Genomic DNA, 253699 nt, shown 5'->3' with positions numbered 1-253699 from the left:
AAATTATCGTAGTACATTCCTATACAACTGAAAAGAGGAGGAGAGGGAAGGGAGAAGGGCTAAAGGCATGAAACCGGTCTCTCCCCAGATGGCGTATTCGAGTGTTGCAATCGCGAATATAAGGTTTACAGTTTCCGATCGCCGTCGAGAAAAATGGAAAACTTGCTCGTTCTTCCACGACGACAACCGGAAAAGAGTAACCCGAACGAGAATGATCCTTAAAGTGGCAGTCCACAAATATTCGCGATCGCAACGTTCCATGTTTTGACTCGCCCCCCTTTCCTCTTTCAATTTGTATAGGAATGTGCTAAGATATTTCCCCCTTTCTTAATGGATCGTGTTTTCAATGTGAATGTAAACAATAACAATCCCGCTCTGCTATACCTGCTCTAGTTCCGGTTAGAAAGTTTGTAACTGCTTATTACAGCGTATTCTCCGAGGTGATATTATCAAACGGATAATTTCGTTTTCAATAAAAAAAAGTAAATTAGATAATTTCTGAGCTCAAATCTGCCGTATTTCATAAGATATTATTGTTATTAAATAATTCTGGTGAGTTTGAATAGAAAATTTGTTTTAGTTATTTATAGATATAATGTTAGAAAATATATCTATAGATTTTGAATTGCTCGCTTTTTTTGACAGTCCTATTTGGCCTCTTTTCATTTGTTTATTACTGTTTGTTCTTGTTGCAAGCCAGGGCCGTTTTTATGTTTATAGGGGCCCTGGGCCTGTCATTATCTGGGGGCCCTTTATGAGTAAATTTAGAGAAAAAAAAATTTTTTTCTTGAATAATTTTTAAATTTTTATTTTAGGAGTAAAAAACATATAAATAAATTATAAAAGCTTATATACATTATTTTTATCGAAAATTTAAGGTAACTATACTTTTCGCGCTTTTTGAGAGGCGAATCTTCTATCACATCATCGAAATCAATTTCCTGTAAGACATACATTTTGCTTTGCAGATCAAAATCTGTTAGACTTAGAAACATAAAATTATGCAGGTGTGTAGAAAATATGCAAGGAGTTATAAAAAATACAAGAAAATGCAGTTTGATTATTAGTTTTTTTTTATAATCGCCGTTGAAAGAATGACTCAATTTTGAGCCAATGTTTAACTACGTATCCTTGAAATTTTAAAACCAATCCAGAAGACGAGGAAACTCATGGATCAATACCCAGAGGTATTGAATTGTTAAGAGAACTCGGAGGAGTTTATGACCCCGACAGATTTAACATACACCAGTCACCATTTTATAATTGGGCCGGCTCAATTCGAATTCCCATTCTCACGAACACGAGTCCATAGCTCTACCATCAACCAAGCTATCATGGCCAAATTATTAGTTTATTTTATAACAGTCATTGAGCAGCCCACCAGATTTCGAGTTTACTACTACTAATGTTTAACTCCGTAGCCTTGTAATTTTAAACCCAATCCAGCAGACAAGAGAACTCCTGGATCAAGTAGTGGAAGAAATTTTTGTGTTCGTGGAGGACGTTTTGATGGAACTAGCCCGCATTTGGGTTACATGGAGAGGAAAACCACGAAATCCTCCCATGGTAAGTCTGATACCAAAGGAACTCTAATCCATGATCCGCCTACCACTGAGGATATTTCACGTCAGCACTGTGGTCGGTAAGAGCTGGGTGTAGAATTCATATCGATCAGCCATCACTGGGATTCGAATTCGGTGCACCTCATTCGGAGGAGAATACTCTATCCCATGAGTCCAACTTTATTGAGTAATAACTCTGCGGCAGGTACCAATTTTATTGCTTGGTACCAATTTTATTGATTTGCTTAAATTTAATTATCTTAAAAATGTAAATGGTAATTCAATCGTAATTTTTGTAGAAAAAAAGGAAATAAAACGTTTTTCCTCTTAACCAGCAATGAATGCATAAGCAACTACGAGGGTTAGTGAGCTAACAGGAATGAACAGGTAGCGGAGCCTTCCAGTTTTTTAAATAATTGTTAAATTATTAGTTATTAACATGCGTACTTAAAAAAAATAAGAAAAACATTTTTCAGTATTAAGAAATAATTATTAAAAAGTATCATCAGCTGGAATAGAACCCACGATCTCACAGTTTTGTGTTAGATTTCATAATCATTAGCCCCAAATATACACACCTGTCTTGGGAATATTTTTAAATTTCTTTTTTTTTTTTTTTAATTTAATAAATTAAGTCCTTTGGATACTTGACATTCTTGAAAAATGCTTTCCAAATTACCATTTTTAACGTTTATAACAAGTAACTTCAGTTCATTTAGAAGTAAACCATACTTCGGCTTATCTTATTCATTTTCAGCTTATGTATATGCACCAAAAATAAATTTAAAACTAGACTTGATATAACACAAGGACTGCAAATTTAACTGTCGGATATAAAACCTTATTTAAGATTGAAAATGATGAAAAATCTACATTCCTCGAATTAAATATTTTAAAAATAGTCTGTTTGTAGGTTATAATATTCGTAATTACCTTACTAATCTTTAATTGTAATGTCGGGGCTCCGCCGATGGAAGACATGTATTATATCAATGGAACACACTAAAGCTTTATATCAATTAGCTTTAGCAATTAGTTTTAGAACTACAATTATAGAATAATTATTATAAGATTATTATAGAATGAATATAGAATTAATAATTATTATAGAGTGAAAGGTTGTAAAAGACAAATATTTGTTAATGTTTAATATTTAATCTAAGAAAAAACATAACCCATATTAAAATCTAACGAATAGCCCCTGATAAATTTCGTGACAAAAAAAAATTGAAGCCTGATTGATTTCCGGATTTTAGAAACACCTTCTAGTTTTACTATTCAATCAAATTGGTTTCGATGTCTTTCATCCCACCTGTCTCACTAGTGATTCAGCATATTTTGATATCACTTTTGTTTCGTTCTTACTTAATGTTAATTTGTTTGCGACAGTTATGTTTTTACTACTTTTTTGCGTATTAATTGTAAAAGCATTAATTGTTTTTTGAATTGACAATTTCAATAATCTTTTAGGTATTTAAAATTGCAGCATACCAAATGAAAGAATTAAGTATATATCATTTTTCCTATAAAGTAAAATAAAAAAGAATTCTGATCCTTAGGAACAGATATTAAATAGTCTCATGATCGAATGATGGAGCATAATTACCTTTTAAACAAATCAAAATTTTTTTTGCCTTTTAAACAAAAAATTTGCTTATTTTTAAATAATTTATTAATACTCAAATTACTTAAAAGATGATATGACAACGAAGATTTTTATTTTATTCAGTCATTTATTTATATTTTTCCAATTTTTTTTATTTTTATTTCATTAAATTAAATGCTCACGTTTAAAATAAAAACAAAGCTGTCAAAATTTCATATATAGTTTCGATTTATAATTTTAAGAAATTCTTTCGACTTTGATTAGGAAATTTAAAAGCCTTATTAATAGAAAAATTGAGAAGCCTTATTAACTTTAAACACATAATAACAACAAAAAGGAGTTAAAAATAGAAACAAATATGATCAATAAACACTAAAATCATAAGCTAACTAAATAAATTAATTTAGTGTACGAAATATAATATTACAAATTAAATAAATATTATATTTAGGGGAAACATGGAAAATTTGGTTATTCAGTAGTTTTAAACAATTTTTTTCTCATGTTTAAGTATTTTTTTAGCTGATGATCATTTGATTTCAATGCTCTATTAAACAAAATCATATGTTGTTTCTGTCTATTAGCAGTAAGTAAAATTAGAATAAAATTACATTTGTTGTATCCATTTTATCCAGAACAGACCAAATCAATAGTTTTGGCAAACAGGCCAGTCAAAGAGGGAATTGAATAGTGGCCCGCCATTTAAATAAATAAATAAACAAAAAAATCTCAATGTATAGATAAAAAACTGCGAAAACCTTTCACGTTTTCCCTAAAATCAAATTGATTTACCTAAATTGATTTAATAGATATATTTGCTTACGTCCAACGTGAAAGATTTATGTCTTCTTAATATCCTACGAAAATTTGATATAGAAATTCCTATTTCATTCTCTTACAATTGATTTGAAAAATAGCAAAATTGAATCAACTACAATAATTAAATGAATTAAACAATTAGGCTAGTTGAACTAGGATGATTAAAGGGAAAAAAAAGCTTTTACAATAAATTAGAAAAAATATCTAAATTTTGTGAGAGAGAAAAATTCGAATTGAAGGAGTCCCAATTTAATGACACTATGGAAATCTCAAGACAGATTCTAACAAGACCCTCCCTCTATTTACAGCCCTAGAAATGTTTTCTTCTTAGAAATTTATGACCAGAAATCAAACAAAAGGGTGTTTCTGTGGATATCTGATATTTCCGAAGTTAGGAAAAAAGAGCCCCTAGGCAATATCAAGAAGCTAAAAACATTTTCTCACAGTGTAAAGTGAGGAGGCTACTTGACAACTTTGTGGGTGGTAGCTACGAAAGTGGGAATGGTTAGGAAAGTGAAGAATAACTATTATTTTATAATTGTAAACACTTGGATTAGATTTTGAAAAGCATCCGACTATGCAAAAAAGAAAAAATAATCTGAATAAAACTTTAAAAAAAGTGGGATCTGGGGGCCCTCTTGAGTTATAAAAAATAAATGAGTTAGAAATAAAAAAAAAGAAATGAGTAAGAAATAATAAAAAATGCAATGAGATTTTCAGACTTTTCAGGGGCCCATCCTTAAAAACGGCTCTGTTGCAAGCTGTCCATCTTACGCTACTGTTAGCACCTTTCGCATCGTAAACACAAGTATTCTTAGTATTGTAAACACAAGTAATCAAATACCGCGTTTGAAAGAATCTCATAACTAGGACTGGGCGATATTAGAAATTATATATCGTGATGCATCGATCAGTTTTGCATCGCGATATAGCGATGTATCGCGATATAGTATTTTTGAATTTCATTTACTTGTAATGCACAGAAAGTCAGATTTCTATCGAAACTCCATACTCAAATTGATTTAAATCAATTTATAAGTTTGAAGATATATATGTTTTGCTTAAGAAAGATATTAAATAAATTAACTACTATGCACAAAACTTACTTAAAATATTTATTGAAAAAATGTGTAGATACAGAATGAAATATTTGCACCTCTTTATCGTTTATAAGGTATTAACAGTCTAATTAAGTACCTAATTACCTAAATTATTAATTAATTTAGGTAATTATTAGGTAACTTTACTAAGCTTTTAACTAGAAATAAAAGAAAGTTTAAAACAATAGGTTTATGAATTATTTGAAAATCAATTAGTTTAAGTGAATGAAATTTTGAAAAAAAGTTTAAAGCCATAAAAAATAATTTTAATAAATGAGCCATACAAAATTAACTTTGATAATTACATAATTATTAAGTTCGATTGTAATGTTCAAATTCTAAATGAAAAAGTAAACGCAAGTTTTGTTATATTTTCTAAAAATGATCAAAAATGAATAACGAAAGATTTCCTAATTTAAAAATAAATAATAAAAAAATAAATAAAATAGAAATTTATCAATATATTTACCTAACAATATAGAAAGAAAATTTAAAAAATAAGTTCGTTAAAAATTATTTGTAAGTTCAAAACAAAGTGCTAAATAAATTTAAAAAAAAAAATAATAATAATAAAACGCTTTTAAATCCCTATTTTTTATTATCATTATTTCACATAAATAATTACATTAAATTGAATAATGACCGAATTATGAACGAAAAACAAAGTAAGGTTTAATTTCTTAAAAATAAAAACAAAAGAATTGTGATATTCGATAATATATTTAGCTAATTAACTAATAATATTAAAAGAAAATTTAAAAAAACTGATTGTACTCTCTAATAAAACGAAAAATATGAATAAAATACGCAAACCTTTCAAATTTTTTGGAATAAACGAAGTTGATTGACTTATGTCCAAATCCAAATGACAAAAAATAAGTTTTGTTTTAACTTTATTTCTAAAAACAAAAGCAAATTTAAAATCAGTAAATAAGTTTATCACTTAAAATCAGTTTATAAATTTAAAATCAGTAATAAAAACCCATTAATTTATTAGAAGTTTTATCCAAAAAGTTTTTAATAAACTAAAAGAAAAGAAAAAAACCTAACAAATTTAATTACTTTGTTACTTAATTCTTTATGGGCGCCTTAAATTAGATTTCCAATAATTTTCACATTTAAAAGAAAAAGTTTTGTTGAAAAATAATTTCCTAATTAATGACGAAACTCTTCATAAATTCTTTTCAATAAAAGATTGCGTTCAGAACAAGGCAATGGCAGCGATCACGAAGTTAGTCCCACTGAAAATAATCTACAAGAAATGATATCAAGTCGCGACAAAGAAAACTAAGAGGTGCGAAAACGATCATGCGAGATCACGATATAGTATTCTCAAAACTCTGGTTCTGATTCTCCCGCTAATCAATCAAGGCCATTTCAACATACACAACGAAACGAACACCCCGAGTAGACATCGGAACGTAAGGGAAGATCCTTGCGAGTCTTACATCGTCTTTCCTCGAAGACTTAAATCAGATTTCTGATGCATCGCCTGGAACGAAAGTCGCTGTATCCACTTGATGATATAGGCGTTAAATGGATATGTCGCGATACATCGATTTAAAGCCCAGTCCTACTCATAACACTATGATCACGTTGTGAGTCAAATGGCTTTAAAATACACCAGAAACAGTAACCCGCAAATATAGGCAGTATGGAGCTTGCAGCGCTACCTAGTGTAGAAAATACCATCCATATTTTTTATATTTACTAGTCAAAAATATTTTGAAAAAGTCAACGACGTTTTCTTTCAGGTTTATGTTCAATGTAATTTTCAGTTCCATATAGTTTCCTAACTTAAAATTTTTTTAATCTGCTTGAAAAATCAAGTTGTTGTAGTTCATTTACGTCGCACTAGGGCTGCACAATGGGTTATTGGCGACGGTCTGGGAAACATCCCTCAGGATGATCCTAAGACATGCCATCACAATTTTGATCCTCTGCGGAGGGGATGGCACCCCTGCTTCGGTAGCCCGACGACCTGCAGAAGTCGAGCACTTTACGGTATAACAGTTTAACGAGGACCAAAACCGCACAACCTCGGTCCCTACGCACACTGACGACAGCCTGTAATGCTTGACTTCGGTGATCTGCTGGGAACCGTGTTTTAACGATCAGTCCACTGCGGGACTTGAAAAATCAAGAGATAAACTAACATACTTTATTCTCCTATGACTCTCCAAACGCTAATGGCGAAAGCAAAGTTTCGCCATTTGTAGAGAGTTCCGTTCTACACCACCTGTAACCTATTTCGATCGTCAATAGAGGTGATAAAACTGTTTAACAGTAATCACTTTAAGGTAAATAGTTAATCACTGTACGATTCGCACAAAATGTGGCTCACATGCTTCCAAACACTTTCATGGGAGAATAAGAACCTGTATGATGGAAAATACTTCCACGTGAATTCCCTAATTAAGTTCTCCATTTTTTCCCCTCTTGCAACGCATACAGTGAGCAACGCATACTTTTAAATTAATATTTTCCATAAATATGTGAGCAGTCAACTGGTGTTCTTTAAGCATGGTTTAAAAATCTGATCACATCTGTACCTCTACCAATTGTGATACAAAGAAGCTGATTGTTTTTGAACGAGGGGAAAAAACTAAAGAATATTTAGGAATAAACCCAGAATAGGATTCCTGCAAGCGCTGTACGGGGGATATCTCGATACTGATTGGATGCTGAAAATTGGCATTTGTTTACGTTAGCAAATGTTCTTTTCATTCTAATTCGAGTAAGCCAAGCTCTTCAAGTATTAACTCTCTTAAGTGACACATTCTATATTCTTAATTAATGTAATTTTATTCTAATGTGTTCATTTTTTTAATATTTCCCTAAATCAGTATTAAACAAACACTAAATTCTTAAAGTCATTTTAATAGTATTTTTTTAAATTTCTATTAATTTAGTTAAAAAAAATCACTGAAAATAAGTCTTTGAAATTATTAATAAAATAACAGTGCTTCTTCCAAAAGAATTTTGTGAATGATGAAAGGGCCACACTGGGCCCCCAGGATAATTCGCAATATTATAGAAAAATTCCTCATTTTTTCAGAATTAGTGAATACGTCCTAATAGAGATAAATTAAAGTTTTATATCTGCGTAAATAAACCGATTTTATGTATAGGGAAAAAAAATGATTGAAAAGGAAATTTGACATAAATATTTTATCTTTCAGTCATGTGAAAAGTTAGTTTCTCCTTGCGTATCACCTAGAAATGTAGCTAAAACAATGAAACCAGTGAAACAATATGTAAACAAATAGGGCACCACTCTCAAACTCAAAAAGAGAACTAAATAAAAAGCAAAAATAACAGATAGAACACGTTGGCCCAAATGGGGGGGGGGGATGTTTGCAGAAAAAGTGCAAGTGTTGATGATTATAAAAACTGTAAAAAAAGGAAAATAAATTAAGTAGTCTGACAACCTGGTTTTAGTTTATGAAAGCAATGCTGTCACATTTTTAATTCCATAAAACAAAAAATAGTTCACTTTATTTTACTAATATTTATCATAATCATTTAGAAAGATTGGGAACTGAATGATAATTAAGTGATCAATATAAGTGACAATAAAAATATCAATAGTATAACTAAAAAAGTCATTATATTTTGTTTAAAATGACAATTTTCTTTATTCAATAAAAAAAAACATGAAATTCTAATGATTGAGCCTAATATATCTTCATTAAATTATTTCCTAAAGTAAAATATACATTATAAATAGAACTACATTAATAGAAATATTGCAACACCTTAAAACTTTAATTGAATTTTATTGAATATTGTTTTACAATATAAATAGCTACTGCACATGAATTTTAAAAGAAACTTTATAAGTGAACTTAAACATAATGCTGCTGATTCAGTTGCATTTTCAAAAAAAATTTCTATGCATACATTTGAAATAAAAAGTTTTATAAAAATCAAAGGGAATAAAAACTATATTTACAACGAATACATTTCTCACTGAAAATCATTTCCTGAAAGAAAAAATAGATAAATGTATAAATACATAAAAAAAATTAAAAATAATAATGCAGAACGAAAGAAACAGATTTTATAGTAAAGCCTTTGTTATCTCTTACTTAAATAAAACATATTGTAAATTTGACTGTTTTATAGTAAGTATTTATTTATCACTGCAATATTTCCACAAATAGATACACAGGTTCTAAGGATCACAATCTCCGCTTTTATATTAGATGGACATGCTGTTTATTAACTTTTCTCTAAAGAGACACAAGCAGATATATAAAAGGAAGCGGTTCCAACCAGTTATTCTCATTAATATAAATTATTGACAGTCCAAGTAGGTTCAAATGTAAAAAACTATAAGTTGCTAAGTTTTAATCCTCCAATCATTGAGCCCCTAGATAAAATTGTATTGAAACTTCCCTACTGTGCACTACTCTTCCATTGATTAACATAAGGAAACTGGCTTTTGCAGGAGGCAAACCTGTATCGAAAAATTTGGGACTAATGCTGTATTTTCAAAATTACTTTAATCAATAAAAAAATTGCTCAATCTTATTTAGGAAGTCAAAAATTGAAGAAAAATTTCATGTGATTTAAATGTATTGAATATTTATTTTGTTTTTATAACAGGTGTTTCATTTAGTTTTTAAGGATGTTCCCAGAATTCTTTTTCATGCAACTTAAATCTGGAGAGTTTTGAGGACAAGAAAGAACATCTTTATGCACATTGTGAAATTTCAGGGGATATTAACAAAAGAATCATCAAAATATTCTAAATCATCCTAAACTCGAAAAATGAGAACATGACTTTCCTGCCTTAGTTTTTAAGTTTTAAACTCTTAACATTTTATTATTCTTTATTATGTGCGTATTATTTTGGTAATGCAGATGTACAAATTTATTTTATGACCACTAAATTTATGATTAACTGACTTGAGAAAAAAAGTGTAAATAAAAATGAGTATTGTAAACATACATACAAAAAAAAAAAAGAGTACCATTTGATTGCAGCTTTTAAAGACTCACAAAGTATGAATTTGCAATAAACAAAGAAAAAAAGTATCTTAAAATGTTACTTATAAAAATAGGATTTTTTTTTCAACATCAAAAATTAAGCAAAAAGTAGGGGACATAAACAAATTACTTATAAAATAAAAACATTGTGGTTAAAGGTAAATTTTGGGACAATCACTGTAAATCCAAATTATCCATGTATCAATTGAAAAATAATCCATTGTAATAACATTACTACTTAATTGCCCACTTCATACAATTTAAAGAGAGAGAAAATATTTGCAACATTTACTTTCCTACAACTTATACACTTTTAGCTTAAACATTATTACATAATTAAACTAAATTATGAAATTTTATTCTCAAATGAAAGGGAAGCATTTATAATATAATGAAATTTTTACAAAATAAATAATCATACATAAAAAGTGAAGTATTTACATTTTATTAAATAAAAATTCCAAACATTAAATTTATCAACATAGAATTATATTAAAAAAAAAATAAAAAAAACTTATTTCAGAATCATATTTAACATGAAAAATATAACTATTTTTTAAAAAAATTATAACAGTAAAAATCACAACTGAAAAATACATTTAAACTGCATGATCTATTGTAAGTTATTAATAGTAAAAATGTACATTCTTAACAAAACCAAAAATATTTTAAAATAAGCATAAAACATTGGTCATGTCAAAAGTATGACAAATAAATTTTAACCAAATAGACAATATCAATTCTTTTATCAAAATGATACATATATAAAATTAATATACTACTCAATTTTAAAATGACTCAAGATTCCCCAGTGATCACTTGGAAAACATCGATGAGGAAGAAGTCTTTCAAGACCAATAAGTCCAAAATATTTTGGTTTGGCTTTTCTAGGGGAAGAAGGACGAAAATAAACTCTATCAAAACGACACCTGGGTTTAAACTTCCCATTAAAAAGAAGATTATCATTCCGAGTTAAGTCAAATGTATAAGCACATTCCTTGCGCTTTCCACAAGATATCCAAAGATCTTCAATTCCAGATGGTAATCCACCAATTGCCACTACCTAAAAAAAAAAAAAAAATGATTAGTTACATACCTTTAAACATCTAAAGTTAAAAGGTTTTACGACCAATCCAAAATCACTTAATAGAAATAGATAAGATTTACAAGAGTATTATTACTAGAAATTTATAAGAGAATTCAAAATCTAATATATATCCCGACCAGTTTTCTTAAAATTAGACATTTTAATAACCATGATCCTTTAAATTCACAATTTTAATGCGTAAGTAATTCTCGAAGTATGCAAAGATGCTGATCGAGGAGCTTTGATGTCTTAATAAACTCAAATTAATGACTAACAAATAATTAATTTATTAAATAACAGATACAAGAGTTCTGCTTACTTTAAGAAATTATCTTTTATTTAAGAATCAATCAAACATACTTTGGCTGGGGGAGTATTGCGACTAAAAAAAGTTTGGAAAGCACTGCACTATGGGAATATCTCTTTACACCACTTAAATTTCACATTCAAGTTTTAAACTAAATCTAATCTTAAAAATAAAAGAAAGACAGGAACAAATTAAAAAAGTTTTTAAATTTAAAAATATTAATATTCTTTTTTTAAACAAAGTGTTAACAGACAAAAAAAAATTTCTAAAATGTTGGAATTTTCAATGAACCTTTTCAAAGAAATAAAATTAAACTTTTTTGATCGCTTAATCATCGGTCAAAGTCAATTGTTTGGAGTTAAAAATTATTTTTTAGCTTCTTAGTTTGTCTCTTTTTAGTTTTCTCTTTATCTTATACATCTTTATGATTGTGGCCAATTTTTTTGTGATTATGAATATTTTTTAATAGTTTCTCAAGATTCTAAATTACGGATTCTAGATTGTATGTTTTAAAATAAATCAGGCATTAAACACTGCAATAAGCATAAATAAAAATAATTAATAGCTATACAGAAGTTTTAATAATATACATTAATATAAAATCAGTGATAAGACATATAATAACGGGAAGAAAAGATCTCAAATAATTTATAAACATGTTTGAAATCGTTGTTTCTTTGGGATTGTTTGACTTTTTTGCATGATGGTAGAGCAGTAATTCTCAACCACTGTGCCACGGCACTTTTGCGTGCCGCCAAATTCTTAAAATGTGCCGCCAAATATTAGAAACGATACAATAAAAATTATAATGCTTTTTTTTATTATGAGTAAAGTTTAAATTAAAGAAAAGTGCATTTATATAGACATATTTTAAAGTTTTTCCACGCTTTGTAACATCTTTGTCAGCGATTGTCTTGTCTCTGACAATCTTAAAATAAGTTAAAATAAGATACAAGTGCTTAAATTGTCTTTGACACACAATTTTAAAAAATGTTGAAATAAGTAAAAAATTTAATGACTGTTAAAATTATTAATTAACAAAGGAAAGCAAGCTAAATATTAACTTTCAAACAAAAAAAAAAGCTAATCATTAAAGTAAGCTATGCAATTAATTAACAAAGGATAACTAAAAAACAAATATATAAAAAACAAATTGACAAAGGATAACTAACAAAAAAACAAACAAACTAGTTAACAAGAAATCACAAAAAAATAACAGTTAATGTAAATAAACTACCAGTTAATAACTATAGAAAACAAGCTAACAATTAATAACTAGCAAAAATAAATAAATAACTGTTAATAACTAATAAGAAATTAGTTTAAAGAAATAATTAATCCCTTAATAAACATGCTTCTGTAGCACATATTATTTTATTTCACATTCAAAATTATTATCACAAACTATTCAACACAGTGTAAAATAGGTAAGTAAACAACCTTTAATCTAAATTTTTTCATTGTGTGCCATCAAATTTCGAAATCGTTAAAAGTGTCGGAAAAAAAAAAGGGTTGAGAATCACTGTGGTAGCGTTACTGTTTATAAAATCAAATTATCAGTATGTCTTAACTATTTTTGTTTGTGTTTATAATATTATTTTCTTCTTTATTTAAGTTCTTGCTTGAAAAAAATATATATATACCTCTTTATCTCTGAGGTTCAAATCTCCACCAAATATCACAGAGTGCTTTTCATTTGTTGATGATACCTTTTTAAACATAGTTCGTAATTGTTCGACTCTTTCTTCAGCACCTTCAGCAGTACTTTCAAGATGTGAATTATACAGACAAAATGTGTGCCCCTTAAAAGTTGCCTGAAATTGAATTAACAGTCTCACTTCATTGAATGAATAAGGCTAATGAAAAACAGTTAAATACAAATCAATATTGTTATGATACATATGTAACTAAATTTATTATTATTTTGAGTTTCTTATAAACAAAAAAGATGTCAAAAATAAATATAATTTTAGAAATATTTAAATAAAACTGAAAGATACATAATATAAAACGTTATCTTTGGGAATTTTTTTTAATTTTTTTATGTATTTATTTATTTTTTCGGGGAAAAAAAAAACAGATTGCAGAAGTAAGATTTTACACTGAAATTAAACCAAGGTTCCCAACATAAAGTTCCTGACAAATATTTGGGTTGTTGGATGCATTGCCAAATCTTTTAAAACAAATAAAAAATAAGTCACATTAAAAAGAAAAAAAGCTGTGACTTTTTTTAAATGAATTTTTTTAATCAAATATGCAGCAGTGAAACGAGAAATGTGGTTTAGTTCATCAATTTAATTAATATCAGATTTCTATTATCATTCACAATTATTTTTTTTATAAATAACCTTTTTATTTAGTCATGTACGTGTTTATTCACTGATTACCAAATCACACTCTTTTATTGCCTTTTATTCAATAAAGATTATTTAACAATGTTTATTTAAAAATATTATCTCTGTGAGAACAACTGATAAAGTCAGTCTGAACTGCTAAAAGGTTTAAATAATTTTTTGAGGCTAATGCTATCCACTCATTTATTATCAATGGGAAAATGTTAGTTTTAAAGACATAAAAATGTTTAAGATCTCCTTAGAAAGTGATTTTCTTGGAAATGAAATTCCTACATGGGAATGAACAGTAAAATCAGATATTCTAAAGGACATAAACAATATATACATATAGTTTTCTTTTCTTTAGAAAAAACATATAATTTCTATACTCAGTGTTTTAAAAATTATGAACTTGTTTATTTAGTCTCTCATTCAGAATTTTGAGAAGAATAACAGATTTCAATTAATAGGAGCTATTTTGCAAACATAAATGGTTTTTCTATCAAATTTTGAATTTACTATGCTGTTGAAAAAAGAACTGATTTAAATTTTTCACAGTTGACTTTAATTATGACAAAATTATAGCAGTCTTACTTTCGTATGATGGATTTTCTATCAATTAAACAATGCAATTCAAGTAACATTTTGTAAGGAAAAAAAAAATCATGATTTTAAATATGTTTAAAAAGCTTAAAAATAAGCATTTTTGAAGTTAACTGCCGTAAAATAATAATACTATGATGTACTGCACAGGAAAAATAAATAATTTTTGTAAACATAAACAAATGAATTAAATTCGGGAAATATTAAAAAATAAATAAATCTAGCAACATTATAAAAAACATCATTTGAATAACTTACATTTATTTTCAAAGCATGTCTCATCATCCTTGTGTTAGGAAAATCAATTATCTCCAAGTCTGAATGAGATACGGTAGATTTTTTTAAAAGAGTTGCAACAAAGTAACCAACTTCATTTCCAAAAAAACATTCATAGCCAGATAAATTTTTCAGAAGACTCTCAGCCGTTTCTGGCACTACTTCTTGTAAAAAAACCATATCAGCTTGTTCACTAACATGAAGAGAAATCTGTTACTAAATTAAAAAGTTATAAAATTTATATAAATTACTTTAAAATAAGCCCTACTAATTCAAGTAATCTCAAATCTAGCATACACAACAGACACGAAACATTTCATGCATTAGAAGCATAAGTGTCGGTAAAAAAATTTACAATAATAAAAAAAGATGAGAGTGGTAACAACATGACTTTATTTTTGTCTAATTATTCTTATTTTGGATTAACAAATTTACTATTACAAATTGACACTAAAAGAATGTCCTTAATTTAGAAGAATGCTAAGTTTAGCTAATCAATTAATGACAGCTATACAATGTTTAATTTATGCTTTCTCATAAATTGTTTAATTTATGCTTTTGGGAATTTTATGAAAAATAAATTTTAATACTAGTATTGAAAATGTTTATTTAATTCTTTACTTTTTTTTTTATTATTCAGTTTGGTTTTCCTCAATATTTTTAGTGTTGAGAGAGAAATTTTATTGAACTGCTTGAAAGTCAGAATCATGTCCTAAATAATTTGACTTTAATTTATATAAATGAAATCTAAACTAGCAATTTCCAACTTTCTTAACCTATGAAACGCTAAATAAAATCCCTTCTTTTAACGGAAAACCGACTTCATAAATAAAGCTCTTTAAAAATTGTGAATAGATTAAACAAATATATTACTAACTATGATGAATGGATTAATAATTATTTTAAAAATATTTAATCTGAAGAAATAAATCTTTTTTTTTTATAATGTCAAGAAATAAATCAATTTTTATAAACAAGAAACAAATCAATTTTTTATTAATTGGTATCCTTTTCATAATTAACTCAAGGTAATTTTACTAAAAGAATTATATACATTTTCAAATTTTACTATTTTTTCTAACTGGCAGTATAATTAAATAATTTCTTAAAAATAACCCTAATACTAGATAAATAATGAAACATTTACTAGATATAATTATAATTACGGGCTTAAAAAATAATAGGTTAAAATAAGTCCGAACTCTTGGAGTCCCTTTAAAAGAACCCTAAAGATTTATGGAGCACTTTTTATGAACCACTGACACAGATTATACGAATTTATATAACCTGAAAAAGCGTCATTGTTTTCAGATTCTGCTTTCAAATGACTAGGCAAATATTTAAATTTTTTTTACTAAGCTATTTTTAAATAAATAAATCTGCATAGTTTATAATAATTACACCTTAAAGTGAAGATACAATATTTAAATTAACTGAAATATAGCTTAAGAATTTTGTCACATAGAAAGACAAGACTACATGTTATAAATGAATGGCACAAAATTTTTTTTTAGGAGAAGCATTTTTTTCCAATATGAAAATTCACAACATTTCAAACATTTTCATCCAACCAATTTTAATTTTTACAGAAGTTTTAATTCAATTTCCTCAAAAGTATCAAATACAGCATACAAATTCTATCACAAGAATTACAAAAGAGTATGTAATAAATGAAAATTGTAATATTTTCTAGAAAATAGATTTTTTTATCCAGTAGGAGAACATGGGACATTGCAACTTTATTATTCAACTAATACCTTTTCATCATACAAGATTTATTTCAACATTTACAAAAACATCATACATCAAATTGTATGTATGTCCTCCAGACAATAATCAATGTTTAACCCTCTGAGCGTCAGGCATGGGTGCAAGTTGGAAAAAAGGCCAAGACTGAAAATTTTTTGACTGAAATACCTAACATACACAATACCCCCTCGACATATGCAAATTATCTAAGAAAGCTTTATCAAGTTTAAGTACTGTACAAAAAATATTTATTCATCTGCCTTTTGATAAAATAACAACAGGACATAAGAAAGTAGACCAATAATGTAGACCTGAAAAATATTTTTAAGGACAGAAATTTTTCTTCTTCCGATTTCCGTCTTCGAGTCAGTCTCGTTTCCGTCTTACTTCCGTCCGCGGACATTTTCGAAAGACGGAAATCCGTCCTGGGGACGGAAGACTTGCACCCATGGCGTCAGGCACAGCTTTTTTCAAACTTCTAGCTGCAAGCTTTCTTGCATAAAAAAACTGGTTTCTCATATGTTATACAATGGCACAGTAATGCGTAGGAAAAATAAAAAAAAACATTTCTTGCATGTTACTCTCTTCATAAAATTATATATTACAGTATTATTGATTGAAAAGGTTGTAACATGCTTAAGATTGCTACAATAGGATATTTGACATGAAAGGCCAAATAGGTTATATTATGACAAGCATAAGCAACATTACATAACCTCATAGTCATGGACCCATGTTTACTTAAAAAAGGCAAATACTCAAGGAAGACTATAGGCATGTTGTATCATGAGGACTATAAGCCAGACTTAGATTTTCCTTGATAAAAACCATGAGAAAATGGTAAAATTCAGCCAAATACTATTAACACAGGCAGTTTTTTCGACTTATATTAGCTTTTTCAATTAAGTTTATTAACAGTTAATGGTTTTATTTATGATATGAATATATATTTCTAAATTATAGTTAGAGCTCTACAAGTGGTGCAAAGATGCAGAAAACCACATAATTTACAATTGTAAGCATTATAGATACAAAAGCATTTTTAGAAATGTAATCCTAAAAAATAAAATTACGCTATTAACTATCTAAAGTTTCATCTTGAATATAAGTATTATATTTTACTTCAAATCTATTTTTTTTCCATAAATTATTTTTATTTCATAAACCCTCACTAAATTAAAAAAATAGATATGCAGTACAAAAAGTTGCAAACTACACAGTTTTTTACAGAATGTTACGAGGACACATTTAAATAGATAGTTATTGATTAGGTAGATAGTTATTGTTTTGTCATTTATCTAATAAAATAAAAATGTTATTTCTAAAGTTTTTGTTTCTATCAAATCATAAAACCAGACCACTGACAATCTAAGAATATATATATATCAAAAATTTTTTAATCAGTTTTTAAAATTAACATATGGATTACTTTCTCAAAATGTTAACTTTTGCTTGATTCTTTGAAAGGTACAGTAAACAGTGAAAATAGATTTTAAAAAAATCAAATTTTTACTGTAACATTTTAATTTTATAAATATCAAACTACAATTGGAACACAAAACAGAATGTGCTCATAACTATCCCAACACCAGCAAGAATATTATTTCAACTTTTTCTCAATAATATTAATAAAAGTCATAAATTAGCACTTAAGATTTAAAATTTAGCATTTTTATGTTTACAAACAATGTTTTGATTATCAGATAATGAAATTCTTTTATTATTGTTTAAATTGTGTGAAAAAAAAATATGTAATAGCAAACCCAAATGAATCTAACACATCAACAGTAGAGTAATTATTGACCCTTTAGTATTTATTATCCGCTTTAAGTGCATTTCAGATAGGGACACTAAACATAAAAATAATAGTTTTCGTCAAGTAGGTGAAAAACTACTTTATGTCTGATTAAATATCCATATCTTATAAAAGTTATTACATTTTGTACAAATCTAAATTTTTTTACTTGCTTTCAGTTTTGTAAATAAAAATTAGGGGGGGGGGAGGGGTCAATAATTAAATTTGATAAAGTCACCAACAGAAATGGGAAGACACATACAAAGTAGTAAAGTGTAGAACAAAATTTAAAAATTCTAAGAATATTGATTATAGATATTTAAGTAGATAGACATAATCTATCAGAATATGTATGAATTTATCTGTGTAACAATTTCTTAATTAAGTAAATTACTTAAGTTTAGAAACAGTGTGCTGGGAACATGAGACAATAATAACATTTCGCCCTTAATTAATTAAAAAAAAAAATAAGTACAGAAATTGCATATTTATTTTACTTTTTTGTATTTTAAACAGAAAATACTATTAAATAATGAAAACAAATATTTTAAAGAGAAATACTGCATAAGAATGCTAAAGCTAATGAATTGAGGAAATAGTTCACATTCAATGTTTATTACAATATTGTAACAAGGTTCAGGTAGTTTTAGTTTACAATACTACCTATACTAGTTTACTATACTAATATAGTATAATAAACTATAATAAGTATAAACTATGAAAAAATATAAAATAAAACCTAACATGATAATTATTCTGCTAACCCTGCAATAAACCTGTTTAGGCAGCTGTAGAAAGATCAATGATGTGCAGCAGGTTTTGTTTAAAAAAATTTCTTTTTAATTTTTTTTATTGTGAAAATAAAGGAATATGACCAAAAGATCAGCTATCAAAATTAAAGGCAGATATATGTACCTTTAATTATAATAGCCTTGCTATATATAACAAGGTTGATATAAATATACAGTGGAGTTTGTATGCCCATAAACTTGTTTGGGCAGCTGTATAGAAATCAAATTAGTGAGCTAAACTGGTTCAGTGAATTATGAGTTAAAACATAGGATTCAAGGACATTCTTTGACAACTAAAAATAACATAAAGGTTAAATACCTTAAAAATTCTAAAATTAGTTCATTCTTACTTTTTATTTCCCAGGTAAAACTAAAGATAATATATAAAATAACCTTAAAAAACATACTCACTCTAGAATTGATTTACAAACAGCTTTTGTCCTCAGCTTAATATTTTTTTCATTAAGACCATCAATGTTCCATGTTATAAACTTTAAAATGGAAGAACTTTTATCTTCAGTAATTTGAGAAGAACCTTGATTTGACGCTCCTGATAGTCGTTTTAGTGCAGCAGTCAACGAAGGATTTTGCATCGAATCTGATTTACGCTTCATTGCAGCAGAAGCAGATTCTGCTAGGACAGCTGTTGCAGCAGCAGCAAGACCTCTTTCACTTCCACTGTAAAACAAAGAAAATAATTAGTAGAAGATAGACAATTTCAACGTACTTACAAACTACACTGATTAAACCTGAATTTGCTGAGAATATCAAAAATAAAAAATATAATGCATAACAAGAAGCTAGAAAATGTTTACAAAATAGCTTATCATTTATTGTTTGATTTAAATTAAAACAAAAAAATACATATATAAATTTTTTTGTGCAATTTTATCTGCAACTTTTTTTTTAAATAGTACAAGACTCATAGTATGAAATTTAAAACAAATCAAACATTTTGACCTAAACTTACACATTGAGGCATAAAAAACAAATAATTAAATCTATTCAGTATTATCATAGCAACATCTTCTGTTAAACAATGCAATGACCACCATATAGCCTTGTAACTTAACAGGTTGCCCAATGCATTACAAGACAATAAGGGAACTCACATTTTTACACTTTATTACTAATGTACAAACAATTTTTGAACAATTTGAAACAAATAAGGCATTGTAAGAATCGGAAATCATTTTGAAATTAATGCAATTTCTACAGTCAGACACTTCTCTTTGACAGTATTAAATATTTTTTTCAAAACTATCTCATTTAAATCCGAATTAAACTCACAGAGAAAATAATGTTACATATAAACTAAGGACATAAAACCAACTATTAATTTTTTTTTCTTTACACATTGAATCTTATTAAATAAGGGCTCATAATAAACAAGTTTAATTGTAAAGCTACTGTGATATAGTGTTCACTTAATTTAATTGCATATGCTGATAAACGTTTGAATAAGGTTTTTAGCCTATTTTAGAACAAAAATTGCTGCTCCATTAAAATACATACTTTAATAACAAAACAAAAAATTCTTAGAATTTTTTTTGAGAAAAACAAAACTTTTAGATAGGTAAAAAAAAAAAAAACTTAATTAGATAGGTTAATGCATATATGCAACAGGTAGATTGAGATACATGAAAACTTCGATCAACCTGTTGAAAATGATAAAAAATTAGAATAACTTTATCTCAAAACTAAGAAAAAAATTTCTGTATTAAATGCATGATAATAAGTATCCTAAAATAATAATACATATTTACATAAAAAAGGTTCTATAAAAATGTATTAAGTTAAAAAAAAAAAAAAAAACAAGAAATAAAACTATACTTACCAAATTTACTAGAATAAAAATTATTCTTTTTATTTGTACTAAAGTATTGTTAAAGGAATCTTTACACCTTTAAAAAAAAATTCAATTGATAACAGAAATACATTTTTAAATTTATTTATTGTGTTTTTAGGTTCCCATCATTTCTCTTTAAGTGCTCTGAATTAGAATAAGTAAAATGGGTCAGCTTTCCTAAAAATTTTCAATTACTTTATCATTAGATTAATATGTTTTACATCTCAGGCATACATTGAGTAACATTCAAAAAACTAATTTTTTAATGTAAGAAAGTCATCAATTTAATGCATAAAATAAGTTGGAACTAACCCCCAGACACTTAATTCTGTGATTTGATCACATAAACTAAAAACAGAGAGTAAAATATGATTTTTAGAAAAATTTCCACTGTAAAGGATTGTAAAAATATGATGCAAATGTCATTATTTCATATATTATCTCCTACTAAAACTTTTTTTCCTGTGTCGCAAGATATCAAAATTAAAACAAGTCAATGCATTAAAAAAATTATAAAGCAACTTACTCAACAACTAACACAACCTCTGCTTCATTTTTACTGTTAACTCGGACTGCACCTTTGTTATTTCTATCTTCAAAAAAATCATTAACTGATTGCTAAAATAAAAAAAAGTATTATATATTAACTAGCTGCTCTTACATATATGGATTCTAAAATTAAATCAATAAAGGATTTTTCAGTACTGAATTCAAACTTCCAGTTAGAAACAATATTTTTTCATAATTACAGAATTCTTCTAGAGTTGTTATTAAAAGGTGAAATGAAAGTTCTTATTTAAATAGACGTTTGAGGTTTCGGTTTGATTGCTCAAGCAATAACTTACAGTGGTCACAAAGCAATTTTGTACTATACATACATTTTTCTACTTTATTATCAAAACAGTAAATATGATGTTTCATTAAAATTTCTCATAAATTACGGTTCTTCAATTGTTACAAATTTCCTTGAGTATCAGTTTCACCAACCTCAATATTTGTCATACTACCACCTTAAATTATATTACCATAAAAATATCTTTTATCCAATATTATTACATTAATTTTTAATAAGATTTCTATGTTGGTATTGTCAAGTTAGTATTCAAGTTTTAAGGACAATGACATTCAAGAAATTATAGAATAGGTTAAACTCAACAATTTCTTGGCAATCTGCCTCTCTTAAAAAAAAATTACAAAAAAAGTTTTTGCAAGAATAAAAACTTATCAATGGTATTTGGCGATTTCCGTAGTTTGTAGGAAGATTTCTGTACTGGTATCAACAGCAAAATAATTGCAAACTCTTGTCGACTTCCAGGCAGTGTCTTCAAGAAATTTATTAAAAAAAACATTGCAGTAAAGGAACAACCCTAAATGCAAAACCCTAGTCCCTCACAGGCAAACAACAAATTTCTTTTTTTGACAGATTTCATCAAATTAAAATTCCTTTGACACCTTAACAAAGATAGTAATCACAAACAGATACTAAAACATAAATACCCCTCAAAAGGCGTACCCATATAGATACTGAAAAACAAATTATTAAGCATAACAGAAAAAAAAGGGATATTATCATTTCAAAACCTATTTGTACCCTGTACCACTTCCAGGGCAAAAAATCTGGGGAAATCTCTGTATCGTGATCTGTTGCAGCAACTATAATCGCCAGGGTGCCAAAATTTAAACTTGCAAATTTTTTTTTTTAAAAACAGGTAGATGTTTGTCCGGGGTTGGCTACGAGTTATATCTTTCATGTTGTTCCCTTCCCTTGATGTTTTTTTAGTTTCTCACAGGCCACAGCCCAGAAGTTACCAAAACTAGGTGATTATTTTGCTACAAATCACAATACAGAAATCTCCCTGAAAATCTCTTGAATGAAATTTATTCTGATAATTTCAGAGGACTATAAAAGCGATTTTACTTTTGGCATGAAATTTACTTTTGGTAGCAACAATTCATGTATTGTTGATATTAATAATCCTACTGCAACAATACTAGTCAAGAGAAGTTTTTTTTAAATCCTGGCATAGAATTAAGGTCAAATCTTAATGCTTTTGGTGGGTGCTGAAAGCAAAGGCATCCTTCATTCTTGCAAGGGCAAATTCATGTAAAATAAATAACCTAAGCTACTAACTTGAAATAAATTAAAGAAAATTATAGTTGTTTGCTCAAAGTGTTACAGTTGAGTTCATTAGGGTTAGTTTCGCATGGGGGCTACTAACCACAAGTCACCATAACCCAATGGTTGTTTTCGTGCAGGTACGTATACAGAAATCTCTAAAAAAAAAAAATTTTCCCTATGCAATAACCAATGCTTAATGTTTTTAAAATAATAACTATATTAAACTGTGTTAAATATGCTAAGTAAAAACAATGAAGAATGCATTTAAGTAATGATACAGCCGCCTTTTTGGCAAAATATAATTGAAATTTCAAACATAGAGAACACAAGCAATAATTTAAATAAAATTTAAGAGAGAATTACATCTAAATTCCATTTTCGATCTTGTAAATAAAACTGAGCACACGCTGTATCAGTTCCAGTGATTTCAGCGAATTGTTCACATAAATGTTGACAGACTTCCACCTCAGGAATGTCTTCATTATCACTTTCTTCAGAAGAACTCATGTTAATAATTATAAACTAAAATAAATACGAAATTGTTAACACATAGCAGAAAAATTTAAATACATAATTAGCAGACATAGCAGATTATTATAAAATGCAAAATATTAATAAACTTATTATGAACTTGCTTTCGGAAGTTTTCTTTAAAGAACAACAGATTTAGTTAAATAAATTTAACGATTTACATTTAAAGCGATATAGAAAACACAGTTACAGCAGACCCCGCCATTAGTTTTGGATTACAACCTAATCATTGCCATCTTAGAATAAATTCCGTCTTAGTAACGAAAATTGCTGTTTTCAGACCTTAAGCAATATTCCATTGATGGTTATTTAGGACAAAATTAAACAAAAACTATCGCCGGAAAACAATCTACTTGACATCCGGATCTAAAATACAACACGTTTTGACGATTTTGTAATCTGTCTGTTTTTATTTTTCATTATTAGTGTGAGATTGCTTTTGGGGATTTTTCTGTTTTTTGAAACGAAGGATGGATGATATCATGAGTGTTAATCGTCTGGTTAGTTACGAAGTGTTTTAAATGCCGCTTCTTATTTTTTGTTTTATAAACTTAAATAAGACTAAGTGGTTCAATATCTTTTATTTATGATTTGCAAATTTGTTAATATTAATGTAACTAACTGTAATATTATTTTTTTTCATTATTTACTGTCTTCTTTTTTTGCTCTATCATCAAATGTAATGTTTTTATGATAATTCCCCCTTTATGATTTGTAAATTATTTAGATTTTATGAATAAAAATGCAAAAAAACTCATTAGTTTTACTTGTCCACTTTTTTCTATTTGTCTTGTTTTCACCGCCAACACGACGATTAAATTTGGGATGAATGACTATCGTATGTTCAGTTTTTTATTGAAAGTTTCTGTGCCATGGCAATCATTGATATGATAATACTTAATTTCTAGAAAATGTTAGCAATGTTATATCAAGTTCTCTGTGATTTTTTATGCCTGTTTCTTTATTGAAATAACTTTAAAGAAATTAGCATCAAATTTCATAATTTGGTAAAAAAATTGTCTCTTATCGAAAAAAAATATTTATACTGTATTTTTCTAAGAAATTTTATTGCTTTTCAAGAGCAGTTTTACAAATCCTACCCTATCAATTCCTGTTTGTGCCAGCTACGATCACCCATGGGTCTAAAAGAGCTTTTATATGCAAACCTTTTTTTTTTTTTTTAGTTTCTTTGCTACTATTCAAAATTTGGAGTTCTTAAGCACTTTTTTTAATCATTCTTAAAAGTAAAACAAAAATCATGTATGTTAATTGGTAGCATTTCAAGAATTTTCTGTGAACTGTGATTCTAACAAATTTTATTTTAATCAACAAATGCTCTTTTGCAACAAATGCTTCTCAAAATTATAACCATTTTATCAAATAAATTGTAATAATTTTTTTGAAAATTTAGTAATTATTTATATTTATGCTTAGTTTTGATATATATTTTTGAGATATCATGCGTAATAATTATTTTTATGTTTTGAGAACAATTTTCAAAATATGCTTCACATTCATTTAATTATTATTTTTTTTATTTTATTTTAAATTAAATAAGTTACAAACTTTAATACGAAATGATCAATAGTTGTGAAAATTAATCATATTCATAATTATTAATATGTATTATAATAGGTATACTATTAATTTTAGACATAAGTTTGGAGAATATTCTCCTTGATGAGAATATTCTTCAAAAAATTAGTGGAATTTTTCCTTACTACTTATAGTAGTTTTAAGATTTTTCTTTTACTATACCATGTTATATTTAAGTATTGAATGGTTTTATAGGAATCAGTGTACAAGAATCTCGCTAAAGAAGTTGACAGCATTACAAGTTCTAATAATCAAGAGCTAGGAGTTTCAGATGAAATTAAAGCCATTGCATCTGAAAACGAGAAACTTGAATATCGTATCAATATTTTGAAGAGAGTGAGTCTCCTACTTTAACAATCAATGTACCTATTAATTATGGTAATTAATATTTTGTAGCATAATAATTTAATTTATTATTATTTTTTTATAGAGAGCTGATGAATTGATGGAAAGTGTTGCTTTGAAAGGATCAATTTTAAAATATTTAGCAGATATGTTCAGTGCAGCAATTCACAAAAGTTTCCCCGAACTTGAAGATTTTGATGCTGTTGTGACTCGTTCCACTTCAGAAAAATTTGGTGATTATCAGTGCAACAGTGCTATGAATGTAGCACAAGTAAGTTAGTGCTATATTTTATTTCTCTATCTCTCTTATTAAAACGTTCATCATATTATTCATGTAATTGTGTGAGTACAGGGAAACCTCCTGTAATGGGCACTCCTGTGAAACGGATCCCCCTCAATATGGACCCCATGAATATTCTATGAATAAACCATTATGTACTTTCTCCGCAAAGTGGACACTCTCGTAACCGGCTGCAGAGTGTCATTTTTGCCCTGAAGTGTTATTTTTTTATCTCTTCAAACTGGACATTATTTTTGCAACATAGAAAAAAAAACTGCTTTAAATTGCAAGAAATATATGCAACATTTAGCCATTTTTAAACCATGTAAGTTTTTTTGCCTTATCCATAACTAAAAATATTGTTAAGCTATTTCACTACTGAAGAATCAATCCTTCTCATATCACCTTGCCTTATCTTTGTTAAGAAAGGTTAATCCAGACAGCATCACCTTTTTATCTGGACGACACAGGTTATAATACCCCATTAGCTGAAATGACCTTTTAAATGCTTTCAATGTTTCTTCCCCGCTGAAAATTTCTTTCATTGTCTTATAAATTTGAAGACTGTATTTAATCCAGCTGGGATAAAAAAAAAAGAACAGAAATTGATATTTGAAGCATTCATATAAATGAAACATTTATTCAGACACTTGATAGATGATTAATAGTGTATTTATCAACCCCATAGGTCCTCGTACCTTAGAAGTAAGCATTGATTTCTCTTGTTTTCTGTGTATCCTGGGATGTTTACTTTTACGGAGCTATTAACTATGTTTCCCGTCAAGTGATGGATAGGTGTAAGGGAGTGTAAACCTAATAATTGATACCGAATGTGTTAATAGGAAAATGATTCTCATTTATCGGTAGCTGCATCTATAATTCTATATTTATATCAAACTTTTTCATACGTTCTTTTTGTATAGAATAAAAATAGTTTTTTTAAGTTTAAATAAATATTCTTGTAGGTAGTTATTGTAGATTATTTAATTATTTCTATATCATTGAAAATATTATAAAAGCAATTTACTGTGTTAAACTTCGTTATTAGGGTACCCTTCCTGTTAGAGGACAATTCTCTTAAACTGAGAATTTTTTTCAGTCCCAAGAGTGTCCACTTAACTGAGGTTTCTCTGCATTTGTGTAATAGTGGTGAAAATTAAAATGTAGATAAGATATAGGTATGCTATTATTACTATTGATTGATATTTTAGTATGAACAGATTCTTATTTACCCTTGCTTCATAAATTGTTTCAAATCATTTTCTGAATAGTTGAGTTAATGATTCAGTAATATTTTACCTGTATTACGGAAATTTGTGCATTACCATGAGAAAGAAAATTAATATGAAACAAGTTTTGAGCTGGAAAAATACTAAAATTTTTTCTTTCTTTTTTGTCATGCCCTGTATGTATCATAAATTTACTTGTATTGTTCAGGTTTGTTTTGAATCTTTATTATAATTTACAAATTTAAAAAGAAAAGGAAAACGTTAGAATAAAACTGTTTAAAACTTGATTAAATCCAATCTAATGTGTACACCTTAATGTATGAGCTGTTAATAATTATTATAAGTCAAATTAATTTGACTAATAAGCAAGAAAATTTTTTTTTCTTTAAATATTTTTATAAAAAAAATTTTTTGGCAACATAATATCTAGCAGGATGAAAAAAACTTTTATTGCTTAAATGTAATTATTACAAAAACATTATGGGCAATGTGGAACACATGATGTTTTTGATAGAAGGTATCTTAATTTTTATCCATGATGAAAACTGTAGAAAACTATCACCCATATGCATATATGGCAACGTTACTTTTAAAAAGTAACGAGTAAAAGTACAAGTATTTTTAAAAAAAGTAACGAGTAAAAAGTAAAAAGTTCTTATTTTAAAAAGTAACGAGTAAAAAGTACAAGTAAAAGTACAAGTACTAAGCAAAAAAAGTAACGATTTAAAAGTACATTTCCAGGAAATCGAAAATTCAAAGTAACCTAAAATTTTATTGAATAATATTCTCATGCTCTTTAAAGTTCTTGCCAAATTGTTGTAATTTATTTAAATTTAATTATTTTTAATTTTGAAAGTTATGGATTTAAATTTATTTTTAAATTCGAAAGAATATTATAATATAATTTTATAATATAATCGCATAATATAATTTTAAAATCAAATATAGTTTTAATTTCAAACTTTTTATGGATTTGCACGAAAAAGAAATTTTATCTATTGATTTTAATTTTTAGTTTATTATTTTCATTTATTTAAATTACCATTGATTTAAGATTGTTTTACTCTTCAGGAAAGCGTTTTAAAAACACAAACATAAACAAAGCAAACACGGGGTTTCAGATAGCTCTGTGATCTTTGAGCTAGTAAAAAATAATTGAATGTGCAGTATAAGTTGAAACAGAAGGTATTTAAACACGAAGTTAGCTGTGAATGCATGTATATTGCACATTAAAAAAAAAACCTAAGCATTTTTTTTCAATTTAATATTTTTTTTTTTTGGAAAGCTTACTGAGTTTTAGAAAAAAAGTAACGATTTCGTTCGATATTTCCGTTACAAATACTTGTACTTTTTCCCTAAAAAAGTAACGAAAGTACAAGTAAAAGTACTAAATTTAAAAAGTAACGAAGTACAAGTAAAAGTACGTACTTTTTACTTGTACCGGCGGTACAAGTAACGAAAGTAAAAGTACTGCCATATATGCCCATATGTCAAATGTCTGCAAAAACCTGGTTCAATGCACATATGAGTTTTAAATATTTTGATATTATTGTATTGTTTTTAAGCTATTGCATAAAATTATTTTAAAATTTATTATAAATTTTTTTATTTTAGATTTTGCGACAAAAGGGTGCTAAATTGCCTCCAATGGAAGTAGCTGCTAAAATAGTTGAAAACATAGGGCCTAATTCAGTTGCTGAATCAGTAGACATAGCTAAACCAGGCTTTATCAATGTGAAAGTAAAATCTAGTCTTTATAGTCAACGCATAAGTTATCTCCTTACTGAAGGAGTGAAACCACCTCCAATGAAAAAACAAAAAATTGTTGTAGATTTTTCATCTCCAAATGTTGCGAAAGAAATGCATGTTGGACACTTAAGGTAATAAATGTGTTTAGCCCTCAGAGCTTTTTTAAATTGCAGACTTTCCTACACCAAAAAACTGGTTTTAATCACATTGTTCAATGAGAAAATAGAGTGTTGCAATGAAATTTTGGTACAAATTTACCTAGGGGCTCAATGCTTACAATTTATTATGTGTGACAATATATATGATATTATATACGTATATTTGTTGATACATGTGACAATATTTATATTATAAATATGTTTTGTATTTAAAAAAGATTCAAAGAGAGATTTGTCTCTATAAAATATTTTTCACCTTCCTTGAAGATAATGATAATTATTTATTTGTTACTATATATGTATAATGAGAAAATATTTTAGCAGTTTTCCCAAATTTTTGGTTTTAGTGCATCAAATCATATGTTAAATAGGTTGGTAAAAAAATGTATGAAAGTTATATTATTTATTTGTCAAACAATTCTTGGATTTACTATGAAGTTGTTGAAATCTCTCAAACTTACAATAAATTGTGTTGGGTTGAATGTTAGGTATAAAATTAGTTATTCTAATAAACATTTTGACATTCATGTGTTGAAATATTGTTTTATCAAATCTATCTGTATTTTAACTTAGTGAAAATCTGCACCATTAACTAATAAAAGCAAAAAACCATATGAATAAATTATGTAATAGCGTGCATCAAAAATTCATTACTCAAATGCGCAATTGAGATGTCGTAATATTATTCTACTAATTATCAGGATTTTAAAAAGTATTTAAAAATGTGTTGTAGTAACTCAAATAGTAAATTTTAATAGCATTGTTAAACTTATAAAATTTGTTAGTAATAATTTTCTAAATATGCTTTTCTCTTTATATTTATTACAATATCTTCGCTGTAGTGTTAATTCTCTTGAATTAGGAAAGTGTTTGAATTTTTTTTTAAAGTAAATATTTATTTTTTTCAGCTTGCTAAGTAGAATATAAAACTTAATTACTTAGATAAATCGTTTTTAAACATGAATTTCAGAATAAAAATTGTATAACTGTCCTAGGGAATGTTTGAAATATCATACTCTTTATCTCTTATCAGTTTTATTTTGCAAATGAAAACAGTTCTCCAAGTATAAAGTTTGTATATCATTGCTAATCTCAGTTTCATGTTGATCTTTTAGTTAGTTTCTTTTGTGTTAATATCTGTTTTTTTTTGTAGATTTTTTAGAATTTATATTAATTTCTAAGAAAATATTTAAATTACTTTAATTTTTTGAGGAGTCATTTTGTTTTAAATTTTTGCATTAGATCCACCATTATTGGAGAAAGTATTTGCCGACTTTTAGAATTTTGCGGGAATGATGTGCTGAGAATCAATCACATAGGAGATTGGGGCACTCAGTTTGGCATGCTAATTGCTCACTTGCAAGATAAGTTTCCCGATTATCTGGAAAAATCTCCCTCTATTCAAAACCTCCAAGAGTTTTATAAGGTGAAATAAATTTTTATTATGTGTTTTTACATATTGAGAGAGCTTGTAAATTTTCATGGAGTGATACTTATATTCTTAAATTATCTTATAGTCATCATCATTAAATTATATTCTTCTAATTTACTTTTGATAATTGTTTTGACAATGCATTTTTTCCCTCACAAATTAATGAAATTACAAATATTGAATTGTATCTTCAAAGTGTAGAAACATTTTGTAGCCAGTGTTCTTTTTATTTTTTAAGTAAATTGTCATTGTTATTATATAAATAAAAATAAACTGACGAAAACATTTTTTTTTAAACAAAATAAAAATAGTTCAAAAATTTATTATCCTTTATACTGAGTAACTATTTTCCATTACAAATAATTTACTTTTTTTTTAATATTTATTATTAGTCATTTTCTGTTGCAATTCTTAAATGTGGAAAATATTAGATCAGCTTTGATAACTTAAACTGGAATTAGATTCACTAAATTTTTTCTTCAGTGAATCTTTGTAATTTTGTAAAATTTCAAACTTTATTAAGTTAGAAACTTAATGTGAAATTTCTCTCATGTTTGTACCATCCTGTATCTGAATGAATTCTGTTTGACTGCTTTTTTATTATTCTCTGAAAGAAAACTAACTAAATAATTTATTGAGGTATGTGAATCTGAATTGTTCTAATGATAAATGGTCCTTCTAAATTTTTTAAAACCTAAATGGTCCTCCTAAATTACCTAAATGGTCCTCCTAAATTCTTTTATTAAGCCTAAATAGTTCTCCTAAGTACTCCTTTTGACAACAGATGGTGCTCTTTTCCCCTTTAACTATGTTGGGAGCCCTGAAATTATTATTTTAAAATTATTGAATTTTCTAGTATTTTTTTAAATCTTTATTTATTAAAAGAATGAAAAGTACTAACAACTTTTAATAACCTATAGATGTTTGCTTGGTTGCAGAATAAGTAAAATATTCATGTAATTGAATAATCAATTGCAGGACATTTGGAAATAGATAGTCAAAATTTATCAATTTTGAAATACTTCTAAATAATTTTATTATTCCATAAGTAATCATAAATAATATTGATAATGTAAACTGGAGTAATAGATTGCATTAAATCTAAGTTTTGTACTAAATTTGTAATATTTTGATTTTTATAGGAATCTAAAAAAAGATTTGACAGTGATGAAGAGTTTAAAAAGAAGGCATACTCATGTGTTGTACAGTTACAAAATTATGAACCAAACATGATGAAAGCCTGGAATCAAATATGTGATGTTTCACGAAAAGGTGATTTTGAATCGCACGATTGTTAAAGAAATATTATTGATAATTGCTTTGTTTTAAAATTTTCTTTGAACATTTTTCATCTCAATTTTAAGTTATTTATTGCAAAAAGAGTTGATTATGAATCTCTTGTTGTAGTTCAGAATTTTTCAGGGATTTATTTCACTTATTTTTTTTCTTCCAAGGAATGATTGACATAATTTTATTTTAAGAGATATGATCTTTATTTTTGTAATATACTTACTGTAAAATCCCTCATATTTTGCTCAAAAACGTTCATTTTTGTGAGGAGGCAGTTATATGGTACTACTGCCTGTAAAATGCCAATGACAATCTTAATATTACCAAATCAACATGTTTGGTTCAAAAAAGTATTAATCAAAAGTATTAATAACCGTCATTTTTAGAAATATAACCAATGTATAACCGAATAATTTTATTAAATAGATTCTAAAAAAAATTAATTAGAAATTTTTTTTTTTTTAAATGTATTTTACTTTTTATTATTAAATTCTTATTGTTTAACTGTTTTTATTTATTTCAGAAATTGGCAAAATCTATGAATGTTTAGACATAAGCTTAATTGAGAGAGGAGAATCTTTTTATCAAGAGCGAATGAAAACTCTTGTGAAAGAATTGGAAAAGCGAGGTTGTCAATTTATTTTGAAAAATATTCTTATATCATACATTTTTTTACATTATTATAATCTAATGTAAGCCAAGAAAGTCATATCGTAATATGTTTGAAAATCAGTTGTATAATAATTGAACTATAATTGTTTCATAACTAATAAGGTTTTTTTTTTGCTTTAGTTGAAATTTTGTAGTTAACCAATGTAAAGGAAGTACACCAAATATTTTTTTTATGATTAAGTTGCTTGTAGCTCAAAATTGATTTAAAATCTATTATATTGCTTATTTTTATATCTTGCTGTGCTCTCCTTATGATGGATGAAGAAATTACACTAATAAAAACTTTAAAAATTTTACATAAACTCGGATTAAACATCTTCTTTGGGCTGATTTTTTAATTGGTTGAAAGAATTATTAAACAAGGGAAAAAACTTGAATACAGCAAAATGGATTTTATTATATTTTTCTTTTATAAAAAATTAAATTTAAAGAAAGTTCATTAAAAATTTTCACTTCTGCTCTAATAATCAATTTCGTATAAATCGGCACATTTCTTATCATATTACATTTTGCCTCTTTGAGATCCTAGAAACTTTTAATCTGATTTTACTTTCAAAAGAAAAAAATTAGTTACTTTTTGCAATAACATGAGAGTTTCGTGATATCTCTATTTTTTAATTTCTTAACTTTAAAAAGTTATTTTTTAGTATTTTTGTGTATGAAAAAAAAATCTAATTTTAAATTTATTAAAGGATTCACAAATTGAGTTATTGAAAAATAATCTCATGCAAAATTGCAAAAAGCATTTACATTAACTTACAAAAGGCCAAAATGAAAATCTAATAATTTTTAAAAATTTTCATGAAATGTGTTTAAAAAGCATATTTTTGGAATGTGCCAATTTTTTAGATGCATTTTACATAACTGTGTATTAGTCTCTGTAGTTCGGCTGATACTTCAAATTCTAAAGAACAATTTTATTTTATCATTCTTGCACTAGAGATTCAAAGTTTAGAAGAACTAAATTATCAGTTACAGTTTTGAGTTTTAATTGAATTATCACATATTCTTTAAGTTATCCGAACATTCCTTTTCTTTTTCTTAATTAAAGCTTATTTTTTCTCATAGGAGTTCTAATAGAAGAAGATGGAAGAAAAGTTTTTTTTGTTGAAGGATTTAATGTTCCCCTTACTGTAGTTAAGTCAGATGGTGGTTACACCTATGACACTTCTGATTTAGCTGCTATACGACAAAGAATTGAGGAAGAAAAGGGTGAATGGCTTATATATGTAGTTGATGCCGGTCAGGTGTGTGAATAAAGACTTTTATTTTATCATTTCTTGCCCTAGAGATTCAAAGTTTAGGAAAACAGAAGAACTAAATTATCAGTTACAGATATTTTAAATTGGCGAAACATAAATGTTCATATATCTCACTACGAGTGATTTATTTTACCTTAGCATGATTTAATTAATAAATTTACTTAAAGAAATCTTGAGAATATTTTATATTGAATTTATTAATATAATAATCCAGGGACTAAATTTATTTGTTCTACTTTGTATATATATTTTTTTTATTCCTTTCCTTGCTTTAAAATTTATTACTTTAATGTATCTTTATCATTAATTATGATTTAATTTTTTGATGTACCAATAAAAAATATTTATTAAGTTTGTAGAACCAACATCATGAAGACTGTTTTTACCTTAAATTCATATTCTTCTAACCAGAGTTGTTCTACTCAGAATCTGAATTTTTTTTCAGATCTGTAGGTCTCAAATTAAAATTTCCTCCAAATCCCAGGAAAGTATTATTATTAAGTGATTGTTAATTTTAAATTAAACATTTCTATTTTAGTGATTTTTCATGTGCAATTAAATTAAAAGGCATTTTATTAAAAATTATATTTTATATTGTAACAGTTGAAGAAATAATTTTTTTAAAGATATATATGTGCAAAAATTTTTAAACTGTACAAAACAATTATAACACTCATTTATAAGTGTGTTATAAAAATTTTTTTGTATATATTCATGAACCACAAAACTATTACAAATGATACTTTGAATTCATTTGTATATCAATTGATTATAAATAACAATGTAAATTAAAATATAGCTTATTATTAATTCATTTATTGATCTTGATTTTTCGATATTTTTAATAATTTTCTTTTTTTAATTGTTCAGTTAAGTACAGGCTCAAAAACATTCAAATGTAAATAATTAAGTTTGTGATAAGTAATAATTATATCAATTGTTATAATATTCATTCTATTTAAACTTTTGTTTACATAATTATATATATATATATATATATATATATATATATATATATATATATATATATATATATATATATATATGTGTGTCTAAATAATTTTCTTAAGACCTCTTTTAATCTGTAGGACCTAACTTTTTATTAATGGAGTCAGAGTTGAGCAAATTTTTCTAACTCCACATCCCTGGTTCAGCAACAATCTTGTGAGCGCCAGTGTAGTTTAGAACGACTTCAAAATGTTATAATCCCAACATAAAAATTTAATCAAGTCAAATCAAACTGTCATCTTTTTGGCAGTTACAGTGTGTTATTAATTTTTTGGTATTTTATTATATTATTTTAAATTAAAGAATAAAATAAAGAAGAAGAAAAAACATTTTTAAACATATAGACAATTTTTTCATTTTTTTTTTCAAATTTGGTGATTAATTTCTATTTTGTATTTTCAAACTAAACAAGTGTATAGTTAAGGAAAATGTTAGATTTTTTTTTACTAGTTTGAACTATTGACAACATATATTCTTACTTTTTTATAATATATTCTTACTTTATAATAACTTAAATCCATGAAGTTTGCTGAAACCATGCTTTTGTTGAAAAATGTAATATTTCAACTCTACTAAATATCCTGTTTCTTATTTTTATGTTTTTCAAAAATATATTGTTTTATGAATTTTTTTCAATTACATATTAGTATGTTTCATATAATAGAGATGTTTCAAATATTTGGTTATAATTCTGCAATCTGGCCCTCTTGTAGAATAATTGGTAGGCTGAGTCTTGAAGTATTCAATCTGCCAAATAGTTATCTTTTTTAAATAATAATGTTAAATAATAAATAATAATTGGTTCATTTTTGAAAATTAAAAAAAAATTTTAATGAATTGATCAAAAATTTCTGAATTATCAGTAATTTAATATTTTGTATGGGTATTTTAAGTAAATGAATGAAAAAGATTAACTAGAAAAAAATTATCAGTAATCTCCTTTTTGAAATATTGTTCTAAGTGGGGAAGAATCACTGCTTATTTTTAATTTTCAAAACACCATCATTTAAGAAAAGGACTTCAGATTTTGAACAAAGGAGGGAAGAAAAAAAAAGATTAATCAGTATTTTGAAAATATCTGACTAACAGTCAATTTCATTTCAATTCACTAATAAATATTTATTAAATGAATTATATTATTTTGAAGGTAACTTCAAAATTTGTTTCTCACACACAAGGTGTTATTTCATTAAATTTAATAATAAGAAATGCAGTTTTAAAATATTTACATATTTGCCTTAATTCTTAAAATTAATTCAAATTTTAAAATGAAAATAATTTATGTCAAACATTTCCTCTCAACTCTTATAATTCCTTAGCTCATAGTTTTGCATACATCTAAATATTTCAACTCAAGATAAAGATTATTTTAAATTGAGTTCTATTAAAAATGTATAACATATTTTTTTACATTTAAACTATTTTAATAATAAATGTTTGGCCAAATACTGAATAATTAGCATTCACGAAACCAAATAGTAAGTGAGTAGCTACTTTGATTTTTCGAATTAGGCCAAAATCTTTATTTGGTAAATCTGATATATATATTATATGTGTGTGAAGCTTTCTTGTTGCTTAATTCAGGCAAAAGAAGCGTTTTTTCTTTACTGTATACTTGACTTTTTTATTTTCATTTATGTTTCTTTATTCTTGTTGAAGTTTGAGGTTTAAACTATTTTTGCAGTCTTTGCATTTGGAATCAATTTATAAGGCTGCCAGGCAATTAAAATTCTGCCCACCACAAGTTAGAACTGATCATGCAGCTTTTGGGCTTGTGTTAGGAGAAGATAAGTAAGTATGAAATATATTGTGCTGGCATAAAATATATCTAAATTTAATGATTTTGTGTATAATAGTTCATGTTTTGTCACTATTTTAGTAGTACATTATTATTAATTTATTTCTACAGTTTTGAGGAATCTTATAAAAATAAATATTTTAGTAATTTTTAAACAACACAATACAAATCGTCTGATTAATTTTAAATTGCTCAATTTACTTTTTAATTTTTAAATACTATATCATTTAATAGTGAAAACCTTATTATTTCTCACATTATTTTGGAAATTTTCGTCACGCATTTCAACTTTTTGTATATATATAGAATCATATAGTTATTTTATATTTTAAACATACATTATAATATTAGTAGAAACATTAATGTAGGTAAACTTAGATTGACTGAATGACAGCATACATCATGAAAATAAATTAAAATTAGGTTTATAGAATTCATGTGTGTAGTCTTTTATATAATTTTATTTTAGAAAGAAATTCAAAACTCGATCTGGCGATACTGTGAAACTCGCTGATCTCTTAGAAGAAGGATTACAAAAGAGTTTGCAAAAGTTAAAAGAGAAGGAAAGAGATGAGGTGAGTTGATGACTAAATAATAAAATCATAATTTTGTGAAAAATGTTTTTATAATATACTATTAAATATGCATATTGATTGTGCTGCTGATATTCTCTGAAAGTATTCCTTGTTTGATAAACTTTTCTTATCATTAAGATGCTCTAAGTGAGTTTAGTTTCAATTGTATCATAGACTGAGAAGAAGGGAGGAAATTAATCACCATGAGTAACTTTGATTTAATACCTAAATTTTCACCTGCTACTGAGTAATCTCAATAATTTAGGGAGTGTCTTGAATATACTAAATTTGCTACAAGCATAAAAACATACATTATCTTATTAAACATGCTATTTGAGTGGAACTCTTAATTTTAGTCTCAGAAACGTGGGGATTTGTTGCATAATATTACTATAATCTAATGTTGTTAGTACATCTTCTGTATTGAGTTGATTGTTCAATTTTTAGCTTATCACATTTGTAGTTATAAAATATTAAACACTCTTTAAGATTTCAGGAAAACACCAGATTCTATTTTGTAAGAAAAAGATACTAACAGAGCTGTTAATATTAACATAATCATAATTTTTTTTAAAGCTCTTTAACGTGAGTAAGTATTCATAAAAAAATTACATTACAATAATTATTTTAAAATGTATTTGCTAGTTATGCATCTGTTTATTTTCATTCATGTTTTATCCTACTGATTATTAGTTTATTTCGTGTAATAAGTCTCGTTTTAAGACATGCTTCATTCTACTATAAATTCTTGACCTAAGATGATAATGTTTTCTAAATACCGTTAGTGTATGGTGCATCTATTTTTGCATTGGGAACAAAAAAAATTAATCATTTGTGCCTCACTTTTTCAGGTTCTGACTCCTGAAGAACTCAAGGCTGCTCAAGAAGCTGTAGCATATGGCTGTATAAAATATGCTGATTTAAGTCACAATCGTATACATGATTACGTGTTTTCTTTTGAAAGAGTGAGCTTCTTTTTGCTTTGAAATTTTTCACTCTTATTTGGGATTTAATATTTATCTTTTAATATTGCTTTATTTTTATCACCCCTCATTTCCAGATGCTTGATGATCGAGGAAATTCTGCTGTTTACTTATTGTATTCTCTTGTTAGAATTAAGTATGTATTTTTCTTTCTTCTAATAAATTTGAAACTCTTGTCCGAAATATGCTATTTAGCATTGTTCAAAATTTTTGGATTTATTTGTGCTAAATCAACTTAAGAAGATTTTAATCATAAATTTAATAATATTTTTAAATTGTATGTTAACAATTTTTTTATTTCTTGTTGTGAAATTCGTTGTTTGTTATAAAATATAATTTAAGCTACAGTGTTTACCCTACTCGTTTTTAGAAGGGAGGCGCGCGACCTGCATGCCCCTTGATCCATATTGATCTTGATTCTCTTTTTAAATTTATCATTGAGGTGCCATTGTCATTGCCATCTCCTGCTGTTCTGTTTATAGATCAGTATCATAATCCTTGAGCTGGACTTGGGGATCATTTACTAAATATGTATTTTCTTGTGAATCCTTAGTGCAGTCGTTAATCACAAAATTTCCTTCTTCCTTTTATTCATTTAATTTAGTAAAGATAATAATTAATTGATGTATTTACCTAAGAGACCATCTACTAATTACATTTAAAAAAAATTTACTTTTATTGTACCTTTATTACGTTTAAAATTTTCAGTTTTAATTTCTTTTATTAAAAAAAATACTCAATATTATTTAGAGGCAAGATTTTGAGAAAGCGTGAAATGAGGGACTTTCACTATTTTAAAATACAGCAAAAAATCTCCTGTCATTCAGATTTCTCATTCCAAAAATCTTTAATTCATCTCTTAATTATTTGATTTAAAAACAACTGAAATTTTATTCATGTTTGATTGTTAATGATTTGTTAAATGTTACGAGTTCAGGGTCCATATAATAATTTACTTCTGACAAAAATGTTTAGTTTCAATACTCATTATATTTACGTTTCAAAATTATTTAAATTTTTTAATAATTTCATTAAAGAAATACTAGGTAACAAATTTTATCAAAAATTTCTTAGGGGCCATTCACTAATTTAGATTTGCAATATAAATTTATTAAAGTTTTCTTAATTTGCTTAATTCTTTACATATCTTTATAAATTCAGTATAATCAATAATGTTAATCCTGTTAACGTTTGTTAACTATGCTTTAAATAGATTATTTAAGTCTTAGAAAATACACTCAATATAATAGTTAAATTAATTATAATTTTAAATTTATTATAATTTTAAATTAAAAAATTTTACATAAATAATCATTTTTTAAAAAAATAGCATGAGCCACTCAATATTGAATATGTTTAAAATTATGTATAAATTATTTTATGGTGGCTAATATAATCAAGAAAAAGAGTTCTTTGTCAGAAACTAATTATTTTATCATGATCATGTAAAGTCTTTGAAAATTATTTTGTTAATGTATATAGTGGTTAAAAATATTTTTTGAGTGCTTAAAAAGATGCTTGTTTTTTGTTGAAAAACTTGGCTATGCACCTTGCACTTGATTTGCTCGAAATCAATGCTGTGTTTCGATTAGTTTTTTTGACAGTCATCATATAATTTTTCAAAATTCCGATAATATTATGATAAGAGAAATTCAATTCACGAACCTGAGTGTTCACTGTTTGACCCGTTGATTCTATTGCTTTTCAATACATTTTTCCACAGTTATCCTGTTGATTTTTGCATATTTTTTAAATTTTCAATGTTTTTTATTACAGCATGTGAATCTCGAAATGTACATTTAATTAATCCCTTTCTGATCTAACTTATTCATATGTTTTTATCACACATACACCTGATATTGTCATCAATCTTTTTTTCAGCTATTGCTTCACAATTTTAAAAACTTTTTTTTTATGCATAAAGGAAGGAGTTTGTAATCATTTTTCAATTTATATATTGTTTCATGTGTTGATGGAAAAAATTATTAGAGAAAAATTTCTTTTTTCTCTCTTAATTAGTCTTTTATTTTCATTTGCTATGTACAAAAAAATAAAAAATTAAGCACTGCAAAGTGTAAGAAAAATCTTGAGAAGAAATTTTCTAAGAATTTCGAACTCATGTCTTTTTTTCTTTTTTTTTTTAATATAAATATTTTAATAAAAATAAATATTTTTCTTTTAACAACATCAAACAACTAAATTGAGATCAACAAATTATACTTTATTTCATTCCTTGATAGCTCAAATTTTTTTCTAGTAGTCTTTCTTTGAAAAAAGTTAACCACCCCAAGTACTTAGAAAGTTATAAAACTGTTTATGAGCCAAAGAGTACAATTGTGATCAAATTAATAAAAAACTATCAGTTAACCATGCTTTTTGTTTCTTCCATAACCATATTTTGTTTTTACAGTTATTTTTTTTATTATAGATCGATAGCCAGAAATGTTAATGTTAGTGAAGAAGTTATAAAAAATGCTTTGAAAACAACAGAGATTTCTCTAGATCATGCCAAAGAATTGAAGCTTGCAAAAATGATTTCAAGATTTCCAGAAATAATTATCAATGTGATTGAAGATTTATCTTTACATTCATTATGTGAATATCTCTATGAACTGTCTGTGGTGTTCTCTGAATTTTACAAAGATTGCTATGTAATTGCAAAGGAAACTGGTAATTTATTTTTTACTTTTTGAATGTATTTTCAAAATAATATATTTTAATTCAATTTTAGAACGGAAAGTATGTTAATGCTATTTAATGTTCAGAAAGCTTTAAATTTACTTAAAATGAACTCAGAGTTGTTTTCTTCCTCTAAAATCTGTTATTTTCCCCTTTACTACATTAGGACCTCTAAAAAAAAATTTTTTTTATAAATCAACTACTTTTCACTTATGTGGTTAAATTATCTCTTTTTAAACGCTAAAGTACAATGTGATTAAAAGTTATTTTGTTTAACTAGCAGTTGCATTTTTAACACTACTACCAAACTTTCCTTGCATGTTTATTCATGCTATGCCATAGATTAATTTGAAATAGTAGCTTCTAAATCCCACACTCTACAGTTTCAAGACTTGATATGTTGATTCACATAGAGTCATTAACATCAACGCAAATGGGGCAGAAAATTTGTTCATGATAAAAGTAGTTAACATTATCAGTTCAGAAATTTTTTTGGTGAAAATTGTACAATGCACATATATTTCATATTATCTATATCTGTTATATATTTCATTTCAATAAATATTTTTATTCTGCACTTTATATTAAAATAATAACATCTATACATCTAATAATAAATACAACCAATTATATTTAAAAATGGAATAAAGTTATAAAGGAAGAAAAAATATTATAGTTCAAATAAAATTCCAAAAGTTTACTTCAATTACTCCCTTTATTTTGTAAAAAAAAAACTGTAAAAAAATAAAAATCACTGAAAAATAGCTAAAAAATAGGAGTAAACTGATTTATTGCAAAAACTAAAGAGGTTTACTAATAAAATAATCACTAATAGCTCACTGTTTTAGTCTCTTATCCGTCTCTGCTTTCCAAAAGTCTTCTAAGTTATCAACAGTATCCAAAAAATGATATGAATTTTCATTTTGCATTACAAAAGATTAAACAGTTTTAATTGATTTCAACGCATCCATCAGAGGAAAGTAAACCAAAGTATTCACTTGTCTTCACACATCTTTGCAATTATCAAATATCAATTTCTTAGAACAACCTTTGAAACTGTTGGAGAAATAACTAACCATATTGAACAAAGGATCAATATGGGTATTCATTTCTCTATAATGCTTCTTTTTATTCACTCATATGAGGCAGCACCATGAGGTGAAAGAAAACTGTTCATCGTTTACAAAAGGGCTTATGTTGTTTCCCGTAATGCCCCCTCAACAGATTCAATTCATATAACTCTCTCATTTGACTGTTGTAATGTTACAAATAGCAGCAACACTATAACAAAGCATTCAAAAAAAGTTACTCTTATAAATATTAAACTGTGAATAATCAGTTTTCTTACCTATCAGAAGGGAAATAAATTTTCTATTGTTATTAAAAGTAAAATTTTTCCAAGAGTAATGAAATTGGAGTTCACCTTAAAAGATATTTCATGTTAAAAGTAGTTTAAAATATTATATCAGGACAATCTATCAAATTTGCAGATCATGTTTATGCGTTATGGTGTAATGTGTCTTGTCAGTTTTTCTTATAACTGGAATTTAAAAAAAAAATTCTTTTGTAATGATTAATAGTTATTTAATTGCTTAAAAAATTTATTTCTTATAGTAATCCATTCTTCAGAAAAATCTGGAAAATGGTAGAAATTTTGAATCATTCCAGAAGTGTCGATTTTCAAAAAATTATTTTAGACATTGAAATACTTAAATTAGATAAACTAGAGGAAAGTCAATTGTAAGCTCAATTGTCATTAATAAAAAAACATTTCCCTTTAAGCATAAACAATTGAAAAGTTGAACCAGTACTAGTTAGTGAAAAATCATGCAAAAAAGATAATAAGTACTTATTAAAAAATGGAATGTAATATAATCAAACTCGTTTATTTCGAGCTCAGATTTAGCAAAGAAATTTTAAATGGGTGGTGGATTAATTTTTAAAAGGCTATATAAATCCTGTTATTAAGCACTACCCGGATCTAACAAGCAACTTTTCCAAAACTTCTTGGAAAACTTGCTGAAGTTGTGAGGAACAAGTATTCAACTATTCATGGAAATTTCATGTCAAATTGGTTGAAAAATTATATATAAATAATGATCACTAAATTGTATAGACTGAAAATGTTTCTATGCAAACCATTGAATAAATTCTGTACCAGCTCATGTGTCTTTGTACATGTTCTTGACCAAATGTTTGAAAAATGCAGAATTTAAAAGGGATGGGAAAGAAACAAAACATCTGAAGATATAGAGTTTGCCGAAAAAATTTCAAAAATTTCTAGAATGAGCAAATTAATGCATTAACAAAAAAGAATATGTTTTGTGCCATGTGTTTTGTATTTTGACAAGTGCCTAAGTTAATTACAAAAAAAATCAGTATAAATAAAAATAGTTTTTAAAAAAAGTGCTTTTTATGCATTTTCCAGTTAATTTTTGTATGCTATAGATTTTATTTTTAACAATTTCACCCAACTCTGGTTTAAGGAGCAATCTGATTTAAAAAAACAAATTATTTGTCTCGGCCCCTACGTTCTCGGTATACATAAAAAAGGGGGCAAAAACAACCTTTTTAAAACTATTTAACATCATTGGGGTTAAAAATGTTCCACAAACTGTAAAGTTATAAATTGTAATTTTCTTTTTCGTTCTTTTTAGCGAGTAATTGGTTTCTTTTAAATGCTAAGTTTAAAACTTTGTTTAAATATTTTCTAGATAACCATAAATGTTCAGTTTTAAGAATTATTGTAGTATATGGTACATAAATATTTGTGGTATCATTTGAAAAAATCATTTTTAGTAAACCTAGATAAATTTTTGTTTAATGATCCTTTTGTTTTTATTTCTTTTAGGAGAAGTGAATATGAGCAGGCTGTTACTATGTAAAGCTACTGCTAGTATAATGACTACTGGTTTTCATATTTTAGGATTAAAACCTTTAGAAAAGATGTAATTGTTGTCTAATTTAAAATAAAATGATTTTTTAAAGTTATATGCTTTTTTTGTATTTTATCATAGTTGCCAACTCTACTGGATTTTCCAATAGACCACTGGATTTTGCGAGTTTCTACTGGTTTTAAAATTCTCCTGGTTTTTGTACATTTTAGAAAATTCCCTAAAATAGAATAAGTTTTCTTAAAAAATCCCTATTGAAATAGAATTTTTGCACAGATTATCGCTTGCTTAAATATTCAAATAAGTGTTACTAATACAAAATGAAGCAAGTCTTATTTATAAAACTCAGTTTAAAACTTTTTTTTTAATTCTAAAATTTTGAGTTTAGTATTCAGAGCTCCTTCTTTAGATTAATTAAAAAAAATCTTTTAATTATCTTTGATGAATTAAATGCCTATTACTATTCAAAATTATGAGTAAACATAATTACATGATTTTTCAAGTTCATTTAATGTTAATCATAACTGGAAAATATTGCAGTTTTACTATTTTGATTTCACTGATACCCTAAAAAACTATTTACATTTTTTTAATGATGAAGATAGGCAATAATCTAAAGACAATATCTAAACATAGCACTTGAAAACAATGGTCTACAAAAGTCTTTGGTCTTTTCTTCATAAAAGTAACGATCACATAATTAGAAAAAATAATATATTTGAAATTTTTTTAGTGATAATTGAAGCAAGATCTTAAAAACTAAAATTCTTTACTTCTGAAACTTTTGTGCTTCATGTATCGCTAAAACAAATAAAGAACATCCCAAATTTTTAACATGACAATGGGGAAAAGATTGAGTTGTTAGTTTTTAAGAATGTAACAAGGTCCTGGGCAAAGAACATATTTGAATTTATGTGTGGACGACATATTAGATATTATTTTACAATATTCAAGTTAAACTATGAACGAAAAAGTGGTAATAACGGCTTCTGAAAATATAGATAAGGGACCTGTTGATGGTAATTTAATTTAAACAGTTTGAATTCGCAGTAGTTCCAAACTGATATCAAACCAGAATTTTTTGAACAATATATTGATAAGAAGCCGTATTTAATTCTGATGAAACAATTTATGTGGTGAAGCAGACAAATCGGTATACCAAGTAAACTTTATATAAGAAAATTAAACCTAAATGCCATGCAAAAACTTGTCTGCCTACTGATAAAATAGAAATTTCTAGGCACTGTGTGGATGCAATTACCATTTAAAAGCTTATTGCATACCTGCCAACTTTTAATCCTTTCAGGAATGATTTTCGCCAGTGGTAGACAAATGGAATACAATTTGCAACTATAGGCAGAAAAATACGCTGTATTTTGAACAAGCTTATGCAGACTTCAACAGCAGTGTTACATATTTATATATATGCTTAATTTTTTTAAAAATAGTGGTGGATCAAAAAGATTATAAATTAAGTTTTTAAATGCAAGGAATATTTAGAAGGCATACATTTTACTACCACTTTAAATATAGAAATAAAATTTTACGTCAAATGCGTAAAAGTTGGCAGGTATGTTATTGAAATATTTATATTTCATATGCCAACGAAGTAAAAACCTTCATGCACAGAAATAGAATTGAACAGCTATTGCAGATGTGTCATCTTAACAATATCAAAGATTTAAGTAGTTGCAATGATAGACTTCAAAACTTGACACTTAAGCTGAAAAAAATAAAAAGAAGATCTTATACCAGACACCTCTATATGCATTGATGAAATATTAGTACCATTTTGTGGGTTCGTATCTTATTTTTCATACATATGTATGAAAAATGATATATAAATTTACCATAAAAATATACAAGTTATTCACCACACTTATGATTTCTAGGTGTACACTAAATATGATAATTCAAAAAATATTTTATTGCTGAAAAACCTTCTAGATTCTGGGAGAACAGTTTATACAGATAAAAATAACACGAGCATTTACTTAGCTAGAAGACTGTTTGAAAGGTGTTCACATCTTGTAGGAACTGTGAGAGCTAAAAGAAAATTAAATTTAGAAGAAGCTTTGAATAAAACACATGAAATAATACCTCAAAAAAAAAAAAAAAAAAATACTTGAGGCCTTTTAATATTCATGTGAAAAGACACTCATGGTGTAATGATTCTTATACCAAATCAAAATGATTCAAATTCATGGAAAAGAAATGCAAAAAACATTAAGCTATTTATGAGAACAATAAGTCAAAAGCTAATATTGATTTATATGACCAGCTGAAAACTTATTTGCACTGCCTGAGAAGAGGTACTAAATAGTATAAAAAATTAATCAATGCACTTTTATTATTCAAAGAAATTACACAATTTAAGATTAACATCACTGAATTTCGGGAACAACTTCTCGAAACATTCTTACATACAAGAGTCGCCTAGAAACAGATATCTTTCATAATTTTGATTAATGTGTGGTTTACAATGCTAACAATAAAAAACAGTTTGGTAGAAATGTAACTCAAAATAAAAACAGAAGCAAGTGGTACTGTCCAGCTTGTGATAAGAATTATTGTATTCCATGTTTTTTTTTCTTCTATTCATAATGCAAAAATACTCTTACTGTTTTTTTTTTTTGGTCTGATAGCCCTAACACAAAGTCCACAAGAGCTGTTATCCTCATTGATTCTAGAGCTGCTCTGTTGGCTATCGTTTCTATCAATCCTATAGCACAGGTCATAATGGAGTGCCGTTATTTTAAAAACCTGGCCTCACTTGAGAAAACTATAGTACTGCAGTGGGTTCCACGCAACAAGAAAGCAGACTTCCTGGCTAAAAAGGGTGCTTTAGTTATGCAAAGAATTTTTCATCCTATACCCTTTCATACTATTAAAAATCTTATAAAAATATCTATTAAAGCCCGTGCTCAGGAAGACCTCTATAACAGGGTTCCAAAAAGTCCTGGAAGAATGCCATCCCAAATTTGTGTATTGGCTCAAGGCATAGAGCAGTGGCTGAATTCCGCCTAGCTACTGGACACGACTGCCTAAGAAATCATCTGTATAGACTCAAAATTGTTCCTTCCCAGATATGCACTCTGTGCAGTTCTGGAGAGGTCATGAACTCTGCACATCTACTCTACTGTGCTACTCTGGGTAAGACTTTTCTCGCCGAACGTTATTGGGAGGCAAGAGTTATGTTAGCATTTTTTGTTGTACTTTATGTTCTTTCTTTTTATTGCTTTCTGCTGTAACTGTTCATAATCTGCCATTAGAAATAAAAAATAAATTCTATTTTTTTGTTTTTTAATTATATCTACTTTTTTCGATAAAATATAATTAATTGGAAATTGTGTCACACGTCATAAAATACCTTCAAATTAGGAAACTTCTGTAAAATCATAACTAGCTAAAATAATTAGTTCACATAGATGGTGGATTTTAAATGTCTGTGTTTAACATTGTAATGTGGCACATAATGGAATCCCATCTATCTCATTGAAGTTATGAGCAAATGCATTCATTGAAAGCCAAGTTTAATATAAAGTGAGAAATGTACACAAAAAAAGTGAAACTGTAAATGTATATTTGAATTACTCTTGAAAGAAAAATTTTAAATAAAATTGCTCCTTTTAACTAAAACCAGAAATTAGCATAAAAGTGTATCCCCTCTATTCATTGCTTACTTTGTGCAATTTATATATTTTTTTCCAGTTATTTTTCTGTTGATAATTTTTATTACACAATTTCTCTAGCGAACTTACATATGAATTGGTCATAAAATTTTTCTTCAGTAATTTATAACAGTATTTTTAGAAAATACTATTTGGCTGTGTAAAACAATGAAAAGAAAAAAATAACAATCATTTGCAAGACAAGATTTTTTTATTTAATAAAAATGTATATGAAATATTTTAATTATCTTTCTTAGAAAATATTACAGTGCACATAATTCTCTAGTAGTACTTTTAAAACCACTAAAAAAAGCCACAATTGTTAAAACTCTTATTAATAATAAACTAATTAGTGTTTTCTATTAAAAATCTGTAGAAATTTATTCTTCATACAAACAAGATAATAAATTGGAAACTTTCTCATATGTAAAATAAAAAGTTCTTATCCTGAATTATTATTTTTTACTATTTAATAGCATTTCGTCTAAATTTAACTCTTTGAAGGATGGAAAAATATTCACAAGTAAATGAGATAAAGCTATTTCAAATAAGCTGGAAGAAAAAGGCAACAACTATTTGACTTTCACAAAATTTAATATTTAAAATATGTATATGTTTATAATTTCTTAGTAGCACATTTCATGCTAACAAAGTTATTAGAAGTAAGATATTTCTGTTCATTTACAAAGTTATTGAAACATTTATTTAACGGGTGTTGTTAGTCTGTCTGTACTGAAATGCTAGTCTAAAATAATGACAAAACTTGTATTAATTACATTCTAAGCATGTATGTAATATTAAAAAATAGGGGAGGGGCTTTTGTTGCATATTATTCAAAGAATTCTTACAATCTTTGGCACTTTAAAATTTGCTTGTCTTATGTTGTCAACTTTGTTATGGACCCTATTGTAGGCTCACTAGTGTTCAAGGAAAACTGGTTGTAACTTTTCTAAAAGGATATTTGAAAACTCAACACATTCATCTTTCCCATTTAATTTCCCTCTGAGAATTACCAATATAATTCCCAGTAGAGAAATTTCTTACAGAAAGAAACATTTAGAAACTTTATTACCAATTATTTTTACAAGCTTTTTCAGGAGGCTTCTAAGCTTATCCCCAGTGCAAATATCAATTTTATGACAATTTTAAATCAATGTTGTTGTTTTTTTTTTGGGGGGGGGGGGTTATTCTAAATAATTTATGATAAGATGATAAAACTTCAAGATGAAGTAACACATGATGGAGAGGAGAAACGCCTTTACAGACTTAAAGGCCTCGAACAACCATATGACTATTGCAAATGTATTATACAAATTTATGGAACAGTTCATGGTTAGAAATTGAAAATTTTTAAGTCTCAAAAAAAAAAAAAAAAAAAAAAAAAAACACTTGATTGAGCTTTATTCCTAACTGCTATGGATGGTTGTTGTACTTAAAATAAACCAATGTAAATGAAGCGCAAAAGAAAAATATTTAAATGACTTCACAATTTTATTCAACTACTCTTATGAACAACAAAACAATTTTTTTCTGTGATGACTTTGTGAACAATTCATACATACAACTTGATGGGATAATTCAATAGAAAGTTATCACAGTGAAATATTAAAAATGTCAAATATACATGAAAGAAAAATATTACTGAAAACTAAAACCACCGTAAATAATTCAACACATTGAAGCACACTTCGTCTAGTATAATATCTTTATAAAATCTTCTTTTAATTCCCAGAAGTAATTTCATCTGCGAAACAATGAGTTATAAATCTGCATTCTGGAACAGCGTAGTCATGAGGCATCGGTAAGTGTTTGAGAGATTGAGACAAACTAGTTGAGGAACTAGAGCTTTTATTTCTAGTTGCTTGTAAGATACAAATTGACCTTAAAATAGTTGCAGTCTTTTTAGCCATTTCTGCAACACTAAGACTGAAAATAAAAAGAAAACTTTATTATAATCAGTTCAGAGATTTGTAGAAAAACATTACAAAAAGGAAAATAAAATTATCTACATAAAAGTCTGCCAAAAATTAACATGAAGGGTGATTTATTTTTGTACAAGAAAATTAAAAAAGAACTTTCAACTTCAATGAAACATTTTTTTTTTATTACTGACATTGTAGAGAATGCCTCATAAAACAACCTAGCACCCCAAGGCACAGACAATAATTTAAGACAAAATCTATGAGACACTTTACTACAAACTTATAGGTTTGGAATTCTGTACTTGTCACAAAGTAAGAATACATCATTAATTTTTAAATTCTTAATACATAAAAACAAAAGTTATTTTTAATTGAATAACCAACAGAACTGAAGTTATTATTTCATGAATAAGTTTTACTTTCATGTGTCATGCAATTTTTTATGATATATATATTCTTTTTTTTAGTATAAAAATTCACACAAATTTTTTGATAAATTGGGTTGAATAGTGCAAGAATATATTAAGTATGTGCAAGTAAAAATTAATATGATCTAGATAAGCAGATCAAACGGTGCTATCAACTGAATTAAACCGATCACAGTGAACTTGAAAATAAAACTCCATAAGAGAGTTAATTTGGTTGAGTCAGAGTTAAATTAATTCAAAATTCTATAGATTATCTACTTGCATTATAGAAATAAATAAAACATATTTGTTGCAATGGAAAAACGAGTTCACAAATGTAACTAAATTAAAATACATTTATTAACTTGTTTAAACTCAGACACTCATTAAAATTCAAATGTAAAGCATTTGTGAAAAAGCTTGTCATGAATCGACCTAAAGCTGGATAGATTTCATATTCTAAAAAGTTTTTTTTCTTTTTTATTAAACACATTACCATATAAATTCTAATACTGCATAAAAATGATCTAAGGATAGGAATAACAGATATTAAGAACATTTGGATAGAATGCAAGGGATTTTTCGTTTCTTGCATTTTCTCTTCCATTTAGCAATTTTATTTTTTTCAAAACTTAGTTATAAATCCTTTTTATAATTTAAGTGTCTATAGATTTTTTTAATCCTCACTTTTTCTTAAAATGAAAAAAAGAAGTTAGAATTTTTTAACTTCAAAATTTTATTTTTGCAGTAAAGCATTTTTATTTTTTTTCCTTATCATAGTTTATAGTTTCTTAATTTTATCTAAAAGTAGATACAGTCAAACCCCGCTATAGTGAACTCCCGGATATAGTGAACGAAATGTTCGGTCCCGTGCCTTGCTATACACGCATAATGTTATTTTTTATGGATATAGTGAACCAAAAAAGTGAGGAAGTTGGATATAATGAACTTTTTTCTATTTTCGACTAATTTTTTTCCCATTTTTTTTTTGTAATAATTTGGAAATTTCTTCTTCAAAATAAATACATATACCGATTTTTAAAACCATCTATAGAGGGGAATGTATAGCATTTTTTCTTGTTTGCTTCTTTTATCTCATTTTTCTATCCCTAAACAAACCAAGGATATGTTTCCAAACCAGGCAGATGATGCACCTGTAAGGTGTCAGTGGGATCAATATGCATTTTCTGTCAGAGGGAATGAGTAATTATTCATTATTGATCAAAGAGTTGGACACCAATATGTGTTGATAAGGCCCTCATTTCAACTTCTTCTTGCTCTCAGTTCAGTTAAAAAAAATCCTGCAAACAAGTGTCTTAAATTTAAATATGGTGATCAGAAAACGTAAAACGTTCTCCATTGATGATAAAATGGGCAAAATCAGAAAAATTGAAAATAGATACAATCAGGCTGATATTTGCCGGGAATATAAACTATCCAAATCTGCAGTTTGTAACATATGGAAAAATAGGCAATTAATAATTTCTGCTCATGAAAAAAAATTTAGATGGCAGAAAAAAGTTGAGAAAAGCAGATTACAATAATGCTGAAGAATCATTACTGAAGTGGTTCACCATTCGAAGAAGCCGCAATCTTCCAGAATCTTTACAAATGTCAATGAATTTGCTAAGCGACTTTATGAGAATACTTTTATGTGCTCGAATATCAGGTTAGACAGGTTTAAAAAGCGGAGTAGCAAAAATTCTGAGAATTATCTGAGAATTGGGAAGTGTTCACAAAACGAACACTTGTACACAAGACGAAGAGTAATGAAAAATAACACATCTTTTGTTACTGCATAATATTTTTCAGTCATTTATTTGAATAATGTGTAATAAAAGGAGGAATTTGAGAACCATTAGTTAAATTGCCTGCGTAACGGATATAGTGAACACCCGGTTATAGTAAACCAAAATTTCGGTCCCTTGAAGGTTCACTATAGCGGGGTTTGACTGTATTATGAAAATAACTTTGCTTTGATTGTGGTGCGACATATTTGTCCAGAGTTAAAATAGCAAACTGGTAAAATGAGATTTCAGGCACTGTATAAATTAGATTTTTAGTTTCTCTCCTGTTTTCTTCCACTTCGTAATTTACCCTTTTAATAATTTCAATTTAGCTATTATTGAGTCTTATTTATTTCTAATATCTTTAAGAACTATTATAGCTTATTTTCCTGCTATCTTAGTTATTTTTATACATGCAGTAATTCTGATATACCTTTTATTTTTTTATTGTTTTCTTCTTGTTTCTTGAGTTTTTTTTTACTTTGCAATTTCAGTTTAATTTTTCTTAAGAAACTTTTGCTTTTAGTTTGGCTAGACATTTTCAGTTAAGGTAATATAAACAGGATCAATAAGGTAATATATACAAGATTTTGGGCATTTAAAAAAAAAAATATGACAGATAAATATGATATTTTTATGTATCTCTATTGTGTTTTTCTCTTTTTTTCCAACATGGTAATTTAATTTATATTTAACTTTCATTTCTATACACAACTATTATAGACTTCTTTTTTGTCTTTGTCACTGTTTGGGATATATAACCAGGGGTGATTGTGAGCCCAAGTCAAAATTCCGGAAAATTTCTTGAGTAAAAAAAAAGTTTAAAATTTGAACAAGGTTTTTTTCCTTTTTCTCACTATTTCTTAGTTTACTTAAAATATATTTAATATTTTACACATACCTATGATGACCTGGAGAAGTAATTGAAATTTACAAACATGTCTTTCTTTCTTGAGTTTATGATAATAAATATTTACTGATAAAAAATGAATATTAATCTTGGATATAAGTTTATAAAGTAGGCTCTCCCTCACAAACAAATAAAATAAACTGTGTTTTTAAGTTCCACCGAAATAAAAATTTGATTTCCGGAAACTTTCGTGATCAATGATTTTTTTTAAACGTCTGAAACTTCGATCTCCGTAAACTTCCGGATCACAGTTAGCGAAAAATCCAGAAATCCGGATTTTTTCCGGAGCACAATCAGTCCTGGATAACTTTATTTTTCTGGAAAATAGGGTAACATTAAAAATTAACATTTTCAGTGCTCAAATATCAAGAAATAGTAGATTTCTGTACATTTCCTTTAGTCAGGTTATGACTGTATTTTGAAAACTAAATATTATTAGGCCAAAACAAAAACTTTTTCTAAATTTTACGTAAGCAAATGTTTAAAATGAAGTTGCATAATTAAAATTTACCTGTCTTTTAATGAAGAAATAGGTATACTTGATAATCGTTTACATAGGCACACAACTTCTGGCGCAAACTTTTCTAAGTCATAAGCACTAGCTTCATGCTAAAGGAATAAATAAAAAAAAAATCATATAAATTTACATAAATAAAATTAAATTCTACAAACAATGTTGATGGCTAAGCAGAAAAAACAAGCATATTTTGTGACTTTCTTTTCAGATAATAGAAAAAGTTCACTATTATAAGACAGGTGAACTATAAAAATGAATTTTTAAAGTAATAAAGCAAAATGGTGGCTGAACAATATTTTATAAAGCCTTTTTTTTTTTTTTTTTTTTTTGACGAGTATGACTGAACCATCAATATGAGCAATTTAAAATGGATTTCTTAGGATGAAAAACTTAATTTTTTTAAATTATATATGAAAATAGCCATAGAAATATCCAGGAGTTAGATATACCAATTATTGTAATAATGAATTTTAAACATATTTCAAAATTTCCAGCAACTGGATAAAAAAAATAAAAGAAACTACATAACAAAATGAATTAATACGATCAACTTCTGTAAAGGACATTAGATTAAAATTTAAGTTAAAGTGAAATTCACAATTTTAAAATAAAATTACCAGGAATTAGAAATTAAAACTGCATAACAAAATAGATTAATCTTATTAACTTCTGAAAAGAATTTTATTTAAAAATCCATCGACATAAATACGCAGTTTCAAAAAATAAATAAATAAATTTCTAACTGTATGCAATGAATAGTGAGAGACCTATCAGAAAATAACATTTGCGTCATTTTTGAAATCGAAAAAGATAATTTTTGAAAATGCTATAGGAGTTTAATCCCTTTCAAACAATATTGTACCACACATAAAGCTTATCAACAGTAAATACAACAATAAATTACAAAAAATTATGTATTCATAAGATAGTGAATTGAAAATACAAAAATTTAAGAGTATTTATTTACATAAATTTAACTTACACTCAAAACTTCTTGAACAACCTGGCACATATGTATATAGTCCAAGTAAACTTGCCCACCACTATTCCAATCTTGAATGGTACAACTTCTTTCAGGAGGGGAAAGTTCATTCAAATACCTCATAAGAAATTCAAAGTCTTCTGAAATTTTACAGAAAAGAAAATATTTTTATTTGAATTCAAATATAAATTGTACTTATCAATAAGGCTCATTCATAAAATTCATCAATTTAAAGGATATTATACATAAATATATGATAAATAAAGCCCATTAAATTAATTTTAATTGATCTAAATATTTCTTTCAGTTAAAATCATCAATAAATTCCATAAAATAGTTGAGAATTAAAGTTTTCTAATAAAAAATATCTGGCTCTATATTAAACAAAAGTATTATAATTACGATAACTTATTGTAATAAAATATTAGCTATTCTTTGCTCAATTTTATTTGGTATTCAGTTAAATATTGGACATTGTTTCGTAAATTAGGCATATTTAATCCTTAAATAATCAGTTTTTTTTCTCAATATCTAAAATTTAGAGTGCAAAAAATTTATGAATAATTTCTGCATGCAATTATAAAACTTGTTTATTTAAAAATCATGCAACATAAAAATCAATTTTTACAAATATTTATAATTTCTTTTTACATAATTTAATAATAGTTAAAACATTGTTTAAAATATAAGGTACTGAAAATTTAAAGGGAATTGGTCAAATAATTGAGAAATTGAACTTTAATTAAGAGAAAGTAAATTTAAGTGTCTGATTTCGTAACTGCAATCATAGATTAATTAACATATTAAAATTTAGCCTCTTAAGCTATGACGATTGCATTGGTACATGACAATTCAATCAATAGATCTAAAATTAAGGTGGTTTTAGCATATTTGCTTATAACAGACAGAAGGACTGTATATGTTAAGGACTGTATAACAGACAGAAACATTCAGTGCTAAATCTTCTAATGCATAAAGAAGCATAATGTCTAACCTAAACTGTTGAAAATATAACAAATTTTTATCAATTTGATGATCCTTATCTCTTGATTCAGATTGCCACGAGTTTGTCAATGGGAATAATATTTGAACTAGCTTCATTAGATTTTTAAGGATGACATACCAGGATGGTAAATGTTCTTTGTTTTAGAGAAAAGTACTAAAGAGTTGGGGAAAAATATATATATTTTTGTTCAAAGTATGGAAAAATTGCAATGATCTTTTTCTTTGACCTATACAATGCTGTAATGAGCTTAACTACAAATTAGAGTACAATTTTATTGGCTTATTATTTTTTTAAAGTTTTAATTCATAATATTTTTATCCTTTTGTAATTTGATAATGTGCTTTAGATGTATTTTTCTTTTCGAAAAATGAACAATATCATCCTTAGGTCATCAAGTTTTTTAACATTATAAAACAGCACTCAAATTGATAATGAATATGTATTAAGTTTCTCATTTTCAAACATAAAGACTTTCTGAGAGAGAATAATTTTAAGCACATAAACCACTTAAATCACAACAAATTACAATATTTTTAATAAACAGTTCTGAAATTCTGAAGGTATGGCCCAGATGAGTGTATACAACATACTCCTATTAATATATTTTTAACAGAATTCTACTGAAACATAAATTCAGCAACATATGAGCAAGGGCTTTTAGATGGTCCTAACCTTCTTTATAAAAACTTGTAACATGTTTATTAAATGTATTATCCTAACATCTCGTTTGATGTTTAAATTACTAACAACCACTTATCCATTTTTTCCCCACCATACAGATAAATCTAATATAGCTTGCAAAATTTATAATAATGTTTAAGTAAAAAATAAGATTTAAATTGAGTTTTGTACAGAATGAAATATAAAATAACAAAAACTTAACTTCAAAATCAAAAACTTTATTAATTACCATTAATAACAGCGTTTGAGACCAGATATTTTAAGACAATTTTATGACTTTTACTCCAACATCCTGCTTTTAGCAAATACCAAGCTTCATCAGCCCTGTTCCCTTCATTGCCAGCTCTAATTGCCTAAAAACAAGAATAATTAAGCACATTTAAATGATATATGCCAAGCGTCCATTTATTTTTGGTATAAAGAAAAAAGTTGCAGCACAAGCATTTAAGAATGATGATTCATTTCTTAAAGATTTCATTAAAACTGATAATTTTTTATTAATTAAGAGTAAACTGATTTCAATTATAGTTTAAAACACTACAATCAACATAGATGTCTTAAACATGCAAAATTGACCCCCACAATCAAAATAATTCTTCCTTGCATATAAATGAGCACCGATGTACTTTCCATAAGGACAAAAACTTCATTCAAATTATATATCAAGTCAGTTTAGCCAAATTATATAACAAAGCGACAATATAAAAATAATTTAAAGACTCCATAAGGTCAGAGTTTTCAGTAGTAACTATAAAAGTTATCAAGCCCTTTCAGTATTTTTACAAGAAAATGTGTTTCAGCAATTTTAAGACAAAATGAAATAATTAAGTGTTAAAAAACAATTGATCACTGTCAACTAAACTGCCTAAAAATGATAAACTGTAATGAATGCCAAAAAATAATTTATTAAAACTCCAATTCAAAATATTTCTTTTAAAAAATAATGTAATTTGAAAGACTATGTGAAAATAGCTCAAAAAACAATTGAAAAACTACTTAGACTAATGGTATCATCAAGTAAAAAAGTGCTAACTTATATGTGTAATGTATTTATATGTATACCGTATTAAGTATATAGTAATTTCATAAACCTTGGAAAAATTGCTCAAAATTTTTAAATAATGAGGATAAATAATTAGAAAATGGCTTGAATTTACAATGGAATCATAATATATACAGAGTAAAGTAGCGTATCTGGAATGGGTGGGAATTCCAGAAGTCCGTATAAAAGATTTTTCCGTATAATAGACCCCCAAGGTAAACAAAGCTTAAAATGATCTAATAAACGATCTGAATCTGAGAAGCAGAAAATAAATAATCATTATGTTTAAGGAATAATGTTTTAGTATTAGAATATCTAATCAATCAAATATAAAATATGCACTAGAAAAAAAATATTATTGTTGAAAATATAGAAAACAAAATTTGACAGTTATGAAAATATTAATCCGCCATTTCGAACTAAAACGATTCAAGCAGGAAAGGGAAATTCACGTCATTCTGGAACAAAGCTTAAAATGATCTAAATCTAAGAAGCAAAAAATAAATAAACATTATTTTTAAGGGGAATAATGTTTTAGTATTAGATTATCCAATCAATCAAATATGAAATATTAGAAGAAAAAAATTATTGCTTAAAACATAGAAAACGAAAAAAATTGGACAGTTATGAAAATAATAATCCGCCATTTTTAACTAGAACGATTCAAGCAAGAAAGGGAAATTCTCATCATTCATTAAGGTGGGTAGGTGGAGGAGAAAAATTCATTTCCTCTTTATTTGTGAAAGAAAATAAGTGTAAAGAGGAGATCATTCAAGTTGAGGGCGGGGAAGTGACAAATTATTGTTTTCTATCAATCAAACATAAAGACGGGGCACGCTGATGGGATTCTCTTTATTTTTTCTTGCATGACTGAGAGAATCTGCTAAAGAAAGAATGTTACCCCCTTCCCCCCGCCTCCTAAATATTACATGGTATGGGGAAGAACAAATGTTTCTCAAGGACATGTATCCTTTTAGACCTATTAAAATTTTCCATTTTGACTCCCCCTCCACTTTAACGCTTGCCATGTTTACCCTTTTCTTTCAATAAAAAGGTTCCAGGAAATGCCTCTTTTACTAGCCAGCTGCATAGGAAATGAGGGGGGAGGGGATTCAGTTGCAGTCTTTTGAAAACAAATCTCCCTCTTTTCCTGCATTCCAGACTAGAAGCGTCACTAACGGTCACTCAATGGTCTTGGTAGATCTTCTCTTCCCCTTTGTGATTTATGGGTTCAACGCATAAATCAGGGGTTCAGTGCAAGTTAGAAGAGAAAAATTGTGAAAGGGCCTTTTTTCTTTTTTTTTTTTTTAAAAAAAAAGAAAAGAAAAGAAAGGGGAAGATGAAGAGATGCTTGTTAATTTTGATCCTTAAAAAGTGTCCGGGGATTCGATCCTTCCAGAAAAGGGACATCCGGATATGGGACGTTACACTGTATAATTAATGCAAATAGTAATAAATTATATTCAAAAACTTGTTTAGTAATAATATGGTAATAAATATTTTGGAATTAGAATATCATTGGAAAATACCCAAAACACGTTAAACAACTGCTGGAGGAAAAAAACTACCAAAATGCAATTTTCCGTAGAATGGGTAATAATTTCTGTAGTCCGTAGTAACAGATGAAATTGTGTAGAAACTACAGCAAATCCATAGAAGTTGCAATCGGTTAACTGAAAATTTTTTGTTTAAGTGACGATCATTTTGCCTCAGTAATAAAATTATGTATTTTAGTACAGTAAATTTTAAGAGTGGATTTTAAATGAAAAAAATATATATATTTCCCTAGTTAGCCTGTCCATTCGAAAAACTAGGTGTAGGCGTCAGTTAGGGATCATTCGAGTGAATTCTGCATGGGTTTAGGCGATTGACTAACTCAATCTGAAGAAGCTGAAAATTTATATAAATTAGTTTATTTTACCTTAGCTTCATAAATCCATTGCTCAGGAATCAAAAGAGATTCAAGCAAAAAAGTTTCTTTCACAGACATCAGCTTGTTTTGTTCAAGGGAAACATGCCGTAATAAAATATCTTTCACAGTCTTAGTTCGCCTATAAAGTAGAAATTGATGTTATTAAGTTTCAAAAAGCTTATTACAAAAAATAAGGCTAATTTTGTGATATTAAGAATAACTTATAAACTTAAGATTACTTGATCTTATGATACATTTTAAAAGTCTTATTGTTGGAAGGTAAGAAAATACATAAGTACTATTTCATGATTTTGTCAGAACTCAGTACACAAAAAATTAAATTAAGAATGATTTCAAGAAAAGAAAAAAAAACGATTCTTCCCCATTGCTTTTCTTTTGTTTCTCAAGAAAACATTTCTCATTAAAATATACAATAATTCCAGAGGAAAATTGTACAATTTAAAAATTATAAACATTTTAAATAGTGTTGATGAAAATTTTGTTTAGCAAATATTTCTTGTGATATAAATTATGATGCCATAACTTCCATCAGTATTAAGTCAACCTTTCTTGATGAAAGCAGGCCTATTTATAATTAATCCCATTTATTTTTAACAAAAAAGTAAGATGTTTAATCATGGATTTATAAGATTTTACAATAACCTGTGGTCTCCTTTCCAACTCATATTTTAAAATACTCTTTCAACAAATAGACATTCAAAAATTCAATAAAAGACATTATAAAAATTATAAATTTCTTTTAAAAAATTATTAATCAAAAAAGGTAAAACATATAATGATAAACAATTCAGTACATTAGCTGAAATACTTAAATCTCTCCACCCCTCAAAAAAAGTTTATATTTAAAAATATGATAAGCAGCAGGAAACTGCTATAAAGATTTGGCAGAGGACATTATTATAGCGTTAAATATTAAGTGAGATATAGAAATACTATAAAAAAAATCATTAGAGCACTGGCTTTTATAAAATTCTAACAAATGCATTATACAATAAAAATTTAATACAATTAAGAGTGCATGTGTACAACAATATATGGTTACATGTATCAAAATACATAAGGTAAAATATTGAATTACCAAGTTGCATCAGGATGATGAAGAATAACAAATACGGACCAGTGCCACATATCTAGGGATTCCAACTGAGAAGCAAAATTTGAATGAAGAGTACATGCCAAATCAGAGGGAATATTAAAACCGATTGAGGTAAGAGCTAAATGCAATAACCAACTGCAAAACAAATATATTTATTAGATGTAACAAATGCACTTTGACAATAAAGAACAAATCTATTTATATATGTAAATGCTTAACATAAAAATTATTTCTCAAATGTTTATATTGATTATTAATCTATTTGCTTTTATAACTAACTGAATAGAAAGTGCAAAGGTAAAATTTTTTATATTTGACAAATTAAAAAAAAAAAAGTTCTAGAAAAGTATTTAGTACAAAATGAAATGAATTTTATCATTAGAAATTCTTACCTTAATCTATAATCAAGATGGTCCGTTGTATATGTTTCTGGCATCAATAAGAGCTCAAAGCGATAACTTCGATCACAGTAGAGTTTTAGAATATGGTAACATGTATCATATTCAGTTATTGAATAATGATCTTCTGATTCTATTTCAATTCCTTCCACGTAAGATGGGTAAGGAGGTGATGAATACTTGCTCTAAAGATAAATTTTCAGAAAAAATTTACTTTTAAGACAATACATTTAAAACCTAATACAACATACTAAATTTAGTAAAAATGAATCCTTTTTAATAAATCAAAAGTAAAGTATGTGTAACAATTTAAGCAAGAGCTACATCATAGCTTGTGCTTTTAATTAAACTATTCTAAGTGAAAATACATTCTATAAAGGAAAATATGAAATAATTAATAAAATGTTGGGTACTTAATTTACAGAAATGTAAAAGTAACCATACTTGCCAACATTAGAGAAATAAAATAACCGAGATTTTACTAGCAATATTTTTTTAGGTTAAGAGTAAAATTTTGATACATCATGCATAATCATGCAAGTTAAAAAGAGAAATTCAAAATTGGAAATAATATAAGCAATCGCATTTAGCAAAGTAAAAAATATGTATATAAATCTTAATCTAAAGAAGATTTTTTAGACGGTCAGAAAATATAGTCTTCGTTAAAAAACAGGAGACTTGGCAGGTATGAGTAACCCATGTTAAAATATTTTTTAGTTTTTGTATTCATTTTCAGCATTAGAGAGGAGAAAAAAAGAAGAAAGATTGAAAATAACATTCAACTCAAATTACAAAAAAATATACAAGCATGTGAAACTATTTTGCACAAAAAATTATTTACATAGTCATTTAGAGTTTTCACTATATATGTACATTCACAATTCAACAAACTGCTAAGCTTTATAAAGAAAATAATTAAAAAAAACTATGATTATAAAAAATAAAGTAAAACAAAATACAGCAGAAATAATAAAAAATAGGCACATAACATTTTATTTTATTTTTTCTCCGGAAAACATCATTGCAATTTTTAATATTTTAATACAAATATTTTGATCAACAATTAAAATTCTGATTAACAATTTTAATAAAATTTCTTCACTTTGAAAAAGCTAATAATGATTAAATTTTATTTTAGCCTTTTTTAGACTTTGCAGAGTTAAAACAACTTCTAAAACAATTAGAGCAAATTTCGGAAATTCTGCAACGAATTGAAAGAATCTCATGCCTGTTATTTATTCAAGATGTAACAATAATCAATAAGAATGCTTACCTCAAATGACTTATCATATTGATTCACAGCTTCTTGAATACTAGAATTAGGGTTACAGTGGTACCTAAAACAAACATTATTAATTAAATAAAAGTATTTTAGAAGATTAAAATATTGATAAATTAAATAATACATGAATAACAGAAAGGCCACAAACATTAATTTTAGAAGTTTACTATATTTTAAACTCTTGCATAAATGCAGGATTCCGACTCAATTTTCCTGACTTTTTCAGGTTTCATCAGGTAATTTTAAACGAATATCCAGACCATATTTTATCTATATTATGCAATTTTTGTTATCAGATAACTTTGACTTTTTTTTTTGGTACACCAAATGTCAAATATTATATTTTGTAAGCAAATATATATAAAAAGAAATTTTATATATATATGTAAATATATATTAATTCTATTGCGACTTTTGATTTCCAGGATCTCTTCAATAGCATTCCTCTTTCTAGACTAAAATATGTTTTTTTGAGGTATTACTATGATTTTAAAAATATCCTTAATTATGATTTTGATTATTGGGAAATTATAATTAATTTTTGTCTTTTTCATAATTATCTTTACAATGGAAAATATATTTTTATTCAAATTTATGGAATTCCACATGAATCTTGTTTTTCATCTCTGTTAGCTAACTTATTTCTATACTATTATGAAAAAAATAATACTCTTAATATTAAATTTGTTTTTAGATTTAATAATGATTTATTTATCTTCATTTTTCAAGATAATACAATTTTGTTTAATAATATTTACCTCGAGGAATTAATCTTGCTTCATAATCATGATGATAGCATTAATTTCAATTTTTTGGATTTAGGCATTAAAGAAATAAGAAAATAACTGCATTGTTGATTTATATGATAAAAGAAATTATTTTTATTTTAATATAAAAAAACTAATTACCAGGAATTCTAATGTTTTAAAAAAATTAATTTACATACCATTTTTAATCAAATGAATAGAATTAAAAGAATATGTAGTAATGTTTATTTATCCAAAAAACAAACTCTTTCAAAATTTGACAATAAAACAAAAAAACAATCAATACCTAACTAAGTTCTAGATAAAATCATTGAGTAAATTGTTATTATTATTAATAAAAACGTTGTTAACTAAATTTAAATTTTTACCAAATGCAAATCCAATTCGGGAAAATCTGAGGCTAACAAACTGTTCAAATCATGTTTCTTTTTTTTTTATAATTTTCTAAAATTATTATCCAGTATAATATTATTACCCTACCCACATCCATTTTCAGGTCAATCAAAGGTAACTAACAAATCAAATGCTTTTCAGTACTGCAGTAAGAACGCGTCATAAAAGATCCCTCTATTTACACTTCAAACTCCACTTGCGCTTCTGTTTTCATATTTTGTTATCTGGCATTCTTACTACGAAAATATTTCAAATCATTCTTGAAAGATTCTGGTATGCGTAAGTTCATTTGAATTCACTTGTTGTTTGATAAATTATATTTTGTGCTGTATTTTTCTTACATTTTATTTTCTGCTTTTTGTTTAATTTCGTATATATTTTTTACTTAATGAGTTCTATTTTCGTTTCAATTTTTTTGAGTGCTTCTCACACTATTGTATTGATATATTTTGCTTTGGCTATATTAATACAATATTAGAAAGCACTCCTTTTTACGGATATAAGGAGACAAAATAAAGAAAAGATATCTCTTCATCACCTCACACAATTATATCTGCAAAGAGGATAGAATAAATAAAAGCATATTAAATATACATTAAAGGTAGTTGAAATACAACATAAAATTAGAGACTAAAAATATGTTCTTATTTTCATTCCAAATTAGAAACACTGCATACATTAGTAACACGGAAAGCATAACATAAATAAAAATTCTTATTTACCAAAGCTCTAATGAGAGAGCTTCTTTCCAACTTAAATCTTGACAGCAGTTGATGGAACAAAATTTATTTTCCCATACCAACATTCCAGATAATAGTGTATAAATAAGTATTCTATCTTCACTTATGAATTTACATGCCTAAATATATAATAACAAAGAATATTGAGATTAACAAAATAAAAATAATGAAGTTTGCAATTATACTGCTTATAACATTTTTGATTTATTCCTAATTAATGGAAATAAGTAAATATATCACCTTAGTTTAAAACAAATAAAGGTTTAAACTCATGAAAATATCAAATATTTAAATTTTTACCATTACCTAAATTCTAATTTAATAAACTATTTTAAACCATATATCTATAGGTTTGTCATCATGAGAAGTAAGTACAATACATCAGTAAATTGTTAGTCGCTAATTAAATATCAAATTTTTTTTTGGTAAGAGATACTTTTTACTGTAACATTATTTCAACACTTTATTTCAGGTTTGAAATTATGACATACTAACTAACAAGTGACCCTTTCTTTATGATATTTTAAACTTAAAACTTTTAATTTTTATTAGTAAACAATAAAGGTTGGTTGATTTGATAACACATGAGGCAGGTACAACTTTATGGTGCCTAATTCAAACAATATATAATACTTAATTTAAAAAAATATATTATGTAAACTATGCCTAATGCAGAGAAAAAGTAACAAAAGAGTATTAAATAGAAGGGGAAAATACTAAGGTGCATGAACATTGAACAAAGTTAACCAATGTAGTTAGGTAATAGATGTGGTAATAATTCTTTTGAATTGCTATCTCAATAAGTAGATGCTATCTCATCAGGTAAAAAGATGGTGTTTTTGTTCAAATTTATATATATATATATATATACACAGTGAATTCGTGATAACTCGAATCTGAAAGGACTGACGAAAAACTTCGACATATCGGAAGTTCGACTTACCGTTAGTTTCGGTTTTGGACTTTCAAAATATTGTCAGATTATTTAATTAATGCTTATTAATTACAAAACTTCTAAATGCTTACAATATTTAAGGTCATTTTTCTGACAAGCCATTTACTATAAGACTGTTTGAAGCACTTTATGATACCCTGGTCCATCGGCTGCAACTTTGCTGTTGTGTTTGGCGGGAGAAACTGCAAGTTTACGGCTTTCAAATTAGGTAGATCACTATGCGCTGAATTTCCGATTTAGCGAAGAATTTCCGATCCAATTTTCTTACATAGTCTTCAAATAATACTGATGTCATCCAAAACTTTTTGTTAGATTTGCAATCCAAAGGATACGCTTTTACATTCTTGAAACATCGGGGATTTCGGTATTTACCGATAACAAGTAAGGGCAATTTCTCTGTCCTGGACGCATTTCGTTCAACTAGGACAGTCAAACGTTCCTTGCACATTTTGCCCCCCTGAGCAGTTTTCATCCTTAAACATCATAGTCTTATAGTCTCATCATAGTTTATTTTTTAAATGTCTTGGAAGACATTTAAAAAATAAACCCATTTCATCAATATTGAAAACATCATTTTCACTGTATCCTTGAAGTAAATTTGGTAACGTTTCATTTAACCTCTGTTCACATACTTCAAGAGGGACAGCTTTAGCTTCTCCATGAAGAGTGCGAAAGACATTGTGTGTGTGTTGCAAAGAAAGGGGCAAGATATCAACTCCAAGGTTTTTTTTTTCTTGCTTTAAGAGATCCAAAAAAATCGAGTTAAAGGGAGTAAAATTCGAGTAATCGAGAATAATTAACATGAAATTGAAGATAAAAGGGTCGGGATCTCATAAAAAAATCGAGTTATAGTAATATTCAAGTTTCGTACTTCGAGTTATAGCGAATTGACTGTATATAGTTTGCTGCTAATATGAAAAAAAAACTTAAGATTTTTAATACCAAGTTTACCTAAATTTTTTGTTAACAAGAATAAAATTAAATAAACAAAAAAAAAATCCATTAAAATTTAAACACTGTATCATCAATTATGTAATTGTGATAAAAATTAGACAAAAACGTAATGTTAATTTAAAAAAAACACACACACACAAATAGAATTTATTAACTACTTACATCACTTTCTTCCCAGTTGAAAAGTTGTTTACTGATCAGATTACGAACAATAGAAGTGCCTTCTGATTGAGCTAGCAGTAGAGATAATCGAAAGTCTCTATGCTCTTGAGCAAATTGAATTGCTTCTTTTGTTTGACGACCAATCAAAGATAAGAAAATTTTCTTTAAATATCCATCCTGGTGGGTGAGAAATATATATAAATATTAAAACAGAAAAAAATACAGCTATTAAATAAAATAAGACTAAAACAAATTAAATCGTAAGTGACCAAGACCAAGTCATTGTAAGTAAATATACAATCAAACTTTGTTCATTTGAACAATAATTTCACAAAATCATTAAGATACAATCATTAAGCAAGATACCTGGTTAGATAATGGTTAAATATCTAACCATGCTTTCTGTTATCAAAAAATAGGAATTTCCTAAGCTTATCCGCAACCCTGTCAAGGGGTTGGAATTACAAGGCTTGCAAGAGTTAACCAAATTTAATACAAATTCAAGTAATAAATTTGATCATCTTGGCACTATTTTTATAAAACTTCAAAGATTATGACTCGTTTAAGACAAATATTAAAAAAAAAAGTAATAAAAATAATTTCCAAACATTAGTTCTAAAAATATAAGAAAATAAAGAGAAAATTTACTTTTGACACATTAGAAATTCTTTTCTTCAAATCACATTCAGTTGATTTTATTAACCAATTAGATAATGCTCGTCTTCTAGCTATTTGTATTGCAAAATTAGAAGTATCTAAAGGGGAAGAAAATATGCAAATATATACACATGCAGCCAACTTCAATATTTTAACATAAACCACATGTAAGAAAAAAAAACAAATAATTGGAAATAGGTAACTAAAAAAACATTAAAACAAATAAGCATTTTAATTATTTTGTTCTATTTATGCTTAGCTCAAACTAGAGGACATAACATCCAAATCTGCTTTTTAAAAAAACCCAGGAAATCTGCAGCCACTGATCAGATTCCGACATAATTGGAACTGGGTAACTATTACAAATATTAAAACAAATAAGCATTTAGAACTTACAATAAAAAATGCCTAAAAAAAATTACAGAGAGATGGGTAAATCCATGATGGACTACATTTTATATAATTTTAATTATTTTGTTCTATTTATGCTTAGCTCAAACCAGCGGACATAACATCCAAATCTGCTTTTTAAAAAAACCCGGGAAATCTGCAGCCACTGATCAGATTTCGACATTCAACCTAAATCGAGAGTCCCAAATGCAGTTGTAGATGCATAAAACTAACTGGTTTTTCCTTTTTTAAGACAAATTAGTGTTAATAGTTTCAAGGACTTACTTGGTGAGAAGAATACTATCTTTTACCACTTTTATTTTACTTATAACCCTATATTTTTTTAAAAAATTTTCATTATATTCTTTATCAAAAATTTTAATTTTTAAATATTGGTGTACTCTCAATATATTATCCCACTGATGGTTCTGTACATAAAAGTAGTATTTTAATCTGCAGTCTTCGCCACATAGCATGATCCCAATTTTGCTCTTTCACTTAACCGCCAGTGGATTAATAATGTCTTTCACATTATCTTTCAGGCATTATTGGTCATTAGATTGGCTGGATTAACCCATTGTGTTTTAAACTATTGTTTAAACCATTAAAAAAAGCCTAAATTTTTTATAAAGTTAAACTCTTTTCAATAATTTAATTTTTATTGTTTAGATAAATACTTTTTGTTAAATATAACAAATGAAAAAGTAATAAATTTACCCAAAAAAATCATTACAAATTTAGAGTATAACTAATAATGAGTTTGTGTTTCTTGAAATAAGCATTAAAATTCAAATTTTAAATGTTTACCTATCAATTCACTTCCAATATATATATATTCTTTATAAAACATATATAAAATAAATTAATTGTGAACAAACTGAAAGTCAAACTGTCTAAAAAAAAAAAAATATGCTTAAAATAAAACACACTATCACTTCTAAGTTCTAATAGTTTTCAAAACTATTAATAAGTTAAATATTTTAACTTTAGAAAATGTGTTAAGATAATTTTTTTTTTTCATTTAATTAAATAAAATAGAATGCTTATTGCAGTTAAAAGCATAAATGGCTATCTGGACTTATCATGAATTTCATATTTTACTTATCAGATTATTTTCAGAATTTTTTTCTGTTATCAGAGTGAAAACATTTTTATTGTCTAAGCAGTACATTTTTTATTTATGATTCTAATATTTTTAAAATACTAAGTTTGTCTGAAAGAACATTTTAGCAGCTATAACTAACTATAACTAAAAATGCAAAATTCATCAATGCACAAGACCATTCAATGTCATATTATTCATAAGCATATGCTTAAAGCTTTTAAATGGCAAAAAAAGTATCCTTTTGTAAAAAAGTATATTTTATTCTTTATTATTAAATTTTAATTATAAAATATATCTTTGTGTCATTATTCTAGAGCTTTAAAAACACAAATGACTGAGACTGACACTTCACCAAAAAAGGAAAAAAATAAAATTTCCTTTTGTTTTTAGAGGAAAAAAATCATAATTTTTAGTTGGTTCACCAGATCAGCAGAAATTGAGTTTTTCAACTTAATTAAGCAGAGTCTGAGATGCCACCAAAATTCAGAAGTCTTCCACAAAATGTGGTAGAGTTGGCCGATCTAGATGTGCGTCAAATTAAAATACAATTTTTCAAATTAAATATCTCGAATTAAAATACAATTTTTCAAATTAAATATCTCAAATTAAAATACAATTTGTTAAAATTATAAACAAGTTGAAATATTTTTTTTATTTTAAGCACCAAATAACTATAGAACTTTTTTTTTGCATTATTCTAGAAATTAAGTAATAAAACTCTGAAAAATCATAATAAAAAATATTTTTTGGTCCTTGAAATTTAAATTTAGTCATTCTTGCTTTCTGCAGTCATAAAAAAAAAGGTATTGGTAATAAAGCAAAGCATCATCTTGAAAATAAAAATTTCTAGTAGACAATCAGATTTGTTTCATTCAAGAAATGCTATTCCATAATAAAATTAAAGCATTTTATTATTAAAGCATACTAGCGATTGTGCAAAAAATGTCATTCAATATTCTTAATTTATTAATACTATCAAAAGAGAGAGAAATTTAAAATACAAAATATTTACTTTCATCAGTACGCAGATCTCGAATTTTACCCCAAAGAGATACTAACAGATCCCACACATACACACACTGTCTGATAAAATCAGTTTCTTGAACAAATGGATCTGTAAAAGAAAAATTAGTGATATTTTATGCATTCAAACCAAAATCAAAGAAAATTGTGCATCTTTAGAGAATTTTTGGTTATTGTCACTCCCATAAGTAACTGCAATTATTTGTGTGATAAGAAGAATGCTTCACTTTTCATTTCAAGAATTAATGAATAATTTTAGTTCCATTTTCGACAGTCACTGAAAAATTTTCAAATTATCTATAATATTTCTGTTTTCATGTTTCTTATTATGCAAAAAAAAAAAAATTTTTATTACAAAGCTTGTTTTTAAATTATGTTTTTAAGAAAGTTTTTAAATGTTTTCATTTTTCGCTTAATTATCTGATAATGATGAAAGAGAAAATTAGAAGGCACAGCTGAAGTCAGGAATAATAATATTGCTCACTGATAATATATATATATATATAAATATATATATATATATATATAAATATATATATATATATATATATATATATATATATATATATATAAATATATATATATATATATATATATATAAATATAAATATATATATAAATATATATATAAATATATATATAAATATATAAATATATATATAAATATATATATATATAAATATATATATAAATATATAAATATATATATATATATATATAAATATATATATATATATATATATATATATATAAATATATATATATATATATATATAAATATATATATATATATATATATATATATATATATATAAATATATATATATATATATATAAATATATATATATATATATATAAATATATATATATATATATATATAAATATATATATATATATATATATATATATATATATATATATATATATATATATATATATATATATATATATATATATATATATAAAACAAGAATGAATGGCATATTAAACTAACATTGCATCTTTCTCACTTTTTTAGTGAACATAAAAAGAAACGTTTTTAGCTGATTAAATGTTTATCTAAATTATTCCCATGACAAACTGATTTTATTGACTAGCTAATTTCAGTGAGCTCACTGTCAATGTCTAAATCAATGAGCTGACTGCCTTTCCCACAGTTTAGCACTTAAGTGTGCATTTATGGTAATATTAAGTACATTGTTATTACATATATAAAACAATAGCAAAGTACTTTGTAAATTTATTAATACACTCCTGATTATACAGTTTGTTGATAGTCCATGCTTAAATTCCAGCTAAATCATGAAGATGAAGTCTGAGTCTGGTAACATAAAGTATATTGGAATAGCTTGATGAATAAATAAAAAATTGTTTTCTTAGTGCTAAGCTAATCATTCATTCATCTCATCTTCACCAACAATTCTCTAAACTTAAGATTGTAGAGAAAATATTTACTGTCAAATATGATTTAAGCTAAGCAACAACTCAGAAGTTGGAAGATAGTAAATATGCTAGTAAATAAAATAAAGACTAAGTAGAGGGTTAAACAGTATTTAACATTAAAAGTATCGAGTAATATAATAAACTTTTCTAAGCTTTATCTTAAGCTTAATTTTTCTAAGCTTTATCTTAAGCTTAAGCTTTCTAAGCTTTATCTTAAATCATGTGTAATTTTTCAATTATAAAAAAAAATTATAGATTTTTGTGATTTTACATGTAATTTTTTACTTATTGATTAGCTACAGAAATAACAATTGCAATATGGGTTTTTTAGTCATTTTTTGTTCTCTGATGAACTTGTAGCTGCAAGTCACATTCACATGATTGCAAGTAGAGTCCTTTCACAGAAAATGTGGGATCCCAAATTAAAATTTGAATAGCACATTAAAATCATTATTTTTCGACATGTTCAATTTATGTCGATAGAATGGTACATACATGTAGTGTTTAAATTGTATTTTCAATAGCTATTGATATTGTTTTTCAAATGGTTTTTAAATATCCTGATATACATCTGACAATATGTGTAATTTGAATCATGCATTTGAAGACTTAATTTTTAACGCAATGATTCTATGGATTTTTTTTTTTTTGTGGCAGTTATTGCTATTGACAGTTTTTAAAATCTGATATTTTTAATAATTCAAAAAATTATATACAATTTCATTTTATCCAGATATTTGTTTTTTTTTTTTTTGAAAACACAATGTTCTTGTTCATTTAAATAAGTAACATGTATATTTGTTTTTAGTAAAAATGTGCGATAGTGCTAGAGAGGTTTATTACAGAAAGCCCCAAAAAATTATGCCACAGGGCTTAGTGATAACTTAGTAAGAACCTTTTGTTGACAGAAAGGAAGAAAAACATTTGTAGCAAATCATCTTAACTTTATGTGTTCTATGGGGCTTGTGCTTTGAATTCCCACATTTCAATTTCTTAGGATGTATTGTATGATAACTATACATAAAACACAGTCATTTTAGTTCTTTCAAAATCTGTACAATGAATTAATTATTGAGAAATTCAATAATGTAAAAATTAACAACTAGAATAAATTTCTTTAAATAAATAAGGAATTGTCCACATATTATGTAAGCACCAAAAAGGGAATTTTTTTTTATTTTCTTATTTATGTTGGCAAGGAGAGAGGAAGGGTATAGGCGATGCTTATGTCAGCTATTTTCAAAAAAATTTTAAAAAATAAAAGAGAAAACAAAAAGGAATGGAATTTGAAATAAGCCACATTTGATGGGGAAAAAATAGATTTAAGAGGCTAAAATATTAATTTAAAGTAATTTTAGAGGCTAAAAGTTTTGCCTACATAAGGAAAACATAAAGCAAAAAATAGAAGACTTTTCAGTGCAGTTGATATTAACCAACTCGTGTTATCTCTTTAAAGGGAACTTACCATATGTACACTTTGTGTAATGTGACAATTTACTATTTTATTTAATCCTTAAATTTTTTTTAAAACCCTTATTTTCTATTTTTTAGATAACAGTTTAACTTTATTGCATGTGATATTTCACAAGAAATTTTCTTAAAATAGCGTTTTTTCTCTTTCTCCACAATTTTAACTTATAATTTTCTTAAAATATCTTGTCTGGCAAAATTTAACATTTCTTTTCGTAATGTATATTAATTTTTTGTTCGCCTTTACTCACTGATCAACCGGGTCATTGCACTTCCAGTGGGGAGAGATACCCCTCTATTCGTGCTTTCTTTTCTCTTCAATTAGTTTTTAAAAAGAGCTTACTTAATCTCTTTCATCTGATTTTCAAACTCTCCCCTTTTTAAATTTAATTGACTAATGCTTTCCTGGGTTTACACCAGCTAACTAATTTTTTTTAAGATGCTTTAACACATTCTTTCTTGTGCCTTCTTGCTTGTGACACCAAGGGGTGCCCCCTCTGCCTCACACTCCCAGATGCGGACTTAAGTCCATGACGAGGGGAATTTTTTTTTACATTCTTTTTTCAGTCTTTAATTTTAAATTAAATCCACTAACCATAACTAATTTCAGTAAATTTTGATTATCCAAACCTCTTGTGACCTTTTGAATCTATTGGATTATTGTTATCCCACGATAGCGCTGTACAACCACTTTTCTTAATAATCACATTCCCCTTAATTTAATTATTATTGAACCTATTTTCGGCTTTAATTTGTTTACTTATGAAATTCAATAATTGCCTGTTTTTTAACTCAAGATATCAACCCATTATTTTAATATAAAATTGACTTTATTCGCAACATGTTATATTAATTATTTCAAATACCACAGAACTATAGCGAGAAATGCTATATAGTAATGCACTGTTCCATGCTATGGATGAGGCTAACTTCAAGGAACTGATCAATATAGAGAATGTAGTTAACTTTCAATATTACTAGAAGAGTTCCAAAGAAATATAAGCATGCTACTACTTTTATTCAGGAATTTCTGAATTTAATCCTAAAATTCTTTAAGTTAAATAATTATAGTAAAAGTCAAAGCTAAAACGAAGGGGTGTGTTGCAACATTCTTACTTAAGCATAACATGGAAATTTGTGATTTGCTTATATTTGCCAGCAAAGGATGAAGGGAGAAGTCTAAAACTGCTAAAAACATGCTTACACAATACTTGAACAGCACCTCATAACAAAAATTCAAAGTCACTCTTCTTATTGAACTAAAAATATTTTTACCTGCAACTGACAGTTGTTTCTCAAAAAGATTAGCAAGTTCATGAATCAATTCAACTCCAGGCTTAGAAATAAATAATGGTGCACCATTATCCATAGTAGAGGCAGAATTTTTGAGTTGAAGTTTCAAAACATCAATTAAATAATTCTAAATAAAGCAAAATAAAATTATTAAGAGTGAATTATATTCATAAATGTGCAGTAATCAATTTCGTTTTTATAAATTAGTAATTACCTCAGCTCTGTCATTAGTATCAGCTAACAAATGCATTGGAATTTTCTTTAGAGATACAACAAAACTAGACTTCTGATGAGAGGTTTTACTAGGCCTTTTCATTGCTTTAAAAAAAAGCTTCTGAAGAGCTACAGTAAAAAAAAAAAGTAGAAAAAATAAACAATTTATATAAATAAACAATGAACTACAATTTTAAGTTTCCAGTATTCTCACTCTATCAACTAAACACATGTCACGATTTTTTATAAAGTTGTCATTGGACTTCGAGGCTGAGCAAGACACATCAACCATAGGTCTATCAGCGTGCAATGGTGAAAAACATGTTTTTGCATGATTAATGGCAAAAATAAACATGGTAAAGAAAACATCTCATTTTAGAGAATTAAAAATTAAAACACTTTTTAAACTTCCAATGAAAAAAGCACCTTTAAGGGTTTTCATAAAACGAAAATAAGCACCTATTAAAAACGATACGTTATTGTAGCATTAGGCTACATGAATTAAAATATGTTACTACAATATTCACCTGTATTTAAAGACTAAAACTATACATTTTTAGTGATAAAAACAATAAATTTCAAGTGATTGTATCTTTATCAAAAATAAGTGATTTCACCACAAAACCATCACTTCAGTTAGCAACTCCAGGCACTTCAAAATCTTTTTTTTTAAAGAAAATTCCATCAAACTGCTGTTTCAAGTTTTTTACGGGATGCATAAGGTATTGGCAGTCCTTATCTAAAAAGAGACCCCTAATCCCTGTTTTGATATAGTTTTTCATCACACTTTTGGATTTACATTAAATAAAAATATTAGCCATGGCTCATTCAAAAAAAAAAAAAAAAAAAAAAAAAAAAAAAAAAAAAGAAGAAGAAAAAAGATTTTTTAGGTTTTCTTAAGAAAAATGTGAATTGGGATTTTTATCTGGAAAAAGTAAAGGTGTGCAAAATATCCCTTCACAGGGGAGACAATTATTTTATAATTCCTTTTCAAAAGATAACTTTATAGTGACATAAACAAATAGGGAAAAAAAATAATAAATAAAAACAAATAAATAAATTTTTAAAAAAAAGCAGTTTCTAATCACATGACTGTGCTGCCATCTATATTCTCATTTTGAGAAATATTTCAGACAGAAACAAGATGTGATGTTCAAAATTTTCCTTGCAAGGATCCAGTTTTTTATAAATTAAATAATATCAGCCACTCTTATAATGTTTAAAAAAAATATCACAAAATTAATGATTTTTCAGCTTTTCATTAATAGATTTAAAATTTCGCAGTCCTAACCTGAAAATACTGCAGTATTGAAACCCCCCATCGTAATAGCCCTGGCTGATATTGTAACTTACAATTTATATATGTCATTCCTCATACATATTTGTTTTCAGAGAAAGTTATAATTTAAATAGTTAAGCGTCGATCAGAATAATTTCAAAATTTTATCACTAGTATCACAAAAAATTAAAGCTATATTTATAGAAAGTCAATTATACTTAAACTGAAAAAGGGAGGTAAGTTGAATTTGAACAGAAGAAACATGAATGGAATAAAAGACTTCTGCAGGAGAAATAAAGCATGTAATCATGTGAGAGCTTTTCTGAGAATAACTGTTTATCAAAAAAGTGCTATCAGTGTCTGCATTTGGAAAAAAATACATAAAATATAGAAGAAAATTATAAATCAAGGCTATATACTTACGGTCAGTTTTATCTTCTTCTGAACTATTTAAACAAGTAAATACACTATTGGCATCCCATCCATTTCTAAATGTTCTACCCATGAAATAGCCAGCATCTGCTATAAGATGTTGTTTATCAAACAACACAGAGTCATTAAAACGTTTTAAGCATATTTTATTTGAAGTGCAGGCTATTGCTTTAGAACTAGGTTGTGGTGGCACATGTTGTGTGGAACTGTTAACTATTGGTAATTTTGTCAGCCACTCTGGTGGGTTGGTACTTGAAATGGTAAGGTTTGAAAGAGATTTTTGAATACCTAATGAAAATCATAAGGAAAATTGGTAAATATATTCAAACAGATAAGCCAACTATACACTAAAAAGATATCATTCAATCGCCTCACCTATATCTGGTTTTTTAAATGACGATATAGATGGTGACTCATTTTCTTGGTCATATCTAATTTTTTTTTGCACTTCCCTCTGAGACACATCTAAGTGCTGATCAGCATAAGACATTGAGGGTGTTGCTTGCATTGACACAAGAGATGGTATTTCTTTTTGATAAAAAAATGAGTCTTTTTTACCTGTATACAAGGGAGAACCTATAAAAGATAGTAAACATATCTACCATTTCAAGTAATAGTACTAAATAAAGAATATTGATACTATAAGGGTAAAATATGCAATAAATGTATTCAGGAAAAAAAATTATGAAAATACATTTTTTTATTTAGCAGAGCACAACAAGTCTGCCTGCTATATTTTGTTTCCAAAATCTTCAAATTCAAATTCCAAAATTTTCTTAAATTCAAATGAAAACTCTTTCACAAAACCTTAAAAAACTAGAAATAAAACTTGTGGTTAAAAACCTGCTAATAGTGACATTTAAAAAAAAATTTTAAAAAAAACAAACACTCTTTTATAGCTTTCATAATTTAATTTTTTTTTTATTAAGGAAAAGGCTTAAAAAATTTCAAGTTATGCTAAAAATTTTATTTTTCAGAGTTCTTCAACATCCGATAACTAAGCTTAAATCACTGTTAATACGTAGCTATCATTTGAATTGTAGACTACAAATCACTTATATTAATGATAAAACAAGCTTAAGAGAAATCTCTAAAAAAGTTTTTAAAGAAATTTATAATATTTAATGTTCGTTTATGGGACACAAATAAAATTTAATGTTGATAAAATTAATGTTTAAAAAAAACTGACGAAAACTATTCGACAGAAGTTTAGTTATCTAGGGTTCTAATTATAAATCCTCCTAAATTCTCTGAGGTTTTCATCTGAGGCCTACAAATCCTAAATATTATAAACATCTTTATTCCAGAAAATGACTGCTTTAATAAATTTCTTAATTTTAATTTGGTATTTTAGAAAAAAAAATTCCAAACTAGAACTCATTTTAATGTGCATATATGCAAAGCATTAGAATAATTTGAACTTTTAACACTGGGATCAAGATTCGTCAGGGTTGTTGATTTAATCATTTCCATTGAGAAAAAAAATTATTAGATTTGATTCAGTTTTTTAAAAATTTAAATCAGTTTTTAACAATTAATTTAAAAAAAAAGCAGTTGTAACAACTGTGAATCTCATAGTTTAACAAGTTTTACTTTAAACAATTACCAGAGATTTCAACACTAAGAATATCAAAGCCTTAGAAAAAGAGCTTCAAAGATATTTCAGCTGATTTTCTGTTATGAAACCATGACAAGAAAAATGAGAGACTAAAATTCAAAAATATAGAAAAATCAGTAAAATATCTAGCAAATTTTTAAGTGTTATAAATTTGAATATTTTTGTTGTTGCTTTGTGGCATTAGATAACAGAAAGTAATATAGAAAAAGTAAGCAAAGAAATATTTACCAGCATAAAAATAAAGATAAAAGAATTCAAGAAATAAGAAATATTTTATTGTTATATATCAACATATGTTACAAAAAATATCAAAATGCACAGCATTTCTAGTTATCTCTTAAAATACTTAATTCATGCAATTACATAGTAAATTACACAATCAAAGATTTATATATATATATACACGCAACTAAGTTTATAAAATATGTAACTACTTGTAAGATACAACTTAACTTAGAATAACACAAAACGTTATTTTTAAAAGAATATATACCACTTAGACACTCTACTGATACACAGCAAAATTACGAAATCAATTTAATCCATGTCCAGGAAAGTTTATTTCATAAAATGTTTATTTCAAGAACAAATTCATTCAGATAGTCATAAAAGTAAATTCATAACATTTCATATAGTCACCATACCCATCATACTAAAATCATCCATGTCTTCCTCAAAGAGAGAGGCTTTCATTTCCTTGATTTTAACTGCATCACTCACATTACTAAGCATAGATTTGACAGGGCTTGTGAAATCTTGCATGAAATTGTTATCTAAAATTAAAAAAAAAAAAGTATTTACAAACAGAATTGATCAATTTCATCAGCATTTGGGTACTTGCAACTCGAGACAGGTGACCTATGACCCCAGCACCAGCTGATCATTTATAAGCCAGATGAAGTGTTTGAGCTAAGTTTCTCCCATAAATTAAAATGTTCATTAACGCGAACTTAATTAAATTCAACTTTGTATCAGACACTGAATTTGTTAAAAAATAATTACTTCTCTACTACCTCTTTTACAGATTTATTATTTGTTTATGCATTTTATTGTAACAGTGACATTTTTGTTTTGTGTGCCTGCCAACCTCAATGCATAATTAGTTTATGTTCTACATGGCTTCATGCCTGTCTTTGTTAAGTAACAAATATATAAAGAAAAAACTGAAATCTTTGTGAAACAATATAGAATGTGCCACTTAACAGAACTGACACTTGATGAGCTAGGCTAACTCGAAATAGAAAGGAAAGAACAATTGATAATATAAACAAATACCCCATTTTAACAACTAATCAGGATAAAGATACCCACAATACGTCACTTGCAGGAATCCCATTCAAATATTCTAGAACAAAGGAAAGGAAATTTGCAAACAGAAATATCATGCTTTACTAATTCAAGCAATCATGTAATAAGTTTCAATTAACACCATCTGTAGCTTTTAAAAGCAGTTTTATTCAAGTCATTGACTGTAGTAAGGTAACTTGTTTCGTTTTAAAATAAGCACTTCATTTCTTAATCCTCTAAGCTTCGGACCTGGCTAGATTTTAAAATTATAGGCTGGAGGCATCTCGCATCAAAAAAATAGTAACCCCTTTAATAATATTATTTAACCCTTACTAGTCCAGAAGTATTTCAAGTTTACTCCCCACCAAGGATAATTAATTAATTTTATTTATTATAATTGTAGATAACAATAACTTATTATATTGTTATAATTTTTAATAATTATAAATAAAACTAACAACAAGATCGATAAAATGCCATAATAAAATATATTGAAAGAAAAAATGTCATGTTGCTTATATGGTGGCACCAGTCCTCTAAGGGTTAATAGGAATAGCGTGTATAAGAAGAATAGGAACAGAATGATTTCGTCCAGGAGCAACTTGAAAGGTTAAATTGATTGTGTAATAAATATATTACTTTTCATGTTCCTTTCTGTGCAATTAATGAAAAATATTTTTTTCACAAAAATAATGAAAATTACTTTTTTCATAAAAATAACTGTATTGATAAAGTCTAAAAAGTAAATATTTCAGACAGTCATCATACCCAGCATGCTATCATCCAGGCCTTCTTCAAAAAGAGAGGATTTCATTTCTTTAATTTTCACTGCATCCCCCATACTACTAAGTATGGGCTTAACTGTACCTGTGAAATCTTGTATGAAATTTTTATCTAAAATTAAAAACGTATAAATATATATAAGTAAAGTTAATTCCATCAGCAAACTATGTAAGCATTAATAACTCTTCGCAAATACATTAAATATCATAAAATCTAAAATAATACATTAATATAGCATTCATAAGCAGAGGTAAATTTTAAAAATTAAAAGAAACAATGTTTGATAAACCAATAATCAATCCACAATGTCAAGTTTAAACAGCTTTTTTGTGTCAGATGCAACACAACTTTTTTTCACAAAAAATGTAAAAAATACACAATTTGAAAGTATGAGTTTAAATCGTGAATAAATTTATTAAATGTCAATTAACGAACAAAATATAAATGTGGCTACTGACCAATCTATTGATCTTTTTGCACTAATTACAAGAAAAGAAAGTTGTAGCTTTTCATAAATGGAAATAAAATTAACCCTCAGCAAGAAAAACATATTTTGTATGCATAAGTATGAAGTTGTCATAGAGGATATTCATCAACAATTGATTTGTACTAAACAGCAGATCTTCAAATGAACTAATCATTGATTTCTTTTTTTTTTTTAATTACAAACTTCTGATATTCCGATTACTTGAGCTTAAGACTTAGTAAAATTCTGTTGAAATTTACAGTAATCATTTAAAAAATTTCTCTAAAAAAATGGTAATTAATATAACTTTATTTTATACCACACTAAGATTAAAAAATTCACCCCAATTTCTAAAACATTTGAAAAATTAAACTAAACTTTTCTTGCCTGCCTTTAAAACCCTTAAAATAGCCTCAAGGCAAAAATATTTAAAAATAAAGTTAAAAAAAATTACCATTAATGAAGTTCAAATGTGTAGAATGAGTCTTAGGAGACGTTATTTCCATGTCCTGATCAGAGAATAGTCCAACAGTTTTTGGTACAGTCTGTTTAACTAACCCAGGTATTTGAAATCCATTAACCTGCTAAATTAACAATAAAAAATTATTAACATTTTAATATAAATCATAGCTTCTATATTTGAACAAAAATACATATCAATAAATTAGAATGCAATTTTATAAATTACAGTGTTTATTTATTTTTTTGATTCATGAAATGTAGTTGCAGGGACAATCAAATTTTGCAATAACCATATATAAGTCAAAGAATTAGATCAGTCAAAAAATTTTTTCTCTCTTCCCCCCCACTGATATATATACACAGTAGAGAACTGATTATTTGGTATGATCGGGACAATCGCTATTCCGGATAACTGAATTCTCTGGTTTTCTAAATCGCTACAAAACGCCATTTTTTTATTGTTTATGAAACCAAATTAAAAAAAAAAAAATTTTTTTAAAAAATAGTCATAAAAAGAAAAAATGATAAACTAATAAACATAAGTTTAATAAGATAAAAAGGAGAAAAAATTAATGAAATAAAAAGGATATACAGGCTTAATATAAAATAAGCAAAAAAGGCAAAATGAAGAGAAAAAAAGTATCAAGCAGTTTCTTTTCTTAAAAAAAAAACTTATCTGAATCTTACTCTGCTGAATTATAAATTGACATAATGTGAGATTCGTCCAAAAACGGTTTTTGCTCCATCCCCTTAATCGTTTTCTTTTTCTTCCCCAACTCGATACAATGTTCGCTCGGAACGAAGGGATTGGCTCCTTGGTTTTCATCTTCCTAGTCGCTTTCTTCCACTTCGCTGTTGTCTGCGTCAGGATTCAAAACCATCCACTCTTTTTTATTTCACTATTTTTCGTTATTAACAAAAACAAATTATTCTTGATTTTTCATTTTTCTCAAATGAGAAGAAAAAACTCGCAAGCATTTCTTCTCTCTCCTATGCGTCCCTCCTAACGAGGAAGACATCATTTGAATATAATTCTGAATGGGAAAAAAATCTTTCGAAAATTCCTGGAGAGAAGAAAGGCAAATTTTTTTACTTCATTGTTCTTTATTTTTCATTATTCTCAAATGAGAAGAGGAAAATCACATGTATTTCCTTCCGATCTCGAATAAGGAATCTTTTTAATATAATTCTGAGGGGAAAAAAAATTCTCTCAAAAATTTCTGCAGGAAAGAAATTTAAAATTTTTTACTTCCCAAAGGAAGAATCTTTCTGTAAAAACTCTCAAACATTCGTTCTGCAGCAAAATCGCCATGGTTCAGGCACATGATTATTAAATACTATCTAGAAGTGTTTAACTTGGTTTTCAACATTTTGCTAAAACATTAATCGAAATCAGAAGAAAAAACTCCTGTATGTGTGAAATCTTATTAAGCTGAGCAATTTTATTTCTCCTCCACTCCAGTTAAACATAAATTGGCAAGCAGACACAGAACTGACATAATAAAAAGAATTTATGTTCTACCATGTTCTGCCCCCTCCTCACACCCCATTAAAAAAAAGGAATTGAAAAACAGGTGCAGTTGCAGTATTTGACCTTGAGTCATTATTCCAGTTTCCTCCTAAGAAAAATAGAAAGAAAAAAGGTAAAAAATACCCCCCCAAAAAAATTTGGATTCATTTTTTTAGATGTTATTCAAAGGTCTTTTGAGAACAGGCTGTCACTATGTTCAGAAGAGAAATAGCAGAAAAGACATAATTTAAAAAAAAAAAGTGAAAGTAGGAAATAACAGCGGAAAAAAAGGGAACAGGGATAATAGGGAAAATAGGAGTTCTACAGTTCTTGTAGGGAGTACTTTAAGAGATTTTTAAGAATCAACTACTTCAAAATGGTTAAGAAGTTGAAACTTCTGTTATAAAAAAGAGATTTCTTTTTCGTATGATATTTGTCCCGCAGTGGACTGATCGTTAAGACACATTTCCCAGCAGATCACCGAAGTCAAGCATCACTGGCTGCGGTCAGTGTGCGGGTGGGTGACCCACTTGGATCAGTCTGCGTAGGGACCGAGGGTGTGCGGTATTGGTCCTCGTTAAACTGTGCTACTGTAAAGTGCTCGACTTCGCATGCAGGACGTTGGGCTACCGAAGCGGGGGTGCCATCCCCTCTGCAAAGGATCAAAATTGAGATGGCATGTCTTCGGATCATCCTCAGGGATGTTTCCCAGATTGTCGGCAATAGCCCATTGTGCAGCTCTAGTGCGACGTAAATGAACTACAACATCGTATGATATTTAGTAAAGATTACCAACTGATGTGTTAACAAATGATGAAAAAGCATATTAACATTTTTAACAAGGAAAAGGTTAAAATATATGAATAAAAAAATATAAATGAGAATAAGAAACTATTTTGATTAACTATTTATTATTATTTTTTGATTTTCAACTGATAGTTTTCCGTCAAACCGATTTTATTTTGAACAATAACATTATAACTATTGAAATGCAAACATAATACACAAAACACTAATGAGTAAATTAGTTACTAAGTATTTACTTTATTTTCAGTGCCTGCATTTTTTTCGACTGGTTTGACAACATCCATCTCTTCTTCATCGGAATCTTCTAATCCATACTTTGAAAAATGTTCAACCTACCAAAAAAGCAAATAAGACAAATTTTCAAACAAAAAAAAATTGGTAAGTTGCAATCTTATCAATATCCAAGTCTAAAAACAACGAGTGATATCTTGCAGCGAAAGTTACAGCAAAATAAATCATTCGAAGCAAATAACTTAAATACCTTTTATATACTCAAATAGTTCAAATAGATACAATAATTTTCAAAATATATAGATTCTGACAAATATGCTAACATATAATATAAATCCTAAAACTTCGATACAAATACTTATTTTTTCTAACGGCAGGTACTAAACTTTCGTTCCTCCCCTCCGAATACGCTGGTAGAGTTGCTCATTTAACGCTACCTAGCGGGCACCTGTGAACCTAAGTCACAGAGGCAAGCAACGTTACCCACATCACAGATACCCGTTAGTCGAGAGGGTCACACTCACACATAACAGAGGAAAACACACAGCAAGTAAAGTAATCTTAGATTTTATTACCAATATAAAACAAAATATTAAAATTTTCAATAACAAACTAGTATAAACTAGAGACTTATAAAAATGATTAAAAATATTTTCTAATGATAAATATATTAATAAAAATATCTAAATCAAATTTATTAACAAAACGATTTCTAAATTTATCATTTAAAGCGCTAATTTGATTTTCGTCAAATTTTGTGGGTTTGAAAAATTGACTAACACAGTATTTGGAGAAAATAATTTAAAATAAAGAAAAATGGTAGAAATATAATAGCATAGAGATGATTGAAAATGTTTACATTTTACGCATAATATATAAAAAGTGGCAGGAATGCAAGTCTTTTCTAACACCTGGATTTCATATTGATATTTGAACTCCAATAAAGAAAAAATATTTGAAAACAAAATAGATGAAAGAAATTTGAGGAAAAATCTGTCATATAAAAATAAGTTAGAATTCAGACAAATTGAAGCAAGAGTTTAATTGTACCAGAGTCAAAATTGGCCTCTCTGCACCAGAAGTAAATGCTAGAAAAAAATAGAGAGGTAATGCAATCTATCTAAGCAATTTAAACCATCAAACAGTAATATACACTACCGGTCAAAAGTTTGCGAAAATTTTGAAATCTACAAAAAAAAGGTCTAAGTTCAAATGTTCATAGAACTGCGAAAAATCATTCAAATTGCATGAAAATTTGGTATGTTCTAAAGTGTACCCTCTACAATTAGTTACATATGATCAAATTGCAATACTTTGTTTTTTGCAAACTGAATCCAGCTTTTCATCATGGGTTGTTTTTATGGTGAAAAAAGTTGCTGAGTTTGAACACTTGCCAAACTTGCAAAAGAAAATTTTTGTACTTTCTGTTAATAGAAAATAGTTATTTGAGCCGTTCTTTGTAAGCCCTCAAAATTTCAGATCGATTTGATTTTTTTTGACAAAGTTATAGAATTTTGAAAAACATGTGTATTTTTCTCGATTTTTGAGCATTCCACAAATGCGGTCTTTTGGTCTATACATCTTCTACCAAAGAACTTTTTAATTTTACTGCTTTCTATATTTTCAAATAATTAATATTGATTATAAAACAAATATTCTTATTCATTATTGTAATTATTGTTATTACAAAGAATTTATTATGAATATAATTAAAACAATATCTCAGGATTGTCACATTTCATCGAAAATTTGTTTGTTCTTGCAAACGATGCTCTGATATTTCAAATCGAAATCAGTTATGGAACATTTTACAACAGAAATGGAACTCTATATCACTTGAAGTGATTAATGGATGGTTAGAACAAAAGTCACGCATATGTAAGGATATAATAAAAGCAAAAGGTGGATGGTTCGAGGAATCTAAGATTTAAATGTTAATTTATTTAATTACAAAATACGAATAAGAATATGTTAAATATTTGACCTGTTGTAAATAAAATAGTTTAGTTAAAATGAAAGTTTTTAATACTATTGTTATTATTTTTTCAGAATTGTTTATGTAATTATTGTTATAACTTTTTATTTTAATTTAAGTAAAGTAAAAATATCACAACAAAACTAATACATAAAAGCAATAAATATAAACAATAATAATTACAATAATGAATAAAAGTATTTGTTTTAAAATAAATATTAATTATTTGAAAATATAGAAAACATTAAAATTAAAAAGCTCTTTGGTAGAAGATGTATAGACCAAAAGACCGCATATGTGGAATGCTCAAAAATCGAGAAAAGTACACATGTTTTTCAAAATTCTATAACTTCGTCAAAAAAAAAAAAACGAATCGATCTAAAAGTTTGAGGGCTTACATATAACGGTTCAAATAACTATTTTCTATTAGCAGAAAGTAGGGAAAATAATTTTTGCGAGTTTGACAAGTGTTCAAACTTTAGAAATTTTTTCACCATAAAAACAATCCGTGATGAAAAGCTGGATTCAGTTTGCAAAAATCAAAGTATTGCAATTTGATCATATGTAACTAAATGTAGAGGGTTCACTTTAGAACATATCAAATTCTCATGCAATTTGAATGATTTTTCGCAGTTCTATAAACATTTGAATTTAGACCTTTTCTTTGTAGATTTCAAAATTTTCACAAACTTTTGACCGGTAGTGTAAACCAAGTCATATTTTTTCTTTTTTTTTTAAATGAATTTCATGCTTCCAAAATGGATAGTGCCATTTAATCTCATGCTTAAACCAAGGTATATAATTTTAGTTCCAAAGAAACTAGCTAGGCAAAAATATTTTGTTCCCTCTAGTTTGACAAAAAAATTTTTTTTTAAAGTGTTAATTATTGTAGAATAAGGAACTTTTTAATGACCAAAACCATAAAAGGATGTTGAAAAATTTCAACATATTAATTGCAATAATAATATTTATGTAAAATAAGGATGTCATAAGGTTTCAAAATCCACAGATTATAAAAATAAGAAAAATGTCAGAAATGTTCATTTCTAGTCCTGTTTTCTCACAGATTCGTCGTTCCCAGATTTTGCACATAAATGCTAACTCTGGAGACAAATATAGATAGTAGTTTGATTTAAACACAACATTTTACAAGACAAAACCTATCATCAGCCCCAAATATCTGGTCATCAGTGGAGAGCTGACAAGTGAAAATTTCATGAGCTGGCTTTAACTATTCATAAGTATTTCAAAATACATTTAGAAAATACTTAAAAACATAAAATATCAAAAAATATATTCAAGTACATCAAAAAAATTTACCTCAAAGATCCAAGAACCAGTATCAGGGATGTAATCAATGAATTTAGCTCCCAATTTTGTTGTAGAATTTCTAATCTTTTCTTTATAACCCATCTTCTCAAGTCTATCAGAATCCTAAAATAGAAATTTCATTTTATGTTTAATAATAACAATCAAATAAACATCACATTAGAAACAAACTATATACACTAATGTTTGTGAAAGTTGTAACACTGTGAAGAAATTGTCAGAAATTGGTGAAATTTATTCCACTTGTTACTGATAGTGGTACAAATGAACATTTGTAATAGTGGTAAATGCACAATCACTTTCAGTTTCTAATCGTCTGTGCGTCTTACCAGACAAGTATAATGACATATTTAAAAAAAAATACCTTGATTAATGTGTGAGTTGTCTTGTCAATAGGCCAAACACCATCAAGTGTAACTTCTGCCCTTTTATTTAATTCTTCTCCAACAGGTGGCTTCTTATCATCATCAGGATAAACTGTAATTTCTTTCTTTTGAAAGCACACTGTAATAAAATACAAAAGAACAAATAAGCTAATGTTTCTCAGTTGTTTTTTAAGCTGTCTTGCTATTCTGACATAACTATACAAAAAATTTATTTAGCTTCAAAACAATGAATTCTTAGGTAAAAAAAAATCAGAAATGAAAAGAAAAATGGCTTAAGTAAGAACTTTGCAAAGTTACGGGAAAAAATTAATGTGTAATATCAGTAATACCATTGGTATTAATAATTACTAAGATAATTAATCTAAATGTACATCATAAGTGCATATTAGATGCTGCTGTATAACTGAGGTATTGGTATACATACTGGCTCATTTTTGCTTTCTATATAATTTTTTACAAGCTTTAATTTTCTCTTTTTTTTTCAAACTACATATTAACAATCAAGTATATTTGTGCCTAGTAACAACAACATTCTAGTATTTGAATTTTTTTAGAAATAGCAAAAACCAAGGTGTCAACAAGGTATATCATCTCCATCATAAGATGATATAAATGCTATTTCTAAATCAACTATATATGTAAGATTTTTCTTCTTTTTTTAATCTATAAACCTTTCTTACAGGGTGTAGAAAAAAAAACTTTTTTAAAAACAAATTTAAATAATAATAATATACATATACATATATCAGTGTTTTCATCATAGAAAAAAAATGGGTGAGAATTTCTCACCCTTTCTCAAAAACAGGGTGAGATTTCAGAAAGTTAAGTGAGATTTCCAAAAACTTAAAAAACACAAATAGACTTGAAAAAAAAATAATTTCTTTAATTATAATACATTTTTAATGTCTTCTATTTTTTAAAGCATTGGATATTCTTGCTGCATCATCATAGAAGATTTTGCCTTTACTAGGTATTTGTCCATCTTACATTAGTGCATAAAAAATTTGAACGTCTTACATGAAAAAACCTTACCTACGGTAAACACGTGGTTGCAGAGAAATGTGTTCTGAAAGGGGTTCCGTGGTTCGGTTGTGTTCTGTTGTTCGAAAAGGTTCTGAACAATACTGGTAAATAGGGAAGCTAGATAACGGAGCAATATATAGAGAATATAATGAGAGATCCAGGAAGAAAAGTGAAACGGATTTTATTCTAAATAGCGTAATTCGAAGCTTCTTCCAAAATGCGAGAAATTCGCGAATTTTGAAATTGATTTATAGAATGCGCGAATTTCTCGCAGTAATAATTTTTTAATGCGAGAAAAGAAAAAAATATGTGAGATTCTCGCGTTCTCGCGCTGTAGTGAAAACACTGATATATATATACACTAAAACATACAAACTTACCTATTTCATCCAGGTTTAAATCAGCAACATTTGTAACACCAGGAAACATCACTTTTCCATATCCTTTTCTGCCAACCGTGAAGTTATTTACGAAACACCTTTTATTTTCATCAAACAATGATGATATTTCCTCCATTGAAGGTAATGTGTAGTATCCTGATTTCGTTAGCTTTATCCCAGCAGAATTCACATTCGATTCCTCATCCACATTGGAAGTTGTATTTAATGATTCATCCAGCGAATAATTTCTACTGTCATCAGCAGAATCATTCCACACATTGATGGTTTGTCCAGTGAATCTTTGCTTGTTTGTGTGCAAAGCAGCAATACTATCATTAAAACTAGAACCTAGACTGAATAGAAATAGAGAATCAGTAACTAAAATTTAAAATTAAATTATAAATAGTTTATAAGCCTAATCTAGCAAGGAAAAGTATAAATCTGAATTTTAATCATATAAAAAATTCCATTGATTTAAAATCCAGAAATAAAAGTCAAAAATTTAAAAACACTGATGTCATACTTTAAAATTATGTGTATCTTGCATTTTAAAATTGTAAAAACTTTGAAAGTAAAATTGAAAGAAAAAATTTATAGTATAAACATAGCTGCAAACATAGAGAGGAAAAAATCCAGTAGATTTAACGAAATAACATAAAAAATATCTCAAAATGTACGAAATATTTTACACATAGGGAATTTTAGGGACTTTTATAGTCATCAAAATAGAAAAACTGCAATATTTTACAGTTATGATTAACATTAAATGATCTCGAAATGTTATGTATGATGCTTACTCAAAATTTTGAGCAGTAATAGGCCTTTAATTCAAAATTAATCAAAAAGATTTCTTAATTTAAAAAGGGAATTCTGATTAGAAGTAAACATATCATTTTAGAACAAAAAAAGTTTACTGATTTTTATAAATGAGGCTCGCTTCATCGTGTATTAGTAACACTTATTTAAATATTCAAGCAAGCAATAATCTGTACAAAAATTCTATTTCAATAGGAATCTTTTTAGGAAACTAACTATTTTAGGGAATTTTCTAATCTGTACAAAAACTAGAAGAATTTTAATTAAACCAGTAAACCAGGAGAAACTGGCAAAATCCAGTAGTCTAATGAAAAAACCAGTAGAGTTGGCAGCTATGTATAAAGATAAATATGAGAAAAATAATATAAAAAACATCTTTTGTCAGTTCCCATGAATAAACACTAATATTTTTTAAGTTCACACTTACATTTATAATAAATAAAATCTAAAATAAATTAAATTAGTTATTAAACTTACTTTGGAACTAGATCTGGCTTAGAAGAAAGAATTTCTCGTGTGATTTCTAAAGAAGGCGATTCTCCTCCACTTAGCAGTCTTCTTTCTGCTGTGTTGTTTTCTCTAAAGATTTAAATGCGAGAAATAAGATCACTTATATAAGAGCATTAAGTCATCATGTATAAAAAACTTCATATTATTTTTTCAAAAAGGTCATTTAAGTAGAAATCTGCTTCCCTTTTTCATTTAGAACATAAAGGTATGAATAAAATAACTGCGATTTTACTAGCAGCATTTTTAGGCTACAAGTAAAGTTTTGATACATCCTGCATAATCAGAAGTCAAAGAAAAATTCAAAATAGAAAATAATATAAGCACTTACATTTAGTGAAGTAAAAAATATGTATATAAATCTAAATCTAAAGAAGATTTTTTAAAACCATTATTCATAATTACTATAATAACTCAACATACTGCAGTACTGGCAATAGCACCATCTGTTAAGGAATAAGAAGTATTTTTGCCCTTAGCGGATATTCTATCACCAATATTTTTTTTTTTTTTTTTAATTTCTTCAACAAATACAGAGAAATTCGAGAAAATACAGGTAAACAGGAGATAATCGTAAAGTACAAGAGTCTTTGTTAAAAAACAGGAGACTTAGTAGGTATGTTTTTGTAACTTTCACATTTTTAAAGCACCGTTGCATACTTATTAGAAGTCAAAAGTTAAATCAATTCAAAGTTATTAGATACACTAGTAGACAGCAACACAATATGATGAATTAAATCACCTTACTTTTAATTTATTATAAACTTTAAGGTCTAACTTTAAATAAAATCTAGAAAGAAAAGAAAATCAGTGCACTTAAGAACCGTTCCCAAAAATGCAAACCTTAAAAAGGAAACTGAAAAATAAAACTATAAAAATGAAGTTCAATAGAGTAACATTCTACATGTAACATATCTCCAAAAAAAAGCCCTATCACATGATTTTTTTTACCAAATCCATTTCTTTCTTAGCTATGCAGATTTTATATTCAAATTTGGTTATTAACTCAACTCAAAAATTGCCGTGCATATAAAAAAGTGTACTTTTTGTGAATTTTTGCATTTAAATGAAAGACAGAATATGATGCATTAAATAAATAGAGAAACCAGTTTGCGTATAAGAAATAAAAAGGATGCTATGGTTTCTCAGTGGGACTATTTTGACATAGAAATATCTAATGCTTGCAATAGGATTAAAATGCAAAATTATATATTTATTTAGTATTCTACAAATTACATTTTTTTCACAATGACAAGTACATAATTGTAAAAACAAAGATAAAAACAAATTATTAAAGAAGTTAAATGATTTCTCAATAATTTAACAACTGAAGAAAAGGATCAGATTAGATATTCTACACTTTTTTTCCCTTTTAATTGAAAAAAAAAACTCAAATAGATTAAATTTCAGAAGAGAGTTCAAGTTATAAAGCTATTGGAATGAATATTTTCACTACACAAGAAACAAAATTGGTTGATAAACATAAAGGACAATCTGTTTGTAAATTGAAAAAAAGTATCAAAATAAGGTATTAAAAAAATTTACTTTTCAGTAGTTTTTTATTTTATTTATTTTTTTATGTAATTTTATGGTTGAGAGAGAGGCTAAGAACTAGCAATAAAGAAGTGGAAAATTACCTATCAGAGACATTGGTTGTCAATGGTGCATTTTGATCCCCATGACTTTTATCAGTGATATTTTGAGGACTTTTGAGGGAGATTGAGACATCAATTCGAGTTGGTTGACTCGTTGATACATCTGAAGTCAAAGTAAGGCTGGAATCAGAATTCCCAATATTCTTCAATACTAATTTCTTTATGCTTCTTTTGGGTACAAAAGCAACAGATCCAAGACTAGGTTCTTCATCTTCCAGACCATCAAACAAAAATACCTTAAAGATAGAAATATAATGAAAACATGCATCTAAAAAGTAATGAATGAAGAAATTTGGCTTAACACAAATTTAAATGCATTTTAGTTCCAAAAAAAAGCATTAAAATTTTTAAATATTACTTTACAATGGAATTCTATTTTCCCTGTCTCTGGTGTTAACCTATGAAGAATTATATGAATATTAGTTCTCTATTTATTAAGTTGCTATCTTAGGAGTCTTTTTCAAAGAAAAGCTAATGTAGAAAACATTTCGTTTAAAGTAGGTTGCAAAAACTCTTTTATATCAATTGATAAATATTCAATTATTCCTTAGTATAAGAAGAACATCAATTTGGCATAAAAAATAGAAGCCAAAGTACATGTAAAATATTTTTAAAGCAAAAAACATTAAAGTCTTACACTAAATAAATTACTTTGAACTTCTATAATTTTTAAATAAATATTTGAACATGTTTTCGTTGAAATAAACTTTCCTGAAAAGATCAATATGTTAAAAAAAAAAAATCTTGACACCTTGAGTTATAACCACTACATTATGGATTTTTAATTAAAGTTTTTTTTTTCGAAATTTATAACAATCAATTTGAAAAGCCATAATTTTTTTATGCTACTTATACAGTTTTTGCAATTAATTTATAGTTGGTAGTCAGAAGGCCGATCATTTATTATTCTAGAGCCAAACTGGACACCTGAGCCACAGGTTCTGTATCCTTAATATTTAAAAAATCTTTTTTTATTCATATAAATGTATTTAATGGAGATAATTTACCAAATTTTATTTATGATCTCAATAGCTTTTAAAATTTTCCCAAGACCACTATAGGTACTATTGCAGAATTTGAGCAAGTTAAAAAAATATTTAAAGCCTAAAAAATTTAAAGTTTGTAACTAATCTATATAAAATTTGACAGATAAAATGAAACAAATTATTTTAAAATATAAATTAATGCCTTAATATATAGGGAACATAATTCTCCACAAGTTAGCATGGGAGACAGGATACACAGAATCTGACCTCATAACCTAAGCCCTCAGAATATTCATTTAGAGATGAGGATGAATATACATTAGCGGAGAAATATCATAAAAACAATAATCTACTATATGATTAATTCAAGGTGATACCAAAAAATAATAGAAATCATTTCAAATTTAAGGTGTGAAATTTAAATCGAATGTGTCAAATAAGCATTTAGATGCAGATTGGAGAAATACCATACATAAATAAAACTAGCATGATACTAGCAAGAAATAAGATACTTTCAGAATTCTGTATTTGAATTCAATGTGCATAACACAATTCAAACTTACAATTCACTGCAATTTTTCTTTGTTTAATATCATGTCAACAATGAGTACTTAAAAGGAATTTTAAAACATTTAATTACAAAAGTTTTTACCCTAGATACCTAGCAAGATTAGAAACTTACTTTTCCTGATGGAACAGGTGCCCAAGGTTTAGGCTTTATTTTAGCAGTTGGCAGTAAATCAACTTTATAATGACTATCATTTAATAAAGCTTTTTGTGCAGATGGATTTGTAGGCTTCAGTACTTCTATTTCTCGAGATGAATCCTAAAAAAGTGAACATATTATCAGAAAATGATATTTCTCACAACACAAACATAATATTTTAAATGTATGTTGTGTAATAATTAATAAATATATATATATAAACTTATAAAATAATAAATTTGGAAAGAAGTAAATAAAATAGAGATACATAGATAGTGCTTCATAAAGAAAATATTCACAAAGTAGATTAACCATTACATGCATAATAGTATTTCTGCATAAATAAAAAATTATAAAATTATTCATTTAACTTTTCTATAGTAATATTACTCAAATATATCTGTTTCCATGCCAAATTAAGTTGTTCTGATATTACTGATATAGTCAGTTGTTTTGATAATTTTATGATGAATTTTTTTTTTCTTCAATATCATAAATTAAGAAACAATACTGCTTGTAAACTAGTTACATAAATAAATGCAACTTAATGCCTTGTAACATTGGAGAAATAAAATAACAGAGATTTTACTAGCGACATTTTTTGGGCAACATGTACAGTTTTGATACATGCATGATTTGAAGCATGATTATGCAAGTCGAAAAGAGAAATTCATAATTGGAAATATAAGCACTTACACTTAGAGAAGAAAAATATAGGTAAATAAATCGTAATCTATAAAAGATTTTTTAAACCATTGTTCAAAATTATTTACACTATGAATGCTCAAAATCAAAATAATTTTTATAATTTACGTAATTAGCTTTATTTTACAGAATTTTTTACATATTCATATTTTGAATTGTAGCAGATTTGGCTTTGCATAGAAAATTTTTATCAAAGTTTTGTTCATAACAGTTAGTAGAGAAAAAACTTTTTATCAAAAGCAAACTTTCAAGCTTTTCATTTGAAAGTAACGAGCGAAATTTAAACGAATTTTTTTAACTTTAAAGAAAATTCTATCACGCTCTGTGTTGCTATGCAGAATGCATAGGATACCTAATATAACATCCGCTATAATTTCGAACTGTTTTTTTTTTTTTTTTTTTTAATACAGTTCATTTTCCAGTTGCCCAATTGACATCCACAATAAATGATTCTGAAAACAGTTACATGTTTATTTTGTCGATCCTCAAAAATGCAATGCAAACAAACGAAGTTATTGCTGCACTCCTGTAGGTCAATAATGAAGTTCGTTATCGGAGAAAAAACTATTCACTGAATGAATGACTCACAACAGTAGTTTCACTACATACGGTTTGATTGGCGTGGCAGCAATTGAACTGCAGTACTGGCAATAGAACCATCCATTGAGGAATAAGAGAAGTATTATTGCCAATAGCGAATATTTATCACTAAAAAAGTTTTTTTTTAAAGCTATTTTAAGAAAAGAGAAACAGGAGAAAATACGGATAAACGGAAGATAGTCATAAAGTACGAGAGTCCTCATTAAAAAAACAGGAGACTTGGCAGGCATGCAACTATATAAAGAAACAACTACATACAAACATTTTGATGGTTCTTCCTATAAGCTGAATATTAATTATAATGTGGTCAAATAATTGTAATCTTTTTGTCATATTAGTAAATGAATCTTATATGTTGTTTCTACTATAAAATATTTTGTGGTAAAATATATCATTAGTGATTCGAAAAAAAAATTAGAATCCACACAAGAAATGTGGATAAAATACCTTTATAGGAATTCTGAATAAGGGATTATCACCAAAAGGATTCGATGCCATTGCTAAAATTTGCTGTTGAATTTGCTGAAGTGCCATAGAATTATTAGGATCACTGTAAAAGAAAAAATATATAAATATGAATTAGCAAATGGAAAAAATAAGTCATTCAAAATTCTAATTTTGAAATAATGAAAAAGAAAATATTAATGTGATAAATAATTAATATGAAAAAGAAAATAAATTCAAGAAAATGAAAAAAAGGTTGATAAACATAAAGGAAAACTAACTAATGTTTAACCTATAGATTTTTTTAACTGCTAACAATGTGGTACTAGACCTGCAACAATACTCAAATCGAAAATAAGAAGACAGAAAATAAGAAGTGCATTTAAATATGAAGACATCAAGAAAGCTAAACAAATAAGCTAAATGCCCTCAAAAGTATAAAATAAACAGATAAAGAAATTTTAAATTAGGAAATATACATATTTTAACCCATTACAGTCTACTCACTTTTTAGAGATAATAAAAATACCTTAACAAAAGTGTAAATTATATTTTAATTTAATATACTACACCAAAAAAAATTGGAAAATAAATCTTTAAGTATGTCAATGAAATCTGTCCAATGGAACTAAACAGGGGACCTGTTCGATCGAAATCAGATGTCCAGTCCCAGTGGATCACTTCAACCAAACAGATGTCCAGTATCACTGAACAAGGATACTGGACACAATAGAAAAATACTGTTGAAATCTATAATTCTCAATGCAAAAAACTTTTTGAATATTTCCTCCTTTTTTTTCATAAAAAGAAAACTCAATTTACAATTTAAAAGTTTATCTATAATTTTAAAACAAATAAAAAGTAAATTAAAAATTACTTTTTTTTAGAATTTTTCATTTGTGTGCAAAACACCTTCATGGTTGATTGAAATGTATTATAACAAATTTTGCAACTACTTTCAAGCTAATGTCATATAAATAAGCTGTATAAAAAAATTTTATAATTAGCAACATTTTTACATGAAGGTTTTAATATCAAAGAAAATTATTAAGCATTTAAGGTATTAAACATTTGATTACAATGATTTTTATATTAAAAACCTTTCAAACAAGAAAACTAATGCTTGTTTTAAACTAATAACAAATAAATTACGATTTTTCTTAGATTCAGTTTAGAATGGAATGGAAACATTCAAATTATAGAATGAACAAAAAAGGTAGCTTATATAACTCACGTAGATGGCAGTTGGGACGACGCTCCTCCAAAATTAAAACTTGATGCATTGGCATTATTTCCACCAAAACCTAAAAAAATAAAAATAAATAAAAAATGAACCGCTATAAAGTATTCTTAAATTAAAACAAACCAGAACAAATAAATCATTAAAAAAATTAATTAGACATACTTTACATCATTTACCACTTTAGAAAACTTCCCAAACTGTTGTGAAAGACAAAATCTGGGCACCATTTTCTATTGTGTAGTATGTCTGGAATTGATACCAACTACAATTGATCATCGTGGCTGGGTGGCGCAGTTGGTTAGTCGGTGGCCTTCTGAGCCCAAGTCTGCGGGTTCGATCCCCGGCCCAGACACCGGATTTTCGGAATGCAGAAAATCCTCAGCGGCCATGTCGTATGATTATGCGGCATGTAAAAGATCCCTGGAGTGCCTTATTGGCTCTTGGCATTTCCAGCAAAATTAAATTCCTAGTGCACTTTAGCATCCAAATAGAGTCTCGGTGCTGCCATCTGGTGTGGCAGAAACTAGACGTCCAAATTAACATGACCAACGGTATCTCACCCATCGTGGTGGTCCTGAAAGAGTGGATACCACCTCTGGAGAACGCACTAGGTCTGCTCATCGGCAAGACCGATTGTGCAGCTCATTGGAAATAAAATAAAAAAACAATTGATCATTTTGAAGATTATATAGATAGGGTTATCTCAAAATTAAAAGTTTCCCATCACCAAAGTCTAATTCACCTGAAGTGTGCCATGGGTTAATTCCTCTTCTTTCTCATTGCAAGCAATATTTCAGGCATTTTTGTAATTTTAAATTTTCTTCTATTTCACAAATATCCAGTTGCATAACAATATCCAATATCTATTTCACAAATATTCAGTTGCATGTTTTTAATATTTCAAAAAGTTGAATACTTACTAAATTATTTTAAACTAAAATTTTTGTTTAAAATGTATGTTACAATAGTAAAAAAGTCAAAAAATAAGTAGCCTCTCTAGATTTCCCCAGAAAAAAAAAACATCAATGGAGTAAACAAGACAGCAGTTGGACGTGAAAGACGCCCATACAACATAGGGAATCATGCAACCACGAGAGGGTTCCCACTTAAATTCAAGAAAAAAATATCTGACTTTCCAGGCATTTTAGGAGAATTTCAATGCAAATAAAGATATTTTATCTATACCATGCAATTTTTCTGTAGAAAACTGATTTTATTTATTTATTTTCACTAAAAGGTTAAATTTTTACAACAAATAATTGTAATAAATGTTAGAATTATTTAATTCGAAACTTAATAACTGATTACTGTTACAGACAATTATGACTGGTTATTTTAGAGGCATAATGTAGGTATGAACCAGATTTTCGTAAAAAAAAAATGCAACTATTCCTTGTTTCATAGAGTCAAAATAAAATTCCCTGACAATTCCAAGTTTTATCTGTTCTCCCTGACCTGGGGGAGCCACGCATAATCAAATAGATGGCGCTGCTGCAGTACCTGGATAAAGCTGAGATGAGCCTCAATCTGGTCTTAGAGTATTGTTACTGCATTACTGTATTTTTTAGAGGTTGGAACCATCAATGCTATGCTGTATTGTTACATAGCGTCAAAATTGAAGGAGGCTATTTGGAAAAAGCGACCTGGCATTTTGTTGTTGGATGACATTAAGAGAAAAAAACAAGCAGCATTAAATCAGATTGCAGCTCTTAGTTCGGAGAGGGTGCCTGATCAAGCGCCATAGAGCCCTAACCTTGTACCAGTAACTTCCATCTGTTCCAGACTTTGAAGTATTTTGGCTGACGTCGCTTTGAAAGCAATGCCAAAGTCATTCAAGCCATTAAGTTCAACACTTCTTCCATATGCAGAGACCTGACTTTTTTTCCTGGTGAGCTTTTTGTAGCATAAAAATGGTATGACAAATGTTTCAACATACTCGGTAATTACGTGGTGGTAAAATAAAGTTATGTCTATTTTTAATATCTCATATATTTTGTATTTCATACACAGCTCAGTCCATAGTCACCAAGAGAAACTTAATTTCAATAACCCCCTCGTACTGTATGAGAACTTTTGGACACCCTATATATATATATTTTCAAAATGAATAATATGAAAACAATACATACTAAATGTAGAAGGATTTGTATTTCCAAAACCAAAACTTCCAGGAGCTTTATTTGCTGTAGTGCCCCCAAATAGGGAAGTACCAGTGTTAGTTCCTAAGGCGCCCATGGAGAAGTTCGATGGTGTACTCCCAAAAGCTCCAGTTCCAAGTCCAGCACCAAATAAATTACCTGTAAACGGTGTTGCAGCAGGTTTGTTTTGACCAAACAAATTAGTTCCTGTTGCTTGAGTAGCACCAAATGACCCTATTATAGAGCAGTAAATAAGATAACCTTAAATAAATAATTATCATAGCTTTTAAATAGCTAACTAATTGCTTTATAAATGTAAAAGATAGTGACTCATGAAAATAACGCTAATTGTTTACTATAATTTTTAAAGAAAAAATCAGCTAATGGACATTCTAAAGTGATTCAGTCATGGAGATAAGAATAAAAAGAAAGACTTTTCTTGTAAATGGATAGCATTGAAATAATATAAAACTTGGATACTTCCTCTAGACCAGGGGTAGGCAACGCGGCGCCCCCGATCGATTTTTAATGCGCCCTCGCTGGACTAATGTAAATGTATGATAGTAAGAGCGATTTACTTAACTCTTGTCAAACGGCGATATACAGCAAGTAGTCAGTTGAGTTTAGGATTGTGCATGATTATCTGTAAAATATGCGCCCTCGGTGATTTTCAAATTTAGTATTGCGCCCTTGAGGACAAACAGGTTGCCGACCCCTGCTCTAGACTACATCTAATGAAGAATATACAAGAAATATTCACTTTCTGTATCAAGTGCTCTGATTATTTGTAAGCTGAATGTATTGACAATTGTTCTTAACTTCCATGATGGAATAAAATACTAAATTTGCATGTTGTTTGTTTGTCAATATTTTTCAGTTTGCCAGAGTTAAATTTATGTGATGAGGATTGGAAAATACCATGTGGTCGAAATCAGTTTCTACTTGAGATTAATGTAGAAACTTTGATTTCTGATTGTAACCAGTGACTTTGTTATAAGCTGTCACTTTTTTATTATTTCTTATTGCCAAAGTAATAAGTAAACATGAATATTATTTTAAATTAATACATAATATATTGTTACATTTTTAAGTTTCTTGCATTTTTAAACAAATATTAAAATATGAAACGCACATTTAAAAAAGAATTTTGATTGAAGCCATCCTGTTATCTTCAATATTATATAAAGTGTTTTTAATAAAATATGAAACTTTTTTTTTTAATCCAACAGTTTTGTTTGGAAAAAAAACAAAAAAAAAAAAAAAAACAGGGATATCACAAATTAAATGTAATTTTTATTTAAGAAATAAATGACAAAATTTTTATCTTAGACAGCTCAAAGGGAGCAAATGAGGCAAATAATTATGTTAAATTATCAATAATATAAAATTGGAGAAATTAGGATTGTGTTTTGATTAGTGCCTATTTAAATTTCTATGAATTACATTATTTACCATACAGTTACTAATCTCTTGGTGAAAAATAAAATAAATAGATTTGGATTAAAGAGGGTGGATTTGTTTCTGATAATTGCGTTTTCTTCTACTTAGTGATTTTAGTTTTTTTTTTTTTTAAATGCTTAATTTTTTATTGGCGTTTTCATTATGGCACAATATTTTTTTAACTTTTTTGTTATTTTCTTATGAAAATTCTCATAATTCAGTATTTTATATAACTTATAAATAATGGAATTTTTAGAACATATTTTCAACATTAAATTAGTAACATTTAAAAATATCATGTTTACACAACTTCATGGGTCTAAATTCTTTTATCAGTTTGAAGTTATAGCAATTTATTGTAAATAAAGCTTTCATTTAATAGAGTTTAGTTTACTAAAATATAAATGAAATATATTATCTTTAATTATTAGCTGTCTTTTGATAAGCTCATTTTTAAACATCATAATAGAAAGTATCCTTTCAAGAATTATGAAATTAAAAGCTTAAAATCAAAATAAAATAACATGATTAATATAAACTTTAAATTTGAATACACTCCTTTGCCTGCAGAAAAACTATAAAATTAAAAAACAATGTTTCATACCAAATGAAGATGTTTGATTTCCACCAAATCCTGTGGAGCCAAAAGCAGGTGCAGTAGATTTTTGTCCAAATAATCCACCTCCAGTCATATTATTTGGAGTTCCAAAGCTGAAAGTATTTGTAGTAGTGGTATTTGTTGTTCCAAATCCAGTTGGTTTAGCACCAAATAGACCACCCTGTAAAAAAAAAATTTATTGTATGAATATAATGGTAATTTAGGCAAAAAATATTAATAAAATTGTTTTGATTGAAAAAGAACAAAAAAAAAGATAGCATATCTTCAGGCCCCCTACATATTTTAGCCAGAGAAAAGGGGAAAAGAGGATCATTTGTAGTTAAAAATGGGAAGGATAGAGAATTTGAGCTAAAATAGAGAACTTCAGAAGACCATATGTTTAGAAAATGTTCCGCCCTCAATTTGGAGATACGATTCAATAGTAATTTCCCTATCTCTGTAATTAAATAATTAAAATAAAGGTTTTAATAACTTGCACAAGAATATATGTAGTGACAAAATAATTGCCAAAACTATTTAGCATGACCCATCAATTCATTTTGACCAATTAATGCTTATTAAATTAATGATTGACGTACAAAGTTAGCATGCATTGAAACTTTAATGTAATTTAAACATTTTTTTAAAATTGTTTCATATCAATAAAGAGAGGACCAAGTGGGTTAAAACATTATGAAGAGAACTAAATCAGACTTTGCTCTAAAAAACTGACTTTGGAGGGGAAAAAGAGCCCAAACAAAGTATTAATTTAATTAAAACACATACTATTATTCATATAAAGCATAACTCCAAAGCCTGAAAGCAGTTTCTTTTAACAGCACATAAATAGCATGATTCATAAAGTGTATTGAAAAAATAAACATTTAATATAATATTAGACAACATGCAAAATATTTTTTAAATGTTTTTAAAAAAGTATTCCTTTTAAATTTTCTATAATTTGAAATGCTTAAAACCATATTTCGTTAACTTATTTTTCAAAAGAGACAATGTTCTAACACAATTAACTAATGACCTGATTTTGCATCTGTTAACAATATTAATATAAGTATCTCAAACAATTTTTTTTTTTTTCATTTTCAATATAATAAAAATAAATCTGTAATAGGCTATAAATATAAACTATCTTTTTAAAGAAAAGAGTGTGAGAGTAAATTCTATAAAATTTGTATAGTAGAGAAGAAAGAGTATTACACTTTTGTAACAATGGGGCTTCTGAAACCTACAAGTTTATAGTAAAGTAATTCATTGCTGATAACTATTAGTTACACAGTTAAAAATATTGGAAAGAAAGGAAGATATTAATTCTGCTTATGCAAAAAAACATTGTTTCTAAATAAAGTAAATGCTAGATTTAGCAGCCTTTATGTTTCAAACAAAAATTAGCGCTATATCGAAAATATGCAAAACTATCATAAATATTTACTCCTAATTCATGAATACTGCACTTATTTTGACAAAACTATTATTCCTGTATGTATTTTATGTAAAAAAAAATGTAATTTCTGTCCTAAGCATATGGCACTAGCTATAAGCAATACATTTTTCTAAATAAGAAACATCTAAGAGCTGCAAGTTTAAAGAAAAACATCTAAAATAAGATGATTGTAATTTTAAAATAAACCACCTGTAAACTTTTACCAAAATAATGAAAACAGTTCTCAAAAGAGAAAAACAGGATTGATGAATTTACCAAACACTTTATAAAGGAATTTACAAAGGTTATGAATGCATACAGGAGACTAATTTCCACAGAATATGATATTTTCAACAGACACAATGAAAAATAAGCAATAATTCGCCATCTTTTTTACCATTAATATCGAAAACCACCAACGATAAAATTAGGAGTTTTTATCACTCCTCACTAATAGAGAATTTAAGATGTTTCACATTAATTGAACAGGAACATTAAAGAAATATTGCTTTGATTATTCTTCATTGCCCCAATGATTCAATCTATTGATTAGTCAAATAAAAACTGTTTAAGTGTGAAAATGTCTGTTTTTGGCATAAATATAATAGGCATTAAAATAACACTGAGTGTAGAATATAAAATGAGACTTCTATATATTGGTCATTAACTAAAGGGTTGCAGTTATGAAAGGTCCTACTCAAGTGCAAAGACTGTACTCATTTTTATTTAGTTTTATTTTAAAATATAATAATTCAAAGTTTAGAATTAGGTTTTTACAACATGACTAATATCATCAAATAAGGTTACGTAAAAACAGATGATACAAAGTTAAAGTAAATTAATGATTACAGTTTGTTGAGTATTTGCTCCAAATGCACCAAAGCCAGTACTGGTACCACCAAATCCTGTAGCTTGTGTAGTTGCTGTATTTCCAAACAAACCAGTAGTTCCCGTGGTTTGTCCAAATAATGGCTAAAAACAATTGAATATTAAATAATTTAGTTAGTTAGCTTTTGCAAAGTAAATTCTAAATAGAAAATAAAAGTTAAGACTCTAAATTATTGAAAAGAAAAAAACATTTTACATCTAACAACAAGTTATCTATCTACAAATAAAGTTTTCTAATTATACAGTTTTAGCAAGTTAAGTTTAACTTTTGAAAACATGCTTATTTTTGTAAAGAATTTTTTGATTTAAATATCCCAGTTTTTCTGAAATGAAAGTTTCTAAAAATTTAAATGTCAATACTATAACAAAAATCATTGAGGAATTCCTTAAATTAGTTGAATTTACAATAACTCTCAGTGCTCATAGCTAACAATTTATTTTCAGTTTTTAAAGGATATATTTTCAAGCCTTTGAAACTATGCAAATATCCTTGTGAAAAGTTTTTGTGATAGGCAGTGAAAACAGAAGTGGACATTTTTCTTACCAAAGGAGAGAAAAAACATCAATAAATGATCCTGAGTATAATCTGAAGAAAAGCTATTTAAATAAATAAAAATAATAAAAAGATGAAAAGATCATTTATCACTATTTCCAAAACACAATTTACAATACAGCAGGTAGGCAAACAGATAAAAAAAAATAGAAAAATTATTAATAAAAAATAATTGTCAACAGTTTTAACCAAAATAATTACCTTTTGTTGATTATTTTGGCCAAAAAGAGATGTGTTGTTAGTACCACCAAAGCTGAAAGCAGGTGCTGTAGATGTAGAGGGAGCACCGAATCCCACAGATTTGCCAAACAATCCTGTATTTTGAGTTTGTTGTGTTCCTCCTCCAAACAAGCCTCCTCCTGTAGTTCCAAATGTATCTAAAAAGCATTTGTATATTAAATATATTGTTATAAACAAAGGAAGTCATGGGATAACATAAAATTCTCAAAAAAATAAAAATAAATACTATTTGTCATTCCTCCCGTAGAACCAAAAAGTGGTTTTGACTGAGTTGTATTTCCAAAGGAGAAAGCTGATGTAGAAGCTGCAGCAGGTGCACCAAAAAGACCACCAGTTGTTTGAGTAGTATTCCCAAAACCTAAAGCAGGAGTAGCGCCACCGCCTTTTCTGTTTGCCGCATAATCTTCCATCCTCAGTTCCTAAACAGATAAATATTGTAACTAAGTTACTAACACAGGGTTCCCACTCTATGATGAGATTGAAATTCAAGGACTTTCCAGGACTTTTCAAGGACCTCAACAAAATTTTCAAGGACCTTAATCTAAGACCAATTTTAAAAATTATTCTCTTCTATTTTACTAGAAGCAACAATGCTTGTTGTGGCAATAATTAATTTCAAATATAATACCTAAATGCTTTGCCTATATAGAGAGAAGAGAGTATATGTATTATGGACTAAAATTTATATTTTTTTAAAAACAACCCTACTGGTTTTACATATTAATTCACAAAATCATTTTCAGCACAATCTATAACTAATGGTAATGAGGTGTTAATGGTGAAATCCTTTAATCCTGTGTATTTCCATGTGAAGGCTGCATGAAAGACAGAGCTAAATCTTAGGTATTCCATAACCCCCCCCCCTCCTCTATTAAACATAGTTTCTGAAATTATTCATCCATAATTTACACAACCTTCTCTAAATGTTATGCAGCAACAATTCTTTCTGAAAATAAAAATTAGAAGGAACATATCCCATTTTCACCATGTTTAAAAGTATTATTCGTTATGTGTAATCCACAACTGCCAATGAATATGACCTGGTGGGAATATTTCTCTTTTAATTCACACTGAAGCTTCTAATAGAATTTCCAATTGACATAGGGTCCATCCATGGATAATTGAAGTATTTTAGAGAGCTTTTAACCATCATCCATGCATTTGTAAAAAGAGGACAAAATATTTTCTGCAGTTCCATGACCCATAAATTGGGAGGTAAGATACTTAGTGCAAACTTTATTATCAATTCCTTACCATAAGGTCCATCTGCTTAGATTGTAGAGACTGATTTAACGTCTCATCAAAGAGTACAGTGTAGCAATCAACATTCTTCAGCTCATTTATAAGAATCCCTTTGAAGTATAGTGCCAATCCAAAGGAGCCCAAATAGGCTCACTTTGTGGCACTACAAAAAAATTTTCTCGCTATACAGCTATCAGCAAACATTTTGGAGAACAATTTACTAATCCCTTCACAGGAGTTACATGAATAATTACTAGTGATACACTTCAGACTCCAGAGAATTTCAGTATCAAGCACATTCCTTTTGACCAGATAAGACAATGTTACCTCGGCCACTAAACTTTTTGTTTTACATGGGGCACACGATGTTGAAGGAGTATTTACACCAGATGAATTAGACGTTAATGTCTTTGGAAAAAGAGAACTCAAGGCATGAGACTGCTCTTTTGTTTTACCTTTCTTTCATGTGTGATTTCAGAGCAGATTCTTCCATTTTCGCGATATCGATCTCCTTCATGCATAATTGGCACTTGGCTCTGAACTTCTTTTCGGGCATCGATAAAATCCATTCTTTATAAACTTGATTATCCATCCATTGGGGATTAAAATAGCACTTCCCAAGCATAACTAGTCTAAACTACATAACACAAATACGAAGCCGTGCCTTTGCGAATACGCTTTACAATAAAGTTTTGAAATGACGCAAACGTAAGGACAAGTGCGGATGGTAAAACGGCAAATTTATTGAAAACTACAAGGTACATATTGTTACGAAATTCGAGAGTATTCCAGTTTCGATAAGAAAAAAGAAGATCTAAGCATATGCGACAGAAGATGAAGTGGAGTCTCGCCCCGAACGCATTGATTGTCTGCTGTGCTCCGCGCGCTTGGCAGACACCAAGACGCTAGGCCCGGTTAGAAACGGTGGCGTTAAAAACCACGTGAGAGAGCTCGGGAACAAAACAGAAAGAACGAGAAAGATCCGCGGGTGTTTTATAAAAAGGGCCGTCGGCAGTATTGGACAAATTCAAGGACCTATCAAGTTTTTCAAGGACCTAAGACGTTTTTCAAGCACTTTCAAGGACCTAAATTTAGCACAAAAAAATTCAAGGACTTTCAAGGACTCTCAAGGACCGTGGGAACCCTGTAACAGAATGGTGCAGATATAACAAGTAAATATACTTAATCATCTTTTTACATTAATGAAATAAAACTACATACAATACATACAGCTAACTATTTTTCAACATACAATTAAGAAACTATAAAGGATTCAAAAAGTATTTATAAATTAAAGTATTTATAAAAAGGAGTAAATACCTCCAAACTTTTATTTTCATATTCTTTCATGCAAGTGATGCATTGATGTCTTGTACCAATACTTGTGGATACACCAGCTTTCATCATAGTATCTGTTCCAGTCGGAGCATTAAATTTAATTGTTGTCCCAGATTGGGTAGCTGCATTAAATCCACCAGCCACACCTAGATTGTAATTAAAGCAAATTATTAAAAAATATTAATATCAGAAATGTTATCTATAATTTCTCAGTCTCTCTCTTTTTTTCACCCACAATTTATAAAAATTAATATTTATAAGTTTAATATGAAACATGTTCATTTTAATTATTATTATCAGAAAAATTTATGTTTTTAGAAGAAAATTTTATACTTTTTTGCACCTTTCTTTTCTTTTGTTCACTATGCTTCGATACAAAATAAATTTCATTTTATAAGGAAGTGCCTCATCACACATTGAAACAAACATAATCCTGGTAAATGTAAATATTTATTGTTTTCTTCTTATTGTAGTTATTGTTCTTAGTGCAGTACCTGTTTTAGTCTTCTTTTGAAAAAATATTTGTCAGAAATTTGATAAGCTAAATACATTTAATATTCGCTCTCATAATTATGCATCATTTATTTTATCACTTCCTGGTGAGTGAGATTTATTTTCTTTACTTAACACACAATTTCCCACATCCAGATTTTTTTTAAAGTTATTATTTTTATTATAATATTTCTTTTTTTTTGGGATTGATAATTATAATCTTTTTTCAACAGTGTGTTTGGAATTTTTTCCTTCCTTTCTGAGAGCTAGTTTTACAGTTAGTTAAATTTAATTGAACTTCTCAGAGTTTTTCTTTGTACAAACAATATATATGCACTGATGCTTAAAAACAATAATTAGTAAAGAAACTTCAGGGGGGGGGGAGTAATAAATTATGTACAGACTAAAATATTTTTAAAAAAATTTATGAAGGAATATTTAATAGTGAAATAACATCCATTTCGTTGAATATTCTTTAAAAAAAAATCATTAAGTTTTAATTCATTTCAAGTAACTTATTTATATGTGAAAATTGACCCCATTTTTATCATATTTTAATTACCTTCTCCTAATTTCTGCTTCACTTGTGACTAAAATCAGCATTAATCTTTTTAAGCATTATTTACTCTATTAATGCTCTGCTTTTTACAAATTTGATTCATGCTTATTAGTTTCAATTTAGATTTGTATTAATAGAACAATTCTGATAGATTTTTGTGGAGGCCATTGTAACTTGAGATTTATTTAGATATTATTGATAATTATATAAGACTTTTAATTTCATTTTTTCATTCTAGTAAGATTTTTTTCTGTGCAAATTATGCATTTGTCAAATTGTATTATTAAACTTTGCATGATATTTGGCTGCCGAGACAAGTTACGTAACTCTTATGGTATCAAATTTTTCGTAGATATTGTACTGTTAGATTGGATAATTATTAACCAAGGATGGGATTTCTTTTGGAAAAAGCATATTACTTCCAGAACACTGAAAGGAACAGATAACTGAAAACTAAAAATGATCAGAACTCTGTTTAGAAAAAGTATTATAATGACCTAAATTGTAACAGGTAAAATTTAATATAGTACAAAAAGTTCAAAGTTTCCTTCACTCAACTATGCTCATATATTAATTTTATACTAAATATTAAAATCTATATAATTATAACGTTTTATTGTTAAATGGATGTCTTATTTTCCTAAATAAATATAAATATGCATGTATGAGTGTGGCGATGTTGTGAATATCTCGTCAATTGTGACGCCCTGCGCCACACGTGTCTATCGCCAATTGTTTCGTTTTTTTAACGTGTGCTTTTTTTTGTTGTTGTCTATCTTTCGGATCTCGAGATTTGTGAGTTAGCATTCTTGGGATAATGCAAAAAATTAAGTGAAGCTACAGTCCAAGAGTTGTGTGTGAACTTTAAGAAATAAGTTTAAACATATTATTAATTCGAATCAGCGCAAAGATTCTTCAATGCACTCTTACAACTAGATTATGTGGACTACTTATATAATTTTTAGTTCACATAAATCTGTTTTTAGAAAATTTAATTCATAGTTTATTTAATAATTACACAGTGCTAGAATTATCTGTGTGTTTATAAGTTTAATTCTGATTACTGTTACAAATATTTAAGCTGTTTGTTATAATTATTTTCAATAAGTTAAATTTTTATTAGTTTTTGAGGGGAGAGAGGAGGGATATTATAGAACTTTTAGGTGAAATTATATTTTACAATCATTTCTCAAAATAAATATCCTCATTTAAAAATACACATTCAAATGCTCATTTTTCATAACTTTCAGTTCAGAATTTTAAAAAAAAAAACTTAAAATGCTTATGAATTACTTTTTTTTAAAAATTCACTTTTTCGAAGAAAATTTATACACAGAGATTGCGTTTTAGCATGTCTTTAAAAAAAAGCTTCAAATTTGTCTGTTAATTTGATAATGAATAAGAGTAACTTTTTAAAATATATAAAATAGTGTATAAGAGGGTGATTTAAATATGGTTGAGGAGCAAGTATAACATAACACAATTTACATAACACATTTCAATAAATTTTAATGGTAGTAAATGACTGCACATTCAAAACTAAAGTGACCTTTTCTGCGTGCTCCTTTTTATCCCTAGAGAGAACATTGAATTTTTTACAGATATAACTTATTAGAGTAACTACCGGTTGATCCAAACAGACTTGTGCCAGTGGAAGTATTTTGACCAAATAATCCAGTTGCAGTATTAGTAGTTCCGAATCCACCAAATGCAGGACGTGGCGTGCCAAAAGCTGAAGTATTTGTAGCACCAAACAATCCACCAGCTGTCTGAGTAGAAGGGGTAGCTCCTCCAAAAAGACCGCCACTATTTGATGCAGCTCCAAAACCTTGAAATAAAAAATATTTTAGTATTATAAAAATAATACAAACAAATGGCTTAAAAATAAATCATTTTACACAGTTTGAAAACATAAACAGTATAAGAAATACAGATTCTTGGGTTATCTTTGTTCACAGAGATTTTCATACTCATTTACAAAATATTTATACGCGTGCATATACCGTCGCTTTGAAACTAAACCGTGGTAACTCAAAAAAGCAAGTTTTTCAGGAGAGCGATTTCTAACTTTCCGCGCTAATGCTAATCGCGCCAATGCGATAACGATTTATCTGCTCTCTAAATTAATTTTATGGAACTATGAAGATAACACGTTGCTCTAAAAGGGTGATTTTTTCACACAAAACGACCCAAATATCTAATTTTTCGATTTTTTTGAGTTACTACGGTTTAGTTTCAAAGCGACGATATGTGTGTGTACATATATAGATAAATTGTGGCTTAAAGGCTTTCTTTTTTTTAAAATTATTTTTTGTTATTTTTTAGATTTGCAGCCTGTTTATTTACTAATTAAATTTTTTATTTATACTCATTTTTTATTTATAGAGGTACATACATACTAAAAAAAATTGTACCAGTTTAACATGGAAGAAATTTAATTATGAAAGTAAGAGAAATTTTCATAAACTTATGTCTACATTATTTTTAATGAAAAAAAATTTGGGGAAAGGTCAAAACAAAAATTTTTGGTCCCAATGTTCCATTAAGTGTGGTAATAGGTACTACTGGTATTGTTGTGCTAACATCAGGCTTCATAATGGACTGAAGAAAAAATTAGGATATTATTAAAAAAATCAGAACATATTTTTGAACAGTACATGCATACCACACTACTTTTAAAGTGCAAACAGCTAACTAAAAAGCATCATTTGCATTCCTTTAGAGTAATAAAAGCAAATTTTACAGCAAAATAAGAATAAAATATACTTCTTTTAATTTCTTAACTACTTTATTTAAAATAAAAAGTTTTCCTGAATAATTTTATCAATACTGAACTCATAGTTTCAAATCAATAAATTGAAATTTTTTTATTGCACTGTTGTATCATTAAAAAATCCTATGATATTACTATATTGTTCATTGGAATCAACCATCTTTAAAATCATATGATAGAGACCAATCAATAATTGAAACTATAAAGCTCCATCCAATAAGATTTTCTACTATATTTGCTGAAAACAATAAGTAAACATATTACCTTTGAAATTATCATCGTTAAAATTCAAAAATGTAAAATTGTTAATCAAATTTCTTTTTCATAGAATGACTTAATTAACAAAGAGATTGAAACAATGAATAATGCAGGTAAGACTACATACCTGAACTGTGTAAATAATCAGCAGACTGTCCCTAAATTGGAATTATTGAATTGCAATTCCTACGAGTATTATTTATTAAAATAAAAAGATATTGGATCAAAAATCCAAATATTTTTATTATTTAAATCTACTTTCAAAAAAATCTTCATTTAGTATTACAGTAGGGAACCGATTATCCGGAACGATCGGGAACATCGCTATTCCGGATAACTAATTTTTCGGGTTTTCTGAATCGCTATGAAATGCCGTTTTTTTATTGTTAAACCCAACTAAAAAAAAAAAAAAAAAAAATTGGAAATAATCTTAAAAAGAAGAAAAAACGATGAAGTAATACACTAATGATTACTTCCAAAATGATGCAAGGTAAACATCGTTCAAAAAAGAAGGAAAAATCCTAAAATCTTATGAGGAAAAAAAAAATTTTTTTTTTAAAATGGGGGGAAAATTTATCGAATTTCGATCCGGTTTTTTGGTTTTCCGAATTCCGGATAACGGGTTCTGTACTGTATTAGAAAATGGGATTTTCCGAGAACACAAAAATTACGAATATCAGGACAAAAAGCTAAAAATCAGGGCAAAGTATTTTTCCTCAAGAGAATCAGGACTACAAACCCTGTATAATATGTACCTAATATACTAACAGTTACTGTGGAAGTAAAAAATAAATATCCATTTTCTTATCTAAAAAAATTAGCTACAAAAATGGGTTTAATTTATTCAAAAGTTTGTTTTTGTTTAATTTCTTTTAGATTTTCCTAATTTTAATTTGTATAATAAAAATTATGTAAACATTGATTTAGTAATTTGATACCTTACATATACAGTTTGACAAGAATTGTTTAGAGCTAAATGTTTTAGCAAAATAAATTAAAATATAATTCAAAAAAATAATAAAATTTAATAACTAATATCAGAGAGTATGAAACTCTTACCATTCTAAAGTTAATTTAATACCAGACTATCTTTTCATAAATTCATACTTAAATTTCAGAACACTTGGTACTAGTATTAAGATACAATTTTATTTACACTGCGAATTTTAAATATAATATTTGAAGATTATCCCAGTAGTATTTACACACGTGAAAATTAAAAAAATTGGAGAGTGTTTATAGCATTTAGCTATTAGTGAAATACTACATATGAAAGAGGAATTTTGTCATTGCGGGCATTTTCTTTTACTTTTAAAAATATCCAGTAGCCAGAAAAATTAGTGAGACATTGGCACTCTGTGAAGATCTACTGCTTCATGCACATATATTACAATAATTATTATGCATACCTGATACCTCAAATGAAGCTTTATTTTTTGCTATCTCATTTGATCAGTCCTGGCATATTCTTTTATTTTTAAAATAGTTTTGTTAATTGAGCCCTTCTACTTTGAAAGATTGATTATTTTTAAACTGTAGTTCTCTATAGTTTTAAAAAAATTTTGATTGGTCCATAAAAAAACTAAGATATATACGAAGTAGGCAAAAAAAATCTAGAAAATAAATAAAACAACTTTTAAATAATGTCAGAAGATTTTAAGATAGAACTATTACCATATGATACTTATGCTGGCCTCCATTAATTACATTAATAAAAAAGCTATTGCTTTCTTTCATTATTCACATTAATATTTATGCTAATGCTTGCCTTACAATGCAATACTCACTCAATAGAAATTAACAAAATTCTATTTTTTTTAAATATATTATGCATATATATGTTTGGTTGATTCAGTAGAACTCTGATTATCTGATAGACTTATTAAAAAGATGTATGATATGCAATCTTATGATAGGAATTTAATGCTTTTAGTTTTATTATTTTGCTGAAAAATTTTAATGTCTGGAAAACTTTGCTAATTCTCAACCAATGACTTCCAACAAATGAAACAATAACTTAATTTTCAATCTAAAGTTAAACTTTTGAATTAGTCGCAAACATCCCTTATAGTATTTTAATAATAAATTTAATTAATTTTAAAGGATTTTAACAAAAGAAATTAAGATGTTTTTCAGTTTAGTTTTATTCATTGAATTTTAAATTGGCACACTATTAAACTTTTTCTTATGTTAGTTAAAAAAAAGTTATAAATAAGCTTTGATATATGGGTGATAAAAATTTGTCTGGAATATTGAGAAGAAAAAAATATGATTATACAGAAAAAAATATTTCATGATACAGAAAAAAATATTTAGTTGGGGTATGACCATGAATGAAATTACCGACTAATCCAAAAATTAAGAAATAATTTTGAAGTTTTCAAAGTTTCACTGTGATATACAACTTACCTAATCACCTGAAAGTAAATTACTAATATAACATGATTTTAATTAATAAAACCTCATTACCAAACAAAATTCTAAAAAAGGATTTATTAATCTATCCCTGGATTATTCTGGATTTATTAATCTAAAATACTTAATTACATTTAAGAAACAAATAGTTGCATTGAAAAAAAAAAATGACAGTTCTACATAATTTTTCATAACTGCAAAGTTAACAATTTACCTCCAAATCCTCCACTACTAGTAGAAGCAGGGGCACCAAAACCTGTGGTTGGTTGACCAAATAATCCAGTACCAGAGGCAGGGGTGCTACCTCCAAAAAGACTGCCAGACATGGGCGCTGCTGGTGTTTGTACTCCAAATCCAGTAGATCCAAAGACATTGTTTGCTGCTGGCTTAGCACCAAAGGCAGTAGTACCTTTAAAAAAAAATTAAAAAAACGTTCCTTAATATAGAAAATTCAATAAAAAAATGATAAAAATAAAAATCTTTTTTCTAGCAAATTATGCATTTTAAATTAGTTTTAAAAAAAAAGAGCTAGAAATAGCCCAAGTCACTTAGCTCACAGATTAATACAAAACAATCAACATATTCAAAAATAAGCTGCCCGTATAACATCAACAAAATAGTACCAATTTTCTATAATTTAATTTTTTAAAAACACTGCCTTTTTAAAAAAAATAAAATTACAGCAGGTTTTTAGACTTTACTTTCAGAAAACTTAACACACATTTTTTCACTATACATAAACTATAAATATTAATTTTTAAACAAATATTTGAACTACATTAGTTTTAAACCGGCCGGCTTTGGCTGAAGAAAAGATTAAAACGAGGAAGGTTTTAAATAAATCTTTTGACACTTTAAATTAATGCCTCTACATTTTGAAATTTAATGTTACAATTTGAGTTTATTGAAATTAGTTGCAGTAATAAAAAAATGCATGTTAGTCATCGAATTTTATTTCAAATCAAGGTTGGCAAGTTTCTGCCGAGGTGATTAAAACCACTGGTAGAAACTGCTTAAAACTGGTATGGCAGAAACCCCTTTCTGCCACATTTGTGGCAGAAAATGACATAAAAGTAAGTACTGAGATTGACATACAATGGATAATTCACAGAAAAAACAATTAAATGTTAAACAAAGTACAATTTATTTACTAAAATTATCACCATTCAAAATCAAATATTACATTGTTTGCACTCTGCATTAATGCAAGTTTTGATGCAGTTTCTAAACCTAAACAATTTCTCAATTGGAGAAGATTCTCTCAAGTCCAGCAGAACTAGCAAGATTTGTGAAACTTTCATCTATTGCATATTTTTTAAAACTAGACCGCCATGTAGTAGCTGGTGAGTTGTCAAAACTTGACTGGAAAAATAAGTTTCAAGAAAGGGGGCTGTTTGTTTAATTTGTTTTGTGGGGCCGATTTGTTATAAATATTTGATATACTGCACTCTTTATATTTAATATAAACAAAATAATATATATTTACAAACAATGAATTAAAAAGTTTGCTACAGTTACATTTGTAGAATTACATTTGTCAGTTTACTTAAACAAAATGTCATTAAGCAATTACTAGAACTAATATAGATGTTTTTTTAGTTTCTGCCAGTTTTTACCGGTTATAACCAGTTTGTGCCACTGGCATGGCAAAAACCAGTTTCTGCCAGTAAAAAGCCAACCCTGTTTCAAATGGGGATCACATATTGACCTTTAATCCAAAGGGCAGATTGCACACTTCTAGCCAATGTAATATAATTTCTCTGCTTTTTAAAAAACAAATGTTAAAATAAGTTACAATCATAAAAAAAAAAATCTTAAAAACGTAAAAATACTTATTTAGAGGGTATAGCAACAAGCAAAAAAACTTACTTTGCCCAAATGGTGTTGAAGTATTTCCAAATGTACCTAGAAGGAAAAAAAAAAAAAAACAATTTATTCCATCTATACATACAAAAAAATGGTACCAATCCAGGCATTTCATAAAAAACATAATACAGGGTGCGTAGCCAAATTATTCAACAAAAAATAAGCACCTTTTAAGGACTTTTCAAGCATTAAAAAAATATTTTTAAGCACTTTAAAAAATATCATAATTAGGCAAGGTTGGAAAGTTTTTGACAATTGACAGTTTTATCTTGTTTGAACTGTCATGTCAAAAAAAAAACAACTTTTGGCATAGTTTTTGACAATTGTCAAACATCATGAAATTTTGAATTATAACACTTTTTAAAAGCTTCAGTTATAAGACTTTATTAAAAATGTTAAAACAAAATTTATTCATGGTACAATTGTAGGAGATAGTTTTTTTAATCTCCCTTTTAAACACACACTACTTGGTTACATTTTAAAACACATGGCCTCCATCTCAGTCACTCGTTGCCACCCTCAGCAACAAGTGAAGGAAAAATATCACTATGGTGATTTTGGTTGGTTGGCGCGGGGCCGGAGGCCATAGCGACCAACCCGTTTGTGATACTCTCCCCCTCTGATTCCGAGGTTACGTCCCGGGGAGGAATCAGAATTCATCTTTGGTCTGCCTCTCCTTCGGAGAGGTAAAATAGGTTCTGTTGCTTGTGTATCAGAGTTGCATTGTCTCAATGCTGAGGTGTGGTAGGTCCCAACAGGAACACATGGCTTATCTGGGTGGGCAAGTTCATAGGAGGTTGGCGACTTATTTCGAAGTATGAGATACGGCCCATCTCTTTTAGGTACAAATTTGGCAGTAATTCCTTTCTTAGCATTACTGAGTGGATGTAGAGTCACCCACACTTTCGAACCTACAGCATAAGTGGTGTTTTGCTGGCGTTTTGAGTCGAAATATGTTTTATGCCGATCTTGGGATTTTTCTACATTATCTCTAACAGTCAAGAGGATAGAAGAAAACTTTCTGAGATACGGGGTTATCTCAGGGACAAAGTTATTGTTTTGGATAACCGTTCGAATATCATGCTTTACCTCTTGAACTGTCCTGAGCTCTCGTCCAAACTGAAGGTATGCAGCAGTATACCCTGTCGTTTCGCACTTTGATGTGTTCATAGCGAATCGGATGACTGGTAGGTGGTCAACCCAATTTCTATGCTCTTGGCCAACAAGAATAGCCAAGCGAGGTTTCAGGTCCCTGTTCTTTCTTTCCACAGGATTTGCTTGGGGATGGTATACCGGCACCAAACATTGCTTAATATCAAGCAGAAAACAAAGCTGTTGCATTACACTGCTCACAAATTGTGAGCCATTATCGCTGATAACTCTTCTAGGCAATCCATATCTCAAGATCACCTCCTCCAACAGAGTGATTGCACACTCCTTAGCTGTGGCTTGGGCTAAAGCAAATAGCTCAACCCATCTAGTTGAACAGTCTTCAACGATGAAGATCCATTTCTTTTTATCTTTACCTTCGGGCAATGGACCAAATAGGTCTATGGATAGGCTTTCAAATCTTTGATTATGTACAGGAGTCTGAAGAAGACCAGCTGGCTTTTGAGTGGAAGCTTTATAGCGGTTGCATTCGACACAGTTTTTAATATATTCGGTGATAAATCTTCTCATACCAGTCCAAAAGAATCTTTTGGAGATTCGATCCAGGGTACCTTCTATACCGTAATGGCCAGCAGTTGGCGCATCATGAAATTCTTTAAGGATTTGACCTCTTTCTTGCATAGGGACTACTAGTTGAGCTTCGTCCGAGTCACTATCATGGGAGTATCTATAGAGAACTCCCCTATTCATGATATATCCTCGTTCAGTCCATCGATTAAGGTCTACTTCATCTGAGTGATCTTCAAATGCTTCTATAATCTTTCGTAAATCATTATCTTTCAGCTGTTCAGTGCGTATATCACTTGGTGATCGAGTTGGAAGATCAATTGTAACTGAACAGAGACAACAAGGATTTCTCTCTTCATGAACACAAGGTGGGCGAGACAGCATGTCCGCAATGCAGGGTTGGGTTTTTGACGTCAAAAAGTGGTTTTTGACGTCAAAAAGTGGTTTTTGACGTCAAAAAGTGGTTTTTGACATGACAAGGGTATAATACTGGTTTAAACCGTCAAAAACCCGTCAAAAATGTCAAAAACTAAAGTTTGCCAAAAAAATATATAAACTTCAAAACTACCAACAGTTGCCATGCATTATATTAAAATTTAATTATACTATAGGTAATCAGCAGGTTTTAAAATATTTTTTAATTAAAATTAAGGTAAAATAACAGATTTAAAATCTCAGAAATTTATATTCAAATGCATGTGCAGAAAAATTTTGCACAAAATTTTTTTAAATATTTATATTTTGAAAAAAAAAAAATTTTTTTTTGATACTTAAGAAAATTAAAAGTTTATCACTATGCATTTTTGACATATAAGGAACATATAACTAATATTTATAAGGAACTTACAAGTTATGTTGTATAAATACAAACTTGATACAAGTGTATGAAAATTTTTTTTAATGTTATACCGAATATCTTTATTATCCAGATTGTTAATTTGAATTTAAAAGTAGTTATACTTGTGAATAATGATAAATATAATTCATATTGTTTATTATATTTATTTATAATTATTACACTTATCATTTTAAAACAATTTTTACCTCTTAATTTTTTCCCCCACTTGTATTAAGAATACAAATAATGAATTTTTAAAATCACAATATAAAAAAAATAGATTTAGTAATTTAAAATATTACTTACTTGCACCGAATGCAGAAGCTGTTCCAAATGGTTTTGAGTTTCCAAACATGTTCACTTATATTTCAAATCTAAAATGTATAAAAAGAAACGATTAAAATACAATAAATTAACACCAGCAAGCTTGGTGGTCAAAAACAATCAGTTTAAAAAAATCTGGACATTTTTTGGTATGATACACACACACTATTTTTAAGAAGGGAAAATCAAAGGCCAAAAAAAAAAAAAAAAAAAAAAAACATAATCCAGTGCTATAAAAATTTTGTTTTGTGCAGCATATTTCTTTATTCTCTCTAACATTAAAAAAAAAGAAAAGAAAAAAAAAGAAAGAAAACAAGGGCAATATTCGATGCCTTAAAAAAAAAAAAAAAAAAAAAAGGGTGTGATTTCTTGCAATCATAAATACAGTAAAAAAATTTCAGAACCTAATTTTTCTCGACTTTCAAAATAAATTCCCCAATATGAACAAATAAAATTATTTGAAAAATAACTACTAATTTATAGTTAATTTCATGCAATAAAATACTTCGAAACTAAATTGCATATAATTTGAAATGAAAGAATAAATGTATACAAAAATAAAGTAATGATAAGATAACATAATACATTACAATGTATTATGTTATCTTATCATTAGTTTTTTTTTTTTTTTTAGTTTATTTAGTACCAGGAAAAAAAATTGTTAAAATAAAAAGAAAAAAAACAAAGATTAATTTAAAAACATTACTTTACTTAAAGTAAATAGATATTTAAAAGTTCTTTGCATTTTGCAAAAAAATGAAACAAAATGTAAAAGAAAAGACAATGCTTTCCCTGCAATTTACTAGCCAATTTACATCATTTTCCAATAAGCAATAGGTCATATTATAAAAAAAAAAAAAAAAATCCAGAGCCAAAATTTTGTTTTTATTTTAAAAAATTTATCTTATAATAAATTCTTTTTATGAAATAATTAAAAGAATGAAACAAGATAAGTCTAAATGATGAGTTATTAGTTGACATTCCCTCCTCCTGATGACGCCACATAATCCTTTTTTCCTTTCGTGCGTTGTTCGTGAGCGCTTGATTTTTGTCTCTTGGTGGAGAGTGACGTTTTCCGGCTTTATGTAGTTGCATTTAGACACCGTTTACAGCTGACTGACGTCACATAATGCTCTTTTGTATCATTTTTTTGACGTCAAATAGTCATATCTCTCCCATGTAATTTATGAGCGCTGGATCTCCCGATGGGGAACAATATTTTTCGGCTTTCGGCCAGTGCATTTTGGCTTTACTTATACTGCTGACATATTGCCTGCACAGCTAAAATGGGTTGAATGAAGTCCTCAACCCCTAGAGAATTAATTGATGCATAAAATTTTTAATACTTTGATTAGATAAATTGTGTGCTTCTTCTATAAAATAAAGATATGTTTCTATAATAGATTTGTTGTAGATCTTTCAACTTTTCAATCACGATCAACTTTTAGGTAAATTTAGATGCCATTAACTGGTAAGCTGGGAAATTTTTTGAATCATGATAAGGGCTGCAAGATTGTCGCAGGAAAAAAGACCCGAAATTTCACGGGAAACTTTGAAAAATACTCAGATTCTAAGCATAAAAAAAATTTATACAATATAAATTATGCAAAAGACCGAAATTGCGCAAATAATAAAAAAAAAGCTTAAAAAATACACAACAAAAGTATTTCTTTTAATTTCAAACAATATTATTATTTCTATTTAAATGAACAGAATTTTGTACATTGTCAGATTATTCTCATTTATGCTTCGTCTTTCATCATTTAATACATTTTTATACTTAAAAAACGGTCTTTCTGCTTCCACGCTGTTTGTAAGCACCGACAATCATCGAAATTGCCAATTTTGAATAGCTGTCTTTGATTTCCAAAACTCGATCAATTTTCCTTCATCAACGAGCAATTCCTTGACAGTAGCTTTGTAAGAAGTAATTGCTGTGAAAACTCAAACATTCTACATTCAAACTACTAGTTTCAAAAGTATTAGTACTTACTAGTAGTTACTAGTTACTTATCTCCCTCTCATCTAAGAAACTGAACCCTATTTAAGAAATCACAAGAAGCCACCCAGGAAAAATTGCCTGGATATGTAGAAAGGCAGTAAAACTTTCATTGCCCGGTGCAATTAGCCTGTGTTACAATTTTTCTGTCAAAGATTTGATTTATAACATTTTCCTTCTTTTCTGATTTCATTTTTTTTTTTTTTTATTTGTACTCTTACTGACTTGACAGACATGACAAGATTGTAATTATTTCTTATCTCTGAACAATTTTCTTGTCATTTTGCTTCACTTCCCTAAATATCGAATCAATTTCACATGTTCAATTTAAGGCTTCAGTAAAGTAAATAAATCTGTTAAATAAAAATAAATTTGAAAAAATTAAAATTTTAAGCAATTTTCGCACAAATCAAAACATATTGAGAAATTCGAGGATTTTAGAAAAAAAAGAGGACATTTTCGTGCAAATCATCACGGAAATTTGTGCCGTAACAAACCTGCAGCCCTAATCATAATCTATGCCAAAATAATCGCTATGTCTTGGTGACTTCCGAGCAGTGGCCCATGAAAAATTAAAATACAATACACAAAAAAGACCAACACAAGAGGTATAACTTTTAGCAACCCCCCCCTCAAGAAAATCTCTATATGTTTCTTCTTTTAAAAAAAGAAAATGGCTAATTTAAAATTTATTTTGCACCTTTGCGATTGTAATTGGTGGCACAGCAATATGAAAATATATGCTCTTTTAATCCTAATAACTATAAATTTTAAGACTCAGTTTAGATACTTTTTAAAACTAAATTAGCCAACTTCCTACTTCTTTAAAAAAGAAAATATCTTCAACTTTAAACATACTTATGAAAAAGAAAAATTTAGTAAAATGTTTTAAGAAACATTACAATAAAAAATAAATTAAAATACTTAATTTATTTATCATAGATCAAATTTAAAAACATGAGTGGTAAAACGCATAAAATAATCAATCATTAACATTATCAAAAATTAAAATTTATTCCCATTATGTTGAAAATTAGAAAAAAATAAAATATTTAAAAAGAAAGTATTCACCGGTAGTACTTAATAGTTGAAGTACCCCTCATACAAAAATATTGGGATACGCATCAAAATGTGGTTCATTTTAAAACGCAATTCAATATGGTCGTTACCAGTTCGAACTAGAATAAACAGGAATTAACTAGGTTATTCAACCTCAAACAAATGAGAATTTTGATGCAGTACATACATAAGATTCATAAATTGAACTTAAAACTTTATTTAAAAAGGAAGAATTAACATAAAAATATAAATTTGAGGTTGTTTAAAGGTTGATACACATTTTATAATTAACAGTGAACATTTAGTAATGCGCTAAGATAATAAGAGCAAAATAACTAGCAGTTACAATTATACATAATGAAGTAATAAGAATTACTTACTTCCTTTATACAAAAATTCATTTGTTCGGCATTCAAACTTAAATTTGTTTTGTTACAAATTGTTACAAGGTGCAACTCAAAATTGCAACAAATTGCAACTACAAACAAACGTATGTTGTAAGTTGTAGTCAGGGAACTTTCGTGTTGTCCCGGTGGCCGAGGAAATTTACGTTAGGCATGAAAGAAGATATTCAAGATGACGTCATAAAAGCGAAAGAGAAACGAAACCGTTTACACTGTATGTGATTCACGAGACGTGGATGCAAATGGGTTCATACCTGTAACCCATTTTGTTATGCAATACCTTCTGACAATATTTCTTTATTCGTCGGTAGGGCGCTGGGCCCATGTCCAAGAGTTCGTGGATTTGATCCAAGCCGGCCGAAGACTCACCGTGTTGTAAATGGTGACTGATGGACGTTAAATCTGTCGAGTCGCAAAGTCCTCTATGTTCCTATAACAAATCAAGACCTCTGGGGGTACTGATCCAGGAGTTTCCTTGTCTTCTGGATTGGTTCAAAATTACAAGGCTACGGTGTTGATTATTAGTAAGCAAACCCAAAAATTGGGTCGGCTGTTCAACGACGGATATAAAATAAAATAAAACTTTGTTATCTGAAAAACTTTTCAATTTTCATTTATTTTTTATTTTACACTTAAAATATTGTTATTCGCGATCGCAATGCTCTAATACACCATCTGGAGAGAACACCGGTTCCTTGTCTTGACCCTTCCCCCTTCTCCTCTTCTCAGTTGCATAGAAATTTACTACGATATTTTCTTCTTTCTTAATATTTTTTTTTGCATTTAAAAAGGAAATTTTTTTCTAATTTCCACGGCGCTTTCTTTTAGGACTATGTTCACAGTGGTTTTCAGTTCCAAATCGTTTCCCATCTTAAAAGTTTTAATTAATTTAGAAATGAAGAGAGAAACTACCGTAATTCTTTCTCCTATGACTCTCCACACGCTAATGGTGAATGCATGCTAAGTGCTGCCATAGGTAGAGAGTTCTGCTTTACACCACCTGTAGTCCATTTTGATCGCCAATATCTGAGACCTGAAGAAGCAGTTATTAATTATTTAGACTGCTATACCCCGATCGCTACAATACGAGCTCTACACCCATACGTGGCCATAGCAAAATATCTGGCTACGCGATAACGAAGGTCCTGGTTCAAATCCTACAGGTAGCCAATGAACATCACCTACTTTCCTTCTGAATATAGGTGACCACTGACACTCGGTCACGACTATCTCATTTCTCGACAGAAAGAAGCACTACACTATTTCACCACAGGCCATGATTGACTTTAATTCGAGAAACAAATCGCCTGATCAAATGTTAGTTCCGAACTGTTCTGAAATCAGGGACTTAGGTAAGAGAGGAGTTTAGAGGGTTCAAACACCTCCATTGTAGACGACAATTTTTAATATTTTCTCAAAATATTCATTTAAGAATTAGTCTAAAATTTTCTACTTCCTTCATTTGGTAAAAGAACAATACTTAAAAAAATCATTTTAATGACATCGATATGAATCTCTTCCCTGTTCAAAAATATAAAATATTTGTCCTTCCTTCTCAAGGAAGTAATACTCAGGACGACACCCAAGTATCCATATAACCTGTAAAGTTAGCCGATCATGTATTAATATTTTAAAGAATTATAATTTAAAGAAATTTTTTCCATCTCTGTTTATAAATATTTTAACAGTAAATTAACAGTAATACTTATGAAGTTCGAATATATATATTTTTTTAAAAAATTCGGTTTTAGTTGGCTGCCACTGACAAATATGTATTAACTCAAATGTTGAAGGGTTATGTAATAAGTACGAAATATACTTTTATAGGTACATATTAAAATATATTGATATATTTTGTCATTTTTAAAACTGCGCCAATCAGTTTTATTATGCATATACTCTGGAATTAAGTGTTTTATGACTCCAAGAAAGGGATATGTACCTGAGAAAATCACTTAATAAAGATAAATTTTAACTATCATGAATCGCTCGCGAGAAATAGCATCACACCAAGAAATGCTAAATAGATTTTACCTTTATTCCAATGGTATAAATTAGAAACAACAAGCTTTGCTTGCTTCTGTGGCGTAACTACCACTACAAATATTAAATACCGAATCACTAGTATATAAGACATGTTTGTTAACTCCATTCCATCTTGAGGTACCTTTTGATAGATGAAGGTTGACATAGTCTATAAATAAATCCCTTCATTGGTGACCCGGACATGATAAGAACTTGCCAATATTGATGGATGATCCACATTAAACAGTTGATTTGCTTAAAAATATACTGCTAAAAAAATCCGGTGAAGTAAATAAAGTCTCCCGATCAATAAACAATATTGAAGAAAAAAAAATGAGCGAAATGCTATAAACAAAAATAAGAAAAAATAATGAGCAAAATGCTGTAAAAAAATGAAGAAAAAATATAATGAGCGAAAATGATATAAATATATAAACAGCATGAATCAACTAGTGGTAATCGTTCATCGAATTCTATCACAGATAAACTTCTGGATGGGGAGTAATGTGGTGCAACTACCACTACAAATATTAAGTATCAAATCACTAGTATATAAAACATGCTAACTCGAATCTATCTTGAGGTGCGTTTTGATAGATGAAGGTTGACATAATCTATAGATAAGTCCCCGTCACTTCAATAACGCAAAGTCATCGAAAATTGCGAAATTAAATTTTAAAAAATTGAAATTATTTTAGTTATATTAATTGAAAAACTTAGTGGAAGAATCAGGTAAGTGACATTTTCAGAACGAAAAAAGAACACAAGTATCCGATTTATTTTATTACCAATTTATTTGAAGATGGGACTAATAATTCTTTGCTTAATTTTATTTAACACTGCTTAATCTATATAGATAAAAATGAATGTCCGTGTTTGGGTGTTCCTTATAGGCTGCCAAACCATCCAACAGAAAGACAGAAACTTGACATACAGATAGTTTGAAGCACGATGAAGGTACGACGAACTGTTCAAGCGGGATGAGTGAAATACAAAATGGAATTTTCTGTTATTATTCATAATTTTAAATTTTAGTATGCGCAATACAGTTTTTCACACATTTTAAAGATAACAGTTCACACAGATAGATAACAAGTAAAGATTTCAAATCACACATTTTAAAGATAAAATCAGTAATAATTTCTATCTTATAACTTTATTTGATTAAAAAAAAAAAGTTTATTACGCGGATTTGAATATTTAACTATTTTTTATTCGCTGCATCCGATAAATTAAATGAACAACACTACGTGGAAGCACGCGTGGTCTTTGTCAACAAATTTATACTTTTAAAGTTATGTGATACCACGCGCTTTTTTTAAAAATGTATATTAATTCTTTTAAAACCTGTAGCTAAGAAATGATTACATAAAATCAACGGTAATTGAGTAAAAGAAAAATATTTATGTATTGAAAGGCAAAATTAATGGAAAACTGGTATTAATTCGCTGAGAAGAAACGTAAAAGAAATCGCCATATCATTATTGACGAAAGTGACTAATTTAGGTAAGTTAATTAATTTAGGTAATATATGCTTACTGAAATAAAATAAATAAACTATGTACTAGAATGCAAAAGTAATGGAGCAAAGATATTTATCTAAGAACCGTAAGAAATCATCACACTATCAATGACGACAAAGATGCTTAATTAATGTTAGTAATATGTTAATTGATATAAAAAAACTGTGTATGTACTAAAAAGCAGTAATAATGGAGAAAATATACTTATTCATTTTGGGGAGCAGTAAAAAAATCAATATTATTATTGACACTAATGCTTAATTAATATTAATAATATGAATTAATTGAAATTAAATAAAACAAGCTATGCTCTAAAAAGCGAAGTTAAAGAAAAAAAGGTTCATAGGAAATTCGTAGAAAATCGCCATTTACAGATGTCGCTTATTTATTGTGTACTACTGACTGCAATATGTTCTACTGGTATTATGGTTATTGGCACAGTTTTAGTAAGAAGTTTTGGCGAAATAGGTTGCGTGTATTAAATTCTGCATTTTAGATAAGTCAATCGCCAAAGATAAAATACGAAATTTAAACATAACTTTTATAGTATTTTAACAACTAAATTAAAAACTTCTAGGATTATATTCAAGCACGTAGAACCAAAGAATCGACTTAAAGCAAATCACAAAAGAGAGAAAAGAACGACATTCACTTGAAATTCAATTCAGTTCATTATACTTTTTGAAGAAGATTACAAATATACATTGATGATACTTTGAAGTTTACAGGTTCGTCAGAGAATGAACTTTGGTACTTGAATCTAGTAGGTTGATTACACAATTATTTCCGTAATTGCAGAAAATATTTTGTTCAGTGGTAAAGATAGTGTATTAATATTGTAATGGATTTGAATATAAAGAACTTAGTTTCTCAACTACCGTCATTCGGGGCTACTTTGTGCAGGATTTCGCAGTTTTTGAACTTTGACATGTAAAAAAACTATGTTAATTCAAACTTTAGTAAAATTTATCGATATTATATTTATAACTGGACTCAGACGAGTGAATTTGATCAATATTAGCATTATTTGTATGTAATATTTACGAATAATAAGTCAAAACATACATTGCACAAAGTAGCCCCATTAATGGGGCTACTTTGTGCAGCGATAGGAATTCAGTTTAATAATCATGTTTTTAGTAAAATATTGATATAAAATTGTTAAAAAAGTTAATTGTTGACATTTTTAAAGACAAAAACATCAAGATATGTAAAGATAATAGTTTGAAAATAATTTTCAGCGTTAAAAAACCATTTTTTTTGAAGAATTATTTCTTAAAAAGAATGTTTATTTCAAAACATTTGAGTTTAAACAAAAGGAAACCATACACTTTTTTTAACATTGGACGTGTTTGTGTTCCTGAGATCTTGAGGGCCTCAATTTTGAGTTTAAATCCGTTGCCGAATTCATAGTTCGTAATGTCACAAAAAGTTTAATCGGTTCAGTTGTTTTGGAATTAAAGCAAATTTGGGTGCTTCAGAGAAATGGGAGTCAACTATACTCACTAAAAAATTTAAACCGATTTTGTTTTTGAATAGTTTAGAAAGTCGCTTGATTTTAATATATTGATGAAATTTATCAGTTGAAAAAGTTTGGTGTTCTCTATTATAAGTATGAAATTTTTCTTCAAACTATAAAGCTAATTTTTAAATCTAAGATGGACACTTATATTTCTTTTAGAATATAATTACCAGTGTGACTCTCGCAACAATTTCACTTTCCAAAGGTGTGATGTAATGAAGTTCACTTCAAACATTTTAGTGGTAAATTTCATGCTTTGCTTCAATATATATATATATTTTTATCATAGTGAATCCTCGAATCATTTTGAATTAAGAATTCTACTGTAAATTTAATGATTTGACTATAATATGTTAAAAAAAAATCATTGTCAGCTAAGTTATTCATGCTCAATTAATAATTATATTATTCAAAATGTAACAGTTATTAAAAAATAACTTGCTTGAAGATTTATAGAATGTAGAATAACCATTTCTCCTATTTTTCATCAGAACATAAAAAATTGGTCGTATAATTAGACGTTATAAATTGGTGCTCCTCTTATTTTAGCTGATTTTTATGTTCTTACAGGAAACTGGAAATTTATTTAAAAGTGAGGTTTTCAAAAAGTAATCGAAGAAATAAAAAGAATTTATGGGCAGTAAAAGCTCCAAAGTTCAGTGCCCAATCCTAGGGACATGTTATTTTACACACAGTTATCCCAATTTATTCAATTTAGTAACTATCAAAAAAATGTTAAGTTATGTTTTTTTGTTTTTGAGTTATAGAAAGAAAAAAAAACGTGTTATATTTTGCTTGAGAAAATGTGTTTTTTAATTCTCCATAAAATTTAAATCTGTATTGTTTATTATTTTTATTTAGTCATTCAATATTGTTTACTTTTAGGCATACTAACATTTTTTAGTAATCTAATTCGCAATTTTATTAATCATTAGTAGATTAAATAATGAAAAATTATATTTTGTATCTAGCCATCATAACATTTTTGGATAAATAAGTTTTATAATGTACTATAATTTTTCAATTCGTATAAATCATTTTTCATGATATATGTAAACAAAATTTTCAAGAACTAACATTATGGGGTCTTAACTTTTGATGGATCTTCGACTTTATTGTTGCAATTATATTTTTTAGATTTTAAAATTTTTAGTTTATCAGATCAGCTATTTGCTGCAGATACTAGTTTCTATAAAATTTTATTTTTAAAAGTGTTCTTGTTTTAATAAAAAAGATGAAGTATGTATTTAGTAACATTAAAGAATATTGAAATTTTTGACAACTTTAAGTTTTCATATAGGATTCTTTTACTTTACACATTGTAAAAATAACTTGCAATAAAAGGCACTGCAATTATAAATTTATGAGGTATCAGAAGGTATTTAAATTTTGCTATTAAATAATACTATAAAAAATTATATTTAGCTTTTTTGTTTGGTTGCATTATTTTTTTATTATTTTATTTCAATAGCATTTTTTTCCCTGTCACATAGTACTATACATAATTTTTAATATCTCTATGAAATGTTTTATTCGAACTTCAATCTCTATTACATTTCATTTTTAATAAACTAGGAAGAACTAGAACTTGTCAAGAGGCACCAAAGCTAGCGGCCACAATAGTCCAGACCTTTGATGATATCTGAAGATCCATGGACACGAAAACAACAACAGAACTAGAACTTAACTAGGTTATTATTATTTTACTCAGAATTAAACATATCATTTTTTTCAATGATGTATTTTTTTCATGGCATACTCAGAAATAACTGAAGTATTCTATTTGTTACATAGGCAAGCAAGGTATAAACAATTGATTTAAGCACATTATTTTTATCTTGTCCTATGTTTAAGACTTTTAATTTTTACTTTTTAAAGAAAAGTTTTTTTCGTAATGATGATCCTTTTTATTCATTTATTTTTGATAAAGCATAGTTATTATTTTTTTTTAAGAAATCTGAATTGGAGATGCTTAAATTTCTTTTGTTAAAAAAAAGTTTTTTAAAATATCCTTCTATTACTTAAGAATTTATAATGATTTTTATATTGAGAAATTTTAAAAATTTAGCCTATTATTTATTTTAAAGCATACTTTTTTTGTTACTTAGTTATTTTACTTAGTTACTGAAAAAATTTTAATTCTATAAGTAAACAAGCTCTCCTATATTTTAATATTTGTTTGATTTAATGCTTCCTTTTAATAGAGTGAATATTTAAATTCTATATTTTTCTTTTAATTGAGTAGTTTCATTCATTTTTACGATAAAATATTTTTGTTTATATAACAAGGCTTAATTTATTTTTAGAGAGAAGTATATGGAACACAGTAAAAGACGTCCAGCAACTTAATTCCATTCATTTCCCCACGGAAAGGCATTGCCACACGTTTCGGAAACAAGAATTGAGACCCTTGGCTAATCTTTTACAATTAAGTTTACTCTAGTTTGATTTTTCATAAGAAAATGAATTAAATTTTATGTCAAAGAATGTGAATTACTTCTTTTTTGTAAATAATGCTTTTATTTTACAAACCTACTTATAGCTAGCAATAAAATATTTTTTTTCTAAGATCATAAATTAAGTTTTATGTATTTTATTTTAAATTTGTATTCTTTGTAGCCTATAAATGCTTCCTAAGTCCCCCATTTTAATTTTAGCATTTCTTACCTTCAGTCACCATATTTTTTCCGAAATGAAATTAATTAATAAGAAATTTTGCATACTTTGTCCTATTTTATTTGAGTGATTCTATGTTTTCTTTAACCCTGTATTATATTTTTATTGACGAATGTAAGCTACTCAAAATATTCTCTCGAACCAACTTTCAAAATTTGTAATTCTGCAATATCATTTCATGATGTTGCTTATCATTAAATTTCCATTGTTCACTTTTGTTGGGAATAGCCTTTTCACCAGAAAATTTATTCTTGGAAGCATTGATAGCTCAATTTAAGATAAAAAAAACGAATTTACTTTAATTTCATGATTTACTCCCAGTTTTAAAGCACCATTTCCAAAATCACATTAAATTTTGATTTAGGAAATATATTTTCAACTTATAAATTGCAATATTAAAAAGAAATAATCTTAACACGGTCTTAAAAAAGTTGTTATAAAGTAAGTTCAGATTTTCCTTTTTTAATAATTAAGCTACCCTGTAATGAAATAAGTACCATATCAGATTGCTTGGACTGCTTTTAAATGTGATAATCTTGTTTTTTTTTTTTTTTTTAAATAAAAAAAAAGGTTCTTTACAAGTGTATAGGGTGTTCATAAAATAGGAATTCCTTACTCAAGATGGATGGTTTGTGTAAAGGTAGACCATAAGAAATATTTAGGGACAATGACTGATAGACCACAAGGTCTAATAGAGATTATTGGCAGAGCTTGCTGAGACAACCTTGTCTGTCGTGAATTAGTCTTGTCTGAGTATTGAAATAATTCCTGGAGTTTTTTTTTTTTTTTTTTTTTTTTTTTTTTAGTTATTGAAATAATTCTGCTTAAATATGTGCAGCAAGATTTATTTTCTCATTTAAAAATGAGCAGAAAATTTGTGATTTGTTTATTTTATTCAGCTTATTTAGTATGTTACCTAATGTATCTCTTATCTTTCATGAAATAAATGCTTAGAAAAACACTATTTGTTCTTTATTTTCTTAAAATTGTGTCATCAATTTTGCTGTCTAATTTTGTTTGTGTGTTCACATAATCAAATTGTAATTAATTTCTAAAAAACTAATATTTTGAATACATCATATGGCAAGTTTTTTCTTTAGAAATGATTATAAACTATGCCTTTCGAACTACCATTTAATCTAAAATCTTGAACAGCCATATAAAAGTTTCATACATCAAAGGAAAAAAAAAAGAGAAAGAGATTCTAAATTGGAAAAATAATCTTCATAATCAGGGCAAAGGTGGTATATTCATAATTCTGAAGATCATTTAAATTCAAACATTGACATGTATTTAAAGTTAGTCTACAAAAGGTTCTATAATTGTCATTAAATAAGCTTTTTAGGTAGTATTTATTTTGCAGAAAAAAATCACTCATAAATTTTTCACATTTGATGTGTTTGACACAGCAAGTAAATTTATTTTTAGGTAGCATTTAAATTAATTTTATGTAAATACTTTTTCATATATTTTTAGTGGCCTATTCATAACCACACTCCCTTATTTTTTTATGCACATTAATTGCCATTTCAAAAGTGATATCTTGGCAAGAAACCAGACAGCGATGCAAAAATGTACAATTTGTTACATTTATTTACTAAGCGTTTTTCGTCTTCAAGTATTTAAATGTGTATACAAAATAACCTGTTTGATCATAATAGATTTTAAATTGAAATCACAAAATAGCAGATTAAATTAGTCCAATTATAAATTCTATATGCATATACAATGGGCCAAAAAACTACATTTTTGTAGTTAATTACTACTATTAGTGATTTCTTTCCTATCTTTAGAAGACAAACTTTGTTGGAAAATTTATTTCACTTGTTGAAAATGGTTTTGAATAAGGAATTTAAAGAACTGAAATATTTATTCATGTTTACCTGAGGGAATTAGTAATTCTAAACCATTTTTAACAAATTATTTTTTTAATCTTCAGCTTTATGTTTTTCTTAGCAGTAAATATTTTAAAAACACTAGAAAATCATAAATTATTTTGTTAGATGTTTAATGCTCTTTTATTTACTCTGAAAATTAAAGTGCATCAAAAATTACGGAGTATATATATTTATTCCCTTCTACTGAACTAACATCAATATATCATAAGGGCACATTCATACTTGAAGGTGTGGTTGAAGTGACAAATTAGCTATTATTCATATAGGTTTGTTTAAATATTAGCACAGTATAATCCCGATATCTCAAAATTGAAGGGACACTAAAAATTTTGAGATAAGCTCATAACTAAATAAGTTCCAAAAAGTAGAAAAATATTTTCTAAAATATTACTCTAAAAAGTCATGAAACAAAATAATAACTGCTAATAAATATGTATGTAATGAATGATAGTTACCTATAAGTCTAAACACAACAATGATAATTAGACAAAACTAATTGTGCATTAAATGAAAAAGATTTTTTATTTGTAAAAAAATTTGACATAATGAGGATTTGAGAAGAAACTTCAACATAGGAATTCAAATTAGCATTAGGTGGATGTATAATGTCAAGGAGAAAAATATTTTTTTGACATAACAAGGTTTTCGACAAATTGAGAGTATACTGTAATACACAATTCTCATTGCATCGATTGACGGGCCTAAAAACATTTGTACCAATCAGCAGATTTAGATGAAATGAAAAGCTTTCGGCAAGCAATTTATTGACTCTTGCAACCAGTGGTGTAGTTTTAATGTTTGTTTTTTTTTGGGGGGGGGGGGAGGGGGGTTATTTCCTATCTTCTTTTGACACACACAGATATATATAAATGTCCATTATATTGAAATTAATAATGAAAACTTTTTTATATCAACATCTAACAGACCATGCATTAGTTTGTTAATCATGTGATGTGTAATTTTGGAGGGTGTTCCGTGACTTAAAACTGTGCCACTGCTTGCAACTAGTTTCAACCCATTAATCACTTTTTAATTTTGACGAAATTTCTACAAAAAAATCACTGATTCTTTCAAAAGTGTTTTGACTTTTTTAAAACTATGTTAGTTGTAATACATACCATCACTTTTTTCTTTAAATTTAAGGAAATTAATTATTTTTGGAACATATAAAACTAGTTATTGACCTACCAAATTTTCCATTATTGTGGCCAATTTCTCTAAAATTCTTTGCAGAATAGAATATAAAAATTTTGACCATTTATTTATATCTAAATTGTATAGTTTTTACTATACATTGTATATATATACAATGAATACTCAAAATGCATATAATTTTCATATTTTTGAGCCTACTCTAAAATTCAGTACACATATTGTAAGACTTAAATTTATAAAAGTGAGTAATATTAAAGAAGTCTGTGATGGTGACAAGTTTTCTGCAAACAGTGTATACAATATGCATGTCTGCCAATCAGAATCAAAAAAATTAGTTGCGTTTGAAATTTGCTTCCCCACTAACATTAAAAATACACTATTCAAAAGAATTAAGAGAGCAAGTATATAAAATTAATATTTCATGTGCTCCTTTAATTTTTGTGAGCAGTGTATTTGCCATAAGTCGATACAAACTATTTTTTTTAGACCACTTTACTTTTTTTTTAAAAAAAGTGGCACATGACACTACAAATAAGTAGAAAAAAAAAGGAGCAAGTACATTAGTTTCAATGCTTGGAGACTACTACTATTAACTATTATACATGCACAGGAATTATAGGTTTTTTTCCACATTACAGTAAAACCACGTAGGAAAAAAATAGATTTATGTCAACCCTAGTAGAAAAAATTAAAAAACTCTTTAAAAAAGAAATATCATATATTTAAACAGATTATAATTGCAGACTAAATGATAGAATTAATTTCTAGCAATTCCTAAATAAGTGTAAACTAAAAAAAAAAAAAACAATTTGAAAAAAATAATCTCATGAATTTTAAAAATTCTGGTAAAGGAATATAAGAAACTATAACATATGTCTAAAACTATATAAACATATAATATATAACTGTTGGAATATATTAAACTTTCATTATTACATTTAAATTAACAGAAAATAGTTATTTTAGATTTAAAGATATAATGAAAACATTTTAGATTATTGGTAATGTTTTCAGATTCAATAACTATTTTTATATTAATAAACAGAGCATATTTTCATACAATGCTGAAACATGTAAAGAATTTTTCATTTAAAATTTTATCCCTACTTATATGTGATATTATAGGTAATTTTTAACCTGTTCATTACCCGTAATACATCACTGAACACAGATAACCAGCAACATGTGAAAATAAAAAAAAATTTTAAGGCTACAGAAAATTCCATCAAGTTAGCTTGTAATTTAGCTTTGTAAAATGAGTTACAAAGTTTTCATACCACAATAAATGAAATAAAAATATTTTTAGCAGATTCGAATACTTCAGCAGATTCTGAGTTTTTGAAAAATTCACTGTTACTTTAAAAACATCTGAAGTAAGTGCTTAGTCAAAATATACCAGGTCTGACGAGATACTCTCATTTATTTACTTTTTTTCAAGAAGTTAATACACATCTTTACAATATTTAAAAAAAATGAATTTAATTTATTAAATAGATAAGAAAGTATAACCAAATCAAAAGTTTAATATAATTAATATCAGAACACATTAGTAATAGACAAGATATCAAAATAAAAATTTTAAATGAAAATAATCAATTATTGAAAATGAAATATAATAACACTAAATGATATATAAAATTAAAATAACTCAGTAGCTTTTATCATCAAGTAAACTTTTTTTACATCAACTAAATTTCTGATAAATAATAATGATAAATTGAAGTACATATTTAATTCTTAATTAGAAAATATTCTTAATTGTTGAATATTTTTCCTTCCATGCATATATTAAGAGAAATGTCTCAGTTAAGCAAAACAAAAATATATGATATAAATCAAACAGGTAGATTTTTTTTCATAAGAATTTTTTAAATCAACAATCCTACTCATAAGTCATGATCACTTTAAGAAGATAGAGATTTTATTTATTTACATAGCGGACAATTTTAAATACAATTACAAGACATAATGTAATTTATATTTTTATCCAACATCTTCTGGGCTAGATTATTCTTTCAGGATGATACCACTACAATTCATTTATCACAAAAAGAACTAGGACAATTTATTACAGGTTTCCAGCCAACAATAGGTTTTATAAGTACTTCTTAGTATAAAACAGGAACCATAGATCACCTAGAATAACACAAAAATAAAACATATTAAGATATACATAATCCCATATATTTGATAAGCAGATTAAAACTACTACTAATCAATAAACACTATCTAAATTACTTTGATTTAAATTGCTCGATTTTAAATATTAATGGAATTTTTTACAAATAAGTAAGCTGGATAAAAAAAAAGTCTTTTAAGGAATGAGAAAATAGATATCTAGGTTTTTTAATTGGGAGGAGGATTTTTTTAAAATCATTCATATACTTCAATATCGCATTATTTATCTTCGAAGGGATAGCATAGAACAATTTTAAACTATAGCTATATCTGATAATGGATATCATAAAATATTTAATAGCAATTAGTGCAAAGCAACTCGTGAAACTAAAATATTAAATGGAAAGATCTAAGGAATGTTATATTTTTAAAAAAAAGAAATCGAACTAAAATAGCGAAAAACATGTCATAAAATTCCAAACACTAACTCAATAAAATGATCAACATGCATTTCAATGTTTTTATATTTATTACAGAATTCCATACCTTTTAATTACACCATAAAATCCGTGAATAACCGCATAAAATCTGTGGCAAAACAAATAAAGAATATTAATTTTTTAAAAATATGAAAGAAGTTCATCGGATTTTATGAATACAAGCATGTTTAGAAATGGCAGACAACTGTCTGTTCGGAATCGTTCGTAAAATCGCTCTACGGATTAAACTCGGAAGATTGCGCAATAATTGAGGCCCTCACATCCAAAGCCTCCTAGAGAAGTGGCAACAAGCCGTAATGTTTACATTTTCCGGTGCGTGTGACGTCACATAGGGAGTGCAAGAATTCTCACTGTGAGCTTGCGACATTGTATAAAGTTGTGATTTGATTACTCTGATTCCTTTTCTTTAAAGAATTAAATTGAATTTCAGAGCAACTGTAATTGAAGTTACTCATCCGTATTCTAGTTTTCGATATTAGAAGGATGAATTTATTCCTTAGTTGTCTTTTTTAGAGCACTAACTGTTCTACCCATGTGGACCGTATTGGATTTATTCTAAGAATTTAAAGGTAAGTTAGTTATCAGTTTTTTCTTGCTTGTGTGTATTTAAGTTTATATTGTTCAATTACCAAATATTTATCCATGAAATTACTGTCGGTTTTAAACGATTTGCCAAAAGTTTACGAACTATTTTCATAGTTCAAATTTCTTCTACAAGAAATTCGATTTTATTTTTAACAATATTTATTTTGAGCACGGATAGATGCAAACTTAGTTTTGTATCAAACCTGATTGGAACATGTGCTTCAAACCTAAATTTATAATTAAACTAATGCTCTAACAAAATGCTCCATTAGCCTAATAAGTTGATGGAATTATACAATGTTGTTGTTAGTAAACTTCTGTTCAAGTAAATTATCTTAACTGTACATAAATTACTACAAGAATGTGAATGGGTTAGCAAACTACCCTATAGGTTATTTTAAAAGAATTGCCTACATTTAAAATTATATTAATGGATAAGTTACAAATCAATGGCTGCAATTGTCAGAAAACTTTCTGATTGCTCACAAACAAACAAAAAAGCTTATTACAATATATATTGACTAATTGATTTTTCTTAATATATTGAATTTGTAACTTACATGCAAATGAATGGAATGCAAGCACTTGCCCTGTGCACGGAAAATTCTCATGTTTCGCAGAAAATTTTTGAAGTCTTAAAAAATAATAATCATAATATATAATCAAAAATGTACTTATTTTTGAAGAGATTAACTTTTCCTCTCATACTTGGAAAGAAATCTCACCCATCACATAGGCAGGCCAATGTGATACATAAGAAAAACATTTCCTTTCACTAATAGCTCATGTTTAAAAAAAAAATCTCTCTTTGTTTTAAAAGTTTTTGTGCTTATGAATATTAATAATTTGAGATTTAATTTATGCCCATGCTGACAGTCAGTAATGAAATATATTTTGTTTTCATTTCCATTAGAATTCATCAATTCCTTTCATTAATTAATAGCTTTTAATTTTTTTTTTAAATTTTCAATTGATATCTGAAATAGTGCTTTGTGTTAATACAATAAATAGTGCTTTTATAAGTATTTTATTACGCTTTAAAAATTTTTGTTTGACACCATGATGTTTTTCGGTGTGGCACTTTTTGGCCCAACATCTGTGTGCGCAGAAAGCTTTTGGTTTTATACGAGTCTGCTTATATGTAATTTAGCTAATGAAAAGGTGTGTATTCGAGTACAAATATTTTAAATAATTCTCACATCTTTTGTAACTTGGAAAACAACAGTTTTTCTGTATTGAGTGTAATTTAATTCAAATGCTGTAAATTTGAATATTTGTTTTTTTTCTTCTTCTTAGATGCCTCGCACATGTTGTGTCCCAAAATGCCGTTCAAATTATAGAGGTGAGCAGTATACTACAGTATTCCACTTCCCGAAGGATGCAGACTTAAATTTAAAGTGGCAGAATAGTATACACAGAGAAGGTTACACCGTAACAAAAAATAGTGTTGTCTGTATCAAACATTTTGAAGAACGTTTTATTGAAAGGAACAATCAGGCAACTAGACCAGATGGAACATTATTAGTGCTACCAAGGAAGTGTCCAGTATTACTACCAGGAGCTTTTCCCTCTATTTTTCCAAATCTTCCTGCCTATTTAACCACATCAGTGCCTCAAAAAAGAAAATCTCCCGAAGAAAGAGAGAATGAACAAATGAATAGAAATGAAGTTGAATTTGAGCAATGGATGGCGAAAGACAAAATCGATGGCTTTGAGAATTTCAAATCTAATTTTAGATTGAAACTTCCAAAAAATTGGATTGTACTTTCAGATGAAAAAGACCTTTATTTTGGAAAATTAAATTTTGAGGTTTTCCCTTCAATAACTGTCAGCGCCTGCATATCTAGTGATTTAAGTGTTTCGGTGTGGCACTTAAACTTTAAATTACCTCCTTCAAAGCTAGAGTGGTTGCTTGGAAAAGAACTTAAGTGTGAATTGTGGACAAAATTCGACTGCTTGATGAGCCATTTGAATAGTCTGACTGGTAATCTCGAACTTAATAAGCAAACTCTTGCCATTGATCTTTTAAAAGAATTTGTTTCTGAAAGTGATGACTGGTCATCAAATAAAAACTTAGAATTTTTAATCGAGCAGTTAAAACTGCTTACTCTCAGTGTCCCACGTTATTCTTCGGGAATGCTATTGTGGGCTTCAAAATTTTATTTCAACTTTCCCTCTGCATACAGACTTGTCCGCAATTCTGGGAAACTTGTTCTCCCACACCCCATTTATTTGAAGTCATTACTTCAAAATTTAGGTAGTTTGGAAAGTGGTGAAAACTCAATCCAATTGAACTACTTATCCAAAAAGTGTAGTGAACTTTCTGAAAATGAAAGACTGATAAATGTAACAATGGATGAAATATATGTTAAGCCACAAGCTGTCTACAAAGGGGGTAAGGTAGAAGGTTATGCAGTAAATGCTGATAATATGGAAGCTACCACCTTACAATGCTTCATGATCAGTTCACTATTTTCTAAGAATAAAGATGTTGTAGGACTTTTTCCAATGAAAAATCAAACAGCTAGTGATTTGTTGCCAATTTTGCATAAAATATTAGAAATTCTGAAACTTGCTGGGTATGCGATTTTAACCATAATCTCAGATAATAACCGTATTAATAGGAAGGCATTTGAAATAATGTGTGGTGGCTCATTGAAATCTAATATCGAAAATCCATATGATCCAGAAAAACAGATTTTTATTTTGTTCGACACAGTTCATTTGATGAAAAGCATTCGAAACAATTGGTTGAACAACACAGAGACTAATCAGACTTTTTACATTCCTGCTATGAAGTTTTTACCCTCCGGGCAAGCAATAAAAACTGTTCCTGCATATGCAAGTATTTTGCATTTAAAACAATTATATAATCAGGAAAAAGAATGTTCTGTAAAGTTAGCGCCATCGCTTACCAGAAAATCTCTCTTCCCCAATCACCTAGAACGCCAGGATGTCCAGACTGCATTAAAATTATTTGATGACAAATTGATCCCTGCTCTTCAAATGTCTAAATCAAAAATAGGCGAAGATTTAGTCGGAACCATGCATTTCATTGATATTTTTTCCAAGTGGTGGAAAATTATTAATGTAAAAACACCAGAAAAGGGCAAGCATAAAAGGGATTTATACTGTGATCCAGTTATCGGGGCTACCTGCCACAATGTTCAGTTTTTAGAAGAATTTTGTTTGTGGCTGCAGGAATGGGAGAATCTTCCCAGTCCATATTTTGCCAAGCCTAATTCTCGTTGTGGAAAACTATCTAAAGAAACTTTATTTGCTCTTCTTCACACAACTCGAACACTGATCAATTTAATTACATACTTATTTAAGGAGCATAAACCTAGCTATATATTACTTGGTAAATTTCAAACAGACTGTATTGAAGCAAGATTCGGCCAATATCGGTGTATGAGTGGTGGAAATTACCACATTGGTGTTTCCCAAGTGCTGGAGTCTGAGCGAAAACTCAAGCTTCTGAGTTTGATGACTTTAAAATCTAATAAGATGGGGACATTTCAAATAAAGTCATTTTTGGAGGCTGTTAAGGATGCGACTGAGATGAAAAGTTCAACAGCAATATCTTCAGAATTTTTTTTAGATATTCTTTTCTTATCTGAAATGGTCCAAGTTAGTGAGGAAAATTTCAGTGTACTAATGTACATAGGTGGTTATGTTGCTAGAAAAGCTTTGGATGGGTGCATTGATTGCAAAAATCAATTGACAATCGATAAAGAACTCTCGTATCAAGCTTCCGACGATATAAAACAATATCTTTCTTCACTTGATCGAGGTGGTCTTTTATGGCCAAGTGACTTCACATTCAATATATGTCTGGCAGTTTTTAAAATTTTTCAAACTTGCATCAGTGCTAATTATGAGGATGCATTTTTAAAAGTGCCTAATCAACGGCAACTGTTGTGTGAGTTATCCAATGAAAAACTGCGAGACGAAATAGATTATGAAGCTCTTTGTGTTTGCAGTAAGCCTGTAAGTATTTTGTTGAATTCTTGTATTAAAACTATGAGTAACATATTACTTAATAATTATATTAAATTTAAGAATGATAGAAAAGTTGTTAAAAAAGATAATGCTAGAAAACTGGCTACTGTAAAAAAGTAAAATATATGTTTAGTTAGTAATAATTGTTTTTCTCTCAGCATTGATCCATATTTAAATGTGAAAATTACTATTTTATACCTATTGAGTTGAGATACAAAAGTCATAAAAATTATTTTGCACTTTTTTTTCTGCAATGTGCAGTAGCAATTCTGTTTTGATTAATTTTAAGCAAACTGTTATAGCTTTGTTATCAATATGACCTTACCATTTATGTTTACAACATATTAACATAACAGAGGACTCAATTTTATTTAGTTTCTTGTTGATTTAATTATGTATACTTTTAAACCTTGTAAGTTTGCTTTTGTTCTGCCAAGGATAGTATTTTGGAATAATTGAATTTTTGTTTGTTTTTTAAAAATGATATAAATTTATTTACTCATTATTTGATATTGATCCAATAAGAAAGCTCTGTGACTTAGACTTTACAATTCATGAGGAATCACTTGAATATATATTGCTTGTTTGAATAGAAAATATATTATATTGCTTGAATAAAAAATAACTAGGATTTACCTTATTCCACGATTAGTTGGTTATAATAAAATATACTGTTGATTTCTTTTTTCTTTGTATTGTATTTGTATAAGAATCTTATGATTTTTATAAACCCTCATTTTAGTCGTATTATTTTTCTTTTTTGTATACTTAAATGTTTTAGTGGCTGCTTGTTTCGTTTATTTTATTTTGTTGTTTCTCATTGTCCTGGTAACAATAGACAATGTAATAGCTGTCATTCTGTAACCTAGATTATTGTTTTTAGTTATTATAACGAAGACAAAATATTTTAGCAAAACCCTCAAGTTGATAATATTTAAGCTAATTGTGTGTTGCAAATCATATAATGACTTATTTTATTACAAATTTCATAGGAAAGGTTTTAGAAATGCAGCGTTACAGAAATATTAATCACATGCAATAACAATAATGTTCATTTTTATTTATTGTTTAAATTTGTTTTGTCGCTTCTTTTTCAAGAATCTATTCGTTATTTGTTGAACAAAAATGTCAGCTTGGCAGCCTTTTCCACCACTAATTGGTTTTTTATTTTACTATGTTACTTGATTTCTTATTTTGCCTATCTTATCTACTTCAAAATTATCATGAAAATATAACCAAAGTGGATCATTTTTCCTTCCCGCAGACATTTTTTACTAGTTTAAACTTAAACTATAGGCACATATAACATGTATTAACAAAAGCTATATTTAAATTTTGAAAAAAAATGTCAGTTTTTTTTTTTTAATTTTAATTAATGATTTTTTAAAAATCAGTTGATTTATGTGAGTAATTTTTTAAAAAAAATCAATTGATATAAATCCTTGACACTCTGCTTGTCAAAGAATAAATAAGTGAGTTATTTAACCAAAAATGTTATTTTATCAATCAAAGAATTGGTTTGCTAATTTTTCAATCGATGCTCCTGTTAAAATTGTCTACTTTTAACAGATTAAAAAAACTATTTATTGGAGTGAAAATAATGTAATGCATGCATTAAGTGCACAAATATTTTCATATATTCTATGCTAATTGTATTCTTTTAATCAAAATAAGTTTGTATTTGTATAAGAGTCTAAAATCTGCTCTTATTTCCCAGAAAGAGTATGCTAAATATGTATATTTGTATCTCTTTTGAAATTTATATATGTTTACAGTTGATAATAAAGAATGATTGGAGAGAGTTCAATAAAATTTTAAATATCTGCTTCTTGTGTTATTTTGATTGATTTAGTAGTATTATAATATACAATTTTGTAGCTAGCAATTTGTGATTTTCATTATTATATTTTGATCTGTAAATGCTTTTAGATTTAATGTTATTTTTAACAATTTTAGTTTGAAAGGGCAAGAAAATAATCTGAACTGCTCTATCATTAATATAGTTTAGGGCATATATTTTCATTTATGTTTATTATTAAGTAAAATATGAAAAAAGGTGTGAGGATGAGTCGAAAGTAAAAAATACTTTATATTAAATGAATATCCTTAATTATTGAATGCATTTATTATTATTTAAAATCATAATAATTCAGTTCATGATAATTTTTGTTCTTAATACAGAGAGAATAAAACAAAATATTTTTGTTTATTGTAATTATTTTGTTAAGAATAAAGGAAGGGAAGATAAATAAAATTAATAGCTCCAAGAAAAAAATTTACCCCTTCCTGATTTAAAATGAAGAAGAGTTGTAAAGCGAATTTCACATTCATTTCATTTTTATTATTAAGTAAAATATGAAAAAAGGTATGTAGGTGAGTGAAAAAACGACCAATATTTTATATAAGTGTACATCCGCATTAATAATTGCATACACATTTATTATTATTAAAATCACATTTCAATTTATGATAATTTCTGTTTTTAAATGCATAAAGAATAAAATAAAAAGTTTGCGTTTATAGTAATTTATTAAGAATAAAAGAAGGGGCATAAAAAAATAATAGCTACAAAATAAAAATTTATCCCTTCCAGATTTAAAGTTGAAAAGAGCGTTATAAAGCTAATTTCAGTGTAAAAGCACCCTCGCTTCTTCCTCAGCGATGCACTCCCTGAGTGACGTCACGTTCGCTATCTTACGGCTTGTTCCGCACTTCTCTAGGAGGCTTTGTCACATCTCAGGATTACAAACACGTCCATTGAAGTGGATGATATTTCAAAAATAATAGTTATTACATATTCATTAACATTTATAATATTGATAAATTTGAACATAACATGCTTGAATGAACACGACAGAACTTGCTCTTCAGTTTCTGCCAAAATCACCTGATGTCCTATAAAATATATTTTTATGTGTTAAATCGTTTGACTAATTCTTTGGAAGAAAAATAATAGTTTACCAGCACGTTTCACGTGTTTCTTGTGAATTTTATTAGAGATAGTATTTCTGTGGATTTTGAACTTCCGAGAAGCTTCTGCAATCGACATACCACCAGCAACTGCTTGCAAACATTGTTGCAACTTTTCTAAAGTGTAATCAAGGTAATTTCTCGTTCGAGGTATTTTTTTATAACGTCTGACCATTTTTCTGTCGAAAAAAAAACGAATGAAACTTTGCACAAAGTAGCCCCACAGTGCATTTTTTTTCATTTTCCGTTTATTTGTTATTAATTGTAAATTTTTTTTAACGCTAACATGATATAATTGTTTATTAATGTACAAATAAAAAATTTTGCACTTACGACAATTGTTTTATCAACGTCTTTGCATTTCACAGCTAAAGTTTCCACGCACACTTTTCGACATCCTCGGAAAATTGTTGACATTGGATGAACGAAACACACTCTGAGATTGTTTTAAAATTCGAAAAAATGTTTGTAGTAATAGAAGAGACTTCTATCTTCAAATTCCACACATTTTTAACGTGAAATAAACATAATACTGAATAGCAGCACTTGAAAAATGCCGAATTCGAATTTGCACAAAGTAGCCCCGAATGACGGTACTTATAAATATTTTATCAGTAATAGGTCAGATAGAGAAATGGACATGCTCCGAAAAAAAAAAAAAACCAACCTTATCAAAGTTCTAATAAGAATTCTATATTTCGGCTTTAGTGGGCTGTTACTGACAAATATATTTATCACAAAACTTAAATATTGAAGGGTAAAGTAAGAAGTACCAAATATACTAATATAAGTATAAAATATTATATTGATATATTTGGTGATGATTAAAACGGAATCAATACTAAACAGCTTAAATGTCTTTACAAAGAAGTGTTTAACGTCCCCTTGAAAGGGATATGTACCCGAGAAAATATGATGGAGGTATCTTTGAAAATACTTTGACCTATGATTTAGCCGTGAGTAATAGCATTATGCCAAGTTATGCTAAATACATTTTATCCTTATTCCAATGGGATGAACTACAAACAAGTTTTACTTACTTCAATAACATAAGGCCACCAAAAAGGCAACAAATAATATTGAATAAAAAAAAAAGAAATTATTTTAGCTATATTAATTGAAAAACTTAGTGGAAGAAGCAGGTAAGTGAAACTTTCAGAAAAAAAAAAAGAAGGTTGCATTCAAACTATTTTATTACCAAGTTAGTAGAAGGCGGGTCGAATAATTCTTTGCTTTATTGTTCCTAATTTTAAATAAAACCAAATTACCTAAAAAATAAATTCTTATTACCTAATTTGTAATGAAAATCTTGCTGGCTTACTAAAAATTTATTGGATTAGTTATGTTAAGAAAAAGGAAGGCAAATGCAATGATTCATTAATTCCCCTGAAAATGTCACTTTTCTGGTTCTTCCATCAAGCTCTTTGTGTCGGTATATGCTTTTCAGTTATGAGCATGATTTCGTAGTGTTTTTCTACTCTGATTTGAATGTCTGTGGATGTGTCCTTTATAGACTCCTAAACCACCCTACCGAAAGCTATGAAACTTGGCATACAGATAGTTCAAGGCACGAGGAAGGTCACCGTCAACATTAGAACATTTTGGGGAAATCGTTCAAGCGGAATGAGCGAAAAACGAAATGGAATTTTCTGATTGCTCAAAGCGTTAGCCATTGTTTTAAATTTAACAATTCAATTTTCACATATTTTAAAGATAACATCAGTGATAATTGCTAGTTTATAGCTCCATTTGATCAAAAAATAGTTTATCATATTTAAATATTTTATATTTGCTATGTCAGTTCATTTTACATTTGCTATATATATTGAAATAAGCTATGTACTAGAAAGCAAAAGTAATGGAGTGGAGGTATTATTTGTATTCGCGATCGCTAGGAGGATTTTTTCAGTCTTTTATTTATTAAGTTTACATTTAGCTCTATCAGAATTATTAGTAGAGTAGGGAATCATTTTCTCAGCAGCAAAATTTCCCCAAGGAAAAGGCAGGAGAACTTCAAAAAATGAAGCAGAACATTGGTAAATCATTTGGAAACATAACGCGCCCAACATTTGAACAATTTCAATAATTTTTTCCTTCCATTATAAACAAACTTACATCTGATAACTCCCGATTTCGTGACTATATACTGTTAAAGATGTCTGAATTAAGGTAAAGTACATTTTTATTGTCTTTAAATCATTATAAATTAAAGGAAAGTTATTTAATTCCACATTGATTACTTCATTTATATGAACAAATGTGATTTAGAATATTCTTCCTTTTTATAATAGTATATAGATTTCTGTATCTATATAATTCGAAAAACAACAATGGTCATCCAAATTACTTGAAATAGCATCATTTGTGGTGATTATTAATAAATTTTTATAATTTTCTTGGTAAGTATTTTTTAAATTTTGAATGATTAATTTCAGCATGAAATTAATCACATTGAAATTCATATTGAGATCTTACAATTACAAAATTTTATTATGCGTTATGTCATCTTAAAAGTAATGACTTGATAATTTATGTACAGTAGGGAACCGATTATCCGGAACGATCGGGACCATCGCTATTCCGAGTAACTGATTTTTCCGGTTTTCTGAATAACTACAAAAAGCCGTTTTTTTTATCGTTAAACCCAACTAAAAAAAATTTTTTTTTTGGAAATAATCTTAAAAAGAAAAAACGATGAAGTAATACACTAATGATTATTTCCAAAATGATGGTAAGGTAAACATCTTTCAAAAAAGAAAGAAAAAACCTAAAATCTTATGAAAAAAATGCTTTTTTTTTAAAAAAAAAAAATGGCGGGAAAATGTATTGAATTTCGTTCCGGTTTTCTGATTTCCGGATAACGAGTTCTGTACTGTATATATTATTTGAGAACAAAATTTTCAAATGAAGAACATTTCATTTAAGATTTCTCCAAATTCATACAGCAGGTACATACTTGTTATGATTTTTATAATAAAATTTACTTGCAAATAATTTTTTTTCGTCCAATTTGATGATAGTTCTCTACGTCTGATTTAGAACTTTAAGACTAAAAACAATATTCTGAAATTCTTCAATTTCAATATGAGGAATTTTAGCATCAGTTTTTCATCGTAAGCATTCTTTATCTTACGTTTTTTAGTTCATAAATAATGTTTTTTCATTAAGACTTTAAATTTTTTGATAAAATAGTAATTATAATCTGATTGGTTAAGCAATTTACTAACCATCTACCTATATAATTATAACCATCTAGAAAATTTATAACTAATCATCTATAATTAACTTCAGTCTCTTTAGGTGTAAAATTAGATAAAATATTACAATGATAAGAACAAGAGCATTTAAACTAAACTAAAAAAAAAAAAAAAATGACTAAATAATAAGAAAAATGCAATATATTTAAGAAAGTAAAAGAATTACAAAAGTATGAAAAGAGCACGTATTCTTTTCCTTGACTGTGCAAAAATTCTACTTTTGAAGCATTAATAAAAATATTAATGCGAAAAAAACATATCTACAGCTTTGTAATACAATTTTCAGTTTTAAAGACAAAATATGCATTACCTTTAGATGCAGCAGAAAAATGCAATTGATTGACGAGTCATGCACTTACTGCTTTGGACGAACACAAAATACAGAATAATAATAACAAAAACAGGTATATGTACAACATTTATTAAACTGTTTACACATGTTTCTTTTTATTTTTCTTCGTTTTTTGACTTAAGCGACGATTTTTCTCTTTAAGCTTTTTGATCGCTCTTCTATTCATCCATATCGGATAATTCCCATTCTCATCGATCATCTTTTTTGGATGATACTTTCTTTTGGATTCGTCGATTTCCATGCTTTCTATAAAAATAAAACTTAAGTTTTCATGGACTAATTTTAAATAAATTAAAAATAAAAGGCCATTAAATATAATACATGTACACTAATGCGAAAGGAAAAAACTTGAGATAAAGAGTTTCAAATTCTAGAGGTTTTAAGGTAGACCAATTGCCATGTTCATCAAAATTTTTTCCTTGGAGCATATTTATTATGATTTCTGTTTGAATAACCTCACTCTGCTCGGCATTTTTAAGCATTCACCAGAAGCGTTTTGCAACATACAAACTTTGACCGACTTGCAATGTTCCGGAGTATAAAGACGCCTTTTTAACTGCCCACTTTACCAGGATATTAGGAATAGGCTTTTTCTAAAAAACTATATTCAATATATCATTTTCAATTGTTGTATTTGAATACATTTTACATGGAAATTTTGTTGATTGAAATTATTAGAAAGATTTATAATTTTAGGCTTTAAATAAATTAGAGGATAACAAAATGATGACACTTTCAAAATTCGAAGCAAACAATAACAAAATAACTATTTGTTCATTGACTTGGTGTTGTAAGCAATGTAAATTAATTATTTTACTTTTTGAAATTTTTTAAAATTTTTTACTTTTTTTTCTAATTATTTGCTAAACCATGATAAAAATCACTATAAAGGTTTTAAATACAGCCAATTAAACAATACTATTTTAATTTGCAGTTGTATTTGTTGTAAAAACATACAATGATATGCAAGCAGATTAATCATGAATACACAAATAAAATTTTTTCTCAACATAACTTAAGCATGAAAAATAGTCTTACAATGATTTTTGACAGCTAACTTCTGTTTTTATTAGTTTTCCAAGGTTAGAAAGAGCTAAAAATCTCTCATGGCCCACATTTCTTTGAGGTTCAAGGAAAATGGTTAAAAGTCATATTAGGGATGAAACGAATATTCAGCCCATATGCCGAAAATTTGGCTGAATAATTGGCCAAATATTAGGCCAACATTTCTTAAATAGCAGATCTAATGAATTATTCTTTTATGGTCACTTTCTAAAAATACCCCAATATTAAAAAGTTAAAGTGATATTTTGAATGTATACATAAAAATGCATAAATACATACTTCATAAATACATAAAAATGCAAAATAGTTTTCAAAGAACTTCACATGATCATTATTAAATGACTAATTTATGACAAATAGCTCTTTTTCTAATTATATTAGCCTAAAAACCAGTCACACAAAATTTTAAATATATTAAAAATTGAGTGGCTCATTTTATTTTTAAAATTAATAATTACTTTATATAATTACATAAAATAATTAAATTCAAAATTATAATTAACTTAACTATTATTTAAAAAGGTTATCGAGTGTATTTTTTAGATTTAAAGAAAAGTTATTTATAAAAGCATAATCAACAGAATATTAACAAGATTAATATTATTGACCATACCCAATTTATTAAGATAAGTGAAGAACTAAGAAAACTTTAATAAATTCATAGTACAAATGTAAATTAGTGAATGACCCCTAATAAATTTTTATCTAAATTTGTCACTTTGTTCAGCAGTTCTATAACGAAATAATGAAAAAAAAAATTAAATAATTTTGAAATAATAAGTTATTGAGTCAATAATTCTTGAAGTTAAACATTTTTGTCAGAAGTAAATTATGTGGTTCCCAAACACATAATATTTAACAAATCTGCAATAATTGAGTTTTTAAATTTTTTTTTATTTATTTCACTTGTTTTTAACTCAAATCATTGAACGATGAATGAAAATTTCCTGTAATGACAAATCTGAATAACATAAGATTTGTTGCTGCATTTAAAATATAAGAAGGCCCTCATTTCATACTTTTCCAAAATCTTGTTTCTAAATATAAGTTGTTTTTTCATAAAACAAATTAAGAGCACTAAAAATTTTAAAAGTAAAAATACAATAATAAAAAATAATAAGTAGAGTAAAAGTTTTCTTAAAAAATCAATAAATAAATAAATATGCAATTAGTGGTCGTCAGTGAAAAAATCTTGCATATAAAAATCTGAATTAACTCTTTGCCGAGAAATTCCCCCCGATATTCACTTAGCATACGATCCAGCCTATGCGCTTGCTCGATCACGTGCTAGAAACATTGGTGGAATTCGATTGGTTCTTCAGACACGATATGTTTTTGACGCAAGTCGAAGTTGTTGTGCAACAGTGTCTGAGGACATTAGCTGTAAATCGGAAGACCGAAGAATTGTTAAAAAAAAAAACTGGAAATCTTGTGGGTTCAAGGAAAGAGTTGGAAGATATGAATTACTATTCACTATAATGTAAGTTATTTAGTTTCCCCCTTTTATTTTGATAACTATCGATATTTAATTTAACTGCAATATTTTCACCACATTCAATTAATGAACTGAATAGTAATCATAGAAAAATGTATAGCTATTATTAAAAATTAATGGTTATCATGTAATAACAGAGTAACAATTGAGGAATCAATATTTTAGAAATATTTACCCGGAAAGATGTATGAGCAAGACAAAGAAAATACAGTAAAAAAAAATTTATTTACCATTTGCACTGCATTTTTCATCTTCATTATTTTCTTTTGCAATTCTTTGCTTTTCTTTGAGAAAAGAAATTTCCTTTTTTTTTAGTATTGACCCTAAAAAACATGTTAAATAAAAATTTAATTATGGCTATTAACAGTTTTAAATTTTTTTTTTAATTCAAACTTTGGTTACACAGTAACAATTTTCTTTACTTTAAAAATTCTATATTATGAAATTATTTAGACATTTACTTATTAGAGAGATTACAAAAAAAAATATTTTTTTTTTTAAACACTAAAATAAAGTATTGACATTTAACCGAATAGTAAAATCTTCAAACAAAGTAAAAGCAAAAATAATATCGAAAAGGCTATTCTGTAAATAGCTAGAAAACGTTATATTAGTAAAAATAATGCTTTGCTTGTTACTGTTACAGGTATGCATGGAGTAAATTGAAACTGTACTGTGCAACATGAACTGACAGTCAATAGAGATCAGCCTGTTCATACACACACACATTATGTGTGTAGCAAATCTAAAAGCACAACTTGTTATTTCTAACAAATTCACTGCATAGGAGTAGTAAAATTGTAAATTTAGCAGCATTCTTCTTAATACTTGTTTCCTCTTTGCAGACTCACTGTTCCACATTTAAACAAGTGCATAGGAAAAAAAAATACAGTATTACACATTTCAAGTTTTTATACTCTCACAAGAACTTATTTTCCACACTTAAAAAAAAAAAAAAAAAATCTTACTGATATTTCTCTATTTTTGAATCAGAACTGAGCTTTTTGACAAAACTAACTTTGGGCTTTTTACTTACAACAACACAACAGCCAAATCCCATCAGAGAACTAACTGTGGCAAGTATTGGGTATTATTTTAGACATAGAACTCAGCTGGAACAAACAGGTATTCAAAATAATTATAAATGTTTCAGGTCGAAATGCCCTTTTAAAGAGACTTGCTGGTGGGAGTTGATAAGGACAGGTGGGGTAAAATGGTTATAGATTAAAAAACATATATTTTCTTCTTTTAAGTCAAAATAATTTATTTAATACTTTAGAGACATTTAATGGGATTGTGGAAAGCATTTTTGTTGCTATTTATGATTATTATTTTTTTTGTTGCTATTTATGATGCAACAAATTAAGACTAAAAAGAGCACATTTGATCAACTATACGTTTTTATATAATTATTATAAATCGCTTACTTATATACCTTGTGCGCATCTGAAAAATTATATTTATCAAATTAAAATCCAAACCTTGCTAATTTAAGAATTAGAATACAATTTAAATGTGTTTAAAGTAAAGAGTTAATTGTTTTAAATTTGAAATAATTATAATACACAAGGACATTGGATATGATTCAAGTATAATTTTATATCTGACTTTCAGATGATCAGAAATGTAATAAACCTGTCTATAAGCCACAACAATACACAGAATAGATAAATTAGTTAAATCCAATAATATCAAAAATATATAATTAATTTTGAATAACTCACTAGTTTTATTAGTCTGAGAACATCCTTCTTCATCTTTGAGTGGTTTACTGTTTTTACTCAATGCTCCTTTAGGGAGAACTAGAGAGAAAGTGATAGTAAAAAATATCATTAACATCCAAATACTTTAACAGCCTCAAAAACTGAGCAGTAAAGCAATCAAATTCAATTTTGAACTTTCCTCCAGCTTGGAGATTAAACCCTAAATTGGTGTACTCAAATTTCTATAATTTTTGATTTTAACACTCTTTACACTTATCTATAACACTTAACCCAATTTTAAAAGAGTTATAAGTTACCATTAAAAATTATAATTCCATATTAATACATACAACTAATTATAAATATATATCTAATTATAATACAGTGAAACCCCGATTATACATTTCCTGCAAGACCACTGTTAAAATACGCACAAAGCGAAAAAAATTAAAATTCAGAGTAAAAAAAAGTATATTTTTTAAACATTGACATTTACGAGATTAAACAGTAGAATAAATATGTAACATTTGCTAGTTTTTTATTTTTAGATATTATTTCAACAATACTCCAAAGAATGCTTAATATTGTTTGCAAATCTGCTTTTTGGTTTACAAAAGCAAATCCTGTTTCAGAATTCTTATGCTTTGGAACTCTTGATCATTAGTATGCATATCCTTTGATATTTTTCATTCATCTTCATCGTTTTTATCACTATCATTGGGAGCAGGCACTAAATCAGATATTGAAGGAATCGAAAAGCAAAGGGATGTGTTGCGGTCGTTACACGAGTCATCAATTTGAAAAGATCTCCGCCATGTAATTTTACTCTGAAAGGCCAATTTTTTGATAAGATACTACGTAACCTGCTTGATCAGACCCATTTGTAATGCATTTTAGCCAACACTGTAAAAATCAAATTCAGAGTTTCCTGATAATTTAATCATGCTCTAAAAAAATTTTGCAGGTCACAGGAAAAAAAAAAAACATATCCAGTTGTTTAGTGTAATGTTCTTCAAGTGATTGGATTTCTTCAAAATTGAAGTTTGATGAAAACAATTCCCATCAAAAGTTTTATAATTTTAGTTCCCATACTTCCTTTAACTTCCGTGTGCTTTGCCACCCCACATTTCTTTGACTCAAAGAGGAAATCCTCTCTCATAGACATAAGGACACAATAAGAAAGAATGTCACAACAGCTTCAAACACACATAAAAAAAAATATATACACGTTAAAGAAGAAAAAACTTGGAAAAAGTTATTGCGAGCTTTGTTGAAAATGTGATTTTGATACATGAGAAAAAACATAAAGCAGGATTTTCTAAAAAGGGGGAACATAAAATCTGGAATAATTTAACATTATATGTATAGGCAATTTTCACAGCCCAGCAGAAAATGTGAAGCAAGCGTGATAACGTACAAAGCAGCAACGTAAAGTTGGGGTTCTACTGTATTTAGAAAATAACAGCATAATATTCCGAAAATCAATCTCCCCTCTCACAATTTTGATCAATTATTTAAAATATTTAATTGTTAGATAAATTATGAAGTATAACTTAAGCAAATACTTGTGATAAATATGGCAGTCATTTTTAAAATAGCGATGAGTTCTGGAAAAATAGAACTACAAATAAAATTTTATTTATTTAAAACTGTGGGTTCTGAGGTCCCATATAAGAAGGTTTAAGATATAGGTTTAATATAGGGGTGCACAACCTGTGGCCCACATGCGGCCTGCCGACTACTGAGGTGTGGCCCACAAGATCTTCTAAACACAATAAAAAAGTAAACATTAAAAAAAAAAAAAAAAATGCCGAAAACTTTTAATCGCGCCTTTGAGTCATCCCGTTTGAACACGCTCAATTTTTATAGATTTATAGTAAATGTATGTTTTCTCATAAATACTAGTTATTTTTCCTTTGTTTTTTTGGTAACAAATGTGGTAATGAATTGTGATTTGGTCGAACACCAAATATTCGGCAGAATACTGTATATTCGGGACAAAATAGAAACATATTTTAGAAGCTTAGTGACACTGAAACCAAAGCCAAAAAAAGTATTTTTTTGGTAAAACGCATTCATAAAACAAAGCTAAAAAGTAAGGCCTATCAGAAAGGCTTTTTAAAATGCCGCTCTATCATAAAAACTAAAGATTACCTACAAAAGCAAAACAGAGTAAATAAAAATCGATCTTAAATCTCGAAATTTTTATTTAAACCTGAGCATCTCAGTTTTGCAATTACCATATATTCAAGTACCTACAAAAAAAATAATTAATTCTAACAGAAATGCTCTTAAAAACTGCCACACTGATAAAAAAAAAAGTTGATGAAAAAATAAAAAAACGGAAAAGCTAAATAGAAACAGAAACGTTCTTAATTTTTTAAAATTAAGCTAAAAATCATAATTTGCTCCTTATGCTAAAAATCTCAAGTTAAATTTTTTTACATTGATGTATTTTTAGAAGAAAAAAAAATGCTATAAAATAAAGTTTATTTGCAATGTTCATTAAAAAAAATGCTGTGCCATGATAAAAATGCCTATAAGAAGAAAAGCTAATTAAAAAGAAAAACAGAAAAATAAATTGTTCTTAGTTCCAAAAACATAACTTTAATACTGAAAATCACAGTTTTCTATATTTCAGTACAGGGAAAAAATGACAATGAATTAATAGTATGAGACATTCCTTTAAAATGTCTTTAAAAAATCCTTCTCAATTCTTAGAATTAAAAGTATCCAAAAATGAAGAAATTGACTTGTTTGAGTATAATTTTTTCTTAAAAAAAAAAAAGTAGAAGTACAAAAATTTGTGGTTCAGTACAAAGTAATCAGTTTCAACTCTTCAGATTTCCATTTCTCTTCCAGAGGATAAATTTGCAAGGCATGTGCAGAAACATAGATTTTAAAATTTAACAAATTTGAGTAAAAACTATTTAATATAATAAATAATACCATAATATAGTTAAAAATATGATTTTATATTATTCTTTATCATATCTATGCAAATAAGAAAAAAACTTAGAAAAATACTTTTCTAAAAAATACTCTGCCGAATATTTTGCAACAGGCCAAATACTCGTTACATTCCTAATTTTAATGCAATGCTATTGCAACCTGAGAAATCTACAAAGTGGCGGAAAACGTAAATTTTTAAACTGCTAACTGTTTGTAATTTTGATTCATATTTTTTGTTGCTTAAGTGATCTTTTGGGGTAAAAAAAAAAAGAAAACGTTTATGACACTAAAAAATCTAATAATTAATAAAAAGAAATAATAAAGTACATCATGTCTAAATAAATGTGCGGCCCTTTGTTAGTCAAACTGCTGCGCAAGGGCCCAGGGGTCTGTCTAGGTTTTTCTGAGAGGTACCTATTATGTGAAAATGTATACATAATTTGTGAAAATTAAAAATTACATTAAAAAACAACACAAAATTATGGTCAAAATCAAATATGGTTTATCATTTCATACAGGATATAAAAATAAAATTTTAAGAAAAAGTATTTAGCGAAACTACTGTTTTCCCTTGTTGAATTTAATTTGGGAAGGCACTGCAGAACGGTATTAAATTTGGCCTGGGCAGACCCCTGGTAACCCTTCACTCAAAAAGGTTGTGCACCCCTAGTTTAATACATAAAATATTCAAAAAGTAACTACAAATATTCCTACATTTAAGTTTAAGAAAGGTTTATTTAACTTTAACAAAATTAATAGTCTAATATGGAAAATACCTGTGCATATATCAGACATATTAACATCAATAGCTACTGGGTTTGGAAGAATACTTTTCAAACGTTTCAGTTCTTTTTCTCCATACCTCACCCTTTTAACTGCTTTCATTTTTCTTTTCCATTTGCTTCTCAAACTTTTTGCCATCACTAAAAAGAAGAAAGCTGTTTCAGTTAAAAAAAAAAAAAAAGTATTCTTGTGTTATCTAAGGAAAGTCCTAGAAGGCCTTTGCATAATATGTATACAATCGAATCAAAATTTTGAGTTTTTATAGTTTGAGTTTTCATTTTGAGATATTAGGCACCCCCCCCCATCAAAAAAAACTTTTTTTTTTGGGGGGGGGGGGATAACTTTTCAAGATATTACTCAGTCTTACACTTTTTAGGTTGAAATTTTAATTCAAAAACGAAAACTTTTAGTTAAAAAGAAAACTTTCATGGGAAAATAAAATAATTAATTAAAATAAGAAAATAGCTTTAATTTTAATGTAGTATCCTCTTTTCATGCTGGTATTAATAATAGACTAGATTAAAAATTTGAGATTAAAATCTAGACTATATTTCGTTATAATAATTAAATATCCTTTTTTTAAAAATTTCTATTTGAAAACTTACTTATTTAGGAGAAAAACTTTTTTTAGTGGATTGTTTATTAAAAAAACCCATCAAGGGTTTTACGGCTTTGTGGGTGGGTCATAAACCCTGCCCTCACCAAAACCACAAGTTTGGGAATTATTTTCCCAAGAAAAATTTATAACAAAAAGTTACTATCGTAAATAATAATGAACATTTTTTCCTGATATACCATGATAATAGCAAACCATAAAATACCATAATAAAAAAATAGGTGATATTTATTGGGAAGAATTACTAGTGATTTTTCATTCCATGACAAAGAATTCGAGTTTGAAGCTAGTTTGCAATAAAAAATAAATAAAATCATACATTTTAATTTCTGCAAGTGAATTAACATGTAGAATTTAGATTATTCAAAAATATAAATCATTATCAGATAAATAATTGATATTTTGCAAAAATAAATAGATAAATAAAACTCAATGTAACATAGATCAATAGAGACTATTGATCTATGTTACATTGAGTAAAGTAAAGTAGTCAGCAATCATAGAACTTACGTGTGCAAAAACTATATTTAGATAGAAAGTTTAATCAGAAAAAAACAACATAGTATTATTGAATTGCAAGACTTTCAAACAAATATTTAAGAAAAAAAGTTTTCTTTAAATTAATTTTCTAATCTAGATAAACTTATAAAATTTAACGTTTCCTGATTTGTTTCCCCTAATTCCATTTCCCTGACAATTCTCAGTAGAAACGCTGATTTTATGTTACACAAAAAGCTAATAAAAATGCTCTTAATAATGAATTCATATTTTATGACATTAATCAGTAAGCTATTTAACAACTTAATTATAATTTGAATAATTTCTTATTTTGTAACCATTATAACATTCATCTTGTTGCTTTTAGATACATCAAGCAGGATTAAGCACATCATAATACAATTAAATTTTGATAAATATTATTAAGGTGTATTATAATCATTACACTGAAAAAAAAATTGACTATATTGAAATGAGTATATTGCGACAACAAGATTATTCGAACTTATGTTTAAAAAATTACAAAAAAGTAATAGCAGCAATTTGAAGTATATAATTTTCAAGAATATGTAAAAAATTAGAGACATAATATTACCGAAGTAAAGTTGTAATTAATGAAAAGAATAAATTAATTTAGCCACAAGACACGAGTTTCTTGTTGTTTATATTTTTTGAGACTGCTTATTAGAATCGAAACAGTTGCGATTAAGTTCAGTCTTGCCTTTACAAAGAAATTGATTTTCAAGTTGAGTTGAGTTTAAACTTGCAGAAATAGGCAGCTGGAAGCGCATTTCGATGAAAACAAACACGGAAGCAGAAAGTCGTTCGTATTCAGAATACTTAGTATTATTTAAAACAGAAATACTGATGTTTTATTAAAAAAAAATTAGTTATAAAAATTGATTAATAAACTTTTCACATAATAATTTAACATTGTGAGCGTTTTATTTTTGCCGGTTCTGATAAAAGGGGCGTGGTGCAATAATTTGTAGCGTCCTGAATTTATTCTAAATTCCTTTTTTTTTGAGAAATGGAGTCGTTTACAGAGCAAATGCTGTATTACCGAGTATATTAATTGTGTTCTTTTAATTTAACTGGTGCTACTGTGCTTGAGAAGTCCTAATTCTCCTATATTTATGTGAAGACAAGGTAATTATCTATTTTCTTTTAACTGAAAAGTGAAAATTTATTACTATCTAATCAAATTTTTTTAAGAAGAACCTGTTATGCTCTTTAAATTGTGGTACAACTCTGTTTCTCGAGGCTGTAAAAAATCTGAAATCTAGTGAATGTTTTTTATACATTATATTTTTCTGAAACAGCTTTTAATAATGATTTTAGGTTTTTATTACAATAGTACTCTCTTGACAGGTTCTATCATTTTACCAAATAATTTTATGGTTTCTTTTGTTAAATAAAGATAAATCTTTATCTTTTTTGATCAAGCTTGAAAAATCAATATATCTAGTGTTAAGGGTACAATACCCAAAAAATGACAAAAATATAGATTTTTTTTATTGCTTATAATGAAAATTCAAACTATTACAAATGCACTGAAAAAAAATCTTCTCTCTATCTACATTTTTAAAAAAGTTATGAATGATTTTAGATTGTCCTAATACGGAAACTTGCTCCGCAGACAGATTTTAAAGTGCTTCTTCTCATGGATGATAATTTTGTGTTTTAATCTTAATTAAATCCCGTAAGAATTTGTTCTATTAAATACAAAGCTTTGAAGTAAGCTTTTTTATCTTAAGTATAATACACTTATTTAAACTGTGCATGGAATAAGCATTTTATGAGGTACTACAATTTTTACAGCATGTTATATATTTACCCAGAAGCAGAAAGTGCCTAAAATTGTGAGGTACGTCGCAGAACAAGCGAAGTCCTGCAGAACAATTTATATCTTGAATCTTCTGTAACCATTTTTATCAAGAGAGCTTCTAAAGCAAGCCGTAAAAGAATTAAATTCAGAGATTTCAAATTTCATAAAGTTTATGAATTTTTATATTTTCTATTCCCATTTCAGAAACAATTTGTGAATCGTGGGGATCCACGATTGACAGAATTGTTTCTAAAAGACCAAATGCTTTCGATGGAGATGAAGAAGTTGTTGGAACAACAGACCAGCGAATGTCTGTGTTTGCAAATGGTGCATTATCTGGGCACTTGTCCCTTCGAAAGATTTTTAAAGCAGCCCTTATTTTAATGCTCGGACCTTCATATCAAAGGCATTTTATTAATAATTCATCATCGTCATTAACAAAATTTTTTACTTCAAAAATGATTGAAAACGTAACAAATCAAGAACGTTTGCCTTGGTTTAAAAAATAATGTAGTGTATCTGTGTATGATCCTATATTTTAATAAATGAAAATATAGTATTTTAACGTAAAGTTCACTTTTTTTCGCTGTGAAATGCTTGCAGAACATTTGTATAAATTAATAAGTCCTGTTGCAGAACATTTGAAAATATTCTACTTCTGGGTATATTTATATCAGGAATTTCTAACCTTTTTTTTCTATTTTTTTACAAAATAATCTATAAAAAATATTCTAATTGATATGTCAACAAATGAATGCACCAACTGTTAAGATGAATGTTGTGAAATTTGAATTTATTTGTAGGAGTTTGTCCCAAATTATGAATATTATGGCTCTGTTAAAAATAAATAAAAACTGAGAAAACATAATCCATAAGTAGTATCTTAGTGATTTTCATGAATACAGTTTTAAAAGGATGTTCATAGTGTCTAATTACATATAGCTATATATATGTTTTGTTTTTTTTTTAATTTAATTTTCATAGTGGTTTTTCTTTTTAAATGGAATCTAAATTTTTTTAGGTATTTTACCTTTTTTATTTTACAATAGATGACTTTTTAGTAGTATTTTGATATTTGCCCTTATTAAATTTTTTAAGTCATTATGTATTTTTTATAAACCATTAAGGAGTTTTCTTGTGTAAACATTATCTAGTAACTAGAGTTGATATTTAAAGGTGCAAAATTGAAAATTTAAAGGTGCAAAAGCACCACCTTTTTACTATTCATTTAGTGAAACAAAAATGTGACATGGTAAACAAGGGTAATAAAAAAAAAACCTGAGCCATGCAAGCACGCAATTCAAGGGATAACACGTTCACCTTCCAATGAGGTGAACTGGGTTCGAATGACAGCATTGACTGGTCGATACAAATTCCATATCTGGCTTTCACCGACCTCAGTGCTGAGGTAAAATATCCCCTGTGGTAGATGAATTGTGGGTTAGAGTCCGTCTGCGGTAAAGCTAACCGTAAGAGGTTTTCCTCTCCATGTAACACAAATGCGGGTTAGTTCCCCCAAAAAGTTCCCACAAAGGCAAATTTCTCCCAATACTTTCCCTTGTCTTCTGGAATGGGTTCGAAATTACAAGGCTACGAAATTACAGTTATTAAATAAAATAAGAAGATAATGTATATTTACTTTAGAAATAGTAAATTTCAATTTTAAAGTATTAAATCGTTTTTTGCAATCTCAATTTTTTAATAGGCTATTATATCATGTAAATTTTGAAGCATTAAATTCACAGTAATTTTATCATTAGCCTATGTTGTTTTTCTACCTTTTTTTTCTCTATCTTTTATTCCTACAAGTGCTGACTACAAATTCCTTCCTACATGTGCTATGATTTTTTTTTTTTTTTAAAAGTTTTTTTTATACAATATCAATAGGACCTGCAAATCTTGAATCACTATTTAATTCAAAACTATTTAATTCTTGAATGCTAAATACACTGATTCTGTTGATAGATTTTTGTTAGATCTTGATGTGACTTTTCTGATGGATTTCCTGATTTTTTTAATATGATGTAGTGACATGTTTATTATATGGATTTTTTCCCCTTACCCTTTCTTTTTAATGCAAACACTGACTTAAATGATAGAAGCAGAGCAATTTTTAATTCCTATACTGTTACTACAGGCAAAAATATATTAATGATTTAATATTGTAAATTTCTTACAGTTATGATATTTTTTAATATGAGAAAAGATTGGGTCGGCTGTTCAACGAGGGTTATAAAATAAAATATGAGAAAAGAAATATAAAGTTCTCAGGTTATGGCAAAAACATTGCAATATGTATATTTATAAAAATGTTTAAATTATTTTGGCAAAATTTGTTTCGGTGGTATTTATGCATGACTTGAGATAATAGTTGTTAACATGTTGTTCCATTGATAAGACCCTTACTGATAACTCGATGAAGACTTTTTGCATGCGTGGATAAGTATGGTTATTTTTACTTTAAGTTTGATACTTTCTGTAACATCAATTCTTAAAATTATCTGATATTATGTACATTATATGATTATAAATTGATATTTATGAATTTTTTAAGAAATAGTATTCAGTACTTAAAAAATAATTTTTCTCTTTGATGATAGGTCTTTTGTACTTACACCATTATGGCTTCAGAAAATTTAAAGGTTAGTTTAATCATTTTTTATCATTTTTCAACCTCCAGAAAAGACCACCTCTATGTAGTGACCACTTTTGGGAGGCACAGAATTTTTTTCATAGACTTTGTGTTGAAGAAAACCTTTAAGAGAGACCATTTAAACCTCTCCTAGCAATCGGGAAAGCATCTGCGCCAAATGCTCAAATTAGGAAACACCTAATAATATCAAAACAAAAAATTCGAGTATATTAGTTGATTGAAATGCATTCAAAATATTTGTGTGAGGTTCTTATTTAGAGTGCTCTTTTTGGTAATACAACCTCATGTTGCAGTCAGAATGCACTAAAGGTGAAGCTATCAATGATTTACTTTTAGAGTTGAAAGTTATATTATTAAAAAAAAAGTAATTTTAGGAAAAAACAAGCATCTGAAAGAAACCTAAATCTTTTAAAGCTAATTAATTTTTATGATATAAAATTCAATGCGAACATAAACAAAAACATAGTTATTTATCTATTTAAAATAACTTTACCATTCGTAATTCATAAATTAATTTTTACATATATCAGTTTGTTTTATGGACCCTTTAAGTTGATCTGTGTTTTCGTGACGCTAACAACAATGGTATTTCCGCACCAAGAAAATGACACTCATTAAAATTATAATAGTCTACTTTCAATAACAATTTGGAAGTCGATTGAGGTAACCTATAAGAACAACAATTAACTTCCATCAATGATCATTTTACTGGGGGATGAAGAGTGGTTGCTCCTGAGAGGTTTCACAGTATTTTGTTATATCGAACTCCAAGTTTTTCAGTTTGAGAATATAGCAGAGCAGTCCAATGTATATAAAAATTTTTTTTTATTTACGATGCATTTACTTAAAGTAAAAACAAATGTAATGCACACTACTGAGCATTATGAAATAAATATGAACAATAATCCAATTGAAAAAAAAAAAAACTAGCTTGATCACTTTGGACAGCTGGTTTGTTACAACTGAAAATTTCCAGTTCAACCAAGAGAATTAGTTTCCATGATGTCATACTTACATCTGCACTAATTTCTTCTATGATTGGGTATTGCTCAGTTTAGTGATGCAACGGATCTTAATTTGGCCGGATACCGGATATCCAGCCAATCTTTCAGCCAGATATCCGGTATCTGGCCGCAGTACTTTTTTTAAAATAGATATTTATGAAACAATTCCTCAGATCGATTATTACTTTATTCTAATATTTGTCTTTAATATAACTGGCAACCATTCAGATCTTTTCTCAATTTTTTAAATCAAGTGAAACTAGAAAAGAAAAATTTAATGAAATTGGTTATTTATTAGTTAATATTTATATGTTTTTATTTGATAAGATTGCCAATTTCATTTTATTTTAAAAATCAAAGAGGTTGGCTATTATATAATTATAATATGATAAATATGTATATCTGTATAATAAATATATTCTGTTGTAATTGTATACCATATTTTTATATACTACATACTATGTTATATTACATAACTTTCAAAATACTAACATATTTTAAGAATATTTATATCAATGGTTAGTATAACATAGCTGTTGTAGCCGTGACCAAGATAAAAACTGAAACCTAATACATATTTTAAGTATAATTTCTTTATTTTATAAACACTATAAGTATAAAAAAAATTATATTTGAAAAGAATATTGATTTTTAGGTTAAAATTGCATTTTCTACCATCATTGTGATGAATTATATATATATATATATATATATATTTCATTTTTACCTTTCTACTCAATATTTTATTTCGAGCCAATTGTTACTGCTGGATAATCATAATATCCGGCCTACTAGTCGGATCGGCTGGATAGATACTGCCTGCCGGATATCCGTTGCATCTCTAGCTCAGTTGACTGAAAATTTGAGCAAACATTGTTGATTTTTTTTTCTGGAAAAACGAAATGAAATTAGTTTATTTTAATTGTTAAAAAAGGCTTGGAAAATAGGTATCTGGAAAATAAGCATCCAAATATGGAACTTTGTATTTAATATATGAAATTATATAATATATGAAATTATGGTTTTATTTGTAGCGTGACACAATATTAAAAAGGCACCATTAAGCTGCTTCTTGTAAGATGTTTCAATTTTGTTGTCTGTACACGACAATTACATGTTTTTGAAATCGGAATATAATATCAAAAATATTAAAATATTCTTGTAGTACTTTTAAAATATTTAAAAAAAAATCCTTATTTTGTCTTGCTCCGATTTCCAATGGTTAAAAATTATGCCCTTCAAGTTTGTTCCCTTCAGTAGTTTTCTTTTTCATTTCCTGACTGTCACTGCTCGGTTATTGAAAAACTTGACCATTGTTTTGGCATTCATACTGGCGACAAAATCTCACTCTTATAATAATTCAAATATATTAGAATAATTCAACAATTATAATTTTATTTTTAAATTTAAGTGCTTTTTTTCTTATAATCAAAGATAATTTTTAAATTTTTATGTCACAATAATAAGGCTTTGTTTATTTCTCTTTTATTTATTTAGAAGGAAAAGTTTATTTTAATATTGTGATATCTTTATTTTTATTTTAGATTTTTTGCTAATTATATTTATATATATATATATTGTAGGGCAACAAGAATAATGAGAGTGAGAAAAATTTTCCTTCACTCAAAAAACTTTTACCTGCCACACCATCTGGAGAACTGATGAGCTCAGCTACTGCTGTCATTGACAGGAACACAAATACAAAACAAAATCAGGCATATGATGCATTCTTTTTGGAATATTCATTGATATCTGAATAGTATGTTTACTTATATGCTGTTATATTGTGTTGTTATATGTTGTTATAATATGTTATATTTTATGTGAAAAATAATATAATAATTATAAGCATATGATGCCTTTTTTTAGAATATTCATAGAACTAATTTGTTATGAACCTAATGCCAAAAACGGAATCAAATATTACAACCCTATTAAACTCAGAGTTATCTTGTAACTTCGACTTATAAACATGGATGACAATTTTGTGCATGTGCATCACTTCAAAGATATATTTCATATGAAAATCCACTACTAATCGGAACAACTATGTAGTTCTTTAAAAAAAGCAATAATGTATTAAATTCTGGGCAATCACACTTAAACTTTAAAAGAAAGCAATCATAATGAATATTAAATTGAAACCTTTGCTCTTCTCCTTTTTCAATCATTATATCACAGCTGTCTGCATGTACAATCCATAAACCAAATTGGCAGTTATTATCATTGTTGGTGAGGAAAAAAAGTCTCAAAAATGGATGAAAAATGCATTACAAAGTATAACCTAGTCAGGGATCTGTTTAGAAGAAATTTGGGTTCGTTAACGGACCCTTCACAAAATATCTTTTCATAAAACCGGACCCTTCACGAAATCTTTTAACTTAAAAACGGGCACTCCGTAAATTATTTTTCTTTTAATCGGACCCTTCACAAATCTGTTTTATCTTCATTATTATTTTGTTAATCGAAATAGGAAAACAAGAAAGATGAATGTAAACGAATTTAGTTTTGTCTTTGGCAGACGCTTCTTCCATTATTCGTTCTGCGTTCAGCAGTATAGGCTTATTTTTGAAAATTAAATTTTTTAAAATTATAAGCATAATCTTGTATCTATTTGCAATATAAAACTCATTGAAAAAGTTTTTTGCAATAACTGGACCCTATTTGCACAATTTCATAAAAGCAGGACCCTGGTTGAAAGAATGTGACTTAACGTTTATTTTATATTCATAAATTACGAATAAATTTTTAACAATTTTTCAAAAACAGGACCTTTCACAAAATGTCTGGACAGACCCCTGCTAGTAATACAATGATAAGCATATTATGCATTCTATTTAGATTATTCATTAATATCTGAATAATATGTTAGTTTCAATATTACTTATACATTGATTATATATTTAATTTATGTAAATATCATTATAATTAACATGTGACACATTATTTTTAAAATATTCAATAATATCTTAATAGTATGTTTTTTTAAATATTGCTAATTGATTATTTTTTATTTTTTTAATATAATTCTCTGACTGTGATAATTCCGGGTTTTGGGGTAAAATTCCGTTTTCCCCTGACAATTCACAAACTTTTTTTTTTTTACGAATCTTGTTTCTGCCGTCAATTCCCAGGGCTAACGAATCTGTCATTTTATTTTCGACGATATTGTTGTTCAATTTCCGAATTTTCATTCCATATTCTAAATTGAACCGGATCCGAGTTAAGAAAAAGATTCATACTTATTTAATATTTTATTTCGTTCTTATTTTTTAAAATGTTTTGTTCTTTTAAGGAATGGCAAAACTTAGTCACTTTTTTAATTAAATGTTACCAATATTTTCTTATTTAATCCCCTTTTTTAAGTGTGTTAAAAGAAACTGCTACTCACATTTGGATTCTAGCAAATGACCCTGGTTGAAAGAATGTGGCCCTAACGAATGTTAAATAAATTTTTGGAATCATTTAATTTGTACCAACAGTAAAAATCTATTCCTTTTATATCAATGAGTTGTGAATTTTAGTAGTAATAGTCCGGAAAATGCTTGATGGTTTTTGTATTTTTTCCTCACTAGTGCAGCCAATTATGTTAATAATTTACTAAATTATAATGTACAAAATTCTTCTGCTTATTTTTTAAATGTTTAAATTCAGCTTAACTATATTCTTACTTTAATGTTGAATTAAAAATAGCCATATTATAATCATTTTCGTATTTCAATTTAACATTTTTACTTTTTCTGAGTAAACTAAAGTATAGGGAAATATTTTTCTTTTGATTTCTCTTTCATCTTTTGTTCACTGAAATGCATGTGCAATGCATTTATCCCACCCCCTCTTAAATCGAAAAGAAAACGAAATCAACATGTCACTCTTTTCTATTTTATTGACGACAGCTTATCAGAAAAGCGATTATTTCACACACACATAAAAAAATAAACATTTGCCCTATCCCTGCCCCCTCTGGATCTTCATGGTCACAGAAATACATAAAAACGTTTTCTATCGACAAACAGCAAGAAAAATATCCTCTCCCCACACATTTCAATCAATCATCTCAATCGTTCTAGTGCAAAATAGCAGGATAACCGAGCAAAATGTTCCGGTTTTCTAGATACCGGATAAATGGTTCTCTAATGTGGGCTTTTTATTTTTCTGCTAATTTGCAGAATTCCACGAATCTCAAGACAGTTGATTTGCAGGACTCCGCAAATTAAAATTTGTATCTTGACAAAATTTTCTTGGTTTGCGGATAAACTAAAATTTAAATATTTTTCTTAACACTCGCTCCTTTTGATAATTCATGAAGATTACAATTTGCAGAATTCGAATTGCGTTTGAGTGATCAGTTTTTGACATGCTTTATTTGTGGGACAGTGTAAATAGTTTTTTTTTGTAGTTGCCATTTCGAATTTTCTCAAGTTTATTTATTTGCATTGCGATATTTTTCATACAATATTATTATGATCTACATCTACAGACTTTGAATTGCGCTTTTGACTATTCACTTTTGGATGTAACTCTTCAACTGTTTTTTGATTGCTTTTTCAGCAACTATTGCTTAAGGTCGCATGTTTTTTAAGATTCTGCTATTTTTAATATAATAATATGACACATGAAATTCAAATCTTGCATTTAAATAATTGCGCTTTACATGCTCGATTTGCGCTGATGCCATTGTGAATCCATGTTTCTATCGTTTTTCAGCAGTTATTGCAATTAATTTTCACAATGGTTTTAAATATATTTAGATATCTCATAAGATCAATGAGAAGTTCGGATCGCACATTTGAGTATTCACTATTTGTTTGCTATGTCATATTTCAATCTATTTTTCAGCAGTTATTGTTATTGATTTTCGCATGGTTTTTTAAAATAATATTTTTAATGCAATATATATTAATAATGCAATATATATAAATTTATTACGATATGTCAAAGACGAAACACGTATCCCCAATAAAGTTACTCCCAATAAAGAGTCCAATTTGTGTGATTTTGTTGTAAATCAAAGTAGTGTTGTGAGCAATCTTTTTTCAACAGCTTCCTCAATGGATTTTATAAATTTTAAAAATTGTAAATTTCCATTTATTTATTTTTATGTCATGCAAAAAAGGAAGGAATATGAAATTCTTTTTTCAAAGTGGGAAAACATGGCCCTGAGATATGTATGTATGTATGTATGTATGTATGTATGTTGATAAGAACGCTTTTAAATGAACGGAAATAATCTTTTATGTATAAAATACAAAATAAACATCATTGAAAAAATTAATTCATTTCAAAGAGAAACTGTTAAATTTGAACAATAACTTATGAGGAAATCCTGGTATTTATTAAAATGTTTTCTTTTGACTTCAATGCCTCTTTCAATGAACTTTTAAGGTAGATATTTTGTTACTTGTTATTCAAACTTTGTTGAAAAAATGTCAACTTTTTCAGCCTTCTTCTTCAAAAACAGTTGCTATCGGGCGTGTATGTGATTCCCTCCGCTGGCTCTCCATTAAGTAAGATTTTTATTGTAATTGTTATAAATTGGGTTTCATTGTTTTAATTTATGGTTCATTTTAAACTAACAATTTATTTATTTTGGAATATTTTGACACTAGCACTAATCATTTAATAAAAATGATATATAACCAGGTTAGTAATCTGAACAACTGCTTACTAAAAGTGAAAATTGCTTTGTGAGTAAATTAAATAAAATTTATGAAAATAATTTAATATTCAAGTAGATTGGACTAGAATAACTAGGTAATTTGGACTAGAATTATTTTTAATTATTCTATGCAATCTAACAAAATAATTATTTTGAGGGATTATAAACAGTCCTTGAGCTTTATGCTACCTGACTGCTCATGCACTATCGTTTATTCGTAGTTATGAAAAATGGTATGAAACATATTTAATAATGAAAGACAAATTAGTATTTTAAACAAAAATATATTAGAACTAAATCTTGGCTAAAATTTAAACTATTTACATAAGCACATCCTACTTAATTCAATAATTAGAACTTTCAAAATGTGATGTTGCACCTACTTAACTAAAAAGAAATTTTTTTTATTTGATAGAATATTTTAGGAAAAACACTTTAACAAAGTTTAAGAAAACATTTAAACACTGTTTGGCTGGGTTTTTGGAGTAAACAAAAATCATCAACCACGTATTAATTAAATTAGTGGTGTAATTATAAGTTAATGAACATAATTTAAGTTTATATTATTCGGCTATATTATTTTACATATTTATTACTTTAATGCAGAAAAATGTGCATCGTTAAGCAATAAAAAAGTTATTAAAATTTAAAATTCAATTAAAAAAATGTTACTTATCAGATTGAATGGATCCATAGGCCATTTTAGGCCAAACCTCAATCAATCAATCCTATATATAGAATAGTCTCCGTTTTTTTTTTTTTTTTTTTTTTTTTTTTTTGCTCACATAATTTCAACATAACTAAAATTATGAGGCTGTCTTAAATTAGATAAGAGAAAATATTGCCCTTTATACTGCAGTTTTCTGATTAGAGGGTAAGGGAGATAGGCCGAAACAAAGTTGAATAAAAAAAAAGCCTGAACATTTCAAAGCAGTAACAATAAAACTGTCATTAGGTTAAAAAACTAAAAAGTAAAGAATGAATACTCAGTGTTGACAATTTTACTTATTACTCATTGTAACTGATTTACCTCTTTTAAATAAGATCAAACTATAATCAAGAGCTGTTTTTTTAAAAAAGAATTTGAGTGATATATTCACTGTAATCCAACAAGAGATGTCAGCACAATTTCCATAGAGAATTTAATTGTTAACACTACATGTCTATTGAACAAGCAAATAAATCAAGATCTTAAACTTATAACATTATAAGTCTACAAACTTAGATCGCCAGAAGTCATCTCTAGTGTATTTACCTCTTTTCTCTATTATTTTATTTTTTGAAAATAAATATTATAAACAATAATTGTAAATTGCATAATATTAATTTTAAATTGTTTGTCTTTTGATCTTTCTGTAATTCGTTTGAGTACTCACGTAAATTTCTTTTTTGATTTCTAGAGTGGTTTGGTGTGATATTCATTCGACAAGGACTCTATCAAGGGGGTATATTTCGCTTCACTCTGTATGTACCTGACAACTATCCAGACTGTGACTGTCCTGTGAGTATTAAAATATTTCATGAAGGTATTTTAGGCTTTCTTTAAAAAGTTTGTTTCATGGAAACTAATGCAATTCTTTAAATTTTTTAGATATTAGTTTTTGACCCTCCTGTGTTTAATCCTTTGATAAACATAGAAACAGGTGAACTTGATGTGAAAAGAGCTTTTCCAAAGTGGCGGTAAACTTCATATTTTTATGATTCATTTATAATATGTTTATATTTCTTAAACGTTAGTAAAATTATTTATTTACAACTTTAGAAGAAATGTGAATCATTTATGGCAAGTTGTTCAGTATGCAAAGAGAATATTCTACAAAATAGAAACTGAATCCCCATCAAACATGGAAGCTGCTGAACTGTAAGTAATTTTTTTCTTTTTTTTTTTAAGTATATATATATATATATATATATATTATCAAGGCTTCTTTTTAGTTTGGATTTTTAGCATAGCTTCAATTTCTTAAACGTTTCTACTTTTTGTTGAAATAATTAAATTAAGATTTAATGTTTTTTATATTTGTATTTCCTATTAATTTTTAAATTATTGAGTTTTATTCAAGGTATTAGCTTCACATTTGTGTTTTGAAATATCATAGTAAAAAGTTATTTAATTTTTGCATTTAGTGTTTATCAATGTAATTAGGCTATTTTATAGATGGTACCTCTGATATAGTTAGTTTTTGCTACCTGTGTGATTTGATGCTATAGTATTTTTCTTCAAAACGTTAGCAATAAATATTGAATTAAAGATGTAGTATTAGTTAACATCAATATCCCCTTGAATGGTGTCATTTGCTATGTGTGTGTTGTTGCCGCTATAGCATTGAACCTTCGAAGAGTGGGCAATTAATATTGAATTAGAGATGGAGCATTACTTAACACTCATACCCAATTGAATAGTGTCATTTGTTCTGTGTGTGTTATGAATGCTATAGCAACGCACTTCAAAGTGTTGGCAATAAATAGTTCATGATTTGTGTCATAGTTTCATGTGTGTTGGCAGCATAAGGATTAGTTAACATCTGCACCTTATGGTTTTGCATACATGGTTTTGTGATATAGTGCCATTCTGCTATAGCAACTCCATTAGCAAACTGCACTACAAGAACTAAATCCTCAGTGACAACTAATTTCATTGGTATCATCTTTGAAATAACTAAGAAATGGTTATTTAAGATAATTCATTACACTGATACCCATTTTCTTATCGGAAAAATTAAAACTAATTCAAGTTCTATTTAAAGTTAATGTTGCCAGAAATTTAACATCAATAATATTTTAAATAATGGCAGAGCCAAGAAGAGATTTGGGGAGTTAAAACCCCTCCCAGAAATCATCCTCAATAATTAAATCAGTTGCTAATCAATCGTAAAAGGAATTTAATTAATAAGAAACTTGTCCATGGTATTAAAAAAGGAAATAAGATTACAATAACATAATGCTAGAATATGTGAAAGTTTTTCTAATTATCAATTATGCTGCATGAAAAAATATTTATATATATATTTCCAGATATCATTTCTTCAAACTTGACCTCATTTGGCTGAATATTTCACAAATTAAGAACTGGGTGATGATGATTTTGCACTTATCAAAAAATACCATGATATTTACTAAGAAAAAAATTGTGAGGCTTATAAAAAATTATATTAAATCAGTTCTGCGTATTTTAAAGTGAAGATAAAATTTTAAGTAGCTTTAGTGAGGGAAAATCTCTAGATTTGTTCAAAATGATGCTTAGTTAATTTTTTTAGCAGATTTGTAAATTTTGTACAATGGTCATAATTAGTAGGAATTCAGAGAAAAGCTGAAAATAATTTATCAAAGCCTGAAACACTGTTTGTCAATTATTATAAGTAAGCGTAGTTTATTGTTTTAATTTTTTCTTATTAAATTTTAAAACCCCTTCCAGAAAAAACTTCTGGCTGTACCACTGTATTTAAATGCTAATTACCTTTTTCCTCCCATGACTGCATTTCTTAATGTTATTTAAATTTAGTAAAGTCTAATGAAGGAACTGATAGTAATGAATACTAGATTAATACAGTAGTGATATATGCTTTTTTGGTTTTATAGGTATGAAAAAGATCTTGAATTGTATAAAATTAATTCGTCTGAGAGCCTCAGAATCTGCAATGAAAAACTTTATGATAAGCCTTGCACAGATGATCCCCATGCAATTTATTTTACACCCTGGGATCATTCAGTTCATGACGACTTCAGAAAGAAATTATTTACTTATAAAGTATGTATTTTCTTGTCTCTTTAACTGCAACAGTCAGTTCAGTGTTACCAATATTTTCTCCATGTCCCCGCCTCATTATTTTATTTATTAAATAACCAGAGACATGGGTGTACAAATTGTTTTCTGTGAGTACTGTTTTGTTATGAAATGGGATTGCAATCAAATAATGTGACAAATCTTAAGTAAAACAAAATCTAACTTAATTGTATTTGGATTAAAGAGTCGGAATTATAGTTTGTAGTTTTTGTTTTAATGGTTTGGGAATTTATAAGAAGAAAAAAATAAAAAATGCAAAGTGTTGTGAAAATTTTCTAGATAGTTTTCTATCTGAAAATTTCCCTACCCTCATCAGTAAATGGTATATAGCTTTCTTAAAAAATTTTTCAAATTTATCATACACATAGCACTATGCTGAAAATTAAAATAATTAGTTCTAAAAAAAATTCATAAATTATTTCTATAAAATTACAATTACCAAAATTTTTAATTTTACAGTGATGCTTATCACATGTTCAGTATTATGGTTTTTGAATTAACAGAAATTTAGAATATTTTTTTTTACTTTTAAATTAAAAACTTCATAAATACTGAGACTGCCATATGTGCAGGGTATCCGCTCACCTGAAAAGTCGTCAATTTCGGCATTGAACAAAATTCGTCATGAAATGTCATGATTTTAACTATTTTTTTAAAAGAAAATCATGGAAAGTCATGGATTTAGGTCACTGAAAAATCTAATTTTTAAAATGGAATTCAATTCCCCCCCCCCCATTTCATGGTGTTCCGAATATCTGAATTTGTAACAAAATCCCCCCTCACAGTCATATTTTAATAAAATATAAAATGTTTTTATCATGTTCTTTAAAAGTTATGGTGTTCTTTAAAAAAATGAAAGAAATAAAATAATTTCTAGAGCGAATTACCTTTTAAACTTCTGTGATTTCAAAATTTTTATTATTTATTTTTCAATTTTATTTTATCAATTTAAAATTCTAGCTCAAGCAAGCCAGTCATTTTCAAATTTTTTCTAATTCCGAAATGAGAACAGAAAAATCAGGAGTATTTCCAGGGGTCTGTTTAGAAGAAATTTGGATCTGTTAACGAACCTTTCACAAAATATCTTTTCATAAAAACGGACCCTTCACAAAATATTTTAACTTAAAAAGGACCTTTCACAAAATAATTTATCTCTTAATCGGACCCTTCACAAATTTGTTTATCTTCATTATTGTTTTGTTAATCGAATAATCCCAGGAGGGGGGGGGGCAGAAATAAACAAACTAAATTTTGTCTTCGGCAGACACTTCTTCCTTTATTCGTCCGAAATGAATATTCTGCGTTCAACAATATAGGTTAGATACCAAATATTTGTATGTTACATCCCTAATTTAGTAGCTGCAATTGCTGTTAATTTTTTAAAATTTAATTTTTTTAATTATAATTTTACAGTGTTGAGCATAATCTTGCATCTCTTTACAAGTTAAAAACTTCTTGAAAAAGTTTTTTTTGCAATAACGGACCCTATTTGCACTAATTCACAAAAGCGGACCCTGGTTGAAAGAATGTGACTTAACGTTTATTTTATATTCACAAATTACGAGTAATTTTTTCACAATTTTACAAAAACGGACCTTTCACAAAATGTCTGGATAGACCCTTGATTTCTTTCAGGAGTATTATAAGTAAAGTATCTTTAGAATATAAGTCTGCAGAAAAAAATTATTTGCTTTTGTATTTTTTCCAGCTATTTTATTGCTTCAAACTCTTTCTTTACCCTGTTTTTTTAAATTTAAAATCTTTAAATATGCCGATGCAGAGTATAACAGTTTTGGTTATACAGGGTGTACCTATCATTTCAATTTATGTTATTCTAATGGTATTTTAAATTTCTAGTGTTTTTGTCGGAGTAAATAGTAACTTCGTTAAGCCATGAAAAATTCTAGGAATTAGTTATGGAAAGTCATGAATTTGGAAATCTAAAATGTAGCGGATGCCCTGTAAGTGTCTCATCAGATGTCTTTATTATGATTCAAGTCAGGTTATGCGCCTTAATGGCTTGCTTTGTAATACGACACAACAGATTGGTTTAAAACTCTGTAACTATTCATGGAAATAGGAGTTAATATAATATATATATTATTTGCTTATTAAGTAACTATCTAATCATCTTCAGAATATTGTACTATTAATATTTAAAATAAACATTTTATTTTTCAGAAAGAAGAACCTGATAATCAAAAAAGTTCAAGCAATGGTCTCTCCTGGATGCAACCAGGAAGTTTACAAATATTTTCCAAATCTTCATCCTGATAAATAATATTTGGATCATTTTATTGTTTTAAACAACAAATACTTGGCATTGTTCGTGACAATGAAATATTTTGATTCGAGGCATCTTTTTTGTACATGTAAATTAATTACTATATTTTTGTTATTACTTTATATTTACTTTGTGAATATGAAACAAGTTAAAACAGAGATGCTAACTGCTCCGCACGTGCCATAATGATATAAAAAACGGTTAACTACTAATTAAAATTTGCAAGTATTTGACAAATTTTGCTAACTTTTCAAACAGTGTAGCTCGACTAAATTGTTAAGAAGTGGCGAATTATATAAGCCTTCGAATTATTTAGAAATAGTGGTGAATAAAATCCATTACCTTATAAATTGAATTTATTAAACCAACACTCACATATCTATAAACTACCACTCGAAAATATTTATTGTATTTGCTGTCCGGAGGAAGTTGGCATCTCTGGTTAAAATTGTGATTTTTACTATTATCAGGGTTGCCACTCAAATCTGGAAAAAAAAAATTTAGGGTGTTTTTCCCTGTACATATTATACACAATGTATTAAGAGGAAACAACAATTATTGTGTTCTTGTGTGAGTTATATTGGGCTAACTATATTTCTTAGTTGTAATTGCTCGAAAACAGCTGAACATACTTAAAATAATGCTATAGTAAATGAAATAGTTTAGTATAACTGAAATATCATGGTTAAATATCCCATAGATTATGCTTTGATTGGTCACCATTTTTTAAAAGACAAAATTCCCTGTATTTTCCCGGTGTGTAAAGAAAAAAAAATCAAAATTCCCTGTTATTATAGGTGATTTTTAAATTCCCTGTATTTTCCAGGTTTTCCCTGTGAAGTGGCAGCCCTGTATATTAAACAAATTTTCAAATCTGCCAAACAGAAAAAAAATACTGTCCATGGATGTTATTTCACTGTAAATAGTTTTTCTGTGCATTTAGGTGGAAAATAAAATTTTTTTGAGTTGAAATCAATTTATTTTATTGAAATTTTAAATTCATGCTTTTTATAATATTTTTACAACCTATTGTATTAAGACAAGAGTATTTAAATTTTCAAATGTCTAAGACTTTTTCATGTTTTATTCTTTTTTTTTTTTTTAAAAAAAAAGCTTAAAATGATCTTGGGGGTTTTCCACAAATTTCATTTTGTACTGTTTTATTAATAATAACACCAGCATTGTTGAGATCATCCCCATAAAAGATCTTTTCTTTCATCTGTTTTTTTTCCTTATACAATCATATATCGGTATCTGAACGTTTATTGCAGATATAATTGTTATTTAATTTTGTTTTAAATTCCAAACTAATATTTGGAGAAAACCCCTATCATTTTGAGTTTCTTTTTATAAGTACAAAAGCAACTTAGAAGATTGCTTGAAACTTTTTAAGATATTCAATTAATCGTCGCTAAATATGATTCTCTTACAAAATTCAGAAGAAGAAAAATTTCACATCCCCCCCCCCTACGAGCACTATAAACGAATTACATTAATTACCCCCCTACGAGCCGAGATCTTATGCAGTTTTGAACAAATTTCAAAGTAACATTTTTGTAATTTTAAATTGCTCTAAAAACTTCGTTTAATATTTTTAAAATTATAGCAAAAAAAAAAGATTTTTATAAAAATGTTACCATAAATATTAAAGCTAGGCTTACAAAATTTTGTGTAATTATTACAAATAATAACCAAAATAATTGTTATAAGTTACAAATTTATTGCTACATTGTTTTGGCACAGTGTGTTCAAAAACACTTTTTTCTGTTTGTCAGCAATTAATGATCTCGTGAAGAAGTATCAATTGTTCTCTGAATTTTAGCTTAACCACCCAATTTGTTATCCTATTAATTTTACCTGTGGCCCGGAACACAAAACTATATGTGAACAGTTAGAAATTAAATAAAATGCTTTTAAAAAAACATTTATTGACGAAAATAATAAGAAATTTTTAGCAATATCAACAATATATATATATACAAATAAAGTTCTAAATTTTCCCTTGTAGTTTGTAAAGCTTGGGTAAAATCTCATTTGTTAGATCATATTTTTTACTGAGCCAAGAAAGAGAAAGTGGCAAATCATCTGAAGATCCATTGTTTGCATAAATGAAGCCAGAACTTAGTTGTGCAGCCAGAGAAGATTTTATAAGGCCTACACCACCAATTGATTCTGGCCCAGGATGATATACTCTGCCATTTTCTGGAAGCATAGCAATCTTTTCTGGTTGAAATTTGATTTTAAGTAGCTCTCCTGCATGACCATATGACAAATAAGGCATTGTCATGTCACTGGTTGTTTCTTGTATAATGTGAGTAAATACTATTGGGAGATCATCACATCTTACGAAATTCTTCTCCCTTCCACATGGCGAGTAATATGGAAAATCTAATTCATATTTTCCAGTATCATTTACTTTCAATCGTTTGAAAAAGAATTGCAAAAACTTTTTATCTGAAATAAAATTAAGTATTTTTAAATTGGTGCATTGATAAAAATATAAAATTTGAGAAAATATAAAATTTTTTAATAAAAAATAAAAGAAAACATTTGATAAATGAAAGGTAATATTTTCAAGATGCTTATTTCAAATAAAAAAACTTATAACTGCTTATATTTAAATAGCAGCTTTTACACCAATTTCAGAACCTAAAACAAAGTGAGCTACCATTTCAATTCAACTAACAGGTTTGTTTGTTGATGTTTTTTTAGCCTTTTTTTTATTTAAAAAAAATTAGACTTGGTCTACTATAGTTGGATAGCCTCTCATGTCTTCATAAGTGATGTTAAAAAAATCTTCAAAGTAATGAATTAGGTAACGCAACAGAAAAACATAAGGAGTTAAGTTAATTTGAAGTGAATGAACTTAAGAGGTGTGTGCTCTTCATGAGAGCTCACACTTAAGTCTCTAACACTACTACTAAACTAAACTCAGTGGTGCGACAGCCCATAGAGGGCCAAAGCCTACTGTGCCCATCTCAGTTTTCCTGACATTGGGCTCTGGGGTGCAGGAGCAGATGTTCCAATTAGGTGGTCAGCCGAACGCAGAACCCCAGTGTTTAGTTCCCAAGCATGCTTGGTACTCATTTATAGACCCACTGAAGGGATGTGAGGCTGAGTCAACCTTGCCCAGCCCGAGGATCGAACCCTGGACCTGTGGCAAGGGAGCGCAAAGTGCTACCACTCAACCACCGAAGTTTCTAACAATATTTTTGTTATAGTTTGTTTTGGACATTTCCTAATAATGTAATTATCAAAATGATTAATTTTTAAAAAAAGACTATATTTGTTATTATTAATCTATTTATGTAAAACTTATTTTTTATTATTATGAAACAAAACATAGTAACACATTTTCAATGTAAAATTAATCCTACTCTATGAATGTCAATAATACTCTGTATAAAATGGAACAAAATGACTGATGACAATATAAAATAATGAAATTCCTATTAAGAAGAATGAAATCAATGGTATTTATCTTTCCCTTATATTAATTTAGATGGTTTAGTTACACTGAAGCAAGTTACGTTTTCTTTTTCTCCTTAAATTATAGGAAAGAGAATAATAAATACAACAAATTTAAGAGCAATAATATAATTGAATTTAAAACTGACCGAAACTTTAACCATTACGAATTTTGAATAGAGAACTCTTTTTACTTTAAATGTTATTTACTTAGAGGGTACTATACTATTACTTAAAAACATATTTAATAAACATTTATCAAAGATTGTTGCAGAACAACTTTTTAAAACTTTTACTTAAAATGAATGAAAAGAGCTGTGGCTCAGGGGATAAAGCGCTCACCTCCCAATGAGGTGAGGTGACTCAAGCTTAAATCCCTGGTCGATTTGAATCCGCATTCAGCTTGCACCGACCACAGTGCTGATGCAAAATATTCTCAGTGGTTACAGTCTCCTTAGCATCAGGCTAACTGTGGGAGGTTTTCCTCTCCATGCAACGTAAATACGGTTCAGTTCCGTCAAAAAGTCCACAAAGGTAAATGTCTCCCGATACTTGATCCATGAGTTCCCTTGTCTTCTGGATCAGGATCAAAATTACAAGGCTGCAGAGTTGAGCATCAACGGTTATAAAATAAAATATGAATGAAACAAATTTTCTATGAGCATACCGTTAATTACTGATTAAGCCCCCACCCAAATTTTGGCGAAACTCGTTGCAATGTGGGGGTAAAAGGATAAATGGTAGCAAAGAAGAACAATCCTTTTAAAGAAAATTGCACATGAGTTATAAAGCGGAAGTATTACTCAATTTAATTAATTTAGTATAAAACAAATGAAAGTAAAATGAATAAATTGTATTTTAAATATCTTACCTTTCACCTTTACTCTTTTTTTTTTTAAATAATTATGATTGCACTGACAAAAAAATTACTGAGAAAGTTAAAATTTTTTTATAAAGAAAAAATACAAAAAGCGAAAGATTTAATTTTGAAATCCCGTGAATACGAATTGTGACGTTAGATTTTAAAATCGCATGAATACGAACCGCGAAGTTTGATTTTAATATCTTTTGAAAACAAATTGCGATGTCTGATTTTAAAATCGCCTGCTTTCGAATCACGATATTGAATTTTAAAGATGCATTAATACGAATCATACCAGTCGATTTGTAAATCTTGCGACTTTGAATCGTGATATGTAATTTTTAAATTGTGTGAATACGAATACCATTGTAAAGATTTTAAATCACGTAAATCGATGATTGATATTAAAAATCCTGTGAATATGAATCGCGATATTTGATTTTAAAAATGCATGAATGAAAATCGCGATGTTGAATTCTTAAATTGTGTGATTATTTAACAGCGTGAATACGAATCACTACATTTGACTTTTAAATCGCTCGAATTTGACTCGCTATGCGTAATTTTCGAATCACGAATCATTTTAATTGAGTAAACGTAGAAGTTTTGTAAAACTAAACTAAAAATCAGAATTCAAATAATTAGCTAATTTAAGATTCAAACCTACAAAAAAGCTACGCTGTGTAAGGAAAAAAAAACATTAAAATTTTTAAGCCAATTTTACTATAACCTGATTAGTATACATAAACTACTATTATGAAGAAGAAAAAAAGGACTGTTACGTCTTCTGGGTTGGCGAGCATCCGAATACTTGTCAATATGCATTCAATGTTTAAAAATTAAAGTTAAGTCTTTTTCTTTTTTTATAATTAAAATTGTAATGTATAACTCTGATTGATATCTTTTACTGTCTTCCGGTAGATCTGGCCCTTCGCATTTTTAATTGATTGTAAGCTGAAATTTTTTTGCACAATCAATAATTTAAATTGGCAAGATTAAAGGAGATTTTTCCCCGCAATCTCTTGATGCAAGTAAACGAAATAGGTCGTATTTTAAAATTTTTTTTTTTTACTTCAAATATGTAAGGTTGGTATACACACCTAGCATTTCTTGAGGTTGGCTTTGAAAGTAATTGTAAGTTAGCCTAAGTGGTGCTTACAGTTTTGTTTTTGTGTAAGTTTTGAGCCTTAGCCTTTTTTATAACTCTTACTAATTTTTAAAAAGCATCCGCTATATTTTCAAAGGTGTATAGGATTAATTTTCCGTGATGGCGTGCATTTATATTATCTAGCTCTGGATGTGGAAGGTCGATGAAGATTATTTGGTTTTGATATTCGTATGAAACTATGGGTGGGGACTTAATCGAATCTGGGGGCTTGTTCGGTATTTTATGGTTCACGTTTTTACTTATTGTGATTATGTTGGATAACATAAAATAAATAAATGAGAATGCGTAATATTGGAACAAAATATCGATGCACAAAAATTACCTTTGAAACACGATGTAAAATTCTTTATTTTTGCATCGTCTAAAAATAGCTGAAATGAAAAAAAATATTGTTGCAATAAAAAAAAAAAAACAATACTTAAAATTATTTTAATATATTTTTCAAGAAATAAGATATATTAAACAGTAGTGGTTGATTTACGTCGTAGAGCTGCACAATAAGTTCTTTCAGGTTTCACACAAAAACATTATCATTAAATTATTTTAAAAATTATTAAAAAATTGATTTTTGAATTCGAAAAAGCTCATATAAAACAATGGTTTTTTAAAATTTAGCAGATTAAAATAAGGATTTAATAATTTTAAATAGTAGATACATTTCAAAAGAACTAAATTGTGACATTTTGGATCTATGGATATTACCTACTAAATCTGGATGCTATAATGGGCAGTTAGAATTACATTTTTGATAAAGCTATGACAATTTATCAAAGTATAATAATAAGTATATGTACAGTTCACAGAATAAAATAAAAAAATATCAACCCGGAATAACTTTCAATCTAACGATCGGATTTTCGCGAGCTAAGTGTTAATCTTAAAGGTTTATGGGGGTGACTTAATAAGTGCCCAAAGGTAATTTCATGTAAAAAATAACATTTAATAATTATTTATTCAATCGTGAATTTCTATTGTTTTAAAAAAATTATTAATTATGAAAAAAGATGTCTCTTTTTAAAACGTCTGCCAGGCATTTGATTTTTTTTTAAATTTTATTTTTTAAGTTAATTCATTTCATAGTGACTCAATTTCAGTAATATTTAAGTATGTATATATCTGGAATAATGTATTATATTATTATTCATTACATATTTTAATAACTAAACAGTAAAAATTTAAACGAAGACAAACTCTTGTAACATCAACAATTATATGAAATGGTGTTTTCACTATACTAAGAGTATGAAGTTGCCGAACATATAGAATACGTCCAATACGTAATCAAAATTTTTTAAACGTCGTAAAATATATTAGTGACTGATATATCGTTCTAAACGTCTTAATTTTAAAATTAAATGTTTAATTTACTGGCCACGTATGTTTCGCAGAATTATTAAACCAATTACTTCATTATATTTTTAAAATTCTTTTTCTTTTTGCTACCACGTAGATTTTCTTTTAGAATATTTCGTTTAATTTTTATTAGCACTTCAATTTAGGCTTTTCTTTAAATTAAACATTCGTTTTAACAACATAATTCTCAATTTTTTTTTAAAGAAAGTTTTAAAGCTTAAACAGCCAGTAGTCTTGTTAAGATATTAAGAACATTTTGTTATTTTAAAATTACTCGGTGCAAAACGTCCTGATCGTAGTAATTAGTTTTCTTTTCTTTCTTTTTATTTTAAATAGACAAATTGGAACTACAATTTTATTTTGACGTTTTAACTTATTCCATCACTAACTTTAAGAAATCGTTTTTTTTTAAATAAGATGTTAAAAACATCGACTTAAAAAGTTGTTAAAACTATTTTTCAACCTTAGCATAATGCATAAGATATTATAATATGAAATATATCATAGTTTATCAGGAAAATGCCTCGACGTGCATTATCTTATTAAACAGCAAATACTAAAAATGAGAATTGTATAAAGATTCCAACAGTCCCGATAAATTTAGAATCATTTCAAAGATTTTTTTTTTCTTTCCATCTTTAGGTTTTCCCCCCGACTAAATTTTTGGATTACAAATTATTTTACAGTTGTAATAGAAATGTTCAGTTAATAGCTGTAACGTTCTCGCTGCGATATATTTTTTCCCGTGTATTTAACAGCGGAACCCGTTGATGATTACTCGTTTATGATTTCATTTCGGCTTTTGTGATGTTAAATTGTTTATTCAGACCTGAGATAACCAATGACACCAGTTGTGCATATTTTTGCGAAAGATACCATACAATAAGAATACGCAATTTTTGAATCTATTTTGATAAAAAAAAAAAAGTTAAACGAGCTCAGCGAGAGTGTTAACATACTTTTTACAGAAATTATGGGCAATTTTTTTAAAAATTTTTTGTTATTAAGAGAAAATAAAGCTAATGCTCCAAGAAATGATTGCAATAATTTCGTTAATAACTCAAATGAAATCTGTTTGAATAAAACATTCTATTGCTTGAAAGATAAAATGAGTAACAATTGAACTCTTTTTATTTAAATTAACCATTAATTTTTTCATTGTGGCATCGAGGATAAGGAAATGCGATAGATGCATTAAATTAATTAGTTTTAATAATTTTAAGCAAATAAAAAAAAATTAAAGGGTGAAAAAAAGAAATTTTATCGAAACACGACTAAAGTATACCCTAAAAATATCTAGAATAAATTTTGGAATAGACGAAAAAATAATAAACTTTCAAACAATTTCGAGTAGGACAAGGACACCTTGTTTGAAATAATTGCCTTTGCAACAATGTATTTACTTAGATTACCAACTAGGGGGGGTGTTCCCATTGTCTCATTTGACTTTTGAAGTTCTTCTTGTTTGGGCTAGTCTGATGTGAAGCACCTCTACTTTAATAGCATTTTATGCCAAATGCTCCAAACCCATAGCTGCAAACATGGATAGGAAAAAATCCAGTAGATTTTACGAAATAATATAAATTTCATAATTGCAACATAATTGATTTCTATAAATGAGACTAGCTTCATTATGTATTAGTAATACGCATTTAAATATTTGAGCACGTAATAATTTGTGCAAAATAGCTTTTTAATCGGAAATTTTTTAGGAAACTTACTCAATTTTTGGGAATTTTCTAAAATACATAAAAATCAGAAGAATTTTTATTAAACCAGTAGACCAGGAGAAACAGGTGAAATCCAGCAGAGTTGACAGCTATGTTAACCCAAACCTTCCTCGTTGCATTTTCTTGGGTCGCCTACTTTGTTTATAAAGTCAGACAGTCCCTTAATAGAGCTGACGTGTAGCTCTTTAGGATGGAGAGTGCCTAAAGTAGTAAATCATATAAGGTCAAGTTCATCACACTCATATAAAATATGATCCTAAGATTCCACAATTCTTGCAGCATTTCCTGCAGATTGGTTTCTGTTGAAAAAGTTCCATTCTATGAAGGTGTTTTCTGAAATGATAATGCCCAGTCATAAAGCCCACAATTGTTGTATCCTCAATCTTGGGAGCTTAAGGATTTCAGAAGTGATTTTTGCAGTTGAATTGATAATCATACTTTTAGCTTGTTTTTGTCCAGGAGTAGTTTGTTCGCCTTCTGTTTTTTCTTTGTTCAGCTCCTGTCTTTCCCATTGAAGAATAATTTCCCCAGCAGCCTTCATGTTAAAAGCTATAAAAGGGTTCCATTCCTATTAGATTGAAAAAGGATTCCTGTTTTGCAAGTTCATTAGCTCCATCGTTATCTTTAATTCCCATGTGTCTTGGCACCCAGATAAGAATAATCTTATTCCTGGTTGCAGTTCTCTTAAAAGGTATTCCATAACAATTTTTGATTTAATTTGGAATGAATTAAGAGCCATATTGAAGTTTCAATTGTAAGAAGAATTTTTTGACACATTTAAAAAATGTTTTTAAGGCTAGCTGTGAAAAAAAATTGTACTACATTGATTTTTATTATTTTTTGTATCTAAGAGCCAATGCCATTACATTATGTAAAACTTATTTTAATATACTGTGTTACTACATAAATAATCACAAAAAACTGATGTGAAAAGATAAAAACCCCATTGCCTTAAAAAAATATGAAGATGGTAATAAAAGTCAACATGTTATAAGTGTTAAAAAATTCATGCCTGTGAGTTCAGAGTGCTCTAAACATTATATATTTGAAGTAAATGTTTCATACGCTCAAAAATAGGCACTCATTTTTAAGATTCGCCTGATGTGAATGAGAAAAACAAAAGTGATTTGAAACAGAAAATGTATGGTTGCCAATGAAATGTAAAGGTGAAAAATAAAACTAGAAATACTGCGATAGATTAGAGGGAAACAGAAAAAAAAAATGAATGCATTATCACTACATTGGCTACATTGGACAAACCAGACACGTTTTAAAATTAAGAAAAAAGCAACATGATAAATATGTCCATTATCAAGGATACAATAAATCATTCCTTGTGGCACATTCTTGGAATCTTGGGCACAAATGTAATACCTGACAATACAATTTAGACTACATTGGACAAATCAGACCTGCTTTAAAATTTAAATCAATAGAACTACATAGATATAGATAGATAATCATTTATTGCAAATAATGTTTGAATCTTTGATACAAATTTAATTTTGATAATGCCATAATTTTTAACACTGTGTAACAACAACTCAACTTGATGCCCTTAAATCTTATTTTATTCAGACGAATGCTGATTCTTCCCTTTATTAGTGACAGGAGTTCCTCATTATCTCTCCATACAAAAATGCATTTCACCCTGATATGCTTTTCATAACCACAGTAATTTAACTTTTTGTTTTCGCACCTTTATTTATTTTTTATTTTCTATTTCACTCTCGACTACTGCAGTTTTTCTTGTTTTGTTTTTCAGCTTTTTTTTTAAATTCCTGCATTGGCAACCTCACATTTATGTTTTCAAGTCATTTTAATTTTTCTCATTCACATCTGGCAAGTCTTGAGAATGGATGCCTATTTTTAAGATTTCGAAATATGCCGACTTTTATTACATTCTTCGTTTTTTTCTTTTTCTTTAAAAAGCCAATGAAGTTTTTATCATGAAGTATATTGTGTTATATTTGGTCATGATTATTATTTTGATCAGAATCAAGCTAGTAAAAGCACACAACTAATACTTTTAATACCTTAGTTAGGTTCATGCAGTCCTTAAAATATAAGAAAACCATAACATCAATATTGTAATTATAAAGATAGCTTTAAAATTCAAATTTCGAAATTTAAGATTTGATATGGAGTTAACGGAATTAAATATTGTGAATATGAACAATAATAAAATATATTTTAACAATAATAAAAGCACCTAATGAACTCTGTTTAAAAGGGGATTATGGTTTCATATATATATAAAGAAGTTGTGATGGTGAGAATCCTAAAACTAGTTCGCAAATAAAGTAAATAACCAAAAAAAAAATTATAGTAGTGATGTTTCATGATAAATATAGAACATCTTGTAATGGCAAATTTGCGAAAATCAGTTTTAGAATGTATAAAGACATCAGGATATATTTTCATATCTTTATTGTAAGAAAACTATAACTTAAATATTTGGCACATCGAAACAATTTTTTAAGCAATAAATCAAATAATATCCAACATATTAAGAGATAATGTTCTTAAACATTTATATTTCAAGATTTTCAAAATGCCACTTAATCACTAACTTCCTCAATAAAAAGAAATATCGTAAATTATATAAAAACTTTTGAATATGCATTATAATTATAATCTCTTCTAGATCATCAACATATTTTCTGGGTTTTCTTTTCTCTTTAAACTTTCTTGCACAGAAAACTCGATCGAAGATGTAAAAATGATTGCCTTCTAACTCTGCATATAATAATATAAATTTGGTTCGAATATAAAATCTTCATAAAAATGAAATTAAAAAAAAAAATTGTAAAAAACACAAATAATGTCATATAAAAAGTCCACATGGAAAATTAATCTTGGAAAATCATAAATAATTTATCAATCTAAGGGGATTCAAAGATAAAAAAACAAACAAACTATCTTTGCTATTTGGTCATAAATCAGCCAAAAAAAAAAAAAAAAAAAAAAAAGTCTGTAGCTTAGAAACATTGAAATATTTATCTATTAATTATTAATAAATAAGCCTTTCCAAGATATTACAAAACGTTGAATGTAAAAGCTTCTATTTTCTTCTTTTTATTATTTCAATTCACTGGCTTAGCAAAAGAGAAACACTGGGATTTGCTTCCCTTATCAATCACACAGTTTATGTATGATTGTCTTAAGCAAGGTTAGCTTAGTATTGTTACCTTAAGTTACCCTATCGGTACTGCTGTTTGGCCGTATTTCGGGACTAATGTCAAATATATATAGATGCACAGTTTCTTAATTTATAATTCGTTATAAGTACAAGTCTTTTTTAATAATTACATGAATCATTAAGAACAGAAAGGGAAAGTACATATTTGTATCTGATTTCGTAACTTAATTAACAGTTAGCGCATATTTGAAGTCACCCCCATGGAACCATTAAATCTGACACTTATTTCAAGCAAATATGATAATTAGAATGAAATTTATTCAGAGTAATATCTTTCTAATTTTGCACTAAACATAAGTCTGCACTTTGATTATATCCATTAGCGTTTGTTATGAATTTTTCAGTAAAAAGTAGAATTAAATAAATTATGAGCAGGGTTAGAAACAGATTTAAATATTATTTTACACTCTAAATTAAAATTATTAAGTTATTATAAAGTATAATCATGCAAATTTTTTAAAGATTTACTATATTGTCAATAAATAATTAAAAGACATCAACTTTCCTCGTATAAACATACTAGCATGATATATAAGAATAACTGGAGATTTTGAATGTACTTATTCATTACTTTACATTTCAACTTAACATGCAAATAAAAATTTAATAACAAATTGTTAAATTAGTAGTGTATGTAAGAAAATGAGTTTCCCTTAGTTTGTGAGTTCATTATGAAAATATCCTACTTAAGCTTTTTTTAATGTCACTAATTTAATGTGTTCAATTTACAACATTTGTATCAAATTACTTGGATAAAATAATCATATATATATATATATTTTAATAATTGAATACATACAAATTTTAACTTTAAGGAATATGAAAAATTTAAGGTAATATATTTTCTAATTAAAAAATATTTGAAAATAATGGAATGAAGTAAAGGACTAGAAATATCAAATAGACTGTATGCATAGATATGAGATAAAGAAAAGGTATGTCTTATTATGAATGACTCATATATAAAATAAACTATGTTTTTTTTAAATTTTTACACAATGAAGCTTTAAGCATAACATTGCATATAATGTCACATTGAATAAAGTAATTCATATTGATAGTAATTTAAATGAATTTTGAATGCATTATTAAAATTTTTGAATTATGTTCTTTTTTATAAACATCATATTTCGTTAATATCAGAATAATTCATAAAAACATACTATACATACAATAAAAAAACTTGCTTACAATAACTAAAAAAATTCCATAAACTGAAAAATAAAATATAAATTTCTGAAAAGCATCTTTTTCCATTTATGTTTTTGATTGTAACAGGCACAATGTATTGTTAAACAAGGTTTTTTATTTAAAAAAACTTGTGATCTTGTTTTAAAATTTTATTTTTTATACAATTTTAAAAACCATCAGAACATAAAGTTGGTGATGGTCTGATTTATTTCAACTATTCGTAGAGACATTTTGACTTAATTTTAAACTGACTCACATAAATGTATTAAACAAAATTTTTTTTGCTGAAGTACAATAAGTAAGCAATTAAAAGTCACAAATCACATACGTTTATTTAAAATAGCACAGACTCTGATTGGTAATTAAACTCAATGTTATTAAAATTCTTATGGGAAAATTTACTATTTTTTTTATTAGGTTACATTTAAAGTAAAAGTACATATATAAACAACAGAAAATTAAGTTATTTAAAAGATTTTCCTTCACACACACAAAAAAAAAATTTGGTTTAAGCCAGACAAACACAGATATAAGAGAGAAATGCAGCGAAAATAAGCTAATTGCATAATTAATGCGAAAATTGCATTTCTCGATGGTGAATAAAACATATATATACACTAGACTTCGGTCTTGAATGTAAGACATATAGCAAATTTTTTTCACTAAAATGTTCATAGAACAATTAATTGCATAATTTGGAAGTTAATTTCAAGAATAAAATTTGAAACTTCACCATTCCCTGATGGTCAATAAAATAAAAATATTCACGACTGTTAGGCTCTGGACTTTGGCCTTGAATATAAGAAATATAGCGAATTTTATTATTTAATATAATGTTCATTGAACAACGCATGATAGATTTGAACATCATATTAATAATATTTTAACATCTACTCCCTTGACAACAGTTGATCATTGATTGATTTTTAGTTGATGATCATTGATACCAAACGCTATAGGTTTCCTATTTCTGCCCCAATCATAGCTTATTCAAATCTCAATATCCTTAGTTTAAAAACTTAGAAATTGTCTAACTGTGGTGATGTAGTTTGTATCCGAAATAAAACACCGATGTCATAGTTATGTGAGTGCTTAAAAGTTGCACTTAATCAATCATTTTTTTCGCCAAAAACGCCAAGTCAAAATATTCTTAAAGATTATCGTAATTTTTTTATATTCGCTTAATTCAGGCGATGGAAAATTTAAACTGTTATCTTTTCCAAAAAAAGTGAAAGATTCTAAAAAAATGTGGAGGGGAAAGTTTTCAAAACCTAGTTCTGAATGTCCAGTAGCCTCAAAGTTGGCGCTTTCAGTTAATCACTTTGGCGAGAAAAGTTTAGCTTCCTATTACTGTCTGTAAAGGCTTCTTTTTGTCACAGCCCACACCACAACAATTGATCAGAGAATTTAAAATTTAGCACGGAAATCATGTGTAACGTGCAGTGTAAATACTTATAAACTGATTTGTTATATTCTTTTCTTCAAGATTAAAAAGATTTGTAATTATTCATTAGTTGTAGTTAGTTTGAAAGCGAAATGGTTTATTAGTGTATTCTCTGCAGCAATTGCATTTCTATACAGATGTAGATTTTTTTGTGGTGTGTGGTGTAAAATAGATAAAGAAAATTCGCAAGTTAAAGGACTAAATACTATTTATTAATGTGTGTTGTAGTGTTTTAATTTTTTCTTTTTATATTCAAAAATTCTCAGTAGCTTCAATAGGATTAATGCTTCAAATTTTTTGTGGAATAAGACTGCATTGAGATTTACGATGTCATCGAGAAAACATTGGAAACTTCGTAAGTATTTTCTGTAATGTCTTTTAGTAAAAAATTGGTTCTATGCATTTTATTATAAAAATGCTATAAATATTTTTTTGATATGTACTTGAGGCACTAGTTTTTGTACGATGATTATATGTTAAACTTGTGTTGCTAAAAAATTTTATGGTTTGTAAATGTGTAATAAATTTTTTCGAGATTTTAGTATTAGATTTAATATAGTTTGTAGGACAATATTATGAATTGATGAACATATTTAGGTCATGATTTTAACCATTGTAAATTCAAAGTAGTGAACAATGGAAAAGAAATTTAAATTATTTATTAATAATTCCAATTATTTATTAATTAATATCAAATTATTTTGTGTTATGCATTATTTTTTCACTCCTACAAGTACGGAATTTTGAAAAGCCTTGAAATTTGTACTAAGCCCATATTTTTTCATCTGACAGCATAACAGTGTGAATGTACCTTATCCCTTGAAATTGAAATAACAGTACTAGCAGCAATGGCATTATAGTAACAGCACTTTAAATAAGTATAAATCTTATATATCGAAGTATTAATATTCAAAAGTATTTGGTTTTATTAAACAATAAATTATTAAGTGTAAATAGGTATTGATGGTAGCGGTTGGCATTGCTCATTGATTTTGCACAAACAAGCATTGATAAAAGGAATGTAGACTACATAGTTGGTAAGCTTTTGATGCGTGATGGTTTTTATCATGATGTAAAAAACAAATACTCAGATCGTTGGTGACATTGAATTTTAATTTTATTTCAACTGATTAAAATTGAAATATGAAGAGTATATAAAACATTGAATTTTAAAGAGAAAAAAATATATTTAGCAAAAAAAGGACTCTAGATTATTGATAAAAATATGATAATGTTTTATATAGGGATGTATTAAATATTTGGAGCTTTTTGTTGAATATTCAGTTGGTCAAATATTTGTCTAAATATTTGGCAAAGTATTACAGTGAAACTTCCTGGGAAAGACCGCCTCTATTTACAACCATTTTTGGGATGCACAGAATTTTTTACTTAGACCTAGTGCTGAAGAAATCCTCAAGATCATTAAAACCTCTCCCATCGACCAGGCAAACATATGCACCTAATGCGGGAAAGGTCAAATAAGGAAACTCAAAAGAATTATAAAAACAAAAAATTTAGGAAAGCAAATAAGTAGATTGAAATGTATTCAAAATATTTGTGTGAGACTCTTATTCAGAGAGCTCTTTTTTACGATATAACATCATGTTGCACTCAGTGTGCACTAAAGTGGATGCTATCAATGATTTACTTGATTTATTTCTAGAGTTGAAAGTTAAATTAGAAAAGAAAGTTATTTTAGAAAAACAAACACATTTCTTCTCATTTTTATGACATAAAATTAAATGCAAACTTAAACGAAAAACATAATTGTTTATTTATTTAAAATAGCCTTATCATTCATGCAAGTGGCAGAATCGGCGACATTTTTCGCAGAACCTTACCGAGTTCTTGCAGAAAGATTTTTCCTTTGGGAAGTAAAAAAATATTTTAGTTTTCTTTTCTGTAGAAATTTTCGAAAAATTTTATCTTTTCTTCATAATTATATTCAACAGTTTCCTTTCTCGTGCATTGGATGGGGGGAGGGGATGCTTGTGATTTTTCTATTCTCATTTGAGAATAATGAAGTAAAAATTTTGGTTTTCTTTTCTGCCGTCATTTTCGTTCTATTTTTTTATGCAGTTAATATTTCTATTGATTTCCACATAGCTTTAAAAATCCGATATTTTAGACACTATATTCTAAAATATCGGATTCCTGTGTCTATTCCTGTTTTCATTTTGAGATTTAGACAACTGAATCTCAAAATGAAAACAGGAATTTAGTAACCCCTTTTTGAAGAGTCTGATTTGCATGATTTCGCAGCCTATTTTTTCCCGGTAGTTAGGGATTACATGATTTTCTGCTACAGATTAGGGTGACCTGGGGTAATTCCTGATCAAAAAATGCAAACATCTATTTTGTGAAAAAACTATTCAAGATAGAATTTTAATATTTACTGGAAGTTTGAGGCTATATGAGATGAGTCCTATGCCTCCTTCTTTTGTTTGAAAATCTAATTAGAATTTAAAAGATTTTAAATTTTTAGTGATGAGGAATTACCCCTGGTCTTGATCATTTCTGGGGTAATTCCTGATCACTTCTGGGGTAATTACTGATCACCAGTTTTTATTGTAAAGGGGCTGTTTAAAAATAATTATATAATGGTAATTAACAAATAAGACATCAAGATCAAACAAATAAACCAAAAAGATATGTTTAAGCAGCTAATAAAACTATTTATTTAAAAGCAAGAAGAAAGATTAACACTTTAAATTTTCCAAAAATCTTTGCATCATGCCATACATTTTAGGCAATCAGCCAACTCATTCTCATGTTCTGCTGAAATATAAGAGAGTTCCCCTCATGGGTTACTTTTTCTGGATTTTTTAACTTCATTAAGTGAAAGTGTAAAGTAAAGTAAGGTATGTCAACTCAACAGCTCTGGCAGCAGCTCTCACATTGAAATTTTAATTTTCAATCATTAAAAGAAATTCACTAATTTTGCTTTCTATCCTTTTTCACTAATTTTGCTTAGTATCCTTTTTAGGCTAATAATTTCTCACCATATTTATACTAAGCTAATTTATAAACTTAAAAATTATTCTAACAATGTACACACATAAAATTAAGATAGAAGCAAGGTATGACAAACCAGAAATGGTGCAAATCAGAATACAGTCTTGTATACCGTTAAAAACAAATTTTGTGATGACAGTTAAAATATATTTTATAGTTGTTCCACTTAATAAATATAAACTGTTATTTAAGAAAAGACAATTAGCTATTTATTAGCTATTTTATATACTATTTATAAGAAGAAATGACAGTGATCAGGAATTACCCCAGTGATCAATAATTACCCCTTCGGTAGGGGGCAACATTTGATATAGTTTCCGATAATCAATTATAATGTTTACAGTAGATGTGAAACAATTAAACAAAAGCTTACACTATTTTTATATCAAAGAAATATTAAGTAACTCAAAATATTTATTATTAAGAGAAGGAGGGGTATCTTTGCAGAAATGTGCACATTTTGAAACTCATCTTTGAAATTGAAAATACAGAAAGCAGTTTAAAAGATACTTATTTTGTTAGATAAAACAAAAAGCTATTATTAAGTAAATGAAGTTATACTTTAGTAAAGTGTACAAGCATTCTTGTCCATGTCTCAAATTTAAAAAAAAAATTTTTTTTTTTTAAATATAACTTAGGTGATCATTATTTCCCCCAGAAACAGAGTGATCGTGAATTACCCCGGGTCACCCTACACAGTTTTTTAATTATTTTTTTTTAATGTGTTGACGATTTAAAAAATTTGAGAAAGGAAATAAATAGTGTGTTTCCCACCTGCAGAATGCGAGTATATCTCCCATAATATTAGAATAAAAGAAATATTTCATATTCAATTAGAAAAATTATTTTATTTAACCCGACTAGTTTTTTTTTTTGATGATTCTTCTGTTACTTTAAATTAGTAACACATGTATATTTGTTATTTTTAAAAGTATCTTGCAGAAAGATGTTAATATTAGTGAGGTATGTCGCAGAAAGCTCGAAAAAATTCTGCCACAGGGTCATTCATAAATGGTAAATTTGTTTTTACTCATAATTATATCAGTTGGGATCATTTTTATAGATGCTAAATTTTGTTCGTCTATAAATTTTTTCATGACGCCAACAGAAGTGGCATTTACGCTAAAAAAAAGTGAGTGATACTGTCTAAAATTAAAAGTATATGCAAAAAATCATGTACCTTTGATAACAATTTTGAAGTGTATAGACGTGATCTCTTAGAACAACCAATTGACCTTTTTTTTAATTATCTGTGTTAATATTCACGCTGTCGTGCCATAGGTCCTTGGTTTGATTCACGGGCCAGGAACGGTTGACTCAGCCTTTCATCTCTTTGGTGGGTCGATAAAATGAGTACCAAGCATGCTTGGGAACTAAGCACTGGGGGTTCCGCGTTGGGCAGACCACCTAACAGGAACAGCTGCTCTAGCAGCCCTGAGTCTAAAGGTCAAGAAAATTGAGATGGGCACAGTAGTTGATATGGTCACCACATGGCCCGCTATGGGCTAGTCGGAAAGCATTATTTTTAGCATTAAAGTTTCTTTTTAAGAATTAAAATATTTTTTTCTATTCCTCTTTTTTTTTAACTTTATAACTAAATTTTTAATACTGCTAGTCAGTTTTTTATTGATTCAATCGCATACTACATTCTTAATTTGTCGAGAAAATTCAACAATAGTCAGGAAGTCAATTGTCTAAGTAGTTATGGTTAAAAAAGAGAGTACTGAAACATTTTCAAGTAATTTAAAATAAATGGCTGAATTTATCATCCATAAATGACAACCTTTCTTTCTCCTTTATGCATGCTTTAAATTTCCTTAGATATTTTAAGTATTTTTAAAAGGATGCAGATGAAATCCTAATAAAATTATGTTTTTCATTACGGAAATGTTTAGAGGACTCGTGGAAGATTTTAATCTTTATGAATTGGAGATCCATTTTGATGGAACAATGTGTGAAATTATAATGGGTAGCTAAATGGGTAGTCATAATGGGTAGTATCATTGCTAAAGTTTGAGGAAACAATATAAAAGATCTTTTAAGTACAGTAAAAACAGCGCAATTAGAACTTCGAGCCTTGCAGAGGTGAAGAAGTTAAATGATGGGAAAGCAACCAAGCTAAAGAAAAAAAAGGAAGCAAGTTTTACTAGATGACTTTCACATGAAGAAGCAATAAATTTCATACGAATACATTTTCAAAACTTTATTATTGATTTGAAAAATTCATTTGCCGCTAAAAGTTCCAACAGTTATTTGAAGGTTCCTCCCCAATCCTTGCCTAAGAATGTTAAGTCCTTTGATTTTTTTCAAAGGGAGTGCTTTAGGTATGTCATATTACTTATCATTAAAAAAAAAAAAAAAAACAAATTTTTTCAAAGAAAAGAGATAGACTTATGAGCGATTGAAGAGAAGTTGCTATAAATTTGTGAGGTTTAAAAAAGTAGGAAAAAAAAGTCCAGAAGGGAAATTATGCACCAAACATGATGACAAAGCCGGAAAACTTGGTTTCATGACTCTTATATGAGATGTGATGAATGAATCTTTCAAAAAGCAGTTGACATATTTTATTTATCTACGAGAATAGAAAATGCTCCCATTATTTTACTACTCAGGATATTACATCTCTGACAAATCTAAGAAAGAAAGCTTTTCTTCACTATATGATCAGCCATAGTTCATAGAATTAGATAGATTTTTTAATGTCAATGAATATGACCCTCTAGTAAAGTGGAATGATTTTACACATCAGAAACTAAAATTAGTGAATGTTTCCCTCTGATGAAAATGCTCCTAAATATATCAGGTTGGTTTAATGATTTATGTTAATGATGAATGGCACTTGTGACTAGAGATTTTCATCAATTTATGAAAAATTATAGATTTTTGTTTTCGTTAAGTAAAATTGTTTGATTCTCACTGCGGATAAGTCTAATAAGTTTTGAATTTTTTTTTTATTTATAAAATTTTTAATGCATTATAACTGTATACCTGACACTTTATCATTAGTCAGGGTTTGGTTTTTGACGTCAAAAAGTGGTTTTTGACATGACAAGGGTATAATACTGGTTTAAACCGTCAAAAACCCGTCAAAAATGTCAAAAACTGAAGTTTGCCAAGAAAATATATAAACTTCAAAACTACCAACAGTTGCCATGCATTATATTAAAATTTAATTATACTATAGGTAATCAGCAGGTTTTAAAATATTTTTTAATTAAAATTAAGGTAAAATAACAGATTTAAAATCTCAGAAATTTATATTCAAATGCATGTGCAGAAAAATTTTGCACAAAAATTGTTTAAATATTTATATTTAAAATTTTTTTTTTCTTTTTGATACTTAAGAAAATTAAAAGTTTATTACTATGCATTTTTGACATATAAGGAACATATAACTAATATTTATAAGGAACTTACAAGTTATGTTGTATAAATACAAACTTGATACAAGATACAAGTGTATAAAAATTTTTTTTTAATGTTATACCGAGTATCTTTATTATCCAATATGTTAATTTGAATTTAAAAGTAGTTATATTTATGAATAATGATAAATATAATTCATATTTTTTTATTATATTTATTTATAATTATTACACTTATCATTTTAAAACAATTTTTATCTCTAATTTTTTTTTTCTCCGCTTGTATTAAGAATACAAATAATGCATATCTTGAAAGCAAGAAGTAATTATTCAACAGCTGAATATTTAGATATTCAACAAAACTATATCGTATTCAGCAAAATGAAATTCACAAGTATTTGGATAAACTAAATTTTCAGCATAGTAAATGAATAGGCTGAATATACTGTAAATCGACACTAACTACTCTGTGTATTTAACAGTATTATTCTTTAAAAATGTCTAATTTTTAGTATAATCTATACTATACACTAAATTTGGTTAAAAATAAATTTCTTAATAATATCACTGCAGATTTTCAATAACACATGAAAATGAATACATAATATTACAAAAGATGTGGGTTTTCAAAAGTACAAGATTTTGGTTACTATTCAAAATATAAGTGTTTCTTCAAAATTTTAAATTTATTTTTTCTAGAACATATTTAGAAACACTATCCTTTAAAAAATATATAAATTTTATGTATTAATTAAATTTCACATATGAATATAGGTTTTTGACATTTTTGACAGTGAGGTTTTTGACGTGACGGTTTAAACCATGGTTTAAACTGTCAAAAACTGTCACATGTCAAAAACCTGCCAACCCTGTCATTAGTATTTGCAAATATTTTTAAATAGTTGCCTTTTTGTCGAAGGTATATATTTTAATAATTGCATACTAATGTGTAGTACCAAAGAAACGAATAAAAAAAAAAGAAAGAAAAAAACAAAGAAAGAAACAAAAAAAAAATATATTTATGTGTGGTTTACATTTGGCATGACCCCAAGATTACAAGAAACTAAAATTTTGCTCAATTTTAGGTCTACCTTTGTCAGAATTAGACAGGTATGAAATTTGCTGGGAAAAAAGTCTTGAATATAGCAGAAACAAAAATTCGCAGGGTAGCTATTTATTCAACTTATATGTGATAAGAGCTGTACTTGAGTAATTGAATACAGAAGTAATTGTATGAAAGCTGGGAAGTTTTAAAAAATGTGATTTAGGCCCAAAATGATAAAATCTGAAAATAACACCCTCCCCTAAGCTGTAGACTTGATTAACAATTTACAGCAGAAGAGGAGGGTTTGAAACTTACATGTTGCCATTGAGAGTGATATGGTTGGGTTTGTTTGCCAAGAAAATATATAAACTGCAAAACTACCAACAGTTGCCATGCATTATATTGAAATTTAATTATACTATAGGTAATCAGCAGGTTTTAAAATATTTTTTAATTAAAATTAAGGTAAAATAACAGATTTAAAAGCTCAGAAATTTATATTCAAATGCATGTGCAGAAAAATTTTGCGCAAAAATTGTTTAAATATTTATATTTTGAAATTTTTTTTTTTTATATTTAAGAAAATTAAAAGTTTATTACTATGCATTTTTGACATATAAGGAACATATAACTAATATTTATAAGGAACTTACAAGTTATGTTGTATAAATACAAACTTGATAAAAGTGTATAAATTTTTTTTTTTTTAATGTTATACCGAATATCTTTATTATCCAGTATGTTAATTTGAATTAAAAAGTAGTTATATTTATGAATAATGATAAATATAATTCATATTGTTTATTATATTTATTTATAATTATTACACTTATCATTTTAAAACAATTTTTATCTCTTAATTTTTTTTTCTCCGCTTGGATTAAGAATACAAATAATGTATATCTTGAAAGCAAGAAGTAATTATTCAACAGCTGAATATTTAGATATTCAACAAAACTATATAGTATTCAGCGAAATGAAATTCACAAGTATTTGGATAAACTAAATTTTCAGCATAGTAAATGAATAGGCTGAATATACTGTAAATCGACACTAACTACTCTGTGTATTTAACAGAAAGCACTTAAATTTGTATTGTCTTATGTTAACTATGAATTAAGTAATATAAAAATAATATAAATTTTATATATGTAAATTTTATGTAAAAAAATATATATAAATTCTATGTATTAATTAAATTTCACATATGAATATAGGCTTTTGACATTTTTGACAGTGAGGTTTTTGACGTGACGGTTTAAACCATGGTTTAAACCGTCAAAAACTGTCACATGTCAAAAACCTGCCAACCCTGGATATAATGTTGTGATTGTTTTGTTAAATTAACTGAAATCGCACTCATGCCAAAGTAATAGATTAGGAATTGTTTTATATGGAAACAAAGCAAAGTCTGACTTAGATATATATTTATGCATCTGATATTGCTATCCTGGCAAATTAGTAATGATTCCAATTTTTTTTTTTTTTGTTGCAATTAATAGGAACACTTTAGTTCATTAGATTTAAAAGTTGTAAAAGTTTTTGTGTACACGGTTATGTACTTTGCTAGATCAAAACCTAGTTTATAGAATTAATGATTATAAAATTATAATTATTTTAATGTATGAAAAATAAAACTGTTTGATCCATAAATCTTATGTTTAAAACATCTGTTTTTGAAACTGTTGAATTTTTCTATTTTAAATTTAATTGGATTTAACATAGGATTGAAAATTCTTAAGAGAAGAAACCTATTTCATCCAAAACACTGCAAGAAAGTGGAAAACCGGAAGAAAATGGACGAAGCAAAAAATGACTAATATAATTTTTTAATAATAACTCTAGAAGAAATAGTTAAAATTTAAAAGAAACAAACTTTAATATTGTACAATTTTGTAGTGTATGAAATGAAAACCTTAAGCTGAAAAATTCCTCTGTCGCACGGCTGGATTTAACATTATGCATTTCTGTTGTCGTGGTGTTTATTTTATCATTGGAACCATCTTATTAAAAAAAATAATCAAAAAATTATTTTAAAGTAGGAATAAATAGAAATTACTTTCTCTCATTAATTGATTGATATGAGCAATTAACGTCATGTAAAAAAACATGATCATGACAAGAGAAAAGCTTATTTTGGGAAAAACTTATTTTTTCATTGCTATCACTTGATCCATTACTTTAGGGAAGTGCAGGACAATCAGAATTTCTTTTACTGTTTTAAGATTTTTTATTAATATAAAGTTTTTTTATTTATTCACATTTACTGCAAAGATATTTGGTATATACATCTTAACTAATTTTTTTTTTTGCTTTTTGAAGTTATTAAACAATTTGCATGTGCTGTATGGGAAGACTTTCAATGAAAATGCTTTGTTTCTCTTTAATTAACAAAGCAATTTTCATAAATGGTTTATAAAATTTTTGATTTACCTTTTATTCATTTTCTTAACTGCATTTTTTTCCAGAGGAATTTGTGGCTCATTCCGCAAACGTCAACTGTCTTTCATTTGGTCGCAAGTCTGGAAGAGTTTTAGTTACTGGTGGGGATGACAAAAAAGTCAATCTTTGGGCTGTTGGAAAGCCAAACTGTATCATGGTGAGTGCCAAGTTATGCTATGCGTTTAGAAAATGTTTCTATACGTTTTAAACTGTTTAGAACCATTTTTCGGACTTTACTTATTAAAAGGAAAATATTTGATTCCCCCCCCCCAAAAAAAAAGTAAATTTTATCTTATGCAGGATTAATTGCTGTGCATATTCTCCTGAGACCCACTAACCACGATAAGGGGAAACATTTGGTACAATTTTTTTAATTAAGAAATTTTTTTTAAATTTATTTATTTTTTAACAAATTACATTAGTTATTGAACTAAATAAGCAAGTAAAACTTCGTAATGAAAAACCTATAGATAATTTAAATGTTTTAATGCTAAGGGAAGGAAATAAAAGTTGCAGACTTGAGGGTACTACCATTACCTATCTCATCAAAAACATAGACCATACAAAAAGCGAAAATTAATATAAGTTTTTTTTCTTTTCTGTTTCTATGCCCTTACAAAAGGATTGTCTATGTAGAAGTATAATTGGATTTATCTTAATTGGTTGGAGTGTTTAATTATAAATATAATGCAGGGCTGATTGTGCTCCGGAAAAAATCCGGATTTCCGGAATTTTCGCTAACAGTGATCCGGAAGATTCCGGAGATCGAAAGTCCAGATGTTTCAAAAATTCATTGATCACAGAAGTTTCCGGAAATCAAATTTTCAAAAGTGGAACTTAAAAACACAGTTTATTTTATTTGTTTGTAAGGGAGAGCCAGAGAGATACTTTATAAGCTTATATTCATGATTAATATTCATTTTTTATCAGTAAATAGTTGTTATAATCATAAACTAAAGAAAGAAAGACATATTTGTAAATTTTAATTACTTCTCCAGGTCATCATAGGTATGTGTAAAATTTTAAATATATTTTAAGTAAACTAAGAAATATTGAGAATAAGGAAAATAAATTTTTTTCAATTTAAACTGTCTTTTTTTTTTAAACTCAAGAAATTTTCCGGAATTTTGACATGGGCTGACAATCACCCCTGATAATGTAAAATTATGAGAAAGGTGTGAAATTCGATTCTAACATTTTGGATAAACCTTGATAGTTACAAATATCGAAATAAAACTTTTTTCGTTTTTCTTTTAATCTCAAAGAATAAATGGTTCGAAAACTTATTAGTAAAAATGTGTTAGTTAGCATTTCTGTGAATTTTAGGCTAATTACTCTGTTAATGACAACATATCGAAATAAAATTTTTTTTAGTTCTTTATGATGAGGTCCAAATTTGATACTGCCATCTTAGTGAAAATGTGTTCTTTCACAGTACTGTCAATTTTAGGCTAATTTCCCCGATAATTACAAATCATCGAAATTAAACTTTTTAAGTTTTTCTTTCTACCTGATTAAGAACATATGTTCCAAATGTTAGAATTCTAACTTCATTTTTTAAAAGAGGAAGAATTAGTGATGAGTGGGTAAATAGGAACTTGACCTTTTACATATTGCAGATTTTATTTTGATTCATTCTGTTTGCGCATTATTTATTTATTTAAGTTATTCATCTATATACTCTTTGCAATTTACAACTAATCATTTAATTAATAATGAAATGGCCAATTTTCTTCTTACTGTTTTAACTTTTTTCAAATCTTTGTTTTAAAGCGCTATGCTAAAAAAAACGAACATAATTATTAGTAAAAATGCGAGTGGTCAGTAGCTTCCCTTTTAAACGAGTTTTTCGTTAATACTCTGGATGTAAGGTAACAGCATGAGAATCAAGGCCACAGAAAAAGGAACAATTCTGTATTTTCCGTTGTCTTAAAATGAGTATAATAGGAACTTTTGCATATTGTACAATTTTGATATTACATCTTTTGATTGAAAAACAATGGTAATAAAATGAATAATGTGTAACAAGTTTTTCTTAGGATATGGAAGTAAAAAAGTATAATGGTTTTTAGATGAGAGTAATAGGGCCAGAAGCAAATGGATTATAGTTAAATTTAGAAAAGAATTAGCGGGTATTTAAGCGTTAAACGTCTGTTTATATTATCCTTAAAACGCACAATATCGTATTTTAAAATATATAATCTGCAATTCTTGTATAATCTTATTTAATAAACGATATTATTAAGTCTTAACTAGATTCACAAAACTACGTTGGTTTTAAATCTTAAGGTTTGAAGATGGTAATCAAGCAAATTGATTTTTGTTAACTTTTTGACTGTATTAACAATCAGAAAGAGAAAGCAAACTTTTAAGCTGAAGGTTTCTCTCTGAATGTGTAATATTACTAAACATTTTCCAATGCAGATGCTGATTTTGAATTTATTCTGAAAGAGAATGCTTCAGAAAAACTGAAAGTATTGAATGACTCGAGTTGGTTTTAACATGTTTAACGCGTTTTTTCAGATGGGAATTATAGGATTTAATATGGGAATTCAGATGGGAATGCACAAACTGGGATGCGTGCTGCTGATTGTATTTAATCATTTAACTTCGAACAACAAAGAAATTTTAAAAAACTGCATATCATAGAATGAGCAAAGTCAAGTAAATATTTGATTAATTTAATTATCAAATTAAATTAATGTAACGATACTGTCTTGCAAGGTACGTTTTTCGGAAAGTTATTTATTCTGAATTATATCATACAATAATGGTTGCTGCTTTTTAAAACAACTTTAGTAATCGCAAGCTTGTTCCCTAATTATTTTATATGTCAGAGTTCGATGTCTCGAATAGTGAGTAGGGATGTAACGAACATTCGGCTTTTTTGTCGAATATTCGGTTTGTCGAATGTTCACCCGAACATAATCGTTTTTTCAACATTTCGTGGTTTAAAAATTGAGAACTTTTTTATATGTTGCATTTTTGCTTGCTTTTTTGTTTTAGCTAAAGCGAAGCATCATACTAACGGAGCGTTTCTGATAGACTTAATTGTTTTATTACCACTTTTTTCTGGTATTCGATAAAACAAATAATTAGTAACATAGAAAACTGTGATTCTCAACGTTAAAGTTATATTTCTGAACTAAGAAAAATTTTTTTTGTTTTACTTTTGATTTTTTTAGAACCTTTTCTTTTTATCAGCGTTTTTATTATGACAGAGCTTTTCTAATGACCGTTATTCTTTTATGGTCACTTTTTTTAAAAAAAATACGGCAATGTGAAAAAGTTAAGATTTTTAGCGTTAAATCTTTCGTTTAAAAATTACAAACGATTTTTTGTTTTAGTTTCTAGCTAGTTTTTTTAAATTTATATTTTTATTATTATTATTTTTTTACTTGAAAATACTGCTATTAGCATTAATGTTTTTTTAATTTTTATTATTATTATTTTTTTTTAAAGAATTAAGGGGATATTTTTTTTCTATTTCTTTTTTTTTATTTTTAACTTTACAATTTAAGTTTTTTTAATGACTGTTCGCCAGTTTTTTTTTTATCTTAAATATTTCTAATTATTTTAGTATCTATTTATCTTAATTATCTTACACATTTCTATTAGCTTTTTTTTCCCTTTACCCTTTACCAATAATGGAGCTAAGTTTTGATTATTTTTCAATGATGACTAGACTTATTTCTATATAAAAAATAATATTTACTAATGATTAAAAAAAAACGTTGCTATTCGGCCGATATTTTTGGTTGAATATTTGGCTATTCGGCCAAGTCACTATTTGTTACATTGTTGAGTAAGATTACTGATCATTTGGAAATGTTTCACTTTCAGTTGTAACTACCCATCCAGGCATAAATGGTGTGATGTTTGCTTTCGCGCTTCTTAGAGTCCCCCCCCCCTTCTCTTTTAAAGAAAATCGACATGCATGCCGTATAATCCGTCTTATGGCAGTAAAATCATGTTTACCGGTGCTTGCTTATATTTTATTATTGCTATTTGATAATAGCTATAGTCATTTGTTGATTCATATCCTGCTTGTCTAATGCATTCTGTTAGTTTCTCGGGAAAAGATATAAAAATAAAAACCAATAAATACATCTTTTATTGAATTAAGAATTCTCTTTGTTAAGTTAAAATGTCATGGTTGTCTAATCTTAGATTTTTAAAGAAGTTAAAGATTTTAATGGAGTGGTACAGATTGAAACAGATTACGAGTAGTAAAAAAATAGTCTTTTGTGATATGGTTCTTCTATTATTTTTATTGTAAAATATTTTTGTAATTTTTTTTCGTTTGTATACAATTCCGCTTTCGGTAAGAATAATAATTTGTAAGATCTTATAATATTAAATAGTTGAATTGAATTAATCTTTTCTTTATTTTTATTTTTGCCTTGAAGTAACCGAGTGTACCATAGGCGTTTAAAATTTCATTTTAAGTCAGTGAGTTTTTTATTTATAAAATTGTGTTAATTTAATCAGTCCATTAGAATATTTTATGAAGTTTATAAGTAATGCTGGACTTTTTTTTCCTTCTATTTCATTTTGGAATTAGAGCATCAAGTATAACTTTTTTAATACATTTGAAAATGAAGAAACGAAGAAAAAGTCTTGTATTGGTTATTTACCGTTTTTGCAACCTGGTGAGTTTGCGGAACTCAGCGCCAGTTGAAACAGGTGCGTACACCCACACAATGCCCGCACCTGACTGTTTCGGTAGTTTTGTATTTGTCAAGACCACTCGTTAAATTTTCCTCCGTAAAAGGAAAGCATTCACCTTGAGATCCATTAACAAGAGCATTTGCTTAGTGAATAAAAAACAGGCGGGTTACAACCTTGAAGGTGAAAGTAGGGTTTTATGAATAGACGCCTGTTTCTTCCAGTTTTATATATATTATTCCATATATTGCTATCGATGAAGAAAATATATTACATGTTTGTGTTTACTAATATTAGTTAGATTTTGTTATATGTTTAGGCTCTAGTTATATCCGTCCAATGGTCTGATAAACGATATTATTTTTGTCGTTAACTACTTTATTGCAAATGTAGTTCACTATAACTATTTTACCTTAAAAATCTAGTCTACAAACTACTTTAAAAAATGTCGTCTACTACTCACTACTTGTAAGAGATGAACTTTGCTGGAGAAATTAATTTACACCCTTGCCCAAAATGGTTTTGAAGGATAAATAGGTTTATTTAAACATGAGAAATTTAGAAATAATTATTCTTGTTTACATGAGCCAATTTTTTGTTCTAAACTATTTTTACGATTTTTTTTTTAAATTTTCAATTTTTTATGCCTTTCTCGACAGCTAATATTAAATTTAAGAAATGCTAGGAAATAATCAAATATTTGCAATTTTGTTAAGTGTTTAATGCTTTATTTCTTTTAAGAAGTAAAATACAGTGCGAAAAAAAAAACGGACAACCCTGAGTAACTTTTGATCTAATGATCTGATCAATCTAAGACTCTATCTTAATGGTTAGAGGGTGACCTCAAATATGCTAATTAATGTAAACCATGTTTTAAGTTACGAAGTCAGGTACAAAAAAATACTTTCTCTGAATGAACATTTATTTTTTTCGATAAATTCAGATTTTTTGACCCCCTAAATATAGAGGTTAGCCACAATCTGGAAAATATGGTCCCCATAGTTTCGTCAGGAGAGCGATTCGAAGTTTGGACCCCTTAATATTAAGTTTACTTTTTGCGTGTTTTGACATATCTCAAGAACTTTTTAAGCGAATTGAAAACTTTTTTCACAAAGTTGTATATTTAAAATTTGATTTCTCAGAAACTATTCAACCGATTTTGCTCGAAGTTTGTATTTTGCTATGTAAAATAACATAATTTAAAAATTATGTAAAAAAAAAATGTATACCTTATAATTCAAAATCTTTACTATTATTATTAAAAGTTTTCGAGATAAGGCAAAATGTGCAAAAAGTAAAAATTATACTAAGGGGTCCAAACTTTAAAAATCGCTCCCCTGACCATAATTCCCAGATTTCTGCTACTCCCTATATCTTGGGGTCAGAAATCCCAATCTGAATTTTTTCAGAGAAAGTCAATTTTTGTCTGATTTTATAACTTAAAACTTTGTCTGCACTAATTAATTAGTGTATTTGAAGTCACCCATTCTAACCATTGAGATTAAGTCCTAGAACGCGAAGATGCGATCATTAAATCTAAAGTTATTCAGATTTAAATTTATTTCCTAATTTTCTTTTTTGTACTGTACATTAAAAATTACAGATAAAATATTTTCCTTTCCATTGAAATAAAATATTTCATAAGCATACATTCGCATTTGAAGGTGTGTATCCTAAGTTATAAATTAGCCATTATTCATAATTAAGAAAATTAGCCGTAAGAAATTTCCTAGCAGGCCGGTTTAAAGCCAACTAGAAGCCACTATTATTTCGTTGGCCTACATACATCAAGCTACCAGAGGTTAAAATTAAGCACTGATCTTGTTCATTGCCACTTCGATCAAAGGACAAAAATAAAAATTTATAATCGTAAGAATTTTTTCGAATATATGCATGTAATAAAATCAATATAAAAAAGAAAAACTTAGTTATTTAAAATTATTATTTTTTTTAAAAATTTTTAAACGTTTTTCAGGAAAGTCAACCTTTCAAATTGATTATCGTCTTCATTAGAAAGTTTTATATATCATAAAGTTTTCCCATTAATATGAAGACTTGAATTTATTTATTTATTTTGTTGCTTTTTTTGTTATATTTCTAAAGCTCTGCTTAAATAACTTTTGAGTTTTAGACATTAAATGTATAACTATGAATTATGAACACAGTATGTTGTGAAGCACAGTTGACTAGTCATATAATATAACAGGTATTTCAAGCTAATTTCGTACCAAGCCCAAACTGAGCATTATTGATCTCGCTGTTATTCAAATACTGGGTGGGTGTGCTTATTATATGAGCTGAGTAAAATTTAGATGCCATTTTAATTGTTACATGTATTATTTTTAGCACTATTTAGCACTATACCTTTGTTTAATGTTTAAATTGAAGAATCAAACAATATTAATAAAACATTATACTTTTAAACACAAATATTCTGTAGTAGATTTAATTATCAATATGTTATTAGTTCTATGTTTATTTTACCTCTTAAATATTGTTCAGATAAAATTGTGACATAATTTGAGTAAAAGGGTTTTGGACAGTTTAAGACAGAGGGGTTTTGGACAGGACGGTTTAAACCGTGGATTAATCCATTCTGTCCTAAACCTTGCCAACCCTGACACAAACAAAATTAAATATTCTTAAAGAAAGCTACAATATACATAGTTGTAACCAATTATAGCTTTTCCTGTCAGTGTTAGTTTGCATGTTTATTACTGTCTCACAAGGGAAACTAGGGAAGTGTGACTCGCCAATTTTTAAATAAATTAGTGGGATGTATGCCTTATCAGGAATAATTTTAGGGGGCAACATTCGTTTCGGCCCATAGAAGGTTCTGTGAGAGATAAAAAATAATTCAATGTATAGAAAAATCGGTATTTCAATACTTCAATGCAGACTATTAGTTATTGTAATTGTCTCATAATCCAATTAATTTGTAATTAATTGGATAATTAATTAATTTGCTAATTAATAAATTAATTGACATTCGTTTCGGCCCATAGAAGGTCCTGTGAGAGATAAAAAATAATTGAATATATAGAAAAATCGGTATTTTATTACTTCAATGCAGACTATTAGTTATTGTAATTGTCTCATAATCCAATTAATTTGTAATTAATTGGATAATTAATTAATTTGCTAATTGATAAATTAATCAGAAAATTAATTAATTATTAATAAATTGTTAATTAATTATTAATTAATTATTAATTAATTGTTAATTTATTAATTTGCAATTACATACTCCAATTAATTTGGAAAGTTTTTTGGAAAAAAAATTTAAAAAATTTGATGTAAATTTTTTTTTTAAATTGACCTAACAGGTTTTTCTGAAAAACTACAGATATATAAAATTTTCAAAATCAATTTTGACAATAAATATGCATTATACAGTACGTGAATGTACGACAAAATTAATTGGAGTATGAGACAATTACAATAACTAATAGTCTGCATTAAAGTAATAAAATACCGATTTTTCCATATATTGAATTATTTTTTATCTCTCACAGAACTTTCTATGGGCCGAAACGAATGTTTCCCCCTAAAATTATTCCTCATAAGGCATACATCCCACTAGTTTATTTCAAAATTGGCGAGTCACACTTCCCTAGTTTCCCTTGTCAGTTGGTTCGTTTTATTTAAGCCATTACTTTATTACTTAAATCTTGATCCGAAAAAAAGAAAGAAAGAAAAAAAAGCTGGCATTTTATTAATTCTTCTCAACTTTTATTTGTTTTCTACTCAATACAAGGGCGCAGAAATTCGCAAATTAAAATAACTTTATGTTTATTTATTTTTTAATCGCTTGTTGATTATTGAAGAGTTTCGTTGATTCGGTCATCACAACCTTAATCCTTAATCATGATTTCTTCGTTAATCGTTTAATGGTTTCGTTTCACTTACCTTATCATGTTATTTTTGACCTTCAATGTTAATTCGCTGTTTCTTTTGTTGTATCGATTGATTTCAGTTCATTGCCCTTTTGTTCCAAGAGAAAAAAAAAGTGCGTGTTAGAACAGCCCTTTATCAATCTTAAACTTAACACTTCTATTTTTATTTTAATGAGTTGCATCGAGTATATTCTGGGTTGCTGTCAAACTTTCGTGATAATTATATTGATATTTAAATTCGTTTTATAATTGTGATTTTCAAGATATCATGTTTAGCATTCCGTGAATTTTTAATTTTCGCTTATTGTATGGTCTGTGTTTTTGATGAGATAGAATGCTAGTACCCTCAAGTCTGCAACTTTAAAAAAAAAAAAATTATTTCATTCCCTTTGCAATAAAAAGTTTAAATTATCTATAGGTTTTTTATTATGAAGTTTTATTTACTTATTTAGGTCAATGCCTAATGTATTTTGTTAAAAAGTGAATAAATTAATAAATCCTTGGATGTACAAATTCATTTTCGTTCTGTGTCATTAAGATTGTTTATGAAGATACTGCTTTAAGTATTACTTACAAGTAAAAAATGGTTAGTTTTCCCCCCCCCGAAGTTTTCGTTTTTTTTTTCTTCAAATATTTTGAATAAGTTTCGTAATATTCCTAAATAACTTGAATTTTAGTAATTTAATGCAATAAACGTTATGATGTAAAATTAATCTGATAATAATAATTTTGAAATAGCGCTGTTAGTAGTTATTAATTTGTAACAACAATTATAATAAAATTATTATTAAAATGGTTAACTAGTGCTTATTTAAAGTTATAAAAAAATTATGACAAGCTTAAGAGGATAAATAAAGCTATACTAGTTTTAACTAAGAAATTTATTAAAAAGTTTAAGATAGCACAAAAAAACAGTGTATTTTCACAGTGCACAAAATAGAAGCACTGAGAAAATATTTTCTTATTATTTTCTTTTCTACATTTTCTTGATATTGTTATTCTCAAAAAGTTCCAAATTTAAATAAATATAAATAAAATCAATTTTTTAGAATTTGGCTAATTTATTTCGATCCTGGTTACCTAGTGAATGTTTAGAAATACATAATGACTCATGAGTCCACATTATTACCTGCTTAGTTGCGTTTTTATTTTGAGGTACGCATTTTTTAAAAATTGTCGATGATAGTGTTTGAAGCATGCCATTTTCCATTTTTGATTGCTCTAACCACAGTTAGAGCTAGAATCAGAAGACTGACTTTAAATTGATATCTTTTACTTTTTCTTTGAAGTATAAATGCGGGCAAAAATTATTCTTTTTCTTCGGTTTTAGAATTGTGAAGAATAAAACGAAATGAATATTTTGGCATGGATTATAATGGAATAAGACAGAAACAATAGAACAACTGACAACAATGAGGTTACTGTTTCCCCCAAAATTGCTTGCAGTTATTTATTGTCTCATACTATTTCGTTAAACATTCGTAAATTGATCTAAATAAAAGAGAAAAATAAAGGAAAACAAACAACAAAATCAAAAATGTGAAAATAGCCCTTCCAAAATTGGGTAAAAAAATTTGAAAACATTAATAAAAAATTTTTTGGAAGTATTTTTACAAATTGCTTTTCTTATCAGATTGATTATATTTGTAGAAGTTAATTTGTAGATAAGGCGTTAGTCAGAAATTTGTTTTTCTGAAATTGAAAAAACCCTGTATGATTTGCGAAAAGTCTTTCCAATTCAAAGCGTATTTCCGGATTTACATTCAGTTGTTATCTGGCTGCCCCTGTATTAAAATTTCTTTGTGTTCTTTATTCATTATACGAGTCGAGTCCGTTTGTTCGAATCATTGTACGGAACGACTTAGGACCCCAAAGTTCGTGTGTGGGTACAAGGACTGGTTTACCCACACTTCCACGCATCATTAGGCAACATTTCTTTTTGCGTAACTTTTACCCCGAGGGCCCTTGACATGCCATTGCTTTTGAGATAGTTGCAGACACATTCAATAATTGATATGCAAAAGAAGCCAACGCGATCTTAAAATTAATAAGAATTTTTTTTTTGTTATATTTTTTGTGTAGAATAAAAATAATAGAATGCATTTTTTTTTTGTACATCCTATTACAGCTTGACTGTAGACTGACTTGTATGAAGCGGCAAACAGACTTTTTCTTTTTGCCGTGCTGATTAACAATACGTACAGATTTGGATAATTTAAAGTACTTTGATACGTAATGAATATTTACTGAGAGCTGATTTTTGAGTTTTAAAAAACTGGTTTTTGTTCGTTGTTCTGTTTTTATTTTCATTTGTAGGAAAGTTCTGTACATTAATTACGAGAGAAATATCAATTTGAATATAAATAAAATAGCGTTTGGTTTCTTGTGTAGATTGGTTTATAATCATAATTGTGTTTTCGAGGGCTACTTTGAAGGAAATTTTCGGATTTCTATTCACGAGGGAAATATGTATTTGATAATAAAATGTCGTTTGATATTTTATCTAATTTCGAAAATTTCCGTCTATCTTTCTAGATTATATCACTTAGCTTAATGACGAGAGAGAAATATCAATTTGAATATAAATAAAATATCGTTTGGTTTCTTATTTAGATTGCTTTATAACCATAATTGTGTTTTCGAGGGCTACTTTGTAGGAAATTGTACAAAATATGTGTTTGATAATAAAATGTCGTTTGATATTTTGTTTAGTTTCGAAAATTTCTGTCCATCTTTCTAGATTATATCACTTAGCTTAATGACGAGAGAGAAATATCAATTTGAATATAAATAAAATATCGTTTGGTTTCTTATTTAGATTGCTTTATAACCATAATTGTGTTTTCGAGGGCTACTTTGTAGGAAATTGTACAAAATATGTATTTGATAATAAAATGTCGTTTGATATCTTATTTAGTTTCGAAAATTTCCGTCTATCTTTCTAGATTATATCACTTAGCTGCATTTCCGCGTTCGTCCGTGTCTTCTTCCGTTGCGTGATGCTTAGTTCCGCCAAATAATGAAATCTTTTATTAGTTGTTTTATTTTTTATATGTAGTTAATGATGTTACTTTGAGGTATAAATTTTATCGCCACCGCCACAAACAAGTGATCCTTTTTTTTTGGTCCGTGATCTTGTTTTCACTTATTCGCTCCTTTCTTGAATATTATCGAACTGCTATTGTTCAAATCTCTCTCGGTGTTGCTATAGATAAATCACTTCGTAGAAAACTATCCCCCCTCTTTTTGATGATTCTTGAGCATTGTTTAAATGCGGAAGAAAGTAACTGTTTGTTTATTGTCATACGAAGCTATGGCAAGAAACAAACAACAATTAAAAAAATATTCCAAAGTATAATTCATTATAACTGAGTAAACTTGTTGATTAAATTGCATTTCGCTATTAAATTTATTGTTCTGCTTTTTATTATGTAAGAAAAATTGATACTTATTAAAACTATTAAGTATTTTTTTAGTCATGTTCATTCTTCATTAAAAAATAGTAGTAATATTTGTCTTTAGTATCAGAAATTTTAAAACTATATTCGATCAGCATAAATGAATTGTTATAAAAAGATTATTTCGATTAATTAGAACCAGTCGTTTAAAAATGCTCTGTTCTTTGTTTTGCTTGAATGTTAGTTGAATAATATAAGAGAGTTAAGTTTTTAGTTGTACTAGTGATTAAATAGAAGCAGTTGCATTTTTTTCTGATAATAAGTAAGCAAAAACATTGAAAATTTTGTTTTAAGAATAGGAACGACGGATAAATTTTAAAAAATACTAATGCAAGTAACATTTAATTAGGTAGTAATATTCCTCTGTCGGTTGCGTACAACTGAAGTGACGTAGGTATAAATTAATAATGTATAAGTATTTGGGTGAAATATACTTAAATTATTATTATTATAATATTTGAAAAGAAAAAAGAAATTAAAAAATCTGATGTGAATTAGGTTTTTTCAGGCATTATTTGTGGGCAACATCTTTATATTCTTATTAGGTAATTTATTCAATTTGGTGATTTTTGGACGCTTTTAATTCTTTTTGATAATTGCAATCTAGCTTATCATGATTTAAAAATACTTCGATCGGCTGATTATTATTATTTTGTTCTTGTGTAATATTAAAATAAAAATTTATTTGACTTCTAGAGTTTAATTTTTCAAAATAAGAGTTCCACAGCACCGTGGCGTAAACCACTTTCTACATAATGTTACTGAAAAAAGACTGTCAGTGTTTTTCATTGGATGAAACATATTTGATCTTTTTCTCCCCTCGATAAATTCTGCAGACGCTTTTCTTCGGTGAACTGAATATATTATTTAAACCTTTCTGCTCGTTTGTCTTGTGCTCGTAATTTGAATATACTAATAATGTAATAATAAATCTTGAGTTGCGACTTATTTCCCTTTTATACGAGAATACTTATTTATATATTTTTTATGTAAACAATGTAGGCTTTATATTGCTTTTATTATATTTGTTTTTATTCATTCACATTTATGCAGCTCATATCTTATTTATTATTTCTTTTTTAAAGGAAAACACCCATTTACCTTCACAGATAATATTGAACTAATAAAAATTTAAAACTTAACTCTTATAGATGAAACATATTTCTTAAAAATTAAAATGAGTTCGATGCATTTTTCTTTCTTTGACTGCAATTATCCAATCGAATTGATCATTCCTTTTTCTGATTATGTGTACAATTTTTTTTTAATCTGCGAATCTTTAAATCATTTATTTTATTTCCTTAAAATGAACTGCTAAATTTATATGGAGATGAAAAATGTTATTGTCTTTTTTTAAAAAAAAAAAAAAAAATTCTGAATAAATCTGCTTTTTTTGTGTGACTGATTTGGTTTTTTGACTCTCAAAATAAGAGGGTAGCTACAAATTAAAAGATATGGTTCTAATAACGGGCATTACTTTCGGCCTCCTAATATTAATTATATTTTTGCGTGTTTTACAAAATCTCTAATTATTTAATAAAATAAATTTTTTTTACACATACTAACAAAATTTATTTATTGTGATTAATACAAAAATAGGGTGCATTGCAATCAATTAGCTATGCAAATGCATCGCAACAACCGTAACCCTGAAAATAAAAAGGTGTTTACGTTTATTATGTATATATTTCTTTAATAAAATAAATTTATTATTATTATTATTTGCATGGATTTTGAATATTTTGGCTACATATCGAATCATATCAGCGTCTTGTGTTGAGTTATATCTAAAAAAAGAAAAATAACGGAAATATCCTCGGCACTTTCTTTAAGGTTTATGTTTTGATTTAATTTATAGCTCTAAGCTCTTTTTTTGACATCGATATTAATTTAAAAATATATTTATTACTTTTTGTTGCTGGTGCTGTGGAGTAAAATGATCAAAGTTGTCGATCATGTTTTAAAAATTAAATAAAACTTCCTGAGATAGTCAAAATCGCTTTAAATTCTTACTTACATAAAAAAAATTGGTCCCGCAGTGGACTGATCGTTAAGACACGGTTCCCAGCAGATCACCGAAGTCAAGCATCACTGGCTACGGTCAGTGTGCGGGTGGGTGACCACTTGGATCAGTCTGCGTAGGGACCGAGGGTGTGCGGTATTGGTCCTCGTTAAACTGTGCTACCGTAAAGTGCTCGACTTCGCGCGCAGGTCGTCGGGATACCGAAGCGGGGGTGCCATCCCTTCCGCAGAGGATCAAAATTGTGATGGCATGTCTTCGGATCATCCTCCGGGATGTTTCCCAGACCGTCGCCAATAGCCCATTGTGCAGCTCTAGTGCGACGTAAAGTAACAATAACAACAATAATAACATAAAAAAATTGAGGGCAAATAACATCGTATAATTATAATGTAGAGTGCACATTATGTTATTGCGCAAAACAGAAAAATCTTAATAACTTTTGATTTAATAATTGGATTATCACGTGCATCTTAATATTAATAGTTCGTGGAGTAAAAATTAAATGCTGAAATTAATTTGTGCAGACATTATTATTTTAAACTACAAAATCAGACACAAAAAACGTATTTTATTTGAATAAATCTGCTTTTTTTGACGGATTTGGATTTTTATCTCTCAAATAAGAGTATAGCTACAAATTAAAAGTTATGGTTGGTTGCAGTAGCGGGCTTAACTTGGACCTCCTAATGTTAATTACATTTTTGCAGTTTTACAAAGTTTGTTATTTATTTTGTTATCAAATTGTTTTTGCCACAATGAATATCGTTGAATTTGAATATATTTTATGCGTGATAATAGTGAAACAGTTAATCTTATAGTGAAATATTCTTTCAATTAGCACAGAATCTAATATGAGTATGTAGTATGCATGCTTGTCTTCTACTCTATTTCATAATTAAAAACACTTTCCGTGGATCATTTCCAGTTTTTTTTTATCTCTTTTTTTCCTGAATCATATCGCGATACTTCCTGCTACAGAAAGAACTATTAAATTTCCCTTACCTTCTCTTAGTATTATCGGTTTTATTGAATTTCATAAGGAGGTCGCGTTAAAAGTAACGATCGGTATTGCGTTCCATCCCAATTGTTATAGTTCTTTAGTAAATCCTATATCAGCTTCTGTGAGTGTTGAAGCTTTTCATTTCGTTCCATTGCTGACTACTCCATTCTTATTCCATGTAGTTGCCGTTTTCTTTTATTCATTGCGCCACGTGCCTTTCACGGAGACTTCTCCCATTTGCTTCCTATTCCTTTGTTTAGCTATTGGTGCTAATTTTGCTATTGCATGCAATTGAGATAATTATTTAAATTACATACTGTACTCTCCGTGGAATTAATCTTAATTAGTAAAAATGAAAAAAAAAATAGGACTTAGAAATGGACTGGACACTCAATCATTCGTTCTTTTCTTTTTCTTTATAAAATCATTTTTAGAATATTTACCATTTTATTATGAAATATATTTTATTATGAAATTATTTACTTTTGTTACGTTGTAAAACTGTTTGTGTGTATAAACAAATTAGGTTTCTTACGCTTGCGTTGATATATTTTTTTGTAAATTTGTACTTTCTTTCGAAAAACAAATGTTAGGACAATGATCATCTATGATGACTTTTTTTAAATGAAACTAATCAATATCTTTCTTACACGGAGAATAAAAATATTGAGGATAATTATTTTTTTTAAAGCGCTGTGGTTTATACGGTAGAACCACAAAATTCTGTTAAATAACTAAAAACTGAAGTGTGTTAAAATCAATGAGTGCATTAATTAAGTAAAAAAAGTTCACATCTCTGATAAAAAAAAAGAAGTCCCTAGAAGTCAGCAACTTTCGAACTAGTTTAAAAGTAATAAGGTGAAAAAACTAAATGTAATGCACACTTAATTAAACCCTTTAAATAAACACGACAAGCTATTACTATGTACTATATGCCTGCAGTATTTCTGGCTGCTGCGCGTCAGTCTTGATGTATTTTATACCATGATTCTTTGTAGATGTTTCTTGAAATTTACTTAATTTGACTTTTCTAAATGTTAATGTAGAACATCTGATACCTAGTGACCTCTAATTTATCTTTTGTTTTTGAATTGGTTTAATATCGTATGAAGCTTGTCGCATTTGAGGCGGTTATAAAATATTGCCCCATTTCAGACGGTAAGGGTGAAAAATAGGAACCGATTAAGACAAATGTGGTCTCTAAGAATCGGGAGCTTGTCGAAGTTGTGAATCGGAACATCATCTTTGCATCAGACTTACTTTATGACGCAAAATGATTTTATGTTGGGTACATAATGTTGTTTGTGTTTGAAGCCGAATGGTCACTTAACCATGAAGGTACTCCAAGTGTGTCTTGTCCATCACGACAAATCGTGGTTATAAGTTTCTAGCATGGTTAGTTTTAAAAAGGATTTTTTTTTTGTGGTTATGGAAAGCAAATCATATTTTCTGAAGTTTTCTTTATTTTAATGAAATAATTTTCGATTTAATTGTTTGTCTTGTAGACATGTTTTGTGTATGTTTTTAATGGTCTGAAGCACGTTTTTCTTTTGGCGTGATGCACGAAAAGAAATATCAATACTTCAAATTTAAAAGCATGCTTTTTAGCTTTTTACGGCAGATATCTCCATAACTAAAATTACACGAACAAAATGGAATAAAAAATAGTATGCGTGTATTCTTATATAATTTTTTACTGTTATAAGATGGATACTATTTTCTTTTAAGGATTTCTCTTTTAAAATTGTTTTTAATAATTTGAGACTTACCTTCCAAAATTGAAAAAAAGAATGAGTTGAAAGAGTAAATTTTTTCTTCTTAAATGATGCAAAAAGGGATGGAGATAAGGAAAGTTATACTTTTGTCTTTCTTGTATATGTTCTTTTAAGTTGTACGGACAATTTGAAAGCATATTGTGTACTTTATATTTTTATTCTCTTTTATTCCTTAACATAATGATACCCAGACCTGCCGACTCTCAGACTTTTGTGATCTTAGAACCTCAGGCCACGGAAGTGTTTTCTCAGGATTTTTCTTCTTATAAGTGTTAGAATCAGAGGACATGTGCACAGTTTACATACAGGCCTCAAAACTTTTCTCCTCCATATTAGCGATTTTATAGTTCAAGTGTATTTAGTTTATCGTTGACTCTTTTTGATAGGGTTTATAGAAAATAGTGTGAAGTCATCAGCAAGAAAAGTAATACCTATCGGTATTAACCATTTTTCATAATGTGACCTGGCGAGAGAATATTGTCAAAACAAACTGTAGAGAATTTGTTGACTGGGAAGACAAAATAGATGGAGGCACAAGTATTTTTAGAGTGTTTTTTTTTTTTAATTTTTAAACGAATTTCTCAATCAGTTTTAAAAAATTAGATTAATTTATTATTTTGTAATTTTTATAGGTAAAAAAGTTATATAAACTTTGTACTGAATGTGTGAGTTTATTATTTTTTTTAATATTTATTATTGGGCTCTGACGTAGTCACAAAATAAGTCTCAGGCTTTTGTAATTTATTTAGCTTGATAGGTTTGAACATTAACATCATTTAATTTCATGTGTGAAAGTAAGGTTAGAAAGGTCGAAATTATATGCCTTAGTTATACTATAAACCATCTGTCTTCAAATACAGATATTTTTTTTTATTTACCTTAGATGGAAGAGATTATTATTATCTTTGATAAAGACAGTTGTTAACATCTAGAATAACTTTCGTAACTGATGTCTGATATAAGAAGGTTAACTGTTTATTTTATTATAATTCTACCTTTACTTATTAACAAATCGTCATTGTGTTTTTATTATCTTAAATGATTTTTTTTGTTTTTGTTTTTCCGCTTAAAACATTTTTCTTCCTTTAGAATTATTTAAAACATTCCACGCCTTCATTAGGTATTCCGTTTCGCTAAGTGTAATCATTTTTTACATCTACTTCTCATTTTAATTTTTCTTTTTCAAGGTTTAATAGACACTCTAAAGATAACAACATAAAATTTATTATATTTTCTTTTATTTCTGTTCTGTCATTTCCAATTAATTTGCGCTTGGAAAACTTTGAAGAGATCCGGAACGTGATTATATTTTGAAAGAATTATAATTAGAGCGATCTATATAAAGGCTAAATGAGTGGTGTTTTGTATTACCATTTACTACTGTTTACATTTCATTTAATTCATTTTAATGAAATTTAATCAACCAAATAAGTTAAAATTGAACAATAGATAGTATTTTTTTATAGATAAAAAAAAAATAAGTGACTGCCAAGGTCATTTATTTCCTCAAGAAACCCGAAGAAATATGATTATAAAAGGAAGAATTCAAATTTCGTGAGTCACCTGTCAATCATGTTGTAATAAATGGGAAATTGTTTTTAAATATTAGGTAAATTGTTTATTGAAAAGTTCATCGTGTTTCTTCCTTCATTGCAACTCCTTGGCATGTGATGTGATCGCTTGCCATGAGTTCGAAATGCCATGTGTTCATTTATATTTCAAATTTTGTTCATATTTTTATGAATATATATTAAATTTCGTTTGTTTGGAAGCTATTTTTTCCTATTGATCAATCAGATAGTGTCAAAACTTCCTGTATGTTCTGCTGTTCACTATTAGGTTTAAGTAATCAGACCAAATCAGCAGACTGAATAAATTTAAACATATATATTTTTATCCTGACTTGATAATAAATAATTAAAATAGAAGCAAAATATTAAAAAATTTCCTTCAAAAATTTATGTTTGAAAATATTTAAATTTTTTTCCTTTTCTGATTTATTAAATACGTTATTAAATCATTTTGACTGTAAAGTTTGTTTATGCATGCAATCATGTAATTTTATTCTCATCCAATTGGCATTTGTCCATTTAAATCAAACATGTTTGTTTGAAAGATAAGTATATATTTCGAAATCTTTTTAATTCAACTTTTAACAAACATGTTCTGAATTATTCAGCGATTTATTGAAAGACTTAATTATTGTTCAATTGGATAATATGTTGGATATTTATATATTTTTATTTATTTATTTTGTTAAAAATAGTAATAAATTTAAAATTTTTTTTGTAATGCAATGAAAATGTAACGTGCATGGAAGACGTTTTTACCTGAATTTTCTTAATGTATTTTATGCTTATTATAAGTCCGTCACCCTGAAATTGTAATGTATCGAAATTAATGGATAGAATTTGTTAAGAATTGAATGACGAGACAATGACTGAAAGGGAAACAATTAAAAATAAAAATTATGAGATAATATATCAAAGCTTGTCTATCATATTCAAAATGTGCTCCAATTCTGAGTGGGTAACAGACGTACTTAGTTATTAATTTTAATAAATTACGAGTTATTGATAAATGAAAAAGCGTTTCGGTATTGCAATATCATTCGGAATTGCAATATATTTAATGTTTGTTTTAATTGGTTGTTAATCTTGAATTTATATTTAACAGGGTGCGTAGCGTTTTTTAAAAGTGCTTAAAGGTGGTTATTTTTGTCTTTTAAAAGCCTTTAAAGGTGCTTTTTTCATTGGGTGTTTTTCCAAAACCTTAAAAACTACATTACATTTCGGCGTACAGTAGGTTCGTAGTGTATGAACGCGCCAATCATTTTAAATGTATGATGAACAGTGGTGCCTCCTGCAAGATTAATTAACTAAAATTTCTAAAATTTTAATATTAAATATTTATATTAACTTTAATTTATATATTTTAATTTAAATCATTTTAATTTATATTATTTTAATTTTAATTAATAAATAATTGTGGTGGAAGGGCGGAATATAGAAAAGTACTAAATTGGTATGTTGTATGCACTTAACAACTTACCACATTCAAAAGAAGTTCATCTTAATAATACGATAATTCACTTTATTACAATAATATATTCAAAGTTTAATTAAGGGTTATTATTTGAAAAGTGAGTTAAAATTATGTTATAAAAGAAAAAAAAATATTTTTATTGTAATTCATTTGGTAATTCATTTGGCATTCAGTTCATCATTGGCAGGTAATTTATTGGTAATTCATTTGTAATTCACAACCCTTTCTTGAAAAAAGAAAGATCGCATGCTCAAGTTCCTAGACATGTTGACGGTAATTATGACAATTTTAATATGAATATCAGTGTTTTAGACGCAATTCTTATCATTCAACGTAATAAATATTTGCAAGAAGTTAAATTCTTTTAAATAATTAAAAAAAATTATCTTAGTTCTTTTTTTCCATCAATCAACTTAGTAAAAGAATTTCAACTTTTGCATAAAATTAAATTCTTTTAATTGTTAAAATTCATTTAAACTGAAAATTACCAAACTCATACTTTTCAAAAATAAAATACATTACCTTCTTTAAAAAAACAGATTTGTTGAAAGAAATACTGAGACGTGGAAAAAGTGGTGGTCTTTTTATCATATTGCGTAATAGAAAAGTTTATTTTAAAACAAATTAACTCTTCTTAAATTAAGTGCAAATTAATAGTTCTTAATGAAAGTAAAAAATAAAAAATAGATAAATATTTCATTAAGCAACATAATGCAAATTATATTTTAATTAAAGAAACTGTATGTGGTTTAAAATGTATAAAATAAAACTATTTCATTATAGCTCCAAATAAGATTCAACATTCAGTTGGGATTCAGTTCAGTATAGTTTTAGCTTAAGGAAATTTATATTTATTGAATTATAAGAGATTTTATGAATGTTAAATATTAAAATGGGTTTTTAAGCTCTTTTAAGTTACAAAAAAATTAGAAACAAGCACGATTTGCCACGGGCTGCAAATCGTGCAACCCTATCATAGTGTATTATTTCTGGATCATGTGCCCTCAAACCTCGTGTGCCTCCCTCCCCCCCATCTAGCCGCTGGGATTGCGGTGTGTTATTTACGTCACTGTTGATAAAATACTTGCCGGTCCATATGTTCATATACTGACATGGATTCAGTGGGAAGGATTCTTGCACTCTCATGTGCAACTCTGCTGCATATTTTAAGAGATTCTCAATTTCAGGTTTCATTTTCCACCCTCTGAAATAGAACAGAAAAATCTCTCGAATTTTCACGGATCACGGGGACCAACTAAACATTGCCAAATTTTTTTCTCTAATAGCAAATGAAATTTTTATTTCTTTTGTTAATTTTATCGTTAATGAAGTACTATCATCGTCTTCATCACTGGCAAGCTAACGGCTTTCTCGCACTCTTCTATTTATAGATCAATACCATAATCCTTGAACTTGACTTGAAGATCATTCACTAATTATGTATTTGCAAGTGGGTCAAAGCTTCATCACCTCAAAATTTCCATCTCCATTTTATTCATTTAATTTAACAAAGATAAGAATTAATAGGGATTTTTAATCTTAAGATTTTTTACCTGGATCTTAAGATTAAGATTATTGGAAAGATTATTGGATCTTAAGATTATCGGAAGGCAGGATGAATCAGCACAAGTACGCATCTGTCCATGCAAACCATATCCACCCTTATATGTGAATTGTTTTGCCTCAGGATGATAGTATCTACCAGCAGGACAATGCGACCTATAAAGCCGGTTGCGTACGTGCGTGGTTCGAAATGCACCAGGATGAGTTTAAGAGTACTCTCCTGGCCACCAAACTTCCGAACTTATACCCAATAGAGAATCTTGAGGACCACCGCATAACCTAGCGCAGAACCGCATAACCACCGCATAACCTAGCGCTCACTTGAGTCAGCATTGCTCAACATTCCAGTAAGCACTTTAAAGAACTTAATTGGCTCACTTCCTGCACGTCTCGCAGCGATCCGCTCTGCCTAAGGTCGTTATTCTGGCTCTTGACTGGTGGTCACATTAATGTGTCTGGACTGTGCACTTCATTATTAAATCCCTTAACAACCAAATTGTTATTTCGATAACATTGATATTGATCTTATTCGATTTAACGTATAAAATGTGATTGGAAACGATATCTTACCATTTTTTTTATCCTAATATTTAAGTTTTCCCCTTTCTGGCTCCATTTTTTTAAATGAAAATATGGCGGGATATAATTACTTAGCTCACCTCGGAGGAGGGGAAAATTTAAAGTATCATATTGGCCCCACACCACAAATTTTTAAAACAATTTCCAACTTACAGTTACTTCCACGTTCAACAGCTTAGAACTGGAATATGATTTCATTTCGCTGTTTTAATTATAGAATTTTTTTTTATGTTATTTATTTCAGCTAAAATTGCATGAATGTTTAATGTAAATCACTGATTGCTATCAATTTCAAACGAAGATAATTATTTTCTGTTTTTACTGAAACAAGTTAAACAGGCTTTTTTTTTTTCTTTTTCCTTTCTCGCATCTCAATTCTAGTGCGAGCTATAAGCATTGTTAAACGATCATCTTCAGTTTCTCACTCAGTTGAATGCATTTGTTTTTTCAATATCCTGGGATAAATGCGTAAAAAAAAGAAATAATTTTCAAACCATTAAATGTATTTTTTTTTTTAATGTTTCATCTAGGAGAAGGATTGCCATGTGTAGCACAGCGTAAAAACTCTACGAAGGATGTTTTTAGGGCAATCGTCCTCCCTTTGTATCTTCATCCTGAAGCTCAGCCAGCCAGTTGGAGGCATGACTAGTGATCCAGAAATGCGCGGCGATAGTTTTTGTTGATCTCCGCAAACGTATGTGTGCCCTCTTCCAACAATGGTCAGCGGGGGCTATCCTATCTGGAATGCGCCCCTTTGACACACTTTGAACTGTTATGTTATGGAAACATATGCTTTATTTCCTGCTTTGTAGGATTATGATCGTTTTTTGCACAAAAGAGTAATTCGGCATTGTCCTTCCGGTTTTTTCTATAATTTAAATGTTGGCATTGCCTATAAATATATTACTTATTTAATATTAATTCAAATTTAAAGCAGTTCAAGGTGGGGGAAATAATTTCACTGGACAAAAGTTAATTAAAATAATGAAATGTTCAAAAGTTTTGTTTTTCAACTTTTTTTTTTCGTTGCAAATTTATCATCTACACTCAGACTGAAATCTCCAAGTTTAAAAGTCTGTTATTGAACTATAGACTCGAAATTTCATACCCGAAATCCACAGGATATGGTGGGGGGTATGAATTGAACTAAGAAATTTCGCAACAGCGTTATTTCCATTCAATGCTTTTAAGTCTATTTTTTTTATTTATTTATCAGTTTTGAAAGTTATAAATGTAGTATAAATAATTAAAATAAAAAGTAAGATATTTTTGCTTTTTTTATTGTACCAATCTTTACACCTTCTCTTAAATGCAAAAAATTATGACGGTTCATTTTGCTCTGTTTAATTTTTATGTTGTTGTTAATGTATTTATAATTAATACTAAACGTATCTGAATTTTTACATTTTATTCAAGGTTTATGCAAATTAGAGGAAAATCTAATTCAGGTTAAACTATTCAACTAAGGTTAAACTAAGAATTTTTTAAGACACTTATTAATGGTAGGCAATGGAAGCTATGTCTACGGTTACAGCCTTTTATTAAAACTTTAAATCTTTCAAACTTTATTTTTTACAATTAAAAAAAAAGAACTCGGTGCTACAAGAAATTGAATGTTTTTTTTTAATTTTTTTAAATCTTCCAATTTGTAAATGCTCAAATATAAATCCGAAGAGGGCCACAAGAAGCTGATGTCCCGGACTTCATTGTTAAAAATAGAAATCATAACTTAAATTTTATGGTAAACAGAGTAAATGATAATAACTTAAAATATCGTCTGTAAAATGTCGCCTGTATTAATAAATAATGCTTTTATGTATATAAAATATTAATTGGTATATTTGAGTTCACCCCTTTGAGCCCTTGAAATCATTTTCCGCTTGTTTTTCGGACCATTTCCATTTGTTTTTCCAAGTCTTAAATTCTTTATACAATGTTAACTCAATCATTATTTTGAATTTAAGGAGTAGCTTTTTTTGACTCACTCAGTTCGCAATTATTTTATTGTAAATCTACGTCATTTAAGGATCGTTTTTAGGAGACGTGTGTCTCGTCCCCCCCCCTGCATGTTTCAGTGGGATTTTTTCCAGTTCCGATATTTTTAATACGATATAATGGTTAACGAATTTCATATTACAGTAATTACTTTCTTATGCGCTTGATTCGCGATGATTCTATCTCAAATCCACATTAAATTCCAATGACTTTTTCAGCAGTTGTCTTTTTTCAGCCATTTTAACATCGTTTTTAAAATCCTGATATTTTTGATACGTTATTAACGACAAGCAACATTTCCAAAATACGATCGTTTATTGAATTTACTAATTTATCTGCAAAATTATTTTTATGTTAAACTAACTCTATGAAAATAAGATTTTTGTAATGATAAAATTATAAACTTTGTATATGTTCGGTTTCTCAAAAGATATAAAAATTTTTGTGAATTGCAATGCTCTTTTTTGTGTTGTATGTTCTTTTTTTAAGTGCCCTTCTTTTTTAGGATATTATGCAATTTTTAAGATCTAGAATTCTGGAATGAAACCTGCCTTATTTTTAAATATATATTCTTTATTTTATAATATTAGGTATACTGTCCATTAATATTATTTCATTTTACTCTGATTGATTATATATTTTTAATGATAAAGTATTTTTTTATTTATTAAAATCTAATATTTAATATCATCTGCCCGATACAAGAAAGGTTTACAGGGAAAGATCAGAGAAAAGTTAGGGAATTTGAAAATGTCTTCCCACTTGGACACTCTGTAATTATTTGTTAACTAAATTCGATTAATATGGATGATTAATCTTTTTTTTTAATTTCCGTTTTATTTTCTGCATGATTATATCACTAATAGGAAAAATTTTATCTTCTTCAGTGTGACACTCACAGACACGACATCAGTTAATGCCATGCTTGAACATTAGATGAACATTTGATGTCGATGCTTTCGTCATCACTTCAAGGATTTTCGTTTTATTTTATTCGTGTTAAATTTACTGATAAAAATAAATCAATAAATAAAGTTGTATTAGGTCATAAGTTGTAGAAAAGTTTCGCCACTAAAGCTCGGCATAGTCTGTAGGGTCTGTATGTGTGTATAAATAATTTAACTGTTATAACAAATCTATTAAGGAATTAAATATTTTATAAACTACAGAGATTTTTATAAATCAAAAATTTTCATGAAACTTAACTATTGAATTTAAAACTCATGCATACTTGCTAACTTTTCCGGGTTTCTCGGGAGATTTTATTCTTATATTTAATGTGGTGGCAAAATTTATAGAATCGCATTTCATTTTTCATTAAACAAATACGGTTTAAAAAATGATTCGAACTACCATTATATTTGAATAATTTAAACATAATAATCTGCCGACCAGGTGGCCGAGTGGTTAGCGTGCCTGACTGCGGAGCCGATGGTTGCGGGTTCGAATCCCGCTCAGGACATGGATGTTTCTTTCTCTCTGTGCTCTATGTCCTTTCTCCTTTGTGTGATTGTGTGAATGTGATCCGCCCTATAAACGGGGAGAAGAGAGTAACAGTTCTGGTACTACCTGGCCAATGGGACAATACATCCCAAGTGCCCGCCATTAAAAAAAAGAAGAAAAAGAGAACATAATATTCTTGCTAGCTCCTCTGATCGTGCTTTTAATTGTTGGCTAAAGCTTAGCGAAACACCACCATACAATCTCAATTTAATTGGTTTTACCTTACCACTAGAAAAACACCATTTTGAAAAGCGTGAAAATGGCAGATATACTCATGAAAATAGAAGGGTTTATCTTTTTTAGGGGTTTATCTTCAAATTGATGCGGTTTCCAAGTCCTTAAAACGCATTTCCATTTCCCATTCTTTGTTATTTCCTTTTGTTTTTAAGTCAGATTAACTTTATGTGTTTATTGCTTATAATTTTTGTATTTTCCTTTAAAAAAAAGTGAATATTAGATAACGTTTATAGATTTGGTTCAGTATAATCTTGTCTGGCTCTTGTGCCATACCCCAATTTTTTTTGACACATAAAAAATAAATAAATAAATAAATGCATTAGTTTTTAAGTAAAATTGAACTCATTTGTAATGCACTGAGTTAACTGCACTTTAGATTGTGAGAAAAGTACTATATTTCATAGTTCCATATTCAGTAATATACCACCAATTATTTTAACAATATTTATTTCAAATGTTTTTGAAAATTTTCTTAAATAACCGTATATATTTAAATTTTTCTTTTCTCTATTGTTTATTAACAGGTAGGGGGAGACTGGGCAGCTTTAGCCTAGGGCCGCGTTGGACCAGGCTGAATTATTTTAATGTTATTCTATTTTTCTGCTTTTTTTTTTCTTCTTCTTTTTAATACTTAACATGCTGCATCACCAGTACTACAAAATCTATGTTAGAATAGCATGGCACAGCTAAAGTGTGCCATTTCTATTTCAACGAGTTATATTTTAAAAGCATTAATTAATTTTCCAATTCTTCGACTTTACCTTCTAAAATTTATTTCTATATAACAATAAAGCAGAAAGTATTATTATTATTTTATTTACTAGATTAGATCTTTAAGTAATTCTAAGTTATTTCGTGTGAATTAGAATTTCCAGCCAACAGCCGCTGAAAGGGATCTGTGGTTAATTTAATTCCGATAGTCATTTTAAACATTGCGCACAATGCGAAAGATCTTCTGTTTCCTCTCTGCGAATTTTCGATGCATGACCGATGAATTTTCGATGCATTTCTTGTTTGTTTGTAATAGTTTTAATTTTTTTTTTTATCTTCATTCGTACCATATCGTCAAAATTAAAAAATTACTAAGCATGAAAGTTTTTCCCCAACACATTAAATTAAAAGCTATTTCCATTAAATCAGCCCACCTTCGTTACCTGTTAAAAGATACTTAAACATATATCGATAAATACATCAGATTTTTTTTTTCGAATCAGACATTTTAGACTTTTTGCTTGTAGGTAAAATTTTTTTCAAAGCATTTGTTTTTTATTTTTATTATTGATGAATTTTAGAAAACATGCGCCGTTTGATAATTCCTAGTTTGGAGAGTTCTTTTGAACATTTAACACTGGATTGCCCAAGGAAGTCATTTTGGCTGCTTTTTAACTGCTTTCTCATTCGCAAAAAATGTACAAATAATAATGCATAAATTATTTTTTTTCCAAGCGAAGTAAATTTTTTTATTGTTAATACTTACTAATAACTTATTATATAACTGTAAATAATAAAAAAAATATTAAAAATTAATTAAACTAATTTCTTTACACATTAGTTATTCCTTCACATTTTGACTGCTTTTGGGCAATATAGGTATATACTAAGTTTCAGTCTTTCTAGTGTTAAAAAAAAATGTTTTAAAAAGCTCATGGTCACTTTGTTGTGTGGTATCAAATCTAAGACTCTTAACATTTCGTTTAACACCTTTATTATTGTTATTTTTTAAAGCATAGGTTTTTCGTTTTAAAAATTTTTGTGGTATTAGGAAATAATGCCTCTAAAATATAGTAGCACATTCGTAAGACTTGTTGTGTTTGTTTCTAAGTATTAACGTTTGAAAATTTATGGACTTCACTTTTGTCAGTGAAATTTTGTAACAAATAATTGAACAGTATTTTTTTGAGCTTCAGATCTTGTTTATTTATTTTCGAGGTTAGGTTATTAACTTAGTATGACTACTTCCAAATGTGGCTGTTGGCGAAAAGGCGGCTACCTTGACACGCTTTTCCATAACTGGATGTTGGATACTTTTTCCCTTGCGATTCGATTCGTAACATTATTTGGCACATTGACCATGAAAATAAAAAAAAGATTAAGGGCTTGCGCATCCACTGTCCGTCCTTTGCCCCCAAAGAGACATCAACTTTTGTTTTCTGTTTCAGTTTCTTCCCTTTTATTTTCTGTGTTACAGCTGTTTCAATTTTCACCCGGTAATCAAAATTCTCATTCGTGACGTGGATCGTTCCACTTCGTGTGGTTACAAACCTATTATTTCAAGGTCATTTCGTTCTTTAACCTTTTCTTTCCCTCATCCTTTTTCCATCCGCACTAGACAGTTGATGGTTACCGGCAAGGCTCATGTCCATGACTAATTAGCTGGCATTGATTACTACAGCTCATCTCTCTTAATGAGTTTGTTTACATCAACTTATATTGGAATAAAACAGCGGTTCCCAATTTTCGTTCGACTGTGGAACTCTAAATGATCGAATTTATAAATGATAAAATATATAAAAAATACTGTAAAATAAAGCATATAAAACCAATTTTAAACGTATTAACCAATAAAAAAACATTATCTTGAAAATATTTGATAAGATGTATAGAATTTTTTTGAATCATAATTTTAGTTTCGGTTTTATAGCTATCAATTGAATTCGCACTCATGGAACTTTAACTAATTAAATTTTAAATTTGTGTTTCGTGTAAGCTGGAAATGAAACAAATTAACCAAATTATGGTTTTTGTTGAAATGAAAACTAAAAGAACCGCTATAAACACTGAAAATGGGTAATCAGGGAAACATACTTCTTTATTAGCAAATTTACTATTTTATTTTAGTTTCAAGAGTGCTATGAGAAATACTAATGCAAATTTTCTTTAATGCAGGTCCTTTACATAATTTATTATAAACACAGTTATTAGAAAAATATTTTTTTATATTAGCCATCTTTTTATTAGTATTTTACTTGAAATAATTTTATAGAGACGACCAAAATATTAAATATATAATATTAATGAGATCTGTAAATACAGATTTCAAAAATTATTGCTGTAAAGTTTTAAAAAAAAAAGTGTTAATTTTTGGAATCCTTTTTACCCTACCGCGGAGCATTACAAAAAAGTAACAAAACACAAAGAAAAAAATGGCATTACTACGGCAGCTTACCCGCTGCCGTAGAACGCTCATTTTTTCTTCGTGTTTTGTTACTTTTTAAACAAATGGTTTAAAATAAAATTTTATTGAAAAAATTGAAACAGTTTAAGGACATATTTGCATTATAATGAGCGGCGGCGCTCAGTACCGTCTTCACGCATGGGCACACCCGGTCAGTGCCCCGGGGTCCCAGGCACTCAGGGGGCCCTTGATAATCTTTTTTATAAATTATATTTAAAAATCTAAGAATCAACAACATTGCCATATATATTTTTTAAAATAAATATATTTTTTTTGTGTATAAAGTGTGCATTTGTTTTCCTTTCTACAAATAGCGATTAATTATAATGCTAACACCAATAATTTGTATAATATATCACCAGAAAAACTTATAAAGGCAACCGAAATATTTTTTACGTTTCAATCTGGGCTGAAAGTCTATATATACTAATACGGAAAAGTGCAAAATCTGGTACGAATGACATTTCATAGTAGCATTTTTTTCTGTAAAAATTTAATTTCTGCAACTACCGAGATTTTTTTTACATCTATATAAAACCGCATCTTTCCCAATAAAAAGTTATTGTTGAATAGTTTGAAGAAGAGAATAAATTTACTCCTCCCGAAAACAAGTTAAAAACTGAAATGGTTTTACTACGGGCATTTCTTCTTTTTCCGTCTCGCTTTCACCCATGGTTTCAATGACGTTTTTATGTACTCATCTCTCACTTCCAGTTCTATTTGCGCCTGCAGGATTCATACGCACCTAGAAAAAAATAAATGGCTGTAATGTTAATATAAACTTTTTAATGATACCAGTTTTTTATTTTTTCCAGATACGTACGAACCCTGTCTTGTCTTTTTTTACTTCAATTGTCCTTGCTTTCAAAAACATCAGGAAGTCCTAGGGACCCCCTGTGGCAAGTAATAAAAAAAAAAACACAGCTATAAATTATACTAGTTCAAGAGGCTATTTATATGAAGATTTGTGAATTAAGAAGTGGACCTCAATAGCATTGCTTTTTGAAAATACACCCATTCCTCAGGGCAACATCACCCATCCAAATTCAATGGATGTAGGTTTAAATAGAAAGGGGACAATTTCAAGAAATGGGTATGTCGATCGCTGATTGGCAAGGCATATGTTTTAAAACTAGACCAGTAGCAAGGAAAAAATTATAGTTTATTTTATTTTGTGATTTTAATTTATTTTTTAAATCGTATCTTACAAATGTTTTTCTTAAATTGTTTGCGTTTAAAAATTTTAGGTTGAAAAAAATATTTTCTAAAAACATTTTTGTAACCAACGTTAGCGTTGTCGTTTTAATGTCAGTGTCATACAATAATTAATTTATGTATGTATAGTATTAAAAAACAGACAAGTATTTAGCAAAAAAAAAAGTATTTCATGTTTCATGACTCTGAGTACATTATTTTCAAGCAAGCTGTTTTAAACCAAACAATTTTTTCAAAAAATCTTTTTAACAATAATTTTAATATATTTTTTTATATAAGCATATTTTTAATAGAAAAATTAAATTTTCTCACAATTTTGCGTTTAATTACTGAAGTGAATTTGCATCACTTTAAACAATTATAAATTTGTAATTTTAAAATGTTTAAAAAACCATGTGTTCCTGAAAAAATATCTATGTAAAATAAATAAATGTGTGCAAGTTTTATATTAAGTAATAATTTCTCTAAAAATGCTTGACCGTCACCAACTCTGTTTAGTATCTAAAATTATATTTAAATTGAGTTAAATTTAGTAATAATTGAAAGGAGTTTAGAATTACACTGCACTATGCAGCAACTTTTTAAACTAGTTATGTCTGATGTTCATCAAAAGATGCTTTAATAACAGTTAAGTTTGACGAAATAATTCATATATTTTTTTTTAAATAGCTTCCATGGTTTTGAAAATTATTTTATTATTTCAGGATCGCCTCACTTCAACCTCTCATTTTTAAAAAAAAAAAATCTGTATAATTTAATGCTTTATTTTATGTATGGTTCGATTTGTTTTTTTGGTATGTTTTTTAGTTCGATTTTAAACATCATGACATTTTATAGGAGCCAAAAACATTTATGTACCTGGGGGCACTGCATGCTATTAAGACTGTTTTTCCGCAACAGCAATTTAAGGCTGTTTTTTTAAAGGCTCTGTCGTCGCAGGGATGAAATAACTCATTTTTGCGAATAATATACTATTTTTTATAACTACTGTGACTTATACAACCATTATTAATGATTTTTAGGTCAAGCTAACCAATCTTTAACAAGCACACTCTATTCTAAATCTGAAAATTGCGCATAACGTCAATATGAAAAAATACTACAATTTTGGTAAAATTGAAAATGTTGTTGATCTAATTTTTTAATATTTAAGAAGTTAGTCCAAAGTTATATCAGGCTTCATAAAAATTTTCGAAAATTGAGAATTATTCTTTGACTTTGATAATTTTCATCTAGGTAGAAAAATATTGTCTAACTAGCGGTTTTTAAAAATAATTTAATACCATTTAAAATATTTAAGTTATTTGTCTGTTCTAAAGCCCAGGTAATTCTTTACGGTTTGATGGTTTAAATTGTGGTATTTTATTTTCCTTGGTGAAAAAACTTTGAAAAACATTAATAGCCTTACACTAAATGTTTGACCGAACCCTCAAAAAGTAGGAAGGAAATTTAATTTGCACAAGGGGAAACAATTTCCACAACCTTGTACATTTACTAATTATAAAATAAAACAAAAACCTATTTAGGTAGGTTTAGCAGACAGAATTTTTTTCTATTTCTTGTATTGTGAGTAACTAAGCTTCTCCAACATTAAATTTTGTAACATAATATTTTAATCCTATTTTTAATCTCATGCATCCTCATATTGGTCTTCTTTTTCGCTTGTGATAAAAACTGTAAAGCTCCACAACACGTGGTTTATATCACAGTTGCTTGCAGATTTTTTTCCTTCACTTAATACATACACACACATATATATATTTGGTCTCCTGGTGGTCCCAAAATTACTGCCATTGTAAAACCAATGCTAAATTCTACCCAATGAATAAATAATAATTATGAGTCAATTATCAAGGTGTATTAAATCTATATAGTGTAATTTGTGTAAGATGCAGCACTTTACAGGTTATAGTAGGTTCTGCCTTGTACAGGTGGTAGAAAAAAAATTATTTTCAAAATGTTGATAGATTTAGTGTTTGTTTTTAGAAATAAAACATTATTTTCTAATTATTAAGTTTAAGCATTAATTGCTGAAGAGAAATTTGCTTTGAGCATATTTTCTTCTTTTTCAATTAATGCAGTTGTATAGCTGGTAGTCCAATAGTGCAAATACAGCCGTTTAGCTCTTTTTTTTCCTCAACAGGCTCTATTACTTGTAGGGTAGTAGTACTAGGTACCCATATTTTATGTACAAGGGTAGGACTAATTTACACTGATTTACAAATTGCACGTGGTAATCCGAAAATAAAGTAGAACTTATATTGCATGAGAAAAACTCTTGAAAAAATTTTCTAGGAAAATTTAACAATGGATAGAAAAGTTTTTGTAGGTAAGTAAGTGTGTCGAAGTAGTGCTTTCACTGTGAAATATATTCCTAGTAGTGTTTTCTCAGTGAAAATTTCTTTTACAATTTCTTTCTCTTAAGAGCCCTCTTAACCAGATAGGGCAAGGAAATTTAATTGTTTGTTGTTAAGCATGTATTATTTTCTTATTTTTATTTTTAATATAACCATATTAATCTTATATTAATTGTTGCAAACAATTTTGCTTAGAAAGCTGACAAATTTGTGAAATTTTTATTATTTATATTGTAAATCTAATCAAAAATATCAAATTTTTCGTATCTTTAGAGTATGAAGGGTCACTCAACTCCCGTTGACTGTGTTTGCTTTGATCCCAGAGAAGTAATGGTTTGTGCTGGTTCATTTTCTGGTGCTCTGAAAGTGTTTGATTTGGAAGCTTCAAAAAGTAAGAAATTAATATTTTTATACCTGATTAATATTTTCAAGGCTATTTGAAACTGCTTATTTATTTTGTTTATAGTTATGCTTTTAAAATGGGTTTTTGTAAAACTAAATAATTTAAAATGAACGGTAATTGAAATAAAAATTGAAATAATTTTTGAACTGAAAATCAAAATTAAGAGGAAAATAATTCAAATTTGTTGAAGAAAAAGTAATGAGACACTGATTTTATTATTGACGTCAATAATTGATTTTGGTAATAGTTACATTTTGAAGTAAAAAATAAGCCATGTACTGAAAAAGAAAAACTAATCGAAAAATGGTACTAATTCATTTAAAAGAACATTAAAAATTAGTAAACTTTTATTGATATCAATGATGCTTAATTATTTTTGGTAATAGTTACTAATTGAAATAAAAAAAAGCTCTGCACTAAAAAGCTTAATTGATGTAGAAAATGTACTTATTCGTTACAGGGCACTGTAAAAAGTCGTCATAATATTATTGACACTAATACCTTCCAATTTTATAAGAGATTTCTTATGGCCCCCCGACGATATAATTACAGGAAAAAGCTTGGCTGTAGTAAATTTTCAATATCATGAGTTGTCTTGAGAAACAGCATTATGCCAGATAATATTAAATAATGCAGTTAGTCTACTAAAAATGTGTTTTTATGAATCTAATAATGTAAATCTATCGAGAAGGGCAACAAATAATCTATATATATATAATAAAATAAAGAATTTCTGTGTATATCCGTCTTATTTTGTGTAAACCGGATTGAGAGTACATAAGTTCTAAGAATGCGAGATTCAAAATGAATCTAAATGAGTAAAATTGTAAACAAATTAAAAAGCCCGATTTTTGATTTTTTAATTATATTTTAAATTCCGAGATATTTAAAAAATGAAATTTTCTCATTCGTTCAGTGGAATCTAGTGTTTTAAAATAAGCTGTAGACTATTCAGTTTTTCAAATATTTTAAAGATATCATCAGTCAAATGTATTTTTGAAGCAATAAAGAAAAACAATGGGAATAAAAATATGGCCACAGAAGACGACTTCTTCAGGGGGTACCAGCTCCGCAAGCCATAGAACAAAACCTTTTCTATTGAGAGAGCAAGACAAAGGTCAAAATTTGTCCCCTCAGTATCCCAAAGGTTTTGTAAAAGTTCACGAAAAATGCAAGAAATACATAAAATCAAACCAGAAGAGAAATTTCAAACAAAATCTTGAAAATATAATACAAAAATGAAAATGCAGAAACTCACAGTAAACTGGTCAAAACATGACTTTAGAAATTTATTAACAATTATAACTAATTTTAAAACTAGTGAGACCAAAAGTGAATTGTTTTTTTTATTTTTCACTGAAAATAATTTTTACTGTTGAGATTGTAATTGTCCTGGAAATGGAGGGAATACAAATTAATGTAATGTTTGTTTTCAGGCGTAAAGAGTTCACTTTTGGAAAATCTCTTTCACTTATTTATTTTAATTTCCTTGCTGTTTTTATTGTTTTGTTACTACTTGCATTCTTTTATCTTTGCCATTTCAAAATTTAGAATTCATTCGAAATTTTTATTATGTAAATAATTGAAGTGCAATTAAAGTTGAAAGATAATTTGCATAATCGTCATAAGAGATTGTGTCCATGACTTATTATATTGTGAATAAATACTTGATAAAGTAAGAAACTCTCACAGACAAGAGCTGTTTGCTTCAATGCCATAATGTTAAAGGCAACTGCTACCACATCAACATTTTGATTTAAAATTGTATTTTTGATTATTTGCTTGTTACATAATTTCATTTGATGATAAAAATCAAACAAATGATTTATTAATGCTTGAAAATATCTTTTCTTCTCAATAATAAGACTAAAATGTTTTCATTTAAACATTCTTGTTAGCTTCTAGTTTGTATAATTTCAATGTTGAGTTTAATTTTTTTGGTAACTTTATTTTTTAATATTTTTTTTACATCTTGAAATTAATACAAAATGTTGTTCTTTTTTTCAGTTGTTAGGACGTTAACAGGCCATAAATCATCCATAAGATGTTCAGATTTTCATCCATATGGAGATTATATTGTTTCAGGCTCTCTTGACACAAATATAAGGGTAAAAAGCTTGTTTTAATTTTACTTTTTGCATAATTGAAACACATATAGCTCATAAAATAAATTACCTTTGCTATTTGTAATATTTTTGAGGTCATATTTTTTTATAAGGTTATATTTTCATGAGTAGTAGTTTACTTGTTTTTATTCCAATACTATTACAAATTGTACAATATATAGTTGCCAAACACACAACAACTTTACTTCGATAGCTTTGCTGATCTTCTTTTATTAATGTACTATTTTTTCCAATTTGTATTAAGTTTTATTCGAATAAACATATATATTTAAAGTTTTATTAAACATTGCTATATCTTATAGTTTTTTTTATATTCCTTTTATTTTAGCTTTGGGATGCTCGAAAACAAGGGTGTATTTACACATATACAGTAAGCTTTTTTTTGTTGTTTCTAAAAATATGACTTAGTTGTCCAGTAAAAAAAAGTAGTATTGAAATTGATTTTTTTTTTCAGGGCCATAATAAAGCTGTTAATACTGTAAAATTTAGTCCTGATGGCAAGTGGGTAGCTTCTGGTGCTGAAGATGGGTCAGTTAAAGTAAGTTCTTAAAATTTTTTTGAAATTAGAAATTTTAATAATTAAATGTGTTTATTATGTTTCACAATTATTTTGCTTTATAAAAAAATATGGTGACTATGAATCAATGTTTTCTCGGCTGAATTGAAGGGAAAGAAATTTTTTACATGAATAATTTTTTTGAAATATCTTAAAAGTGTTATTGAGAATTTTAATGAGTCAAAATAATTGTAACTGATTGCACAAATTTTTCACTATCTCAAACTTTTATTTAAGCATGGAAAGTTTACATTAGCACGTTTGCTGCCACCGACACACCAGCGCGTCAGAGCGGTACCTACTGGTATGCCGACGGCACGCTAGCACGTCGATCGACTATGACAAGTTATATGCTCTGTGTTTAGTGTGACTTTAGGAATTCAACGGCGAGGTTGTTTCGGCACGTTAGTGAAGCATTATTTTTTTATTTCTTGTGGTTGGTTTTCAAAACTTTTGTTTGAATTTTTTTATGTGCTTGACTGCCAATATCTGCATATTGTGTTTATTATTTGCAAATATTTTCAGTATTGTTTCATAAATGGTACTACATATACTTGAATGGTATTCCGTTTTATTCCTTTCAAGCTGCTATTTTATGCAATATGCCAGTAATTTCGGAGAATATTGATCAGATGCGCAGGAGCGTCAGTGGCACTCACGAAGACAGGTTGAGTCTGTGTGCCACTGACGCTCCCGAGCGTCGAAAAAAAAAACGCTCTCTAAACAGGAAAATAATATGTTTCTTCGTTTTTCTGGTTTTACTAGTAAAATATAAGGAACATTTAAGCCATTAAAACCCTGTTTTGTAATCTGACTTCTGAGGATGGAAATATCATTTTTAGTGGCAGCGAATGTGTTAATTAAAAAAAAAAGATGCAATTTTGTCATAGGTGTTAAATTTGAAAATTTCAAATATGAATTTTTAAAACTGGTAATATTTAAATTCTTATCCTGTATTTAAAAAGGTATTGAGTGAACTTCTTGAGAAAAAAAAACAGGACCCATGCTATGTTAACTTTATAAATAACATTTAAACAAAGCAACTCTTCCTTAGGGCAGAGGATCTCAAATTCATCTAAAAATGGTACTCTAATCCCATACAGATTAGAATGTTTTTTAGACAGTCATGTAGTAACCCTTGTAGCAAAATATTTTGTGCCTCTCATTGGACCAATATTCATGAATCTTGGCTCAGTGAGGGTTCGACGGGCCCTTATTTTTCTGATATTAAGTTCTATTCTATATAGAATTGTCTGATTCTCCCGATATTTTACAGCCACTTTACAACCAATATCAGTCTTATATAGAATTTTCAGATTCACCCGATATTTTATATTAATTATTTAGCCAATATAATTTAGGTTCTATTATTGGCTATTCAAGGATCAATATTAAAAAATCTAAACATCCCAATATTGAATCCTCGGTGCATGTTCCAATGGGGTCAATATTAAGCATAATTGGGGGCTATTTGCTCCCTATTTGCCCTATGTAGTGATAAAAAAGCTTTAAAATATCTTGTATTATAAGAAAATATTTTTACTATTATGAATAATGTAGATAATATTTCACTTGCATTCAAAATATCTCATAATTTTTTAAACCTTTTTTTTTTTTTTTTTAGCTGTGGGATCTTAGTGCAGGAAAACTATTGACAGAGTTCCATGGTCACACTGCTTCTGTTAGTGGAGTTGAATTTCATCCAAATGAATTTCTTTTAGCCAGTGGAAGTGCTGACAGGTAACTTTTTTTTTTAAATTTTTTTTTTATGTTCATTAAAATATTTGTATATGTACTATTTTAAGGAAAGTATGCCCTTTTACGAGTGTTTGTTACGGGAGAGTGTTTGTTACGGGATAGGGCATATGTTAGTTATGCTTTTAATGTCAATATTAATTTTTTTTGTGGAATTACTTAAAACATATTGTTTAGTTAATAAAGAAAGTTTTTTGTAAGTTTAATAAATGTAAATAATAATGATATTGAAATTTATTCTTTATTTCTAGTTACAAATTTTTTTATTAATTTAAATAAATTAAAATATATACAAAATTGGTAACTGTGTAAGGAGGGGAAAAAAACAGAGATAATTTAAATTAAAAAGGCTTCATTAGTCACTCATAACAGTACCATTAGGGAATTATGTAAATCGTATAGTTTAAATTTATTGGGAGGTGAGATAGGTATTGTCAAAAATGATCTAGAATTTTATTAACTTCCAAATTTAAGAACATATATTTATCTTTTCTGTTAACTGAGTACACCGTAAATACATACAATACACCATTAAATATATACAAAATTGGTAAAAAAAAAAAGATAAATTTAAACAAAAAAAACTTTTTATTAGACAATCATAACAGTATCCTTTGGGAGTTATATAAATGATATTGTTTAATTCTATTGGGAGATGGGATGGCATAGGTATTGTAAAAAATTATCTAGAATTTTATTAATCATCAAAATTTTAAATACAGATTACAATTTTCTGTTAACTGAGTTTAACTAGAATTTAAAAAATAGTTGTATGGTGTCAGTTGCTGTATTTTAATTTACTGCTCATCAGTGCAATTTTAATTTTGTTTTAATATTTTTCTTTAAATTTATTTTCAGGACGGTGAAGTTTTGGGACTTAGAATCATTTCAGCTAGTTTCCACCACAGGAGGAGATGGTCCGCCTGTTCGGTAAGTCTTACATGCATTTGGCAGCTATCAAGAAAATTGATCCTGAATCTAAGTTTGAGGCTATCTGCTGGAATGGTAGCAATAGTAAAACCTTATCCAATTGGAGAGAGTTGAAAAAATGTCATGACTCTCCCAACCTACATTAACTACTTAACCTCACACCTTTATTTAAAGTGATTTATTCTTGTAACTACAAAAACTGCATTAAGTTGGTGTCAGGAGAATTTTCCTGACAGCTGTAACTATATTGTATTGTAAAAGTACCTATAATTTGTTCCAAAGATCGCAAATAATAATTTGTATGTATCAAAAATTGTGATAATCTTTTTAAGAATTGATGAAAATATCTTATAGCTAGACACTAACTTTATGATAAAACGGAAACAGTTTTAAATTAAATTTTTTTCTTCTTCTAAACTGTATATAAATATTTTAAAAAGTTTTATTTCTTTAAAAATTCTATTTTTATATTAGGTGTGTGTACTTCCATTCCAATGGTTTATGCATGTTCAGCGGCTCTCAAGATTCTCTAAGAGTTTATGGATGGGAACCTAGTTTAACGTATGATTCACTTCTCACTGGTTGGGCTAAAGTGTATGACATGGCTATGACACAAAATCAGCTTGTAAGTTAATGTATTTTTTACATGCTATTACATTGCTGGCTAGCTATTACAATTTCTAAGGCTAAATAATTTTTATTTATTGTATGATGTCAATTATTTGCAATTCTTTTGCTACATATTTGCATTGTATTACAGAGATGTTCATATCTCATGAAATCTTTGCAATTTAAAAATGCTACTTATGTATAGTAACAGGGATGCCAAGTTTTTTTGCTTTGTCTTCTAGTAGTAGCTAAATTTATGGTTTAATGTATGATTCTTTGTTTTGTAAATTTGATTTAAAGTTATTTTTCCTGGCCACTGCACATAAATTATTGAAAGATTCATATAACGTGCCACTTTTTCGAGAGCAGTCTTGTGGTAAGGCTTTTAAAATAATGACAGAATTACCAAAAATTCTGAAAGCTTTAGTTTTTAATTGTTTTTCTCTCTATAAGATAATTTTCAAAAAACGTTGTAGTTGGCAGCCCTGTATTAATGGCACCTAAATACTTATAAAGGCTGGCTATTTAAAAGTATTAAATTGAGATTTTTGTAAGCTATATACACTATAGGTCATGCTACATTAATTGTATCATGACCAAGCAAGATAGGAAGACAGCTTGCATTTCAACTGAGATGATAACCTTTCAAATTCATGCATCTAAGATCGCTTAGACATGTACTATCTCTTAAAAAATGATCTGAATAAATAATTATAAAATCATGTGGACTTGAAATTTGTCACCTTGATTTGAAAGAATTGAAGAATTTTTAATTTATATATTTTAGTCTTATTTTGTTAATTGGCGTTCATTCTACAGGGATGATTTTGTTCCAGTATAACACCGGAATTCCAGTATTTTTTTTTCTTTTCCAATACTTAAAATCTAGATAAATTCTGTAGGGATAGTTTTTTTTTTCATTCGTAAAAATAATAAATTAGCTTCGTTGAGGAAAGTTGTGCTTTTCCTTTTTATCTGCAGCAACATAATTTTCTTGCCCACAAAATTAATAAACAAGCAAATAAATAAATAAAAAAGAAAAATAAAGCTGTTTTTTCTCCCCTCAGTTTTGGTGAAATACAGTGTCTGCTTTGAAGGTTTTCATTTCTTGGACTGAAGACCATTGTTGGCAGAATTTCTCTCTAATCTTCATTTTTGTTCATAGATTTTCTTTTTGCTTCATATGTAATGATTCTTCAAATTTTAAATTTGACTTTTGTTTCAAATTTGTCATACTTAATTCAGGGTGTCCAGCTACAGGGAAAATAAGGAAAATCTGGAATTATCTGGGAATTTATTGATTCTGGAAATTTCATGGAAATATCAGGTAATTTCTAAGAAATTTTAGTGAAACAGGGAAAAGTTTTAAAACAACAGGCGATGAAAAATCAAGTGATTGATGCTTCTGTGAGCAGTACTTCACTAAGAATGTCGCAAACAAGTTTTCTCCCAAATTTTTCTAAGTGTCCTGAAGTTTTGAATTGTTCTTTCAATAGTAATTGTTCATCATCCCTGTCCTTTCCTTACAAATTTCCCAAATATAACATAAAATGATATATTTAATACATTATAATGGTATGTGAATTTTGAATTTGAGCTATCACTTTCTTGAAGCTTTCGATTTGTGATTCCATCGTAATTTCTCATCTTTTGATCATTGGTTTTGGAAATTATTTATAATTTTCAGCCTCTTTTATATGGTTTTTCAAATTCCAATATTTGTATACAATGCTTTAAGATGTCCGAATTTAGTAATTTGACTCAAGCGATAATAAAATTCAAAATAAAATATAAAATTCAATATTAAATATCATCTGCGCAATAGAGGAAAAATCTTGGATTTACAGGGAATTATCAGGTAAAAGTCTGAGAATATGAAAGTGTCTTCTCACTGGACACCCTGTAATTATTTGTTAATTTAATTCGATTAATATGGATAATTAATATTTTTTTCATTTCCGTTTTATTTTCTGCATAATTATATCACTAATAGGAAAAATTTTATATTCTTCAGATTTGCTTTTATTTTTGAATTATGAATCTCCTATCACAATTTGTATTAACAGAATTTATGATTAGTATTTGCGTGATTTGCAGCTCATTACGCTCCATGTTTTTCAAATCTTATTTTTCCCTATTCATATTGACCTGATTTACAAACTACAATCACAATTTAATCTTTAGTAATGGTTGATTATGCGATCTTCTAGTCCTGATATCAACCACATTTCATGCACAAATAGCATGTTGCAATTCATTTTAGTAGAGTTTAACTTTTTATAATCAATTAATATATATGCCCCTGTACATACACTTTTTTTTGAAAACTTCAGGTATTTTTTCATGAAACCATTCACTCGTGCCAATAAATTTGAAATTGTAAATTACTTCAATGCCTCTGTTAGAGAAAATAATTTAATAAGTGAAAGAAAATACATCTGTCAGAGGCACTATATTCTGAAAATATTTGAACTATTTTATATGCTTGGATTTCATTTGGGTTGTAACAATAAATGTAAATTTTTTTTTCAAAGTTTTTTTCTGTTCTATAACTTAACGAAATGTAGCAAATTGATGTTTTTCCAATCGTAGATTTAATTGTTGCTAATATTGTATAATTGTTGATCTTTTTTTGTTTCTTTCATGATTAATTTCTTATTATCTTACTAAACTGTTATAAATTTTAGGTCGCTGGTAGTTTTTCAATGAATACTGTGACTGTATATGTAGTGCAGCTAGACAGTTTAAAACCTCTTGCCAAAATGGATAATAGCAATATTTCTTACATTCCTAATCAATATCCAATTACTGGGTGAGACTCATATCTTATTTACTGTTAATGTGTTAATCTAATGAATTGCTTGAAATGTTATTTATTTAATTTTAATGCTCTTATACTATTAAAAAAATGCTCTTCCATTAGTTTCTTATATTTGTTTATTTATTTAATTACTTATTATCATTTTTGTGTTATAAGGGAATTCTTAACCATAAATATAAAATACTGAGAATTCATTTAATTTTCAAACTGGCTATTAAATCATACATTTTGTTTTAGAAATGAAACTGTTTTTCAGTTTGTGAAAAAAATTGTTTATTGAAAAAAAAATTCAAGTAATGCTTTATGTTTAAAATGAAAGAAATTATGTAGTTGTTAAATTTCTCTTAGTCTATTTTTAACTATGATTTTGTATAAGAATGGTCAATATAGTATTCAATGGTTCATTTTCTCATTATCTTGTTTAAAGATTTTTATAGTAATTGTGCTATATCCAATTAATTTAACTTTGTCATTGTGTATCATAGTCAAATTGCTATGATATTCATTAATGCGAGCAATTTCATATGCAATATCTTGAGATTACAGTGAAATAAATAGCCCAAATGAGAATATAATTTAAAGGAATTTCAAACAAAGGAATTTTTTAAAACAAAAACTTATTACTTTGTGCCCTTAGTTGATTAAGAGACTGATTTCCTTTAGAATAATGCTGGAGATATTTTTTATTTTATTTATTTATTTTGAAAATAGTTTTCAAATATAAATTTATTATAAAAATTCTTATTTATTTTTTGGAGTTTCTAATAAATATATTTATTACAATATTTACAGTGCGATTTGCCTTTTATAGAAAAGTTGTATTCATATAAACTTTATTTGTAAACTCTGTAACAATTGATATGAATTTTACTGATATAGCTTTTTGTTCAAAGTTATATTTTTTTTAACATTTAATGTTAAAAAAATATTCGAAGGGACCTTCCAAATATGCATTGAACAATCTTTTTTAGTTTGATTTTTCTTGGAATAATTATATAGTAGGGTAATTTAAGCTATGAGTGAAGCTGTTTGAATGACGTATTAACATTTGAGTTTATGACGAATATTTTTTAATCAGCAACTATTCTGTAAACTAATGTGCTTTAGGTATAAAGTCGTGATTAAGAGAGATGCCATTAAGCATCATAGATATTTATCTAAGATTATTTAGAAATATAAATTTTAGCTGCAATTTTAGGAATTAAAGATTAAATTCTTGTTTTAATTATTCTGTTATTCATATAAGTTTCTTTTCCTAATAAAAAAAAAATTGATAAGGCTAATACTTGAAATATTTTTAAAATTTATAAAAAGTTTAAAAATCTTTTGGAAATGTTTTTTTTTTAGCTTCCAGTAAAATTTATTTTTATTAAAATGGTTAATTATCTAAACTTAACTGTAACTTAATGGTACTGCAATTTTTTTAAAAATAAAAATTAAGGTTATTATAACTATCTGTTGCATTTAACTTATATTGCTTTTCTTAACTTAGATTCTTTTGTTTATGTGTTTCTTATTTTTCGAACTTTTTATTTAATAATGGGAGCCAGTATTTATTGTAATCTATATAATGAACTTTGAATTTTTAGAAATCACTCAAGAAAAAGTTTTGAAAGAGATGCTGGTAATCAAAAGTTGAAGTAAGAACATGCTTTATCTATCATTTATAGTTTAACTGATGCTATTTGTTTCTATTTTTTGAGGAACTGTCCAAGTACAGCTATGTATTATTGATGCATATTTTTCTGACTTTATCTTGTTCAGAAAAGAGATCATTGCAGTAAAGCAACTCTTCGATCTTAATAAATTTTTTTATATTTTTATATAACTTAATTTTTGAAAATCGTCCCATACAAAAAAAAAAGAAAAAAAAGTCAATTTTCTTTAATATGTTTTATTAAAAAAAATAAATATCTTTTCTGAAACAAATACTAGCAAATACTATTAATTCTTTTTAATTTGATCTTAAGACTGCAGGAATATTAATTTTATTAAACAATAAATATATAGTGCATTACAGAGCAAAATATTAGACAATTAAGAAAGTTATACATTTTTGATGATTCTTGTCAGCACTTTATTTTTAATACAAAAGATGTTTTTAAGGAACTGAACAGCTGAACATAATTTTTCTATGCAAATAAAAATATACTTCATATGAAATTTATTTCATTTTAAAAATTTGATTTAAGGGAGGAATTATGTTAAAGCAAGAAACAGATAGAAATCAACTTGGAACTGTAATAAGTGTGAATATTCCATAAGGTCTGAAAATTGATGGAAATGGCTGAAAAAAGAAGAGTTAAAACATCAGTAATAAAATAAAAAATAATTGATTAGTAAAAAAATTTAAAAAGCTACAAAGGAGCTCAAAAAAGTCTGGACCTGAGAGACTTTAATTTCTAAGCTAATGATAAGTGTATAATGCTTGGCACAAAAAAAAAAAAAAAAAAAAAAAAAAAAAAAAAAAAAAACAGGATATCTGAACAATTTGCTTAAGTTCCTTCCCACATTCACACTTAGGAAACACTTTATCCTTATGGCTTTCTGTTCCACAAGACAATGATAGCCCTTATACTGGAGGATATAATTTATTCTCTATGAAACTGGAAAAGGCCATTTTTAAAAATTAATATTTAAAATTACCTGTTTCCAGTTTCATTGAGAATTTGGTGAGAATAATGAAAAATGAACTTGGAAAAAGTAGTGAAGATGGCAGTCAAAGAATGGAAGGAAAATTTGGAAAAATTTTGAGACAAAATAACTTTCGAGTCTGTTGTAGAATCAAGAAGGTTTTAAATAGTTATTGATGCTAAAAGAGAAAAAGTTAACCACTGATTTATCGGTATAATATTGCATAAAATTTAGAGTTATTTTAATTCTTGACTTCTGTATTTGTTTACTTAAGCGTTTTATGAAAGGATCAAATTTTTTGCTCTGTACTGTAGTTTTTTTATGAAAAATAAATTTATTGTAACTTAATTTCTATGTAAGATTGGATGATAGAAAGGTATAGTAAAAAAATTCACATATACTAAAATTTGTGTATCTCGTTTGTTTTGTTGTTCATGATATTTTTTCATTATTTTTAATCTAAGTTTAAGTAGCTTTTGTCTATATCAAGAACCAATATTTTTGTAATTATACCACTTCTTTTTTTCCATCACTACCTGTTACTTTGAAAATTTTCGCTTTGACGCCTTTTAATATTAATAAAGAAGCTCTTAATAAAAAATACTAACTTTGGTGAATAGTAAATTTTTTGGGAATAATTGTTTGTTCAAATTGCAGAATGTTTAAAATTATACATGTTTGAATTAAAAAGAGCCCATTTAAATTAAATAGTTCTCTAACAATGGAGTTTAAAACAGATAGGATATTAACATTAATATTAAAAAAGTGGAACTATTTCAATGTTGACATTTTTACCTTTCCTCTTCTTCCAGACTATTATAATTCAATCGTGTATTGTTTCTAGTGATTACTGATCATAGTTTTTGAGATTTATTATAAATTTAAATTAAACTATGCATTAAATCAATGTAATTATTAAATTTAGTCTAATCATATATCTTATAAATCCTCGGGCTGGGCAAGGTTGACTCAGCCTTTCATCCCTTCAGTGGGTCGATAAATGAGTACCAAACATGTTTGGGAACTAAACACTGGGGGTTCCACGTTCGGCTGACCACCTGACCGGAACATCTGCTCCTGCACCCCAGAGCCCAAGGTCAAGAAAACTGCGATGGGCATAGTAGGATTTGGCCCTCTATGAGCTGTCACGCCACTGAGTTTATTTTAGTTTATATATCTTATAAATTAAAAAAAAAAACCTAATCATCATGATGTGTGTTAATTATGTTGTATTGTGTGTATACATATTTTATAGGAATTAATGTTCCACTTGTTGAAGATAAAGAAATTTATTTCTATTTAATCATAAATAAATTTTTAAAATTTCGTTTCCAGTTCTTTTGACATGAAAGTTGTTGAAAGTATAAGCCAAGAATTTGACGTAGAAAATGATAATTTCAGTTTAGAAGATTTGAAAGAAATAAACAGTGAAGAAGTTTTCATCCCTAAAAGTGAATGTAAGTTTTAAATGTGAATATATCTTAAAATGATGCTTGAAATTCAATTCAATTGATATATTGTTTATATTGTAAAGTGGAAATAAGGTATCAGTAAATTGAAAACTGTGCTTTTTTTTCTAATGCAACAGAAACTGAAATGCTTATTATTTATCATGCAGTATTTGTATTGCTTAGACAGTATTTGTGTTTGTAATTTTGCATAACATCAGACCATATTTTAAGATGCATGATTTGTCTTTGTGGTGTAGTATTAGGTAAATTCTGTGTTATTGTTTTAAAGTTGCAAAACATTTTTTAAATACTTAAAAATTACACTAAAAAACTACTTAATATTCAAGCGAGCATAAAAAAGAGTTTCATAATGTTATTTAAATATTTTATTATTGGGTCATTCATAAGAAAATACTTAGTTTTAAAAATATATTTCTGTATCTTAAATTTTTAGCATAGAAATTTGAAACTTATCTTTTTGTGTGTCTTTTATTTTAAATTTTAAAAAAATAAGTATAATGGGTACTTCTGTAATTATATTTTCTGTAAATCAATAGAATTAAAAGCTAATAAGAGATCAGTTGAAAATCCTTAAATGATAAAGTAATTTTCTCAAGAGCTCCTGAAGATACATGAATGATACATGAATGTTGAATTACTAAGATGTTTTACAATATCTTATGTTTATTATGATAGGCTGTATTACTGATATAAATAGTACATTCTTCTAGTAGTTGGTGGATGTGTTTATATTTTCATCATTATTATATATATATATATATATATATATATATATATATATTTAAATCAGATTTTCTCATTGTTAACAAAAGCTTAAATTCTAAGCTGCTATTTCTTTGAACAAGTTGAAACTATTAAATATTTTAGTTGCCAATCTATAGATAAAGGAATTAAAATTAAAGAAGTCGCTTAAATTTCATTGAATTGTCTTTCATTGCTAGAAATTGTATCTTAAAATGAACATTTACAAAATAAGACCCACAGTTTAAGTTTATGATGCGAACCTTATTGCAATCATAGATCAATAAATTTGTGTTTCATTATTAGACCTTTTCGTACTAACTTTTAGTAAAGGTTCCAATTTATTTATCTATGAAATATTTTTGAAGGCAGATTTTTTTACATCTTATGTTCTTTGAGTGTTTTTCAAACAGTATTCTTCTCTCGAGTGTTTAATTGTTTATTGCTAAGTTTATGTATGTCTAAACCCTTTCTTAATCTTTCTAGTGTGTCGTACTCCTCCTAAAAGTGACCCTTTTCCTATGCCTTTAGATGGTAATGCATTACTTAATATTTTTATCAATTCTTTTTATAATATTTATCAATTTATTTCTTGATTCTTTTAAAATTTATATTATATGAAAGTGGAAAGACCTGTTTATACTTCATATAATTGGATATCTATATATTTTATATACAGTTAAGTACTGTTTATATGTTTCTCAATTATACATTGTTGCATTGCAATTTTAGTTCATTCTTAATCTATGCAATGTTAAAGTATTTGTTTATACCATGGGAAAAACATAAATTATTAGTTTTATGTTGTTTTTGCAGTTTCTTTCCTTTTTTTTTTTAAAAAAAAATTGTACTTATTTTTTTAAATGCAGCAATGGTTTTATTTAAGACTGGTTTTAAGAAATTTTGAGGGAGGATCTATTCTAAATAGGATTTTTTCTCCATAAAAGATTTTTTTCTTAAATATCCACCAGTATGGAAAAAATTGTTTACATTTGTGTACTCAAGATGTAAATTAAAGGTACAAGCATAGTTATACAATACAGACTATGCAATTGTGTGCATATACAAGTTCATTTGCAAGGATTCTTACATTTTGCAAATAGTAATAATTTTACTTCTTAAAAATATGTATGTTTATACTTTGTTATACCGATAAATAGTTTAAATAATCATTGCAATTCTTTGACTAAAATTGTGCAAATAGCAAAAATATCAGAAGTTTTGTTCTTCTTTTCTTATTTCTTCCATTTTGAATAAGGTTTAAGTCAAAGATATTTTTAGAATAAAATTCTGCATAAAATTGTCACAGCTACATTTTTTTAAATTTTATTTATTTTTAAATTTTTTTTTTTCAATCCTGATTGTCCATTACCAGTTGGTATTGTATTTTATCTATTACTTTGTATTGAACAAGCAAATTCATATATGGATGTTGATAAATAAACAAAAATAATATATGCTTTTATTTTAAGTTCTTCTAAGTAAGAAATAATTTTTTAAAAATAATTTAATCTAGTTATCCAATTAAATAGTATATTTTGAATTTTTTTTGTAAAATCTGAAACTTCTAAACTTTAATTTCTTTTTCCTTTAGTTCAACGTTTTTCAATCATGCTTCAACTCAGTACCTGAAATAATTTGAACTGAAGGTTGAAAATATATATATATGTATATAAAAAATGTTAATCTGATCGGCATTAATAAATTTAATGTTATTTATATAGAATTTTATAGTTATAAACTTTTCTCTACATTTCTCATTTTATCTCATTAGAAATTTGTGATTTAGTAAATGAGTAACTAAAAATTCTAGTCCATTCATTTTAATTTATTTCTCTTTTTCAGCAAATGATCTTATGAAGGAAGATTACATGTTCAAGTCCATTGAGAGAGAAACAAAATCACTGTCTATTCAGACATCATTTAATGTTACTACAGAAATCCCAGAGAAACTTTCCAAGTCCCCTGTTTCATCTCCTATTAGGATAGCATCTCCGGTTAAAAATAACTTTGTACCATCTTCTCCAGTGTCATCTGGTATTACCATAAGGACTAATCAACTCTCATCATCTGTTACAAATGTTCCTGATGCGTTCAGTCCGAAAGCTACGTTTCTTAATGATAAAAACTCTCAAGGTTTTAAAAAACCCTGTGAAAAAGCAACAGCTATCAGATGGTCAGGTTATCCTCCAGAAGCAGTTTCAATAGTTAGACCTACAACTTTTCTACCTGATAGGGATGCTTATAATCATAGAACTGCTATATATCCTGATCATATGGTTAAAGCTGTTTCAAAAGCTCCAGATTCTTATGTACCAGAACAAAGAGATGCACCTGCAGGGTTAAATGTTGATGACTTTTTACCTGTGAGTTATGTTTCTTATATAAATATTGAAATTTTATGAATAAATTTATCATGCTTATTAGGAAGAAGTTAAATAACAATATAGAAAAATTCAATGCTGTTACAATTTATGCTACGAGAAATAATGATATACTTATAAGAAAACCTTTTTACATGTTTGTGTTTTATGAATTCAGAAAAAAAAAAGTGAAATTTTTTGTGGTGGGTGGGTGGTAACTGCAGTTTATAGTGATTGCATTGGTATCTGAAAGGTTTTGACTCAATGGCTCCAATTCACTTTTAGTTAGTCACTTGATGTTAATAATTTACAAGCTGGCTGGCACTGTAAGGAAATATACATAGTGTTTTAATGGGTCATATAATATTTGATTAATTGTACACACACGAAACCAATGACATCTATAAATATAGGTAGCACAATAAAGTCAAAATGGATTAAAAGGAAGAAAATAAGTTTTATTTACTGTGCATTAGCTGCAAATATGTAGAACTCATAAAATAAGTTAGAAATATAGAGAAAACATGGAAAAAATAAAGATTAATAAAAGAGAAGAAAAAAAAACAATTAAAATATAATATTAAAAAAATTATTTAAGAAGAAATATCTATATATTATAACATGGAACACTTCATTTATTTATGCTTCTAACTCTATTTGCTCTTCTGTTTTCCTATTTTGTAATTTGGCAATCTTGTTACGAAAATATTTTATATCAATCTTGAAAGATTCCAGTATGTGTAAGTTCATTTGAATCCTCTACTCGCTTTATAGATTTCGTTTTGTGTTTTGTGCTGTATTTTCTTTACATATTATTTTTTTGTTTTTGCTGCTTGATATATTTTTTGTTTAAAGTGTTCTATTTTCGTTTCAATTTTTTGAGTGCTCATCACATTATTCTATTGATATATTTAGCTTAGGCTATGTTGAAACAATATTAGAAAGCACTCCTTTTTGCAGATATAGTCGTGTGAGCTGATGAAAAGATTATATCTTTTAATTATTTTGTTTTCGGCTTTTTAATATATATATATTTTAAATAATTAAAAAAAAATTCTTTTCTTCAAAATATTTTATTTTAATAATTTTTCTTCTTCTCTTTTCATTAATCTTAATTATTTTCCTTGTTTTCTCTACATTTTTAACTTATATATATATATATATATATATATATATATATATATATATATATATATATATATATATATATATATATATATATATATATATATTATAAATAAATAAATAAATAAAAGGTGCATTAACTTATCAGCAGCCAAATGCATCACAGGAAGTGCAATGTTTTATTACAACATGACGAACAGTAAACGCTGTAGGCCATGTTTCATTTGGCTGGACTCTACATGTGCTTTAAATAATTTTTAAATAATTCATTTATGTATTTGGCATCTAGTTTAAATAATTTCTTAAAATGTATCAACTTTTCTTTAAAAGTTGATACATTTATTTTTGTTAGGTCTGTTTAATTAGCTTGTTAGAAATACTTTTTTTTATTTATGTAGTCATATGCCATTGTAGTATTGAAAAGTTTATTATCTCCTTTTTGTTTTTGATCCAGATTAATTTTCAGTTTTTTTCCTGCAATTTATATCAGTTCTTAAGATATCATTTGTTTTTAATTTAGAAATCACAACAAAAATGTCTGGGAAGTAGCCAGGCTGTTCAACCTGAAGTTTCCGAAGCTGAGGCAATGAATCTTATTTGTAGAGAACATCAAGCATTTATTACAGTGTTCGATAATAGACTGAAAAAATTGCAAATAGTTCTCGCAGTTATGAAATCTAAAGGCTCAAAGGTATGGGTATCTGACTTTACGAACTATGTAGTATGTTTGGTTTGGTTTTTTTTTTTTCCTTCCCTAAATGAAAATATTTTTCTCAAGTTTAAAAAAAGTAAAAAATATATTACTTTTTGCATCAAAATTAAGTGAATGAATAGATTATATCAATTCGCTTTATTAGATTTTAAAAAAATTACTAAAAAATGACCTCTCAATTTATTTGTTTTATCACAGCGTTATATTTTAATTTTTTTCTTCTTCTAAAGATATACCTAAAATACAAGGTTGTGATAACATAACTTCTATATTTGATTCCCTTGCAGCCTTTTTCTTGCTGATTGAGATGCAATTTCAGATAGTGTTATTTGAAGATATGTTTTTTTGGAGATTGTGATTTCTTAATCTGAGACTTATGATTACAACGAACAAATGTAGAAATTTGCAATTGGCAATACCTTTTTTTTCTTAATATTTTGATCCTTGTGGTAAAAACAAAATGGAGTTGGAACTATATTCTTAGCATTAAAAATGACAGTGCCTTTGTATTTTAGATTCGTTAGTGAACTCAATTGAACATGTTCTGACAACAATGGGAAGGAAGAAGAAAGGACAGTAATTTGCTTGCTGTTTTTTGCTCTCTTTATCTCTGTTAGACTCACTGTTTTTCATGCTAAAAATATGGTTCCAACTTCATTTTATTTATTTTTACTCTGAAAATTCATGACAAAAAAAATGTGTCCTGCCATTTGTAAATTTAAAAATTCCTTCTCTGTAACAGTGACCATGAAAGTTCGATTGCTATGAATCATCACTAACTCTAGCCATTGCCTTTAAATAACACCTAAAATTATTTTTTTTATTGATCAAATGGATAGGCAACTAGAAGTTTATGCATATCGGGGAAGTTATTTTACGACCACTTCTTATTTGCAAGGAATTTAGTTGTGGAAGTAATTAATTTTAAAACAGTGATGCAATGGTTAAATTAAATGGCATGACAAAAAATCCACCGAAGAACAACAAAACTTGACTGTATACTTTAATCTTAAATTCTGCATAAATATTGAGAAATGTTAAAATAGGTAAATAAATTTAAAAAATTGTTTTTTAAAGATTTGAATAAGAGGGAAGTTATAGCACCATAGTTGGCATGTTGTCTTAATTGTAAATCACATAAATATTGATTTCTGATTTGTACTTTAAAATAAATTTTTCAATCAGGAGGATTTAAAATTATACTGAATGAGGGACTTACATCAGGACAAAAAAATATTATTAAACTTTTAACCCATAATGGTCTTGAAGTATAATTATAGTGATTAATTATGGTAGTTATTTATAATGTTGAATTTAGTAATTAATTATTATTAAACAGTAAGTGCAATAATAATAAAATGATTTTATCCATTATATACATGGTATTGGACCCAGTAAGTCAAGGTTCATCCATTTATGGCAGCATTAGCCCTTTAAAGGTTAATTAATCCCCCAAAAATTCCTAATAATAAATGTCGAAACTTCTATATTAAGAACAAATTATTACTTTATGCTTTAATTATCACAAAACTTTTTTTCTCTCAATATTTTGTCCTTGTGATTTTTGTAACAACTATGTTTTCATTAAAATTTTAAAGTTAAAAAGGCCCTGTAGAGTATAAGTATACATGCATTGTTAGCATGTATACTTATTTATAATGTTAGCATTTTTTGCAATGCATACTTTCTATAACAGTTGTCTTAGAGGCAATTTGATATTTTTAAAAAGATGACTTCAAAATGTTCTACCTTTCTCAGAAAGTTCTGGGTCATTTTTCAAAGCTTTTTTTCCCTTTGCTATAGTGCATCATTTTATCATTTTTTTCTTTTAAATTTTAATCACTGACAAGAATGTCTAAAGGGGATACTTATGTGCTATCCATCCCATCTTAAAATGGCTCAGAAAATACTGAAGCATTTTTTGAAAGCTTTTTAGTAAATTTAAAGTAAATTTCCTAATTCTATGTCATTTTCCTTTTTTAATATAAATATTTATTTTGTTGAGTATTCAAATAAAGTTGCTTATTGTAGAAGTAAAAACTTGATTATACTTTTAGATTGCAACAGATACGGCTGTAAGTATGAATGAGCCTGCTGTCATGGTTGACTTCTTATCCGTCTTGAACCGAAGACAGTAAGTTTCTCCCACATTGGCGATTCTTTTTTTTGCTATTTTTTTAAAAGATCATAAATTATTTTTAGTTAATTTATAATTATTGACAAATTAGTTTTTGATTTAATCTTTTAAAACTTAGGTTATGTTTTGATATTGATATACTAGTAGATTCAGTGTACTAATTTGAAATATTGTCATACTTTTAACTTATTTCACTACTAATCAGCAAAGTTGGTATGATATTAATAAAAATAAGAAAAGTATTGACAGAAAACAAAGGATTAGTTTAATTGTCACCAGTTGCTTTTGTTTTATGTTATATATTTTGCACCTACCATGGAGTCACCATGACATGACATGCAGACATTGGAAAATTTTAGTTTCTAAAAGAGGATCAAGATTTATTTTTTACTTCCTTTGGAAACATAAAGACAATTCTTTTGTTAGTGGGAGGAAAGTTATTTTATTAGTAAAAGTTATGTTATATATTTTGCTTTGTTAACTAAAACTTTCCTATCAGATTTTAAAATAAGAACAAATGAGTTTTTTTTTGTTGTAAATTCAATTTCGTTCAGTTTTTGAAATAATTTTTACCTTTGACTGCAGTATCACATATTGTAAAACATACTGTTGTAATTCTTTTATTTTTGGTGTCTTAATCAGGTAAAGATTATTTATTTTAATAGTTTGTTTTTTGTCAGTTTAAAATTTTTTAAATTCTATATTAGCTTCATTTACTCAGGTAGTTTTAAGTTAATTTATGCTGTGTATAAGTTTTTATATGTGCTGTTCGATATTTTCGCTCTTCACTTACTTATAGTCACTAATAATATTGCCTTTTTTGCCAGGGACTTATGGAGTCTCGACTTGTGCCAATCGTTGTTGCCATTTATTCAAGATCTTGTTCAAAGCAAATTTGAAAGGTTTGTTTAAAGTTTCTTTTTTTCCCCACAATTAATATTATATCCATTGTTGTTAATATGTTTATCAGATTTATGACTCCATGCAATCTATTATAACTTTTTTAAAACTTTCATAACTATTAAGCCACTTTCAAAAATTACTATTTTATTAGCCTATACTTCTCTCTCTGTTCAACAACTTTTAATGGATTGTGAAAAATTGTCAAGTAGAGTGTGCCCCTAAGCAGAATTTGTGAAAAATAACATTCAAAAAACATTTCGCTGCACAATTTTGCAGGCTTAAGTCTGTCAATTTATCTTGTGATAAACTATTAGTGTTTCTAACAAAGTTCTTTTTTTTAAAAATTTAATATTTTTTCCTTGCACAAATTACATCATTATAAGAACAAAACAGAATAACAATCCAAAGTTAAAAAATACTACAAGCATAGTAATTAAGCCATCTTCCTCATTGGATAAATTAATATATCTTCTTAAAACATCAATGGCAATAGTTGCATCTGCAGCAGTGGCAAAGCAGTGGCGATTCATTTACTATTTCATTTCCAATCTCACTTTCCTTATTTTTATTTATAATATTTTTAAATTTGCACCGAAGCCTCCAGGAAAGACCACCTCTATTTACGACCACTTTTGGGAAACGTATAATTTTTTCCATTGACTTGGTGTTGAGTAAAACCTTTAGGAGGGACCATTAAAACCTTTCCCAGTGACTGGGCAAACATATCAAAGCAAAGGATTTAACAATAAATTAATGAATCCTAAACTCAGATTAAAATGTATTCAAAATATATATGTGAGATTCTTATTTAGAAAGCTCTTTTTGGCGATGCAACCTCATGTTCCAGTCAGAGTGCATTAAAGACAATGCTGTCAATGATTTACTTTTGGAGTTGAAAGTTAGACTAGGAAAAAAGTAATTTTAGAAACAACGAGTATCTCAAACAAATCTCTTATCTTTTAAAGCTAACTAATTTTTATGATATAAAATTAAATGCAGATTCAATTAAAAAACATAACTGTTAGTTTATTTAAAATAGTTTCATCATTCATAATTTGTAAATTTGTTACACATAATTATATTGGTTGGGATCATTTTTATAGAGGCTAAATTTTAATCATCGATCTGTCTTTTCATTGCTCCAACAAAAGTGGCATATCTGCTTTTAAAACATAACACTGTCTAAAATTAAAATCCTTTGGGGAAAATCATATATCTTCGATAAAAATTTTGAAGTCAATGGAGGTAACCTCTAAGAACGACTAACATCCATCAACGACCATTTTACTGAGAAATGGAGAGTGGTCTCTCCCGAGACATTTCACTGTATAATTATTAGTTTTATTTTTAACTTATTTTGATATATCTTTATATTAAGGAATCTATTTCCAAAGTTAAGAAAAATCATGTTCCCAGATTTATCATTGTATGTAAGCATTCACGAAATTGCACCATTTTTTAAAACTATTTTTGATTAACTTGTTTTGAATATTTATTTGAAAACATTGATTCTGGCTCCTGTTTTTTCCCTCTTGATGTTGTAGAAAATTAAAGAAATATTCTGTGCAAAATATAATTTTCAAATCAGCAGAGTACACAATTTTTTTTGTTCTTTGTTTCCTCTTCTTAAAAATAATCTAGTATGTATGTATTGCACCAAAAAAATGTCCTGACTAATTTGAGAAATTTCCTGAATTTTATTTACAACAAGTAAAAAGCCTGCTTTAAACTTTTTTTCCTTAAATGGACCCTTCACTGAATAATTTATCATTTAAGCAAGCTTTTCACATACCTTTTCATTCGAAAAAAAAAGCTATTGATATCTTTAATTCATAATTAAAACTAAATTTTTTTGGAAGAAATCCCAAAAAATGTTCTTAAATGATCATGAATGGCTTCCCAAAAAATGTTTTTAAATGATCATTTAATAAATTATTTCTTTTAATTAATGTCCATCAGTAAAATATGAACCTCAGCTCTATTTTTATTTAAATACTTGAAAATTTTGTTTTATTTGCAAAATTGATTTTACCTTAATTTAATGTAACTATCTATCCAGCAGTTAGAAAATTAGTTTGGCTTTCATTGAATTTGTTTGGTCTTACTACTATTTTTATGTGATTGATTTCAATTTTTCCATACGTTCTAAGTTATTCCCTATTTATTTCTGATTTGAGAGTTAGCGTATTGAATTAAATTATTTTATTGTCATGTTATATGTCAGAAAGTGCATAATGAATTATTTTTCTTTATTATAATTAACTTTGGAATATCAAACATGTTTTTAAATTTTTGTTTATGAAAAGTGTTTTGTAAATTTATTATTGAATCATTTCTAATTAGCTTAATGATTTTTTTAAAAACTTATATATATATATTTTAAAATATTGATTTTAATTTCTATTTTTGTGTAGTTATATGTCAATTGGTTGTTCTTCTGTTAAATTGATTTTGCAAAAGTTTGGAAATCTTATTAAAACAAATATTGAAGCTCCGCCCCGTATTGGAGTAGATCTTTGTGGGGAAGAAAGGTAATTGTCTTTTTACAAAAATATAATTTTGTTTTATTAATTTTTTTAAAAAAATTATTTGACTAATGTTTTGTGTTTTATTCAATTTTGTGAGATTGTGTGTGATAAAGTTATTATGATTTTTACTCAAAATACTATTTTATACTTATTATAATATTTTGATTGAATTTGTTTTAATTGTATTTGCTTTAATTAAAAAATGTTTATTGATTGTATCGTCAAAAAATTACCGCACTAAAATTTTTTTTTTACAAACGCTTTTTGAATTCTTAGAATTTTATTACTTTCTCATTTCATTGTTGATTATGTTTTCCTCTGCAATTATAAAGTTTCTGTTCTAAAACAATATTTATTAAACAGGGTGACTACTGATCATGAAAATCATAAATTTGACAAAGGATCCCCGATTTTCTTGTTTTTCTTTTTTGTTTTAAATGAAGTCATAAAATTTTATCTTTTTAAGTGTCTCCAGAAGTGATAACTCAAATTCAAAGTTTGCTTATAATAACATTGCATTAAAAATATTTAAGTTTGAAAAATTATATGAAAACAGCTAAAAAATGACAAATAACTGTTGAAAAAAACTATCTTAAAATGATGTGAATTTATGGTGGAATCATTGTGAACCAAGTGGTAAAAAGTGATACCTTGATTTCAGAACTGGCATGTTGTAATAATACTGCTTCTTCTGTTTGAACTCACAAAAACGTCATGTTAATTCTGATTTTTAGAAAATTTTTTTAAATGTTGGTTTAATATTTTTTGTTAAGTGCCTAACTTACTTTCGAACTTCTTAAAATTTTAAACTTCTTGTAGGGGTTTTCTACTATAAGATTTATAAGAAATGTCTAAGTGTCTAATATCTCATTCGAATTGATTGGTAAATTTGACCTTTGTTAGATACAACTCGTTGAAGCTCTGAGACGAGTGTTCTAGGTTTAACAGTAGAGAATTTCGCCAAAAGTTGTATTTTTTCAGAAGATAATTTGAAAGTATATTTTAGAAAGCACGATTTTTTTAATCGTAGCTTAATTCATCTACGTAATGATTTTTTAAATTCCTTGTAGTATTATTTAATTGTAAAGTTTATTTGAAGTTTAATAGAAGGGTTCAATAAGTTTTATTAAATTAAGCATTTCTTAAAAAATACCGTTATTTCCCTGCAAATCATTTGCGGCAATGTATAATCAGCAGGAGGGAAAACGTCAGCAGATAATAGACGGATAACAGTGTTTCATTTATGGCAGGATAAATAAAAATGAATTTCAGAGCCTTTTCCTCCATTGTATGTTAGTGAATCTACTTCATATATGAGTTAATTTACATCATATGTGAGCTGATGGCTATTAGTAAGGAAATGGACGAGTTGATATGCGACCACATTTAACTTTTATGTTTGACGAAAGTCATTAGATTGCTGTTGTAAATTTCTTTCTCCCCAGCAGATTATCCGCTCTGATGATTCCCATGTAATCCGCGGATTATATGCAGGAAATTGCCGTACTTGCTCAGTTTTAAAATTAAGCTTTCAATTTAGATTTTATCCCTTTTTATAAAATATTTTGATTAAGTTTCTTTTATTTTAGAGTTACAAAGTGCAAAAATTGCTATGAGCAACTTCTAGGCATCCAGTCTTTTATTCTGAAGCGGCAGACAATGCAAGGAAAACTTGGACAGTCTTTCCGAGAACTATTAGCCATGCTGTGTACAGAATTCAACAGAATATGATTTCGTGCTTCTTCATGTTATCATTGGATGTTTTTTTTCTTCTTCCTAGTTCGTGATATTAATGTGGCCTTCCAATAATTCCATCGAAACACTTAAGTGTGAAACTTTCTTGTGCCATTTTCATTTTTTAATGACCAGGAAAAGGTTTTATTAATCATACTGTATATACTTTAACTCATGCTTGTGAAGTTGCACTGTACTCAGATTAATAAATATTTCTGAAATTGCTTATACTCTTTAAAAAACATTTTTTACATTTTGAATAACAAGTGTTCCTTAATCTTATTAAGAATGTCATTCCATATAAACACTGCATAAATGATTACAGAATAACATGTGATTGATGCCTTAAGGATCAACTTTCAGAAATTTTAATTATTCAACTTTGTTTTTGATGGCAGATGTTTTAGTTGTTTCAAAAAATTTCTGAATAATATTGAAATTTATTTTCAAATTTCAGACAGTGTTCAGGATGTTGTAAAATAGTTACCACAAAAAGTGCTTTAGTATTTCTTATTTAATAATAATATTTAAAATAATATTTTAAAGTGGGTAAAAGAATATTACTTTTTGTACACACAGTTCAATAAATTTTGCTTTTTGTTTAAAGTAATATTTATTTTAATTAAATTTTTTTATTTTTAAATTAAATAAGATACATAAAAATCTATTTTAAGGTACAAATTGTTTTACAGCTATTGTGAAATTTGTATGTCTTATTTCTGATTGAAATTTGAATTTTGCAATCTTTTTTTCATATTAGGGACAACAACCTTGAACTATTGTTTTAATTATGATTTACTTTTATGAGAGAAAATTGATTTTTTAAAATTACTTCAGTGTAACTCAGTAATAATGAACATAGAATAAAATATCATGTTTGCTCAATTCTCGTACAAAATAGCAAATTTAAGCTTCAACTTTCTGGCTGTTTTTATACGAAAGTTGTAAACGGTATTTTCCCCCTCGTATTCTTAAGCCTATTTTTTATTTTATGTGTAATTTATAAGAACTATTTGCATATTAGACATTTTTTTATCATTCCAGTTTTTAATCACAACAATGGTTGCACCTCTGAATAAAAATTAATCTTTGACTTGTTTAGGTCTCCAACAGCTATTCTATTAGTATATTTAAAAAAAAAACTGTCTTTGAAATTTGTTTAAATATTTAAAATTAATTTGATAGTTAAATTTGCATTTCATTTTATTCAAACAATCTTTCAATGCAAATAATTCAATAATCAAGTACAAACTCTAAACTTCGATTGACTAATGCTTACTGAAATGAATTGTTTTTGCAAATTCTTTTGCTCAATTCTTATAAATAACTGTCTGTGTCTTCTGATTGCTAATTCTATCTGCTAATCCAATTTCATTTCGATCTCAGCAAGGTAAATAGTTACCTGTGAATTAATTTTAATAATTTTTACAATTATATTTACTAAGTGCACTTAAATAATATGATCTCGTAGTTCTCTGTGGTGCACATTGTACAGAATAAATAATTTTTTTGCTTGCTTAATTTTTTAAACTGATATTTTTCATTTCTTATAATTTTAAATCTGCATCTTATTTGATGTGCATTTAAAATTTTATGTATACATCTACATTTTTCTTAATTCATGAAC

The 253699-nt window shown here is 27.6% G+C and overlaps 8 protein-coding genes and 3 long non-coding RNA genes across 15 annotated transcripts; 6 read left to right on the top strand and 5 right to left on the bottom strand.

The window, feature by feature from the left end:
* Window positions 1-8846: 8846 nt before the first annotated feature.
* On the bottom strand, window positions 8847-23819 carry p47 (NSFL1 cofactor p47). Of its 2 annotated transcripts, none has more exons than XM_043045766.3 (7): window positions 23684-23819; window positions 23355-23513; window positions 21399-21490; window positions 19435-19701; window positions 14671-14881; window positions 13120-13290; window positions 8847-11145 (listed from the first exon to the last, which is right to left on the bottom strand). In XM_043045766.3, exons 2-7 carry the CDS (start codon window positions 23496-23498, stop codon window positions 10861-10863), a joined length of 1170 nt encoding a protein of 389 aa, XP_042901700.1. In that variant the 5' UTR covers window positions 23499-23513; window positions 23684-23819; the 3' UTR covers window positions 8847-10860. The 2 variants fall into 2 exon arrangements, with proteins under 2 accessions (XP_042901700.1, XP_042901699.1); XM_043045765.3 differs by having other exon boundaries at window positions 23627-23761.
* Window positions 23820-23882: 63 nt separating this feature from the next.
* ArgRS (arginine--tRNA ligase-like protein) lies at window positions 23883-43569 on the top strand. The gene is made up of 14 exons (XM_043045764.3): window positions 23883-24022; window positions 25314-25454; window positions 25549-25734; window positions 28587-28852; window positions 30122-30305; window positions 31454-31583; window positions 32125-32229; window positions 33342-33520; window positions 36228-36334; window positions 36811-36916; window positions 37768-37881; window positions 37977-38035; window positions 40328-40569; window positions 43430-43569. Exons 1-14 carry the CDS (start codon window positions 23993-23995, stop codon window positions 43528-43530), a joined length of 1950 nt encoding a protein of 649 aa, XP_042901698.2. The 5' UTR covers window positions 23883-23992; the 3' UTR covers window positions 43531-43569.
* A 5046-nt stretch (window positions 43570-48615) lies between these two features.
* Window positions 48616-118969, bottom strand: LOC107445514 (nuclear pore complex protein Nup98-Nup96). 2 transcript variants are annotated; one of them, XM_043045762.3, is made up of 39 exons: window positions 118819-118969; window positions 115363-115430; window positions 112545-112580; window positions 110890-111084; window positions 106854-107057; window positions 104161-104324; window positions 101825-102017; window positions 101560-101735; window positions 100767-100889; window positions 98486-98660; window positions 96433-96675; window positions 94295-94364; window positions 93064-93166; window positions 91288-91431; window positions 89602-89855; window positions 87935-88036; window positions 86642-86994; window positions 85217-85356; window positions 84844-84957; window positions 81554-81649; window positions 78993-79122; window positions 78058-78183; window positions 76647-76775; window positions 74760-74960; window positions 74376-74672; window positions 72675-72802; window positions 72443-72587; window positions 68242-68343; window positions 65726-65832; window positions 65078-65254; window positions 62989-63125; window positions 61098-61161; window positions 59819-60009; window positions 59409-59561; window positions 58319-58448; window positions 55585-55708; window positions 53669-53808; window positions 52681-52778; window positions 48616-49069 (listed from the first exon to the last, which is right to left on the bottom strand). In XM_043045762.3, exons 2-39 carry the CDS (start codon window positions 115409-115411, stop codon window positions 48865-48867), a joined length of 5718 nt encoding a protein of 1905 aa, XP_042901696.3. In that variant the 5' UTR covers window positions 115412-115430; window positions 118819-118969; the 3' UTR covers window positions 48616-48864. The 2 variants fall into 2 exon arrangements, with proteins under 2 accessions (XP_042901696.3, XP_087024763.1); XM_087168637.1 differs by lacking the exon at window positions 118819-118969 and adding an exon at window positions 118451-118552.
* Window positions 118970-122235: 3266 nt separating this feature from the next.
* On the top strand, window positions 122236-146761 carry LOC147807037 (uncharacterized). Its single transcript, XR_015435741.1, has 3 exons — window positions 122236-122373; window positions 143390-143477; window positions 146632-146761. It is a non-coding gene; the product is annotated as an uncharacterized LOC147807037 (long non-coding RNA).
* LOC147807038 (uncharacterized) lies at window positions 123710-127549 on the top strand. The gene is made up of 4 exons (XR_015435479.1): window positions 123710-124154; window positions 125488-125603; window positions 126219-127341; window positions 127395-127549. It is a non-coding gene; the product is annotated as an uncharacterized LOC147807038 (long non-coding RNA).
* Window positions 128983-132452, bottom strand: LOC122273852 (uncharacterized). The gene is made up of 2 exons (XR_006227794.3): window positions 132306-132452; window positions 128983-131777 (listed from the first exon to the last, which is right to left on the bottom strand). It is a non-coding gene; the product is annotated as an uncharacterized LOC122273852 (long non-coding RNA).
* LOC122269119 (uncharacterized) lies at window positions 132548-138671 on the top strand. Its single transcript, XM_087168634.1, has 2 exons — window positions 132548-132828; window positions 134141-138671. Exon 2 carries the CDS (start codon window positions 134141-134143, stop codon window positions 136964-136966), a length of 2826 nt encoding a protein of 941 aa, XP_087024760.1. The 5' UTR covers window positions 132548-132828; the 3' UTR covers window positions 136967-138671.
* LOC107445525 (protein LLP homolog) lies at window positions 143479-153266 on the bottom strand. 2 transcript variants are annotated; one of them, XM_016059940.5, is made up of 5 exons: window positions 153133-153266; window positions 151417-151563; window positions 147710-147787; window positions 146216-146308; window positions 143479-143671 (listed from the first exon to the last, which is right to left on the bottom strand). In XM_016059940.5, exons 2-5 carry the CDS (start codon window positions 151559-151561, stop codon window positions 143505-143507), a joined length of 483 nt encoding a protein of 160 aa, XP_015915426.3. In that variant the 5' UTR covers window positions 151562-151563; window positions 153133-153266; the 3' UTR covers window positions 143479-143504. The 2 variants fall into 2 exon arrangements, with proteins under 2 accessions (XP_015915426.3, XP_071039645.2); XM_071183544.2 differs by lacking the exon at window positions 146216-146308.
* Window positions 153267-153310: 44 nt separating this feature from the next.
* Window positions 153311-170721, top strand: peo (ubiquitin E2 variant domain-containing protein pendolino). Its single transcript, XM_087168636.1, has 9 exons — window positions 153311-153686; window positions 156966-157007; window positions 159606-159781; window positions 163465-163529; window positions 165082-165182; window positions 165273-165361; window positions 165444-165542; window positions 167261-167429; window positions 169647-170721. The coding sequence occupies exons 2-9, from the start codon at window positions 156987-156989 to the stop codon at window positions 169737-169739; spliced, it is 813 nt and encodes a 270-aa protein (XP_087024762.1). The 5' UTR covers window positions 153311-153686; window positions 156966-156986; the 3' UTR covers window positions 169740-170721.
* Window positions 170722-171657: 936 nt separating this feature from the next.
* LOC107445516 (UPF0598 protein CG30010) lies at window positions 171658-183676 on the bottom strand. Its single transcript, XM_016059919.5, has 3 exons — window positions 183457-183676; window positions 175570-175618; window positions 171658-172203 (listed from the first exon to the last, which is right to left on the bottom strand). The coding sequence occupies exons 1-3, from the start codon at window positions 183592-183594 to the stop codon at window positions 171740-171742; spliced, it is 651 nt and encodes a 216-aa protein (XP_015915405.2). The 5' UTR covers window positions 183595-183676; the 3' UTR covers window positions 171658-171739.
* A 372-nt stretch (window positions 183677-184048) lies between these two features.
* Window positions 184049-252302, top strand: LOC107445515 (katanin p80 WD40 repeat-containing subunit B1). Of its 2 annotated transcripts, XM_043052893.3 has the most exons (19): window positions 184049-184522; window positions 194061-194191; window positions 226797-226914; window positions 228934-229034; window positions 229381-229422; window positions 229507-229590; window positions 231233-231348; window positions 232222-232293; window positions 232768-232918; window positions 235590-235714; window positions 237313-237363; window positions 239693-239814; window positions 241057-241104; window positions 242416-242936; window positions 244579-244749; window positions 246828-246904; window positions 247735-247809; window positions 250225-250341; window positions 251928-252302. In XM_043052893.3, the coding sequence occupies exons 1-19, from the start codon at window positions 184495-184497 to the stop codon at window positions 252067-252069; spliced, it is 2292 nt and encodes a 763-aa protein (XP_042908827.1). In that variant the 5' UTR covers window positions 184049-184494; the 3' UTR covers window positions 252070-252302. The 2 variants fall into 2 exon arrangements, with proteins under 2 accessions (XP_042908827.1, XP_042908828.1); XM_043052894.3 differs by lacking the exon at window positions 241057-241104 and having other exon boundaries at window positions 184096-184522.
* Window positions 252303-253699: the final 1397 nt, after the last annotated feature.

Source organism: Parasteatoda tepidariorum, chromosome 7 (genome assembly GCF_982258835.1).
Source record: "Parasteatoda tepidariorum strain Cologne lab strain chromosome 7, Ptep-v5.0, whole genome shotgun sequence".
Lineage (NCBI taxonomy): Eukaryota > Metazoa > Arthropoda > Arachnida > Araneae > Theridiidae > Parasteatoda > Parasteatoda tepidariorum.
Note: the sequence above shows the minus strand (reverse complement) of the source record. Positions and strands in the feature narration are given on the sequence as shown.

Bases quoted from the DNA above. Each gene is read 5' to 3' on its own strand.
- LOC122269119 (XM_087168634.1), top strand. From the start codon at position 134,141: ATGCCTCGCACATGTTGTGTCCCAAAATGCCGTTCAAATTATAGAGGT.
- LOC107445525 (XM_016059940.5), bottom strand. From the start codon at position 151,561: ATGGCAAAAAGTTTGAGAAGCAAATGGAAAAGAAAAATGAAAGCAGTT. The intron at 147,788-151,416 runs GTATTTTCCATA...CTTTCTCTCTAG, and splicing joins TATGTCTGATATATGCACAG to TTCTCCCTAAAGGAGCATTG. The intron at 143,672-146,215 runs GTAAATAAATTT...TTATTTTTATAG, and splicing joins TGAAAAATGCAGTGCAAATG to AAAGCATGGAAATCGACGAA.
- p47 (XM_043045766.3), bottom strand. From the start codon at position 23,498: ATGAGTTCTTCTGAAGAAAGTGATAATGAAGACATTCCTGAGGTGGAA. The intron at 19,702-21,398 runs GTAAGTTGCTTT...TTTGTTTTACAG, and splicing joins GAGGTTGTGTTAGTTGTTGA to TGGAAGTGAAAGAGGTCTTG. The intron at 13,291-14,670 runs GTAAGTTATTCA...ATTCAATTTCAG, and splicing joins GACATGCTTTGAAAATAAAT to GCAACTTTTAAGGGGCACAC.
- LOC107445514 (XM_043045762.3), bottom strand. From the start codon at position 115,411: ATGTTTGGAAACTCAAAACCATTTGGAACAGCTTCTGCATTCGGTGCA. The intron at 91,432-93,063 runs GTATTTTATCCA...TCACTTTTTTAG, and splicing joins TATTCAGAATTCCTATAAAG to GATTCATCTCGAGAAATAGA. The intron at 88,037-89,601 runs GTAATTTTCCAC...TTAAATCTTTAG, and splicing joins ACAACCAATGTCTCTGATAG to AGAAAACAACACAGCAGAAA.
- peo (XM_087168636.1), top strand. From the start codon at position 156,987: ATGGCTTCAGAAAATTTAAAG. The intron at 157,008-159,605 runs GTTAGTTTAATC...TATATATTGTAG, and splicing joins TGGCTTCAGAAAATTTAAAG to GGCAACAAGAATAATGAGAG. The intron at 165,183-165,272 runs GTGAGTATTAAA...TAAATTTTTTAG, and splicing joins ATCCAGACTGTGACTGTCCT to ATATTAGTTTTTGACCCTCC.
- ArgRS (XM_043045764.3), top strand. From the start codon at position 23,993: ATGGATGATATCATGAGTGTTAATCGTCTG. The intron at 25,735-28,586 runs GTAAGTTAGTGC...TTTTTATTTTAG, and splicing joins GTGCTATGAATGTAGCACAA to ATTTTGCGACAAAAGGGTGC. The intron at 32,230-33,341 runs GTTGTCAATTTA...TTTTTCTCATAG, and splicing joins GAAAGAATTGGAAAAGCGAG to GAGTTCTAATAGAAGAAGAT.
- LOC107445515 (XM_043052893.3), top strand. From the start codon at position 184,495: ATGTCATCGAGAAAACATTGGAAACTTC. The intron at 194,192-226,796 runs GTGAGTGCCAAG...TCGTATCTTTAG, and splicing joins GAAAGCCAAACTGTATCATG to AGTATGAAGGGTCACTCAAC. The intron at 229,423-229,506 runs GTAAGCTTTTTT...TTTTTTTTTCAG, and splicing joins GGTGTATTTACACATATACA to GGCCATAATAAAGCTGTTAA.
- LOC107445516 (XM_016059919.5), bottom strand. From the start codon at position 183,594: ATGATGTTCAAATCTATCATGCGTTGTTCAATGAACATTATATTAAAT. The intron at 175,619-183,456 runs GTGAAGTTTCAA...TTTTCATTTCAG, and splicing joins TTATTGACCATCAGGGAATG to CTATTTTTAGACGATGCAAA. The intron at 172,204-175,569 runs GTAATTTTTGTG...ATTTTATTTCAG, and splicing joins TTTTACATCGTGTTTCAAAG to ATAAAAAGTTTTTGCAATTC.